The sequence below is a fragment of the Aspergillus sclerotioniger genome, assembly GCF_003184525.1.
Source record: "Aspergillus sclerotioniger CBS 115572 chromosome Unknown BO94scaffold_4, whole genome shotgun sequence".
Lineage (NCBI taxonomy): Eukaryota > Fungi > Ascomycota > Eurotiomycetes > Eurotiales > Aspergillaceae > Aspergillus > Aspergillus sclerotioniger.
The window spans coordinates 1-238,202 of record NW_020290994.1 but is presented as its reverse complement, the minus strand read 5'-3'; the positions used below and the strand labels follow the sequence as shown (position 1 = coordinate 238,202).

The window sequence follows — 238,202 nt, the reverse complement described above, 5'->3', positions numbered from 1 at the left end:
ACGGATAGCTGTGCGGCACTATCTGGCCTTACTTCTCTTCTTCTGTTCAGGACCAGTTGTCCTTAGATAGTCATCAGTCTGACTTACCTCGATTCAGTTCGAAGGTACGTATAGGAACGGAAGCTAAGCTAACAGGAACAGGGAGAGGCGATCCTAGGGTTTGACAACCGGAAGTAATGAGGAATAAGACAAGCTATTATCTATATTTTAATTATAATTATTTATATAAAGAATATTAATAATATTCATATTACAGATTAATATATTGACTAGTATACTTTAATAATTAGTATATAATATATTATATAATAAAAATAGAAGGCTTAAGATTTTTACAGAGATACCCAAGATAACCAGAACCTAACTAACCAGATTAGTAGTTAGTAATTACTGAATCAGGACCACACCTGAAGATCTAAGTAATCATATTAAAATTAAATAACTCAAGTACTAGTAGACTCTAAAATAACTAGAAACTTCATGAACCCACGATTCATACAGCAGCTTAGGATACTTGGAAGATAGAAAACAAAACCTGAACTGATTATAGGACTAAATAGAGAGAACTTAGAAACTCTCATGTTAAAAGTCAAGTCAGGAACTATACTTATAATAGTAAGAAATTATCCTAAATATATAGACTTTAACATGACACTACTAGGATAGTATAATATTATATTAAAGATTCTATGACTCAAGAATCATAATCCACAGATTGATTGGAAGACTAAGAGTCTCTACTTCATGAATTATGATTATCTAAGATAACATTAACAAGGACTAGATATAGGGTCTGGATCTGTATGGCCTACTACTCAGTAAGAGGCTAAAGCAAAAACTTGTCAAACCCTAGGATCGCTTCTCCCTGTTCCTGTTAGCTTAGCTCCTGTTCCTATACGTACCTTCGAACTGAATCGAGGTAAGTCAGACTGATGACTATCTAAGAGGTGACTAGTCCTGAACAGAAGAAGAGAAGTAAGGCCAGATAGTGCCGCGCAGCTATCCATAAGTAAGTGCGGACAAGTATTGTTGCTAAGCTTTACCAAAACATATGGTTACTTAAAGACAGTGTTATTGAGCACGAAGAACAGAACTAACTAAGTACGTGAAGGAGTGTCCTTATATATCCTGCCCTTTGTATACCATATCGTATACCATCCCGTATACCACGGGCATATACCATATACCCGACCATATACCCTTTCGTATACCCGCAGTCACGTGACGCGTGACACGTAGCGGCTCAGTTCGGGTTCTGCCTGATAAGAGTTGCACCTCTCCGGGTGTAGCCCTTCTGCCTGACGTAACCGCCTCACTAGTCCCTTTAGCTAGCAGGGGTTCGTAACAAAACTAAATAATCTATAGAAAGATTGAGAACACTATAAAAGCCTAACACACCAAGTATCAGAGATAACTTAAAGAAAAATAATATTTTAAGTATTATTATACAAGTAATAGCAGTAATCAAGCCATTATAGAGAGATTAGCTCAAGACATTATCAGAATAAGTACTAACAATAACAGAAAAGTACTGAGAGTATATGTCAAACCCTAGGATCGCTTCTCCCTGTTCCTGTTAGCTTAGCTCCCGTTCCAATACGTACCTTTGAACTGAATCAAGATAAGTCAGGTCGATGACTATCTAAAGATGACTGATCTGAACAAGAGAAGAGAAGTAAGGCCAGATAATGCTGTGCAGCTATCCGTAAGTAAGTACAGACAAGTATTGTTGTTAAGCTTTACCAAAACATATGGTTACTTAAAGATAATTGGATTAAGCACGAAGAACAGAACTAACTAAGTATATAAAGAAGTATCCTTATATATCCTATTTCTTGTATACCATATCATATATCATCGGGTCTACCGTATACCCGTGTGGTAGTTATAGACCATGATGGTATGCCGTATACCACATGCTTGTCCGTATACCATGGTCATGTGACATATGACACGTGATGACTCAGCTCAGGACTTTACCTGATAAGAGTGGTCGTCCGTCCGGGCGTAGCCTTCTGCCTGACGTACCCGCTTTGCTAGTCGTTCAGCTAACAGGGGTCTGTAACACTCAGCTTGCCGCTGTGTCAGACAATTCTAGTCTGACTTAGTTAGTTAGTTCCTCGTTTTTCTAGGCAAACTTTAACCTATCTATTAGTGATACTGCTCCATAAGCTGGTAATAGCCTGTCAAATTCTTGATAAGTTTTCATATGTTTTCTAAGATATCATATTCTTCCTATTTTACCAGATATTATGACTGGCTGCTAATCTTCTTATAGTCTAGTGTCAAACCCTAGGATCGCTTCTCCCTGTTCCTGTTAGCTTAGCTGTCGTTCCGATACGTACCTTTGAACTAGGTCAAGGTAAGTCAGGTCGATGACTATCCAAAGAGAACTGGTCCTGAACAGAAGAAGAGAAGTAAGGCCAGATAATGCTGTGTAGCTATCTGTAAGTAAGTGCAGACGAGTGTTGTCACTAAGCTTTACCAAAACATATGGACTTAAAGACAGTGTTATTAAGCACGAAGAACAGAACTAGCTAAGTACATGAAAAAGTGTCCTTATATCCTATCCTTCGGTATGGTGCTGCCATGCTATATTATATTACTGATATCCTATAGCGTGTCGGTAACATTCCTAGCGTAGTGCTGACATCCTATAGCATGTCGGTGACATCCCTATTGTAGTCACGTGCTGTGTGACCGTTCCCGTTCATCAGTTACTCGTATCAAGGCTTTACTCGATAAGAGCCCTTGTTCTTTTCCGGGTGTGGCCTTCTGCCTGACGTGTCCGCCTTACTAGTTCGTTCAGCTAGCAGGGGTCCGTAACAGAGATCCCGCATACTGACAGACTCAGTTAACGTATCCGGTAAGCGAGCGCCGCACGTAAGCGAGCGCCGCACCTCCTAAATTTTGATCGCGGTCAAACACCTCGCTCATTTCAACCACAAACCATGCCTCCAAAAGCGCGTCAAAATCCAAGAGATTTAATCAAAAAGGAAGGAAGAGTCCTACTAACAGTCTCTGCTGTAAAAAATTCAGAAATTTGCAGTATTCGTGAAGCAGCTCGTGTTTATAATGTTACTGAGAGAACTATCCGCAGACAACTTCATGGTATTACTACACGTGCAGAAATACGCGCTAATAATCATAAAATGACTTAAAATAAAGAGAAATCGCTCGTACAATGGATTCTATCGCTAGATCGACGTGGAGCGCCTCCCCGACCCTCTCATATATAAGAAATGGCCAATATTCTACTCGCTCAGCGTGGTATTACACCAATCTAATCAGTCGGGGAGAAATGGGTATATAACTTTATTAAACAACAAGATTACTTGGAAACTTGCTATACTTGATGTTATGATTATCAGCGCGCTAAATGCGAAGATTCTAAAGTTATTAGGAAGTGGTTTGATCGCGTACAAATCACTATAATGCAACACAGGATCGCACAAGAAGATATCTATAATTTTGACGAAACTGGCTTCGCTATGGGCTTAGTAGCTACTACTCAAGTAGTTACTAGAGCTGATTACTACGGAAAGGCCTCTCTTGTATAATCAGACAATCGAGAATGGGTTACTTCAATCAAGTGTATTAACTCTACCAGTTGGGCGCTTCCTCCATATGTGATCTTTAAAGGAAAGGTCTATATAAAGGATTGGTATCAAGATATCAAACTTCCACGCGATAGCAGGATTAAGGTTAGTCCTACTGGATGGACTACGGACGAGATAGGCCTTCGCTGGCTTCAAAACCTCTTTATTCCTGCTATTACTAGTCGTACAACTGGGGGATATCATCTTCTAATTCTCGACGGCCATAGCAGCCATCTTATACCTCAATTCAACCAGATATGCAGTGAGAATAATATTATTCCTATCTATATACCTGTACATTCATCACATCTACTACAGTCTCTAGATGTTGGCTGCTTCTCACCTTTAAAGCGGGCGTACGGTAGCTTAGTAGAGAAGCAGGCACGCTTAGGAATCAACTATATTGACAAGCTTGATTTCCTAGAGGCCTTTCCACAAGCTCGCAAACGCGCTTTTCAAACAGATACTATTCAGAATAGCTTCACAGGTGCTGGCCTAGTTCCATTCAATCCAGACAGGGTACTCAGTCAGCTGAATATTCAGCTAAAGACCCCTACGCCACCAGGCAGTCGATCAACCAATACAGCTCCAAAAACGCCTTATACAACTAGGCAGCTTGAAAAGCAGGCATCTACTGTGAAGCAGCTACTTAGAGCGCGTACGCAGAGTCCTTTATCTTCGCTAGAGACGCGGTTTGATAAGCTTATTAAAGATCATGAATTACATCTTAATAAGCTTATTCTTGCACGTGAAGAAATCCATGAATTACGCGCTTCTAATGCAAAGAAGCTTTGAAAAAGGAAACACTCTACTAGGCAGCTAGCTCTTACAGAGGGACCAGCTATTCAGGAAGGCCTAGAGCAGTTCCAGCGTGAGAACGAGGTTAATGAAGCTCAAAATACACTTCCCCTAGATCCTGCACTTCCTGCAGATAGGCCACGCGTACGAGCGCCCCCGCGCTGCAGTGATTGTCATATTCTAGGACATAGGCGATTACAATGTCCTAATCGAGTTCCTAATTAATTTTTAGATAGAAATGCAATTACTTTGTTAATAATGGCCCTAGAATTTCACCTATATATAATAATCGGGTAGAGGTGCGGCGCTCGCTTACCGGATACGTTAAGTGAATTTATTACTACTAGCTGACTTATCCCGCTGCATATAAAACCCTGAAAATCCCTGGGTTCCTATTCTTAATATTAACTATTTCTTCTTGTATCTAGAAGTGTCGTTCTTTAAAACACACGGGCTTGGTTTTTAATATTAGGAATAATTTATTTTTTATAATACAGAGACTGGCTGTGTATTGAATGGAATAGAATGAGACGGCCGTTCAACACAAAATGAGGTCGTATTGGTGCTAACTACTCTAGAACTTCAAACGTGAGGAAAAAACAGAAACACGAAGTGTTGTGGGCCTCGCTTCCTACAACACTGGCGACATCAAGGCAAACAGGAGAAACAGCGTGACGTAAGCGTCACGTGACTGGTGAGTCCGCTGCCGTCACATCCAGACAGCAGTATTATTCTTTTAGCTAGATAATAGTATTATCTGTAGTCACAGTATTCCCGCTAATAATATCTTACAGAGAGAGAAGAATCTATCACTATCTAGATACATGGATATCATCTTTTAAAGCTATGAGTGAAGGATTAAAGATTATCAGACCATCTCTAGATAGATTTATCAGATCTGTTACCGGTAGAATATATTACAGTAAAGTATATAAGAAAGAGTTATTTACTATATAATAAGGATATATAGAGTCTTAGTCCAGCACAGTATTATCACGCGGTTACTATTAATAGAAATAATATAATATTTATCATCTCCAAGCATAAGGAGAAGAAGCTTGCCGCTGATGGCTGATTTATTAACAATAAGAAGATTCTATTATTAGTTTTACAAGTACTTGACCGGCCGGAGCCAGTAACTCCAGTCAAACACCTGTAAAATCATTCTATTTTGTTGGAGGAGCTATGAGCAGTTTGTTATGTTTAATCTATAGATGTGTGGCTTGACTTAAGACTTATTTATGAATATTACTTATATGGCTATGAGTAGGGCTTCTCAAGAAAAAGAAAGGAATAGAAAGCATTATTTATATCAGGATATAGGATATGAACACTATATTATGTAGACTGCTATATTTATTTTATTATATGACTGAGTTTCTATTTACTAGTCTATGTGTATCTATTCAACTTAGGATTATTAGATTAAGAAGCCTATTTTGAGAGAGTATCCTTCTTATAAGGACTTTCTTGTGAGGGAATACACTATGAGAGCCTAGACTTAGAATAGATAACCAGCCAAGAGGGATAAGGTCATGTGTTTAGCCCCCCGAGACCACCCTGGTAACAAAACCACGCAATCAAGATCTTAGCGCTCACATTCCCTCACACAGAGTCCGCTAGATTAGCTGGCAAAAAAACGGTTGGCTGCGGTGCGTTGCGTACCCAATTCCGCAGGCCTTTGGGCAAAAAAGGACAGCTTGTGATACCGCGAGACTGTAGGCAATGAGACCATTGCCTTCCCTGTTGTTATTCGCCATAATGGCGAAATGAATGGCTGTGGTGTGCTGCGGTGACTGCGGTACCGGACCCATATTCCGCAGACGCTTACTTCAATAGTACTAGTACTAGTCTGGAGTTTGGGCTGTAAAGTGATCGGCTCATCGGCTGAGTCGTTGCCTACAAGCGCACATGATCAACCAGCTGGGAGTGGTGTTTTGGCACTCTTTAAATTGCATTGCTAAGGACTCTTCTGATCTTCCACCACCTTTAAAAAAATTTTCCTTTCCCACTAACGTAATCGGTAAGCGAGTGGCCACGGCAAGCGAGTGGCCACCCGCGCGCGTCAGTTTCGTGTTTTTCAATTTGAAGCAATTCAACCACCAACAATTCCACCAAATATGCCTCGATCGTCAAATTCTTTGGTGGAACAAGAGGGCCGTATCTGCCTCGCTATTGAGGCTATTCAAAATGGTGAATTTTCGGTTATCAAGGAAGCTGTAAGCGTCTTCAACATTCCGCGTTCAACTCTGCGACGACGTTTTAATGGAGTCAAAGCACGGTCAGATACACGTGCTAACTTTATGAAATTGACTTTTCTTGAAGAGGAGGCTTTAAAAAATTGGATTCTCTTGCTTGTAAAGCGTGGACTTCATCCTCGGCCGTCATATGTTTGAAATATGGCAACAATCCTTCTCCAAAAATGTGACTCGGATTCCACAGTCTCCGTGGGTGAAAAATGGGTATATAACTTTGTCAAACGTATACTGGAATTAAAGAATCAATTTTCTCGAAGATATCATATCCAATGTGCGAAATGCGAAGATCCAAAGCTTTTGACTGAGTGGTTCAACCGTGTTAAAGCTGCAAAGAAAGAATATGGTATTCTTGATCAAGATATCTGGAACTTTGATGAAACTGGCTTTGTTATGAGAATGGTAGCCACAGCCCGTGTAGTTACACGGTCTGACTGCGTGGGCAAGCCTTTTCTTATGCAGCCAGAAAATCGAGAATGGGTGACTTCAATTAAGTGTATTAACGCTGCCGGTGTGGTGTTGTCACCGTACTTGATTCTTAAGGGAAAAGTTCATATAGAGGCATGGTATCAAGGCCTTCTTCTCTCTGATTGGTGTATCAATCTATCACCAAACGGTTGGACTTTTAATGATATCGGTTTACATTGGCTTTGTAAACACTTTATTCCTTCCACCAAGGATCGGCGGATTGGGCAATATAGCCTCTTGATTCTTGACGGACATGACTCTCATTTGACTGCGGAATTTGACAATATATATAGTTAAAACGGCGTTATTCCTATCTGTATGCCTCCGCATTCTTCACATCTTTGTCAACCGCTTGACGTTGCTTGCTTTGCACTGTTAAAACGAGCGTACAGAAGCTTGGTAGAACGGTTGATCTGCCAGGGCATCCACCATATTGATAAGGTTGATTTTTTGGATACGTACCCAGAAGCATGTTCTCTTGTCTTTAAAGAACCAACTATACGCAACGCCTTTAAGGCTTCAGGATTGGTTCCATTCCAGCCGGACGAGGTTCTTGGTAGGCTGGTTATACAGCTCCGTGAGCCTACTCTAACCGGCAGTATTACTACTACATTAACAGTGCCAAAAACGCCCAAGAATACAAAGCAATTACGGAGGCATGAAACTATAATTGAAAGGCTTCTTTGTGAACGTACAATCAGCCCGTCCTCGCAGATGAAAGCAGTGTTATCCTATATTGTAAAAGGATGCGAAATCGCCTTCAACCGGGCTGCCTTGCTTGAGCAGGAAGTTGATGAATTACGAACTGGATTGGAGAGGCAAAATACCAAGAACAAGAGGTCTCATCGCCAGATGGCTGGTCTAAATGGCCTCACCGTTGACGAGGCCAAAAACGCGTTTAAAAGAATTTATGAAGCTGATCAAGTTGGTGGAAGTCAGCTTGAAGAATCAGCTGCTGGCGAGGAATAACCTCGCCGCCGGGCACCACCTCGCTGCAGCGAGTGTGGAACAATTGGGCATATAAGAACAAGGTGTCCTACACGTCAAAACACCAAATAAACACGTTATTTTGTTGATATATAGTATATAAAAGCTTCATCTTTTCATGGAAGGCTGTTTTGGTGGACGCGGGTGGCCACTCGCTTGCCGTGGCCACTCGCTTACCGATTACGTTATCTAGTTGCCTTAATAATCAATCCATAGACTTTCTAATTGATTTTTGTTTCACTTCTTAAATATATATTATTACAAAAACATGGCTTTCTATAATCCAAGAGATGCAACAAAAACGTCGGAACTGGACCCGCACTATTGAAAAAGCCAAAAGATCATACTGGAAACATTTTCTGGATACAGCTGGAGAAGAGAAACTGTGGAAGGCTGCCACCTATATAAAACCGCGAGAAGGCTGGGGGTGTGTTCCGGCCTTATATGTCAACACTCACGAATTAATAGAGAATAAAGATAAGGTATAGGCTTTCCTGGACCCCTTTTTCCCCAAAATAGATGATCTAGACGAAGTACCACTAGTTAAGGTCCTAATAGAGCTTTTTTGGCCACCAATTACTAAACTGGAAATCTAGAGATCTCTTAGATTAGCCAAAAGCTCTACGGCATCCGGCGAGGATGGCCTACCCACCCTTATATGGAAAAACCTCTAGAGTTTCCTAAAACAGCTTATTACTAGAATTTTCACAGCATTAATTAATCTCAGATACCACCCTAGTCGATGGTGGCGAGTAAATATTGTGGTATTATGGAAACCTAGGAAGCCAGACTACTCTATCTTAAGAGCCTATCGCCCGATATCACTCCTTAATATACTAGGTAAACTTCTCGAGGCAGTTATAGCGCGATGACTGTTGTACCTTGCTGAAAAGCATGATCTTCTACCTGCTACATAGTTTGGAGGAAGACCAGGCAGAATCATGGAACAGGCCCTGTTGGTCCTCTCCAACGCGATTGACCGAGCTTGGTATAAGAATAAAATTGTGATATTCATCGCGTTTGACCCAAAAGGAGCCTTTAACGGGGTTAACAAAACAAGCCTCGACACCCGCCTCCGGGTAAGAGGAATCCTAAGTGTGGCAAGAAAATGGATCGCGAGCTTTATGAGTGACCGCCATGCGAGTATAGGGTTTGATGACTTTCGAACGGAGGTTGTACTGCTAGCCAACGCGGGATTAGCACAGGGCTTATCCCTCTCATCTATTCTGTTCGCGTTCTTTAACTCCGACCTGGTTGACCAACCCGTCATCTTTCACGGTGGTGTTTCTGTCTTTATTGATGACTACTTTTGCTGGCGGGTAGGCCGCATAACTGAGGAGAATTTAGCCAAGATCTAGTCTGAGGACATCTCCTGCATTGAAACATGGGTGCGGCAGACAAGCTCCTGCTTTGCTGCTGAGAAGACAGAACTTATCTATTTAATTAGGAAAAAGAGCGAATAACTACAAGGCTAAGTGGTTATGAACGGGGAAACAGTCAAACTTTTGCCCGTTGCCAAGCTACTGGGTGTGGTATTCGACCATGAGATGTGGTGGAAAGAGCATGTTCAGCAAGCCATTAAACGGGCCACCAAAGTGACTATTGCAATGATTGGGCTACGGTATCTATGCCCAGAGCAGATGCGCCAGACCTATTAAGCATGTGTGACACCAATTGTGGACTACGCGTTGACGGTCTGGCATAACCCCTTACGGGATAAAACGCACTTATGACACCTGAATACAGTGCAAAGAACCTCTTTAATCCGGATCCTGTCGGTGTTTAGGACAGTGGCAACAGCAATCCTAGAGTGGAAGCACACATCCTTCCAACATATCTCTGCCTCCGCCACCGAACCTAGAACACTATTGCAAAACTTCATACTCTTCTTTGCCATCACCCTATCTGGAGCGTGCTTTCACGAGCCCAGAAGCGGAGAAATAATACTGTAACATTTGCTTGATTCCCACTAGCGGAAGTACTAAAAACCATGGAACTAGAAAGATTAAATAGACTGGAGATTATCGGCACATGCCCACTACTGCCTTGGCGATTGGACCCTTTTATAGAGATTGAGATAGGATCAGACCGAGAATCAGCTCGGGAGTGAGCGGAAGCCATGTGGACTACATCAGATATTGTTGTCTTCTCCGATGGATCCGGACGTGAAGGCCACCTTGGTGCTGCTGCGGTGGCACTCAACAGCAACCTAAAGATCATTGAATCCCGACAGGTCCAGGTGGGACCAACGGATGGGTGGTCCGGACTTCCATGTAGCCGAGCTTGTTGGCATCTTCTATGCTATCAGCATAGTATTCAAAATCACCTATCATCATTTAAGAGGCTCAGCGGGCAGACAAATAAAAGCAACAATCCTTTGTGACTGCAGGTCAGCTCAGCGGGCAATCCAAAGTGTGAGGAATCAGTCTGGTCAGTGGATCGTTCACGCGATCCTCCAGGCCGTTACTGAAATCTAAGCTAAGGGAGTCGTGCTCCACCTCTAGTGGGTACCAGGGCATTGCAATAACCCAGGGAATGATACTGTAGATCGACTCGCTAAGAACGCTGCGTATCCTGGGAAAATCTATCCTTTCTGTCTGTTACTCTCTCGAGAGAGAGCGCGTATTTAAAGCGCCATCTTTACTCAGTGGGAGTAGGAATGGAGAGTATCTAGTAAAGGTGACCACCTAAAGAAGATGGATAACACCTTACTGGCGATCTATATCAGAAAGCGGTATGGCAGTCTATTCAGGAACCAGGCGTACCTGTTAACGCAGTTGCGCACGGGCCATAATTGGCTAGTTAGCCACGCTAAACCCTTTGGCTTCCGCGAGGATGACTGGTGCGCGTGCGGCGCATAAGAGACAGTTATCTATGTGCTGGTGGACTGTCTAAGATTGAAGGAACCGTGAAGGAAGTTGAGGAGAGAAATAGGAGACGCATTCAGTACTGTCTCGAGTCTGCTGGGAGGCTCAACCGAAGGTAAGAAAGGTAATCCAGACATCATCTCGCGGGCTAGAACAGTCAAGGCTGTGCTAGACTTTGCTGAGGCGTCACAACGGTTTCGGAGTCATGCGCCAGAGGGGTAGCCTAACACAGGGAACGGCAATTAGGCCAGAAAAGGCTGCGACGAGGCTCTAATTTCGTTTTTAGGAAGTGGTACGATTTACATGTACATACAAGTTTATATATAGTTGAAGTAGCCTGCATATCGCTTACTTTGCGAGGAGTCGGGGTAAATGAAATCAACCAACCAACCAACCAACCAACCAACCAACCAACCAACCAACCAACCAGTGTGTATCATTCATGGTAGAGGATTTTGTGTGTTAGATACAGGGAGGCTGGTAGCCAGGTAAATATACATGTGTACATGTGCCCCCAGCCTGGGTGAACCATGGGCAAGCCCAGGATGTGAAACCCCAAACCGCGGCTTGGTGAGGTCTAATCTTGGTGCGCCTTCCAATTGGTCTCCTGTATGCTCTGCACATTCAGATGATACAGTACTTGACAGATTAATCAAAATTAATCAAAGTTAATTAAAGTCCATATCAGACTGGTTTCTCTTTAGTAACAACTACCGTCGGCTGGAAACGGCATGGTGATTCCATCCCTGTGTTGTAGTACTCTGGGCTGTCTGCGCGTGGTTATTACAGGAAGGAAAAAGCGATTATCGTGAGGGGTAACGGATGCGTCGCCACATTCGTCAGGATGACTGTAACAATATGCTTCATGACAAAACACAGCTTCAACCAAGCGGTAAATCTGGTCCAACTATTGGCCAAGGCTGTGAGAAGTGGATATTATGAAGCCACGCATCTGCAGGTAAATATGCAGGTTCCCTGTCAGTATAGGCCTCGGCCAATTGCGAAAGCAGTGGAAACTCAGATATGCGCGGCCAAATGGCCTCAATCACATTATCCCGACCGCCCCTCGAGGATAAAATCCCATAATTTCCCGCACTTTGACAGCATCGATAAGCTACATATTGCGAAACGCATGACTTTTGCCTACATCGGAGGTATACGCAAGTAAACTCGAAGCGCTCATTTGTTTACATCGTCGAAGCTATCTTTCTTGACTTGTCAACCTTGATTTTAACCCCAACCTTTACAATGGTGAGTGCCGGAGCGACAATCCCTGCTGCTGTAACGGCAGTAGCCTCTGTCGCAGCCACAACTAATGCCCTGCAGGCGCAATATCATGCGGAATCCGTAGCTGTGACGCCGCCTGCTACGGGCATCATCATGACTCCCAGCTATGCCCGAACGATTGCGCAGATGGCTTATATCTGGGGCTGGCCGATGGTGAACATGCTCAATCGCGAAGCCAGCGTCACGCAAGCCCCGCGGCCCGGCCTGCTCGATGGTATCTTACCTGTCGCGCCGCGCGGCCAAGTTGGCATGCTGCATGATTACATCGAGCCGGCAGAGACTTTTGTCACCTGTCCCAACCAGGACGTCGTCTATGGGCTTGGCTTCTTCTCGCTCGACGAGCAGCCGGTCATTGCACAGGTGCCTGACTTTGGCGACCGCTTCTGGGTCTACGCCCTCTATGACGCACGCACCGACCAGTTCGGCCAGCTCGGCAAGCCTTACAACACGAAGCCCGGATTCTATCTGCTAGTGGGCCCGAGGTGGAACGGTCTAAAGCCGGATGGCGTTCGCGAGGTGATTCGGTGTTCCACACCTCTCGCCAATGCTATCCCGCGCATCTTTCAGAATGATACGCCCGAAGATAAAGAAGCGATCCAGAAGGTAATTAACAGCGTCGTTTTTTATCCGCTGGAGGATTTCACCGGCAAAATGAAGACGATCGAATGGGCGAACCTGGAGGACATTCCCGGCCCTGGAGGCGACGGTGGCGACGGCGAGACCAAGTGGGTGATCCCCGAGCAGTTCTTTGATCAGCTCCCTGACGTGCTCAACACGGTCGAGCCTCTGCAAGGTGAAGAGGCGCTGTATGGACAGTTCCGTCTGCTGCTCGATGCAGCGGCCAAGGATCCCGAACTGAAAAAGGTAGTGGTTGCGACTGCGGTCGAAGCCGAGGACAGGGTCATTCCCCCGTTCTTCGAGTGGAAGCACAATGGACGTCCGGCCGGCAACAGCTGGAATCGCTCGACGAACAACGCGCAGTTTGGCGTAGACTACTTCAACCGGACAGGCACCTCAAAGTCGAACATGTTCGACAATAGGCCGACAGAGACGCAGTACTTCTATACTGATTTTGACAGCGTGGGCGGTGAGCTGGAGGGCAGCAGCAGTTATGAAATCATATTTGCTGCGGGAGAAGAACCTCCCGTCGACGGGTTCTGGTCGCTGACGCTCTACAACGACAAGCACCTGTTCCACGCAAATGACCTCAAGCGCTATTCGTTGGGCACTAAAAGCAAGACGCTTCAGCGCAACGCCGATGGCTCGCTCACCCTCTACACGGGCGCGAAGTCGCCGGGCGGGGAGAAGGAAAGCAACTGGCTTCCGGCCCCCGATGGGCGGTTCTCGCTCTATATCCGTGCCTACTGGGGCCAGGAAGGGATCCTTGACGACTCCTGGACGCCGCCTATTATTCGCAAAGTGGAGTAACGGGAGAGCGGACATTGAAGTTGAGCGCTGACGTTCTAGGGAGGAGATATTTCGTGATGAAAATCCCTTAATATAATCATTCTGCTAGTCGTCAATATTATGCTCATTGACAGCGGTCTATTCTCTTTTTCCAGTGCTATGGCATAATCACAGTCGATACTCGCGACATTGCTTTGGCTTTTTGGAAGGATGTACTGATATAAGACCCAGCAGGCTCATTGCCTCCATCCAGTGAAGAAAATGCTTCTGGAGGAATAATCGTGTCTGTTCTATTTCAAAAGATGAGGCCCGGGATTTTATGACATGATGTATCCAGTACCGACAGGAGTATTGCAATTCTGGTGGTAGATAATGACGGATATCGAGAGGGTTGACGTCTGCCCTGAGCACTCCATGGTCGATGAGATTGCAGATATCTCTGATCCATAATGCTCTAAAGGAGGAAGGGCTCCCTCCGACTTCTCTATATTTCTATTGGCCCAATCTAGCCCCACCTGCTGAGCTCCACGCACCATGTCCTAGAATTGCCACACGCGCCCACGCGACGCGTTCATCAGTCTAATTAAAAATACCGCGATTCAGCTTTTGTTGACGATACCTATCGCTAACGTAAACCACAAGCGAGCCGCGAATCTAAGCGAGCCGCGGATCCTTTGCTATAGCCACCATTACTTAAAGCTTTTCAACCACCAACTTCATGAAATTTGATTAAATAAATATATGAAAAAGTAGCTATTTACTAGAGCAGTTCTGAATTATATGTCCAACTGTTCCACAGCCACTGCAGCGTTGCGGAGCCCGTCGACGAGGTACAGGAGTAGATTGTTCAGGTTGCTCAATAAGCTGCGTATTTAGCTGCTGAACGTGATTTTGGCCTTCCTGTACAGATAAAAGGGTATCATCTCCTAGTAGAGCACGCCTTCTTGATTTCTTTTTATATTTTCGCTCATTTTCAGCCCGTAAAATCTTGATTTCTTACTGTAAAAGAAGATTTGTTTGTATAGCCATTTGAGCAGCTTTCTCAAGATGTTGAATATGAGCAACTTGACTGCTAGAAAGCTTTTGTTTAGTATTAAGACTACTCTGCAGGCTGCGTACTTTTCGATCTAGCTGGCGAGTATTTTATGGGGTCTGGAAAGCAGACGAAATTGATCCTTCAACTAGTGATGGTGCAGATGTAGGCGTACGTAGTTGAAAGGTAAGCTTGGAAAGAACACGCTCTTAATCAAATGGCTTAAGCCCTGCTCCTGCAAAGCCACTGCAGATATTTATAGAAGTAAAGACTTAAGCCCATATATCTGGATATAATGATAAAAAGTCTTCTTTATTAATATAATTATTGCCTTTAATTACACGCCCTTCAAGAAGCTTCCCGTACACTTTTTTAAGCGGGTTAAAAATACCTATATCAAGCGGTTGAAGAAGGTGCGAAGCGTGGGCAGGTATATAAAAACATATTATTATATTCTGTTTATAAAGATTATCAAATTCAGCAGTCAAATGACTACTATGGCCGTCCAGAATAAGTAGGTGTTTTGCACCGGTCATATAGCGCTTAGAGAAGGGTTTAAAGACATTCTTTAGCCAAAGAAGACTTATTTTATCGGTGGTCCAGCCATTTTGACTTATTGCAATCCACCAGTCTCTAGCAAGCTTAGGTTCTTGAAACCAGGCAGCTTATTGGTTGCCTGCTTTAAGTATAATAACTGGTGGTATATGCACGCCTTTTGAACTGACTGTTTCAATAATTGTAACCTATTCATGATTACCCTGAATAACTCTGCATGGTCGCTCACTGCATTCTACTGTAGTAATAGCTTTAGTAGTTGAGCAGAGCCCTATTATAAAACCAGTTTTATTAAAATTCTAGATATTATCTTTGTGTATACCGTGTTCTTGAATAGTCTTCTGAACAGTTTGAAACCATGGTATTATAATCTTTAAATCTTCTTGTTTTGCACGTTAATATGTAATCCGTCTATTATATTATATCTATAGTTAAGGATGATGTTTAGTAAAATTATATGGCCAGTTAGATCTAATAATTGCTGTATAATTTCGGAGACGTGCACGTAGTATTCCTGCCATTTTATATAGAAATTCAGGCTGTATTGAAAATCCTCGCATATCTGTATCTAATAATCGCTTAACAAGCGTTTCTTCTTCAAATTGAGTAAGTTTATGATTATTAGCGCGTATTTCTGATCGTGATGTTACACTGTTAAGTCAATTATATAGAATACTTTCAGGAATCGCAAAAACCTGTGCAGCACGTAATACCGATTTAATTTGACCCTTCTGATAAGCTGAAATAGCTATTTAGATATGTGATTCTTTAGAAGAAGGCATATTATATGTGGTGTTGAAGATATGACGCATTGAATAAAGAGGGTGGAATTTTGGTTAAAAATTCGCGGCTCGCTTAGATTCGCGGCTCGCTTGTGGTTTACGTTATCCAAAATCTTTAACGTAATCGGACACCGAGCCGGCGGCGGTCTGCCGCCGCCTCGCTGACTGCCTCGCTGGCCGCTTCCTGAGGCTATTCAACCACCAATGAAAGGCTATATTCATCAATTCTTGTTGTTTTCATGAGGGGATTGTAAACGATTGTGTCCTTCACTCCCACATATACTGCAGCGGGCTGGCCGGCGTGCCCTGGGCGGCCTTGGTGCTGCGGCCTGAATTGCTTCATCTTCTCGCGCCTGAGCTATATTAAAGCCCTCTTGGCCTGTCAAAGTGCCTCCATGCTGTATATAATGACGTAAGGCCTTTCCCTTCTCTTTTTTACTTGCTTGTATAGACTGGAACTGCTTAACTTGTTGTTGAAGCAGGACTGCGTTCTGTATAGACTGTTCCGCAGCCTTAATCACTTTCTTAATAACTTTGTGTGAAACCATTGATGCCAGGCCTTGATCTGCGAGTTCTTATAGTTCTTGTCTCTGCCTTCTAAGTTTACATAAGTTTGCAGGCATTTTCCCGAGATAGAAAGACTGATTAGAATGTGAGGATGTTGGTGGAGTTGGTGTTTTTAATTGAATCCGTAGCGTTGAAAGCACCTTTTGAGGATTTGAAGGAACGAGGCCGGTAGCACGGAATCCACTGAGTATATTCATATTGGAGAAGGCCTTGGCATGTACGCTGTGATATAGCTGTAAAAAATCAAGCTTAGTGATTGATTCCTCTCCATACCGAATAGCCTTAGATATATGCTGGCCATATAACTTCTTTAACGGCCCAAAGCAAGCGACATCAAGCGGCTGCAGTTTATGTGATGAATGGGCTGGCACGTATAAAGGAATAATTTTCTGTGCTGTACAGAATTGATCAAACTGCTGAGTTGCATGACTGCCGTGGCCGTCAAGAATCAACATGCGATACTCGCCAACAGTTTTTGAAGCTGTATACTGATCAAACACATTCTGAAGCCAGTCAAAACCAAGCTTATTGGTAGTTCAGCCATTTTCGCTGACACTCAGATGATAAGATCTTGGGCAGACTTTATACCATGTTGATTGATGATCCTGCGCTGCAAAGATAATCTGCGGTGGCAGTACTATTCCTGAGACTGAGATTGCAACAATCGAAGTCACCTATTCGTGATTTCCTGGCTGTATATACTTGGCACGCGATTCTCGTGTTTCTGAGCCACAGATTACATGAGCGGTTGAAGCAACTCCCATCTGAAATCCAGTCTCATCCATATTCTATATATCTTTATCAAGAATGCCATATCTCTGGACTGTATTGCGAACGAGGTTGAACTATCTCTTAATAAGATGAGGATCCTGTCAAACCCTAGGATCGCTTCCCTGTCCCGGTTAGCTTAGCTTCACTGGTATACGTACCGTCGAACTGAATCGAGGTGGTATCAGGCTGATGACTATCTAGGAACAACTGGTCTTGGACAAGAGAAGAGAAGTAGGGCCGAATAGTGCCGCGCAGCTATCCGTAAGTAAGTGCGGACGAGTGTTGTCACTAAGCTTTACCAAAACATATGGTTACTTAAAGACAGTGTTATTGAGCACGAAGAACAGAACTAGCTAAGTACATGAAGGAGTGTCCTTATATATCCTATTCTCCGTATACCATCCTATATACCATCGGGTCTGCCGTATACCCATGCGGTAGTCATAGACCATGATAGTATGCCGTATACTACATGCTTGTCTGTATACCATGTTCACGTGACGTGTGACACATGACGGCCCAGCTCGGGGTTCTACCCGATAAGAGTTGTCTTCTTTCCGGGCGTAGCCTTCTGCCTGACGTAACCGCCTCACTAGTCGTTTTAGCTAGCAGGGGTCTGTAACACACGTATTAAATTTAATATTAAGTTAGAGTCTTTTTAATATAGGGAATCATATAATTAAGATTTTTAATTAATGGTTATTACACGTAGAGAATAAGATTAAAGAATTTTAATCAAGAATTTTTATTAACTTTATTAATATTCTGATTCTGTAGAGATTTCTATATTCTATATGAAAATTAATTTATACGGAGATTTAAAATATAGAAAATAATAATAAGATAATAAAGATTAGAGTTAATCTTATTTGTAGTTACTTATTTTACTAAAAACAATAATTATTATATTATTATATTTTAAAGTAAAAAAGAATCTTTAAAAGTATTTTAATACCGGAATACTCGGATTGCTGGTAATTTAAATAAAGGAAGTCAGGCTTTAAGTTATATAAAAGAATAATATATAATTATATAAATAGAACAGTTAATTAAGAAATAGAAATTCTATTATATTAAAAGTTTTAAGTCTGTAAAGTTCTTAATAGCTTACTTAAAAAGTATTATAATCTTAAAGTAAAGACTGCTAAGTTAGATCTAATTATATAAATTAAGATTATTCAGAATTAAACTTAATATTTAGATAATAGCACGGGAGAACTACAGAGTAAGATAGTTAATTAAAGAAATATCTAAAAATAATTAAAAAAAAGAGACTTAATATATCTGTATAACTTCATGAATTCTTGATTTGAAATGTTAAAAAAATAATAAATTTATATATTATTTAATAAAGAACATGGTATACTAGTAAACAGGATTATATATGAATTATTAAGATAAGTAGTTTACAGGCAGCTGCTGCAGGCGGTTAGATAACTGCCGCAGCAAGGTTAGTGTGTCAAACATTTAGTCAGTCCCAAATAAATCTCTTGCTTGGCAATCTTTTGAACAGTAATGTGTGCTGCGACAGCGCCCACATCGCCGGGCTGGCGTTTTAAAACACATCACGCAACAGTCATCCGACACAATGTCTGATTGCATGACGTTTGGCAAGGCCGCCGTCGCACCAGGTTGTATCCATTTATTGAAAGAACCTCGATTGCGGTTTACAAGGTCGTTTGTTCTCTAAACGTATAGCGTCTGAGTTTGAGCACGGATCTCGAAATCGTACTTTAAGGCTAAGTGGTAAAGATGCTTAGCCCCTGAATTGCTCTCTTTCTATGGAGTTCTTAGAATCAGACATCTCCTTACCTAACAGATTGGACCTGCTCACCAGTGTTTAACATATAGGTCCAATTCCATGTGCGGGAGAATCCCCAGCGGAGTATGCCGCCGGGTTAGGTGATTGTACTTGGGGGTACAGGTGACTACCAAACATACCTAAGACAGGATCCATTCTATGTGAATATCGACGCTAGTTGAAAGCAACATAACCTTCCTGCCCCCACTCATTCCCTCCTTCTCACCAACTCAAACCCAAATCTCGGCACTATATCAATCTGCATAAAGTCCACATGACACGCCACGCGCTGGCACCTCATCTCCACCACTAGACTCTCCGCCTCGCTGGGACAGGCGAACTCCAGTGTTGTGCTGTTCGGCGTAGCTGTGAGGTCTAGCACGCCGAGCAGCTCTCCGCGCACAGGAAGGGTTGAATACGATAAGGTGTCATAGTCGAGCCCGTCCATACTGGAAGAGTCGGTGGCCGAGGGTGCGATAAGCTGCCAGACTTCGATTTCCGTAACATCCCCCTTGGTTGTGAGGTCCTTGGCATGCGCAGAGAACTCGGGAGGCGGCTGCCAGGAGAGCCCGCAGGCGTTGGCGTCGGTGGAGGGGATGGGGAAGCGCATAATTGTCGAGTCCTTTTCTTGCTTGTCAGCAGCTGCACACAGAGTGGGAGACACAGAGAATAGGTGGATGGTTTATTGAGAAGGGGGGTAATACAGACCTCGACAGTTACATAGACCTGCACGCCCTGACCCCACACGGCATTTTTCAGCTTCCGGCTCACTCGTGCAATTCTATCCGGCCAAGAGCGATGGTAGACCTGAGGTGGGGGGATGAAACTCGCTGCCTTGTCCAATCCCAGCCTAGCGTCGCCATAGGGGAGGGCCTCGAGTTCAGAGTCAGAGAAGGGGTAGGCTCGGTACTTTGATAGTGTAGGAGGAAGGAGAGCGATGTTCACAGCTGATAGCAGCGCTAGGGCGAAAGAGAAGTAAAGCACGAGCTTGGGCAGCTGGGAGGGCTTGGATGGCGCGAGGGCGGGGAGGTTGTCTTCGGCTTCCAGCAAGGGAGCAGAGTGATCATCCTCGGAGGAGGAGCGCTTCTCAAGAGTTGCGCTGGAGCCCTCGCCATCGTCGTGTAGCGGAAGGGGCGCATACTGGGAAGAGCTGGACTTTGCTTTGGAGGAGGACATGGACATGGCGGAGGGGCGGTCAATGAGTAGCGCCGAGCGAGCGAGAGAAGAGAGAGAGAGAGGGCGCACCATGGGCGAAAGCAGATAATATTAAAGCACTAGGGCTACATTCCATCAGGAACTAGGCCCTTCAGCATGACCAAAAACTACTACTACTAGTACTACTACTAAACCCTAGACCCTGTGCCTTCATGCACCTATCAGATAAGCGCGCATCACAGGCGGGGACCGGCCGACCTCTTTAACCGTCCACGTGGCAGGTAGAAAGAGAACTTCTGAGCATGCCTCAACTTGCTGAATCTGACCTCTCTCAACCATGCCCCCCCTCCTCACCACCCTCCTAGTTGCCCTCAGCATCAGCATCAACCTCACATCCGCCGCGCACGCCGGCTTCCACGTCCAATTCCCATGGATGACCCGCGCCCCAAACCCCAACACCCGACCAGAGATAGACCAGTACAACCCTTTCTGCAGTAAGTTCCTTTCTGTCTCCAGTCTAGCAGCAGCATAGGCTGATACCGAGAAGGGGAGATAGTGCATAATCCCCAAAAATACGCCCGGCGCTCCCGCAGTTTCCTCTCGTTCTCCGGCCACCCGGGGGATCTTGTGACGGTCCTCTATGCCCAACATAGAGTGCCTAGAAAGAGAGATGACTTTCCCTACATCATCCTGCAGGATGTGCCCATCCAGCCTTCGGGGCAGCTGTGTGTGAACGTCACGATCCCATTTCAGACCGAGCCGGATGAGATGGGAGTCATGTACTTCGAGGCGAGGGATCCCAAGACGGGAAATGTAGAATATCATGTTAGTTGCTCTGGTTTTACGCATAGTAGAGTTGATGCTGATGCAAAGATAGTGCTCCGATGTTAAGATGGCTGATATGGAGGCTCTTCCTGAGGAGCATCCGGCTATGTGTGCGGCTAATAACGAGACGCTTATCCCCATGCCGGATGAGTATTTGTAGATGCGGGCTGGAGTGCTGGCATGTCCTGATTTTGTCATGTGTGGTTCAATTCTGAATGTGCAACTTTGTGTCCCTCTATCATCTTAATGTACAATGGCTCAACGCAATGGAATTCTATTAGCTTTGAATGAAGCAGATATTTAGCTTGCTAGCTCCTCTATTCGTTTTTTCTTTCTTTCCCTTTTTCCAGAGAAGAGAGCAATCGGGTCTTAGTCGCCAGGCTCTGGCAGGTCGTACACGGTGTAGAGAGACTGGACATAATACACATACGTGCAGAAAAATACTCGGGATACTGCTTGATATACTCTGTTTATGTACATGTATACTGCTATATAACGAGCGTGGTGAAAAGGACACACTCAAAGAGGGCGCGGGGTTGTTGGGTTGCCGCGCTCGTCTGTAGAATATGTTATAGACATTTTTAAAGCTCATTCCATGCAAAGCTTCAGTTATCCGCGGCCGAACGGTGTCTAGATGTCGATCTCATCATCATCCACTGTATAGGTGTGGCGCTTCTGGAGGACCTCGTCGTCATCCACTTCGTAGGTATGCCTCTTCTGGAGGGCCTCGTCGTCATCCACCTCATAGGAATGGCGCTTCTGAAGGGCCTCATCATCATCCACTGTATAAGTGTGACGCTTCTGGAGGGCCTCGTCGTCGTCAACCTCGTAGGTGTGACGCTTCTGGAGGACCTCGTCGTCATCCACCTCATAGGAATGGCGCTTCTGAAGGGCTTCATCATCATCCACTGTATAAGTGTGACGCTTCTGGAGGGCCTCGTCGTCGTCAACCTCATAGGTGTGGCGCTTCTGGAGAGCCTCATCATCATCCACCTCGTAGGTGTGACGCTTCTGGAGGACCTCGTCGTCATCCACCTCATAGGAATGGCGCTTCTGAAGGGCCTCATCATCATCCACTGTATAAGTGTGACGCTTCTGGAGGATCTCGTCGTCATCCACTTCATAGGAGTGGCGCTTCTCGATCATGTCAGAGCGATAGACATGGTTGATCGGCTCATCGGCGCGGCGAGCCAAACCAGCGGTGGGAGCGGAGTGGACAGGGAGGATGTTCAGGCCGAGGCTGGCGAGGCCGAGCAAGGGAGTGAAACGCATTGTAGGAGATTGGGAGTGAGTGGATGCTTTTGCTGGGTGAGGCAAAGAGGGGACTCGTGGGTGAGGTGTTGTTACGTAGTGCTTCTCACGCGCTTGGGAATTTATGCGTTTGGCAATCTGAAGGAGAACAGGTAGAAGTAGGGTGAAGTGCCGACTAAAGTTGCCGACTCAAATCCTTCCTTCGTAGAGCAGATGGTGTAATCCGCTAGAGAATGAGTAGTGAAGAGATAAATTGAATACCCTCAATCCTTCTTCCTTGCCACCTTCCTCTTTGGTCATAACTGGTATCGCGCAAACCTCGTCGAACTTCATGGACTAGACACGTGGCGGGCAAGAAGACCAAAGCAAGATCCTGATGTCTATCCTATCTATCTAGATCTCTTCGTATTATTTTGTGGAGCCACAAATTGCCCTGCGTGTGTTTCCCTGCTCTTCGGGACCATCGCGACTTGCCCACCCAAGTGAGACAGCAGATAGGGCCATAGATGTGTTGAAAAATCTCTTCTCTCTGCTATCTGCCATCAACACACCACACTACCAGCACACCATGATGTTTCCCAAGTCCCTGCCCCCCCAATTCCGCGGCCCCTCCCTCGGCCTGCTCGCCGCGCTGAGCATATGCCTCGTCCTGAACCTGGGCGCCCTCTTCTTCTCCCTCCGCATCTTAACGCGCGGAACACGGGGACACAGTGCGCCATATTCCAGCCTCTCTCCTCGAAATTATGAACTAACGCACAGTAGCGTACCTCGCGGGCGACCGACCTCGCGAGCTCCCCCTAAAGGTCCGCACCATCCAAGCGGCCTTCCACGACGACCCGTCCCACTACGGGATGGAAGGAATCACGGCGACGGCTGAATGGAACGCAATCCGGCCTCCCGGCAAGGGGTTCGTTTTTCTAGGGGAGGAGCACTACGCATTTGGGGTGTCGATGTGGCACCAGATGCACTGCCTCAACCACATCCGCGCGGTGGTTGTGAACGGGGACGATGGGTCGGACCATACGGCGCACTGCTTCCATTACCTCCGGCAGGGCATTCTCTGCGCCGCCGATACAACTCTAGAGTCGGGCGGCACCAATATGAAATTGGCTAATGGGGATAAAGTCGCTACGGGCGTAGGAACGGTGCATACCTGTCGGGATTGGAGACAGGTGTATGATTGGATGGAGAGCCAGCATGAGGGGTGGACACCGGACATGTATGAAAGGATTAAGGAGTCTAGTTAGTAGTCAATATAGTACGGAGTATAGTGGACACTTATAGGTAGAATGGCTCAAAAATGCGGTCTGCGCAATCCGTGGTGGTTCTTCTTGCTTCGGTAATGGCTTGTTGTTCACGGTTCCAGGGCTCGTGTCAATCTGTCGTCTGTTGTCTTTCCAGCTGATATCTACTTCAGGAGACTTCTTCGTTGTTGGCTTCCTAGTTTGTCAGAGATGGTTGGTGGTCAAGATGCCCGGGGGAAACATCATTAGATTTGACCACAAGATCCCGGACTACTACGGGCTTTCCTGTAGCAGGCAGCCCCCTGGCACCTGCCTGTTTGGGGCACTAGATAGAGCGCCAACCCTTCGGAGATCTCCTTGCTTCATTTGACGAATACCACTTTCATACGCTTTTTCTCCCCTTTACGCTCGTTCTAGACTATTGAGACAGCACCCTACGTTTGATGTCGCCACTTCCTTCAGAAGGTGGGCTAGGGAGAGAGCCCACGTGGTGACAACAGAACCAATGGACTGAGACACACCCATTTTGACCACGCTCCACAATGAGTAAAGGGCGTCGAAGGATCAAGCGACGTGGTCTGCGAGATAGAGACAACGGCAGACTTGAGGTCTAGAGCGATAGTTAGGGCACACCGAGTCAGGTTGAAGAGCAACAGTTTGATTCCAGTACATACATCGAGAAGAACCTGAAACGACGATACATACATACGACCACCGACAGCGAGGAATTCACCCAGTAGGGATAATATGGGTCCCTAAGAAAGGCACCAGCGGAATTCCCCCGGGCCGCCGGCCCTGCCAAAATTACATCCGGTTAAATCGGATCACGGAACGATACGTGCACGCACTACTGGCCCTATCTCAAGTGTACTGTTCATGTATGATACAATACGGTTGGTTTGCCTACATAACGCTGAACTGACGATAAACAAGAAGAAAACTACCCATTCAAGAAACACAAGAGGTGACACACTGTGGATTCACCTACAGATACCTAATAGTAGGTATGGATGATGCACACCCCCACTTGATCAGATAAGATGATTTCGGAACAGCCCGTTCCCTCGGAACCCCGATCCAAGTCCGATCATTCCTCAGTGCAATGAGAGATATCATTCATGATTCGATATGCGGAGATCGTATCAGCACTCTATGTGTCAACGGACAAGAAATGGGATATACCATGGGACCAATGACAAAATCGCGCATTTAAAATGCCGCATCTCGGATAGGTAGATAGGTAGCTGCATGCTTATCACTGACGCCCCACTTTTCAGGGTCTCATCGCTTGGATTACCCAAAATGGTAAATTGACAGGAAGGATTTCGTTCACGAGCTTTGACTATTACTAGGAAAAACTATGACACATACTACAACCACGAGCTAGGTATTGGCTATCTGTGATAGAATAGGTAGTCAGGCAAAGACCCTATCTTATCAGTATTGATTCATAGGTGTTGGCCGGGACGTTCCCCGGTTGTCTGAGGCCATAGGTGGTCGGTCCCACAGACTCCCTGATCCCTGCAACATCTGCAGCCTTATCATCCCTGCAACGCCAACGCCTGCAGCCTTGCCAAGCCCTTAGAGGCTGCCTGCATCCCGTACTGTGAATAGTCTCATTTTCTACAGCCGGCATTCCTTCATAGAAGTATAATGCTTATTTTATCATTTTATGTAATCTTCTGGCTAATTAGAGCCCTGTTTTCTGCTGGCTCTGTGACGGGACTCCAAAATATTGCATCAGTCTAGTCTAGTACCCGTCACTCCTCATCTATATACTGATAACACAACGGCCAACCCTCCGTATCAAACACCATCCTCGGCGTCATAGCTACACTTAGAACGTCAAAGGGCATCTGATAATCTGCATGCGCATCAAGGTCGTAGCGTGGGTCAGTCATATTGTACGGGGTTAGGGGCACGCCGGAAAAGGCGGCGAAGTTGGATGGGTGGTGGCGCTGCCACTGTACAACTCATGTCAGTAACATTGTACTGCAGCAGACCTATGAAGCGTGAAGCTAGAATGGGGTTCAAAGGCGTACCTCACTCCACAATCGGTCAAGTTGCGCATGATGCAGCCAAAAGAGCGGGTCATTAGGCGTGAAGCTGATTGCCATGCCCTGGCAATCCTCCTCTGGCAAGACCTTCGGGCAATCTCCTGCCAAGTCACCTCCAACGAAATTGTGTACGTGATTGTGCAATAGTTCCATTGCGTGCTGGAACCTAAAAAAGTCGCCAGTGGTTTGCTCGGTCAGGTTGCGCACGAAGTCCGGGCCGAGGGTGCGGTTTTGAGGCTGCTCATGGGGGTACCAGCCAGTTATGAGCGTTAGGTTCCTCCGCAGCGAATGTCGGATCGGCCAGGCAAGCTCAAAGTTCCCAGCAGACGGGGCAAAAGCACCGGTGGTGACAGTACAGTCTGCCTCAGGGGAGGAATCACAATCCCCTGTTCCGCCCAGCCCGTACTCCGGTGAGTCCTCAAACACTGGCGAGCTGAACAGGTCTGCGTGATCGCGCGACCAGTCCCAGTATGGTGTTGGCCCACTGTACCCGCAAGTGTGACGGAGAGAGGTGTCAAATAGGTAAGTGAACCAACGGTCTGCGCTCATGTCAGTATGTGCTTGGGGAAGGCAAGGAGGGGGTAGAACACACGCCATGGTAGAAAGTAGGCATTCCTGTGCACGCTGTGCTCCACTGATGCGTGTGCATAAGAGAAATCGTCATACAAGCTTCTCTTCCCCTCAAGCACTGTCTGGTCCTTTGTCAAGGATAACCTTTCATGTCGTATGCTTGCCAAGCACTACTCAGCATAAGCAACATACGCATTACCTGCGGGGAGGAAGGAGGGCGCACCTTGACAGCTCCAACCCACTCGGCTTTCTCGCTAAATGTCAACGTCCGCCATTCTTTGCGTGTCAGCAGCTTGCTGCACTTTTGTGGTTGTTGCGCATATGAGAGGTGGGCGCTGGGGAGGACACAGAGAACACAGAGGACACAGAGGAACAACATCGAACAGCCCATGGCTAGCAATCAGCCCGGAAGGGAACAGAGAGCAGGTTGCGATAGTTTCAGCATTAAATAAAAGCCTGTGCATGATGGAAGAAAGCGCCTGGTCAGCACTAGACCCCACCGCCTTTTAGATTAAGCCCTGGATAAAAGGGCTCGCGCGTGAAGTTTCCGGTTTCTTGGAATCAGATATCTCCAGTACCACGAATTGGCCCAGTGTCTTACTGTATCATCTTCCCACAGCAAGAACCGACCCTCCTCACCCACGTCCGTTCTGAAACCACGAGCACAACAATGCGCACCTTCCTTGCTCTCCTCCTCTGCATCGTCTTCCCCCTCTACCTCGCCATCCGTGGCTCCGCCTCGTTGTCTGACATTGCAGTTCTCCTCTCCTCCCTCTCCGAGCGCGCCGAAGCACTTCACATCGCGCTCACCTCCCCGCTTGCCGCTCCTCCAGCACCAATCTTCAAAGAAGCCTTCGAAGCTTTCGCCGAGCCCGCCAAACCCGTGCGCGCAACACAAGACGGGAGAAGGAAGAGATACCCCTCCCTTCCCGATGGACTGGCGCACTGCATCAACTCCTTCGAGCAGTATCCGTTTCTCGCCGAGCAAGTGCTCCAGCGGAAGCATGCGCGGTATTCCAAGCAGACGCCCGCGCAGAAGGCGATAAGCAACAAGCTCGGCTACCCTGCACACTTCGAGCAAGCCAGGAATGGAATCAAGGTGAACGCCAGATTCTCGGAAAAGATCGCGCAGATTGCGAGGGAGGATTACCACACCGGCCCGCGAGCGCTGGAGGACATAGAAGATGCGGAGTTTGGACTTGTAAACCTGGCATTTGGTCATCTTTCGCGAGACTGGAGCACGCAGGGCGCCAAGGAAAGGCAGGCCGTGTTTCCGCCTGTTCTGGATAAGCTTGAGCAACATTTTGGCGGGAAGGGGAGAGGGAACAAGGTGCTTGTACCTGGGAGCGGTATGGGCAGGCTGGCAAGCGATATCGCTGATCTCGGTGCGTCCATCCATCTTTATTGAGTTGACGACGCGACCTCACATCGACGCAGGGTACGACGTCACGGCCAACGAGCTGGACTACGGCTCCATCCTGGCCTACCATCTGCTAACGAACCACACGAGCTCGCTGCACCAGCACACCCTGCAGCCCTTCGTGACCAAATGGACGCATCAGGCTAACCCCTCCTCGCGCTACTCCGCCCTAACGGTGCCGGACCACTGGCCAAACAAGGCCGTCAAGCTCGTCGAGGGCGACTTCTTGGAGATGTTCCCCCGGGACGGTGAGTTCGACGCCGTCGTCACGCTGTTCTTCATCGACATGTCCGAGAACGTGATTGACTTCCTGAGCAACATACATCGGCTGCTGAAGCCTGGTGGGGTGTGGATTAACCTTGGGCGTGCGTTACTGTTCCCCCATTTATACTTTCCCTGTGACTCCTGACGTGTACACAGCGCTGAAATGGGGCACCTACACTGCTCTCCAGCTCTCTGCGGAGGAAGTGCTCCAGCTGGCAGATCTGCTCGGGTTCGATGTGGACCATACGTCAAGGAAGAACATCGACAGTCTGTATGCCGAGCAGCCGGAGACGTTGTTGAAGTTCACTTATGGTGAGTGCCTGCCGTTTTCTTGGAAGGTGTGAGAACGGTTGCTGATGGGACGCGCAGTTACGCAGTTCTGGTCTGCAACGAAGAGGGAGTGAAATGGGGGTTGTGTAGTCTTTGCTTCCAGGCTTTGCCTTCGTTACTAGATCTTACTCGAACGAGGCAATGGCTTTTTGGATGTGGGCGTTGGTTGTTTTGGACATGAAATCGCGGAAGACGTCTTCAAAGCTTGGTGCCGCGTCTAGACGTGAGATCAAGGCCCCTTGACTGCTGTCAACGCTGGGAGCTATTCTCTGGAAGTTGTGTAGTTTCTTTCATACCTCTGACCATGGCCTGTGTCACCTAGATTGCAATGAATTGCATTTGCATAGCAACTGAGCCAGGAACCGTAACCTGTTGCTGACACGAAGCGAATGAAGTCGACGAAAGAAAGTGCCAAGTCCCGATTACTGTGGATATGGGCCAGGGCAACAAGTAGCTGCACGCAACTGCACGAGGCGAGGGAGGTGACTGCCAGACGAGAAGTGTCTCAGGGATCGGCCTTGGGCTTGCCATCTTCGTCAATGAGTGGTAGATATCGGTAAATCTCATGGCGATATCGAGAGATTCACGAGTCCGAAGATGATCGTCTGGTTTTCACATTAAAACGAGATCGAGAACTTGTCTCGAGTTATCATTTAGATTTCCACCGAGATTCAACGATTCGCGAAACCAGAAGGGAGAATGCGGGGGTGGAAGACTATTTCACGCTCGTCCTTCATTGTGGCTTTGAGCGCCACATCGTTTTGGTCCGGGGTAAATTGGATGTCGCGAGCATGGATTTCGGAGAATCTGGAACGTGCTGTCCAGATAGCCGATAGAAAGTCGGAGATCTATCTACCAAGCAGCTCCTGGAGAATGTCAAAGATGACTATCAGGGTCAATTGAAAGAGGATGCGGAAACATCATCTAGCTTACAACTCCTCAGTCGATGATGTAGAGATTCCCGTGGACACTTGAATAACTCTGGGTCTCCGCAGTCTCATAAGCATATTCGAAAAGGCCTCCGGGTCATTATTTACCAATGTGCCATACTATGGCACATTAGAAATAGTCAATGGCCTGTATACGTTCTCGGTCCAGCTCCTGGCATTTTCCAGGTTGGTCTTCAAGCTATCGAGATTGGTTTTCAGTTTATTGAATCACCCTGCGCACAACCTTATCATATTAAACCAACGGATCCCAAGCGATAGTCACATATCAGAAAGCGTTTCCAGAGCGTCATGAATTCTTGTGGTTGTCGAACTGATAGTCGTGATGGAGCTGGTCAAGCACTCGGGGTGTTCTAACGTAGTTTATCCAGGAGGTATATGAGTGAGTGTGGAAGTTGACATGGGAAGGAGCGGGGGAGGTGACTTACGTATAAAAGTTCTATGAGTCCTTACTACCTACCATCGAGATCACATCATCATTCATGATTGTCTCTCAATCCAACCACTCCACAGACAATCCCCCTGAAAAACGAAAGAATTATAGTCGTGCCCTCTGCTTCCCTCTCTTGCCACTTGACCTTCATGTGGTCGGTCAACCAGTCCGATAAGCATAGACAAGACCCATCATAAGGAATCATTCACACCAAGCATTTTGCATTCATCAGTTATCCAAACCAATTGCACAGAAGGGAGTTGACTGCGTGAAGAAATTTAGTTAGCACCAACGGAAGACCTGGACTCTGTCTACCTATTTTGGGCCTATCCCCCATCCTAAGGATATAATGTATCCTAGTACTTGACTCAGCATAATTACCAACTCTTGAAAACCCAGCTGAACCAAGATAGAAAGAGACAAGAGCAACAAATATGCCATAGAAATAGCTAGTAATATACACACAAGTTTACATACATAAACGAGCAGACAAAGAGAGATAAAAAAAGACTCCCCAGGTCAATCATCTAACACCAATTCAGTCACACCATCCTCAATCAAGAAGACTAGCATATAGCCAAACTACTTAGCCTCCGCATTCCTAGCCATCCTCTCAGAGATCAATCTCTGAATCCGTCCCACATGCTCACGCTCGCGCTCGGCTTCCTCCCCACCATTCTCCAACCTCTTAGCCTGGCGTCTCTGCCACTTGGCAGTCCTCTTAGCCGCACGCTCCGCATCCCTCTCCTCGCGAGTCATAACAGGCGGTCTCTCCTCAATCGGCGTTCCAAAAGGCGCAATGATGCGCTCCACGACGTGACGCACATTCCCAGTCTTGGGGTGTCCGTTCGAAAACTCAATGACATCGCCCTCGCGCAGCGAGTCCCGGGGATCCGACACCAAGTAGGTCGTTGTCTTGGGGTAGAACTTCTGGATGTGCTTGTCGTAGGTGGTGTGGCGGAGGCTGACGCGGACGGTGCGGCTCATGCGGCCGACGGAGACGACGGTGCCGCTCTTAATTTTGTAGGGGTAGGTACGGATGGAGGGGATGACGGTGGTGTCGACAGACGTCGAGGACTGGGTGTCTTCTTGCTGTGGGATGGGCTCGTTGAGTCGGGGGATGGTCGTTGAGATAGAGCGCTGGTATAGAGAGGGGGTGATTGCGGAGGGAGTGGTAAAACGGATCAGGGAGGAGCGGATGGGCTGCATGGCCCGGAAGATGTTGGTAGGGCGCATTTTGATGGTGTGTGTGAGGACTTGGATTCTCTTGTCGTAGTGGTGTTGGAGCTGGAGCACGGCCGGTTCAATGGGCTTGGACGGGGAGGTTTGTGGACGTCGCGGTGCTGCCGGACACGGGAAGTGACGCGGATTGTCGACCTAAAGGATGTTGTGGAAGGAGGAAAATGTCTATCCGCTCAGAGGATAACAATTAAGTAGCGATTGCCCCGGTCGACCACAATGGGAGTTGCTTGCAAGGCTACTTTCCAGGCCGGAGGAGCATCGCGCCCGCGGACGAGTGAAATCTCGGGCGTGTTTGCATGGTTTGCACCCATTCTCCACGCAGCCTGTTGAACCCTGTCTTGGTACAATTCTTTGATGAATGCAACTCTGAAATAGATATATCAAATGTGTGATTTCAGAAGATAGACATCGACTTAGCCGATGCTTCGAACCCTTGCAAAGCACCGACACCCCCAGCACCACGAAGAGTAGAGAGGCCCACGGCCAAGAAGATCTAGATAATGCTCCCATATACACATAAAACCAGACGCCTTATGCCTCACGCCCAATCACACCATTGAACTTGAGGTCTGGACTCAGTGATCACTCTTGTAAGATTCCATACGAAAAACCGAAATGTAAATTGGTTGAGAAAAAAAAGGCCCATACTTCGCCACGCCTGTGCTCGTATACCAGTAAAACAGACGTCTAAGTCATTCATTCACGCATTCCCATTTTGAATTGATCATTGCAGCGCCACCAAGCTCACTGCGTCACCTCTTCCTCTGCTGGAGTTTCCACACCATTTGCATGTTCCCCATTTTCAGAATTGGAGCTGAAAGACGCCTTTTTGGCATGGAACTTCTCCGCTGAACGCTCCGAGATGCGAGTTAGTTCCGTCACAAAGGACTGCCCCCAGAATGCACTAGACGAGATAGTCAGTTCCAATGTTCTCGCATTTCCAGACAAGATCGCACCTTGTATATTTGTTGACGTATTTATCCAGCTTGGAAAAGTTGAGAGCCCTCTGCTCGTCGCTCATGGTCACAGCTTCCTGATAGGCCCCTGCCAGCTCTTCGGTATTCCAGGGGTTGATGATGATACTGCCGTTAAGGCTCTGAGCAGCACCGGCGAACTCCGAGAGCACCAAGACACCATTGCGCTTCTTCTGAGTGGCGATGTACTCATAGGCAACAAGGTTCATTCCATCGCGGGTCGACGAAACGATGCAGGCGTCGGAAACCGCGTACAGAGCAATCAGCTCGTCGAAATTGACCGACTTGTGTAGGAAATGGATTGGCATGAATTCAACAGTGCCTGATCATCAATCAGCGATAGTGTACCGCCCACCCGAGGCGCGAAACCTACCAAATTTGCCATTTATCCGGCCCACCAGTTCATTCACAACAGCCCTCAGGTTCTGATACTCTTCCACATCTTGCCGGCTCGGAACTGCAACCTGAACCAGGACAACCTTGCCAACCCACTCCGGATGATCACTGAGGAACACCTCGAGGGCATGCAGTTTCTGAGGAACTCCCTTGATGTAATCAAGACGATCAACCCCCACCATCAATTTCACACCCTGGAATTTCTGCTCCAGCATCGCAATCCGTTTCTGGACCTTTTCCTTCTTCAAACCCTCTTCGAACTTCTCCGGATCAATACCGATCGGGAAGGCGCCGCAGGCAATGATTTTTCCTTGGAATTCGATACCATTTGGAGTGGTTGTCAAGCCCCTGCAGGTCCATAATGTTAGTATTTACAGAGCCACCGGTAGGGGAAAAGTAGGTTCGTTCAAGACATACAACAGTCGCGAACAAGCACTTAGGAAGTGCCTGGTGTAGTCGTAGGTATGGAATCCGATCAGGTCGCAATGAAGGACACCGAGCAACAGCTCGTTCCGCACCGGAAGGATTCTGTAGATCTCGCTGCTAGGAAAGGGAGTGTGGAGGAAGAAACCAATTTTCACATTTTCCTTACTGTTGCCGATCTCCTCTCGCAGCATCTCGGGAAGGAGCATCAAGTGATAATCATGAACCCAGATCAAGTCACCGTCTTTCACCTCCTTTGCCACGGCTTTGGCGAACAGGCGGTTGGCATCTTTGTATGCCTCCCAGGCGGACTCATCAAAAGTGATCTCACCGGGGTGGTAATGGAAGAGAGGCCAAAGAATAGAATCTGGACAAGGCGGCATCTGTTAGCAAGCAAGCACTTTGGCAACTAGAGCTGGGAGTCTCGTCTCGTCTCGTCAACATGGAAGGGGATCGGAATTACTAACTGGAGAAACCATTGTAGTGACGATCGGCCAGCTCATCGTCGATGAAGACAGGCACCGCATTGTACTCTTGCTTCAAGCGCTGTTTCACGACAGGAATCTCCGCCTCCGGGACCTCCAAGCCGGGCCAGCCGTACCATTGGAAGGTCGTGGATTTCGACAGACCGCTCAGGCCACTGACCAGGCCGCCGGAGGACATGGAAAAGTCATAACGGCCATCATCCGACCGCTTGATTGTAATTGGCAGCCGATTGGAAACGAGAAGCAACCGGGCCTCATTCTGAGTGGGGTTTTCCAGAGAAGGCATGCTGACAGTTGTCGGGGATGTATGTGCAAATGGGGTTAGACTGATCTGAACCGGCCCAAAGGATGAGAGATGAGATTATTATCAAAGATCAAGGGCACCAAGACAAGATGAGTCCGGGGCGGGGCACTGGAGTAAGCTGCAGGGTGCTATCAGATTATGATTATTTAATTTTAGTGAGCAACGACTGAAAGAGAAAATAAAAGGGCAATTGCCGTTTGGAACAACAGTTCAAGAATTGAATGAAAATCAGTGAACCCAGGCACCAGGCAAGGCAGCTGAGGCACGGTGAAAGAGGAGGGGGGATCGCCTGTGGGTTAAAAGGGAAAAAAAAAAAAAAAAAGCACGGATGGCAATATTCTCTAGTGCTCTGCAAGTCAGAGCTCAAGCTGGTAAATAGGTAGGTACTGGTGCTAGGTAGAGAAAGATGTCCCAAGGCGGCGGCGGGGAAGAATCGAAGGAGTGACCTCACTTGAGGGCCCGGTGCGCGGACCAACTGACCCAGGTTTGGGCACAAGAAGAACCAAGAGCAAGCAGTAGTGCCGGAGTCCACCTAGAGCTCCTCACTAGCAAGTTCATCGACAGGAGAAGCAGGCCAGAGAGCAGAGAGCAGACAGGGTCTGGGGTGGGTGGGTGGTGAAGAAGGCAAAGATTCACACTCTGGCAGGCAGCCGAAACTGCTGGTGATGCTTCTTTCACAGAGAGCCGTTGTTGCTTCTCCGCAGGAAGGAGACGGGGAGGATGAAGGGCCGTTGAAGGGAAGGGAAGGCGTTGGTCGGGAGCAGAATAGTTCCGGGGCGGGCGATGAAGTCACGGAGAGTGTCAATGCAATGACTTGCACCGCCGGTCGCGATGAATGCGGGAGCCCTTCCAGCCACTCACAACCCCTCCCCGTACCCCCCCGCCGGTTGATGATGCCCACACTCGCCATGGTTTGGCATCCTCCCTCCGTCCCTCCTCCACCCACGCCAACTGGGTACCTACGTCGATTCGTTTCAGGACCAGGATGCTTGTGCCACCCTTCCACTCCTCGCACATCAACTGATTCGTTTGCCCAGCCTATGGCCTGATGACGGATTGACGGCGTAATAATGTCACCCTTCCATACCCCTCGCGGCTGTTATAGATTCCGTCCTGACTCAGTTGGTCCAACATGCCCGGTGGCGTCGAAGCAGTCATCTGCATGGCAAAGTTGATCTCTCCAAGAATAAACACGAGCGTGCACCCACCCTCCATCCATCCATTCCATTTCAGCCTGTTTCCTTGTTGCTGCCCGAATTACCCCGCCGATATCGAAGGGTCTGGACTCCGTGTCAAAGCAGTGATCTATCATGGCTGCCGAGCGAACCTCTGCATGTGTGATTAGTTCCCTATAGTACTACCAAGGCCACGGCAATTAAAGGACGGATCCCAGATTCCGGAGCTGATTGGTTTATGAGAGCACATCTCGGGCATGTGCTCCCATCTCTGGAACCTACTGGACATGTCCATGGGGTACTAATGACGATCTACGAGACTACGACACCTCTTAGTGCTTCTGATAGATGATCCTTCCAGCTAGGACGCTAAAAGGCCTTGTCCGTCTCATCCCATATCTGGAATTATGATCCGGATCCTTTTAGGGCTTTTACTGCAGTTCCGCCATACCCTGCGTTATTGCAGATCCAGGCAACTGGACTCTATAATCTTACTAAGAAAACAAAAAGCTAGAGACAGGAACAAAGACGACTAGATCACATGATAGGACAGAAACCTTCGGCCTACGGAGTACGGGCGTTCCTATCCTATGATTCTCATCCTCATCTGCAAAACGAAATATCAGCTCCCAGCCTAAATAGAAGACAGGCCGGACAAGCTGTTCTATCCAGGACTTGAAAGTAATCTGCCGGATTTAAGACTGGACTAACTAGACGCTATGACGAAATAATACTGTAATCTATATCGAGCCTGTGTGTGTCTTAGATCATCGCCTTTGGTATTGAAAGACACTATGATTCATCCTGACACTTGACTATGTATGCTTTTGTTAGAACCACTGGATCATGTATGGGTTGAAAGATTTGTATGGATGAGCGAGATGGGATCGGAAGGTCCGAACCACAGATGGCTTGGGGTGTTTTACTTTGGAAGGATGGCTGTTAAGGAGCGGGAAGTAGAAAGAAGAGCGGAAGGACGCGAAATTGAAAGTATTCAATTGAATAATCATTGCCATGTGAATGTATTGCATGGAAATCACTGGATAGGCCATTCATTATACAGCCCAAGTGTCTTACCTCGTTGGAGAATCAATCCGCCCTGGATACCCCAGTGTCAAAGCCGGAATAACACAATATTCATTTGTCTATGACTATAACCTTGTTTTACCTTCCCCACCGGGCTTAAAAACAGACAGTTCAATCTCGTAGTAGGTTATAGCCCCTTAAAGCGCAGACCGTTCACTCTCCAAGTCCATTTCCCACCCCCATCTTTGCTTACCCGGCCTTCGTCCTCCAGCTTATTCAACACGAGCTGCACTCCATGGGATGCAGGCAGATGAAGGCTTTCCGGCACATCCTTATATATCACCTTAACCAGCTCCAGTGGTGTCCAGGACAGTTTGCGCTCCGGGGATGATTCATCATCAGCGACATCGAGATGATTGTATCGGAGAACCCGAATTACCTCATCCTCTCGCTGTTGTCGGTGCTTGATATACTCCGTGATTTTTGCCGTCGCGTTCTCAATCACAGCCCCATGACCGGGATACCCACGGCCCGAGACGCGGTGCTGCATTCTCTGCAGGCTGAACAGATAGGTTTTCAAATCCTCAAAGACACTTGTGCCGTGACCCAAAACATCTAACAAGATTGGATTAGCCATCGGGCATAAAGTGAAACTATCCAGACTAGCTTACTATCGCCCGTAAAGACGGCATCTTCTTCCTCCAGAACAAACATCATATGGTCGACAGTATGCCCCGGGGTATGGTACGCTCTTAGCGTTGCTCCCTCAACACTGAATATCTGACCATCTTCAATGCTCTCTTGCCCTAGGTCTGGATCATTCTTGTAGATGATCGCCTCCGGGCAAAGCTCCAGGAGGTCAGGGACACCCTTAACGTGGTCTGGATGCCAATGCGTAAGAAGCGCCTGGTGCACAGTTGCGTTCTCTTCGGCCAAGTGTGACTTGAGCCGGGCTGCCCAGGAGGGTTCCCCCTGACCGGAGTCAATGAGGATGCGTTGACGTCCTCGGCCGATCAAATACGTATTCGTCCCTACGATGTATTAGAGGGAGAGCAATGCGTTTGGGCCGCTGCAGGGGGGTGTGAGTACACACCTTGTAGTGTGAACTAAAAGAAAGAAGCCTTGATTCAGATTATGATCATAGTTTTGTGTCCGTTTCTCAAAATTGGCTCACCTTGCCGGGGTTTCCTCCCAATATCCGTACGACCGAAGCACTTAGCCTCTCCACCTCCGCCAGGGAAACGAGCTGCGTAGCCATGCCTTGGAGGATATAGACAGCGTATCAATGAAATAAATCTGCAGCTGACACGCTTCAGATAGTGTCGGCTAGTTTGTACTGCGCCGGATACCTTGAATAAGCAAGCGCACTTTGCTGCGTGGTGAAGGGAAAGCAAGGGATACAGAACTATTCATAATATAGATAGCACACACAAACTCACCGGAATGTTATTACGCTGTGGATGGGACACAGGTAGGGTCTGAATGAAATATACTATGAGCCGGCGTATATCACAACGTGCGGTGAATCACTGAATACTCTAGGACAGCGATCAAAGCTGCAGCAGTCGGTCACGTGAAGAAAGAGGATCAGACAATTGGTGTTTTTACAATCCAGAGAGAGACTTCAGAATGAAGCAGACATGCGACTACTGCAACCCTCGTGATCATGGATCGGTTATATAAGAAGGCGCACGTTCCGAGGCGGGGTGCACAGCCGTTTTGGCCTCGGTAGAGCAAGAGGTCCTTATGTCAGCACACTTGGAGGTCACCCTTAAGAGTAGCATGACCGGCCAAAGGCAACATCTACAAGGCCAATTACGCCATTGCCGCAAGTAGCAGCTCGGTCAGTCCTGAGTGGGGAGACTTGACTATAGGATAAACCCAGATTGGAACAGAAGGAAATGTGGTATGCATGCGATCCCTAACATACACAGTGTATGATATAAAACAAAACCAAGATATATCCATGTAGTCCACCGGAAATCACAGGGGTACAAAAGAAAACAAGCCCAGGCGGCAACAGAAACAATTCGTTAGATTTTTCGAAACACGACTCGGGATTTCTCCATCATAGGTCCCATATGCAGCCGCTTTCTTCCCCAATGCCGTCATTCAGCATTTAAACAGTCTGCCACAGAGCGAGTGCAGGATGACCAAGCCCCGCAAGCAGATCTGTCAGGTATCATAATTTACAGACGAGCCTATGCTTGTCGAGACTCAAGGCCCACGTCTTGCATGTTGGCATTCGCCATCGATTTAGTTACCATTGCGAGCCATGGTGTTGAGGGCGGATCCATCCTTGAACCACTCAATCTGGGACTCGTTGAAGGTGTGGCTAAGCTTGATGTCGAAAGCGGCACCACCATCCTTGGGGTGGACACGGAGAGTCATGGGCTTGCCAACCTCGATCTCAGTGCAGAGGAGGTCGACGGTGTCCTCGGGGTTGATCTTGTCGTAGTCGGCGGGGTCGGAGAAGGTAAGGGGAAGCATACCCTGCTTCTTCAGGTTGGTCTCGTGCTAAAAACAAGCTGTTAGTTCGCTTCAGGGTGAGCTAGTCAGTGCGTGGTAACTTACGATACGGGCGAAACTGCGGGTGATGATGGCAAGACCACCAAGGTGACGGGGCTCCAGAGCGGCGTGCTCACGGGAGGAACCCTCACCGTAGTTCCAGTCACCAATGACGACCCACTTGATACCACGGGCCTTGTAGTCACGGGCAGTGGCGGGGACGGCATCGTAGGCACCGGTGAAGGCGTTCTTGACCTTGTTGGCCTCACCGTTCTCGGCGTTGATGGCACCAATCAACATGTTGTTGGAGATGTTGTCAAGGTGACCACGGTACTTCAACCATGGGCCAGCCATGGAGATGTGATCGGTGGTGGTCTTGCCCTGGCACTTGATCAGGATAGGGATGCCAGTAGCATCCTTTCCGTCCCACTTCTCGAAGCCAGCAAGGACCTGCAGACGATCACTGGAAGGAGAGACGGCAACGGAGACGGCCTCACGGTCGGCGGGAGGAGCCTGGTAGGTGTTGCGGCCCGCGTCGTAGCCCTGGGCAGGGAGACCCTCACCAGTAGGAGCCTTGAGCTTGAAGTCCTTGCCATCCTTGTCCTTCAGGGTGTCGGTAAGAGGGTTGAACTTGAGGGAACCCGCAACGGTCATGGCGACGACAAGGTCGGGGGAGGCGACGAAAGCGTGGGTAGCAGGGTTGGCATCGTTACGGCCAGTGAAGTTACGGTTGTAGGAAGAGATGATAGAGTTGGCGTCACCCTTCTTGACGTCCTTACGATCCCACTGTCCAATGCAAGGACCGCAGGCGTTGGCAAGGATGACACCACCGTATTCCTCGAGGGTCTGGAGCTGACCATCACGCTCGATGGTAGCACGGATCTGCTCGGAACCGGGGGTGATGGTGAAGAGAGACTTGGACTTAAGACCGTGGTCAAGGGCGTCGCGAGCGATGGAAGCAGCGCGGGACATGTCCTCGTAGGAAGAGTTGGTGCAAGAACCGATGAGACCGACCTTGAGCTCCTCAGGCCACTTGTTGGCCTCAACAGCCTCCTTGAACTTGGAGATGGGGGTGGCCAAGTCGGGGGTGAAAGGGCCGTTGACGTGGGGCTCGAGCTCAGACAGGTTGATCTCAATCAGCTGGTCGTACTCAGCACCCTCATCCTCGCGAAGCTCCTTGGCGTAATCGCGGGAGAAGTTGCCGATGTGCTGGCGCTTGGTGGCCTTCAGGTAGTCGTACATGCGGTCGTTGAAGGGGAACATAGAGGTGGTGGCACCGATCTCAGCACCCATGTTACAGATAGTAGCCATACCAGTGCAGGAGAGGGAGTTGACACCAGGTCCGTGGTACTCAATGATAGCACCAGTACCACCCTTGACAGTAAGGAGACCAGCGACCTTGAGGATGATATCTAGAGTCTATCGTTAATAACCATCTACTTTTCAGCTACGTGAGAATGAAACTTACCCTTGGGAGTAGTCCAGCCGGACATCTCACCGGTGAGCTTGACACCGATGACCTTGGGGGCCTTCAGCTCCCAGGGAAGACCGGCCATAACATCGACGGCGTCGGCACCACCAACACCAATGGCAGCAGCGGCGAGACCACCAGCGTTAGGAGTGTGAGAGTCGGTACCGATCATCAGGCAACCGGGGAAAGCGTAGTTCTCCAGGACGATCTGGTGGATGATACCGGAACCGGGCTTCCAGAAACCGATATTGTACTTGGCAGTAGCGGAGGCAAGGAAGTCATAGACCTCCTTGTTGATGTCGTTGGCACGGGCAAGATCCTTCTCACCACCAACCTGGGCCTCAATCAAGTGGTCACAGTGAACGGTAGTGGGGGTAGCGACGGAAGGCATGCCGGCGGACATGAACTGCAGGATGGCCATCTGGGCAGTGGCATCCTGGCAAGCGACACGGTCGGGGCGAAGCTTGAGGTAGGAGGTACCACGCTCGATGTCCTGGCCGTGGGGGTCGTCAAGGTGAGAGTACAGAACCTTCTCGGCGTAGGTGAGAGGGCGGCTGAGACGACGACGAACGATGTCGAGGTTCTCGGACATCTTCCTATAAGATTAGCAGACATGTTAGCTGGCTGCCCATTGACCTGAAAGGAGCAATCTCTTGATTGCGCCCTGTTCTTAAGAATCCAAGTGTTGCCATACTTGTAGTTGATGAAGTTACCCTGTGCAAGCATCGTTAGCGGATATCCTCAAATCTGGCACTCGCACCGCCCGCAGCTAGCCGAGACACAATGGAAGTTCACGACTCACCTTCTCCAGGTTGCTCATCTCGACCTTCTTGTCGAGGGGAGAGTCGCCGACGGTGGCCATACCCCGAGCCCCGAGCATCTGCACATATTATTAGTATTCCCAAGCTTCTATGCGTGACATCTCCACATCTCTCTGTGGTGAGGTCATGGACGAGATCGAGGGTAAACGCTTACAAGGCGGGACTTAGGGGCCTATGGAGGAGATCAGGTTAGTTTCCATTGAAATAGAGAGCACACCGGCTGAAAGCATCTCATTCCCGAGGGGGATTCGATGGCTTTCCTGCCAGGATGCAACGTGTCTAGGAGGACTTACCAGCGCACCCATGCGCGCAAGCCTTGTGGTGATCATGATGGAAGCTCTCTATGCGAAACACATTCAAGGAGAGTCAATCCAAACAGCAGCAAAAGCTAGCTTCAACAGGTCGAAGCAGCAAAGGTAGAGTGGAGTGTGAAAGGAAAGGGAAAGGAAAAGAGTAAGGAAGAAAGGGAAAATGGAGTAGATAAAAAGGAAGCTACAGTGGGAAAGAATTCTTGTTTCCACCAGAGCGATTTACTGAACCGGAGAAGAGGACCCGTAACCGCTCCTGACAGTACCGACCTGTACGCATGCGTAGCTGCGACCGGAGAGAAGGAAAGTGGCTGGACAACCCGTGGGACCCCCTTCTTACAGTATGTATACCGTACACCTGAAATTTCCGCTCGACCTGCAGACCTCCCCTTTCGACTCCGGGACCCATAATGGCTTTGCCCGGCAACGTAAGGCTGCCCTTGGATTCGAAAAGGCCTCATTGTCAGTGGTCTTTTAGCCTCCAGGTGACCTTCAAAAGCATACTTTGGCCGGATCGACTGTGTACTGTCGCCCCCATGCACCCCATGGACTCCCACGAACTAGTGCCTTACCCAGATAAAACCGACAGCGTTCGGACATGGTAATTCTGACCAGCCTGTGCGGCGGCGGCGGCGTGCACAGGGCATGTGAGAATGCAATCCAATCATGTGCCCTGGATTACATCCTACATCATCAATACTCCATCGACGTCACTACTTACTGCTGTGGAGGAATCCCGATTATACGGATTTTGCAACCTAAAGGAGTCCAACCTCTCGCCCATGAAAGAGAGAGTGATTTGACAGATACCCACACATCTGACCTCAAGAATCCCAGACCGCTTGGGATGGTTGTGTTGCTAAGGAGACGTGGTCGCAGCTAGCGTATTATTTCACCTGAATCGCAACTGGACGATGCTTTCCGGAGCAACGTGCCGGAACATGGGAACGTCATAAATTACAGACACCGGGGAAATGGCCGTACGGAAGCAACCAAAAGCAACCAAAAGCGCTGGCAGAGCCGAGACAGAGCCGAGGCCTACCGATGGGAATCCCGCGGCCCGCCGCCAAGACCCAGTTGACTCTGACCAATAATGAGCAACGTGTTTCAGGAAATTCTTCTCACGCACACAACGGCGGAATTTTTGAGATAAGCGACCCGCTCTTGCACCGCCTAAAGTCTTAGTTTCATTCCGTATATCGGTGGTAAACGACTTTGCGACGCTCACTGGCAATACCATCAGGCAGTTTTTTTGGGCCGCCGTCATCAATATCAAAATGGGTGCTGTCAGGAAAATCAAGACCAAGCGCAGGACCAGGTATGTAGGCTTATCCTTCAAGAATGATCTGGCCCGGGTAGAAGGGCTGCGTAAAGTTGTATAGAGTACTGACGATCTGATACGGCCGACAGAGATTACGATCAGGTCCGCGCTGATATCGAATCCTCCAAGCACCTTTCGCAATACAAAGGTACAAAAGACGAAGAGGATCTTCCAGGCCTGGGCAAGCATTATTGCGTCGAATGCTCCAAATGGTTTGAAAGCGAATTCAACCTGGTCGGCCATAAGAAGGGCAAGAACCATAAGAGAAGGTTGGTTTCCAAAACTCTCTATTATGTCGCGCCTTCGAGCGCAAATACTTTCTGGGCAGATCAATGCTGACCTATGCGATTCTCCTAGGCTCCGCATTCTGCGCGAAGAAGCTCATACACAAAAGGCTGCTGAGGCTGCTATCGGCTTGGGTACAGACAATGGCGTGAGGTCGCATGAGACCGTGGTCGAAATGGAGGACTAGAATCCATCGATGATGTCAAATTGGCCATTACAATGCTTGGTCGACTGTCAATGCGAAGCAGCATAAGCCCCAAATCGTCTGCGAGAGCTCTCCTGGCAAGGTATCTAATCTCAAGGGGCTCGACAAATTTTTCGCGCATCTACGCCTTTTTGCCGTCGTTGTTTCACGGACGATATTACTGGCTGCGCGCGGACGAAAGTCACCCAATCAGCGATGGGCCAAAATCGCAGTACTATAACACGTGAAACCACATGTTCCGAAAACCGCCAGTGGGGGTGGAGACTCCGGAGTACGCCGGTTCCGTTCTGCGGTAACACCTTCAGAACTGCCGTTTCTCGGAACATCGTATAGCTAGGTCCCACTTTATCGGACACGGCCCCTTTAGGACGAAATTAATTTACAAGCTGCAGTAATACAGCACATTGATCGAGATGCGTATACCCTGCCGGAGTACACCGTAGATGTTCTAGATGGTTGCATTCTATGTTCATGGATTCTGCAAATACTTCATAAGCCACTCATATGTCGCCCACTAATTTGAACCCATTGTTAGCATTATCCAAGATGGTAAGTTCAAATTGACATACCTGGACGGCGTTTACTATGAAAGCCCTAACACTACAGACTCCTAGACCGCGATAGAAGGCTTTGAAACCTTCATTGAGATAGGCCTCCTTAGCGATCTGAAAGGAGCTTGTTGTATATGGCTTGCTTGATGGTTGCATCAATGGGCGATTTTCAGGAGACAATTCAATCGTCCTCGCCTGCAGTCTTGTCTTTACCATGTCCAATGGGAAGACCGAAGCCCATGTAACAATCCCAGCAATGCCACCGCATAGTAAGATCTTCATGGCCATCATATTCGTGTCATCATCATCAGAGGCCGTAAGGCGTTTGCAATACTCGTAAGACCAAAAACTGCGAAGGCGTATGTTAATACCATGTAAAGATCCGCAATGAAATAGCGGGGAAGATCCGGGGAAGGAATTTTGCATACTAAAACCCATAGCCAATTGCATCTCTGGCACAGGTGATCCCTCCTCCGAAATAGAGGCCCCTCCAGCCGCGGGTTCGGACGATGTCTTTCGCAACCGTCCAGGATGACACTCCCGGGCGTGAGTCAAGCTGAGCTCTACATTTGATGAACTCCGTAGGAGATGACACAGTCCAGCTGGCCACCCCACCGGCAGCACCGGCGAGCCAGATTTTGTACAAAGGCACACCTTGTGGATTTGTGGGATCGATGATTGAAGTGTCCAGGAATTTCAATGATCGGTTATAAGCCACAAAGAGTAGCGCATTGAGAGCCCCATATCCAAGAATTGGTGCAGCGGCGCCTGATGAAATGATTAGCACTGGACCCCTGATCTACATTGCTTCAGCTGCTGCAAACCTCGAACAAGGGAAGTGGCGCTGTCAAAGCGACTCAGTTGCTGGGGGGCGGTTGATGCAACGGTATCTGAAGTGCGTCCCGCCTGCAATCGCACTTTGATAACGTCAAGGGGATTTCCGATTATGATCCCTATGGCACCGCTAAGGTAGCCAGCCCAGAAATCGGAAGACATAGACCGGAAACCAGTGCCAAATGAACTATTCAGCAGCAAATGGTGATAATGAGCATAGTCGTAGGCACAACTTGGTTGTTATCATTCGACGGGCAGGCGTTACATTGACTAAAGGGTCCCACCTCGAGGGGCACCCCGGACGCTATACTAAAAGTGAGATAGTAGAAACTCTCTCCTGGGATCAGATGTGAAGCCATTGTCCTCGAGTCCATTTGTTAGGACTTACTCCGTACAACGGGGGGGTCTGATTTTGGGTTGGAAGGGAACTGTGAAGATAGTATCCCACAGCTACAGAAAAAGCAAAATGTTTGTCATGCAGCCAGTTGCTCATGCAGCCTTGCTGCATCATTGATTCAGGCCAAGACCTCTCATATACATGCCGCCGCCCTCTATACTACATATATCTTCAACATCCTGGTCCTGATTGTTTCATCCCACACAACACCATAGTAGCCCCATAGAGTCTGCATATGCTCAAATGCAGGCATAAAGAGGAGGCTTTGAACAATTAATACCATAAACATCTAATAAATGTTATTGCCACCCTAATAAAAAGTGGCTATGGGGCCTGGCATGCTGGAGAAATGCTCAAGACACCGATTGTGCTGAGCTCGGCCTTTCAGTCAGTTAACAGGGAAATGGTTCTCTCACTGTTCAGCACGGTACGAAGTGAAGGTGAGTCGAAGCGTCATTTCATGTGGGGTGAGGCTCCCCTCATTCACGTGACTACGTGATACTTTGGTGTTTCAAACAAGTGCAGGTGACGCGCTAAGTTGTGGCAAACACGCGTTGTGGACGGCCGGTCATCATTGATGACCACAACCGCCAACCGAACACCTTCAAAACCAGCCATCAACACTTATAAGAGCCATACCAATGTGAGTTTTTGTTGGATCCTCCTCTGAGTCTTGCGCGATCTCAATTAACGTACTTAGGTACCGGCCAAAGCCAGCGGCAAAGGAGGATACTGCAAGGACACCGTCCAAGCCGTTGCAAACCGGCTCTTCTACAAATTCCGCTGATCGTCTGTCGAAACCCTTCAGATGTCCAGGACTGGCCACTGCTACGCGTGCATCAGAAAAGCCAGCGAGGAAGCGTAGAAAGGTGAATTACGCCGGGGCTGATGGGACTGTGGATGACGACAGCGTCAAGCCATATACAAATGAGGATCGCTTAGCGCTTGCGACAAGAGATGTGAACAGGTTTCCTGTCTTCAAGGTCAAAGACAAAGACACGACCTTCAAGCAACGATTCAAGATTCCCTTCATCAATAAGTCGTCAGACGCCTATAATGGCTCTAGGGTAGCACCCACGCTTGGCATGAGACAAGGCGCCACATTTATCGTGAAGCCACTGCATGATCCGAGTGGAGAGTTTGCTATAGTACTATATGACCCAACGGTCGATGACGTTGATGATCCAGGAACAAAAGAAGAGACAAAAGGCGCCACAGAAGACCAGAAACCAAAGCTGGACGAGCCACTGGTGCACAAAAGCCTGGCAGATATCCTCGGGCTCAAGAAGGAGGTTGAAGCCCGGCCAAAAGTGCCGGTTGTGATTGATCCACGGTTGGCTAAGGTCCTGCGACCACATCAGGTTGAGGGTGTAAAGGTGAGCACCTCTCTGTACGGAGTGCGCCTGGAACAACCGACTAACACAGCTATAACCAGTTTCTTTATCGTTGTACAACGGGAATGGTTGATAAGAATGCAAATGGTTGTATCATGGCAGATGGAATGGGTCTGGGCAAGACGGTACGCTGAACGCTCTGTGATGTGGACTACGAGACTAATGGTGCCGGTAGCTTCAATGCATCTCATTAATGTGGACACTACTCAAGCAATCCTCAGAAGCAGGAAGATCGACTATACAGAAGTGTATCATCGCTTGCCCGTCAAGTTTGGTCGGAAACTGGGCCAACGAACTCGGTATGTTGGCTCCGCTGTTTCGATCATACATCTTTTAACAGTTGCAGTGAAATGGTTGGGTAAGGACGCTATCACGCCCTTTGCGGTTGACGGTAAAGCTTCGAAGACAGAACTCATCGCTCAGATGAAGCAATGGGCGATCGCTTCGGGGCGAGCTATCGTCAGACCTGTTCTCATCATCTCATATGAAACTCTTCGGTTGTATGTTGACACATTAAAGGATAGTCCCATCGGGCTACTCCTTTGCGATGAAGGCCATCGGTTGAAAAACAAAGAAAGCTTGACATGGACAGCTCTCAACAGTCTAAATGTACAACGCCGGGTTATTTTGTCCGGTACGCCTATCCAGAACGATCTTTCAGAGTATTTTGCTCTTCTTCACTTCGCAAACCCGAACCTACTGGGGTCCCAGAACGACTTTCGGAAAAGGTTTGAATTACCCATTCTTAGAGGCAGAGATGCCGCAGGAACAGAGGAAGATCTCAAAAAAGGCAATGAACGTCTTGCCGAGCTTTCTGGTATTGTGAACAAGTTCATCATACGCCGGACCAACGACATTTTGTCCAAGTACTTGCCAGTCAAATATGAGCATGTTGTCTTCTGCAACATGTCTCAGTTCCAATTGGGCCTTTACAAACACTTTATTCAGAGCCCAGAAATCAGGAGCTTGCTTAGGGGCAAAGGAAGTCAGCCATTGAAAGCAATTGGACTATTGAAAAAGCTTTGCAATCATCCCGACCTCCTGAACCTCTCCACAGACCTTCCAGGCTGTGAGTACACCTTCCCAGAGGACTATGTACCGCCGGAAGGGAGAGGACGTGATCGAGATATCAAGTCTTGGTATTCAGGGAAGATGATGGTCTTGGATAGGATGCTAGCACGCATCCGCCAGGATACTAATGACAAGATTGTTTTGATTAGCAATTATACTCAAACCCTCGACCTTTTTGAAAAACTATGCAGGACCCGAGGGTACGGCTCCTTGCGACTAGACGGTACCATGACTGTTGGTAAACGGCAGAAGCTAGTCGATAAGTTCAATGACCCAGACGGGGCTGAGTTTGTATTCTTGCTCAGCAGTAAGGCTGGTGGCTGCGGCCTGAATCTGATAGGCGCAAACCGCCTGGTTCTGTTCGATCCAGATTGGAATCCAGCCGCCGACCAGCAAGCTTTGGCGCGAGTCTGGCGTGATGGCCAGAAGAAGGATTGCTTCGTCTACCGCTTCATCGCAACCGGTTCGATTGAGGAGAAGATCTTCCAGCGTCAATCCCATAAACAGTCCCTTTCTTCATGCGTTGTGGACTCGGCCGAGGATGTTGAGCGGCACTTCTCGTTGGAATCCCTCCGCGAGCTATTCCAATTCAAGCCGGAAACTCGGAGTGATACGCACGACACGTTCAAATGCAAGCGATGCCGACCGGAGGGGACACAATACATCAAGGCGCCGGCTATGTTGTACGGTGACACCAGTACTTGGAATCATTTTGTCAATGACGGAGAGCAGGGGCTTCTCAGCAAGATCCAAGACTTGCTGATCCGTCAAGAGACGGGAGAACGGGATGTCTCCGCCGTGTTTCAGTATATCAGCCACTGAATATCTCCACGATCTGGATTCCTTTGGAACGTACTTGATTATGTTCATGTGTTGTTGTTGTATTGGGAAGCGTATGTTATTTTTGATTGAGTTGGGGATTCATTCTAGAAAGCCATGATACAATGGCGTCATACTTAGACTTTACAGGGTCAATATAATTGAGTGTCGAATTAAATTCCACGGAATGACTAGTACTGACTAGGAGCATGTCGGGGGGATCTGCCGTGCAAGGAGAGGGGTGACGGGGGTGACGGGGGTGGCCATCACTAGGGAAGAACAATGGGAATCGATCGGGCGGGAAAGCCGACGAGACGAGAGCCATCGCGGCTGACCCTACGTCACAGCGCGTCCGCTAACACACCATCCACGTTGCCAACGCATCTGGCTGGCACTCCTCCCCACCTTGATAGCCCAGCAACCACCTAGCGACCAGGCTAAACCATCGGACAGGTGCTATCCGTTTTGGCAAAAAAAGCACGGGTCTGTTTATTTATCCTGCAACGCCTGTCATCCATCGCCGATGCTCGGGAATAGCTACAGGTCCTTGCGGATTCGAAGTCCAGACCGTCGCCTCACCGCCCAGCCTAGCCAGACAACGCTTCCACGCCATGAAAGCCACTATCTAAACTACCCCCGGAGCGTGTGACTCAATCAATATCGATGTTTGTCTGAGCGATGGATCACTCAATTCAGCGCTCGCTGAATGATAAGCTCTATGACCGGAGGAAACAGGGAGCCTTGGAGTACGCATTATCGATAAGAGGTTTGGTCAGGCAAGGTGGCGGCTGGCTAACTCACATGTGATCAACAGGCTCGAGAAGGTCGTCCGCGAGGCCGCTTTCAGGGGCGAACACGAGGAGATTCAGAAGATCGTCGACCAGCTCTGCCATGACTACGCCTACGCGGTCCATCAACCCCACGCGAGAAATGGCGGCTTAATCGGACTTGCGGCGGCTTCCATAGCGTTAGGATCCGTGAGTGCACCAGGACATACTGAATCGGTTGCGCAGGGGCTGAGTTCTAGGATGCTAGGAAGGGGTTGCTCCTTATCTGAAGGAAATCGTACCGCCGGTGCTTGCTTGTTTTTCCGACCAAGATGCGCGCGTCAGATATTATGCCTGCGAGAGCATGTACAACATTGCGAAAGTTGCGAAAGGGGAGATACTACTTTTCTTCAATGACATATTCGATGCCTTGAGCAAGGTAAGGGCTTTCTACCTCCTCTGTCTCTATTGTTCTAGCCTCACAACTTACCCACCCCCAGCTAGCCTCAGATTCCGAGCTTTCCGTCAAAAACGGTGCAGAACTCCTCGATAGACTCGTCAAGGACATTGTATCGGAATCCGCTGCCTCCCATGTCTCCGTCCTGCAACTTACCGAAAAACAAGCGACAGATCCCGAAGGCCTGGAGGATGCTGATCTTCCTACTGCCTTCTCGCTCCCAAAATTTATACCCCTACTCAAAGAACGAATCCACGTCATCAGTGCATTTACCCGCACATTTCTGGTATCGTGGCTGACGCTGTTGGATACAATACCCGACCTGGAGTTGATCTCTTATCTGCCGGAATTCCTTGGGGGTTTGATCAAATTTCTTGGAGACCCAAACAGAGATGTCCATGTCGCCACCCAGGCACTTCTAGATCGGTTTCTGTCGGAGATCAAACGGATCGCGCGACTCAAGAAAGGTATCGAAGACAGCCGGAAAGGCCAAGGTAGCGATACCAGACAGTCAACCGCAAGTGACAGTGTGAGCGTTGCGACGACCACAGATCAGACTCTAGCTGTCGGGTCTGAGATGACTGACAATGCGATTGAAGATTCCGAGGCAGGGTCTGTCACCGATGAGGAAGGCTTGCACGTTGATGGAGATTGGATTCCTGGACAAGATGTTCAGATTGATTATGCAAAGATACTAGATATTCTCGTTGGCTTTGTTGATACATCTTTCGGTAAGCCAGGCATCACGCTCAATTGTAATGGACCGGTACTCATCACACGTCTTAGTGGAGGAGATGCAGTTGACTGCTCTGCGCTGGATCGACAATTTCTTCGAGATCAGCCCGGAAGACATTCTCCCTTTCGTTCCTCGTCTCCTGACTCAGGTGCTTCCAGCAATGTCCAGTGGCTCGGATCAAGTGCGGCAGGCCGCAAACCGGGTCAACACCTCTCTGATGGAGTATATCGTCACCTTGTCTGAAGATACATTGGATGAGAGCCGGCAGTTGGCGTCCGCAAAAGCGTACAACTCGAACAGCAAAGAAGCCGTTGAGCGAAGATCATCTACGCCGGTCAGCAAAGCTCCCGAGACACCCTCCAGTGAATCCAAGAAGCAGTTGTCTCAGCCAGACGCGTCAGTCGAGCAACCCCCCCGAAGCAGCAGTTCCACCCCCCTGCCGCCTGCCGACCTGGATTATGCCGCGTCTGTCAGCTCCTTGACACTACAGTTTTTGAACGAAAACGAAGCCACCCGAGTGGCCGCGCTATCCTGGCTCATAATGCTACACCGAAAGGCGCCCAAGAAGGTGATCGCATTCAATGATGGAACCTTCCCTGCTCTTCTGAAGACACTGTCCGACCCGGCTGAAGCCGTCGTCACCAAGGACCTCCAGCTTCTATCACAGATATCCAGAAACAGCGAGGATAGCTATTTTAAGTCATTCATGGTGAACCTCCTCCAGCTCTTCTCCACAGATAGGCATCTACTCGAGGTGCGAGGGAACCTCATCATTCGACAACTGTGCATGAATCTAAGCCCAGAGCGCATCTATCGGACACTGGCGGATTGTCTCGAGAAGGAAGAGGTGAGGCCCCCTCCCAGCAATCCCAATTCCCGATCATATTGACTTAATGCCGAAAAGGATATCGAATTCGCCAGCATCATGGTCCAGAATCTGAACAACAACCTGATAACTGCACCCGAGCTTTCGGACCTAAGAAAGCGTCTGAGGAATCTGGATGCAAAGGTGACGGCTCCCTTACTCTGGACACTAAAGAAAGAAAGTTAACATCGTCCACAGGACGGACAGATGTTCTTCGTAGCACTGTTCAGATCGTGGTGCCACAACGCCGTTTCTACCTTCTCCTTATGTCTACTCGCGCAAGCCTACGAACAAGCATACAACCTGCTCCAAGTTTTGTAGGCATCCGCCCCCTCCATTCACAGGCCAATAAAACCCCACTAATATGACATAGCGCTGAACTCGAAATGACCGTGAACATGTTGATCCAAATCGACAAGTTAGTCCAGCTCCTAGAATCGCCCGTTTTCACCTGTGAGTCCTCTCCGCACCCACAAATACCACCCAACCAACAAGCTAACCTCAATTGAACTTCTAGACCTCCGTCTCCAGCTCCTCGAACCAGAACGATACCCCTACCTCTACAAATGCCTCTACGGCGTTCTTATGCTCCTCCCCCAAAGCTCCGCCTTCGCGGCACTCAAGAACCGCCTCAACAGCGTCAGCAGCATTGGCCTCCTGCACACCGGCCCCCGACAGTAAGTTTCCCCCATCACCACCTCCAAAATACCCCCACCCACTAACCCACTCCACTCCAGAACAACTATGTCCTCAACCTCCGCCTCTACCTCCTCTTCCACCTCCACATACGACCGCGCAACTGGAAGCCGCCTCAAGCGCGACGAAAACTCCATCCGGTGGGTCGAACTCCTCGACAAATTCAAATCCGTTCAAGAAAAAGCCCGCCGGGCCCAACGCGCCTCTCAACGGCCCCTTGACCCAGACGCAACCGGCCCCTTCCTATCCAGCACAGGGGACCCATCTCGCGGTAACAAGGAACGAACCTCCGCTCTTCCGGATACGCCTCGCGGAATCGCCGGGGCCGGGGGAGGCAACAACAACGCGACGGAGGGTCGCGGCGGTGGAGCGGATGCGGGGACCGCGAAAACCGGCTCGTCGATCCTGGGGGGTGCGCATAGACATAAATCCAGTTTGTCGAATTTAGGACGCTTGGGGATTGGGGGTCGGAAGTCGAAGAGGTGAATGGATTGATTGGGTCGGATGGGATTGGCAGATTAGGAGTGGTGGGGGCGATAAATTTTCATTGAAATATGAAGATAATGGTAGGTACATGCGTGGTGCCTGCCTGGATGCCTATATATCTTACACATACTGAAATTGTTGTATCTGTGGTAGTGGCTTTACCGGCATCTCTCTAGGAATGGTGATATACCAGCTGAGTGACAGATGCAAGGCGTCTGTCAGACTTGAGGCTTGTTTATTGACAGGACTTGAAAATAAGATCATGACATCAGAGAACGCGGATAAAGCATGTAGAGTAGTGGGGGGCGTGCCGGGTGATCGTCATATCTCTTGATTGGAATGGAAATAGCCTATGTACAGGAAGGCGCATGGGCCTTGAAGCGGCAAAAAAGGGGGTGTGTGAAGAAGTGGTACACCAACAAGTCACAGAACGACTCGCTAATGGGCTTGAGGGGTATGTGAAAGTGCACAAAAGTGACAATGTACAAGTAGTCTGCAGCTTTCAAACTCCAAGAACAGAGTAGGTGTATCAAGACCAGTCGTGGAAAAAAAAAGTGCCAGCAGCCAGAAGAAGCAATCATGCGTAAACCGCGTCAGTAAAATGATACCAAATGACTCCGAAAATAGCCTTAGGAGGAAAATTCCAGCTACCCATTGGACTAATGGCTCGAAACGCGTGTTGATGGTAAGACAGGTCGCGGTCGGATGAGACAGCCAACTGCTCAGACGAGAGCTAACCCAAAACGGTTGATCAAGTATGCAACGCTATTTTTGAAACATCGCGGCCGAATTCGACGTCCGATAAGGAGAACCGAAGAAGGGAAGTAGAGAAAGATAACATGAACTTTTCGCGTTCACTTTCTTCACCCATGAATGGAACAAGGTCAGGTCGTCGCATCCTCGACATGGACATAATGCGGAGGATCAATAGTCGAGCAAAACGAAAAGGACAGCGCTTAAAAGAATCGCGAAAGTACGTCACCGCCAGCGCGAGTCGCCGGACAAGCCCCACGTAGGGGGCTTCCAGTAGCTACCTGTTGAGTGCTTGGAGACGGTCCCTGAAGAGGAGTTCGATCCGTTGACATAGACGTATTCCCCATCGACGTATGTGACCCCTGAGAACGTGCTGCGGTGTTTGCGACGGGCATAACGCTGCTCCAGCCGGTAGAGCTCAATCTCTGTGTACGATCAACGATTAGCACTCTACATTCTTGCAAGGACAGTCGCTGCGGGGCCGATTTTTAGGGTAATGGAGTGATATAGTTGACCAGGGGCCGAGGTAGACATACTTGCTTGCAACTTCTCGATGAAACCCATTGTGTATATGGCGCCTGGAAATAGTCTTGTGCCTCACGAGTAACAATCGCAACGGAGTAGAATCGACCCAGAGATATCCGGGGTTGTGTGTGAATGATTGAGAGATGGTCTTGTCAAGCGTTGTGGTAGTGCGATGGAGTAGTGTGTTGAGGATTCCGGTATGGCTGCACGAAAGCTAATTGATGTGATAACGGTTCGGCAGAGAGGATGTGACACTGCAGACACGAGAGGGGGCGGTCGGCGAGGATAAAAAGGAGGGAATTAGATCCGAGGAGGGGGTAATAAAGACCCGACTAAGAGCACACAGAGGGCTAGTGGACGTTGTGGCGGATGGTGGGAAAGTCTTCATACAAAGAAAGATAGTGCTCCGGGGCTAAGAAATAGTCAAGAAGTCAATGATAAATAAGGCGCCGATAGTGCCCAAGATGGATGGCTGGTGGCCAACAGAGGGGAATAAAGAGAGAGGCTTGTGGAGAAGAATGCAACTATGCAGGAAATCAAGCCACCGATGGTTACGTGCCAATAATGGGGGGGGCGGTCAAGGAAAGAACAGAAAATGCAAGACCGAGATACTATGATACTATGATGAAAGAGACAAAGGAAAGAGAGAAGTACGGAGTAGATAAGAAAGAGAAAGTGAAAGAGCGAGAGACTGAAATGACGGTGGTAGTAATAGTAGTAGTAGGCAACGAATGTGGAAGGAAGGCCCGGCAAACGACGAGGAGTGGGAAAGGAAGGAACGATCGAATCGAACCGAGTCGAGCGCCTGCTTGGAACCGGAACCGCACCGACCAGCAGCACTAACGACCAGTGAGAGGTGGTACGTGGACGGAGCAACGTGGGTTGGGGGAGGGGCGCCCTGAGCCTTCTTGGGCTAGCCAGGGGCCAGCCCGCCTCGATGGTTGGTCCAGTTCGACTTCCCCCTCCGGCCACCGTCAGGTACGGCACTAGTCCGCACCGCTACCAGCACACTACTACTAGACGCCCGTCACGGCAACACAGACAACTGCGATGTTCCCCCAAACCCCTGACTAGAGTCTCTAGAGTCTCTAGACATGGTGAACGGACGCCGGCAGAATCACTAGACGCCTAACTGACTTTCCACGGACTCTGGTACGTGGTCCTTTTGACTGCCTTGGCTACACGCACTATCGTCTTTGATCTTCCGCTATTGGTCTTCCAAAGTGCCAATGCTCCAATGCGACTCTCTTGCTGAGTCTTGCAGTCTTCCAGATGTTCTCGGTCGCGTCTCACACATCACCCAGAGTCTTCATCCCCCACTCCCGCCCGGAGATTTCCTTCTCCTGACGCACGGTTATCTTTATTGCTATTACTGTTAGATTCGGGGAGACAACATTCCAGATTTATCCATCCAGAAGCCATAGGGCTCACCATCAGCACACCAGCTTCCTTCGATCCTGGCTCATGAGCTACCTATCTATCTATCTAGTATCTCTTCCGAGTCCAGCGTCTTATCGCCCTCGGTTCGTGAAGGACCCTCCGTACCAGATCGTGTCGTCGTCTGGTTCGAAGGATACAACCGACCGGGACGCTAAGGCCAGTTTGAATTTGCCGGTGGTTCCGTCTAGATGGCCTTCCATGGCTCCAGTCGGTCTCCCGCCGGGTTCGCTACTCCTACGACTCATTTTGATTGATTGCGCCTTGTCTCCAGCGCTCCTCCACGCCTCCCACGCAGTTTAGTCCAAAGTTTGAATTTACGTAAGACTGTGCTCCATTCCATTGACCAATCCAAAAAGTCTATAGCGCCAAGAATCGAAGAACAGAGAAAGCAAGACAATATCCAAGCACTACTCTATCGGCTGCTTATCGTGGTCGTCGTTCCGAGGCCTGAGTCGCTGCCTCTTGTTCGGCCTCCCCCTCCAGCTCCGCCGCCCGTTCGGATTCCAGGTCATGCGCGAGGGATGTTTCTTGGGCTGTGGCGCACATTAGCTTTCGCGGGCTCCTCCCAATAATCCATCGGCGGGTCTCTTACCATTCCACAACTCGGCGTAGATACCATTCTGCTCCAGAAGGTCGCGATGCGATCCCTTCTCAGCCACTTGCCCCTCCTTCAATACGAGAATCTGATCACAGTCGTAAATCGTCCGCAGTCGATGGGCCACGAACACGCTCGTGCGTTTCTTCTCCTTCAACACACTATTGATGTTCTGCAACAGCGCTTGTTCGGTGTACGTGTCGAGGGCCGAAGTCTACATGTCCATTTTGTTAGCCTGCTGCTATCCAGCGCTCAGCACCCGGATTCTTGAACCTACCGCTTCATCAAAGAACAGAAGCTCGGGGTCTTTCAAGATCAGTCGGGAGATGGCCAGTCGCTGCTTTTCACCACCAGAGATCATCATGCCTCTCTCACCCACGGCTGTCTGATAGCCGTCGGGCAGCTTCTCGATCAGCTCGTGGATGTGTGCGCGCTGCGCCGCCTTGTGGACTTCTTCATCGGTCGCATCAATCCTTCCGTAGCGGATGTTGTGTGCAATGGTGTCATTGAACAGAGGGGTATCTTGAGGCACAACGCCGATGGCTTTGCGAAGACTCTCAACTGTCACATCACGCACGTCTTGACCATCAATGAGGATCCGACCTTCCTGGACATCGTAGTAGCGGAACAGCAGCCTCAGGATGGTGGACTTGCCGCAACCACTGGGTCCAACGATAGCGAACTTCTGACCGGCAGGAATCGTAAAGCTAGCGTTCTTGAGAATGGGTCGTTCCGGGTGGTAGCCGAAGGTGACGTTCTCAAATCGGATCTCACCACCCTGCTTCAGCTCAATCGGCTTGGCATTTGGTCGCTCAGTGATAGTCACGTTGACTTTTTGTAGATTGAAGAGGGTCTCCATATCCAACAAAGACTGACGGAGCTCGCGGTACACAGAACCAAGGAAGTTCAGCGGCACCGAGAGCTGGAATACGAGCTGGTTGACCATGACCAGGTCACCAACAGTCAAACTGCCGCCGGCAACCCCGTTGGCTGCGAGGTACATCATCCCCGCCAGCGCACTCGAGAAGATCATGTTCTGGCCAGAGTTGAGAAAAGCCAGTGATGTCGTGACCTTGATGGAAGCATCCTCGTACGCTTTCAGGGCCTTGTCGTAACGTGCGACTTCAAATTTCTCGTTGTTGAAGTACTTGACAGCCTCGTAGTTGATCAGAGAGTCGACGGCAACCGTGGCACCACGATTGTCGGCGGCATTTGCCTGTTTGCGAAACTTGGTTCGCCAGGCGGTGGTCGCTATCGTAAAAGCAGAGTATGTGACCATAGTCGCAGTGGTGATCGCAGCAAATTGGACGCCATATTGGTAGGTCTAACACAGTCAGTAATATCCAAGTCACAGGTGGACAGGTCTGTGCCATACTAGTATACCGCAAACAAGAGATATTTCCAGAGCAGTGGGCACCACATGGAACACCATGGAAGTCAGCAGGAAACTGATGCCTTTCGTTCCACGGTCAATTGCTCGTGTGAGTCCGCCGGTCTGCCGAGAGAGGTGGAAGTTGAGATCAAGTCGTAACAGGTGCTCGAAAACATTCCGGGCGACCTTGCGGATTGCCTTTTGCGCGACACTAGCGAATACAGCATTTCGCAGTTCTTGGAAAACGGTGGCCCCGATTCTAGTTACACCATCTGGGGATCATTGTTAGACATCATATCTTCCCTGCATATGGGGTTTCCTTACAGGCAATGATCATGGAGCCTGCTACCGTATAAGCAGTCCCGCCAAAGGTCGCAAAGTCCACATTCATAGAATCAACGATGCTTTTGAAGTAGAAAGGTACTTCGACATTCAAGATCTATTGTGCAGGATTAGCACCGACGTAGGAGGACTAGGAAGCAGTGCAAATTACCTTGCCTCCAATCAGTAATGACAGAGCAGTTCCAACACGAAGCTTGGTTCCCCAGTCGTCCTGCATCGTTCCCCATTAGCACCCAATGTGACGACCCCGCTATAACCCCATGAAGCCGCCTCACCTTTGGCCAAAGATATTTTGCCATTTCCTTCATAATTGCCCAGTCTGCCTTCCTCTGTGTCTTAGTCGTCACCGGGGCTTCGCTGAGCAGGTCACGCTTCGGAGTCGCGGTGGTATTCTGAGTACCCTTCGGGCTCTGCGCGACATTGGCAGCGCCTGGTCGAGTAGCGGACGGATCATTAGGATTCGGTGCCTGCAATTTCCCCGCAGGATCCTGAGGGGTCTGGCTCTTCAGCAGTCTTCTGGTGGTCGAGAATGCTCTGAGTTGCAACCCGTAGGAAGCAGACGCCCATGACGTTGGGCGCGGAACGGCCGAAGTGTGGGTTATGAAGCGTCCCGAGGCACGCCAACAAGGCGAGCGGGCCGCCCTGGGCAGCATTGTGGCCGGTATATATTCTTCGCAGCAACCGGTGGTATGTAGGAACCGTCTTTATAGCCAATGGAGCATGGTGGTGGTGGTGAGGCCTTCTGCGCGAATTACCGCCTCTGATGGAGACCGCCGGGTTCGGAGGAAAACGTCGGCGGCGGCGGGGAGAAAGTATGAGGGCGTGGGATGGAGGACCGCGGTGGATTAGGTGGGTATTGGTTGACGACACTCCGAATAGATGGCCATGGATTTAGCATAGAGGATTGAACCAGAAGATAGCGTTATATATAGAGCAGCATTGAGGTGGAAGACTGCAGCGATAGCACCAGGGCACGCAGTTCTGTCGCAATCGCCGATTTCGAGTCCGGCCTTCCAAGACGCCGGTAAATTACGTTACTGTCGATACGCATGCGGCGCGTTCCGTCGACTGCCTTTGCTTCGTTCACAACAACATGCTTCAAGATTGTCAGTTGGCCATCCTAATCGATTCATGCGTGCGCAATTGTCGCGTGTGACTGATGAACCGGGTCTGGGGGTGTCATCTTCGGTAGTCAAAAAGCGCAAGTAATCTATGGCCGTGGAGCAGTACGGTACTGATTCGAACAACGTTTGTTGAGCCTGTCTAGAGTAATTGCTATAGTCTAACGAATCACGCCTCAGGTTATTATGGGGAACTGCTCAATGATTAGTAGAAGTTCATTCTCCTAGATAATAGTATAGATATTTTCAGGATACTTACCTTGTAGACCCGTGAGATAGGTATGACATCAGCGTAAAGCAGCCTGTCACACCAGACCACTATCTACTATAAGACCTAGAGATTCGCATCCAGTTTTGGGCCATCGGATCGCAGTAGACTTACTACGAAGGGTGACCAGAGTTATTGCTCACTCGATCCTTGCTGGGGAGAAGAGCCGAGTGTGACGAAGCGCAGTATCTCATCGAGCTCGCCAGTGCCAAGCCGCAGCCCAGCGCTTGACCCGATCGGGAAGCGTGAATCCGGGCGACGAGAAGAATTACCGCGGAGGACGAGCAATTGCATTCCACTCAGCTTCTCCCCATCTGCACTTCGTTCGGCAGAACCCCTCCATGATGGCATCCGCTCAACCCTGGAGGAGCGCCGCGAGGACTCTGTCATGGACTCGAGTCCTCCCGCCGCGGGTGCGACAAGGGGCATCGCTGCGCCGCGGATGGCAGACCAGATGCGTCCAGATTCGCGCTGCGCCAGCGGAGGAGCCAGCAACGGTCAACGGCGACCATCTCCCTATCTCCAGCACCCCTAGCTCCGCCGAATCAGCCGGTAGGTGTCTATGCCTCCCAGACCCATCTCGAACCGAGCAGTCCTTGCTAACAAGTCGCGAACATAGATGCACGATTCGATGTCATTGGTGCGCCATACTCCCTCCTATCAGTTTCGCTTTCCGCCTCACAGAATCTCTACACCCGACGGGGTACCTTGGTTGGACTGAGTGGGAAAGCGGACAATGTATGCGATGGCTGATTGATCCCCGTCCCGCCCTGTACGCCTCCATCGATTAACGGCTTTGGTATCAATGCAGGTGGTTTCTACCCTGAGCGTTCTAGAACCCTTCCGACGGGCTGTTGTCGGCGTACCATTTCTCTACCAGAAGGTTCGGCGGAATTCCCAAGACCCGAGCGATTGCATGTTAATTGACATCCGAGTAGGTGTCTTCGGCAAGTCCGGTGACAGCCTTGGTCTCCGTGCGCTCTCCTAATACGTCCTTTGCGGTCGTTCACCTGAATGGCTCTGTGGATTGGATGGTGGCCCAGAGGCGGGCATTGCTTGCATGGACTGGTCGCTCGCTCTCTATCCGCCCGACTATCAACACAAGCTTGGTTCGTTCGACCTTGGCTTGCTCTTGTCTCAAAGGCTAGACTAACTTGCGAAGAGTCTTGCCCACTGGGGTAGCTCTGAGGTCACAGGTCGAGGACTGTTGGCATTGGTCGGCAATGGTCAACTATATTCCGTTGAGCTCAAGGCTGGAGAGCAATATGTTGTTCATCCAAGGTAAACATGCTGTTTCGTTACGAGGGGGCGGCCTTTGCTAACGTTATATAGCAATGTCGTCGCCTACACCGTATCCTCTAACCCCCCACGTCCTTACCGCTTCAAGTCTACGACCTTGAGGTTCCAGGTTCCAGGCCTTAAGAGCCTTCCGGCCTTCATTCAGGGCTCCAAATTCATCCAGGACATGTCGGAATCGAACACATGGAAAACGACCATGAAGATCGTCCACAGGCTCCGTACGTGGTCTCGGATGACCATCTGGGGAGATCGGGTATGAATCCTCCCGCGAGATCTGCAAACAAAGTGCTAACGCGAATGTACACAGTTATTCCTTCAATTCGATGGACCCTCGACCATTCTTCTACAGACCCGTGGTCCTCGTATCAACGAGGTATTGACCACTCAAGAAGTTAACGAACTTGCCAGCGCGCCCAGAGGCTTGACCATTGGCCCGGCAAAGCCTACTGAGGAAAATCGTCAAACAACAGCAGAAGACGAGTATAGGAAAGCTGCCGAGGAGTCCGTCAATGCTGGACCAGGACCATCAAGGACAGTGGAAGCCTTGACCAATGAGGTCAAGGGTACGTCTCAAAGCGTTGCCACCATGACCAAGGATGGCAAGGTGATCTTCGAGAAGCCGGGGCAGAATTGAGTTGCCTGATACCGCATAGATCAAGAGCCCACCATCCAGGTACCTGTTTTATTTGTTTCATTGCAGGCTCAATGTACTATAGACAATAGCTTGTGTCCGATCACACACCTACTCTACGTGGGACTTCTTTTTCCCTAACTTATTATGTTTGCCTGATCTGGATCGAATTGAAGCATTTCCTACCTTGCGTTGTCTTAAAATCCTAGCCAACAGGCCCTCGCGTACAAGCCGACTGACAAGTTGTGGGGGTTCCATGAATGAAGGGCTCGCAAGGGGCCCCCTCGTGCGCTTCAATGTCTCACAGCAAAAACGTTCCTTGATTCCATGCCAAGGTCCCCCTGGCGGAATGTTGATAGGAAACACACCGCTGGTCGACTCTTTTTACTTGACATCCTCACCACAATTGTGTGGATCCCGAGCCGCACATTGTTATCGTTGGACTCAAGGCCCAGATCTTTCTATTGAATTCTCGTGGGCTTCGCATCACCCCCTCGGTCTTTGCGGAGTAATTCTTGCTCGCTCAAATCGGATAAATACATTTGCCTCTTGGTGTACGGAGTACGGGCGGCGATCCTATTCGCTGCAGAAATGACAATGCAACCCAACGAGGTCAATCCAGTCCGCGATACAATCGAAACAGATGCTAAAGAGCCCCTCCATGAGCCAGTCTCTGCTTCAAGCACCAGCGAAGATGCAGAGGCGATTAAAAACGAGCATCTGCATCTCAGCAGACAGTGTTCTCTCGGAGGAAAGCATGAAACGAATGGTGAAGCGGGTGATGCTTCAGAGAAACCAGGCGCCGTTTCCCAGGACCAGCAGGAGCCAGCAATCGATGGACCCCCCGATAGCGGATATACAGCATGGATGACTGTCGTGGGAGGGTTCTGCAGCATGTTCGTCAGTTTTGGCTGGACTAATTGTCGGTGCACTCGAATCTAAGGCTCCAATTAACAAGATACATCCAATACTAGGAGCTTTGAAATGCTGTTGCTAACACGAAAGTCTAGGCATGGGTATATTCATCGACTACTACCAAACCCATCAGCTGAGCAACCTGTCCACCAGCTCAATAACATGGGTCACCTCGTTAATGACGTTCATGATGTTCTTCGGGGTCCGTTTCTCTACAACCCTAACCGAACCACCATCAACCGGAATCGCTGACACGCAGCTTTCACCAACTCATAGGGCCCATTCGTAGGTATATTGTTCGACAACTACGGTCCACGCTACATCATCCTCGGAGGCACCATCCTACACGTCCTCGGTATCATGATGACCTCCATCTCCACAGAATACTACCAGATCCTCCTGGCGCAAGGCATCTGCAGCCCCATAGGAACCAGCGCTCTCTTCCACGCCAGCATCAACTCCATAAGCACCTGGTTTCGTCAACGTCGCGCCGTCGCCCTAGGCATCGCGACCAGCGGCGCCAGTCTCGGCGGCGTAATCCTCCCCATCATGCTGACCCGACTCTTCAACCTCCTCGGTTTCGGCTGGGCAATGAGAATCTGCGGCTTCCTAATCCTCTTCCTCCTAATCATCACCAACTTCACCATGAAATCGCGCCTCGTCCATCGCCGAAAACAATTCCGTCTCATGGACTTCATCCGTCCCCTCCGCGAACTCCCCTTCATCCTGACCACCGCCGGAACCTTCTGCTTCTTCTGGGGCATGTTCCTCCCCTTCTCATTCATCCCCTCCCAAGCCGAACGATACGGCATGTCCTCCACCCTAGCCGCATACCTAATCCCCATCCTCAACGCCGCCAGGTAAGCCTCTCCCCTCCCCACCAAGTCCCTCAATAGCCCCCCAATAACAAACCACCAGCACCCCCGGCCGCATCATCCCCACCTACCTCGCCGACCTCTTCGGCCGCTTCAACCTCATGATCCTAATGACCCTACTGTCGGGAATCCTCGTCGTCGCTCTCTGGCTCCCCAGCCACGGAAACGCCCCCGCCATTGTTTTCAGCGCCCTCTACGGCTTCTCCTCCGGCACTGTCGTCTCCCTAGCCCCCGCCCTGGTAGCTCAGATCTCTGAGATCCGGGAAATTGGTGTCCGCAGCGGCACGTATTTCTTCATTGTCTCGTTTGCTGCGTTGACGGGGACGCCGATTGCTGGGGCTTTGTTGCCGGATCCGTTGCATGGGTCGTATACGAAATTGTTTATCTTTTGTGCGGTGGTGATGTTTGCGGGTTGTGGGTTTTATTTTCTTGCGAAGGTGAGGATGATGGGGTGGGGAGTTTGGAGTAAGGTGTGATTTGATTTGATTTGGTTTGGGTTGGTGAGGGGGTGTGGTGTGGTGAGATAGAGGGGGTTGGGGTATAGGGTGGGGTTGGGAGGGGAAGTTGGAGGATGATATAGTAGACCATGAGAGAGGTGGGTAAGGAAAAATGAGAATCATGTACGGTGGGCATCTTATCGATTCGGTGCTATGGTATGACTATATACATGCTATACTTAGACAGAGTATCTTCAAAACAAATGTGTATCACGCAGAGCAGATTGCCAGACAATTCAATTCTCTCAACTCCTGAACACCCTCGCTTGATGGCAGTGACAAATCACATAGAGAAAGCAAGTACAATGAAGGGGTAAACGTAACGAGAACGAGGCAGCCCAGGGAATGATATCAACCAATCAGAAAGGAAATGCAACAAGGCAGGCAGGCAGAAATGTATATATAAATGATGTCCCCGACTCCGGAAATGCAGCTGTTAACAATCAACGCCTGTACTGTTTAGACCAGGACTCCGTTTCGCATGCTTTGGACGCTCTTTAGGCCGACGCCCTTGAGCTTGCTCAATTCTGCAAGACTGTTGATGTGGACACGTGCTTCGTCGTCGGGACAGGCTGTGTGCTGGTCCATCTCGCATAGGCAGTCGACGATGGCCTCGGCTTTCTTGACGCCGACGCCTTTCAGCAGCTTGATCTGGCTGATGTCTCGGGAGTTGATGATGGAAAGGAGGTGGATGGTTCTGGGGGAGGGCGGTTGCTCATTGATATCAGCGTCATCATCCATAGGGGTCTTGGTCCTCGTGCGCTTCTTGCGTCTTGAATGAGCAATTTCTTCGAGGTCCTCGTCGCTGAATTGTTCGAGGGCTTCTTCCTGTTGTTCCTCATAGTCCGCGTCGGAGTCCTCGGCGAAACGCTTGAGGTTGGTCTTGGCGGGTTGCTTCTTGATAGACAGCATGCTGCCAAGCTCCCGCTTTGCTCCTGGAATGGCAATGGTGCCGGTGGTGTCGGTGTCCTCGCGGGATTTGCCCTGCATGCGCTCCTTCAAGGTGGAGATCTTCTTGGATAGCTTCTCGTTATTAGGGAAGTAAGGAAGCGCTAGCTGGTACATCCTCAGCGCGAAACTGTCCTCACCACGGGCTTGGTGTTGCTTGGCCATGAGCAAGTACGATAAGCCTTCAGCTCTTGCGTCTTCGGTGCCCTCTATACGTTGCTCAAGGAGCTCCAAGCGCCGTTGAACCTGCTTGTTGAGTTCGCGGACCTGCGTTTGCCTCGATTGTTCGCTGACTGCTCGTACAGCCAGGATTTCTTCAACCTTTTTCTCCACCATCTCCTCGATCTTAGCCGCGGAGATATCATCGTAATGGTTTTGTGGCTGGTGCGCAGGTTGGGTGAGACGAGTGGGCTTTGATGAAAGTCGCGAGATATCGGAGCTCAGAGAAGTTCGCTTGGGGGCGTCGGGCTTCTTGAACTGCGCCATGATTCTCGGGTGTGATTTATCCGAATAGACATGGAAGGCCTTCGCAGGCTTCTCGAGTGTCTTGGTCGTGTCCTTGTCCTTGACTACAGTAGTAAGGTTCACGTTCACCGAAGCTGTCAGTGGTCGCAGAGGTTGCCGCTGGGTAGTCATCGAAGGACGCGGCGCCGGTCGTGGAGGCCCCTTGAACATCGGTTCATTTTCCACCTCGCGCACTTCGATCTTCTTCGTGCGGTTGGCGAAATTGAGCGAGCTTATTGTGTCCAGATGATAGGACCTGACCGGCGCAAGGTTGAGGATCATCACAGTGAGCCCATTGTTCTGACCTAGGGACAGAATCCTCGTCATCTTCGACTCTCGGTATGGTATCCTCGAGTGCTTCTTGCTGATTGCCTCCACGCACTGAGCCAGGACGAAAAGGCTCTTGTTGATACTAGCTGACTCAACCATGCGCTCTTTATCATTGTCTGTCCGGCGGTTATCCTCAGAGCCAGCAAGGTCAATAGCAGATGCAGTGCTAATGCGCGTTTTATCCCCGGTGCTGACCGCGACCCGCACGCAGAGGATGGCATGAGACCGCGATGAGTGAGCATTCAGCTATAGCAACGTTAGTATCTTGCTTACTTGCTGCAGTGACCAGTGCGGATGCAAACCTTCGTCGCAGATGTGGATCTGTTGGTATTGGCTTGATCATATAGGCTTTCAAATTCCTTCAGACTGTGGCACGGCCTCTCCGTCAAACCCACGACAACTGTCTTCCCGCCGTTGTCTCGAAGAGGTAGTCCCGCCAGTGTTCTCTTTTCCGGAGGTTCAAATAGATCGAAGACCTTGTCGTTGTAGATTTCGTAATAGCTTAGGGAGACATTGACTGAGGTTTCTCCGCCACTGTCCTTCTCCATCTTTCGGCTGCGCCTGTATATACTGCTCAGGAGGCGGGGGATGGCGCCACGATCAGCCAGGCTTTTACCGCCTCGCATTGTGTGCGTCTTTCCAGTCCCAGTGACTCCGTATGCGAATAGCGTTACATCGAAGCCGTTGAAAAGGTGCTTGACAGTAGGAGCAACTGCGCACTGGTCAGTATATTGTTTGCGTTTTGAGGCGACTAGCTGTGTCACGAACCCTCTGCATCGAAGAGCTCCTGCTGGGAAGCCTCCGCATCATAGACAGCATTGAATTGAAACGAGTACTCTTCGCCTTCATTCTTCGGGTTTGGGATCCGTACGAGGGTATCCCTATCCCTAAGAGCCGCCAGTGCTCCTTTCTCCTCGGAAGTTTTGTCGCTCTTGCCAGGCACTGCCTGGGTTGATGAACCCGTACGCAGGATGACATCCAACTCCCGTTCCGATTTCAGAAGAGGACGAACCCGCGCAACTACCCGGACGCTCATCGTGTATAGGTTGTGTGAAATCGGATTTAAGGCTTTAGATGTAATTTCGGGACTTCGTCCTATCCTCGCCTAACCCAATCCTATCGATCAATTGGTGTATCAAGACTTATGGTGGACGCATAAGAATGATGTTGACTGGTCGCAAATAGAGACCGAAAATGAGCAGCTAAACCTTGCAGGTCAAGCTGCCGTCGACGTATCTCGCACTTTGAAATTCGAAAATGTCGATCGCTAAATTGACAACCCGTTCAATGGATGTACTCCAGAGAGCAATTAGCATAAAAAAAACAGAGGAAGCAAGGCAGAAAACAACAACAGAAAGCAACTTGGGGGCGGGGAAGCCTGTGCAAGAGGATTGTAGATGGAGATGCCCACTGGGAATGAACAGGGATAGCTTCGTTGTGGTGCGACTGCCAGCGGTCAGCGTTGTTGGCACGGCAACCTCCCACGTTCGCCGACCCCAGGCATCCCACCCGACCAGTTCGGGGTGGAATCTCGTGCATCGTCAATGCTTTCTTTTTCAGGCTCTTTTCATTCATTGTTTCTTTTTTCTGACTTGCAGAATCAGGGTTCGGAATGCCCGTGTGTGATGAATGTACCTATGCCACTCAAGAATCATGTGTACAGTTACTATGTGATTTCAAAGCCATTCAGCAATATAGAATATATCACTGTGTGTAAGCGCTTGATAGGAGTTATTGAAGTCAGTCATCAATAAAGGGTACGAAAATAGTGAGCAGGGTGTATTCAAGAGACCTGTAAAGGGTATTGGCCTCATGTTGGAGCTGACAGTAGTAAGTACATAGATGGTAAGCAGGAGATGGATAGGTATGTGAAGTCTCCTTTTGGGTGAGTATGAGATCATATGTACCAGGCAGATGCCGCACTCCCACACAGCTCCAGGTATCTATCACCATCACAACACTACCACCACCAGAATCTGCAAATTGGACAATTCATTATGTCCTTCATCTTTCTTTTTGTACAGTGATGCACCCTGTTGCAAAATGTCCACCAACGCAGTGCTGCCAGTGGCCGCCTCCAGCAAGTGTTTGAGAGTCGGCTAGGCCGCGGGGTGCTGATTGGCCGAGGCGAGGCAGCCGCAAAGGCCACCGTACACCATCCTCCATCATTCATCGTCGCCTTTCCGCTCCCACAGCTACCCCAACTCCTTCTGGACACCTCGTCTGCTCCCAGAGTGTGGCCTTGACGTGCTTTACTTCTGGAACTGGAACAGTTGCGTGCTTGCGATCCGGTAAATTATTGGTTGTTAGTATGCACACCTCCCAGCCTCCATTCCCCTTTCTACCATCCATGTTGAATGTTGACCGACGATCCAGTGAGCCTATAGCGATTTACCCGATATTCGCACACCCTTGAGATCGCCCCTTAACGACCCCTCGGGAAACCACAAACCACTCTCCTAATAGTCGCTAAACACACACAATCCTCCATGGCAGCACCGCAAGGGGGCTACCCTCCCCAGGAAGGGTACGGTCAGCCTGTCGGTTATGGATCTCCCACTCAACAGCCCGCGGGGTTGGCCCCTGGTGCCCCCGCCCAAGGCCAAGCTGGAGGTCGGAAGAAGCGAGTCTATGCCGGAGAAGCTTTTGATTTCGGTTCCGGTGCCAATGCTGCCCTAGGGGGTCAGTTGCCGGCCGGTGGCAGCTATGGAGCATACCCGCCGCAACCACAAGCTGCGGGATACCAGCAGCCTGCGTATGGGGCGGACCCAGCCCAGATGCAGCCTGTGGCCCCAGGATATGGAGCGCCTGCCAGCCCTCAAGTCGCACAGATGACCCAGCAGTTTGGTGCAATGGGCATGACTGATCCCCACCTCCTGCCACCGCAGCCGGTCGCTCAAGCTCCTCAGGCTCAAGCCCCTCGGGCTGTTCCCCTCAACCAGCTCTACCCAACCGATCTCTTAACTCAGCCATTCAATGTTGCCGAGCTCGACTACCCGCCACCTCCCATTGTTCTACCGCCCGGTGTACGTCTTCAGGGTGTCTTTGGTTGCGAAGTAGTGGATTGCTGACCTGTTGGCAGACTAGCGTTTATCCTGGACCCTATGCCAACTGCCCTCCGAAATACGTTCGCTCAACCCTGAATGCCGTCCCAACTACACACTCACTTCTGAAGAAGTCGAAGTTGCCGTTCGCTCTCGTCATCCAGCCATACGCAGCTCTTCATGACTCGGAAGACCCGGTCCCCGTTGTCCCCGACCAAGTCATCTCGCGTTGCCGCCGCTGCCGATCCTACATTAATCCTTTCGTGACATTCCTCGACCATGGGCACCGCTGGCGTTGCAACATGTGCAACTTGACAAACGACGTACCTCAGGCCTTTGATTGGGACACCGCTCTGCAGAAGCCGGCGGACAGGTCATTGAGACCCGACCTCAACCATGCAGTCGTTGAATTCGTTGCTCCCCAGGAATATATGGTCCGCCCCCCGCAGCCGCTCGTCTATCTTTTCTTGATCGATGTGAGTTACGCATCTGTCACAAACGGGCTTCTAGCCACGACTGCTCGGTGCATTAAGGAGAGCCTTGACCGGATCCCTAATGCGGACCGTCGGACACGACTGGGATTCATCGCGGTCGACTCAAGCCTCCATTACTTCAGCATCCCTAGGGATGGATCGGAGAACTCAGACCCCAGGATGTTGGTTATCAGTGATCTGGATGAGCCTTTCCTTCCCATTCCCGGCGATCTTCTGGTGACTCTGAGCGAATGCCGTGAGAATATTGAGGTCTTCCTCGATAAGCTGCAAGAGATGTTCCAGAACAACCAGAGCAACTCCTGCGCCATGGGATCTGCCCTGCGCGCTGGATACAAGCTCATTTCTCCCGTGGGAGGCAAAATGACCGTTCTCAGTTCGTCTCTGCCTAACATCGGCCATGGATCGTTGACCATGAGAGAGGACAAGAAGGTTCTTGGCACTAGCAAAGAGAGCAGTCTGCTGCAGACCGCCAACAGCTTTTACAAGAGTTTCGCCGTCGAGTGCTCAAAGTCGCAGGTCTCAGTTGATATGTTCTTGTTCTCCTCGCAATATCAGGACGTTGCGTCTCTCAGTAACCTGCCCAGATACACCGGTGGTCAGACTTACTTCTATCCCGGATGGAACGCCGCTCGTCCGGAGGATGCGATCAAGTTTGCTCGTGAATTTTCCGATTACCTCTCTTCCGAGATTGGCCTGGAGGCTGTGCTCCGTGTCCGTGCCACCACGGGTCTGCGTATGAACACCTTCTACGGCAACTTCTTCAACCGCAGCTCCGATCTGTGTGCCTTCCCTGCCTTCCCCCGCGACCAAGCGTACGTCGTTGAAGTCGCGATTGACGAGACCGTCACGAAACCCGTTGTCTGCCTGCAGACCGCGGTCCTGCACACTACATGCAACGGCGAGAGGAGAATCCGCGTGTTGACTTTGGCACTCCCCACGACTCAGAATCTGGCCGATGTCTACGCCTCCGCGGATCAACAAGCAGTTGCTACGTACTTCAGCCACAAGGCCGTTGAGCGGGCGCTTGGAAGTGGTCTGGAACCTGCCCGGGAGGCTCTACAGGCCAAGGCCGTAGAGTTGCTGTCGACCTACCGGAAAGAACTGGCAGGAGGCAGCGTCAGCGGCGGTGGTCTCCAGTTCCCCGCTAACCTGAGAGGGTTGCCAGTCCTATTCCTCGCCATGATCAAAAACGTAAGACCCCTTTGTATTTCCAACCCAGTTGGACCGTCTGGTCGCGATTGACTGACATTGTTTAGCTTGGTCTTCGGAAATCCGCGCAAATACCCACCGACATGCGCTCTGCTGCTCTCTGCTTGCTCTCGACGCTTCCCCTCCCTCTCCTCATGCAGTATATCTACCCTAAGATGTATTCCCTCCACGATATGCCGGACACGGCCGGATTACCCGATGAGCAGACCGGCGAGATTGTCCTTCCTCCACCGATCAACCTGGCATCCGAGCGTATTGTTCCCTATGGTCTCTACCTCATCGACGATGGCCAGACACAGTTCCTGTGGGTCGGACGCGATGCGGTCCCTCAGCTGATCGAAGATGTCTTTGGTCTGTCGGATAAGTCGCAACTTCGGGTGGGCAAGCAGAACCTGCCCGATGTCGACAACGAGTTTAACCAGCGGGTGCGGGCGGTGCTCGAGAAGAGCCGGGATCACCGGTCGAAGGGGGTTGGCAGCATTGCGGTGCCACACCTATATGTGGTCAAGGAGGACGGAGAGCCTGGTCTCCGCTTATGGGCGCAGACCATGCTGGTTGAGGACCGTGCTGACCAGAGCGTCAGCCTGGTGCAATGGATGGGCTCGCTGCGGGAAAAGGTTTGATTGCCCCGTTTTCTAAGCGCTCTACCGTCATCGACACCTAGTTCATACTGGAGTCAATCGGACTGACGAGCTTGAACACGCCTACAGGTTGTTCAGTAATGATAAGCTTCTCGATTTTGGTAAATTATACGGAGATACTTCAATACATTCCCAGTGTTTATGTCTTGTTTGGCGGTGTCGTTGTAAATTATCCCTCTGCTGCTGTTCGGTGTCTGCCTGGAATGCAATTACGGCACAGGACTTTGCCCGTGGCCTATACTATCCAATGCCCTGCATTATCAGGGATACTTGCTGCAAACTTAGGCGCCTTGTAGCCCCAGCCTGGTTCTTACGCTATTTGGTCAGGTCTAAAGTGCGCCCGCACACACCGTTAGAAACCAACACATCGATAGTCATTTCCGTTTGGGGTACCTGACCATAAGTACGGAGTACCTATGCGCTCTTTATTTCCGTGTCTCCACTTTTGGCTGTTGACCCCCCTCCGGCAAAAACAAGGTTACAAACTCAACTAAGGCTACATTTGGGCCAGGGGGGCCTGTGATAGCGAGAACTTGCATTGGCCCGGGCGTCTGTTTGGCCGATCATGCAGTGTAAACTTTAGATCACAGCTTAGTATGGGCGGGCAGGGGGACATGGCTGGAAGGAATGGGCGAATGGGGGACCAGAACGACGGTACAACATGCGGAAGGATGGGAGCAGTCACCAGCCCACGGGCGAAATCATGACAAGGGCAGAGGGAGAGAATGTGATGAGTTGTGATGAATTAGGGCGGGTGGGCAGTAGCGTGATGGCACTGCCCCCTCCACTTGGAGAGGGTAGGGTGTCCAATTTATCTGTGCGGTGGTGAGCGTGAATGTGATTAGCAGATCCTGGGCGAGGGCCCGTGGGACCCGTGGTGTGTGAGGTTGGCGCTGTGCGTCTCGCCTGGGCGGAGAAGCGTTGAAACACTGGTCGAGACGTAGTCTCCGAGCCAGAGGGGAACCGAGAGGGGTCGCCCCATCCAGGTGATTGACGGCCACGTTAGATGACAGGATGAAGGAGGGCCAGGTTGATCGACTGTGAGGCTGTCCGGGCTGGTGGATGGGCCATGGGGGGAAGACTTGGCAGGTGTCTGGAGAGAGTTCTCCTACTTGATTGAGTAGCTTGTATGCGATGACTGCCTGGAGGAGGTAGGTAGTATCTAGTCAGTAGTACTCCGTAGTTTGGGGTCGAACTAGTTGGAACTGGGGAGGACCACCGGCAATACCTAATGAGGATGAAATGAAGCCGGGTTTGGGATTGATGGGAGAAGAGGGGGAGAGTCATCAGGTTGGTTGGAGGATAGATCATATAGGAAATTAGAGGTGGGATTCTCATCTGCTTTGCTACATTACTGTTATTGATGATGATAATGGGTGAAGAGAAGTTGGTGGTGTTCCTGGTGGACCGGAAAAGATGGATCAGGCACACACGTACGGTACGGTACATCCATGGGTGGTGTTAGTTAACAACTGTTCAATAGTTAAATAACCAACTAACTAACTAACTAATAATCAGCCTTTGCCGCTGATTCATCCCAGCGTTGCTCCCAACCCCCCTTTAACTCTCGGGCTTTCCCACTGCTTCAACCATTGTTGGACCGTTGCTATAATTATTCGACCTGGCCTGGCGACTCCATCCACTGCGGCGACCCCTCTCGTGGCTTATCTGCTATCGACCCTCGTTCCTTGGGTCGGCTCCTCCCTCTATCGATAACTTGCTCCACGTTTCGGGGCCCTCTACGCATCCTGATTCCTGAGATTGGGTAGGTTCTGGCTAGCCTTTCTTTGCGTTGGTGATGTGCAGCGAGAGAAAGGGGAGAATCCCAAAGACTGTTTTTTGACCTTCTATTCTACCTACCTACCTACCTTCTGGAGGGTTTTCACTGACACCGCTGCTCCCTGGCTCTCCTCATCTCGTTTCCCCTCTATCGCTGCCCCACCCCACTCTGGCCGATCCGCGCCCGGTTTATTAACTTCCTACTACGTACACTAGTGCCCTGATTGATTCCTACTACGGCGTTGACTATTGCTCTTGTGTCTCTCCATCCCCTCCACATCTCTCCAACTGTTGCTGTCTTTTTTCCACCCCCAGCTCTGCGCTGCTGCCTCAAACTGCCCCTGGTGTGTTTCTGTTGGCCATTCGAGAAGCTCAAAGAACCCTTTGAAACTGACCATCGCGGGATGCACAGCACATGATAAGAGGGAAACGCATACAACGGAATTAAAAATAGAACGGAACTGTGAAACACCAGACGAGAGTGAAAATAGACCTCAACATTGGTAAGTCCCGTCTCCTTTTCGGAACCATCCTGGCTTGACGTGATGGTTCAAAAAGGCCCTCCTCTCGTGCTCGGTCTCAATCACTGACATCCTCATCTCTCCCCCCAGAATATCAGAGACGGTCACCGCAAGCGCTGCTGAACGGTTCACCTTCTGCCTCTGCGTCTGACTATCGACCGCCCTGGTCCGCGATCCTGCTTTAGATCCCTCGCATCCGAACGTACAGCGCCTCCGGAACACCTGGCGGCAACTTGCGGGTCCCTGTGGTTTCGATTGCAGACACGCGCTGTACCCCGCTTCCGATCCTTGACAGGTCCCGAACGACTGTCACTCGCCCAACACTCGCGCCCTAGCATGCGCTGTTGTTCTACTTAGGCCACCAACACACCCAACACAAACCGAGGGCCCTCCTGTAAGCGCTATGCCCGGTGTCTGTTACTTGAACGTGTGATTGGTGTCGGTGTTACTTATGGGTCACCCTTGTTGCTGCATGTGACAGACTCCTACCACAGCGGATCCGATCCTAGAATAGGCCTACCGTGGTCGCTTCACTCAAGACGGTATCCATGAGGTGTGATGAGATAGTCTACCGAGCAAGGGGCCGAACACATCGACATCTGCGGTCATTGACGTCGGCTGACATCTGTTTAGCTCTAATATACCGCAAGAATGGTGCAACAACCCCCTCAAGGGGGATCACGAAAGATCTCCTTCAACGTTTCGGATCAATATGAGATTCAGGACGTCATTGGCGAGGGAGCCTACGGTGTCGTATGGTGAGTCTTGTTCAGAAGAGTCGTTGATTGTTGCTAATCGAACCGAAGCTCTGCTATCCACAAGCCGTCCGGCCAAAAGGTGGCCATCAAGAAGATCACTCCGTTCGATCACTCTATGTTCTGCCTGCGAACCCTGCGTGAAATGAAACTGCTGCGCTACTTCAACCATGAGAATATCATCTCCATCTTGGATATCCAAAGACCTCGGAACTACGAGAGTTTCAACGAGGTGTACCTGATCCAGGTACGCTCGATTACAGAAACCCTGAAGAAGGTAGACTGACGTATCTAGGAACTTATGGAAACGGATATGCACCGGGTTATTCGTACCCAAGACCTCTCCGACGACCATTGCCAATATTTCATCTACCAGACCCTGCGTGCGCTGAAAGCTATGCACTCCGCAAACGTCCTCCACCGTGATCTAAAACCGTCGAACCTTCTCCTCAACGCGAACTGCGATCTGAAAGTGTGTGACTTTGGTCTGGCCCGGTCAGCCGCATCGACCGATGACAACTCGGGATTCATGACGGAATACGTCGCAACGCGGTGGTACCGTGCCCCGGAAATCATGTTAACATTCAAGGAATACACCAAGGCTATTGATGTCTGGAGTGTTGGTTGTATCCTGGCAGAGATGCTCAGCGGGAAGCCGCTTTTCCCCGGAAAGGACTGTAAGTGGATAGGGCTGGTGTCATGGCAGCAGAACTAATGTTGAATGACAGACCACCACCAACTAACTCTGATTCTCGATGTTCTCGGCACACCGACCATGGAGGACTACTACGGCATCAAGTCTCGCCGGGCCCGCGAGTACATTCGCTCGCTTCCCTTCAAGAAGAAGATCCCCTTCCGGGCAATGTTCCCGAAGAGCAACGACCTGGCACTGGATCTTCTGGAGAAGCTCCTGGCCTTCAACCCAGCGAAGCGCATCACCGTCGAAGAGGCGCTGCGCCATCCGTACCTCGAGCCGTACCACGACCCCGATGATGAGCCGACAGCGCCACCGATCCCCGAAGGGTTCTTCGACTTTGACAAGAACAAGGACGCGCTCAGCAAGGAGCAATTGAAGCGTTAGTGTGCCTGCATCTTGTGATCTCGAACCTTACTGACATGCACGCAGTCCTAATCTACGAGGAGATTATGCGGTAGACGGCTTCATGAACCGATTGCAATTGATACACCCCTGACATGGAATACAGACGGCAAAGCCTGATATGATGGGACGGAGTTGACGTATGCACATACCACCAGGATGCATGGAAGAACGGGCGGGGCCACAGGCACTCCGGCCTGGCGGAATAATTTGTTGGATTGGCCCATTGACTGCGGCATCTCGTGAGTTGATGTTGATGTGGAAAGTGGTCTGACAGTTTCAGCGATAGTCCAGCTCCTGAATTTTCGTCCATATGTTAGCGTCTTGAATGCAATATAGACCTGAAACATGACTTAGCACAAATTATGGGTATACGACTATCATACAGCCCCCACCCACTTCATACTCCCTCATAAACCCCTCTTGGCCCTCCACTCTTTCATAAACCTCTCGATCCCCTTCCCCACTCCCTCGGGGCTCGGCTTCTCAGCACAAACATCCGCCTCGAACCCGAACTTATCCCTCAGGTAATCCCTCGTCGTCGGCCCGATCGTCGCCACAAAGAACCTCCTCTCTTCCCCCCCTTCGTTCCTCTCACTTCCACCCTGACCCTGACCCTGACTATTACCCAACAAACCCAACCCCTTCAACATCCCCTCTCCCCCTGTCGGCGAAAACACAACCACCCAAACCACCCACCCCTCCCCATCCCCCTCCTCTATTATCCTCTTTATAACCGCCCTCTCCCTCTCCACCCTCGCCCCAAACATCTCCTCAAACCCCGTCATCACACCGGTCTCATAAACCACTACCTCCTCAACACCGATCCGTTCCGCGGCAGGCAGACCATCATCCATTAACGTCTTGGGAATGATATCTCGTCGTTGTTCACCGACAAGAAAGAGGAGGGGCGGTTTGGCAACAGAAGATGAAGGGTCAGGATATAGCGAATTGTAATGCTCCAAAATGAATCGCGCTAGATTTTCTCCATTCCCGGTATCTTTCCCATGAATATGTGCTTTCGGTAAATGGGGAAGGATCAGCGATGTGAGGGTTCGATGTGTTGCGGGGCCGACGGTGTAGATTGGGATTTGGAGGGTTTGGAGTTGCGTTTTGGTTGCGCCTATTCGTCGATTTACTCATTAGTATACTTCTTCTTCTTCTTCTTCTTCTTCTTCTTCTTCTTCTTCTGCTTCTGCTTCTGCTTCTTTCTCGTGTATACATATGAATGTATACATATGCACGAGCAGTAACAACAATAATGAGGGGCAACGCGGGGAAATCAAACACACCATCAATCTTCCCCAACACCGACGCAAAAGCCTCCACAGCTCTCTGACTAGTAAATATCAACCCCCCATATTTCCTCCCGGGGCCGGGAATCAACGCCCCAGAGGTGAGTTGTGAGCGAATGGATTGGAGGTTCGGGACGTGGAAGTGGTGTTCGAGGACGGGGATGAAGGTCGGAGTGTAGTTGTTTTGGATGAAGAATTCGTCGTAGCCGTCGTTGGGGATGGATTTGGTTTTTAGGAGGAGGATTGAGGGGGTTGGTTCGTCCATTGTCGTGATGGTGGTGGGTGCGGAAGAGGAGGAGTGCGGAGGAGGGGGAGGTATAGCTTGTAGCTAGATAGAATGGCTGGATAGGTGAGGGAGGGACCGGACGGGACTACTCATTTCCGGTTTAGGTGTAATCCGGTGCCGCTTTTAGGTTATGATGTACGGTTTCATTGACGGGGAGTTGGGGTTGGGGGCAGAGTATGTATGCTATGACTGATTTTGGGGTTAGAGCGGGTGGATATAAAGCTTCATGGAGACAGGAAAAGCTGAATTGTTTGTATTACTTTGGAGTTTTGGAACCTTTTGTATTTCAATTACCGCTTTGTTACAAGCCGAGTGGGATGAGATGCATCCCGGTAATCATTATGACTGATGGACGGAAACTTGATGTTGATAGTCTACAGTATCACTACACTGCCAGGAACAAACGAAATAATGGGTCTAGTAGGGTTATGTACACTAAAAAAACAGACTACTGGTCGTCGAGAACGTGCAGGTACTTCTTCTCCTCCTGTCTCTCCCGCTCCGTGGCCGGAGGCAGGTCGTAGTACGAGGCGCTACGGTAGCCCAGCTATTCATCGTTAGCCAAATGTCCACTCAACGAGTGCATCTCACTTACAAGGTAGTGGAAGGTCAGGTTGCTGAGCTCGGCAGGCTCAATGTCCAGATCCTTGAACGTCTTGGCGTTCGGGTCGATCACCTGGTCGATGAACTCGCGCTCCACCTCGTCAGCCGACAGGGTGGGCCACCAGAGGTACTTGTTCAGATAGTAAGCCAGAGGCTTGAGGACCGCCTTGGGAAGGTTGATGTGGCGGCGGTGCTTGACAATTTCCTTGTCAACCAGCTCAGCGATCTCGGCAGTCGAGTAGTTATTGGGGCCGTAAAGCTCGAAGGTCTGTCCCACAGTGCTGTCGTCATGCAGCATACGCTCCAGAGCAGCACCGACGTCAATGGCCTATTATCTATTAGCATCTGCCGGAATAGATCCGCTGCTCTTAACGTACGTGAACGGGCCAGTAGCGCTCCTGCATGTGGTTGGCTGTGAGGTGGTTGCTCGCACGGGCAAGCTTGTGGAGGAGGTTGTCCTCGAAACCGAACATGGGCGCAGGGCGGACAATGGTGGTCTCGGGGTAGATGGAGCGGACGATTTCCTCACCCCAGGCCTACGACAATCAGCATGTGAACAGCCATTACATCATTCGACACACGGACCTTGGTCGCAAAGAACTCGGAAGGAGAGCTCCGGTTGGCGTTGTAGGAAGAGACATGGATAAAGCGGTCAACATCGTATTTGGCGGCCGCCTCAACAATGCGCTCCGTTCCGTCGACGTGGACATCGGTGTAGGTGAAGTTCCTGCAAAGCGATTAGCGGCGCTTCGCCACGGCTTCGGTCCTGGTGACTGACTTGGTAGGATATTGACGGCCGACAAGGTTGTAGACGACATCGGAATGGCGCACAGCCTCTTCAATGGACTGAGTGTTGCGCAGGTCGTATTCCTAAACCACATGGTTAGTGGGCTTAACCAGACCCCCCAAGCGCGGATTGTGCCTATCATACAATGAAGTTGACACGGCCAAGATCACCGGTGACCTTCAAGTGTCTCTTTGTCATCTCCTCACGGTAGGGGACGACAACGGTGCATCCCTGCGTAGCTAAACGGCGTCAATCTCTGTGCTCCCGGCCGACCAATTAACCAACATACCGAGCTTGTTGACGATGTAACGACCGAGGAAGCCAGTGGCACCGAAGACAGTCGCGGTGTGACCTAGAGAAGAGCAGATTTAGCCGTCTGACAGCATGCGAACCCGGCGGGGGCAGAACGAGGGCGATGTACCTCCCAGAGAGGACCTGTGGTAAGAGACCCGTCAGCATCATGAAGCTCCGCCACATCGGGACATGCGCCCTTACCGTCCACCTTGGACCTTCAGGAGAGGCTTTCCAGTTCTAGTGATCGCAACATCCTGGAGATTCCGGCGCTGGGCCTGGAATTGGAACTTGGGGGCGGGGGCAAAGGCCCTCGAGCCCATGGCGGAATTGACAGCCCGGGACGTCTGCATGGTCTCAATTCAATTTGCGAATCGGATGAGACCACCGAATTGCGTCCGGATCGGAGGTTCGATGGACAGTAAGGAGGAGAGGGGAGAGAGCGGAGCTCGACGTCAGGACTTGTGCTGCTGCAGCTGGTCGAAAGTCGTGGTCCCGAATATCCTGGAGTTGGCACGGGACTCTCGCGCTAGTCCCCTTTCGGTCAGCACCTCGCTCCCTTCAACTGTTCGTCGTTCCCTCATCAGAATGCAAGACCAGATTTCAAGGGGCCAATTACATTCAGGCCAGACTGGCGATTCTGCTAATCCACTCACATATCCAGTTCCAGCATGGAAACGCGCTCGGTGGCCGACCGAAGACTTGACACCGGATCGCGTCTGACTATTCGAGAACTCTGATTGGCCGAGGCGCTCATCATCGTCATATCGACCGAGCCTACGGAGTATAACAGGCATGGAAAGAGCTTTTGGGACGGATTTAATTGAAAATAAGAAAATTGTTTGCTTCAAATGGTATTAGCAGGCGCTCAATTTTCATCTGAGCTCCTATTACAAAGAAATGTTATAATCCATTCATCTCACGCTCGCTGTCCACGAACAATGAAGAGGGTCTTGATCAACTCTTTCCCATCCTTATGGAACACAACCTGTTCGTCCATAATCTCATACTTGAAGCCAGTTAGCCCTGCGCCTTCATACAGCTGCCGCATCTGCTCCTCGGTGAAACCATGGCTTTTGACCGTGTGCTCGGCGTTGCCAAAACCATGCTCAACCTTATGAGGGCCATGATGGTGGTGGTGATGGTGGTGGTGATCGTCGTCGGCTGGTACAATATCAACGATAAGACACGCGCCATCTTTCTTCAGCCGCTCGCAGAAGCGGGCCATAGCCAGATCCGGCCGCTCGAAGTGATGGAGAGCCATGCTGACCACCACGATGTCAAAATCGAAGTACTCGGGCCCTGAGAGCTCCTCTGGAGCAGTCTCGGCCAAGAGGTCGCCCTTGAGCGCGGTCATCTTGTCTCCGAAGCCCGCTTCCTGAGCATTCTTGTTGTACTCGTCGATCATCCCTTCCGAGATATCCAAGCCAACAACCTTTGAAACAAAGGGTGCCAATGTCTTACAGTAATGTTAGCTTGAGGCTCATGATATTGCTCACTTCGACAGCACCTAGGTAAAGGCATAGCAACTTACCAAAGAGACAGCACCAGGCCCACATGCATACTCCAGCATCTTGATCTCCTTTCCATTCCCGGCCTCTGTGTCGGTCCAGGTGTCACTGATCCAGGAACGGCGACTATCTACCTGCCTGCATATTGCCTCCAGGATCTTTTGAAAATCGGTTTTGTAGGACTTGGCCAATTTCCTGTGATCTGTAAGTCGCAATGCTTGAGGCATAACAAGTCCTTATGTACATACTCAAAGTATTGACGGTTCACCTCGGTGTGCTCTGCCATGGTGAGATGTAAATGTTCAACTTAGATGATAACAACAATGGATATTATCGAAAGATTCAGATTTTCTGGGAGCTGTTGGAAAGCCAGAGCAGTTTAGAACTACAGGAGAACACAGCTCGAGGTGCAAATTGGCCATGTTTATAGCTTTACTGTCCAGGGACGATCGGCCTGAACGTAGGCGGATATGGCAAGCTCGGAGACATATCGGACACATCTTGTAGGCCATCTGGGCCCAGACCAAAGTCTGACTGTCGTCCTGCAATCATGTTAGATGTTTGGTCCCAACTATTCCCAAAGCTGTCTTAGCGACCACCTTGGAATTCAAGTAGATCTGCGCGCTATTGGGATCTGTGAATCGGCGAGAAGGAGATGGGAGGCCGGCGAGGATGATGTCGTTGGCGATGTCATGTGCCTCACCGCCCGAGCTTCGACGGCGCTCCATCACGACCAGCTCCGCTTCCATCTTCAGATCAGCTTCCCTGCCCCATCTTCGCCCCGATTACATCCATTCGCCCTCTCACATCCTCCGACCTTCCATCCATCCCTTCCCAGACCGTCCATCACACCCCCGAGTCCTCCGCAACCATGGAGAACCAACGGATCTCCGATTTCCTCGCCGATCAGATGCAGCAAGCTCCCGAGCAGAGCCAGGCCTACTTCCTAAGCTTCGAAGACTACTGGGAGCGCAAACTATGGCATCAGCTTACGGACTCCCTGGTCGAGTTCTTCCGCCTACCAGAGAGCGCTGCCCAGCGACTACCGATATTCAAGAGTTTCGTTCTCAGCTTCGCCGACAGAATCAATCAGCTCAAGTTTGTCTCGTTGGGATTGATGGCATCAACAGAGTGTGCCGGTTCGTATCCCGCCATATCGACCTATAGCTCCATGCCGAGCCGAAGTCCTCGCTAACGCTCCTGAATGCAGATGACCAAGAACGCCTCTCTTTCCTCACATCTCTGGCAGACAAAGTGAACAAGCCCGAGTCACAAGATGCTTACATCTACGCCCTTGCGGATGTCGCCAACGTCAAGCAACGGCTACAAGATCTGAACGGCGCGCAGAAGGACCTGGAGATATGCCAGAAAGTGCTGGACAAGTTCGACTCCGTGGAGACCGTCGTGCATGCATCCTTCTACAAAGTCAACGCGGATTACTATCACGTAGGTGCCTCCCCGCACCCGCCACCCGAGATTCACTAACCAAGCACCCAATTCTCCAGGCCAAACAAGAATTCGCCTCCTTCTACAAGAACGCACTCCTCTACCTCGCCTGCATTAATCTCGAGGACCTCAGCGAAGCGGAGCGTGTCTCCCGCGCATACAACCTCAGTGTGGCCGCCCTCGTCTCCGACACCATCTACAACTTTGGTGAACTCCTCCTGCACCCGATCCTGGACTCCCTCACCGAGACGCCGCACAGCTGGCTGCGCGACCTTCTGTTCGCCTTTAACCGTGGCGACCTGACCGCCTACGACGTCCTTGCCGGAAACATCTCTAAGAACCAGCTGCTAGCGCAGCATCGCATCTTCCTGTACCAGAAGATCTCCCTGTCCGCGCTGACGGAGATGGTCTTCCGTCGTCCCCCGCACGACCGTAACCTGACTTTCTCGGCCATCTCCGCCGAAACGAAGGTCAAGCCCCAGGAGATCGAACATCTAATCATGAAGGCGCTGTCACTGGGTCTGCTCAAGGGTGCCATTGACCAGGTAGCCCAGGTCGCGCAGATCAACTGGGTGCAGCCGAAGGTGCTGGATATGAAGCAGATCGAGGGCATGCGGAACAGACTGAAGGACTGGGATGCCGGCGTCAACCAGCTGGGCCACTGGATCGAGGGCGTTGGAAAGGACGTGTGGGCTGCATAGATTGCCCCTCTTCCCTTTTCCATCCCTTCTTCTCCCTTATGTTAGTCCCCGGCTCAGGTAATAAAAGAGTACCTACCACATTCATATATGTACGAACAAGTACTAGAAACCTCATTATAATTGAGATCCACGAAAGTAACACCCGCCACCTTCTAATATAGTTCGAAAACCTATACCTATAAATACAAACCTGAAATGATAACATAACAATCCACCCACTTGTCCCTCTACTCATGCTACACAACCCCAACCGATAAGCCCGATTCCTACTATCTAAGAGCTAAACAACGAAAAACCCACCAAGGCACATCCCGACACCCAAGCCGGCCACCAAACACACCAAACAACCACCTGCGTCCACACACCCCAAACATCCCATCCGAAGGCCGCCTGCGTAAGCACGGTCTCCACATCAACCCCGAAGTAACTGCACGCCGCTAGGAGAAGCACAGACGGGGAAAGCACATTCAGGAGTCCGAGTCCCAGCATGGCAAGGATATACCGGACCGGACGGGAGGTGGTGTGCGGGTTGATACGGTTGACGAAGGTGAGGGGTGCGCAGAGGAGTCCGATCATGAAGGACAGGGAGAAGTTGAGAGTGGCGAGGGTGGAAAGAAAGAGGCCTAGCATGAGGAGGGAGAAGGATTTGATGAGGAGGTATTGCTGGGGTTTGGGGTTGAGGCCGTGAGATAGGATGGCTGCTAGGAGAAGGGGGAGGATAATGTTGGCGAGGATGCTGGTGTAGGTTGCTGTTGGGTAGTACTGGTGGGGGTGTGTTAGTTGGGGGGTATGTTTGGGGGCAGAGGGGGCGGACCTGGTGAGAGATGTTGTTGAAGATGTAGAGAGGGATTAGCCCGAGGAGGTGCAGGCCGACGACGAGGGTGAGTGGGAGGGCGAGTTGACGTTCGATGATGTTGCTGGCGTCTGTCTGGGCCGGGGACTGCTTGTCGTCGCGGTTTTCTGTTGCAGTTGCGGCTTGTTCTTTCGTGGACTTCGAGGCTTGAGGGCTTTGCTGGCGGCCTGGATAGTAGCCAGTTCGGAGCCATAAAGCGATTGCCATGATGGTGAAGTTACCGGCGATCAGCATTGCACTGGGAAGATACGTGCCGATACTGACGAAACGGTTGGTCTGCATGAGGAGGTAGAAGAAGAAACTCTGGTGCAGATGTTCCAGGAGGTTGTTCAAGCTGCGACAGAGACTCTCAACTGTGCGGCCAAGCGCCATCTCGTCCTGCCAGCCGTCGCCTTTCGTCTGGAGCATGATGGCATCAATGTGATATGGCATGAAGCTGCTGTGCGGGCCTGTCGCATAACCAAAGCCCTGCTTGACCATTCCCCTCATGATAGTTTCCAGTCGCATTTCGTAGCTGTCATCATGATCCCACATCTCCTGAAGATTTGTTCCAATGCCCATCTGGCCCCCGGTGATGGACACGGCCGTGTTAAACAAATCCAGGTTGGGCAACTGGCCGTTGACGCCGTCGTACAGGATATGTAGGGACTCGAACCGATGGTCAAACGGGTATTCGATCACCAAGCCGCCCTGCAACGCGCCGCTCTTCAACGGCAGGGGTTGCACAAACGCCGGCTGCATATCATGGTAAGCGTCGATCCACGCTTGCGTGCCTGCTTTGCTGTCCGGTGGAAACAAGAAGATGATATCCTTCGACCATAGCGACCACCCTGCAGCCATTTTCATGAGCAAACCAAACATCCTATAACCACCAAGAGGAGAAACCACCCACGTTTAAAGTATCTCGCCAGGGTCAGCGCAAGAGTGACACCATTCAGATTCAGTTCATCATCCACCGTCTTCCAAGCCGCAACTAGCACAATAGCTTCCGTGGCATCTCCACGCGGCGCCTGGATAATTGAATAGACATTCTGTCCCTGGTGTTTGATACCGGACGACGTGTACTCGTAATTCTGAGTGGCAACCTTGAGGCCGGTGGCTTTCAGAATTGATTGAATCTTATCCGACACCCTGACAGACACCCATACCCAGTTAGCAATGCATCCTTATCGAATACACTGGCGGTGCGGAGTTTCAATAACTCACGCTGGGGTGAACTTGTCATTCCACCCTTCTTGTCCATCCTCGGTCTGCCCTGCTAGTATGCCCTCTAGCTCCTTCTTGTATCCACGAAAGATATGCTGCTCGCTGCCAGAGAAATAGGCGTGGACTTGACCGGGCAGAAGCGCATTCTCGGAGATGTAGGTTTGCCGGGAGTAATCGTTGAGGGGAAGGAGGAGCAACCAGACGACGCCGGAGACAATGCAGATGAATGAAAGGATATGCGGTAGATGCACGAAGAGAAAGTTGGGGTTACTCCGCAACTTGCGGATCACAGCTATAGTTGTTCTCTGTCAGCGTGGTCTGGTCTGAGGTGTCCTTCGCGACAATCCGGGGTAAGGTGATCAGGGTGGGTAGCTGGGATTGGAAAGGGGTGAAGCGGATTCGGTGGGATCAGTGGAATAGATTTGACTCCATAATACATTCAAGGGGGTAACTTACATTTCAAGGCCATGGGAGGTGAGGCATTCGGGGACCTAGTCCCATGGTGGTGATGCTTGACGGTCCGGGATGTCTACAGCCGCTACGGAGCACTAATCGACTGCCCGCAAATTTACGTTGACCGCTATAGACCACCTGCACAACTTCATGCCGAATCCATTATTATTTGCTTTCCCCACAAAATTGCGGGGACTATTGAATGCCGTATAATGCTAACTAATTATGCACAAGAAAGTATTCTCCAGGTAGGCCCTAGTTTCTCACGGGCCAAGGCGTTGCGACGAGCCGAGGAAGCTCATCGGGGTTCCCCTTTCACCACCGGTGGTCGTTGTTGGAAGGACACCATAACGACCGTACGTCTTTTGGTCCACTGACACGTAGTGTGGCAGTCTACCAAGGAGGTTAAGCTTGCCTTCAATCCATCTAAGCACCTTCTCCGGGGGAACGAAGATCTTCAGGAATCCAAGTCCGACTGACGAGCACGAATTAGCCGCGAACCTAAGTTTACAGAAGATGCATACTTACGCAAGTACCCAACTAAGATAGCACACAGATGTCCAAGAAAGCTCGTGTTCGGCACAAGAATCGAGACAAGAGCACAGGCAAACAGGGGCGACGTCCACGTGGGGATCTTGGTCGTCCCCAGGCTAAAGCTGCATTAGTCTAGAAACCTCAAGGAGAAATTTGTGGTTGTATATACCTAAAGTAGGGATTCGACTTGAACGTCCTAATAGCCTCGGAGCCCAAAAGAAGAAAGACCCAGATACTGAAGATCATTAGGGCCTGTTTCATATATATTGCGACGCAATATAGGGCACTCACCTTGAGCCCACGATAGCGGTATTCCTGTGCAAGAGAAACTTCTCAACCAGGATATAAGCGCCCGCCGGAAGCGTGGAGAGAGCTATTATAAGGGAACGCCCAGGTTAGCACACCTAATTCAATTTGCCTATCCGTTCAAAAACGCCAAGGAAGCAGACTTACGCCCAATAAACAGCGCGACGGCGGTCAATGTGCCGTGCTCGGCCTCAAAGCGTTCCAACAGCGGCGTGAGCGCCAGCACATTCAAGAAGGTGTGGAAGAATCCCAAATGGATGAAAGGATACGTGTTGAGCCGGTACACTGTCCCATGCGTCAGAACCTAGCTATACTTGCAAGGCCACGTGTGCCCGAGAAGACATACTGCTACCGAACCCAATCTCCTCCGGTATAACGGACCCCCATTGCACCACGCTCCACACGGTCTGCAACTCGAGCAACCAAAAGACAAGGATCGCTAAAAGTACAAGTCGTGTGAACAGAGGGAGACGGAGGACGTAAGATCGTACCCTAGACGGGTTGAAGGGCAGCGGCGGCAGAGCGGCGGGTGTAGCCATGGTGGTTGGTGTTTGAGCGTAGCGAGATTGCGGTTATAATGTAGGTAGTTACAGTAGCGTATATCAAGAGCGAGGCGTCACTATAGGGTCGAAGGTGAAGGATCTAATAATGTCGGACGGTGAGTGTCGAGAGTGCTGGTGGAGTCTAGGGGGCGATGGAGCGGTTTCGGAGACTTGACGAAGCCTTCCAAGGTAAAAGAAAGGAGCGAACCCGAATAGAATGGTCCAGTGGAATATGTCTGTTGAGTCTGATAGGAACTTATAGACCGCAAGTCATTGGCAACCAGTTGGTTGAAGCCGGAAAGAATGCACGCAAACTCCGGTATACACGCGACGGGAATCAGGCCAGGATGAAACAAGCCAAAAATCGAGACCCAGACAGCACGAAAAGATGGCGGGCAATGGAACTCTAACCGAGAACGCCAGACAGCCCCGACGAGGAGAACAAGAGCACTAAAGTAGTGCTTCTCGGGGTGGCTGGATCTTATTCCTCTAGGCTTAAAGTTGACCTGGTCTCGCCGTTCCTTTTCGCAGCGCGGATCTCCGGGGTCACGTGGACGATAACGCTTATCGTTCCTTTCTACGGAGAACTTGACGACAATCTATCTTCCTCACCCCCACTAAAGTCATTCATGATGTCGGTTCATTATTAACTAATGGTAACATGTACAGAGGAAGCAGCTGATGCTGTATTTCACGCATTTACAGGTACTGTCTGAACCAGGCGACGGCCTGGCAGAAAGCCTGCTCCTTGGACCACTTGAAGTGGGGGTTGCTCAGGTCGGCGCGGATAGCGAAACCGTGAGAGACACCGCTGTACAGATTGATCTGCCAGGGCTGGCCAGTCTTGATCAGGGTCTCCTCGGACTCGTGACGAAGCTGAGTGGTGAAGATGCTGTCGATCTCTGTTTGCAAGAAACGAGTTAGCATGCGCTCACGTATCCAGAAATGTGTTCAAGGGATGCAATGAGACTTACGAGCAGCAGCAATGGACAGAGGGCCCTGGATGGCGCCGAGCTCCTCGTGTGTGACAAAAGAGGGGTGGGCGTTGAAGCCAACGTCGATCTGGCCATCCTTCATGAAACGGCAGACGTACTATTTGGCGAGCTTCATTAGCAGATGCACGACTGGTACGGTCCGAAGAGAACTCACCTTGGCACCGAAGCAGTAACCGACAGCGGCGATGCGCTTGACGCCCAAGTCTCCCTTGATGTACTTGATCGTCGACTCAACGATAGGGTCGACGTGAGTGGGCTGGTGGTTGGGGAACCAAGCGCCAATGTCGAACTTGCCGGACTCCATGGCGGCGGGCTCGATGGCGTCGCCGTTGAAGAGATCGGGAAGCACACAAAGGTAGCCGTTGTTGGCAAATTCGTCGGTAACGAGCTTAGCGTTGGTGAACAGACCGAAAATGTCGCTCAGGAAGAGCACGGCCTTCTCGGGGGTCTTGTTGTCCTTGGGGTAGACAATGTAGGTGTCGACTACGGGACAATGGTGCCGTTAGAAGGGGACATATGAGGGAGAGATCCAATCGGACAACGCACTGTTGTTGATCTTCTTGACTTCGCCAACAGGGGTGCCTTCATGCTTGAAGCCCTGGGCACAGCAAGCTCCGGGAGGGTTAGAGGCCATGGTGACGGGTTGTTTAGTCTTGGAAAGTGGCTAGACAGGATCAAGTGGGATAGTTTCAATGTCAAGAATACTGAGGGAGAACGGCGACTAGATATATCCACAGGGCTTCGCCCCAAATGAGCAGCATCCACCTCGAGCCGCCTTCTCCAATTCAAAATGCCCCTCCCCACCTGCTGCCCCTCATTTATTACTAATGCTTGAATAACAAAGCGGGATGCCTCACATCACACAGTCTAATAGACATTGTTTCTTTTCATGCGAACGGGCGCTATAACCAATAATCGTTCAGCCAGACTCTGAATACCGTCCGTCGCTGGGGAGAAGGTGAACAGGGGCATATCAAATTCGCCGAGTGGCGGTCTTGCGGGATGCCTCTAGCGAGAAGCTGCCGACCGGCAATTCCCGCCGAGGTCGGGCTTCGCGCTTTCTGGTTAAGCTTTTTGTCGGTGGCCCGGACTTAGCCAGTGAACACCGGGATCGACCTCCACTGTGCTGGTATGGAGTATGTCCTCCGTATGGCAATAGATATGAATTGGAGAGTATGCACTATGCAAATTGAATTGCACCCGAAACTGGGTGATTCGATCATGGAGGCAAGAACCAGGCACCGCCAGGGCAGGGGCATCGGGATTGGATCCCAACCAATCACATTACATGTGCTACAAAAGAGTAAAAGTTTAAGTTGAGATAGTATTTGCCAATTCATTATATCGATAGATCCAGGAAAGTCATCAATCACCTTCTCATTATTCTTCCATAACAGGGATATCGGTCATTAACATGGGGACACATCAGAGATAAACAAGAGTCATAGAACAGGGCCGTGGTATATATGGTCGTATTATGTTCGTCACCCGAATGTGCGAGTTCTGACACCAGACCAAAGAAAGTCGATGTTGTAAGGGGGTATAATGCTGTGGAAAGCAGATATGTTTTTGGGCTTTGTTGTTTTTGTCAACTGCCTCAGGCGGAGGCCGGGAATTGGAAGGGCGGCAGCGCAGGGCGAGACTCCCGCTTCACCGCCCAGGCCTTGATGGCAATGCACAGGATTTCGCATGCCATGATGAAGGCGGTCAGCCCCATGGTGACCGTGAAGACGAACATCGCGTCGAGGTCGTACTCCTCCAACAAATCGATCACGCTACGGGTCTATCACCGAAGTTAGTCAAAGCTGTCTTGCATTTTATTTGGAGTCCTCGTTTCCGACTTACGCTAAGCATGAAGACCAAGCCACCCGACATCAAGCAGAAAGCAGCAACGATCTCCGTCGGCGGACGAGATGGAAGGTAGGAGGTCGGGGGCTTGAGGTACATGACAACATAGGTCATACCCCGAGCCAGCGCAAAGCCGACCAGGAGGTTGCCCCACTGCTTGTGCACCATGGTGGATACCATGCTAGTTTGGTGGTGAGAACCCATCATCATCCCCAGCAGGAGAATGATCAGCGCAGGCATGGGGTTGAGCGACACACCCTGAGTATCAGGGAGCTGCCAGGCGGTATCCGTCGACGTGTGCGCACTCATGTGGGAGGGGTATTGCAGAACCGTGCTGTTCAACCAACCTCGGACGCGCTTCGACTCGAAAAGCATACCACACAGGCCACCACCGAAGAACATGATAGAAATGGACACATGCTCGAGATCGGTGGCAGTCCATGCGCCACCCCAACCAGCGAGGTGCTCCAGGAAGACGTTGGTGATACCATAGAGGAAGATCACGAATGACTCGACGAATTCACCAGAGGGGATCTTGGCCTTCCATTTACCGACAATTGCACTGGACGGCTTCACGTTCCAGGCCCAGCCAAGGTCGGCCCAGCACCCAAGCATGCGTCCGAGTGTAAGAATACCGTACCAAAAGAAGATGCCGCCTTTGATAAAGTGGGCAAGACCATTAAAGACCTCGCTTCCTCTCTGCATCGCACGTTAGCCGGCGTCACCTACACAATCCTACAAGCTCGAGACTTACCATGAGACCACCGTAAGTCACGCCACCGGTCGTGAGGGCGACGAAGCCAAACGGCAAGATTATTCTGTCAATAAAGGAATAGATGATCGAGATGATCCCAAGGCCCCGGTTGGAGACCATACGAGGCACACGGCTGGCAAGGAAGCGATCGAAGAATGGGACGCGGAACCAACCGCGTGGTTGGGACGAATGTTCAGGAATCGGGTCCTCGGGCTTTTCGAATCCATCATACTCATCCGAAGGTGAAGAACAAGAAGGCGAACTGGGGCGACTGTGGAGGGAAGAGGAGTTTCTTTCCGTACCCTGTCCACTGTCGCGCGACCAACGGTATGAATGACGGATACCAGCTGGGTAGGTGTGAGCATTCTCAGCCATCTCATCGGTAGAGACAGGGAGGAAGGCCGCTCGCTCATATGAGCTCGATTCCGACTCGCCTCTGCCAGCGTAGGCAAAAATTAACGACATGATGACTTGCGCGCTCATGACCCAGGTCACGATCCAGCCAATCTTGTGGTGAGCGTTGTTCGGGTACAGACCAGGGGTCTGGCTGTTGTAGATGATTCCAACAAGCAATCCCACCGCGTTGAACACCAGGAAAAGGAACTGCGACGGCAGCGCGAAACGTGATCGCGCAACACTGAACATGACCGCTGGTGTTTCCAAGCGTCAGCTTACATGACCTGTGAAAGTAGCAAAATGAAACTATACCTGTTGGCAGAATAAAGCACCAGGCGAGAATCATCAGACCAATGTGAGCCACGATTGCGCCGCTGTGTTTTCCATACGCGAAATAGCTCATGAGGGAGTCGTTATCGTCATCTGTGTGTGATTCCTGAGTAGATTCACTATGGCTCATGTCCATGTCCATCGCATCGTCATCACCATGGGGAAGAGCATTCGCAATGGAGACTAGGAAGAAAGCTGCCGCAAGCGCGGCGCGGGAAGCTCGCTGCCACATGAGGGGATCTTTTTTTTTACGGGCAGGAGTTTCAGGATTATGCTTCTGCGACCTGCGACCTGCGACAAGTGGATGTCAAGAGCACTGGAGCTCTAAGGCAAGGCCAACTCCAGCTCCAATTGCTGCGAACAAAATGGCAGGAATTATGGACTAGGGGCTGGGTTGCGGATGGGCGCGGCTACCAGCTGGTGGAAGAGGGAAGTACGTAGAAATCCGCCGGAGCAGGTCGATAGGGCTGAAGTATGGAAGCAGACGGCGGTCGTGGAAGGGGGGAGGGCAGAAGTATAAGAATGGCAGAAGAAATCAAGGGAACCTAGCCGACCAACGGTGAACCACGGGAAGATGAGACGGAAGGCAGAAGACCGGGGTGCGAGAGGGTCGCGCGAGACTTTTTCAATCATTACTCATGATTATTTTTCTTCGCTTTGTGTCGCTGCTCTCCTTCCTTCGGAGCTGGCGGGGATAGGATGCGACAAGGCCGAGCGGCCGTGGAAACAACACGCGTGCTGGAGCTTCCCAAAGCTCCGTGTGCCGAAAGTGGAGTTACTCGCACCCTCGCGCTAGCAGGGAAGCCCAGTCAGTCAGTCCGTCGTTAATTCGTTGTTGGACCTTGTCAGTCGACAGCCTGGGCTTGACGCTGGTGGATGTCGTCCTGGCCGGGTTGCGGATCGGGTTGCTCCTTGTTCTTGCTGGCGCTGCATCAAACGATGACAGGCGCTGGACACCTTCACAGTTCATACATGGTTGCTAGAAGCCTTACATCTTCCCATGGCCGTGATATAGCTTGCTCCTCGGCTTTCCAACAGCGTCATCATGAGGTGTCTGCCGGGAACGCTGGTACCACTCATCCAGCGATGGAGCAGATCATTTTTGGACTAATCACCGCCCTCCAAGCCTGGAACCTTATTTTCTCGTTCTCTCTCTTTTTTTTTTTTTGACTTCCTTCCATTTCTAGTACATTTAGTCCTTCGGTTTCCTTCGCCTGTCAGCCAATCTCTTCCTCTCGTCTTACTTCCTTCCCAACATTCTCACATACTACTGAGTACTTATAACTAGCTCTAGGCCTCTGACTCATGATGAGTTTGCCTAAGTGATCGTTAATTGTCACCTCAACCCGAGCACCGTCCGGAGAGTGAATTCTCAATCTACATAAGTACCTACTTTCCATGCACCCTTGGAATGGTCACAGGAAGAAGGGGGGGGAAAAAACCACAGATTCTTGGCACGATTGATTCTCGGAAGTCCGGAGCGACCGGGAGGATACTTTAGATCCAGGTCACGGCGCGCTGACGGCGCCGTGGGAAATGACCTCATCCCAAGGTACCGGGCTTTAGCGGCTGGCCTAGAGCGGACCATTCCATCCGCTTCGGGATCCTGCTCGCCTCTTTTCGGGGCTTTTTCTTTCTGGTTCTTGTTCTTGCGGCCTCACGGCTTTATTACTAATGGCGCGGGTCAACAAGAACCCCAGCAAGCCCAGAAACAAAGAACTATCTATTAGAGATCACCGTGATGATGGGTCCGAACGGGTCAACAAGGCTGCAAGCATCATGGAGTAGTAATCCCGGTCCCCAACAATGGCCTATGCCCTATACACCGTTGATCCCAACCTTGTCCCCACGCCGTACCTATTGGTAAACAAGAGCACTCGCGCTACGGATCAATCCCTCCCTGGCCGCTGGCTGACAGCTGTGGATGGTGCAAGCATCATCCGATCGCGGGGTGTATAACCAGAGTCCAAAATGCAGGGGTTCCGATACGCCCAAATCTTAGATCTCGTCTTCCCGCTGGTCGTATGCTACGCAATAAGCAGACGAATCGCTTACTGTTTGACGCGACGAGGTCACTGCCCCCGGCGGCTATTTGTAGGGGCTATTGTCTGGGAATGATTGTCTTGACTCCGTGAAAGCAAACGAAATGATTACTTTTCATGACATCAACCGATAGTGGTCATGCTTTCAGTCCTGCCTCCCCTTACATACGCGGTAGGGTGGAGGAGAGACGTCGGAATTGGGACGCCATACTATGGTAGTGTCCTGTCTACTAGTGCGCGCAAGTGCGGAGCAATCAATCAATCGCTGCAGCAGACCATTGTGAGCTAGGATTGGAGGGAACATTGTATGGAATGTGCTCAAGGAGGAAGTGTCCTCCGTGATAAATAGGTCGTATCACGACCCCTCTTTCTGCAGAGGTCGATCGGTCCCATTTATGGAAGACATCCCTCACGTATGGATTTTTCTCAAACCATCCCGCGACAGTTGTGTTGGCTTTGGCTACACAAGTACATAACTGCGGTGGATGTAGGCGCACTTCCGTGCCTGTGAGTCCAGCTCTATTGGAGAGTGGCCCAGCTGGAATGTACCCAACTGGCCCATGAGTTATGTTCATTGTCAAGCTCTGGTGGGCTGATCGTCAACCCAGGCACATGCCAGTGTAGCATGACGCTGCGACGCAGATGGTCGGTGGCACTAAAGATCGGTGCTACAAGCGAGGTGAGCGGTGCATGCGATGGCCAGGTACGGACGGAGGATGTGCTGGCGCCGACCTAACATTAGGTTCGGGCGACGATCTTGGTCTGGAAGCGACAGCCAGCTATCTATCTATCTAAGTATACAACCCCAAGAGGGGAGCGGATGGCTGATCCTGAAACTAGAAGAGCGGTGGCTTATCTAGCACGATTCTGTGCCACTGTGGTGTAACCTATCTATTATTCCTCGGTCCCATATGAAGTCTCTATGTAGTAGATAGTATCTATCTGGAGTAGGTGAGTAATAGTTAAGTAGGGACCGTGTAGCCACCACCAACCAACAAGCGTCGATCTCTACCGGCTTAGTGGCAATCATCCATCATCCTCCCTCGGGAAGCAAACCAAACCCCACCGGGCGGGCCTGCACGTTGGGCTTTGCTAGCCCATCCATGTTACTGTGTAATAACTAATAAGGCGTCCTGTCTGTGCCCGTGATTGTGAGTGCTTCTGACTCTTTAGTGTCTAGACTCTACAGCCTACGAGTGTCCTCATCTGACAACCCAACCGACGATCGTGGCTTGGCATCACCGGATGTAATTCCATCACTTGCAATCCACATCCGCGGCCTTCCGTATGCCGTGTGAACTGCCCGGGCGGCATAACACCGCCATGCTCCAGGGAGCTTTCTGGTCACTTTTACTCCCACGCACCTCTGACTTTTCCACACACGCACATATCCGTCTCCCGGAGATCTCTCGCCAGTTGCACGGCTTCTTTGGCCCAGGTTTGGTCGAGCCTCTTCTGATTTTTATTCAGTCTTTACCCGTTTCAGTTCTAGTTCTTGCCCACCGCACCCGTACTTGTGCATTGTCGTATGACCATCACTGACTCATCGCCAGTGACGCCCAACACGATGGATCTGATATCTATCTGATGTGGTGGTCGGGTCGTTGACGTCATTGGCATCATTTGCATAGCTCTTCATGAAGTCTTGAGTACTTGACCCTGACAAGATTAACAATGGTTGGATAGAGATGACTTGTCCACTATGGCTATTGTCTTCTTCTCGAGACCGCCATCGTGATGGGCGAGTCTCCCCGCAAAAGCCTACCAGGTGCGCAGCAATCATTGCCGTATTGGAATGTTGGACATCCGTGCTGTCATGCCGACCATCGCCAGTGGACCCGCCATAAATTTAGGCCTGATAAGATCAAACCAATCCCATGACCTTGATTCGGCACATCCGGCTCACTCGGCTCGCGTTGCGCTCTTCAGCAATTCCATACGGAGAATGGATGAGGTCTGGCATGGTTTGATGTTTTCCACTCGTTGCCCGCGCGTCACCTAAAAGGGATAAACAAACTGACATGTCAGCATTATTCAGGGTTTTCCCTTCCACATAGGAATTACGACATCCTGCGTCCAGTTCCTCCTACTGTGTAGGAGTGGAACCCCCCCCTCCGATGCTTTGTCCAATCACTTCCCCGATCGACCATCCAGGGCTCTCGTAAAGTCGAAGACTTTTCCTACCATGTGGATTTTGCTTCAACTTTGGCCCAAGTCGTTCGATTGGCGAAAATTTTTTATATTGATGGGGTAAGCAAAACCGCCGGAGGGCGCCGTCCGCAAATTCTTCACGACCGCATTTCTAAGCAGGCCAAACCATGGCTCTACACTTGGCCATACTAGGCAAGTGACGATAATTTCCGTGCCGCTCTCTCCGGCCTCTCTCCGATCTTGCCGCTTTAACCGGCCCTCATGATGCTTTGCATTCTTAATATTCGACTAATCGGGGGTAGTATAAAGAGCAGTATAGCCAATGATCGACCCAGCCACCTTGGATCATAACATTCGGGTTCCTGCAATACCCGCTTCCTGCGAGATGGCCCAGTTAGGTAAAGGCACCAAACCGTGATTGTCTCGGGCCAGGTAGGGTCCAAGGAATAGCTCTCGAGTATACCTAGGAGCTCGAGAACTTCCACCGGCAACTCCACTCCTGTCCTATGATGCCCATGTCGCAACTTCACCGACTATCTCGAGCCGATATGGCGCATTAGTTTACAATGTACGGAGTACAACCATGTCTATCTAGACAGTGTCTCGCTTCCTCCCGACGGGACTTCGGATATAACCGTGTGGAGTAGGCGCAGCGTCATACGCTTCTTATATCGAGAGGTTTCCTCTCCCACACAGCTCTCTCTTCTATGAAGAGCTACCAGTATAGCAACAAAGAGCTTCGCAAAGAGCTCTTGCCTGGAACGCTTTGCTCATCATGATGAACAATACTAACCCTATCATCTCTTCACATATACCAAAATTTACGTGCCCTCCAGGCCATACTCCACCTTCAGAAACCACCAGCAGTCCTTTTTAGCTCATTTTCTATACAGCACTCAGCTCTCGACCCTTAACTCCACCTCAAAGAAAGAACCCAACCAGGCTGGATCCCTTGCGCACCGCGTCATCCTATCTGACTCAAGTCCCAGACCACAAACCAATACTATATCATAGTATGGCAACATAATAATCCCCGGAACCCCCGGCACGGAACTACCAAATAGGCAATAGATAGATCGGTAGATACCTAGCCCGATCCATGAGAGACAGGGACGGGCTAATCTCCGACACCGACACCGACACCGCAACTCGCACACCAATCAATCCTCATCTTCTGAGCTATCCAACTACGTACCTACATATTCCTTTGGTGCAAGCTGAATACGTAGGTCGGTAGGAAGCGGGTAATCCCGCAATTGAGTAATGGCTGCTAAAGCTGTCCACCATCACCTATTGGTATTTGGATTCTAGACCTGATGCATGGATTGTCTGACCCTATAGATAGGTACCCATAATAACCACCGAAAGATCTCAAGGAATGTTGTGTTCTTCTTCTTTACTTAGGATTCTATGGTTCTTGCCTAATAGATTCCAAGTTCCTATGATATACTCGGTAGATAGATTATCATCAAATAGTACTTACCTTCCTTGTTGTACTAGATGAGGAATGGGGGTACGCGAGTACATAACTTTATATTACTTCTAGATGTGTGTATATGCTCTGGGTAGTTCTGCATATTGCATGATTTTTTCCCGCTTATGTATGCATGCATGCATGATGGAGGATGGGGATGGGGATGGGGATGGGTATCAGCTAATCAACTAGCTTACAGTACCTACCTATCTAGGTAGGTAGCTGTACGCACTGCAGGGTCCCAAGATTACCACGCCTACCTACTACCTACCTACCCGGTCCTTAAATACATACCGTATCTAGACCGTACGGTCACTGTTCTGGTCCATTGAAACATGCAGAATAGTCCCCCTGTCATTAGGTTTAGCATCTGTACATAACACCTATCGGGGACGTATGGTTACTGAGAAGGTGGTGGTTTTCCGAGAAGATCATCTACTTTCTGCTTTCTGCTTTCTGTTGTCTGTCCGTATCAAAATCGAAGTAGCTTATTCACCTATGTGTCTATAGGCTTAGATCCGTGTGTATAGGATTAGCTCTAATTCTGAGATGGAATTGCATTACGGTGGAATGTACCTCGTATCGGATGTATGATGCGAATTTGAGTGGCTGTAAAGGTCTTTTTCTTTTTCCTTCTCATCAGGATGCCGAGATTTGGGTTTATTTCGGGCCTTTCGTGGGATTGTGTTCATGCTTGGGGATATGGTTTGCGCTTCATGGGTTCTGTCATGCATGTAGAGATACAGAGTAGACATGATGATGAATGGTATATGGTATTTTGGCTATATGTAGTTGCGACGTAATTCAGACGTAGGGACAGTCATATATAATCGTATCAGTGCGACAGCACCAAGCAAGCAGAATCAAGAGTCTCATGGACTTCCTCGCACTGGAAAGACCAGGAAAGTGGAGTATATAGATCGGAGCGGAAGAACTGATCGGGTCACCCGCAACCTTGGAGAAAGCGGCGGCATCACCTGACCGGACCATTCCAAAAGGGCTTAGCCGCACTCAAGCGAGATGGTCCGAGCCCGCATCACGGAAACAGGAAAGCACACAACGGAATTTCGACCCTAACCTTTTCGTTCAATCCCTCAACGCCCAGCGACGACAAACCGCCTGCCAAACACCCTCATCCCCAGGTTTCTCTCGCCTCAGATTCAAGATGACTCACGAGTCCGTCTGGTACAGCCGGCCCCGCAAGTAAGGAATTATCGCTCCCGGACAGATATGGTGATTTGTGTGTGGCTAATGGATTTGTTTCGTATAGGTTCGGCAAGGGCTCCCGTGGATGGTGTGTAAACCGCGATTCTCCAGACGATTGGGATTGATATGGGACGATGAGAATGATGATGAGCTGATGTCGAAAATAAATAGCCGTGTCTGCACGCACCGCGCCGGTCTCATCCGCAAGTACGGGGTATGGATATCAAATTATCTCCTGGGTTGAATAAGAAGGACGTGCGCATAGGGATTAGGGAATGTGTTGGCTAACGGGGGTTTCCGCATTCAGATGAACATCTGCCGTCAGTGCTTCCGTGAGAAGTCCCAGGACATCGGTTTCCACAAGGTTGGTCTCACCATTACCATCATCCACCATCACCACCACTACATCATCTCGCAATGGCATGGGAAGGAGGATATGAAAAGAAGAAAAAGCAAATACAACAACAAAGAACCGGGAATGCCAGTATCGGAAAAGAAAGAATTTGGAACAATATATCACCCACATATTCACATACGAGCGGAGAAGAAGAAAGAAAAGGAAAGAAATGGTCTCACTAACACCCTATTCACCAAATCCAGTACCGTTAAATCGAATCTCTCGATCCCATTTTCCTATTCACGACGATTCGTTAACGCACTCGGCGCTCGGTACCAATCCATGGTGGAGGGATACGATAGCCTCTCGCCTGAACCGACCGACCTGCAACTAAAATCCGTCCGGGCTTGCTTCAATGGAATGAATTAAAATGGTGTTGAAGGAGATATGATGAATTAGAGGAAGAGAGGGAAATATTGCGCGGATGCCGGTGTTGACAATTTTATCCGAAGGTGTCATGTCGAGCCTTTTTCTTTTTCCAATTCTTAATCGAATGAATTGAGGAAATCTTGCTAAGGATTTTTGCTTCTGTGATAAGGGTGTTAAAGGCCAACTTTGATTCATTGAGGGCTGCTTCTCATAGTGCGGCTCTGGTGGGCGTAGTCTGCATGAGCTATGTCACTGCGCATGCTCGATTGCGCGTTTCTCCCTGTGCGACTGCGGAATCCGATGGCCAGCCCCGGTGTAGGACACGTAGTCTAGGTGTCGACCTTGTGCGTCACATCGTACAGATATCCTACTTTTAGGCGCTCATCAGGGCAAGCCTGACAAGGCCAATGGCACGATAAGGCAATACTGTATTGAAATCTAGCTAAACAGCTATGCATGAACCTATCGCAGATGCCTTCTACTGTAGTCTTTCAACAAGCACAGCGCTAACCTATTCCACTATGTCTAAGCAATTAAAAAAGCCAAACACCAGGTCTTGCATCTATGGAAGTTGCCAGCCACCTCTCGCCTAGACGAGCATGCAACCAAACAGACAATCAACTCCTTGCCATGACTCCGGGTCGCTGAACTGAAACCAAATGCGAGAGATGAACCGCCGGATATGATGTAGTAGTACACGAGAATTGTATGTGTACATGCTTCTATTGCGGTGCAGAAGCGAGAGATCAAAGATTGTAGATTAAGGGATAAGCATCAGCGTTGAGGACATCAGTCTCCATGATAGCTGTGTACACGCTTCTATTGCGGTGCAGAAGCGAGAGATCGAAGATTGTAGAATAAGAGATAAGCATCAGCATTGAGGACATCGGCCTCCGTGACAGCTGTGACTTGGTCGTCATTAAAAAGCATCCACTGATAGCTCAGGTTAGTGAGTGTTGTATCAGGGAGTATCAGGCACACGAGGAGAAGAACGTACCTCGTCGCCCTGACGGCAGTAGACATAGTAATGCCCCGCATCAAGCTTGCCCTTGTGGACTACGGCAGATGAGAGGTCATAAATGAATCTTGACCTATCAACCTTGGCATGTGGGACGGTCGTATAGGGGAGCATGTTGATAGACAAGGGAAAGTCGATCTTGCCTTCTAGCTTCTCTGAGACTGAAAACGTGTGCTCGAAGCGCTGTGATGAGGTCAGTAAACGTTTATAGACCCACGATTACTGATCAATACGGAGCGGATCCTACCTTCAACTGCATGCACAGAATGGCCGGCAGCTTGCGGATTCGCAACTGCTTGGTTGCTTTTTGGGGTGTTCCGCCGCAGTGACTGCAGTTGTACACGCCTGCCATGAGTTTCTCCGGGGACGTATAGCTATCCAGGCATCCACTTAGGGTAGGCGTCGATGATACTCCTATACCACCCATGGCGCGCTTCTTCGCTTGCACCTGGACGTCGAGACTGAGGTCCACCATAGGATCATCCGTTCGCGTGACATTGCCACACTTGTCGCAGGTCACGCTGCTTCGAAGTTTTCCGTAGAAGGTCTTATGGAAGAAACAAGGGCAGCCCTTTTCATGACCTTCTCGGTGTCCCTCAGTGCTAGCATGAAGTTTGTCGACAAGAAACTGGTAATATTCATGAGCATCTTGTTGCTGATAGCCCGCCAAAGTCTGAGATGTCCATCATTAACATTAGTTGATGGGAAACAGGGCCAAGGCAACATACAGGACTTGCGCGCCATGTCGCCAAGAGAAGATTGAGAGCCGCGAAACCCTCTGCTTTGTCGCTGCTGTTGAAGTCGGCAAAAGCCTCAGCAACTGCACATCCCACACAGTCAGAGGCAGTACAGTCGTGTGGCTGATGACCGTTCCCAAGAAAGTAGGTGTTGAGTATTGGGTCATGCAGAAGTGTCTGAAGAATGACATTGAGATAGCAGGTTTGCCCTAGGTTAAACAAGCCCCTGACGCCTTGCTTGGCACATGGACGCTTGTTAGCATTACTGCGAATATAAAGTTCGTCCGCAGAGCTATTGCTAAAGCGACGTTTTCGGGCGACTTCTTCATGTCAGTGCTGTGACGAGTACAGTAGAAGAACCAGGCGCTTACCTTCTAAAGTGCTTTCCGCTGTTGAGCAGCGAAGCCGTTCTAAACCGTGGTCGTAGACGAAATCCCTGCAAGCCTGGCAGTACAGTGCGCGGCCTCTAGAATCCATGTCTGGCAGATGATTAGCCGATGCAGGTAGACAAAAGAGAAAAACCACTCACAAAACTGATGACTAGTCTTCTCGGCATGGGCTTTCCGGTCGCCTATTGACATCGCCTCAGAACATGTCAAGCAGGTGTACTTAGGCTTCAAAAGGCCCCTGGCCTTGAGGCGACCGTTCTGCTTAACAGACGAGTCCATGGGGCGTGGAAAATTGCTGAGAGCATTATGTGCTTTGATAAACGCGGTCTTGAACTGCTCAGCAGTGCTCACACATTGTCCCAGTTGTGCGGACAAATGTTCTTTGTCGGGTCAGTAATGGGACAAAAATCACGGACAGATTCTCGCATCTTCTGTACATACCGCAGCCATATGCGGCCTCTGAGAGGAGTGATATGGAGTGTACGCTAGCCATTTGAGAAGGTGTGGTTGAAATGAGTGGGATGATAAGGGTAGTGTTAAAGATCCCACTGAAGCCTATTTGGCCCAGTCTAGAATGAGGCTCCCCGTCGAGCCGAATGAAAGAGTGTGTGCTAGGAAAGTAGACAAAGTAGATGTCCAGCAGGTCAACTGCAGATAAAGAAGGAATCCATGGATTGTAACACCCTCGAGGACTCTGCAGGTCTCAGTCACATCAGCGTTGTGTGTTACTAGGGGACACCTGGGGGTCCAATGGGAATGAAGAGAGAAAGCACCTTCAAAGGATGTGCCAATAACAAACCCGCCGAGGCAATGGAATGTCGAGCGACACACGTACTAAATAGTAGATAGTAGATAGTAAAAGGAGCAAGCAGTCAGTGTTTCTCCGCAGCCACCGGGTGTTCCGCAGTCGGGATCGGAGGGGATTACGGCCAGTCTGTCAGTCGGGCCTTTGTCTCACGCCGGCGATTCTTTCAGGATGGACCTGGAATGGCAGGCACCAGCCAAGCAGACCGGAATGGGATGAAGAATTCTAAGATGCCTTTGAGCGAAGGCACCGTAGGCGCTGGAAGCGAGTCAGATCTTTTTTTTAGGCAAGGGTCGACCGCGGCTCCGGGCGATAAGAAACCGGGACTGCATTTGATCCGAGATCGTTACTTACTTAGTACCTACTTCTTTCTTACTTACCATGAGATGCAGGCATCGCCAGGCATGGCCAGTCCCTTAATCGGGTCCAGTCTTGATCCCCATACATCTGGAATGGATGGAGACATTCTAGTACTACTTTTCTCCCAGGTTCCCACTTACCCCAGGGTGGGTCACTCTGGGGACTACTCGAGGTTTATCCAGGCCACAAGGCCACAACGGCCCAACGCTTGCATTCTATACTTCTATCATCACTTAATGCTGCCACCCTTCATTCAGGCCATTTCTCGGGCTCTGAATATAGTTCCTGGCTTCAACCCAGGAGGGAAATTTCCCAGCCTATCGGCAAATTAAGTCTACAACTTCAGGATAGGTAGGTGTTCCATCGCACAGAAGGACCCGTGCCGCTGAAGTCGTGCATGTCGCTCGGCAGGCTTTGTGTCACTGAAATGCAACCATCATTAGCTTCTCCTATCAGAAACAACGTTCCTTGCGAGGTTCCGGGGCGCGTTCTTGACTGTAAGGTTTCTCTGCGGGTTGCCAATAGCAAACCGTTCCCTACGCGCAAGTCTTTGTGCCTCCGCATGCCTGCACCCTACCAATAAACTTTAGGTTCCCGGTTCCTGCCTTCATCGCAACCCCCTTCCTCGGGGCAATGCGCTTGGGCGAGCGCGATTGGTGCCTCTTGTCGTATAGCGACCACTCGTCGAGCCACGCGTTGATCCTCTTGTGGTGCCACGCGAAGGAGCCGGGATCCTGGCTGTAGGTTTTGAGGAGACTATGGCGGAAGGATGCTCAATAAAGGAAGTGTCCGTAGTCCTAGGCGCATCATCTTTGTTAGTAGAAAGACCCATCGAGCAACAGTGACGTAGCAACTCACATGAATGTCGCATCAGCGTCGGTTGTTGGTCGTATTTGTTCCGCTTCAGCCTCTGCTCCCGGTGTCAGTATTTGATAATGCTTATCGCGATGGTAGAAATATACCATTCTGTGTCTCTGCTTGCTTTGCTCTTCGAAATGACTCGGGAATCGGAGCCTGTATTCGCCGATCAGCCTGATGAATCGAAATCGGACTAGGTTTCCAGCAGCAGATACCTCCGGAAAGTCCACGCAGAACGCGTTCATGTTCAACCCATATAGAAAACTGGCAAAGCTCTCACTGAACCGCGTCAAGCTCTCATGCATCAATTGAAGGTGCATAAAGTTCGCCTCGAGATCGGCCATGGAGTCCGCAAGCTCTGCGAACTGAGGTTCCAGCGCATTGATGGCAGGCTGGGTATAGCCTCCCATCCCGATGTTGCCATATCCATGGGCCTCGCGGATTGACGACCGGGAACTGGGTCTCAGGGGGGTCGTGGGTCTGGAAGAGGGCCGTGGGCGAGACGATGAGCGGGCAAGCGCATCCATGACGATGTCGAGATTGGGTATCGAAGTGGGAGGGTGAAGTAAGGCCAAGCACGAACAGTTGAGGGAAGACCCTGGCTCGAAAGAGCAAAGCTGTCACAAATATGAGACCTCAACTGGTGGTGTTTCAGGCGGGTTGGAGGAATCGCAAAAGGTTGGGTTTGTTGATGTTGATCCCCGCTTTGGGCAAGGGCCGGTCACTGGACCCTGCTGGATGCCTCAGGCGGTGAGACATGGCGGCCGCCAATCGGCCTATAATTAGGACTAGTCTTCCGTCTAGTCCGGAGGACCCCTGGTGGGATGGCGTCGGATTGGATTGGCACACGACTGGCAATCAGTCCTGGAATCCACTGAAATAATCCTGATAGCTTGCTTCATCGTTCCCAATTGTGCCCGGATCCACCCCTGCGAACTCCCCTGGCCTTCTCAGATGAGCCCTGATCTCTTAAGGTTCTAACCGACTGCCTCGTCTGTTCTCAGTTCTGCCACTTCGCCTCCTCCCTCTCGCCTTCCTTCCCCGCATTCCCGGCTGGAAATTTAGGCTCGGATCTTCGTCTTTCATTTTACTCTTCGGTGGCTGTTCACCTAGCGAGTTGGAGCCACGAGCACGAAGGGAAAAGAAAACCGACGCACCTGTCCCTAGGGATCCGACTCGTCTATCTCCTGTCGCCTTCTGGCCCTCAAGAATAAGCACATGCATGCTTGTTCCCTCCTGCGCCGCCGTCTAATTCCTCCCTCGGCCAATTCTATCCAACTTGCGTTGGAGAGACTGCTCCATCCAGGGCGCGCACAGATCCTCACACCGTGGGACTCTAATCGAACCCCTTTGATTTGGTCTCGGCCCTCTAGACGACCCTTCTCCACTTCTCCGTTGTCACAACCTTGCGAATCGAGGCAGGCTTCGTCTTTCTGGTCAGTCACACTCGCCTTACTCCTTATCGGTACAGGGGCCTGTATACAGAATAAATTTCGCAATCTCGGAGGCGATATCTCTGAAGTTTCGGCCTCTCTGGAATTCGAGCAAGAATCACAATCACCTTTCCTCGGAGTCATTGAAACCCTGAGAACAATGCCTATGGAAGCACAGCCCGGAACTGTGGGGAACCTCACAGCAGAGCAGGAGGCCAAGCTACAAGAATTCTGGGTCCTGCTGCTGAAGGTTTGCGGTGTCAATATGGATGCTGTTGAGCAACTACAGCAGCAATCCGGTGATTCCACCCCTTCAAGCGCACCACAAGAGAAGAAGAAGCAGTCTAAGCGGCGGTTCGGTCTCTTTGGGCGGAGCAACATTGAAGAGGAGGAAGATACCGCCAGTGAAAAGTCCACCAATGGCATCACTTCCAGTCTCGCCTCCATCAACATCACCGACGGAGATGACAAGTATGGACAGTCGAAAGAGTTTCAGCAGGCCCTTGTGGACATGAAGCCCGAAGAGATCCGGGTCACCTTCTGGAACATGGTCAAGCATGACAACCCTGATTCTTTACTTCTGCGATTCCTGCGGGCACGAAAGTGGGATGTCAAAAAAGCTTTGATCATGATGATCTCCACGCTTCGCTGGAGACTGTTGGATGTGAAGTTGGATGAGGATATCATGAAGAACGGTGAGCAACATGCCTTGAAGCAATCCCAGAGTTCCGATCCCACCGAGAAGAAGACTGGCGAAGAGTTCTTGTTGCAAATGCGCATGGGTAAGAGCTTCCTCCATGGCGTGGACAAACTCGGACGACCAATTTGCGTCGTCAGAGTGCGCTTGCACAAGGCGGCCGATCAGGACGCAGAAGCCTTAGACCGGTTCACTGTGTATACCATTGAGTCTGCCCGGATGATGCTTGCACCCCCGGTTGAAACAGCCGTGAGTATACAGACATGTCCAACAGGAAACATTTTCTGACGGATAAACAGTGTGTCGTCTTTGATATGACCGACTTCTCTCTAGCAAACATGGTATGTGCACTCGTCGGGATCAAATTGCCACCGTTTTTAATTTGCTCTAGGACTATCATCCTGTGAAGTATATGATCAAGTGCTTCGAAGCCAACTACCCGGAATGTCTCGGGGTTGTTCTCATCCACAAGGCTCCTTGGATCTTCTCAGGTTTGTTACCCCAGGCACGACAATGATGAGATCTAATTTAACATCGGGGATAGGAATCTGGAATATTATTAAAGGCTGGCTCGACCCTGTTGTCGCATCTAAGATCCAGTTCACCAAAAACGTTCAGGATCTCGAGAAGTTTATCCCCAAGGACCGCATCATGAAAGAACTAGATGGCGACGAGGACTGGGCCTATCAGTATGTTGAGCCTCAGCCCGACGAGAACAAGCTCCAGGAGGACACGGCCAAGCGCGACGAATTGGTGGCCGAAAGGCAGCAGCTCGCCCAGGAGCTCCAAGACGTCACCATCGAATGGATCTCTTCGGCGAAGAAGAAGGATGAGAGCACCGCTAAGGCGGTGGTAGACAAGAGAAAGGGCCTGATCGAACGGCTGAGGGCCCAGTACTGGGAGCTTGACCCATATGCACGAGCCACTTCCTTATATGACAGACTGGACGTTATCCAAGGTGGAGGTAAGATCGAGTTCTATCCCACCAAGAGCAAGGTCGACGGCAACGCACTTAGCGGCGAGAAGGCCGAGTGATGTGCCGCCGGCCTTAATATACTATAGATGGCTAGAGTGTGTTGATAGAGGGTACTTGTTATAATAACGCTCACGCTGTGCGGCATGTAAATACAGCTTTTACTTGTCTGGGATGGAGCATGTATACTTGGATCGCGGTTCATTCTTTATGGAGCAATGAACTTCGCGTTAATGAATTGCTCATACTTACGGTGTAGTCTTACACATCCCCATTTTCTACAGCGTAGCACATGTGTATTGCTCTTTAGCCTGGATTTCCTGTTGTACAAACAGAGATCAAACCCGTAGCACATGGTCGATAAACGCCTCTGTGCAAGACGCCCCTTTAGTATGTACTACCTGCTTTAGATCTTAGACTTGAGCTCCTCAAACAAAGCCTTAAGCTTGTCCATGTCAGTAGCCTGGGCGGGCCACTCGATACCGAGACCTTCTGTTTGGTTGGGCTTGGGGATCTATTATTCGGTTTGTTAGCATCATACATACTTTCTCTCATCCCTCTCCCCAACTCGACACCTGTCCGAACAGATAAGGAAGAAAAGATAACATACCATATGGAAATGAACCTAACCCCAAGAAAATCCACATTAGCCAACCACTCTCTACCTTTCTTTAACTGATCCCCCCGGCACAGGGCGGGTCAACTTACATGATCCACAACCTGGTGGGCTATACGACCATTGTTCTGCAGAATGTTGAAGTCCTCGGCGCCAGTAACCTGGGCGATCTTCTTTGCGACGGGCTGCGGGATTATTGATGCGTTAGTGGCTGTGCGGGGATGGGGCTCGCAGGGTCCTCGTTTTGGATCCTTGGGTCTGCATATAAAGGACGCTAGGGGGTCCCTCTGGATTTGGAGATTGGGGGAGGTGGTGGTTTGTACATACCAGGATTTCCCGCAGATCTTCGTCGGGGATGTCGGTGAGCTTAGCACCGTGGTATTTGGGGATCACGAGCTGTTCGGGAGAGACTGGTGTTAGCTTGAATTGGTTTGTGGGGAGATATACGGAGATGATGGGGTGTGTTATAGGGGGGGGGGAAGGGGGAAAAGTGGTTGATTTTGATGTTGATGGTTCTTTTAAAGAACTGTTATGGTAATAGGGATAGGGCGTCGTGCGGGGATCAATTGGGTGGAATGGATATATGTGAAGTTCACGGGGAGGTGACACTTACCGCGTGTCCACGGCTGAGGGGCTGGATGTCAAGGAAGGCAAAGACCTTGTCGCTCTCGAAGAGCTTGAAAGAAGGGATATCACCTATTTTTATGGTGGGGGTTAGCTGGCACCGTTGCTGAGCGGGCGGCGCGGTTGGAGAACAAGGGACGGAATTGTAATAGTGGAGGGAGGTAGGGAGAGCGCCGTACCCTTGATGATCTTGCAGAAAATGCAGGCGGCGGACATATTGTAGGTGGAGCTAGTATATACGTTGGGCGGTGGGATGTATGTCTGTCAGGAGGAAGTCAAAAGGTGTCGCGATGACCGAATGCGGGGTTGAAGATTGCGAGGCGGAGCGCGCCGAAGTGAGAAATAGTTCCAATGGGAGGAAAAAGGATGGCGTTGACGGGGATCGAACCGCTGCTGCTGGGGGAGCGGATGGTGGGATATAAAGCACTATAAGGATTAATATGCGAGGAGTGGGACAAACTAGCTCAGAACTCATTTCTTGCCTTTTACCAGAGATGACCGTGGTTTGCCCAGAATACTCCTGTCCTCAATCTTTGGAATCACCTATCGACATAGTGGTCGAACTTTTATTGTTTTTTTTTGTCAATCAATTGTACAAGTATGGCTAGTCTATATTCTCACTTTTTCTAGCCTTTTCGGCCTATTAATCGTTGGTTTTCATGGTAGCGGTGCGTTCCCTTTATTGCCACGGGCCGTGTCCATAAGACCGGTCTGCACTGGCGACAGGCTCGGCTAGCTTTCCATGACTACAGCAAGCTGCTTCTCTCAATTGAAAGAATCTACGGAGTACCCCGTAGTTGGGTATGGGAAGTCTCGTGTGCGAGAACTCCGTCAACTTTAGCAAACACCCGTCATCTCCTCGACTCTAGCAGTACTTGATCCTTGTCTGCGTTCTTGATGGATAACCAACCATCTTGGCACTAAACTCTACGCGACACCGATTATGCTATCTATTGAACATAACATACTCTCTATATCAAAACCAACTGCCGCTTTTGTCCACAGTCTACAGATATAGGGCTGGTTGCATCATTGACCGTTCAACATCGCAGTAGGTACTACTGCAATTGCTGCGTGCACCGGCACCCTGAATGGGGTAGATGTGACACTCGAAGGTTCCATACCCCTCACTATCAGAGCACCTCTTCCATTGCCGAGATACTTCACATCACCCTTACCCCAATCAAATTATAAGCGACCCGAGGGAATCGGAGTATATCAACGGATCGTATCGCTTGACGGACGCAGGTTCACTGGGATCTGATTCGATGAGAAGCCCGAGACTCCAGCTAAACCCCACCAGCTATCTTATCAGGACGTCGATTGGGCTGTCTTATCTGGAGGCGTCTCCAACTATGGCCCTATCGGCGCCTTTCTAATTGACATGATGGCCTTTATCTCGTATCGAAGTCCTTTAGCTGCTAGGGTCCCTGGGCTACTTCTTAAACAGACAAGACGGCTCTCCGTGGAACCCGCTTTTACACCTCTCCGTCGAGCCTTCTCAGTCACTTCGAATCATACCATGTTATCCACAGACTTAACCGAGGCTGAGGTCTCTGCTCTCAGAGCCAATAAAGAGCGTCTTGCGAATGACCTCCATCATAGCTGCCAATGGGGTTATGGCATTCGCTGGGGAGAGTAAGTGCTACTGCAACACCCTTTGAAATCGCTATACTCGTATTCGAGATTAGTGTAGAGGAAGCTCCCTATTACAGCAGGACTCCGCTCTGCCATGGATCCAAGACTCATTCTAATGACGACTTAGTGGACACACGGACACTGGTATGCAGCGTCTTGCATTGTCACAAGAGGACAAGCAAGTACGGGACTGGTTTCTCGAGACAACAAAAGCTTTGAAATGTGAGATCACGGTGGACGAGATGGGCAACATCTTTGCGGTTCGCCCCGGACGACGGACAGATGTTCCAGCCACTTTCATCGGCAGCCACCTGGATACGCAACCGACTGGTGGCCGTTACGATGGAATCTTGGGTGTGCTCTCCGGTATCGAAGTGCTCAAAGTGATTGACGAGATGGGGCTGGAAACTGAAGGTGGCATCGGAGTTGTGAATTGGACAAAGTAAGGCGCAGATGGCTATACCACTCAAGCACGCACGGCTAATTCCCTTATAGCGAAGAAGGTGCTCGATTCCCCATCAGCATGGTGTCCTCCGGGGTTTGGGCGGAATGCATTCCTCTTTCACGAGCACATGAACTCAAAGAAGTCCCAACAGTCGCATCTCTTCCTACTGCAGCTTCTGCCCCAGAGTCCATGAAGTCTGCGTTGGAGAAGATCAACTACTTAGGCAGTGTCCCATGCTCATACAAGCAAACACCCATGGCAGCCCACTTTGAACTGCACATCGAGCAGGGACCTCACCTTGTTTCCGCAGGCCAGCATGTCGGAGTTGTAACTGCTGTTCAGGCTTACCGCTGGTTTCACCTCACAATCTTCGGTAGAGACACCCACACGGGTACTACTGCATTCGAACACCGCGCAGATGCCCTATATGCCTTCGCTCGTATGATGGTGCGTGCTCGGGAAGTAGCCTCCTCCCACGGCTGTCTAGCCAGCGTTGGCATTGTGGAGGCCAAGCCAGGCAGTGTGAACACAGTTCCCGGTCTCGTCAGCTTCAGTCTCGACATCCGCGGTCCAGAAAGCGAGTTGGTCCAGGTTGTGGAAGAGCAATTGAGAAAGGACTTTGATTCTATCGCTGCGGAAGAGGGCAAGGGTATTGGCAAGCCTTGCCGTGTAGAATGGAGACTCGACTTTGATTCGCCGGCGGTGAAGTTCCACCCTGACTGCATTGATTGCGTGCAACAATCCGCAGAGGCGGTTGTCGCGGACGTCAACGCTGCAGAGCCCAAGTCCCTTACACGAACAATCATGAGCGGTGCGGGACACGACAGTGTCTTCACTTCCAAGAGAGTCCCAACCAGTATGATCTTTGTGCCCTGCAAGGATGGATTGAGCCATCATCCGGAGGAGTTCTGTTCTGCAGATGACTGCGCAACGGGTACATCGGTCATTCTGCAAGCGGTCATCCGCTATGATCGGAAGAGATTCGCGAAATAGTTACCTTTCAACCACAAGCACTCGTATAGCCACCTCTTATTGCAGAAATCCTGTATCAATCAATAAGAGTAACAGGCGCGCGAACACTACATATCTACGAAGAGTCCAAAATGAATTCATGAAATCATGCCATTAATCCTAACTATTCATAAATTTGAAACAGTAGTCGGCATAACCTCTTTTCAGGACGTGCACAGCACAGCTCTTCCTGACTTCTTTCAAAGCCTACTCAAGCCGCACTGGCAACAATCCCATGAAGCCCTTGGAAGACCAGCAGGCGACACCCTTTAGGAGGAGGGAGCACCACGGCCACGGCCGAATCCACCACGGAAGCTGGGAGCGAACTCGCCGGGGGCACCACCCTCCTTGCCCTCCTGCTCGCGGCGGCGGTAGCCACCCTCACGAGGAGCACGGGGACGACGCTCACGGTCCTCACCGCCCATCATGCCACGGGGGGGAGCGTGGGAACGCTGCTGCTTGATGTGGGTGGCGGGGACAACCTCAGCGGGGAGGTGGAGCCACTCACGGAGGTAGTCAAGACCCTATAACAAACCACCAGTCAGCCAATTGTGTCTATACCTCCACATAATATCATATCACGATCCAACATACCTCGGGGGTGAGGGTGTAGTAGTAGTACTGCCACGAGAACTGGGTCTTGACATAGCCGCGGGAGGTCAGGGACTGCAGGGCCTTGATCACGTAGAGGTTCTTGGTGTCAATGTCGCCATGCTTGGGAAGGTTGAAGTCCTTCTTGGCCACGAGCACACCCTCTGTTCTAACCGTCAGCGAGACTATTCCTCCTCCATAGTGATACGGGATGGATCGATCGAAGGTCGCGCGACCCCGGGGCCGGGCGGTGGATGATGTATGGTGGTGGTGTTCACATACCGCGGAAGAGGTACTCGTGGATCTTCTTGCGGTCTTCCTTGGGGATAAGCCTGGGTCAGGGAGTTAGCTACATGTCATAGGTGGGCTCAATGGCTAATAGTAGGTGCAACACTTACATTGTCGCGAGTTCCTAGCGCTCTTCGGGGAATCGCTCTGACAACGCGATGAAGAGGGTGGTTTGGTTTAAATGTAGATGATGTGAGTGGAGCGGCTGGCTCGAGGGAAAAAGTGCGCTGATTCCCAATCGGGAAGCATTCCAAGGGCTGGGGCCCTAATCGCTCCGCTAGCCGGATAAGCTGCATCACGTGCATGATGCATCTTTCGGCCTGAGGCTGCAAACCCTTCCTTCCTCCCCTTAGTCATCCAGGGCCTTATCGGGAACACTCCGCATCTGAAGTTGAACTGCGCCTCTCTCCTGCAGCCGTCAATCGTCAACTCCACCTTCAGCAAGCGACACAGTTGCAGTACTTCCGACTACCTATCAACTATACGGCATAATTCCACTACGTGTCCAATCTAAACTACGATATCAATCTTCCTCAGAATGGCGTCCCAGAACGTCAACGTCCTCCTGTCGACCTTCCCCGGTCTCTCACTTCCTTCAACCCTCTCATTCTCTCTGCCGTCATCGTCCAGCATCGCCGATCTGACCGACAAGATCACCTCATACCTTCCTCACACGCTACCCCTCCAATCCCTGATCTTGACCACTACCAGCAACAAGCAACTCGTTCCCTCTTCCGAATCGCTATCATCCTACACCGATGGCTCCATCCTCCCCCTCCGCCTCAGCGTTCCCCTATGCGGTGGAAAGGGTGGTTTCGGATCCCAGCTTCGTGCCGCCGGTGGGCGCATGTCAAGTAAGCGCAAGCGCAACCAAGGCGACGACAATGGCTCCAGTCGCAACCTCGATGGCCGCCGTCTGCGCACCGTCAACGAAGCCAAGGCATTGGCCGAGTACCTCGCCCTGAAGCCTGAGATGGATAAGAAGGAGAAGGAGGAGCGTCGACGCCGGTGGCAGGCTGTTGTGGAGGCTGCGGAAAAGCGTCAGGAGGAGCTGAAGAACGGAGGTGGCAAGCAGAAGATTGATGGACAGTGGATTGAAGATAAGGAGGAGATGAACGAGAAGGCCAGAGAGGCGGTTCTTATGGCGATGAAGGATGGCATGTGGACGGATAACCTGCGCGATACGATCTTGGGCGGATCCAGTACGAGTGCTAGCGAGGGAAGCGACCAGAATACTCCTTCCGGCTCGGAGGAGGACAGTGATGATGAGCAGGAGATGGAGGATGCGCCTGGGCCGTCGGAGCCGGCTCGCAGTGCTGCGCCTAGGCGGTATGCTGGATTTGATGAGGATGATGAGTTTATGAGCGATTCGGAAGAGGAAGAGGAGGAGCCGGTTGATGATCCTAAGGGAAAGGGAAAAGCGAAGGCTTAGGCTTGGTTAGTTCTGATATTGTTTATGCGGTTTAAGGAGTACGGTCACGGTTCAGGTTTCTTATGCTTCGCCCGTCATGCATATCATGGTTTGTGAAGCACGGTTGTTTTAAGCTTCATAGCTAGCGTACAAGTTCTATGAAAATAATATTCTTATGATCTTATTACAAAACATCCCATGCAACCAAAGTAGCCAACAGCTTCCATTACACAATTCGATGGTTGTCCACCCAGTTCGCCACGGCAACTTTTTCCGGCCGCCCGCGCGGACCACCGATGCTATCACCGCTATCACTATCAGTTGTTCCTGTCGCATTCCTTCCTCCATTAATTCCTCCAGCATCCCAAACCTCCACCATGTCGCCATATCTCGGGCGCATGATCCCACGAGGGATCAGACCGACCCGTCTCCCTTCACAATCCCTCCGCCGACTCTCACAATTCTCACGGACGTTAACACGAACCGCTCTTTTCTCCCGCCCGGAAGTCCTCCCCGTCTACAACGCAGAACCCCGAATCCAGCTACGCAGCTTGTCCACGAGTCTCTCACTACGCGCTATATCGACCGAGATCATCGACGATATTCTCCCTGTCTGTTGTCCCGGATGCGGTGCATATGGACAGACTGTCGATCCCAAAGAGGCCGGATACTATGGCAAAACTAGGAAACAGACGCGGAAGCTCCTGACCGAAACCCAACAAGTGATTGAGGGACAGGATGAGGGGTCTGGGGTCAAAGCTGAGGGAGAGAAAGCGGCGGGTCAGATCCAGAAGTATCTTGAGTTGACAGATGTGGGAGGGGATGCTGCTCCGAAGCCGAAATGTAAGTGGTGTTGCACATGTCTTGATGTATTGATGATGATGAGGTTGCTAATTAGGTATTTGTTGTTGTTGTGTGTAGATGGGGCTTCTCTTGCGAAGGCTGCAGATACGGCGAGTAAATATCTGGAGAAGTCGAAGGTTCCGGTGCAGGTTTGCGATCGATGCCATGATCTGTTGCATCATAATAAGGCTGTTCCTGCTGTTTCGCCGACTATGGATGCTCTTCGGGCGTATCTTGATGAGTCGCCTCATAAGCATAATCGGATCTATCATGTGGTTGATGCGGCGGATTTCCCCATGTCGGTTGTTAAGGAGGTCTACGAGACGCTGGGAGTTATGGATCCGAGGTCGAAGAATAGGCGCTCGGCGACTTATAAGTATAAGGCGGGGAAGAAAATGCCGACTATAAGCTTTATCATTAACAGGTCGGATCTTTTGGCGGCTACCAAGGAGCAGGCGGACTCGAAGATGGAGTATGTACGCTCTGTTCTTCGGAAAACTTTTGATCTCTCGCATGAGGAATTTCGCCTGGGAAATGTGCATCTGATCAGTGCGCAGCGGGGCTGGTGGACGAAGAAAGTCAAGGAGGAGATTAGGGAGCATGGTGGTGGCATCTGGGTGGTTGGCAAGGCTAATGTTGGAAAGAGCAGTTTCATCGAGGCTTGCTTTCCTAAGGATTCGAGGAATCTGGAGAAAATTGCCGAACTGATTGAGCTCCGTGAAGAGGAGTCTAAAATGGCTACTCATTACGATACTTCTGCCCTCGATTCAGAGGGTCTTCTACCTCCGGCGCCGAGGGAAGATCTTTATCCCATCCTCCCGGTGGTGTCGTCTTTGCCTGGAACGACGGTGTCTCCTATTCGCATCCCATTTGGCCGTGGGAGAGGCGAAATGATTGACCTTCCGGGGCTTGACCGTGGTGATTTGGCTGATCATGTTCAAGATAAGTTCAAGCGCGATCTGATCATGACCAAGAGGCCAAAGCCTGAGCGCCACTCAATCAAGCCGGGTCAATCGCTACTGCTCGGGGGAGGTCTTGTCAGGATCACGCCGATGAACCCTGACGACGTAGTGATGGCCGCTTGCTTCGTCCCGCTTGAGGCGCATCTCACGAGAACGGACAAGGCCATTGAAATGCAAGCCGAGGAGCGCCCATATCCTGGTACCAAAATTTCCCAAGAAGGTACCGGCGAAATCATCGCTTCTGCAGGCATTTTCGACTTGAAATGGGATGTGACTCAATCGCATCTCCCGAGGTCCATCGCCAAGGCGGTTGCGGACAGGAAGATGAAGATGCCGTCTGTACCTTATAAGGTCATGTCGACCGATATCTTGATTGAAGGATGCGGCTGGGTCGAGCTTACAGTGCAAGTTCGAGCCAAGTCGGTGCAGGAGGCCGACTCCGAGTCCTTCCTCCAAGTCGAGATCTTCAGCCCTCACGGCCGCCATGTTGGGTCCCGTCCTCCTATCGAGTGCTGGAAGTTCGTCGCCGCTAAGAAGGTCTCGGATAATCGTGAAAAGGGACCTCGAGGACGGCAGAACATTGGCTTGGAGAAGCGAGCCCGACAGGGCTGAATATCAGCCCTGTCGTGGCATCCCTTCCCAGCATGAATAACTTGTATAGTATATGTTTGCATAGCGATTGGTGTTTCCAGGTGTATAGAAGGGATAAACAAAAATGTATCATAATGCCGATGTGGCTGGGGTGTAAATAGTGGATTGGTGGTGAGCAGATTACTAGATTATCAACGGGCCTGCGTCTTCCACGTGGGCACCTTCCCTCCTCCAACCATCAATCGCTGCTGACGTCTTCTCGTGCTTGCTTATGCTAGCCATTATTCATTGCTTTGATGACCTTCGGTTTGTCAAGTCACATCCCCTTAAAACCAGATCAACCATCCGTATCATACCAGCCGGACATCCCCTCATACTATATATAGCCCATTGAGCGGCCTTGTCATCATGCTATCATCACGAGGCAACAACAATGCACAGCTTCACAAGATTCCTTGGCGCTACGCCCTGCCACATACCTACGATAAGGAGACCAACCCGTTGGGAATGATCTCGTTCGGATTGGCGGAGCATGTATATGATCTCAGAGCCGGGTCGCGAGCCTCAATATGCTGACAGTAGTATAGGCCCCAATGCGCGCAGAGATAGCCAACTACATCAACACCAAGGTCAACCTCCAGCCTTCCCTCTCATATTTCTAGAACCACAGTCCCAACCAATATCTTCTCCATCCTAGGTCAAGTTCAACATAGCATCCGTCGCCTATGGCTCTGGGAACGATGCTACTGCCCGTCTACAAACAGCCGTCGCAGCACATCTTGACGACGTCCTCAAGCCAATCGCCCCAATTGACCCCGAAGACGTCATTGTCACCAGCGGCGCCACTGCAATAGGAAGCATGCTTGGATTTACATTAGCCGAGTCAGGCGACGGAATCCTCGTTAGTCGGCCGGTGTACGGACGGTTCGAGCTCGACTATGGAGTCGAAGCGGGCGTGCAGATGGTCTACGCAGATACTGATACGGAAGAGGCATTCGCTCCCTCTGTTGTTGAGAAGTACGAGATAGCCCTCAAAGATGCTCAGACAAGAAGTGTTCAGATTCGAGCCCTGCTCCTAGTGAATCCGCATAATCCCGTTGGTATAGATCTCATTCCTCAAGAAGCAAGCACCTTATCCTGCTCAAAGCATTGACACTGTCTCCAGGCCGCTGCTACCCCAAGCAAACCCTAACAGAGATCCTCAAATTCTGCAACAAACACCAACTTCATATCATCAGCGACGAGATCTACGCTTCCTCGGTCTTCGACTCTGGAGACCCAGCTGCCATTCCATTCACATCTATATTATCTCTCAGCAGTCCGGAGCTGATCAACCCCGACCTCGTACACTTGTTATACGGATTCAGCAAGGCATGTCCCTTCACTCCTCACCCCTCACACAACCCTACCTAACACAATCAGGACTTCGCATCCGGTGGCCTACACATAGGCTTCCTAATCTCGCAAAACAAACCCCTCCGCCAATCCTGCAAGGCAATCCTGTCAGTATACCCCAGCCAACAACCACCCAAATCCGTTATTCAACTCAACCCAGACGCCTCCATAATGCCTCCTCGGCAGCAATAACAATCACCACCGCCATCCTCGAAGACCGCGCCTTCGTCCACGACTTCACGGCAAAGTCCCAGCAGTCTCTCGCTTCGACATACCGCACCGCAACTTCTACTCTCGATCGCGAGGGAATCAAGTATATCAAGGGAGGGTGAGTGAAATACCCCTACATCTTAACCCCTAGCACATAGATATGTACATACATAATATATGATCAAATTTAGGAACGCGGGCTTCTTCATCTACATTGATCTATCCCCTAACCTTCCCCCACCGGAATCACCAACATCACCGTCCGAATTCGCCCTCGCCCAGAACCTCGTCAACGCAGGCGTCTTCCTACATCCATGTGAAGAACATGGGAAGAAACCGGGGTGGTTTCGACTTGTTTTTGCTCATGAGGAGGATGTCTTGAGGGAGGGGTTGAGAAGGTAAGATATCGTTTGTTTTCCTGTCTCTTGGGTGGGGGGGGGGCTATGTGAAGGAGTCGGGGTTTGTGGTATGATGCTAATGGTGGGGTGCTGTTTAGGATGATTGGAGTACTTAAGACTTTGGGGTGATGTGTGTATAGTTGGTGGATTCCTTAGGGTGTTAGTAATAATGTGGTGGGTAGGTAGTTCGAATCTAGGTTGTGTGTTTGGGTTTTTGAAATTGAGAAGGTGAGTAATTGATCTTGATGTTTTGCATTTAGGATAATGTCATAGAATACGGAATGTGGTAAGATATTGGGGGACAGGTTATCCCCATCTATATCATGTATCCGAATATAGTACTAAACAATGGCGTAGCATGAAACATATATCTAACGTAAATCATTGAAAATGCTATTTCATAGGTCTTTCACAAAACCATCATATCTAATCTGTATAGAGCCAAAATGCTAATGCATCTCTAGTCAATGTTGGCAAAGGTGAACGAAGGCTGGCCAGGAACGGCATTCTCAGCCATGAGTCCCTCCCGCTTCTCACCAGTGCCGATAACCTCACCGGTCTTGCCACCCTCCTCGACGGCGATGATCTCGAGCTCCTTGCAGCCGGTGACACGCTTGATGGCGGCGACCATCTCGCTCAGGACAGCGAATTCGTCGAAGGGCAGCTTGCGCTCGAAGACGGCTTCGGGAACTTCCTTGTCGACGACGAGACGCTTCTTCAGTCTCTGAACGAAGGGCATAGCCTTCTTCATCTCGCCCAGCTTGCCGACCTTAGCGTTCAGCTCCTTGTCGTTGATGGAGATGCTGACGGCGTCGAAGGCCTCGCGGACCAGGTCAATGTACTTCTCCTGCCAGACGGGGAACTTCTTGGCGGCGAAGATGGTGAGCTTCTTGGGCTTGCGGGGGTCGAAGGACGTCTGCTTGCCCTTGGACAGCTTCTTGACGAACATGGCCTCGGCGGAGGTGATGCTGGAGCTGGTCGAGCGGGCATAGTCCAGTGCGGCAGACAGCTCGAGGGACTGTTCCGGCACCTCGGGGAAGCGGGCGTGGTGGATGGTCGAGGGCTGCATGGTATGTTAGATAACGAGTTGGATATAGCGGAGGCCTAAGGTACGAACCTTCTTCAGGATCTCGAGCCAGATGTACTCGGACCAGTGAGGGGCGATGACGGCCATCATCAAAGCCTGCAGCTCAATGTAGCGGAGGACCATGTCACGGTGCATGCCAACGCCGGCCGTGGTGGTGGCCTCACGGTAGAAGTCACGGGCGCTGACCAAGTCGTACAGACCAGACTTCAGGGCGAGCTTGAAATTAGTGCTAGATTGAAGTTAGCATCAATCAAATTCAAGTTCCTCACATAAAGCAAGCCAAGCAAGAAATAAACAAATGTGTTTGTCGAATGTCCATCAGGCATGTGGTGATTTTTGTCTCATGGCCGTGGAAGGCTCTGAAGTAGCAAAATACGTAGAATATGCAAAACATCTTCAGGAAAAATCGACTTCGGATGATAAGGGTAACAGGGGTGACTTACTCCTGGTAGTTCTTCTTGGTCTCGCGGACGAGGCCGTTGAGCTCGTTGTCGAAGAGCTTGTCCCAGAACGCATCGGCGGGTCCAGTACGCAGGGTCTCGTCTTTGACAACTTCCTCCATCCAGTCCTTGAGAGTGTGGAGACGAAGGATGTTGCTGTTGGCAACGGTTTCCTCGAAGTTGGCGTCTTCGATACCATCACCAGCGTCGGCGAAGGCGATACGGGCAGCATCAGCACCGAACTTCTCGACGGCATCCTTCAGGGTAAGGAAGTTACCCGTACTCTTACTCATCTTCTCACCGTTCAGCAGCAAGTGTCCGTTGGCACGAACACCACGGGGCCAATACTCAGCAGGGAAGAGCGCGACGTGGATGTAGAGGAAGAAGGTCAAGTGGTTCTGAATGAGATCCTTTCCGGAGACACGGACGTCCAGGGGGTACCAGTATTCGAACTCACGGCGCATCTTCTGCAGGGCCTCCTTGCTAATGCCACTCTTGGTAACAAGCTCATCGCTGAGCTCGCGTCTGGTGAAGATGTAGTCCCAGACCTCGTCGATCATCTGTTCGGCCTTCACGTTCAGAAGACCAGCCTCCTTACCGTAACGGTCACCGTGCAGGTAGTGGGCGATGGTGTAGTAGGCCATGTAGACGGTACTGTCACTCAAACTCTCAACAAGGAACTGAGGGTCCCAGGGGAGCTTCGAACCCAGACCGTAGGTTCTAGCGCAAGCCCAGCGGTTGAGCCAAGACAGGTTCTTCTCGAAGCCGTTCTTGGTCTCGTTCGAGTAGGTGTTCAGGGTGTTGACAACGTGGTTCAAAGTAGTGTTCTGCCATTCCGCGTCGTTCTCTCCGTAGTTCAGGAACCACTGGCCGAGGTAGGCGACCACGCAGTCGTCTCCACTGCGGCTGACAACCTTGCCCATGGGGTCGGCGAAGGGGAAGGCATCGCCGCTCTCGTAGAGAGCCTTACGGATCTTCTCCTTCACAGCGCTGACCGGCTGACCCTTGAACTCACCAACAAGCATGGTGCCCTTGTAGAAAGCTTCACCATATGCCAGCTCCTTGGCCTGTGCAAGCTGGTTAACATCCTTGGGAGAGTTGATCTTAAGCTGCTTGACCAACGCAGGAGCGGTAAGGTTACCGTACGTCGGAGTGTCGATAAGAGGGAAGATCTCCAGCTCAGCCCACTCCTTCTTGATACCATAGTACTCGGGCTTCTTGGCAAGATCAAGCAGAGTGGCGTAATCATCGGGACTGTCCGAGGGCACGGAGGTGACAACACCGGTACCCTTGGTAGCAGAGACACCCTCCATAGGAAGGATGCGCACACCTTCGGTGTGGAAAGAAAGAGGAGCGTTGACAAGAGTACCAACGTAGGCGGATCCGGGGGCCTCGACGACGAGGGGCAGCTGATCCTGGGACTTGGGGAAGTTCGTGTTGTCAAAGAAGTAACCCTGGAAAGCCATGTTCCAGGCGGCTCGCTTAGTAGCAACGAAGTACTCCTTCTCCTTGACCTTGTAGAGACCATAGGTGATCTTAGGGCCGAGGAAGCAGCAGGTCTGTCCATACATGGTCTCCGGACGCAGAGTGGCAGGCACGAAGTAGACGCTGGCGTCTGCCTCGATCTTGCCCTTGACCAGTTCGGCAATTTCGGGTGCCCATTCCTTGACCTTCAGCTTCATAGCGGTGTACTCCTGGGGTCCGATACCTTCACCCTCAGTTCGGTCGTGGTCCATGCAAGGCTGTCCGTCCTTAGGGGAGTAAATGGTGTAGCGGCTGCCGTACATGATCTTGCCCAGCTCGTGAAGGCGGTTCATCTGCCAGCGCACAAAAGCGTCGTAGTAGGGGTTCGTGTCAGTGGTGACGAACTGTCTGCGCCAGTCAACACGGGCACCCAGGCTGTCGAGATCGCGGATGGCGAGAGGGGGGAAATGCTGGAGCCAGTAATCGGCATCGGCGAACTTGTGGATCTCCTCAAGGGGGACACCAATGGCCAACATGATCTGGAACTGGTACTTCATCTTCACGGTCTTGGCAGCAGCCTTACTCTTCTTTCCGGAGAACTTCTCCTGCTGGGCCTTAACCTCCTGGGTGGGAGCGGCGACTGCAGGCTTATCCTGCTCCTCAGCCTCTTCACTGTAGCCCTCGAATTTCTGGCCGAACTTCTGGACTTCATCCCTGAGCTTGTCGGCACAAGCCTTGATGGGCATACCGGTGCAGTGGAAACCGAGAGGGAAAAGAGCCCTCTTGCCCTCCATGCGGGCCACACCCGTCATGAATTCAACCTTGCTGGCAGTGAAACTGTGACCGGCGTGGAGGGTACCGTTCATGTAGGGGTAGGCCATAGTTCCGAAGAACTTGGGGTGCTTCTCACGGAGCTCCGCGGCGGACATGCTGCCGTAAGGTACCTCCGTCTCGGAGGGGGCATCGACCTCGAAAACCTTGTTTTCCTTCCATTGGGCCTGGTACTTCTTCTCGATGGCGATCAGGGTATCTCTCTTCTCGGTCTATACGGGCAGTACACAATCAGCTCAATCAGGCCATTTGGGGTCTGGGGTTGGAACAAAGAGGGGCAAGTGAGGCGGACATTCTCGAGTTTCATGGTGTTTTTGGTGCCATCATCGAGGGCAGCTGCAGATGCAGCGGCGGCTGCCATGGCTCCGGTTGTGAAAGGTTGTTTTTGACAAACTGGAGATATAGAGCCCGAGGGCGAGGGGGAGGAATGGCAGCTTTATATAGATAGATCGCCTGGAGTCATCGCGGGGTCGAAAAGAATTGCTCCGTATGTGGGAAAAGGCGGTCCGTGAGTCACCGCCTGCCCCAACTGGGGTCGGATGCACCTTGCTAGTCGCGATGGATTCACTTTCCAACCCCTTTCGGTAGGGGCTGAAGGTAGTCCGGGCTCTAGAGTAGACCGTTCATCTTGACTTGTGACTCAGAGATAAGAACATTGCTAGAGATGGCAATGCTGACTGGAGTCATCGCGGCGTAGAGGGCGACTTAACCAAGGAGGGATAGACTCGGGGGTGGTGCATGCTGGAATGAGACAATGCGTTGGATGCATTGGCAGAGGACCTTTCAGACACGAACAGTAAAATAACACCCTCATTTTCGCCCAGCCCCCAAAGCATATACCCCATAGTCACATCATAGTCAAGAATGATTGTCAACATCTCTCCGACGCAGGGCCGCATCGCAACGCATCACGTGATCTGATATCGGCTGCTTTTCTTTCCGCCGGGGAGCCCAAAAATCAACGAGATAGCTCCAGGCCAGCAGCCCTTCAACCACTCCGTCGCCGGCCCATCCAGACCGAATTCCGCCGTGTACGACTTGGAAAGTCCTCCTTTTGACAAAGCCCCCATCAAAGCCAGTAGCTCGGACGCCCAACCGTCACAATGGTCAACCTATTCAAGCGGATGCGGAAGCTGAAAACCGTAAGTTGACAACCACCCCAATTGCCAACTACCTCAGAGACTAACCTGAATCGAACCATTTCCAGAGGGTAGGATTTCCTTCTCCAACATCACCCGATCCCCTAGAACCTCGATACAACCCAACTATGCGGACCCTCGCGCACCGACCCTATCCCATCCCTCACCTCTCGGAATCAAACAACCGGGGAACAAACCCACCCACCCACCACATCATATACGCACAGCCTGCTAACATACCATTCAAATATCCAGCTCCTCGACCTCCAAGTCGGAGCCGGAGCCGCAACCTTCCCCACCGCCTCGTCCGCGACCAAGGAATTCCCTGCCATCACCCGCCTACACCTCACATACGCCCGCAAGATCTACGGCGGCCACCAAGGTGCCCGACATTTCTGGCGCAACTGTCTCCCCCGTCTTAAGTACTACAACCCGGCGGTACCGATGACCGTGCGACAGACCGATCAGCAGGACGGCCCGGCCGCATTGACGATCTACTTCTCCGAGCGGGCCAGCAACGCCGCAACATTGCTCGCTGGCAAGGTCACCGACAAGCACGCCCCGGCACCCTCGTCGACAGAGAAGACGGCCGTCTTGGATGTCAAGGACCTCGATTACAAGGATATCTGGACGAAGGTGAAGAACATGACGGGAGCGCAGGATATTCCTGCCTCGGCGGAGCAGCAGGCGGAGCTACAGAAGTTGGAACAGATGCGCCAACAGGGTGATAAGGATCGGTTGCGTATAGCTGCGATCAGACAGGCCAAGGCGGATCAGGAACGCATGCTGCAAGAAGCTAGAGGTGAGGTGGAGAAGTTGAAGCAGCTGTGAGATTGAGTTCGTGTCCTGTTAGGATTTTGCTGGGGGGAAGTTTGGGTGGGAAAGTGTGATTGTGTCAGTTGTCTCTCTGGGTATATACCTCTGCTTTGAGATGGGATGAGGGTTGTGGGAATACCACTTGGGCGTGGTGGTCTCTTGTAGCATAGCATTTCTTTACTATTCCTGTTCGATTATGTAGTTTTGGGAATTCTTTTTTGTTCAACAGTGGTCTACACACATTGTTCGCCCGAGAGCAGTCTGCCTTTATATGGTTGTGGAACTAGTATAGACGCACTTGACAATGTTGAGGGTAGTCACTATTTATGCAAGTAGGCTTGAAACGTTATTCTATAGTATTTAACTTTCTGGATGTCCGTGTAGAAGATATAAGTTGTTCATGTTCGTTCATTATTGTTCAAGGGGAAGAGTCAAGACATTTTGTACAGTAAGAACCACGGAATTATGTCCCGTGGCCATGACCTGCAATGGATTGAAAGACTCGAGTCTTGCGAAAAGACAATTCCAGGGTCCGGTATATGATAACAAGGCTTAGCGGCAGAAACACTTTACGTTGCATTGTTCCATTTCATATTATCCCAAACAACCAATCAAACTCCGTGAAACCATGCATCGCAAATTTGCTCCAGGTTCACGCATGGTCTGGCGTGTAGTTGGTTTCTCCCAACATACTCTGTCCTGCTGATACCGTGGGTGTCGGAGTCTGGGCGTGAGTGGATCCTTGCTGATTCAATGTAGACGAGGGAGGCTGTACTCTTCCCGCAGCAGCTGCTTGCAGTCTCTGGTCTAAGGCCTTGAGGGCCAGGGCTCGTCTGCGCTCAGCCTCCTCCCGTTTCGCCATGGCTCTTCCGTTACGATGACTGGAAAGAAGGCTAGGAAGACCTGCCTCGCCCCTTGCCAGAACTTGTTGGTTGCCCGAGGCAATGGCTTCTTCGGAGAAAGGTGTACAGATCCTGAGGGCGACCAGCAGAGCGTATACTTGATCCGAAAGAAACGCGATTGGCGGTTGAAGCATGTCCGGAAAGAGGCAAGCAAATGCAAATGTCTCGCTTGCATCGCCCTTGATGCCTAGTCCGTCTGTCGACGTGCCAGTGAGGTCCGGCTGGTGCTTGAAGAAGCGAAGGTATGTCCAACTAGTCAACAGGCCGAGCCAAGAGAGCATCGCCGCGACATGCGTGCCCAAAACCACCCCGCTGATTGTGTTCAATAACAGGAAAAGAGCAGGGAAATGCTTGACTCGCATTTTGACCAAGCCCTTGAAGATGGTTACCGTATGCTCAGGGACGAGTTGTTTGAAGGCGACAAGGAAGGAGGCCTGAATACAGATACCGCCGCATATCTGGGTTACGCTTAAAGTCGGTGAGTCAGTAGGGAAAGCGCAAGATGTTGTGCATTCGTCATGAGAAAATAGAGCGTACCCGCCGCTGGGGCTGCTTTTGACGGCACCCCCTAGAATATAGAGCGGAATAATCGCCACGTTCGGGATCACCGCGATGGCAACAATGAATTTGGCGAATTCCCGGGAACCCCATGCGCGCTCCAGGTATTTCCCGCCATAGAAAAGAGTGCCCGCGTTCAGGAGCACGGTGAAAATGTTTTGCTCCACGAAGGTAGCTGTAAGGAGAGTCCACGGATTGAAGATAAATTGGGAGGGAACGAGTGTCAGATAGGGTATGATGGGAGTTGTGCTCGGCGTTCCGGGGGTGGTGTCAAGTTGGCGCCATCGGGCGATGTTGTACAGCAAGGAGAGGGTCAGAAGACTGATAAGACAGATGCGGGTCGCTGGAGGGATATTGACTCGAGGCGCCATCGTGGAGAAGGACGCTCTTGCGGCTGTTAGACCGCAGGCTGTTGACAAAGCCCAACGGGGGTTGGGGAGGGAGAAGTGGGAAGGATGAAGTGAAATCAATCCAGATGATCACTTCGGCCGCGGCGTTGGGGGGCGTTCCTTTTTCGGGCAAGCTGCAAGGACGGGGATCGCGCTAATCTGATTGGCTGCCGGGCAGGGTATGGCAAGGCCGCCATTCATGCCTCTGCCGTGGAATTATTGAACGCAAACCATGCCTCCAGTCATCGGGAAGCATGGATGGCCAAGGAAAAATGGCCTTGGCTTTTGGACGGGGGACATCATCCGTATGGGAGTTGGGGGATGGTACTCCGTTAGTGCGGAGAAGATCTGCTGTATGCTGACAGATGCCATCTCTAAATACGATACGATCATTAATTGACCTATTGATTCAGGGACGGCGTGGCCTCACGCGACGCGAAGTGACAAACGCCTCTCCGCCCAATAAGCTTCCGGGTACCCCAATAAGCACTACGCAGGTCTGACCTAGATAGCCATTGTCGAAATCTTCTAGAGTTTCTTCGAAGGGCAATTAGGGGAAGACCGATTGCAGGGTCACGTGTGGCTCAGTTGTCGGGGGTGTGGCTCAGCCCAGGGAGATTTACATTACAGTGTGGTTACCCACCCGGCAGACATTCCAAGTGGAACCCTGAAGAAAAGGCGAAGCAGTCCAGCTATTCAGCCATCCAGCCAGATAGCTGATAGAGTAGTAAGCAAGCAACTAAGCTTGTAGGTTGCTCACCAGTTCACAGGTCACAACAGCTTCCTGCCGGCGGGGAATGGGGTCCAGGCTAGAATAATGCATGCATGTCCGGATTACTACAGAGGATGTACCACTGATCGGCGTCCCAGCAGAAGAATGAACTACCTCCAGACCTAGATCCGGCCGGGATCCTGAGGGGGTCTATTAGCCGCCATAGAGAAAATATTGGCAAGCTGCTGTAAGGCTGATTGACCACTACTCCTTGGGAGGGGTTTGATCTTTGCAGAGAACGAAGGTCCAAACTAAGTCAGTAAGCGACAGCAGCTGTAGGTACCGTGCTCCTCGACCCCCAGAAAGAAAGAGGGAAAAAGGGCAAAATGCCAAAATCCTTCGCCGAAAAGGGCCAAGAGCCAATGGCCTGAATCGAACAATGAAAAGGGCCGGCACCGGGCTAACCGCAAGAGGACAAGCGGGGTGGGCGATCGGCTGGCCGTCAGAGCAGACCAAGTGAGTTAACAGGGGCCCCGAGTGGGTTGGAAAAGGCCAGCTGCACGCTAGCCGTGGCCTAGACGCCACAACGAGTCAAGGCCAAAATGCCCACTCCCGGTTGCGCCCAGCGTCTGAAACAGCGTCCCAGAGAGCCGCCTGGAGAAATTCCCAGCGTTTCTTCTTAGCCTGGTTGGGTGTGGTTGGTCGTATCTGACTGAACTGACTGACCTGAACTGACTGACTGGAAAGTGACTGACTTGACCAACTGACAACTGAACGACCGACAGCCAACGACTGACAACTGATCTGACTAACTGACTAACTGACTAAACGGTCTCGAGTCTCCGTCGACACCACCAAAGTACCTTTCTTTGCCTGGGCTGGTCTGCTCGAACTACCTTAGCAGTTAGCACTAACGGGAGTTCCTCATACGCTTCCTGGGGTCATCGGCCTGTCTTGTCTCGTCTCCATCATTTCATCCGCTCCGATCTTAACTGCTTCCTCCCTTTCCCTTCCCCCCCGTCTGTTCGTCCCATCCGCTTTTCCCTCCCGAAAGGCCTGGCGTGTTGCTTCTCCGATCTTTGCAGTTCGCTAGCGGGTCTGCTATCTTCAAGCCACACGTTGGTGTCGATTTCTCCCGTCCCCGATATTATTCGTTCTTCACCTCCCTCCCTCTCTCTCTCTCTCTTCAATTTGTCTCTCTGCCAAAGCCGGTCTCTCGCTTCACATCAACCAGAGTCTGCAAGGCGCATTTAGGATGGTCTATTGTCCCTGGTGCGCTCCTTGATTCTCCCACGCTTCATCCCGCCAGCCTGCGTCTTTAGTTGGGTTTTACACCTTCCTCCGCCCTTTCAAGTACCGTTTCTTCTCCCTTGTCACGGCCTTGGCTGCATTGCTGCCACCCGGACCCTCCCCTCTCGTCCAGAGACCTCTTGTCTCTCATTCAGGTTCTGTTTGAGAGGGAATACTCAAGCAGAGTTTCAAGAAAATTCCCCTCCCAAGCCTAACCCGGCCTCTTCCCCGAACCATTGTACCTCGCAGGCCTTGCCTCCAGTCGACCTTCACGGAGAAGCCTTTCATTTCTGGCATGCTAGCGGACCCTCCACCTTACTAGCTGTCATACATGTAACAATGGCACAACCCGATCTCACCTCGCATCACGTCAATTACCTAATATGGAGGTATGTATCCGACTCCCTTGCCAACCTCGTTCTGCAGTAACACATGCCCCCATTATTCATCATAGTGGATTACTGTCGCTTCGCTTTCAATGCTAACTATCTGATGCAGGTACCTTCAGGAATCAGGTACTTGCTTCCTCGTCATTATTGAGAAAGGTAACTAAATCTTTCACAGGGCATGGTGAGGCCGCACTCACTCTTCAGCGCGCGTGGAATCATGACCCGCAGAGTTTGCCGTTTGCTCCATACATTAAAACACATGCTCTAGTGTCCCTGGTTCAAAAGGGTCTGCAGTACTATGAACTCGAGCATTCGCTCGACAGGGTATGATATTATCCGCTATTTTATTTTCTTCTTCCTCATTTCAGCTCTGTCGAAGTATTCAAGTCGACAGTTCACCAGAACTAATGGAATCAACAGGATGGAAATCCTACGTCGTTCACATCTTCTGATTATTTCTTCGGGCCAACACCACTGGAACTCGAAATACAAAAGGGTCAAAGTGGCCCCGGGGAGGCAGGCGTTGGCACAGACCAGGCGCCTGTCTCGCCTACAAGCAAAGTTCCGCGAGATGGCGGCGTGATCAACGGTCACTTGACGGCCGAGGCGGCGGCGGCGGCGGCAACGGCAGCGGCACCCCAAGCTACCACCAGTGTCAAGAAACCGCGCAAGAGCGGAGATCTCAACGGCGATGAAGTGCCCATGGAAATCGACTCGAACGGGGTGATGACGGAAAGCAAACCAGCAGCGGTGGACGAGTCGCCTCCGACAGCCGACATGGCGGTGGATGGTGACGGCGATGTGAGCATGGACATCCGACCGGATTCGCAGGACCAGGAACCAGCCCCAGCAGCGGTGGCGCCGACCTTCACTTTAACCACCGGCCACAGCGTTGGCGTCCAGATCACCCCCGCCAAGGCCGCCGACCTTGGACCCGACACCGCCATCCTCGATGTGGCTAGTGATGACCACGTGACCCGCGCCCTTTGGCGCCCCAAGGACCCTACCGTCGTGGTCGCAGCCGGCGATAGCTTCTGCAGCTTGTGGAGGCTGTCATCTACCTCGGCTCCGGTGCAAGAGAAACTCGTGGAGAACAAAGGGGATAGCGCCTGTGTTTCGGCAGTCGCTTGGGACCCTTTAGGCCAGAAGCTGGCCGTCGCAACCTACAACGATATGCGAGGTTCTATCACCATGTATGATGTCTCCGGCAATGCTGTCGATCTCCTTCCGGAGGTTCCTCGGATGATTACCGGTCTGCATTGGGCGGAAAGCGGTTCCCATTTGATTGTGGTCGCTTCGGACAGCCGAATCTCCGAGCTGGCCCTCTGGGATGATTCTCTACGACCCGACGAATTTCCTTCTCCGCAAGTTATCGACGGATCAGTCTTTGACCTTTGCTGGCTGGGTCCAAATCAGGCATTTGCTTGCGGTAATGGGACCGTCTATCAATGTGATGTCGATTCAAGCATTCATATCTCGAAAACCTTCTCATCAGGCGACGCCGACCGGCCCTGGACATTCATCCGATGTGCCAGTGCCGGCTCTTCTTCTGTGGCAGTGACCGCATCCTCGGCCAATGCTACGATATGGGTTCCTACCCATGATATGCATCTTGATGGTGCGCATGAAGGCGACATCACGGCAATCGAACTCAAGCCCAACAGGGAACATCAGGCAGGACAGATAACACAGCCCATTGTTCTAGCTTCTTCTTCAACCGATGATACAGTCAAGGTATGGCAACTTGACCTGGGGTCCAGAGAGTTCAATTGCATTCACCGATTGTTCCTCGGTCCCTCGTCACCGGCTCTTGCCAGCACTTTCTCCCCCGATGGGTACGCCCTTGCCGCTGCCAGTAAAGAGGGCTTGTTCATCTGGAACGCACAGCGCGGTGGCACTGCCCTAGCCACATGGAAGGCACCAGGGCTCGACGACAAGGAAAAAGAAGAGGAGCCCAGTTCCATAGTGAACGGGCACAATGGCACTGCAGAGTCGGTGCCGGATCGCAGTCTAGCTTGGGATACCGATGGCAAGAAGCTTGCTTTTGGTTTTGGCAACCAGGTATGACATTCCCCCCAATGAGCAAGACGTTGTACTAACAGCAGCTGATTAGTTGGCCATTGTAAACCTGCAACGCTGATTTGACGAGAGGATATGCGAGCCGGCTGCGTTACGATCCCTTACTTTCCGATAGTACATTAAGAAAATGGTAAATAGCCATTCGATACACATTTGGCGTTATTCTTCTGCGACGAAGACAGGCCGGACGCATTATTAGCCAGGTGCTGCAACCAAGCGTCGGCACTTCTGCTAGCGCTTGTCTCTCCGCTCCCGATTCTCGGCAGGCCCCGACGTGCCATGTGGTGGGAGCGCGACCAGACACCCTTGCCTCAAACTCATCAATATCTTTCCACATCATAATCTTTAGTTCTATCCCCCATGGCTTTGGATTAGACCATACTAAACGGCGCAGCTTGGGTCTTCATGGAAATCAGGTGACGGTTGCCAATTTTACGTGCTTACGGTGGCTATATTGTTTTCTTTTCTTTTCTTTCTTGCACTGTACCATTTATTCATGGACCGATTGATCAGTGATTGCCCATGGCTCTTTTCCCTTTTTTCAGTGGAAGGTCTCAGCAGCCCCTCAGCACGTTGCACCAAGGGTCTCATGCCTTCACACTTGGGCTATGCAATCCAAAAATGCAGCAGCTCAGCCTCATTCTTATCGATCAAGGGCCCAAGCCTGCCGCGCAGTGCCTTCTATACGTATTACGTCCGTGCCTGTTGCCTTTCTTCCCTTCTCAAACTGCGATTCCTCTCCCGGATACGAAAGACTTCCTCGACGTCTTTCCATCCACGCATCCACCCAGTGATGCCTTCAAAGAGTGCTTCGCCGTCACCATCAACATCTTCCGCCTTGCATTTGGTCCATCTTCTTTGACCATTTCGCCTTGAGGCAGAGCCCTGTTTCCTTGCCGCAATTAGCAGGCGCTGTTTGTGCCATTCGTCCACCCAGCTTTCGAGCCCTCGTATCGTGCCCTGGATCGCTTCACGCTCCGCAGAGTCTTCCAGAATATCCATGTTTCTAAAAGCAAGAGATGTATTAGTGACCATGGCAACAACATGAATTTTGCCAGGCGGGGTGCTCACAATTCCCGGATCTCTTCTTCCAGTCCAGTGATCCTTTGTGCCAGCGCTTGACGTTCCTGGGTGAGCAAGTCGTATATATCCGACGACTCCTTCCGACGCTGGTCGAATTCCACTTTGAGGGCGGCAACCTCGCCCAGAATATCTTTAAGTTGAGGGTGCGACATCTCCCCTATCGAGATAAGGGAATCGGTTGTTTCCTGGGAGTCGGTGGTAGAAATGGAAGCAGCAGAGTTGGACGATCGCGAAAGACTTTGGGGACGGCACCGGGCAACTTCTTGAGTCAATCCCGGACGCGGGTCCAACAAGGATTCCAGGGTGTCGAGACAGTGATGGAGAGTGACCGAGTCGGATTTGGATGTGGGATTGAATTGCGATGCCAGATGTGCTAGTCTTGTGAGTCGTGCCGATAATGGTGCGGCAGCATTCTCGGTGTCGAGGATATGGGAGGCGTAGTCGGGGTCCGTGAGGGCCATGTCCCAGATCTGGCCTGCCACCGAGGAAGGGGGAGATAGCTCATCATACTGGGATGGAGGCGGATGATCCATGGCTGGCTAGAGTTGGACGTTGTATAATCTAATTCTTTGATTGTTCTGTGTCCACCGAAGCGTGTCAGTAAATACAAGGGTGCTTGAATAAGTACTAGCCAGGAGGGATGTCGGGCTGCTGCAAGGCTGCGCGGACTGCAGGAATGTACGTGTCTTGAGCTGTCAGAGTGGGAGATGGGATGGAGAACCTTCTTTTTTTTTTCATAGGCCCCAGAGCAGAACAACTCACTTTAGCGTCGCCAGCAGTGATCTGGCTTGGCTGTTGTGTACGGCCTGCCTACCGAGGGAAGGATTCCCACAGCAACCGGCGTGACGGGGGGGGGCAGAAGGCAGCAGGGGTATCCCAGCTGCAGGCCACGTGCTCTGGGCAGTCAACCGACACTATGTACTATTATTACTTCGTTGGAATGAGCGTGGACTCTCTCAACTCCTCCCCCGAAAAGACGGTCAAGCGGGAACTGGAAAGCGACTAGCATTCTGGATTGAGCATGGCATCGACTGATGCTTCCTGATTCGATCGAGACATTATGCTCGGCACGCTAGCCCGCTTTGGGGGCCCTCCCCAGAGGCCCTCGACCGCTGCAGAACTGAAGGAATTCCTTTGCCTTCCTCACATTGGCCCCGAGAGACATCCTCTGATCCTGTTGATTTGCTGGTGCTTCCCAAAGTAACCAATGGATAGGTTTTTCGCGGGGCAGCAGTTTGATTGAACCAAGTTACTCCGTCCAGAGTCAGCACCGCAAATACTCCGAGCCTCCGGCTTCCCGAACTTTAGACTCTTTTTATTCTCAATCCGCCCCCTCCCCTCTCCCCTCCTCTCCCCTCTTCTCCCCGCACAAGTTGAATTTATCGCTATCGGAATCGTAAAGATGGCGCCTCCTGTAAGTTCTCCTCGTTCTGGTCTACCGTCAGCTCTTGTCCTGATATCACAAGTCAACGGAACTCCAATTGCGAGTCATTTGATCCGATACTGATCCATGCCCATGTGACTCACGCAGATCACCATCGTGCCGTCTCTCGAGACCGCCAGCGAAGTCATCGCTCAGACAAAGGGCTCGGCTTTCCCCCCAAACCTCCTGCCGTTGACTACGTCGATCCCGGCCGACCTCTTGACCCCCACATTGGCATATCTCAAAATCGCGGAGAAGTGAGTCACGGCTAGGGAAATGGCCCGCGGGAGGATGCCATGCGCTGACGTGGTCGTCCGTTCAGATCGAAATTGTCGTTTCTCTACGAGAGTGCCGCGACTACCGAGACCATCGGAAGATACAGTTTTGTCGGTGCCGGTATGCTATTATTCTTCATGGTGCTCTTGTACGGCGGAGTGGGGCCATGGCTGATTATTTCTTTGTCCCTGTCTAGACCCCCGGAAAATTGTCAAAACTGGCCCCGGCCATGGCCCTGAATGTGACCCTCTCCCCCTCCTAGAGCAGGAACTTTCCGGATTCCGTGTTGCGACGGTGCCCGGCTTGACCCTCCCTCCTCTTACTGGCGGTGCCATTGGATACGTGGGATATGATTGTGTGCGGTATTTCGAGCCCAAGACCGCTCGGCCGGTCAAGGATATTTTGAAGATCCCGGAGGCGCTGTTCATGTTGTTCGACACCATTATCGCCTTTGACCACTTCTTCCAGGTCGTGAAGGTCATCACATACATCCCCATCCCCAACAGCGACTCGGAGCTAGAGGCGGTATACAGCAAAGGACAAGAGGTGCTCCAGAAGACCATCGACACTCTTCTTCGCCCCGACTACCCTCTCCCCCCTCAAGGCCCGATCATCCAAAACCAGGAATACACTTCGAACATCGGACGGGAAGGATACGAGCGGCATGTGACGAGACTTAAGGAGCACATTTCCAAGGGCGATATCTTCCAGACTGTACCATCGCAGCGGCTGTCCCGGCCGACCTCCCTCCACCCCTTCAATCTCTTCCGCCACCTGCGTACGGTCAACCCATCCCCATACCTGTTCTACATCGACTGCGAAGACTTCCAGCTGGTAGGAGCCAGTCCGGAGCTGCTGGTCAAGGAGGACAAGGGACGAATCATCACTCACCCAATTGCGGGCACGGTGAAGCGGGGCAAGACGCCCGAAGAGGATGCGGCGTTGGCCAACGAGCTGACCAGCAGTCTGAAAGACCGCGCGGAGCACGTGATGCTGGTGGACCTGGCGCGCAACGACGTGAACCGGGTGTGCGACCCGACGACGACGCAGGTGGACCGGCTGATGGTGGTGGAGAAATTCTCGCACGTGCAGCACCTGGTGTCGCAAGTGTCGGGTATCCTCCGGCCGGAGAAGACTCGGTTCGATGCGTTCCGGTCGATCTTCCCGGCAGGCACGGTGTCGGGAGCGCCCAAGGTGCGGGCGATGCAGTTGATTGCAGAGCTGGAGGGTGAGAAGCGCGGCGTGTACGCGGGGGCGGTGGGCTACTTCGGCTACAATATTGCCAGCGCTGATGGGAAGACGGAGGTTCCGGGAGCGATGGACACGTGCATTGCGCTGCGGACGATGATGGTCAAGGACGGGGTGGCTTACCTCCAGGCGGGCGGAGGCATCGTGTTCGACTCGGACCCGTACGATGAATACGTGGAGACGCTGAACAAGCTGGGGGCGAACATTGCATGCATCAAGGGAGCGGAGGCGAAGTATCTGAGCCTGGAAGAGGAGCAAAGCCGGGCGTGAGGCCTTAAATTCCTAGATTCTTTCTTTGTTTATGTTCTACGGGTACGGTGATTGAATGATACATTCACTTCAAGATGATACGATGGTGTTTAGGTTTCAATTTAGATTCAGGTTGCTTCTGCTAGGTAGTCCAGCGCACAAGAAGATAAACGGGGCAGCCACGGCGCGCCAATCCTGCTGCCTGGAAATATCCCCCGTATTGGACCGTCACTCCCGGGAGGGGTGGATGGACTTGAAAAGTCGACCAGGCTCCGGAGTAGGCCGATACTATGTAGGTATCTACTCCGTAGGTCTAGACAGGATCCTTGCTTCGGGGGAAGATTCTGGACAGGCAGCAAGGGTCGCCAGGAACGTCTTGGAGCTGCAGCGCCCCGTCCGATGACGTCGGTGGATAGTGGAGAGAATCTCGCGGTGGTGCACCGCCACACGGACGGCCCAGCATCAAAGCCAAGGCGAAGACCACGACGCGGAGTGGGTAAAATGGTGGAGGAGGGGTATAGATAGATAGAGACTAGAGGGAGCAATGGTGTCATGTTGAGAACATGGATATGGATAATAGCATCAAGATCAGATCGATGGAAAGCGTCGGCTTTGGGCAGCGGCATGACACCATCGCTGCTCCGACGGCCAAAATTTCGGGGTCTATCTCCTGATTACACAGTAATCTGGTTTAATTTGGTCCATATCGCGCTGCTTATTCTATGTAGATTATTATTATTATTATTATTTAGGGCACTGTCGCCAGTACCCACGCCCTCTCTCTCCTATTTGCCTCCCCCCGGATTTCTGCCCGAGTGCTTAGAAAGAGTCAGACCCGTTACACTTCGTTTCTTCACCGGCATCTCCAGAAATTGGATTGGAAGCGAAACGGCCGTGGTTTAGATAAACTTTGTCTGAGGCCGGCGTCGTAATCCTCTTCCGGGGCCACCACCAACTAACTCACTCACTCTCACTCTCCATCTCTAACTTCCTCTTTCCACTCTCCCATCAATTCTCCTCTCTCCTCCCTCCCCCTCCTCCCTCCTCCTCCTCCTTATTCCTCGTCGGATCCATCCTATTCTATCCTCCCTGTCCATTCTTTTCGAATTCCTCCCTCGCCTCATCGTCACTTGGATCGTCGCCCGTCACCGCCACAGCAGCAGCCACCTCAGCCTGGGCCGGCTTACATACGCTACGCCGCCGCCGCCCATCTGGCAGTCCGTCGCTCTCACTAGTCACCGAACTACCACTTCCTCCTCCTCCACCACCACCACCACTTCCACTGCCACTACTGCCAACCACCATTACCGCGCGATAAGGAGAGACGGGCTGGTTCTGCTCCCATCGCACCCACTACCGACACCCACCCCCCCCTAATTATCCCCCCGAGTCGCGCATCCACCTCCATCTACCCCTCCAAGGGATCCAGCCCATAGGGTCCGCTTCCCCGTCCGCGTCTATTGCGAACCCTCCGTACTAGTTACCCTCACCTTTCCCCCTATCACCCTCTCGCCACAATGTCCAAGGTCGTGCGCAGTGTCAAGAATGTCACCAAGGGGTACTCCTCGGTCCAAGTCAAGGTTCGAAATGGTACGTCCCGTCACTTCCTATCTGCCCTGCCCGTCCGCGTCCCGCATCCTGCTACGGTGGCTGGTCGGTCGGAGTGGCTTTCCTGGCCGTGATCGGGTATTGTATAGACTCATGCTAATACCTCTATCCTTGCGGTATAGCCACCAGCAATGATCCTTGGGGGCCGACTGGCACCGAAATGGCAGAGATTGCTGCCTTGACGTTCAGCAGGTAGGCTTGTCCCGCCATTGGCCCAATGGTCGTCCCCGGAAACTGACACCGATGCAATCATACAGTCCCACCGACTTCTACGAGATCATGGATATGCTAGATAAGCGGTTGAATGACAAGGGCAAGAATTGGCGCCACGTTCTCAAGTCATTGAAGGTCCTCGATTACTGCCTGCACGAAGGTTCCGAGCTGGTCGTTACTTGGGCCCGAAAGAACGTCTACATCATCAAGACCTTGCGCGAGTTTCAATACGTCGATGAGGATGGCAGAGATGTCGGACAGAATGGTACGCTCTTCTCATGAGGCTGTTCAATTTCTTTGTTCGTGCTTGGCTAACGGGTCCTTTGCAGTTCGTGTTGCCGCCAAAGAACTCACCTCCCTGATCCTGGACGAAGACAGATTGCGCAGTGAGCGCTCCGACCGTAAGCTGTGGAAGTCGCGCGTGAGCGGTCTCGATGACCAGGGTCACGGACATGAATCGCCACGCCGTGAGCGACGAGAACGTCGCCGTCCGGCCAACGATGACGAGGATGCAGAGTACCGGCTGGCGATCGAAGCGAGCAAGTACGAAGCCGAGGAGGAACGCAAACGCCGTGCCAAGGAAGCCTCAGGGGCCGAGGATGATGAGGATCTGGCCCGGGCAATCAAGCTCAGCAAGGAAGAGGAAGAATTGCGCAAGCGGGAGCTGGAGGAAAGCAACGCACAGTCACTCTTTGACGATGCCCCTGCGCAGGTCACCCAGGCACAGCCCACCGGGTACAACCAGGGATACCAGCAGCAGAGCGCCGTGGACTGGTTCGGCAACCCCATCAACCCCCAACAGCCTCTGACAACCGGCTACCTGAACAGCCAATACGCGCAGCCCACTGGTTTCCAGGGACAGATGACGGGAATGCCCAATGGATACACCAACGGTTTCCAGGGACAGCCCTCTGCATTTGACCCCAACCCCTATGGCCAGTCCCAGAACAACTTCCTGCAGCCGCAAGCCACGCTACAACCGCAACACACAGCCTTCAATGCGAACAACCCTTGGGGCACCGATGTGTTCCCGCAGCAACAGCAGCAGCAGCAGCAGCATCAGCAGCATCAGCAGCATCAGCAGCATCAGCAGCCTCAGCCTCAAAGCCAGCAGCACCAGGAGAACTTCTTGTCGGCCGGCACCAACAACCCATGGGCCGCCAACACCCCAGCAGACGCTCTGAAACCCATGCCCACCGGATCGAACAACCCATTTGCGGCGCGCACGCAGTTCCAGCACCAGCCCCAACCCAAACCCGCCATGACAGGACCGCCGTCTTTGAATGCGCTTGCGGAAGAGCGAGTCACCACCCAGTTCAACCCAATCGCCAACTACCAGACCGCCCCTCAGTCGCTCGCCCCGCCTCAGCAGAGCTTCGGACCCCCGAAGAGTGCGTCCCCCCAGATGCAAGATCCGCACCGCGCTCATCTCAATGCGCTGCTGGCATCGGGCGAAGGCCAGGACACCTTCGGAAACGTCGGAGACCTGCGTATCCCATCCCAACACACTGCTCCCGGTACGTTCGTCAACTCTGCCGGTCAGGGCTTGGATCGGTTACGGGCGACACGGACCGGCAACAACCCGTTCTACAGCCAGCAGCCGCAACAGCAACAGCAGTTCGTCCCGCAACAGACGGGCTTTACGCAGCCAGCCAACAACCCCTGGGGAGGACAGCAGACATACCATCAGCCTCAGCAGGGTGGCAGTTTGATAGACCTGTAGGAGCGGTGACGACGCGGGGTGTGATGGTTCTAGATATCTAGCCTGTTCGAGGCTTGGGTTTATGTTTCTATCTTTTTTTCATTTCTTTCTAGCTGCAGTTGTAGGAGTCGAATCCGGATACCAATTTTTTCTGTTTCTGACGCCTATTTTACCTCTCCGACATTCGCTCATGACCGATATGCCTGTGTCTTATCGGAGGCTACACCATGTCCAACATTGAACCACCTTCGCTCGTCAACGATTTCTTCCTTGGCCTTGTTTTATCGTGGTCGACTCGACTGAACGTTCGTTCAACATCTTTCTCTCCCTTCTCTTTGTCCATCATGTGTCTGTCTGCCTGCCTCCTGCATGCTTGTCATCGTCAACCATCAATTTCCGGATCTATATACCCTTTTTTTCTTCTCTTATCTTCACCCCCCCTATTTCTTTTCATCTTACTTCTCTATACTACTCTACTCTACTCCGTCTTACCTTGTTTCATTCTAGTAGATAGTTCACCCTAGTCTAGTCTAGTATTTCTTAGAAAAATACCGATGGTTTAATGTCCTTTCCTTTCCTACCAATTTCATCTTTTCTGCCCATACTTCCATACTATACCTTATTTACCCAGTTACTACGAGTCTACTTACTAATTCTAATGGGTTTTGAGAACCATCTACCTTATCTATTGACATATACTACTTCACCCACATATCAAAGATCCCCCTGATACTCCATCTCAGGCTGACCCATTCCCCAATCTTCTTGTAGTTCACCATCTAATGGATTCTGTCCACCTACCCTGTCAACTCCACCGTGCTGAAGCCAGAATCAGCTACCCCCGGCATAAACGACCCGAAAAGATACCACTCGATGGACAGATCCCCCGGGAATTGAGGAAAACATGATTGGTCATCATTTTCTTCTTCTCGTGGCAATGGGGCTTCTGTGTGAACAGGTACAGGTTTTGGGTTCCGTCGGTGATGCCAAAGCTGTTTTAGCATGCGGCTATATCGGTGACAGATGGGCGATGGGGTCTTCTCTAAAACGGATATAAATTGCCGAGCTAGGGTGGCCATTTCTTCTCGTTGAGGTCCGGTTTGGAATGCGCCTGCGCATTCGGCTTTGTGGAGGAGAACGGCGGCGTAGATGCCGTAGCTATATGGCAATTGGTGTTAGTGGTGATGTTTTGTTGTTTGCGTGAGCTGTGTGTGTGCGTGTGTATGGTTCAAAGAAGGACGTGGAGGGGGAAGGAGAAGAATGAATGCTTGCAGATAAAAACGAGACGGTAGATAGCATAGTTCTTGCTGAGGATCGCGATCATTCATCAAAGACAACAAATTTATGGCTGCGCTAATAGCATCGAAAATGTATCGACCATCTGGAGATGACATGATCCCAGTGGAAGATAGCTCTGCGAACAGCTGCTTTCTCTGCTCCTCCCTGTTGGATAAGATACGTGGGCCCAAGGTCCTCGTCAGGACGGCTTGGAAGGAAAAAGCGTTGGTGTATAAACAGATGTACTCGTACATCATGAGCAGGGTGCTCCTAATTCTTGCAGATACCGCAACTTTGTACCATGTTGAGTGCCAGGTTGTGGCAGCGGTGCGAAAGTCATCAAGGTACTGAGAATAATGACCTTCATAGACCATTGCCATTGTTCTCTCTTTCGACGAGTAGAGAACGGCATGGGCGTTGTGCAAGATTTGAGTCAGCTCCATGGTAGCTTGTAACACGGACGCATAATCTTCATCGTCTTCACTTTCAGGACGAGGTCGGAGACTTGGGAAGTCACTAGCTGTAAACTTTGCGGCGAGGGACGGACCTCGAGACCAGAATGACTGCCCGGGCCGGACGGATATCTGTCGATCCGTCATGGAGATGTCTGGAGCTGTTGTCAGCCGGTAGGTAGTATGGATCCCCGCGTCTAGATGCAGACTTACATGCCCAGATAAGCCTCTGCTGTTCTACTTTTTCCATCGACTCATGGCTATCAGTGTTTCGGAAGGCGGCTTGATCTAGGCGCTGGAGGTAGCCATGACGCACTGCGAGGCCAACAAGGGACCAAGCGGTTCTGTCCTCACTGAAAAGGTTTGCCTCGGATGTCGTCTCCTCGATCTGAATATGGGGCAGCCACTCGGCTAAAAGAAGTAAGCCCTCTACAGTTCTCGGAGTCTGGGTCCAAGGCCTGGCAAGGAGCACATCAACCAGAAGGCGTTGGGTATGGTCCCAGCAATAACGATGAGTGAGAGAGTGGGATGGATCATCTCTCGACGCAATGGTCAAAATAGCTGTGAGCAGGAAGTAATCTTGCTTCTGGACCCTTTCCATACCAGACGGTCCCAAGAAGTAGGAGGGAACGATCGGACAGTAGGGGTGGTAGTTGCGGAGGTATCTGATTGGTTTCCGTCAGCTCATGGATCCAGATGGTCCTTGTAACGACAACAGTCTGAACTGACGTGTGGAGTAGCTCGGCCACGAGACTTTGGCACAATACACCTGTTTGGACCAATTCATATTCGTCCAAAGCCGTTGTCGCATGTTTCCGGCGATTTGGAGACTCATTGGCTTGGGTTGAAGCTGCTGCGTCAATAGCCTGGGGCAACAGATCTACCTTCTGGTTGGGGTGATTTACGTCGGACCTTGCCAGTATTTGCAGTGCGTCGGATGGATTCCGCAGGTCCATAGCAAGGATATCACCAGCCACATGTTCTGTGACGCTACTCCCCTCACCTGAGGAATGCCGGGGTGAATTGATTGACTCGGACTCTTTCCAGCCCTGCAACCATTTCTGCCCCGGCCGACGATGCCGGAAGTTGCCTCCCCGTCGGGATTTGGTGAGGTCACGTTGATTGCCCGAATTATAGCACGACACGCAGGGAGCCTTCTTGGGCTCTCCGATTCCGTCTCTACGAGCCCAAATATTTTAGCTTGGATGCAAAGGAACAAAAGGAGTTGCCTCACAAGTCACATTTGCTTTTACGCTGCCAGCAACGCAAGCATGCACGATAAGACCGTTTCCGCGTGCTGGGTGTCATGTTTGTTCGAGATTCCCGATATATCGGTAATAGGTGGCAAGTTTGGAAGATAAAGCGCCAGAAGGGACACAGTCCTGTGAGGGATATTCGGCTATAGTCGGCATTCTATAAGGGAACGAAATGGCAGCAATTCAAACAACTGGAAGGTATCTGGACAGTAAGTAGATGTCGGCAATAGACGGATGTGCCTGGAAGGAAGGAACGATCCCGCGGTTCGGCAACAGACGGGGAGAGCCAATGAGGTGTTCCGGCCAATACTATGAAAACAATCAATAAGTACAGTAGAATTATCTCTTCAGGCCTTGTCCTGCAATTTGAGATCCGTGCAAGCAATTCGATCTTCTCTTCTGCCATCATGTCTACCACTCCTACCATCCAAGTCATCAAGAATGGGTTCGGGGCAGAGATCACAGGTCTCGACTTCGCTGACGGGGTCACTGACGAGGCATACCATTCCATTGAGGATGCAGTAAAGAAGGTAGTGCACCTGTCATGCCAAATTCCCACTAGATGAAACCCTGAGCTGAGACAATCTGCAGCATGGTTTCGCCGTTATCCGAAAGACGAACCTGGTCGATGAGACTCATCTCGAGCTTGCTCGCAAGTTCGGTGACCTCGACGATGTAACTCCTTACAACAAAGCTGGCCGTCTCCACCGACTGAAATACAACGAGCTGTTTGATGTGGGCAATGTGGCTATTGATGGTTCCATCGTCAACCTAAACAGCCCTCGCGGTGAGGCTGACAAGGTATGCTTACGAGTTACCTAGATATACTCTATCGCCCGCAAAACGTTGAACTAGAACCTAGCTGACTATCAACCTAGGGAAACGCTCTCTTCCATACCGACTCCAGCTTCAACCCCCGGTGTGCCGGTTACTCACTCTTGCTCGCCCATGAGCTGCCCCCTCCCGGCACCGGGGGATCCACCGCGTTCGCTGACATGAGGGCCGCATACCGTGATCTAGACGAGGGGTTCAAAGCTCTTCTGCACGAGAAGAACTACATCGCTCGCCACTCCATTCTCCACTCCAAGAAGTTGGCTGCTCCGGAGTGCTTCAAGGACATCGACCCTACCGACTACTTCATGGGCCGTCACTTGCTGCTCCAAGTCCACGAGCGCAGTGATACACCTACCATTTACCTTGCCAAACATATACACTCCCTGGAGGGTGTCGCTCCCGAGGAATCTCAGGCGATTCTAGATAGACTTTTCGACCACGCCACTCAGGACAAGTACATTATTGAAATGGAGTGGAAGGATGTCGGTGATCTGGTCGTCTGGGATAACACATGTACCATGCACCGGGCTATCGGGGGCGAGTTCATGACTAAGTATAGGAGGGATATGAGACGTGCTACGGTCCATGATGATAGTAGCCAAGCATGGGGGTTCAACCCTAAGAGTGATGAGCATATGGGTTTACCTTGAATGTCTCCGCCATTAGCTTAGCAGGAGTTGGAACAGAGCGTGGAACGAGCATTTGTGACACTTGCAACATCCAAATATAAATAAAATATTTCATATAATTGTCATAATGCACTCAGTTTACTATGTTGTACTATCTATCATCTTATACAATCTATAGCCAGCCAATCAGAGCCCCGTTTTAGTTCTACTGGCAGAATCACCACCACCGAGCCCTCTTCTTCCTGACATATCAGTTAGTATGTAAGACAATAATATCATTATATTCATCAATAGTTAAGAATTCAAAAACTTTGTCTATACTGACCACCTTACAATCATCCAAAAAAAAAATGCAATATCTATAAGATCTTAACATCTAATCATCAATTTATTTCGTGTACGTAATAGATCCCCCTACGGAAATCTCTCCCACCAAAATCCCCCCAAAAAAGACCACCATTACCCGTAGTCCAATTCTAGGCGTAAAGAAAGATTAACTATAGGTAGGTAGGTAATCTATCCATGCCACAACGAATAACCCTAACCATGACCCTGGCCTCACTGATTTAAGAAAGTCAGGTTATAATCGGGTTAAGTTAGTCATATTTGACCATTCCAGTCATGACAGGGGTAGGTTCTTTGTTCAACATGTCTATGTAATGTAGTGTGAAAAAGGGCCTTGGGTAGGATGGTGGTGGTGACGTGAGATTACATTGTATGTTACCTTCTTACCCTACCTTCAAGGAGGCTATGTGCTTACCTATCCATATCCGGATGAGTGTATACATACAGCCTATCACATAATATGAATTACGTTGAATTGGTCAAGTTTGTTTGGTTGCGTTGATTTGAAAATTGGATGGAACTGGACTCCAGACCACTATACCGATGCCATACCCACACCCCGTGCCAGTCATATCCACCCCCCAAAAGTAACGCATCCATTCCAATCCATAGTATACCATGCACCGTCTGGCCAGAATCAAAGAGAAAATAATCCTAACCAACCCCCGAACCTAGACTGACAAAATGTGCATGCATCCAACCAATCCCATCCGGCCACCACCGGTACGCCATTCAAATAAACACAAACAGTAACATCAAAATGAAAACACGGCTATCAAAGGCTAGAGAGAAAGGAACTATCCACCCCGCTCCCCGAATTGTTTAGCCCATTCTTCGTATTCTTGTAACCCTTCCTTACTCACACTGGGTCGGATAGAAAGTAGACTCGCCTCAAAGTCCTGAAAGCGGATCGGACGGATCTGGTCCATTGGGGTATGGAGGAGCGCTTCCCCAAGGTTTCGGAGAGGGCCCATTGCAGCGTCCTTGGCGAGAGCGGTCATGTCAGAGCCGGAGAAGCCTGGTTATGATTGGTTAGTCTTGAGCTTTATGTGAGATCGTGGGTGAATGTTGGGAAAGACTCACCCTCAGTAACTTGAACGAGAACTTCGATGTCTTCGCCAGAGAGTTCGTGCACTTGGTGACTCAGTAGCTTCTGGAGTTGCTGTTGGCGGACATGATGCTCCGGAAGAGGTATATATTGTCGACGCACAAAGCGGCGACGGGCGGCTTCGTCAATATCCCATGGCATGTTAGTGGCTGCGAGAACGAGCACGCGGCTGGCATCTCCGACTTTCTTGTCTTTCTGCTCGCGGCCGGCCGCTGCGCGCTGCAGGTCTGACCATTGAATAAGGAACTCCGTCTTCGACCGACGGGAGGCTTCATTCTCAGTCCCTGACGATCGAGCGGAGAGAAGCGAGTCGATCTCATCGACAAAGATAATAGATGGGGCGAGGGCCTTGGCCAGGCCAAAGAGAGCACGCACGAGCTTCTCGCTTTCACCATGCCATTTAGATGTTAGCGTGGACGCAGAGACGGAGAAGAAGGTTGATCTGGATTCCGTAGCGACGGCGCGCGCCAACATCGTCTTCCCCGTTCCGGGAGGTCCAAAAAGGAGCATTCCGCGAGCGGGCTCTCGTAGACCTGAGAAAAGATCGGGTCGAAGAAATGGGTAGACAACGGCTTCTTTGAGTGCCTTCTTGGCGTTATCCAGACCGGCGATATCGTCCCAATGAACTTCGTCTCCACGGACAACAATGTCATTGAGAATCTGCCGGGCAGCGGCTACATCGACACCCTTTGGAAGCTTGTTCATAATATCCATATACGCATCGTCATCCTTGTCATCCTCCTCGTCTTCATCGTCTGGTTCGGTAGACTTGGGGCCTAGCGACTCCGGACCACTCGATGGGGGCGTTACAGTTCGTTTAAGGTGCGGTGTCGGTCGGACAGGACTGCCTGCCGAGACCGTCATCCGATCTAAACCTGGAACCAAGGCATCGTCTGCTGATGAGGCTGGGGTGACTCGCGGCCGCGATGACTTGGACGATGGCTTGCTAGAAAACTCCGGGGTCTCTGCAGATGGTCCTGGAGAGGATGGTGTTGGATTGGAAGACCTCAATGCTACCGGTTTGGGCTTAACAGATGGTTTCGGCGGGGCCTGTGGGCGAACAGCATCTATCGAGCGGGGTCCCACGGAGGCGGACTGGGAACGAGCGGACGATTGCTGTTGAACCTCGGCAGTTGGTGTGCGATGCCTGGATACTGTCGGCGTCGTTGAAGGAGTGCTCGATGCAGACTTCTTCGCAGGCGGCCGCCGGGCAATCTGGTCCGGCGCGCGGAGCTTCCGTCCAGTGCGACGGCTATCTGAATCGTCTACTGGATGCGACACTCTCCGCGGAGGACGCCCATCACCGGAATGGGATCGAAGAGGACCGGGCTCCCTTCGAAAGCTGGGATCATTGGAGGCGGTGTACCGAGAGGAGGCGAGGGCAGCGTCGCTGGCGGTCTTGTCAGGCAATGAAGAAGGGGGGTAGATACTACCCCAAGCCAGACCTGCCGCCTGAGATGCTGCGGCCGGCCGCAGCTCTCGCCGACGGGAGACGTCTTTCTTCTTGCCTAGTTTCTTGAAATCGCTGTTACGCAGTGTGAACGGCATCATCTTCCGCCGGTCGGGGCTGGGGGTGCGAGAGTCGGTTTTGCTCGAGGAATGCGACTGGGTGCGCCGTGCGGGGATGGGGATGGCCGGGGATGACGCAGCAGCACCGGCGGAATCGTTCCTGATCGACTCGGAGCTGACGGCAGTGGATGGGGCCGGGCGACCGGGGATGGTGGGGGGTTTGGAGAGATCGGTATATCCGACCGCGGGGACGGTCCCGTCGCCAATCCAGCCGGGAGTGGTGCGAGGAGGGGGGGATCGCCCCGAGGAGTCCTTTCTGCTGTCGCGGAGGGCTTGGAGGAGATCGACCCGCTCGCGGCATTGAAGCTCGAGCTGGCGGATTGACTCCTGCAGAGCGCGCTCGGTCTCGTTCTTGGGGGTGTACTTGGAGGGGACTCGATAAGCGTTGTGATAGTAGATCGTTTCCAGGGCAGAGCGCCAAGATCTCAAGGCCTCCTCTTCATTTTGCTGTCGCCCGATCGGAGACGCATTAGTTTCGGAGGACGAGGGAAGTGGAGGAGCACACAAGAAGGGGAGAAAGAGGAAGGTGGCATTGCGCGGGGACGGACCTGGCCCTCGAAGTAGACGGCGGTGGAGCACATCAAGTAGCAGTCATCGTAGGTCTTCTGCAGCGAGGACGCCGGCTTCATCATGCACCCGGCGCTGGGTTGGCGGAATGTGCAGGGCCCGCCCGCAAGAGGATGAGATGGGGATGAGGGAGAGAGGGAAGGTAGGAGGGAAAAGAGATGAGGGGGAAAGAAAACGAGTGAACGAGATCAATTGGGCAATGGACGATGGACGGAAGGGAGAGAGGGAAGGCGGGCAAGCCAGGATAGATCGATCGAGAGAAGAAAAGAAGGAAGTTCAAGTGGTGGTGGTGGTGGTGCATGTCGTACAGGGCCAGCCAGTGTCGCAGCCAGTCCGGAGGCGGTTTTTCCCCCCCAGTTTTCTCCGTGACGTCGTTGGTTACCAGCCCTTCGCCCCACGACATTAGAATGGCACCGCTTAGACAGCCAAACCCTCCGAGACATGATTCAGACCAGGGCCTTGAATGTGTATGGTCATACCGTTCCTCTATAGAGTACATACAGATCCGCAAGATTGTATCCGAACATTAGACATCCAAATAGCAGGGAAAACGCAAGCCGATGATCAACCGGAATGAAATGAAAATAATAAAGATAAAGGAAACTCGTCCAGATGTTTCCTGCATGCCAACGCCAGTAGTACGCGATTGAAGCACGAATGAAACATACCCCGGGGTCTCAAGGGCCCCGGTCAAGCAAGCAAAAGCACTGGCCAACATCCCGGGAGGCCTGAATTCATCGTCCACAGCCCAGCCAACAGCATCCCGTCCAAAACAGATAAATACACGTCAGAATGATAAGGTTCCCAATTCGGAGTCGGAGAATGGTCCCCCAGTCCATCTCTCGTGCGTGATCGCCTCGGTTTTGCGTAGATTAAGTCCGAGGGTCTCGGCCATTGGGCGCATCGCCGAGAGAAATAGAGCGGAAGGGAAAGAATGGAGGAGGTAGAGTAAGAGGAAGGAGTAAGAGGAGTGTAGGCGAGAGATACGGAGATGAGATGGCTGACCAGGAAGCCAACCCGCCCGTGGCTCGGTTGCCTTCAGCCTGCATCGCCATCTGGTCCGTCCTCCGCACGTGATACTGGTAAGGTGGAGGATTTTGGCTTCTCGTTCAACAAGACTCTCTTTTTCGTTTTTTTTTTTAATCGCTTTTAGTCGTGATTTCTTCCTATTTCCGTGGGGTTCTTGGGAATATAAGTCTTTTTGTTGGTCCGCAGACGAGTCTGGACAGAACCAGAGACAAAAGGGTCGCTGAGTTGGTTTGAGTCGGAACCAGGCGATCGGGCCGTTAGCAGAGGCCGGCTGCGCTTAGTTGTCCACTTGGCCCTTGAAGTAGGCCTTGGCCATCTCGTAGGAGGTCCTGTATAATCGCGTCAGCGAACAATCCCAACACGTAAGGATCGGAGATAATCGTAGGATCCAGCCAAAGGAGCGGAAGGAACTCACCAGCAAATGGCGGTGCTAGGCATCGTGGAGATGATGCGGGGGCGAGCGCCACGCAGGAATCCCTTCCAGCCGAACTGCCGCTTGATAATGGCCGCAGCGTTAAACAGACCCTTGGCCGACCGGATCTCCTCGTTCTGGGCCAAACCTCGGGTTTGCAAAAGAGTCTTCACAACATCGAGCGGGGTGGTGAGACCGGCCGCAAAGGCACCCGCCAAACCTCCCGCAATGCAGTGGGTGAAAGGGTCGTAATCCTGCGACGGGTTCATGACCTTGGAGATGGACTCATAGGCGACGAACTGAGTGGCGGTGAAGGGAACAGTCATGCAAAGGGTGGTGGGATAGGATACGTAGAACGCTTGGAGACCTTCCGTCCGGTAGACGGTTTTGGCGCATTGAACAACACTCTTATGTATCGAGCCATGGACTTGCATCCGCTGCTTGATGACTGCTCCAGTCAGCGAACGCTCCAGGAGCACAATGCCCGAGGGGGGAGCGCAAGTATCGCGGGGACTCACCATCGAAGGGGTTCATCAAAGCGTCGCTGGCAATGGTCGCGGACGCACCGCTCAGCGCTTGGCATGGTCAGCAATTGCACCCGGATTTCTTTTAACTCCAAAAAAAACCAGACTTACCTGCTGCAACGGGGTGGTGACCATCATCCACATTTCCACCGGCCAATTCCTTTACGAATTCATATGTACCAAAGTATACGGCGTGGGCCGGGCCTGGAAGGATACAAGTCAGCCTCCGCCGCGATTGAACTGACCGCGCACACGAGATGGTCGGCACTCACCAGCACCAATGATAACACTCGAGACGCCCTTCCACAATGTCCGCCAGCCTTCAATCCGGTAGATTGTGGAGACCGCATTGGTCAAGCCTGTGTAGAGCCCGCCGGTCGAGGGATGCAGGATTTGCATGCGTGTCTGTACGATACCCCACCATTAGCCAGAGCCATTCGTAACCCGCACACCACCCACGAAGCCGATGTAGGAATGGAATCATCTCCAACCCGACCATCGGAGACCCCCAATCGACGTACCTTCAACAAATCAACCGGGTACATGACAGAGTGTTCCTAGCCACCAGCCATCAGCACAACCAAACCCTAGCACCAATTCGCCTGCCTCGTTCCACATACTGCAATTCCTGCGAAGGCGCCAGCCAGCATATTCCGGCCTAGGCCGTAGTTCGAGGGGAGGGCTTCATAGCTATTACCAAACACTGTTAGTTGTGGTCGCTGTAGTGAGGGCGGACTTTCAGAAGTCGCTCCGAAATCGAGTCGGGGGGGGGGGGCGCAATCCGACCCTCTAAGCTATCCGTTGAAGAGACAGCCCCGTAGAGACCCTTGGGCGAGCCAACGGATTGCAATGAACAGAATTAGGAAATAACACCGCGACATACTCATATTCCTGCCCGGGAATCTGCTCGGGGGTCGCCATGGAGCTTTACTGGCTTGAAGCACAGCTGCAGTGGATAGATAGTATGGGGACTTTAGGAATCGGATAGTAATCAGCTCGGGGGATGATCGAGCTGAAGGTCGAACGCCGACGCAGAAAAACGGGCTTGCGGAGCGGAGAGGAAGACGGACTCCGAGAGGAAGGATATCGGCGGAAGGGGAGGCAGCAGACGGAGGGAAAGTGAGGAGCAAGAGGGGAGGAGGAAGGAGGAAGTGAGCAGGGTCAACCCGAAACAAGACGGGGAGAGGTATCAATGCCGCGGAGGAAGGAGAGAGGAGAGGACTGGCAAGAAGGCAGACGAATGATCCTCGATACTAATAATTCTGGACGCTCGGGAATTTCTTGCTGCTGAAGGTGAACTAAAGGAGCAGTCCGGTTCAATACGGTTCGGTATGGTCACGGCTCCTGCCAGCCGGGCCGAATCCCAGCTTGACGAGAGGTATGGAGGGTGTATCAAGACGGGAGGCCCGCCGGAGAGCAGGGGAATTTGCCAGCGACCTCCGGGGCGCCGCTGCAGCCCAGCTTTCAGCCTGTTCGTCCGTCCGGCTCATAGATAGATTGATAGATTGATATGATTGCTGGGTCGCTGGCAACTGGGACCCAACCAGCAAGTCGGCATCCTCCCTCTGCTGCCTTCTTTCTTGATTCCGTCTTTCTTCTAGCCCAGCCTTGTCATTTCCTTTAGCTTTCCTCCCCTCATCCTTATCTTCAATAAATAACTACTGCTATCTATCACATCTCCGTCATGTATCTATCCTCCTTCCTCGGCAACAACCCTAATTTATTTTGTTTTTTTTCTCCTACCGCTGCGCTGAATCAGCTTCCCCGACCTAGACCACCTTAGTAAGGACCCAAGGCAAATAGGCACAAATCCATCCATCCGATGACGGAGATACCCCCATGAGTAATGAATACTCACCCCCCCCCCCCGTTCCCACATGCTAGGCAAAAATAAAAATAAAAAAAAAAATTAATCAACACAAGCCCACCAAGGCAGTTTGAATCAGACCCTCCCACCCAATCACTGCCTTCCTTCCCTCTCTCTAAAATTTTCTCTGCCCGCTGTGGTCCTCTGCCCCGGCACGAAGCAGCCAACCGCCGAACCACGGAGGAATCGGCCACCGCGGAGGCGCCGCGGACGTGCAGATGTTGATCCTTCTGCCCTGCCGTCCGTCTTATCTGATTAATGCCTAGATACTAGATAGGTAGTAGTCCGTTGCTTTAGTTTCACGCCTTTTGTTGCCCCCTCGGCGTTAAGTGCCATTCTTCTTCTAGCTGGTTTTGGTACCGGCAGAGCCCAATCCTAAGGAAGGTCTGACAGGATACCGCTGGCTGGCTGGCTGGCTGTGTTGTTGGGATCTGACACTAGATAGTGGATCCCTTGTTACTACTACGTGGGTAAGGATCAATAATGTATCACGAGGATCGTCTCGATATTTCGTATAGTTACTAGCTACTCAGCAAGACCAGCTTCGCTTATATAGATATACTAGGCAACCACCCCCAGCAGCCAGCGACTTCCAATCTCCCGATTGGCACACTGAGTGTACCTTCGATTTTTACAGGTTCTCCATCCATCCTATACGTGTTCAATCCAAATGCAGCCACCCCACCTTGGGGAGGAGAGAAAAGAGGGAAAAGATCCATGTCAACTCACATAGTCCCGCATCGTGTCTGCTAAGATGGAAAAGTATAACGAGTACAACACAACAAATCGCCCAGAAGTAGTTGATACATACAATTAAAGACCATCCAGGAAACATCGCGGACGCCGGAGAGTGAGACTTAGATAGAAACCATATGCGCTGTCGTCATGCACGTCGTGAAGCTCGTCCACTGGCCGGGGGGGTGGTGGGTGTCCCCGGAGGTTGGATGTCCGATCATTCTATACACTCTAGTCTACCAATCCACATTGAAGGTCCATTCTCCTAGAGCACGAGTCAGTATGTAACAACAGTCATGGGACTAAAGAACAGGAGCGCCGTACCATTCTTCAGATTCTCCGCAGTATCGCTCAGCAGGATCACCCGCCGCTTGTTGCAGTAGGCCGTCTTGTCCAAGATGTCGACCTTCAAGTTCGCCAGCTCCGGTACAGGCTTCTCAAACATCTCACTCAGGCTCTCTACCGCCATCTCCAGGTCCTTCTGGTTATCCTCGAAGATCTCGGTCAGGTTGTTGCGCGAGAGATAGTATGCAAAGGCATACGTCCACTTCAGCGTCTGGCGACATTGCTGGAGCGCCTGCGATGCGGTGTCGAGAAATTGTACCTCAATCCAGGAGAGCCCAGATTGCGACTGTAGACTCGTCATCTTCTTCTCCGTCTTGAGATACAAATCCTTATCGAGCTTGGCTGATTGCTCGTGGTTGGCGTATCGGTTATAGTAGTGGAGATAGCGTTCCAGCGACGCCCGGGATCGCGCCTGCGCAGTTCGGGCCTCTGATCCGGATTTCTCTTCGAAGCGGTTGCAGTTGTACCAGCTGGTGCCGTGTTCAGACCACAGTCCCATGCACATCCAGCAGAACTCATGCTTGCACTTGCGACACGTCATGTGGTTGCATCCGCCATTCTTCTCAATCGTTGAGTGACACCTGGGACACTCCTTCGTGTTGGCCGAAATCCAATTTGCCGTCTCCGAATCGTCCTCGCACTTCTTGAGCCACATCTTTACCAGTGTACAGGGTGCCGGCTGGTGATCATTTAGGGTACACCCGAAGCAAAAGTAGTGCTTGCAGTCACATTGCACCGTAGGTACAATGCGACGAAGGTCACGTTGTTTGATAGAACAATCGACCGCATATTCACAGTTCGGGGCCGGGCACCATTTGAGGTTGTCCTTGTCATCAACATATGTCCGTGTAAGAAGCTCGTGGTACCTAAATCTGAAAGTCAGCAACGGTGTGTGTGTGTGTGTGTGTGTGTGTGTGTGTGAAAGCAATCGCAAAAGGCACACTTAGGATTCTCACCTTTCCTTGAGATCTTCGGTCACCAGAAGACCTAGTGTTTTAGAGTCCACGATCATATTACACGTATCACCCGGACATTCTATCCTGGCTGCTTCACCTTCCCCCCGAATCTTCTGCCGGAGGTAATGGCGATAGCAATCCACACAAAACCGATGGCCGCAACGCATGGCATATGTTTCAAGGTCATCGCCATCCTCACAGCAGATGTCGCACATGAACCCTGGTATTACTTCGGTTTTTGGCGTTCCTTCAAAGTTGGTGCCGAGGCCTGCTTCCTCCAGCGTCGTTTCAGGATGGTCCATGTAGGACTCAATCAATTTCTCCCGATTCCATCGTCCGTATCGCAGCAGAATAGCCGACGACTCTGGTGGCAGTCCTAGGATAGACGAGACCTCGTTAATCTGCAAATTTTGTTGCCGGTCGATATCCCCTGGGCTCAAGACATTGAACTCGACCTCGTAGGGCTTCCGTTTCGTCGCAATAATGTCCTTGTCCTTGGAAAATCCGCCATCGAAATCGTCACCGAAGTCTGCCCATAATACAACATATTGTCAGCACCACGTCACAGGAAAAACAGAAGGATCCGATCACTAACCATCTCCGAGACTCTCGACGTCACTTCCTTGGGTATCCAGAAAGTCATCCGGGCTAGACCCCACGCTCATGAAGTCCTCATCCGACTCCATGCTGGTAGACGCCGGGGTATTGAGATCAGGCGACGACTTCGCTCGCACGGGAACCGAAAAGCTTCCCGGGGTGGCTGATGTAGAATCGGAATCCAGATCTTGGTCGGTGGGCTTGGGCTTTTTGCGGGAGGACTGGGCCGAAGGAGACGTTCGGGTGGCGGCTGGCGAGAGGGCGACGGAAGCCTTGGTGGCGGCTGTTCGAGGTTGGTTATCTACAGGCGTCGCCGCGGCCGCCTTTCTCTTCCTCGTGAGTGGAGGCGTGGTGAAAGCGTTCTGCCCGTGGCAAGCCGGTTTATGTGCTGACGCGAAAAAAAGGCAGGCCTCGAGATGGGACGTCGAGACCTCTTTTTCCCGAGACAACACACAGCCGCAGCCTACCAGTGTAGCAGACACCTGAGGACGGGAGAGTGGAGGGGGAGGAGGAGGAGGAGGAGGAGTAGAAGATGATAAAGGAAAGGCGTGGATATGAGGGACAGTGCCGCACTAGCCCTCAGCCGATCGTTGCGTGGATAGCTTATTATTATGATTGAGGTTCATTCGACTGCTGGGCGAAAGGGAGGGGCGGGTGTCACTAACACCCGGGCGGACGTCACGGGAAGGCAAGGTGTGGGGTTCGCAATGATGGTCGCTGCTGGTGCTGGAATTCAGGGGCTTCGACAACTCGGACAATCCCTTTTTTTAAATAAAGACAAGTCCAAAGTGGTCTGTCACCTCTGGCGTCCCCCTTCCGACAAACAGGGGGAAAAAAGTAAAGAGATCCTTTATGATCGATCGCGGCTCGATGGGAGGGACTTGGCAGGGTCAAATTGCAGCAGAGGAGCCAGGAAGGGCCCGAGGCTGGAGTGGAAGAACTCCACCACAGAGCCAAACTGTGGGGGAGGAAATCAAGGAACAAGCGGGAGCAGCAATAGAGAGATAAATGATAGCGCCGTGCACTTCGAGGGTAAGGATAGATAGGATACCCAGTAGTCACAGACCACCGTTGTCCTTCCCTTTTCACGGCTGTCACCGCCGGAGTGAGATGATGACGGTGGTGATGATGCCGACTCTGCGGAGTAATCAGCACACGTCTGCTGGGACGAGTTGACCTAGCACACAGACCCGGATAACCTCTATTGGAAAATGGACTGGACCCGGAGCAGAGGATAAGATCAGCGACAAATCGCTCAGCAGCTCAGGAGGACGATCCAGAATTATACTTGCTGCTTTTAGGCCGGCACACCTGACCTCCCCGGCCGCTGCCTGGTTGGCCAGGCACCCACCCAGGCACCATCGCGCATCACTCATCGCCCATTATTACTATTCCTCTTATGGTGGTAAGCTTTCGTCATTGGATCTTAAAAAATGCTGTGCGGCTTATAGCCCATGCGATCTATATCATCTACTCATCATCCTCCTCGCTGTCCTCCTCCTCCTCGTCGCTGCTCTCTTCTTCTTCGGCATTGGCCAGCCAGTCCACAAACTGTTGGGACTGGCTACGCACCTGACGCATCTCTTCACTGGCGCTTGATCGCTCATCCGCCCACCACTGCTCATAAGCCTCCTCCTCCACGATCTCCAGGTCGTACAGCTCCTTGGCCGTAAACAGTAGGACTGTGTCACCGCGGTTGCGGTGCACCAGGTCCTGCTGCAGAAGCAGCAGCAAGTCCACTTGGTCAGGCTTCGCGTTGCTCTCCCGGTCGAACATAGACCGCTCGACGATTTCCTTGTACTTGCCAAAGATTTCCCGGATGGCGTCGCTGGCTCCCTTGCCACCCTCCATCAACTGATGAATACGCTTCATGAAGGCCGAGACCACTGCTCGTCGGACATGGTGGTCCGAAGCATTTGCTGTCATACGCAAACTGACCAATTCTAACTGTACAACATCGGACGTGACGCCATCGCGCAAGCTGTCGTAGACACTAGCCGCAGCATCATGGACGAAGTGGTCCTGGTCTTCGTCTTCGGACATTGTAGTGCTGAAACTTCCGGAACGAGACCGACCAAACTCGGAGATCTCAGACGATAGCGTCGAGATGGACTCCGTGGAAAGAGATAGGTGCGCCATGTTGTAAACTGCGAGAGCAAATCAGTATGTAAGGAAACCCATAGAGAGATAAAGAACATACCCAACCCAGATGAAGCATTGCTAGCAATCTCATCTTCGTCTTCATCTTCATAAGGAACGTACTCGTACCCCTTGCCACCCTCTCCAACAACCTCGGGTTCGCTGGCTGGGATCTCATCGTCGTACTCCCGGGGAGCTTTCGTTATACGTCTTCCGTCGCTAACCTTTACACCATCGGCGATTTCCACACCGAATGAAATCAGGGACCCAGGTTCGATGGTGCAGTTCTTACCCACCACCGCCCGGTCAGCAACAATCGCTTGTTCGACAGTCGTTCCATCCCCGATGACCGCACCATCCCAGATGTAAGCACCATCCAGAGTGACGTTCTTGCCAATCTTGCAGTTCCGTCCGAGAACGGTGTTCTTCACTGTCGTTTTATCTCCGATACTCGTGCCCTGGCCGATGACCGTTCGCCGACCGATGACACACGAGCGAGCCAGCGTCACGCCCTGTTCTTGATACAGGCTTCCCTTCCGAAGCTCGTAGTTGTGGCCGGGAAGCAGGTTTGTATCAGGGCACAGAGGATACGCCCACCGCGAAATAATATCCTTATTGACGGCATCGTACGCCTTCAAGTTCCTTACCCGGGCTGCGTAGTGGTCCTTCACAATATGCGTGTGGATAGTCTTTCCGTTCAATTCGTAGTCTTTCAACACACCAAACAGGAACTGTTTCCGGGGAGTCTGATAATCGAAACTGTCAGACCAAAGACTCAGAACATCAGGTGTGCAAATGTCGATGTTGCAGTCGATCAAGTCTTGGCGCAGGTCAATCTCCTGGTGTGTAGTGATAAGTTCGGCGTCGATGTTCAGACGGGAAGACTCGGGGGAGTGTTGGTCGATCTCCTCGTAGTGTAGACAACGGTCCTTGGTAGGGTCGATAACAAAGACGGGCGAGACAGATGAAGACTTGGTTCTGTGGTTCCTGCCGGCTTCCCGCAGGATCATAGTCATGATCGCGTTCTTGTCGGCTTCACGGCGAGCACGATGCTTTGCTAGCGCGCCTTCGATCGGCAGGTTGCTGATGACATCGCCGCTGACCACGATGAAATCGCCAGTGATGAGATGCTTGCCATCAAGGTCGCGCATGACATCTCCAACCGATGTTGACGTCGACTTGAGGAAAGTCAACTGCTTGAACGGCGATGATGGCGCTCTCCATTTGGACGCACTGTACAAGCCTCCTTGTCAGTCCCGAAATCGCCAACCTGAAATATCACCCACCCCCCACAGTGAAATCACATACTTGATGTATTTCTCCAGCTGATCCGAATGCGCTCCGCCGTACAGAAAAACATCTTCGACACCGGCGTTGGCGAGGAACTCGAGCGTATACTCAATCAAAGGTGTGTTCGCAAGTGGCAAGAGACACTAAATCGCTCTGCATCAGTCCTCAAAATTACCTCCGTCGCTTATCAATGATGATAGACATACGCGAGGCTTCTCAAGTGTGAATGGCTCGAATCTCGTCTCGAAAGTGTCGGCAAGCACCTAGGACAAAGAACCATTAACCAACACCGACATCGTTTCCCATTGCGATTCCAAACAACATACCACCGCCTGCAATGTCTCCTCCACCTCCTCCGTGGCATTTCCCCTCTTCGCCGCACCGCCTTTCTGTTTCGGGCCCATCTATCAAAAAAGCAGTCAGCAATGATATCGCCGAAATATGGACGGGCACACAATGCGCACTCACATCGGGTAGGTAAGTTGGTTAAGAGGTATAGGTTTCCCCGTCTCAATCGGATGATTTGTATAGGAAATCGGCAAGACAGCAGAGAGAGGAAATAACAGGCTCCAGGGATCACCCAGACAATGCGCAGAATCCAACAACGGTTCACCAAGCGCGTCAACTCGCAAAATCTCCGCCAAGCCCGTTCCTCGGGCGGAGGAGTCAGACTTCATCCCACCTCGCTGGTTTGTCCTGTTTGCTAGCCCCCACTCGCAGGCTGCCCGCCTGGCACGTGAGAGTACCAGTCACGTGATTTACTGGCGTTTCAGGCTCTCAGCCACAGTGGCTGACCGGCTGGGGGTCCAAGAGTCCAGAACACCATCCAGGGCCTGGGCCCTCATAGACTCGAAGGAATATCCCTTGTTCAGGGACCGACGGTCTAGAACCTTATCTGACATGGATAAGCTGATGAACGCAAGATCGTGGGTAGCAGAAAGATCGGGTGGGCGGATCAAAAGCTGTATCGTATGATCCCCAACTGGTTGGTGGCTATTCAGACCCAGAGGTTGCTGTGCGTGTGGGCGTGCAGGTCCAATTTGTCCTTGGTTACGGGTCCTGACTGCGATCGATCTGTCAAGAGGATTTAAGCGCTCGCGATTGAGTTAATAATAGATTGAATTTGGCTCTATAGAATCCCACGTCCCGACCCAACAACCCTGCTGTTGAGCATCATGCTTAGCTAAAATTGACCCACCGCAAATTGGCCTTCCACACAACAAAGAGGTACAGAGCGCCCCAACAATTAATCAGATCCAATGACGCGTACAGAAAGCGATGAACACTACATGCTGGCAGCCCAAGGTCCTTTCTTCCAAACCAAGGCATATGGATGCCACCCTCAAAGTACCGGCCGGTTTGGCTGTGCCGGCCATCCGGTAGAAACGAAATAACCTAACAGTTTGCCGCAAGACGATCCGCAACCTATGCAAGTAACAATAAACGCCCCAGACACCGGGATATATCGAGAAAATTTTGAAAAATAAATATAGAAGCAGTACAACTCCCCGAGACAACGATATCGTACGGCTAAGATTTCATAAGAAAATAAAGATCGTAAGGCAAGGAGGCATGGTGGTATAAAGGGGAGAGATGGGGGAGGCGGGAAGGAATGAATTGATCATTCGGCATTGTGGAGTTATAAGAGATATATGAACGTAAAAGGCCTTGAACCTAGCCTGATCGCGTGGCCTGCATGGGGTTGACCATTGGCTGTGCTTGGTGGGAATACATGCGCGGTCGTTTGGCCATGTTAGGGTTCTCAGCGGCGCTGGACATTTCTGAGAGCTGCCGGCGGGGTTGCGGCCTGGCGGCCGCAGGCGCCGCGGTAGTAAGCGCCACGGCGGGTGTCGGATACTGAACCCCATTTTGGTCTACAGCATATGCAGCTGCAGCTGGGGCAGCAGGAACATATTGACTTTGGACCTGCTGGATGTTAGGGGGCACGGTCGCCATCCCTTGGAACTGGCCCGGCGATTGCCAGTTAGTCATTGATGTCGCGGGTGATTGCCCAGGAGAACTGTCCTCCTTGACCGACTGGGCAGCCGAGCTCTGCGCAGCCATCGTAACCGCGGCTGCTGCAGATGGAGGAGCCTCCATGCTTTGGGGAATCGTCTTCAAATGAACTAAATGCTTCTCAAGCATATCCAGAAGACTTTTTCTGGTGAAGGGTTTGGGAAGAACATCGTCCATCCCTACAAAGACCGTTAGCGGGGGAGGGTCGCAAAAAGGGGACCAAATGGTAGCGGACATACCATGCTGGAAGTAGAGCTGGATATCGTCACTCCGAATGTTAGAAGTCATGGCAATGATGGGAGTCCTATCGAATTGGCGGATGAGATGGCAGGCCGAGACACCATCCAAGTTGGGCATAATGATGTCCATGAGAATGAGATCATATTTGGAGCCATCCTGTATCTTGTTTACGGCTTCCAGGCCATCAAACTGTAGCACCATTAGTAGACACATTCTCTAGTTCTCCGAGAAAACACAACGTACCGCGGTGTCAATGACGCAAGAGAACGAATAGAGGAACTTCCCACCGATCTGACGGCACGTTGCATCGTCCTCCACAAGCAGGATATGCGGGCTGCGCACCCAACCGGGATCCACATTCGCGCTCTTTTTCCTATTGTCGGAAAACGGCCTGCGACTTTCTTCGAGCTCTTGTTTCGGTGGCATGGGATACGGGACATTATTGACGTGTTCACTGTACATCGGATCGATGCCGTTAGTGGCGCCTACGGGGTAAACGACGGGTTCGATGTCACCGTTGATCTTCGAATAGACCATGGCAGCATTTGGATTGGTGGCTGCTGGCGGGGGGCGCGCAACACCATTACGAGGGGCAGCTTCTAGGGCAGGCGTGGCAACCACCGCCGCCGTCTTCGGTGGCTCACCCATCGACTCCAGACCAGCCAAGTTGAACTGGATTTCGGCATTCATATCATTTAGAAGTTTCGAGGCATGCTGCAAGGGTGACGATGGCTCATCGTCCATCGACGCGACCTGTGAAGGGCTCAAGGTCGAGCCTGCTTGACCCTGCGCCTGGAAAGGCGCAGTCGCTTTGCTGTCACGCCTTTGACGGGCATCAACAGAAAGCAAGTAAGTCATGACCTGGTGGATAACGTTTTCATGGTTGAGAACGGTTTTCTGCACCCTCAACACCTCCTGTAGCATCAGCTGGTGGTCAACAGTCAGCTGTGCGTACCGGTCGGACAGGTGCTGGATTTGTTGTTGTTGTGCCACAATCTGCTGGTTCAGCAAATCTATTTGTTGTGTTGGAACCGAGTCGTCGGTGCTCTGGGTCTGTTTGCGCGGAGCCGGGGCCTTCCGTCGGATATTATCGAGTGACTCCTTGCTGTTCGCTCTGAACTCCGGATGCTTGAATTCCCAAGCCTGGACTCGCAGTTAGAAGCTGTCGCATCGACCGCCACAAGAGCGGAATCCTTACATTCTGACCGTATGGCGACTGTCCATTCTCCTCATTATTCTGCCTCACTTTGTGAAAATCGTATTTGTTCAGCTGTCGTACAAAACTGGCGAAGTTACTGTGTTTGAAGTGTTTTGGGAGGATAGTCTTGGTAAATTTTTCACACTGGCAGATCGCAGGTGGTAGGTCAGTTACGGTGGTTGCGATCGCAGGGGGGGAAATCCGGAGAGGGTCGCCGCACCTCCAAGACTACAAAACTGTCTCCTTCGTCGCCCCACCGCACAATTTCCGCGTACGATGGATCCTCCAGCATTCTTGTACACAGGTCAGTGATACCGGGTCACGTCAACATGCGAAGTTTTGGGGGGATTCAACGAGGCGCAACGAAAGATTGGAGCGCGCCGAGGGTAAGATGGCAAAGCCGAGGGCGAGAAATCGGACCCTGAAAGCGAAGAAAAGGTACGGGGAGGAGTAAAAGGGGAACACTCACTTGTAGAGTTTCCGTACCTACACATATTGTTAGCAAAACGAAGTATAATCAGGTACAATAATTGTGAGATCATGATGTTCACATGGTCGCTATCGAGGGCGACACTTACAAAATCGCTGGAGTTGCCCGCGGGGGCGGCGCTGGTCGAGGTCTGGCCACCGTCCATCGTGGGCTAGATGGGTCGCGACCGATCGAACAAGCAACAGGCTCAACAAGTCGCAGGGCTTGGAGAAACGGCGAGGACGGGGGAAAATAGAACCAGCCAGTCGTCAATTTAACCCGGGTGGCGATATCAGTTAGGTATCTTGGTGAACGAACTGAGTAATAATAAGACAAGAAAAGGAAGAAGAAAAGAAGAGGAATGGGGGGAGAAAGAAAAAGACGACCGTAAGGTAGTAATCGTGGTCGAGCGATGGTGGTGGTGGTAAGTCAGTTCAAGGTCAGTTCTGTTAGTAGGAGGAATGGGGATTAATTAGTCCCCTCCGTTCGGGTTTAGTTCCAGTCGAGCCGATGGGACTGATTTCTTGGGTTTATTTGATTTGATTTGGTCTTTTTTTTTTTTTTTTTTTAGGATTTTCTTTCTCATTTGGCCGTTAGTCAGTTAGTCAGTTAGGTAGCAGACCGAGGGAGGGAAGAAGAGGGGGCGCCGGGGCTTGCTTAGTTGCTTGCTGCTGGCTGAAGTGGTGGATGGGGAAAAAAGACGTGGGTTGTTTCTGGGATTGGCTTTCCATGGCTTGCGCCCATTTGGCAATCAGGTTCACGTTCAACCGCTCAGCGAAAGTTTGTCTGTCTGTCTGTCTGTCTGTCTTGCCTCTCTGTCTGGTGTTTCTGCTGCTGGCTAGGTACCTATCTATCAAATCTTGTTGTCTCCAAGTGGGTTCCTCTCCCCTCTCCGACTAAGTACGTGGTCACTAGCCACAACACCCACCGGTTGGGTTGTCACATCGTCCCTTTTTTATGAGTTAATATCGTTTGGGGTTCCTCCCTTCCACGGCAATTCTTATCTGACCATTTTTATCTAAATGCTCTCCATTTTCATTGTCGGGTATGTCTTCTTGAGGCTTTTTTCATGCAGAATGGTTGGGGGGGATGACCTCACGCAAGGAGATCCCATAGGAGGGGTAGAGGAGAATTCCCATGCTAACGCCAGCTAACTAAATCTTAGAGCATCGGGTCCAACTAATGGGAAGAGACAACTCAATAATATTTACGAGCAACTATCTATCCCACCACCCCCTCCTTCCCAGCCTTCCCAACAGGTATGAACAGGACAGAAAGGAAAAGAAAAATAAAATAAAATAATAAAATAATAACAACGGAAACCCAAAGTGCAAAGGCACCCCAAGTAAGGTAGGCAGTCAAGCCAGAGTGACCACTAGGTACCCACAGCTTGCTCTGGCGGAATTACCGGTCCATAGCTGTCAGTGCGCCCGATTGATGCAGAACCCATGCATGAAAAGGATGGGGGGGAGCCATGGAGATAGGCTACCCAGGGTGGAGGGGCCTTGGATTGTATGCGGCGATCAACAATGGTATACGGAGGAGGGGTGGGCTTCATTCTCTCGGACCCCGCGGTAACCACAGTCAGTCGTACGAGAGGAGGAGGCATTACCTCCTGGTCTCCAGGTCTCAGGCCATGATCTCACCACCGGTTGTCTTCCCTACACTTACAGATACTTACGACTCCTCTCAGGGGTGATCTATTGCAGCACTGGATGCAGATCCCTCGCTCGCATAGCCGACGATACGAGCATCGAGAGATGCTGCAAGACAAAGAAAGACGGAGACAAGCATGCGATGTCCAACCCAGGACTTCCCAGTTAAGCCAACCGATATGATAGAGATTGGGGCGACTCTTTATTTAGTACAAGGAGACTATGGATCATGGATGCGCCACCTCCCGAACATCATGGTACTAGTTGAGGGAGCTGGTACTATTAATATGATTAAAGCCAGTGCCCAACTGCTAAGTCGATTACTCCTGTCTCTCTTCACTCCTCTCACGCCAGTGAAGCCCTTTATGGCATTAATATCAAACCAGCCAAGGTTTTACATGGGCAAGAGTCGCCAGAGTCCAGACCCATCCCCGGTCCAAAGCCACCTGAATGCTGCGAACGAACCCTTGCAGTCCGAGATAGACAATGCAGGGTTGTCCGTCGGCGGGAAAACAAAGGCTGTCAGAGCCAGCGATCGAGACTGGTCCATGGGATCCCCGGAGTCCATGTCCGCACGGTATGATTGATTCGATGTCGTCTCATCTCCATCTTGCCCCCCCCCGTCTTACATTCCGGGGGGATCCGTAGACATGAATCTACTATCTACATATCTACTACATACGGAGTAGTAGTAGTAGTAGTAGTAGTAGTAGTATCTCCCTTCTGCATGGCATCTGCCATCTTGAGCTTGTTAGCCATTCATGTGGACGATTGCGTGAGACCAACATGACTGGCCACCACATCCTACGGCAAAACATTCCTATCTCCTCAGGGTCAATTATCCAAATATCAAAATTTCCAATCACTAATCAATCTCCTCATGCTCAGCGAGTTGAGTCCCCACGTTCGGCGGCTGGCGTCCGGGCGCTGCAGCCGAAAGCGACCATGACGAAATAATGTTCCGGACTGGAGCCATTCTGGAGAAAGCTGCGAGATCCACCAGCTCAGGAACATCAACAATCATCCATCCACCTCCCATCTCTTCTCTCTTCTCTCTTCCACCTCCATCGCCTATTTTAACTTCCAGTGGCTCCTCCCAACTGGAACATCCAATCTCCCCTGCAACACATTCCTTCCTGAATTGTCATTCATTCCTCCTCTAGCCATGTTTGCTGCTCGTCGTCTTACTGCCGGTGTCCCTCGCGCCTTGTCCCAGAGGGCCCTTTTCCACAGCACCGCGCCGGCTTTTGTTCAGAAGGGGGACGCCATCCCCGACCTGGACGTCCTGGTCGAGGACTCGCCCGGTAACAAGGTCAACCTCGCCAAGGAGCTCAAAGGAAAGGGCATCATTGTTGGTGTGCCGGCTGCTTTCAGTACGTGTCCCTGTCGCCGCTGATTCGGTCATTCTGGGCAAGGAAAGGAAAGGAGTGGCCGCCGCTACTGAAAATCTCCCGTGAGGCCGGATTGCTAACTCCCCCGTCCTTGGCGGATATCATTAGGCCCCGCGTGCTCCAGCACTCACATCCCAGGATACATCAAGCATCCCAAGCTTAAGGAGGCCGGCCAGGTTTTCGTCGTTGCAGTCAATGACCCCTTCGTGTAAGTCACGAGTCGCATACGAGGCTACTTTCAATTGAGCTTATTGGTTAACTCGACGACAGGACCAAGGCTTGGGCTTCCTCCCTTGATCCCGAGGGCAAGAGCGGCGTAAGTGATACTATATCGGATTGTACGAGATACCCAATGTCACGAGTTAACGCCGCCTATAGATTCGCTTCCTGGGTGACCCCTCCGGCAAGTTCTCCAAGGCTCTTGATGTAACTTTCGACAGCGCTTCGATCTTCGGAAACAACCGCAGCAAGCGTTATGCGCTGGTTGTCGAGGACGGAAAGGTCAAAGAGGCTTTCGTGGAGCCCGACAACATCGGTCTTGACGGTACGACTCCAGCTATAAGCACCCCATATGTTTGTTACTAATAACGATGGTAGTCTCTGCGGCCGAGAAGATCTTGGGCTAAACCAGCTCCGGGTACCAGCACACCCAGGACTGTTATATATCTAGGCTCCTATACATGACAGTGAATCATAATAATTGTTTTGATATAAATCTATTTGCAAAAACCATAGCCAGCGAAAAAAATTAGTCATAACCGGCAGCGCAAAGCCATGATGTCGAATAACCCAACGCCCGACGGCATGCCATCAGAGAGCATGTCAACCCCCAGGATATATCCACCTCCGATTCTTGCGGTCCGAACCTAGCCCTGGTGCAGCGCCTGCCATTGCTCCGGAGTGTAGCACTTGGGCGTCCAGGCATGAATGGCAGCAATCTCCGCCTTCAGGGCCGAGTTCACCAGGCGATGGCGGGCAAGCATGGTCTTCTTCTCAAACTGAGGGGAAACAATGACGGCCTGGAAAGCCTGTCCACAACCACCTATAGACTTATCGTCAACATCGGGACCTCAAATATTGTAGCTATAGCGCATTCCCGCACGGGGGAAGCAATTAATCAGCACGGCTCTTCCATACCCGACAAGTCTTCGATCTCAACATGTTGCGCCTGCAACTGGTCGATCAGTTTGGCCTTCAGCGAGTCTGCCGTAACGCTCGAAGTAGCATCGGCCATGGCTGCGTTCACTGCCGCGAAGGAGCGCGCGGAAATCGAGAAAGGTGATTTGTGATGGACGGGGGTGCGGAGAAGATACCGGCAGCTTCTGCTCAACAGGGTAGTGGTGCGGGAGTACATCAAGCGCGGGCGGGACGGGATCCTCGGTTGGGGGGGGTTATAGGATAAGGGTGTGTAACGCTGATTGGGTTATACTATGAGTCAGGCGACCAAGTGTCGCTGAAGCGATTTGAGTCAGGGTGGTGGGCAGCGCGGTGATGCTTCTTCTTCCGATGGAGGATGACGGAGTTCCTCATGCTGGATTTCATTCTCCTTCTGCCGGTACCGTACCGTAAGAAACGGATTGGTCAGCCGATGTGGCTAGTGGGAACTAGTCCGGGAGCGGACTAGATTAGCTGTGGCGCCAGCTCCTCGGCTTCGATCGCTTCGATCGCTTCTCTCTCAAGCTTCATATCTTGTGTCACCTTCGCGGGGTTCCTCGAGCTTAACTTGCACTGGTTATCAAACATTCCGGGCTCGCATTGATCATCAAATACTTTATCGACGCACAGCGGCATTTTCTATGAACTCTGTTTTCCGGCATCCCCTTCGCCTATATTCCACGATGTCTGCATCAGCCCCCACCTCGTCGCCATTCACGCGGGCCGTGGTGAGCTCCATGCGGAAGCTGTATGCTTTCCGAACCTCTACTACATTGGCAGCCCTAGTTTTCTTACAGCTGACCCCTTCGATATAACAGCTACCCAGAGTCATTGGCAGATAAGAGCTGGGACAATACCGGCCGTAAGCTTCTCATCCAGCCCATCTAGCTCACCACCACATTTCCAGCTAACTCTATGTCCTAGTACTCCTTGAAGCGCCCTTCGATCACACTCGCAGACAGAGAAACTCCGCTCTCCTTGCAATTGACCTCACCAAAGCAGTCGCAGATGAAGCAATCGCCCGCCGAGACTCAGTAGTGGTGGCCTACCGTATGCGATGAACCACCGCCCATCCCTACCTACACCGACCACTCACACTCTCATTCCTAGACCCAATTATCTTCCGCGGCCTCAAATCCCTCACATTCAACGACCCCCAACAATCCACCCTCCTCCGCCTAGCTCAAGAAGGCATCAGCGTCTACTCTCCGCACACCGCTATCGACGCAACCCCGGGCGGCATGGGCGACTGGCTGTGCGACATCGTCACCAGCGCAATCGCCCCCACGCCCAACACAAAGCCCACTGTCCAAAAGTCCTCATCAGCGCACTACTCCCACGCCACATTCCCGCAACCACAGCCATCCTCTCCTGCGACGCCTGTCCCTCACGTCCGAACCACCATCATCCCGTCTCCGGCGCCAGTGCCCGAGGGAATGGAGTCAGCTGGAATGGGTCGCATCGTCACCTTTGACGAGCCACAGCCTCTCACCGCCATCGTGGATCGCATCGCCCAGGGTGTCGGATACCCTGGCGGTATCCCTATTGCTATCCCGCAGACTGCCTCGGTCGAGGACCTGAAGATCCGGACCGTGGGCGTGTGTCCAGGTTCTGGATCCAGCATCTTGCTGAAGGGCACTGGCGGTAAGATTCCGGATCTACTCTTCACGGGTGAGTTGAGTCACCACGAAGCATTGGCGGCTGTGGAGCGTGGCTCGGTCGTTATTGCGCTCGCACACTCGAATACTGAACGGGGGTATCTGCGCGCGGTAATGCGAGAGAAGCTGGCGGATGCGGTCAAGAAGGAGTGGGAAGATCAGCGCGCGGAGGGTCTGAAGACGGCTGGCGTACATCTGAAGGATGTGCTCGACGATGCCGAGTGCATTGTCGATGTCAGTGAGCGGGATCGCGATCCCTATGGCATCATGATCCGACAGATCTAGGGGCCTGGCTCCATTCAATAGATCTTGCTCCTACAACATATACCTTATAAGGCTCTCTATGTCTAAATACCAAACCATCAAGACCATACCAAATAGACATACTCAATCACAACTGTAGAACAGTCTAGACTTGCCATAAACTATACACTGCAAAATATATACACCACAACACAGCAACCCCCCTTCCACCTAGTACTAGTAACCCTAGCCTAACTCAACAGGACTCTGATCTCCCCAGTAGTTCTAGGGAACAACTTCCTCAATCCCCATTCCTTGTCTCCCGCCTCATCCTCTTCTTCCCCGTGCTCTTCTTCCTTCTCATCGCCCTCACCCCTCACAACATCAACTCTACCTCTCGCTTCGTCCGCCCCGATAATCATACCCTCTACGAACTCAAAATCGCGACAGAATGCCTCGACGGCTTCCTCGGTCACGCTCTTCACGAAGGTGGCGCTCTGTACGCGCTTCAGGTTGTCGGTTGCGTCCATGAGTGCGGAGGGGAGGAAGTCGTCGAGTTGTTGGCTGATGGCGATGAGGGCGGAGGGGTGGAATGCGGGGAGGGTGGTGATGTCTGCTATGTTGGGGGGTTGTTGGTCTGTTGTTCCAGGGGGTGGTGGCGCTGAGGAGGATGAGAGGGAGAAAGGTTCCAGGGCTGTGAGGAGGGTTTGGAGGCCGGAGGAGGTGAGGAGGTAGCGGTGTTGGATGTTGAGGAGGTCCATGCGGAGAGTGGAGAGGGCTGTTTGGAGTGGGGAGAGGTGGGTTGCGCTTGCGAAAGGGTAGGAGGTGATGGCTGTGCGGGTTGTGAGGTGGATGTTTGTCAGGTAGATGGTTTGCGTGGTGGGATTGGGGAGGTCCGCTGCCGAAGATTTGGCTAGGTCGAGAAAGGGTTCCAGGGCTGCGCGAAGGACGGGGGTAAATCGATTCTCCTTGGGTGCGGTGGAGTTGTCGTCTGGGGTGGTAGAGACGGGTTCGGCGCCGAATGAGGCCTCGTGGGTCTTCATGAGAGAGGTGAGGACTTCGAGGGCGTCTTGGAGGAATTGAGGCGCGGAGAGGTCCGGTGGGGGAGTAAGGGCTAGGTGGTCGGTTGAGAGATTGTTGACGTCGTCCTGCATGAGGGTCTCGAAGTGCTTGAAGGTGAACTTTTCGAGAGTCTCGAGCAATTCAGCCAGGTTGGATTGGGAACCTAGCAGCTTGGAGAAGGTCGTCTGGTAGAAGGAAAGGAGGTTGACCACCTTGTAGCAGGTGACGGGGTCGTCGTGGCCCTGGATGACTAGCTCGACTCGCTGTCGTAGGGCTCGAGAGACGCCAATAAGGTCGCGGTTGACAAGGTCGCTGAGGGCCTTTTGCCCGTCGAAAGTTACTTCCTTGTCTTCATCGATTCGAGACCAGGGCTCACTGCTTAGACCGGCCTGAATGCCTCTGGCAAGCTCTTCCCCGTCTGCGACGAAGAGGGCCTCTAATGCCTCCCGTTCAGAGACGGTGGTGGAATGCACCCAGGCCAGCATGTCTCCGATGTACCGCAGGGGGTCATGAGCGGAGAACTCGATCGGCTTCACGCTCTGGTCACCTGCAGTGCCAGAAACCGCATCCGTAAGGGCATAGTGGAAGGCGTCAGACAGGACATAGTCTCGAGCCTCTGCGAAGAAATCCAAGCAGCTATGAAACAAGCTTGGTCGCTCCGCCAGTACGCGCAGAACGCGCCGGATGGAGCTGCTGATGCGGGGATCTTCGAGGTTCAGGGACCTGAACTCCTTTTGTATCCACCTGTAGAGCTTCTGGTAGGCAGAATTCAGGCTTCTAGAGCTCTTCTCCATAAGCTCCAGACCCAATCGCTCATTCTCACCCCCCAGCAACACCTCACAGTCACGGTGCACCTGTTTCACCCGAGCGAGGATATCAAAGAAGTGATCATCGATGGGCTCTTCGGCGGACGTCAGGATCAGTAGATCCTCATCGGGGACAATGAAATGCTGAGTGAAAGCCTCCAGCAACTGTTGTTTGGTTTCCGCCTCTTGCTTCTGCTTCATCAGCGCCGATGCTTCTTCAAGCACTGGTGTCGTCTCCTGTCTGGCAGAGACTATGTGTTTTCGCATCTCCTCGCATGTTTGGTTCAAATTCGAGATCACGGTACCAATTCGTTTCAATTGCTGCGCATTGGGCCAGGGTTAGCATCCATGTAGACTCGCAGCATCGGCGCATCTCACCTCCGCAACCAACCCAAAGTCTCGCACGATCTCAGCATTGCTATCGACCACTTCTTTCTGAACATCCAAGCGCAGTTGTCGTCGGACCTCTGCCGTATTATGTATTCCTCTGAGACTGAGGGTCTCCAGCGCATCGCGAATATCCGAATCCGCATACGAGGCCGAAAGTACACTTGTCAGTCGGTTGGACAAGGCATTCGATCGCTGGTGTATTGGCGGTGAAAGCGGGGAGGACGCCGGAGAGGTGCGAGTGGAAGCATGGTTGGAGATGACTCCATTTGGAGGGAAATAACTCGCCATCGTGGGGGAAGCTGGTCTGAATGACTGTCTGGCCGGGGGATGGTCACTGCGACTGTCCCGCTGGACGGGGAGCCGAGGCGGCGGTCGGATAAACACCGCGTGCTTGCTTGCCCCGGCCGGCGGGTTGATCCGTCGCATTCAACATTCAACATTCAACCTCACTTTCCCCGGGGCTTCACTCCGTCTGCATCTCCGAGAAGGCCCCAATCCTTCTACTATCACACCATCCTTGGTCGCTCAATCTTGACAATTCTCCAACCACTTCCGACAATAGTCCCGACTGCCATGGATACCCCCCTCTTCTCCCCCGCAAAAGCGCGCCAGGCAGCCATCCAAGCCAAAGACTGGGCCTACGTCAATGCCTGGCTCAGCCGTCAGTACGGTCCGAATCCGGTTCCCAGATTTGAGCGAAATGAAGATACCCTGCGGACTCTTCTAGCCCTGGCTGCTGCCAATGATACTGCGGATGAGGAGGTTACCGTGCTTCACCAGGCTCGCGAAGAAGCGGTTGAGAGCTTCAAAGCCCGGGAGGAGGTTGAGGAGAAGCAGAAGATGGAGATTTTGGATGAGGTGGAGCATTGTCTGGATGATAATGGCAGACGAAACCTAGAAGATTTGGCAGAGACGACAGCAGTGCTGGGAGCCTTGGGCACAGAGACGAAAGACCTGGGCCAATCAATCATTAACCTTACGATAGAAGAGTTCGGCGCCAAAGATCAGATGTCCAAAGTACAGGCGCTACATGACTACTTAGAAAGGGAATTGGCTACGCTGAGAGAACAGCTTCAAGATCTCAAGACCAACGCAGCGTATGAAACGCCTGCCAATCTCCCCGCGCTAACTGCCGAGTGGACGCGAGAGACCAAATTACTCAACGCGAAAGTCGGCGAGTATCAAGATCGGATCGCTTCCCTACAAAGAGCTAAAGTCAAGGGACCTACGCTCGAAGAAGTCATGGCGGAAGAGGAAATGGTGACTAGTATGCTGGAAAGCACCCAAACCCTGGAGAAAAGGGTCAAGGCGTTCCACGACCTGCCCAAAGACATCCCCGGTGCTCGGGTGCAATACAAGGAGCTAGAGCAGGAACTTGACAAACTCACCCGGCAACGGGACGCAATGTTTGAGAAATTAGTTGACAGGTAAACATTACTGATCTTATAGGACTTCTTCAAGTTAATTATGAAACAATTGACTAGTATTGAGCCTATTGAGAGGTGATACTATCAGACTATTGTATCGTCAACTCATTAATCATAAGACAATCTGCCGTGAGCCGCCAATCCATCTCCCGATTTCCATGTCCCGATTTCCATGCATCAGAACCGCGAAAGTGCTATTGGGCGTGGCACGTCGAACGATTGCATATTAAGATGGATAATGGGTTAGTTGTCACCCAGGCCGACGGCGTTCTTGATCTTGTCACCACTGCGAGTCTGTTAGTTCAATGCTTCGACAGAATAGCGGGGTGTGTCCCAAGGAGATACTGACATCGAGCCGGAGGCACCGCCGTGGGAAGCGTTGTCGTGGGAGCGCTGGGTCTTGTCGAAAGCCTCCTGGGGAGCGGACTTGCTGTCGTCGGTCTGGAAGCCGCGGGCAACACGGTCAGTGGTGTCGGTGAAGCTCTCCTTGACCTTGTCCTGGGTGGACTTGGTGGAGTCGGGAGTCATCTCCTCCTTGGCCTCTGCATTGAAGTAAGCATCATGCGAGCAATTGGCAGGTACCTGAGAACAGGCAACTTACTAGTGGTGAAATCCTTGCGACCGGTGTCAGACATGTTGATTGTGTCGTTGTTGGATTTGTTTGGAAGTAGTTGAAAGTTGGATTGGATGTTGTAGATTGCAAAGTGTGGATGATTGATGATGATGAAGGACAGTCAACGAAGGTGGAAAGGTGCCCTTATATAGCTTTAGAGTCTCTACGAAATTGCTCCATGACGTCGACAACCCTGGCTGTGAATCCATACGCAATGGTCTGTGGATGTGGTTGTAGTCAGTGAAGCAGGGTGCCATGGAAGAGATGCCGGCGAATCAACGTCATCATGAGGGGTCTACCCCGGTTTCGATCCGGTCGATGGATCTTGCATGCGTGTCATCGGTCATACCCTCGGTCGCTGTGCAGACCCGGAGCAATGGCGCCAGCCATGACGATCTGGTCCAGACTTACTCCTGTACGATGGTGGTATTTGGAGGCCCCAGTCATGACGTCTCCATGATTGCATGAAGCCATTTGCGGTTAGCGCCATTGTCGGCGCCAAGCCTCCTCGGATTATCATTCAGACGACTTCCGATATCTACTATACCACATTAGGGATGGTCCTTTTGGTGCCGAAGACCGCAGGCGGTGGCCAGTCGCAGAATTGGGCCAGCTGTTCACCGCCACGCGGCGAGCGCCTTCAGGCCGAGTCTGCCTGTCGCCGTGCCTGACGCTCTTCCTCTCCTCGTGCTTCCAATGCGTTTGGCGCCAACACTCTCTCATCAGGTCCCCTGGACCATCATGTTGATCTGCTCTATATCTATTGCCTCTTCTTCATTTTTTTATTCTGACCTATAGTTTTCTATTTGCGCTGGACGTTCTCTGCGAGCCGTCAGTCTGGATATTGAGTCAACCCCGCCTGGCTTATCTATCGCCGCTTGACTCGGACCGGCGATACTCTAATCATCTCATTATCAATCCCGCTACTCTACCTGTAATGCCATCATCGCTTGAGTCAGCTTCAAATTGGGATCTCACTCCGGTGATCAATCTCCTTCGCACACCGACCTACGGTACCGGTAGCCCGTCTATTCCTTATCGCCACCCTGAGCCTGTCCCTGTTTCTCGGTCGACTCGGGAGCCAAACAGGAACGATGTTTACGTTTCCGCTGCGCACGCGCTCGACTTAAGGCCTGCGGAGGGTGGTCCTCCACGGCTGGGAGACTTTGGTTCTCTTTGGGAGCTTCTGGGCAGTACTGGCATCCCATCCGCTCGCCCACAGGTTGAACCTCGTGAAGCCCTACGGAGCACACCCAACCCGCCGCCACAACCAGCCAAACAGATTGAGATCCTTAAACGACCTTTGAATAATCACGCGAGCCCTGCAGGTCCAGATCAGGTGCCCCCTCGTACACCAGCAAAGCCTATACCTGTTTCCGGTGTCTCTAAATCCCGTAGCTTGCAGACCAAGGTCGCAGCCGGGAAGAGCGCTCATGGTAACCGCGATGCTACACTAAGTAAACGCGCATATGAATCTAGCACGTCTGAGAGCGCCGTGGAGGCCGAATCCGACGGTAACCTCAGCGTCTTTGATCCCCCTCTGTCGAAGAAGGGTAGCGTCCTGTCGCTCGTCCCTCCGCAGGTAGGCACGGCGGGTGCCGTGTCTGACCCATACGAAACTCCGCCATCATCCTATGACGAGACTATTGAGATATCTCCGTCGAAGATTGTGAAGAACGCTCCTAGCTCTAGCACTATCCGCGTACAACCTATCTCGTACCGATCGGCCGCGGATCGGAGGGTTGGTCTCTTGACCAAGCTTCTAAAGAATTTCCCCGACTACGCCGATGCTGTCACCCAAGTGGGACGGCCTTTAAACCCCAAGAAGACGGATGTCACCTGTCATCCTATCCATGTCTTTGTTGACATGTCCAATGTAAGTATGGTCCTATGGTGGCGGTGTAAACTCACTAACTTGGTTCAGATCATGGTTGGATTTCACGACACCGTGAAGCTATCGCGCAAAATCCCGGTGAAAACACGGATCCGCCGATTGCCTCTATCATTCCAGAATTTCTCTTTGATTCTCGAGCGCGGTCGGCCCACCGCCAAAAGGGTTTTGGTGGGCTCTGACCGATTTGCTGCCATCACCGAAGGCGAACAGCTTGGCTACGAGACGAACATCCTCGACCGGGTCCACAAGGTCAAACACATGACTCCTCGTCAAATGAGGTTCCGCAAGAATCCGCGAGCAGGCCCCCACGACCCCGGGAGTGGTTCAGAAACGAACGATGCACTGGGGGAGCGGTGGGTTGAGCAGGGTGTGGACGAAATTCTGCATCTGAAGATTCTGGAAAGTCTGTTGGATACGGACGACCCAGCCACCATTGTGTTAGCCACGGGAGACGCGGCGGAAGCCGAGTTCTCAGGCGGGTTTATGAAGATGGTGGAGCGGGCGCTGACTCGGGGATGGGCCGTGGAGCTGGTGAGCTTCAGCCAGGTGACGAGTTATGCTTATCGCCGGAAGGAATTCCGGGCGAAATGGGGGAATCGGTTTCGGATGGTTGCGTTGGATGAATATATTGAAGAGCTGCTTGACATGTAGCTGAGATTGGATCACTGCTGGCAGGCTTGTTGATTGATTTAATAGTGGTTGATGGTGGTTGATAATTTGTTGATGGCCTTTATGGTGAGCCATGCAGAAAGGCGGCCTTGAATTCTAAGTACCTAGATAGTTATGCATCCCATGGCTTATATTCTGATCGCTGTATTGCTAGACGTTGCACTTCACTTCATCTGGGGTAGGAAGTGACCAATTAATAATCCATCCCGGCTGAGGCTCATCTCTGGACCCCTGTGGTTGTTGACCTCAACCTACCAAGGACATAACCACTGACAATGGAGCCTACCAACTTCACCTTTCTGAATACCACGGGAGCTTCGAGTCTCTCCAAGCCCGCTACAAAGCGGATGAGGGCGCACATCACCAAGACCAATTTCGCGAAACGGCGCCAGCGGATTGCTGACGCTACTGCGACTAAACGATCCCTCGACGTGTCGTCAGGTAGACCGGGATGGGTGAGTGTCAGCGAAGCATCCAGTGCCAGTGCCTGTATGAATACCTGCACCATCTTCATTGGCGATGACTGACTCCAGGCAGTTCGCAGACTACAAGAGCTGTCCTTCTTGGAAGGCAACTATACCCCAGAAAACCCCCGTGATGAAGCGTGGTTAAGCCTCATTGCCTCGGAACCGGCCCTGATCGAAGCATTACTGGCGGTGGCTGTGCGACAATGGTCCCCCGGCAGCACATGGCAATTACAAGCTGATAACCATTCATACACAGCTGTCAAGTTAGTTAAACAGCTGATCACGTCTACGCGGCCTAAGACGGATGGGGTCCTGGGAGCAGTTGTTAGCATGGCAATTGGTGCGGCTCTAACACAGGATCAGGTTGTCTGGAATATTCATATCAATGGACTGGTTGATATTGTCAAATCCAGGCAATTCCAGGCCTTGCCTGTTGTGCCGTCATGGTTTATCGATTTTCTTGTTCAGTTGGTGCTCCTTGGTCCTTATACAACTCACGCTAATGATATGAATGGTAGGGACTCAATCAACAGCATATTCGGTTTTCCGCGCGTTTATCATCAAAGTATTGTCGAAGCATTGGGCGATGACCAGGGTCAGAGAATCTCAAAGCTAGCGAATATCTGTAATAGGGTGATTCAGCTCCGGGAGTTGATGGAGTTCCGACACCAACACCAGTTCGATGCCTATTTTATAGCTCGAGAGATTGAAGAGCCTTTGGCTAGATTACACTATGAATTGCGGGCTCTCCGAGTCGAAAGTGATGCACAGGTTGATGCTGCTGCACGCGCGATCGAACTCGTGCTCTATCTCCTTTGGCCTTCATCGTCTGGAGCTCATTTAACCCTCCTGGCTGCTGAGCTGAAAGATGCCATATGCCGGTTTCCGATTAAGTGCTGTTACTATATGAATCTGACGTCTTTTCAGCTCATGGTTGGGGCCATTGCTGCAGAGGAGGGCTCGCTCACGAGAGCATGGTTTGTCGACCGATTGGCGAGGGCGGTGCGAGTGATGCATTTTCATGGATGGAATGAGCCATTGGGCATTATGCAGAGGAAATTGACAACTGATGTCGGTCTGAATGGGCGGTTCAGGGCCCTGTGGAGGGAATTACATCACACGGCTGTTAATGCAGAAGATCTATAGGAAACAGCAACGGCTAGGGATTCAATCGAACAAACGCGGATTTCAAATCGTGAGTAATCTATTTTTGTCCCGTCGGATGTGACTTGGATATTACTACTATCTTGTAGCGCTAATGCAATTATAGAATGACATCTCTGCGACAAACCATCCATAAGCCAATCATCGGAGCGATTCAGCTCCACGCCGGCTCAATCTGATTTTCCCGATTAGGAAAATCAGATTCTAGTGTATAACATGAGCTAGCGCTCAAGCTCTTCCAACCACACATAAATACCGTCTATGTCTATCTCTCTAGGATGGAAGACATCTGCACATTTGCAGTACATATTTCAGTACTCTCAAATTACTTGAACCATGGCCAGGCAATGGGTCTTGACGGGCCAAGAAGGCTTCGAGACGTCCCTCGAGTATCAACCGGACATCAGCAAACCATCAGCTCACGACTTAGGTCCCAACGAGGTCTTGGTCAGGATATACGCTGCAAGTCTAAACTATCGTGACTTGAAGATTGCAAGCCCTGCGGTATGTCCTTATGACCCGCAGATGCTCAATGTTGCTAATACTTGCAGAATTTCAATGGGGCAATCGTCCCTCCGCTTGTTCCAGCCTGCGATGGTGCTGGCATGGTAGGGGCTGTCGGATCATCCGTGAAGGAGTTCAGTCCGGGAGACCGAGTCGTCACACACCTTGCCCCTAAGAAGGTGGAATCCCACGGGGACAATGCTCCCCTTGGCCTCCCCGATTCTCGCCCTGCTCTCGGACAGGGACTCCATGGCACCCTGCGATCTCACGGAGTTTTCTCGGAATATGCTCTTGTCCATGCACCTACATCATTGGAATGGCTCCCTGCAGCTACTCTGACCTGCACTTGGACCACGGCATGGAACGCCCTCTTCGGGTTGAAGGGCAAGGAAGCTGGCCCTGGCTCATGGGTGCTCGTCCAAGGCACAGGCGGTGTCAGCATAGCCACTCTTCAGCTCGCTGTAGCAGCAGGTGCCACTGTTGTTGCTACCACATCGAACGACGAGAAAGCAGCTCGTCTCAAAGCGTTGGGTGCGACTCATGTGGTTTCGTACCGCACCAGCCCGGCCTGGGGAGATGAGGCACGACAATTGACTCCCGACGGACGCGGTTTCGACTTTGTCATTGACATTGGGGGCAATCAAACGCTATCCCAGTCTCTGGCGGCGGTGCGGGTCGACGGGATTGTGCTGGTAGTGGGCATGGTCGGCGAAGACACTGCGCCGGTGCCGTTGTATACTGCTCTGCTGCATACTTGTATTGTCCGTGGCTTGCTTGCAGGCAGTCGCAATCAATTCCGAGAAGTGGTTCGCTTTATCGATGAGAAGGGCATTGTGCCTGAGGTGGATGAGGTGGTGTTTGAGCTTGCAGAGGCAAAGAGCGCGTATCGGCGTCTGCAGGAGAAGAAGCATTTTGCGAAGGTCGTGATTCGGATTGATTAGGTGCTTATGATTATTTGCTCATATATTATCCGAGATAGTGCTAGGAATCCCACCATATTATCAAAAACTATAAAGAGTATATATACCGCGGGCCAACCGGGACCCCGCCCCACCCCCACCATGATCCTCCTCCAAAAGTTCCGCCCAGCTGAGCTTTCTTTCACCCCTCCACCATCCATCTACAACTTCATCCCTCCTCCCTACACAACCTTCTCGATACCAAACAACAGCTACACATATACGGGCCTCCTCTCTCACAACTAACCCCAACATCCACCCCACAAACCACACACCAATCCAATCTACAATGACCACCACCTACACCCCGCAACCCCTCTACGGCGGCGCCATCAAAGCCCTCATTCCCAACAACTGGATTGACGCAAGGTACCCCCATCCCAACCCCAAATACCCCTCATCCCCCCCCCCCCCCACGACCACTCACTAACCATAAAAAAAACCCCCAGCACACTGCGCCAAATCCCCGACCACCAAGAACTCTACCTCTCACCCACCACCCTCTCAACCCTAATCTACGAGATCAACGAATACGTCCCCACCAGCACCAGCCTCACAACATTAACCAACTACACGCATCTCCTCCCTCCCTCCCAAGCTCAATCCCAATCTCACAACCAAGAGAAACAAAGAGGCCAGGAATCCCTCGATCGCGCAGCCGTAATCTACCATTTACATGATCTACTCGACGAGGGCGATGAACTTGACATGATTATTCCTCCGACGAGAGTCACAGTAGGAAAGGGATTTGAGGAAAAAGGGAAGGGGAGAAGATATACAGGCTGTGCGGTATTCAAATCTACATCTAAGTGGAAGGAAACGACAACCAAATGCTGGTTTCTGGTTGTGAGGTTGGAAGAGCAGGAAACTGATCTGGTGGTTTGGGGGAATGTGCCGGGGGGGGAACTTTCTGGGGAGGAGTTGAGGATGGAGGAGGAGGGCATGGGGGCGTTGGTTGGGGCTTTGGGGCGGGAGTTGAAGGTCGTGGAGTGGGATTTGTTTGGGTAGGTTTTTTTTTCTTTCTTTCTTTCTCTTTTTGGGGGGAGAAGGGGGTTGTTTGGTTGTTATGTGGATTGTGTTTATAGTCAAGGGAGGGAGGAAGGGTGTCGATGGGATTGATTGATTGATATAGATAGATACCATATATGTATATTTTGTTGTTTAGTTGAGGTGGGTGGGTGAGTAAGTGAAGGGGCATGATGCTGTGCATATATGTAGATGAACATTCTGAAGATGTAGGTGGGCTTGACTGGAAGGTGGTAAGGAAAAGCACCCCGACTTTATTTATATAGACGGATTGTTTGCTGACCTGCCTAGATAGAACACAAGCACCACGGTAACAGAGATAAATATATTCAAAATCCGGTGACATACAAGGACTGACCAGCACCCAGCTGTGGTTTTGGTCTAGTTGGCAAGTCATGTCACTGCTTACTTAGACAATCTACGATCAAAGACATAAACAATATACACAATTGCATTCCTATCTACAACTCATCCAATGTGCATCATCTGCTGTACAATACCAGGCAAAAAAAGAAAAACAGCAACGCTGGTATGTCAATCGCTAAAACAAGACATTCAACATCATCATGACATATCAAGGTCATCTCCATACCCCCGGCCCAAACTCAGGACTCAGTCAGATCAACATAGTACGTCCGCTTTTCCACCTGTTTCATAATTTGGGCCGCCTGGTTCACTAACCCGGCCGTGGGCTTTTTAAAAGGCGTCGCCTTCTTCAGCGGTGAGATATTCCTCGGCTTGGGCTTAATCTGTTGTAAAAGACCCTTACACGTTCCACACCGATGTTTCCGCACGTCGATGCTTTTCGAGTGACGCTTATAGTCCATACTGCAGTCGACACAACGCCACACGTACTTATAGTCGATATCATAGTCATGGTTAGTCGTTATCTCAATATGTCGGCCGTAGATGGGATGGTCTTTGAGACTCTCCTTGACCTTGTCGGCCCATTGATAGAAGCTCTTTCCGTGGGCGTCCTTCAAAACACCTGATATCATATAGTTGGCCAGATGGCAGAACTCGTGGGCTAGGGTTTTGATGAGCCGGTCTTCGGCATCGATGACTGATGTTCCAAGCTCGACCACGGCATGATGTATCTCAGAGCTCGTGTTGTCTACGTGCCAACGTGCACGCCCGGCAGTCGTCCGGAAACTCTTCCATACAATTGACACACCACCCGTGGGCGCCGTGAGCCGACGGATCCGACCCCCTGTTACGGTATTGTCGAGAACCTTGAGGAACTCCTCCGCCATGGCCTGTCTCTTATTGATGAATCCCTGCTTGCGCGCTTTTTCGGCTTTTCTTTTGTCCGCCTCTGCTTTGCGCAGTGCCGTCTTGCTAGGTGTCTTGGTAAGTGCCCCGACGGGTGTCCTTGATGTTTTTGCGGTTTTGGGCACAATCTTCGTGTCGGTGGCTTCGATATCGGAGTCTTCTTCTCCCACCGCTGTATCAGTAGCTAGCTTGATCAGTCGTAGCTGATTCTTTTTCACGGGTCTCAGCATGATGTCCGTATCAATGTCCTCGATTTCCGACTCGTCAAAATCCGGCAGCAGGTCTATTTTACATGGGGAGTACTGATCGACCCAGTTGTTCGTGGTCTCTTGGCTCCAGAATGCGTCAACGCTCTCTCGATGCGGTGTGGGCGGTATATGGACTCTGGACTTCGTTGGGGATGGGAGACAGCGCTTCGAGGGACTAGATGGAGGGGTTTCCAAACCACTCTTGCTTGATTGTGACTTCTTCGTCGGGGAATCAATCTGGTCGGTATCCCTGTGGATGTCAGTATGATATATTCCTCTCAGACTCTTTCCGTTACTCACTCATTAGGGTTTTGATTCAACTGATCAAATTCTTCTTGGTTTAGCTTCAGGCCATTGAGCTTCTTCAGTACCTCCAGCTCGCTCTGAAACAACTTCTTAGGCTTTGTGTCTAATCTAGGAACTGCCCTTGTCAAGGTGGCCGGTACAGACGGTTCCAGATGAAGGCTTCCATTGTGAGAAGCGTCCTGGACCGTTAGCTCCATCCCTAGATCAGGACGTCTGCCTCTCAGCAATCTCTTTCTAGTTCTGGGCGGAGAAGGCGTCGGCTGTTTTTCTTCTTGTTCGGACGTTTCATCGTCCGATGTCTCATGGTAGCTTATTTCTTCGTTGTCGCTAACAATGAAATCGTCCATCGAGTCAAAGCCATTCTCACCTCCTTCATCGTCCGACTTCGTCTCCGGTTGTTGATGGTCCCGGTATCTAGTCCTAGACCTGCCCCTCGGTGGTGTCTGCCGGGCTATAGTCCGCGCAGCGGGTCGATTCGAAGCAGTAGACGAGTTCCTAGAGAGAGATGACCCCTCATCTTCCTGCTCTTCCCCATCAACGGGATCATTTTCCTTGTCATAATTATATCCCACTGACTTGCGCGGTGACCTGTTGCGCGGCTGGTGAGACAATGGAAGCAACAAGGAATTGACCTGAGAGAGCTTCAAAGGGTCCGTTGTTCGGTCCTCGGTCAACAAAGAGCGGGACGACGACGAGAAGCTGCTATTTTCGGTTTCACTGAGGCCATCACTCTCTGAGAATATATCGAATGTTCCACTCGAAACCGTGTCTGCCCTTTGTAATCTATTTTTCACCCGCGGTCTTTCAACCGCTGTAGTCGTGGACCTGCTCTTTGACCATGTCTCGCCGATGGCGGCCCATTGTTCCCTCTCCGCATTATCCTTCTGGGAGGCCGATGATGCCTGAGATCTATCCCGGGGCTCGCGCTTGATTGTTGCAGTTCGACTGAGTCTGTTCTGGGGAGGTGTCCGGCGTTCTTGCAGCTTGGCTGGCTTGACGGGACTGGCGGGGTTGAGTCGAGCCATGTTGGCGGCAGCCCCTCCACCTCTGCGGCAGGTAGTGTGAGTTGTCAGAATGCACCTGCCAGATTGCCGGTGTCCGGTCGATTTATCTGCGGGATGGCAGTGATGTATGTACTGTACCTGCGTGTGAGCGTGCTGAGATGAGGACTATTGATGGACGGTGAAGAGATATGGTTGGCACGGCAACGTCAGGTACCAGAGGAACGGCTCGGTTTAAGATTCCGCGGCGTGTCAATCCGCAGTCATTGGGATAGCGGTGAGACTGGTTCATTACGCTTACGCATGTGTTTTTTTGCTCCCATCTATCTATATATATACATGCATACACACGGTAGATGAACATGAAACAAGCAAAAAAAGAACAAAAAGAAGATACAAGGCCCGAGCCGCGGATCGAACGCGGGACCTCTCGCAGATATGCTTGGGTTTGTAGGCGAGTTGCCATCCCTAAGCGAGAATCATACCACTAGACCACCCGGGCTTGTTATATATTTGGCTTTCTACTATTAGCCTTATACGCCTATTCCACTGAATTGAAGTAAGACCAAGCACTTCGAGATATCCTCTATAGGCTCAATCTCGATTGTTTGCTGTCCTAGGCTCTTATCTTGTTCTATTTAGTTATAATGCTGAACAAACCCTGCCATCTTCTTACGAAGTCATTCATGTAACAATTAGCAAGGCACATATTGTTGACTGTATTTACTTGTGTCTGCCACTACACCGGTGTGTATATGTTTACAGCCTGGTAAACCACTCAGGAGACCATGGATCCTCCCACGACCGACCAAAGCCGCATCAAAGCAAGAAAGAAGCTAAAGGCTTGGAATGCAAGCACACCGCAGAAACAAATATTACTGCAATGACTGTATATCCAGTCGGATTCCCACATACTGTCCAGGAACAGAGAGTTCCAGCACCAAGAGATTAGTATAAAAAAGCCGCAGACTGAACGATTGTAACAAATATAAAGCCAAAGGTACATGGATGTTTCACTATTTCAGTGTGTTCAGGATTGGGCATGCAATATAACCTGTTTGTTGATGGCTGTGGCTAGCTATATATGCAGGCCATTCACATAGAAGTAAATGTCTTAGATCGTCAATAATCCATGAGATGATGCCTCATGTACTTCAGATGTAGGACCCATAAGTATCTACCCCTCAAAGTGTTGGAAATTTCCCGCATAGGTGGGAAACCAGACATGCAACCCCCCCCCCCCCCAACTGCATGGCTCTCACAATATATGTGATAGTGCACATGCATCTTTACCCACCATAGCATGGACCGTGTGTATAGACATTCGTGTCCACATATGCGTGGTAAAAGTATGTATCTCAAGCTAGTAGCAGGTGCAATACTCAAAGCACACACCGTCAACCTCCGAGCACAGCCGGAAGCAGCAGAGAGACTATGTAGTGGTAGTAGAGGTAACACCTGTAGCAATCCTGTCCAGAATCCATGACACGTGATGTCATGCTCGATTATCGAGCTGTTGTCGTAGGTCGACGCGAGGCATATAGCTACAGATAGAATGATGCGAGCCTGCTGCGAAGACCGAAGGGCTGAACAATTATAATCAACCGTAACTACATAAAGAGTACGACAAAGGAAGATGGACCCCAAAGATGTGCCAACAGTAAAACCCAGTGGACCCAGGCAAAGGATACCACGATCACTACAGTATACCAAACTATAGGCTCACCTGGATTTATATAACCCAATCAGGCACAACGCACGCACCGAACCAAGGATGGGTATACACTCCCTGCCGGTCATGTATGACAGTTCAAAGGCCAGTTAAGCGCAGTGTCAACGACAAAAAGCTTCGAATCTCAAGCGATTCGCTGAGATAATTCGAGCCAGCATATTCCATAGAGCAACGACTGGTGCCCTCCATGGTCATCATGGCTACTGCCATATGCAGCAATCGCCACGCCAGAGGGGAACTATCCTGGCAGCATATACAACACTGCAGGGCCCAAGATGCACAATTATCTCATGTGGCATCCAAGGGGTCGCCAAAGCAAGCCCAACCAAGACCATACATGCACATGCACACAATCCAGGTCACACCACGATCATCGAGTCCGAGACAAAGAGTGCGGCAGTATTGCAGAGTCCAACGAGGACTAAGTTCAGCGCGTGATCAGGCCTCGGGATGCCGTTGCGTCAACTGTGCAACCAAAGCATATGCATTTATTCCGCAGGGCCACAACGGCCACAACTTAACCGCCGAATGCGGGGACGTGCTATACTCAGCCTGCCCAAAGCATCTGCGCAGATTATCGTATGCTTCAATGTAAGGTTGCCATTAAAGTTTTAGCTTGCCGCACTTCTGGATCCGATGTTGCCTCGAGACATGCCGATCTCGAGTTTCAAGGCAAAGCACCACCGAGAAGCATGGCGTAGGATATCGATGTGGCAAGGTCATAATTAACTGAGACCGTCGGTGGCAGGAAACTCAAGTCCAACCTCCCCATATAATTGACGGTGTAGGAAGATGATCCCTCCCTTTCCCGTCAGCAGAATGATTCCAGGCCGATAAACATTCACCATTGCGGAAGTCGAGCTCGGACGGGCGAAATAATGCCTAGACTTCCCCCTGTCGAGCCCCCCTCATCTTCACAGTACGACGTACAGAGTAGGTGTGTAGATATAGATAGACCGAGGCGGGCGGATGACTCGATAGGGAGGCCATTAGTGCCTGGCACTTCCATTAATAATGCGATAATGTGATGCGGTGTAAGTCGGAACAAAAGATACCACTTTACGAAGTAACAAAACCCGTTGGCGGACTAGTGGTCAGTACTGTAAGACGAGGGAGGAAGATGATGGGGGAGCCGGGGTTCTAGGTCGGGCGAGATGGAACCTGAAACCCCCCTTTTTTTCGAGAGGTTCCACGTCTCCGACCAGGCCGGCCCATTCAATCCATCGACTTGGCCGGCGTCAAGGAATTGCCACCCGTTGGCCTTTGTCGGCCTGCCTCCTCCGATTGGCCGCGGCTTGCATCCCAGCCCCATGCATCCCACCGCCACCTCTCTTTAGGGATTGGCCCATCGACGCCGCGATGAAACCTGTAAGTTGTCCGGATCCCAACCAAGAAGCTCCACCCTCCCGCCTAATGGGTGCATTGCTGGCAGCAACTTCAAGCAGGTCTGGTAAGTGCACACCATGCTCGATCCTTCTCCTCGTCTAGCATTGCAGTACCATTCCCTGTCTGTGCAATACCACAGTACTCGTGAGGTACAGAAGTCAAGATTTCGGAGTGATTCTGTCAATAATTCCTGTGGCTTGTGCCCTGTGATGCTGGTGAGCTGGCTGAGACATCAAGCCATGAAGGTAGCACAAAGTATACTTAGAACAAGCATATGATCATGAGGGGCTCGGAGAAGAGACCAGTTCCGGGACGCCTGCAAGGGCAGGATTTTATATCCAGTAGATGCCGTCCAAGGTTTCTCGGCGTACCATGATCGGGGATTATTAACTTCATGTCCCGTCCAAAAGTACCAAATACCAGTTCTACAAACCTCTGACGGTCTACTCGTCGGTGGTTGACCACATTACGACATCGAAGTAAATCTCTAGATCTTTAAATCTTGAATCTAGCGATTTATCCACATCGCAGGGCAAACCGGGGAACCACAGAAGAAAATGAGACATTCAGATTCAGAACGCAGCTACCGGGGTGCAGCAGTGGCTGGAACCACGGCTGCGGATTTGCTTGCTTCGATCTCGATACACTGATTGTCATATTTTTGGAAACCCTTCGTTATTGGTGCAGCATGTTTCTATCAGTCAACCCGAACAGGCCCATGTCATGGCGGAAAAACTCTTAGGAACAAAACCTTTTCTTTGCGTAGGACTTTTAATGCAAGAGCCGATTTGATCACTCATGTACCGGTACGTATGTCATCCACAACGGAGGTCTTCAGCACGTACGCCGTAGGATGCACAACTTCACGTTCGGCCATCACTCCTTACATAGGGCCGGTACCCTTCTAGAATCTTTTTTGGTACGGATAGATCCTCCCCTCAGCCAGTAGTACCCACGGAGTACTGCCTTCCTAGCGATGAGCGTAATGTGTAGACTGTTGAGGTGAAGTAGTCGGATGCTAAGCACCTAGTGTGTAATCAGTATCCACCGGGTTTTCCAGCCTTCAACGCGGAAGGCTGGGAAGGCAGACCACATTGTCTGTCGATCATTTAGCCTGATTATCTGTTAGGATTTCCGGGAGTCCAAGATAACCGTCATTGCCAATCAGCATCCAGGGTTGGTCGGATTCTTCAAGGAACAAAAGAAGGCACCGAAGAAAAGCAAGAAAACAGCCACTGCGACCAAGGCTGAAAGTTGGGTCTAATCGTGGTGGGGGTTCGCTTGCCTCGAACACTCAACCTTAGTGGTTTGATGCTTACATTATCTGGGAACGGGTCACTTGCTTATGTGGTGTCAACGCATGTTTGCTGCATTACGGAGCCCATGCGAGTAAAGTGGCTGACAGGTAACCGTGTAAGTTTCACTTGGGGCCCATGGGTTCATACACCGGGTGAATCAATCGTATCACAACAAGTGCTGACAGGATATTTACACCTTACTGAGGTACGGAGTACGGAGTACTCGACAATCATTTCTATCATCATCTTGTGAATGATATTTAAACATAGTACCATACTATTAGTCGGGAGCATCTGGCGATCTTGTGGATTCATCCGTCATTAATCCTGGAACCCACCATGGATTTCCTAGGAGTGTCTCCCTGTCTCCCCAGAGGAGTTCGAGGACAGACACGACCCAAAGCAACATCTTCAATATCATGAATAGCTCTCCGTGGCTGGGATAGATAGGTATGCGTTGAGTTTCTATTGTCATTTGCGCCCAGGAATGAAAACAGACCTATGCATAATCTACCCCATATTCAACATTCCTTTGCGGGCTATTGCAAATGAATAGGTAGCCTTCAAAGAAACCTTGAATGAACATCCATCCAGCTCAGTGTATCCCAAGACCCAGATTGCCACCCGACGTGAAGCCACAGTGTCATGCATCTCTTCTTCCCGCTCCCTGTTGCTTTATAAAGTTTGATCTACCCCTCTGTGTACCCGTTTTCATCCACTATCTTGAGGTGGTTGTGTGAACCGCTCTTATCCACCGGGAGGTCAATAATCGCATCTCATTTGATATACTCAGTCCCCCTAGGGCGATTATCCGTCAATGTGAGATAGCCGCGGAACATGAACTATTGGTGGCAAGGGGGAGGATATAAATGGAAAAAAGTAAAAATGGAAATGTTACCTACCTTAATAATCACCGACGATGAGAACACGTCCATACTACTTACTACATCTTTCCCATCGTGGCAAATCAGCTTGCGCTTCACATTTGCTTCCCGACTACGGGTTACGTACTATCGAATGGATACAACGCCGGCTACGGATAGAAGACGCAAAGGGATTCAGTAGGGCAAGCCTACAAGGTCGATTGAGAATGAAACCGCAGTACCTGAACACCCGATAATCCCTGTCTTGATATTGTAAGGCCGTTGCATGAACAGTGTATATTTCTCAGCCAATAATGCCGATTTTGGCATCAAAAAGGGAGCAGTAACACGGCCGAGATGATTATGCTTACAGTGTACACACACCGGGTAGGGCTACCGTGGGTGCCAGGTTTTGGACCAGGAACCAAGTACTACTCCGTGAATCCAGGAGAAGCTGTTGAACCAAAGATCCTCAAGGAGGAGGGGCTCTCAATGACAGAAACCATAATAAACACTCAGAAATCGCATAGCGACGCATTTTTACCTTGCCACCACCATGTCTGCCAGGCAGTCATTGAGAGACAGTCTTCAGGCTTCAGGAATGAGGACAATTATCCCTGCATGCCGGCCGGAAGCAACATAAACAGGAACTTTGTAAATCGCGGTAAAGGCGATACTCTTTACTTACGATACCGTATGAGTACGGTATCATTGCGCCATCTACATTTCTACATTACCGGTCGGTGGGTCGGGCTTCAGGGGCCGTCTTGATTCCCGTGGATTCCGCGACCAACACCGTCTGGGCCATGCTGTGGTGGCCGGAAACGCGCCGCTCAACCTTCTCCTAGAGCCTCGAGCTGTCACTGTTCCCACAAAAGAAAAAGAGGAAAGGATGTGCCCCTTATTAGTGGGTAGCCTATGTTACTAACTAGTCCGGAGGATCGGGATATCAAATATTGAAGATGGGGGGATGGCAAAAGGGTGAGGGGGGGAAACTGCAAACAGGAGGTAGATACGTAGATTTCCACGTACCAGCGACTCCAGCTGGTGGTCCATCATCCATGGTATCTGAGGCACCTCGAATCCTTGACACCACATCTGGTAGGCCAGTGTGGTAGGCAGCATGAGCCACCTCTCACCGAAACAGGCCAATCATAGAAGACCCTGCCAAGTAATCCTCACCTGCGACCGACTCAAAGAATCTTAGTGGTGAGGGCTGAGGCGGCGTCGGGGAGGGGGTGGGTTGTGGGTGGTGGTAGACTGGACGGCGAAGTGGGTAACGATACGCGCGTTTGGTACTGCGTGCGGTAATACGATATTTCCCGCTGGTGCAGGTGGGATGGAGGGTGAATCGGGGGCTGCCGGGGGCGCTGATAGGCTCGCGGGGCCCGGCTGCTTACCATATTTACACTTCCCGGGCCCTTTTAGGAGTGCTGGGTATCGCATACAGGTACGGACTGGCGCGCAGTAAATTAGCAGATCCAGATCCCAAAATAACCACCGGCCCCCCCTTCCCAGGTACTAGGAGAAGCGCCAGTACTATCTCTTCCCTGCTTGGGTGGGCAATCAATTCCCTTTTCACCACTACCGTCCAACTCAAGCCTCCTCCTCCCTCCCCGTCCGTCTCTTAGTTCCTTCCTTCTTTCGTTCTTTGGATCTTCGACCTCTTTTTCTTTGGATTTCCGTTCGCTCTTTTTTTTTTTTACCCTTCGTACCGCCATCACTTCTGCACCGCTAGCGACCCTCCTCCCTTCCTTCTTTCTTGCTTTCGTTTGAGGAAAGAAGAGGGAGGTTCTTCTTGGCTGAGACAGGTTCGGCCTGCGGCTGTCGGGACGCTTTTCATTCGCCCCCTTAGTCGTGTTTTGTTCATTACTTCACTTCACCCTTCCATTCGTTCAACAAACGACCTCAAGTGACGACCAACCGGCCCCGCCCTCGAGTCGAATCAACGAGCAAAAGCAAAACGATCGTTTCGATAGAGAATTTGATTAGTTATCATCGCTGAACAGCCCCCGGGACTGGTGCCTACAGGAACAATCGCTGTGCCAAAAAGTCCATTTCGACACGCCTCTACCTCAACCTATCCATTGCGCCAGAACCGCCATCAGCTTATGCTTCTATCACTGGAAACGGATCAGAGTAATTTTTAATGGGCCACTGTTGATGTAAGTTGCAGGACCCTGCATACCAACGGCCCCCCTTTGTGTCAGGCAATCCAGAGGCTCATGATTTTTCAAGAAGCTACTTAAAAGGTTTGGTGATTGTGGCTATCCAAGATGTCAGGCTATCCAGCAGGGCATTACGATGAAGGCTACGGCCAACAGGAGCATGGCGATTCGTACTACCAGGACGAACACGGCCAGGCTTATTACGATCATAATGACTACGGTGATAGCTATTACGATAGAGGGTATGTTCTCCGTTGCGAACAAACTGACTAGATGATGATTATTGACATATTTCCTGAAGTGACAACAACTATTACAATGCAGAAGGGGGCCAGGCATACAACCAAGAAGGTGGCTACTACGATGCCGGCCACCAGGATGAGTACTATGGTGACCAGTACTATGATCAAGGAAATGGCGGAAACCGGGGAAGACGCCAAGGTGATTCAGAGGAGGATTCGGAGACTTTTAGTGATTTCACCATGAGGTCGGAAACTGCGCGAGCCGCTGATATGGATTACTACGGTCGCGGGGACGAACGTTACAACAGCTATGCCGACAGTCAGTACGCTGGTCGTGGATACAACGGCTACCGCCCGCCATCTTCGCAAGTCTCCTATGGCGCCAACCGATCCTCCGGGGCCTCTACCCCGGTATATGGCATGGACTACGGAAATGCCCTTCCTGGTGGGCAGCGTTCCCGCGAGCCTTACCCGGCTTGGGCATCGGATGGCCAGGTCCCTGTTTCCAAGGAGGAAATTGAAGATATCTTCATCGACTTGGTGAACAAATTCGGTTTCCAGAGGGACAGCATGCGCAACATGTATGACCATCTAATGACACAGTTGGATTCCCGAGCTTCCAGAATGACGCCCAACCAAGCACTCTTGTCCCTGCACGCCGACTATATCGGTGGTGACAATGCCAACTATCGCCGTTGGTACTTTGCCGCCCACCTGGACTTGGACGATGCCGTGGGATTCGCCAACATGAAGCTGGGCAAAGCAGACCGAAAGACCCGGAAAGCCCGCGCGGCGGCCAAGGCAGCAGCACAACAGAACCCCGAAAACGTCGAGGAGAATCTCGAGGCATTGGAAGGTGATAACAGCCTGGAAGCCGCTGTGTACAGATGGAAGACTCGTATGAACCGCATGTCTCCCCATGATCGTATCCGCCAATTGGCACTATACATGCTGTGCTGGGGTGAGGCCAATCAAGTTCGGTACATGCCCGAGTGCATCTGTTTCATCTTCAAGTGCGCAGACGATTTCTACACATCCCCCGAGTGTCAGAGCCGGGTAGAGCCAGTGGAGGAATTCACTTATCTGAATGAGATCATCACGCCTCTCTACCAGTATTGCCGTGATCAAGGTTATGAAATCTCGGATGGAAAGTACGTCCGCCGTGAGCGTGACCACGACAAGATCATTGGATACGATGATATGAACCAGCTCTTCTGGTACCCTGAGGGCATCGAACGCATTGCGCTGGAGGACAAGACCCGCCTGGTTGACGTCCCCACAGCTGAGAGATGGACCAAGTTGAAGGACGTCGACTGGAAGAAAGCTTTCTTCAAGACATACAGAGAGACGCGGTCATGGTTCCACATGGTCACCAACTTCAACCGTATCTGGGTCATTCACCTTGGTGCTTTCTGGTTCTTCACTGCTTACAACGCCCCGACCCTGTACGTCCACAACTACCAGCAGCAGCTCGACAACCATCCGGCCGGTTCGAAGTACTGGTCTGCTGTTGGTTTTGGTGGTGCTCTCGTCAGTTTCATTCAAATCTGCGCCACGCTGTGTGAGTGGATGTATGTTCCTCGCCGGTGGGCAGGTGCTCAGCATCTCAGCAAGCGTCTTCTGTTCCTTATCGTGGTATTCATCGTCAATCTTGCCCCCGGTGTGGTTGTTTTCGGATTCGGGAGCAAGCTGACTGAGACAATTTGTCTCATCATCGGTATCATCCACTTCTTCATCGCCCTGTTCACGTTCTTCTTCTTCTCCGTCATGCCCCTTGGAGGCTTGTTCGGCAGTTACTTGAAGAAGCATGGCCGTCAATACGTTGCCAGCCAGACGTTTACTGCGAGTTACCCTCGCCTGCAAGGCAACGATATGTGGATGTCCTATGGTCTTTGGATCTGTGTTTTCGGTGCAAAGCTGGTCGAGTCTTACTTCTTCCTGACCCTGTCCTTGAAGGATCCCATGCGCATTCTCTCGCCAATGCGGATCCACCAGTGCGCTGGAGTCACCTACATCCCGAACGTTCTCTGCCACGTCCAGCCCCAGATTCTTCTCGGTCTGATGATGTTCATGGACTTGACCCTCTTCTTCCTCGATAGTTATCTGTGGTACGTCATTTGCAACACCATCTTCTCGGTGGCCCGGTCCTTCTACCTTGGTGTCTCGATCTGGTCCCCGTGGAGAAACATTTTCTCTCGCCTACCTAAGCGTATCTACTCGAAGGTCCTCGCCACCACCGACATGGAGATCAAGTACAAGCCCAAGGTCCTTATTTCGCAGGTCTGGAATGCCATCATCATCTCCATGTACCGTGAGCATCTGCTGGCCATCGACCACGTGCAGAAGTTGCTGTATCACCAGGTCCCCTCGGAACAGGAGGGCAAGCGAACTCTACGTGCTCCTACCTTCTTCGTTTCTCAGGAAGATCAGTCCTTCAAGACCGAATTCTTCCCTGCCGGAAGTGAGGCTGAGCGTCGTATCTCTTTCTTCGCCCAATCTGTCGCTACTCCCATGCCTGAACCCCTTCCGGTTGACAACATGCCCACCTTCACCGTTCTCATCCCCCACTACAGTGAGAAGATCCTTCTTTCGCTGCGTGAAATTATCCGTGAAGATGAGCCCTATTCTCGTGTTACCCTCCTGGAGTACCTCAAGCAGCTCCACCCCCACGAGTGGGATTGCTTCGTCAAGGATACCAAGATTCTGGCTGATGAGACCTCGCAATTCAACGGCGAAAATGAGAAGAACGAGAAGGATGCCCAGAAGAGCAAGATCGACGATCTTCCTTTCTACTGCATTGGTTTCAAGTCTGCTGCTCCCGAATACACCCTGCGTACCCGTATCTGGTCTTCCCTCCGGTCTCAGACCCTCTACAGAACAATCTCTGGTTTCATGAACTACAGCCGGGCGATCAAGCTGCTTTACCGCGTGGAAAACCCGGAAGTCGTTCAGATGTTCGGTGGTAACTCTGAGAAGCTGGAACGTGAACTGGAGAGAATGGCGCGTCGCAAGTTCAAGATCTGCGTGTCCATGCAGCGTTATGCCAAGTTCAACAAGGAGGAGCGTGAAAACACCGAGTTCCTTCTCCGCGCCTACCCTGACCTTCAGATCGCTTACCTTGACGAGGAACCGCCAACCGAAGAGGGTGAGGAGCCTCGCCTGTACTCGGCCTTGATTGATGGTCACTGTGAGCTTCTTGACAACGGAATGCGCAAGCCTAAATTCAGAATCCAGCTCTCCGGAAACCCTATTCTGGGTGACGGCAAGTCGGACAACCAGAACCACTCGATCATCTTCTACCGTGGTGAATACATCCAGGTCATTGACGCTAACCAGGACAACTACCTGGAAGAGTGCCTGAAGATCCGCAGCGTTCTCGCCGAGTTTGAGGAACTCACCACTGACAACGTTTCCCCTTACACGCCCGGTATTGCCTCTGATGCGTTGCCCCCTGTCGCCATTCTCGGTGCCCGTGAATACATTTTCTCTGAGAATGTTGGTGTTCTCGGTGACGTTGCTGCCAGTAAGGAACAGACATTCGGTACTTTGTTCGCTCGAACTCTTGCCCAGATCGGCGGAAAACTGCATTATGGTCACCCTGATTTCCTCAACGGTATCTTCATGACCACGCGTGGTGGTATCTCCAAGGCTCAGAAGGGTCTGCACCTGAACGAGGATATTTATGCCGGTATGACTGCCCTGTGCCGTGGTGGACGCATCAAGCATTGTGAATACTTCCAGTGCGGCAAGGGTCGTGATTTGGGTTTCGGTTCCATTCTGAACTTCACCACCAAGATCGGTACTGGTATGGGTGAGCAGATGCTGTCAAGAGAATACTACTATCTCGGAACACAGCTGCCCCTGGATCGCTTCCTGTCTTTCTACTATGCTCACCCTGGTTTCCATCTTAACAACATGTTCATTATGTTGTCTGTGCAGATGTTCATGATTGTCCTGATCAACCTTGGTGCCTTGAAGCATGAGACCATTACCTGCCGCTACAACTCGAACTTGCCCATCACCGATCCTCTCCGCCCCACGTACTGTGCTGATCTTACACCGATCATCAACTGGGTCAACCGCTGTATCATCTCCATTTTCATCGTCTTCTTCATCTCCTTCGTGCCTTTGGCTGTCCAGGAATTGACCGAGAGAGGTCTCTGGCGCATGGCCACCCGTTTGGCCAAGCACTTCGGTTCCTTCTCCTTCATGTTCGAGGTGTTCGTCTGTCAGATCTATGCCAACGCCGTCCACCAGAACCTTTCTTTCGGTGGTGCTCGTTACATTGGTACTGGACGTGGTTTTGCGACAGCTCGTATTCCGTTCGGCGTCCTGTACTCTCGTTTCGCTGGACCCTCTATCTATGCCGGTGCTCGCTCACTGCTCATGCTGCTCTTCGCGACATCCACTGTCTGGACGGCCGCTCTGATCTGGTTCTGGGTTTCATTGCTCGCTCTTTGCATCTCCCCATTCCTCTTCAACCCTCACCAGTTCGCGTGGCACGATTTCTTCATCGACTACCGCGATTACATCAGATGGCTCTCACGTGGTAACTCGCGCTCCCACGCCTCGTCCTGGATCGCCTTCTGCCGCTTGTCTCGTACTCGTCTCACTGGTTACAAGCGCAAGCTTCTCGGTGTTCCGTCGGAGAAGGGGTCTGGTGATGTCCCTAGAGCTCGCTTTACCAACATCTTCGTCAGTGAGATCTTCATCCCTCTCATCCAAGTTGGTGTCAGTCTGGTTCCTTATCTCTACATCAATTCGAGAACTGGTATCTCCAATGACAACGCTCGCGCCTCGAACGCCGTTGTTCGGATTGCCATTGTCGCGTTTGGACCTATCGCCATCAACGCCGGTGTTTCTATGATGTTCTTCGCCATGGCTTGTTGTATGGGACCTATCTTCAGCATGTGCTGCAAGAAATTCGGTGCCGTCCTCGCCGCCATCGCACACGCCATCGCGGTCATCATTCTGCTCGTTATCTTCGAAGTCATGTTCTTCCTTGAGAGCTGGTCATGGCCCCGTATGGTCTTGGGAATGATTGCTGCAGCTGCCATCCAACGGTTCATCTACAAGCTCATCATTTCCCTCGCCCTGACCAGAGAATTCAAGCATGATCAGTCGAACATTGCATGGTGGACCGGAAAATGGTACAGCATGGGCTGGCACACGCTTTCCCAGCCTGGCAGAGAGTTCCTGTGTAAGATTACGGAGCTGGGATACTTCTCTGGCGATTTTGTCCTGGGTCACCTCCTCCTCTTCATCATGCTGCCTGCTCTCTGCATGCCTTACGTTGACAAGTTCCACTCCGTTATTCTCTTCTGGCTGCGGCCGAGGTAAGTTCAGCCATCATATATCTAAACTTCCCGTGGCTTCATTTGCTAATGTTCGACTAGTCGTCAAATCCGTCCTCCGATCTACTCTCTGAAGCAGTCCAAGCTCCGCAAGAGAAGAGTTGTTCGTTTTGCGATCTTGTACTTTACCATGCTGTTCCTCTTCCTCATCCTTCTCATCGCACCCTTGGTTGCCCGTGACGAAGGTATCACCTTCACGAGCAGCATCCCGATGAACCTCTTGCAGCCCCTGGATACGGATAACAACGATACCATTTCCAGTTACACTGGTAATGGTCTTCCAGTCGGTTACTCCGCCTGGACCCCGTCCGCAGCGTCTGCATCTTCTTAGAGGTTAATCTTGTCCCAAATTGTTTTTCGATAAATCTTACCTGTCTTTCTTTTTTTCGGAAATGGAACGTGGAAACGAGCTGTATAAAGTAACCAGCGTCTTGAAGTCGCTGCCGAGTCTCATACATTTGCCTATTTTTTCTCGTTTCTTCATACTTTTTTTTTTCTTGAATGAAACTCTGCGTGTATGCTCCTTCAGTTGCCAACATTAATGGGTTCAATTTCTTTCCAATTGTTTTGTATCGTCGGTGTTTGCCAGTCCTTTATGTACGGTCACTAGACTTGCCAGCTTTTCTTGTATCGCCTCATTGCATCCGCCTGCCATCAATTTCCTTGTCTGTGTTTCCTAGAAGGGCCCTTTGCCTGTAGTCCTCCCGTTGACTATTAATTCAAAGTGCCTTGAGAGCTTATCTGTTGATCCCGATATCATGCGCCCGGTGTCCAGTGCCAGTCGTAAATTGAGCCCCGCCAGGATAACCATCCAGTTCGTAATCTCACACGAATAGTACAATAATGTACCATTACTAGTATTTCTTCATCGGAGGCTGCCGCTCTGCAAGGAGCCAGCCCCAGTCACGTGCCGGGGCCGCGCCCATCCCGGAAGTTGGACTTGCCGCGTCGCTTCGATCCTCCGGTCATGCCGCCGTCCTCCCTGTTGCCTGGTGCTGATTGATGCTATTGATTCGAATATAGAGGTTTCCTCACCGATTTCTTTTTCAGGTTCTTGCGCCGCGAGCGCTGAGTGGACTTTCTTCTATCATGGATATCCAAGAGACTCAGCGTCTCCTTTCGGAGCACCTCCATGAGCTTGCAGACCTGTTTCATCGTCTCCCCGGTTCAGCGATCTTTCTTCGTTATGTCAAGTCTAGTTACCAGAACGACCCTATTCGCTCGGCTGTTGAGCTCTTTCTTTTCCTCTTTGCGGTCCGCTACCTTCTCGCTCCGAAATATTCGACCAAACCTGGCGTGGTCCAACTCTCAGAGGATGAGGTTGATGACCTGGTAGATGAGTGGACACCAGAGCCACTGGTGGGAAAGCCCAGTCCTCTGGAAGCAATGGAAGTTGACAAGCGGACGGTTATCGTTGGGTATACTTTGCTGCGATCTGTTCCCCTCCAAGAATGCGTGCTAATCAATAATTGGTGACCTGTAGCCCCGTAGGACCCAAGTCGAAGTTGAGTAACGGTCGGACGGTCGCTAATCTCGGTTCCTACAACTATTACAACTTCAACACGAATGAGTCCCTCAAGGAAAAGGCAATTCAGACTCTCCGTAACTATGGAGTCGGTCCTTGCGGCCCCCGCGGTTTCTATGGTACTCAAGATGTTCATATGAAGACGGAGGCTGATGTCGCCTCTTTCCTCGGTACCGCATCCTGCATTATCTATGCGCAGGCATTTTCGACGATCTCCAGTGTTATTCCTGCGTTCTCGAAGCGTGGTGATATCATTGTTGCGGACAAGGGTGTGAGCTTTGCGATTCGCAAGGGTATCCAGATCTCCCGCAGCATCGTTCGGTGGTACGAGCATAATGATATGGAAGACTTGGAGAGAGTCCTTGCGAAGGTCACCAAGGAACAAGCGAGGAAGCCACTCACAAGACGGTTCATCATTACCGAGGGTCTGTTTGAATCCTACGGTGACATGGTTGATTTGCCCAAGATTGTACGTGTCTTCTCCTATCTGGTTTTGCCGAGGTGACATAAGCTGACTGGATATAAAGATCGAGCTCAAGCTCAAGTACAAATTCCGGTTGATTCTCGACGAGACTTGGTCTTTCGGCGTCCTCGGGCGAACTGGCCGTGGTGTGACTGAGCACCAGAATGTCGATGCGGCGGAGGTGGACATGATTGTGGGCTCGCTGGCCGGTCCCCTGATTGCAGGAGGAGGCTTTTGCGCTGGGTCGGAGGAGATCGTCCACCACCAGCGTATCTCTGCTGCTGCATACACTTTCTCTGCGGCACTCCCCGCTCTTTTGTCTACCACTGCTAGTGCGACGATCAACCTCCTCCAGAACGGTCCCGAGACCGTGGCACAGCTGCGGGAGTATACCAAGGCCATGTGGGCTCAGCTGGATCCTCGTAGTGATTGGGTTTACTGTACCAGTGCCCCCGAGAACCCCATGATGATTCTGGTCCTCAAGCCTGAGGTGGTGGCTGCGAAGAAGCTGTCCCTTGACGACCAGCAATTCCTGCTGCAAGATATAGTCGATGAGGTAAGTGCCTGTCTTTCTCAGTCCGGATCTTTATGCCATAAAAAGTAGCTGACTGTTGGTTTACAGTGTCTCGCAAATGGCGTTCTCATCAGCCGCCTGAAGACTCTCCAGGATAACTTCGAGCCGAAGCAGATTGTTCCCCCTGCCTTGAAGGTCTGCGTGACAATCGGATTGACGAGAAAGGAGATCGAAAAGGCAGGAACCACCATCCGTCACGCGATCACGAAAGTCCTCAGCAAGCGGAAGTAAAAAGAGTTCTCTTTCCTTCTCCCAGTCGCCTTTCTTACTACACTCTTCGGCCATATATGGGAAGTGGCCATGAACATTAATGCTCCAATGATACGCCTGTTGCCCTATTCTATTCTGTCACGCCCTTTAGCCCTCCATCAGTGATAACACACCCCCTTACACACCTTCTTGTATAACATATTGCATTGTGGACTGGTGCGACCCAAATACTTCCTTCAGAGGGCCAATATGGGGTTGGTCGAGGCCTCAGGCCTCTATTATTACGCAGATATTTTTATTTGCCCAGTTCAGCCCTATTTTCTTCGCGTGCACAGTGGACATTATTAGACCTTACATTTCTATAATATTAATTGGTGTTTTCGTTCAATTGTTTTCCGTGGCGCACGTTGCGCTCTAAGTGTTGTCCGCAAAGGCAGGGATATACAGGGATATCTGCTTCCTTGACAGTTCGAGACAAGACAGGGCTCAGGGGCCACTATTTACTCTCCGGGTGGCTTGTCGAGTCAGTGTCTTCTAAGCCTGTGTGGCGAACGATTTGGTTGAGCTCGTGGCGCATTCTCGAGACCAAGGGGTCTACTCAGGTATGAGATTCACATTCCACCGAGTCCTAGCCCATTTGAACACTTCCTTGTCTAGAAGCAGAATAGCGGCACTCCCTGGACTTCACAAATAGTGCCGCAGAATGAAGGACAGGGAGTTTCTTCACTATGCCCAACAACACGGCAGAGTCGCAACAGGAGTGAATCTCTGGGAGGCACCTCGACAGGCTGGAAGTTCGTTGAGCAGGTTTCCACCAATTTGTCTCTCACAGCTTTGCCTGATCGATCCTTCCTGGTACTCCAAGTGCTTTGTCTTGGTGTCGAGTTTCACAGGTGCAGTAACAACAAGTCCGCATTTCACCCACAATGAAGCGTCTCATACAACTTGTTGCTGTTCTGCTGTTCAGCTATGTTGCCAACGCACTTCCTTATGGTATGACTCCAGTAGGGTTGTAACGGTGCCTGGTCCTTAACTGATCGACTGAGAAGATGCAGACAACCATGCCGACAGGCGCGATCTTGCTACTTCGAGTGACACAGAAGCTGCCAATGTGATCGTTTGGGTGGACCAGGATGGACATGTTCTTGCCAGCAATGCTGCGGACAGCAACCAGGGCCCAACTGCAACTGGAAGCAACGTGAGTGTCAGAAAGGATGCCGTCGGATCGAGATTCAGCTGACATCAGACTAGTCGCCTACGAGTCTTCCACCTTTGTTGCCGATTCTCGACGACGACGTGCCTTTTCAACTCTCTCCCGCCCTCCCGGTTTCTGAGCCTAGCAACCGCCCGCAAACAGGCAATGATCGTCTCTTTGGCATTTCGTACTCTCCGTACAATGATGATGGCACTTGCAAGACCCAAGACCAAGTCAACAAAGACCTGGATAGGCTGACACAATATGCGTTTGTACGGATCTACGGCGTAGACTGTGACCAGACAAAAAAGGTAACCACGGCAGCCCGACAACGCAATTTGAAGGTTTTCGCTGGTGTCTTCAACTTGCAGAACTTCCCCGCCAGTCTTGACTATATTACTGGGGCAGCGGCCGGGGACTGGTCTGTCTTTCACACAATTACCATTGGCAACGAACTGGTCAACAAGGGTCAGAGTTCGGTTGCCGATGTTGTCAATGCAGTGAATACTGCGCGCAAAAGGCTTCGTGCTGTAGGCTACAGAGGCTCCGTGGTGACTGTTGATACATTCTCCGTTATGCTGCAACATCCCGAGCTTTGCGTGGTATCCGATTACTGCGCTGCTAATTGCCATGCTTTCTTTGACGCGAACAACACCCCTGACCAAGCCGGTCAGTATGTCAAGAACCAAGCCGCACAGATCTCGAAAGCTGCCCATAACAAGAAGACGCTCATTACAGAGTCTGGATGGCCACATGCCGGTCAGCCCAATGGCAAGGCCGTGCCGTCTCCAGAAAACCAGCAAAAGGCCCTGGCCAGTCTGAAACAGGCTTTCACCGACTCGGATCAACTGGTTCTTTTCACAGCCTTTGACGACCAGTGGAAGCAAGACTCCAGCGGCACCTACGGAGCGGAGAAATACTGGGGCATCGAGAAACATTGACTTCTTAGGGACTAGCATTGTTCCACTTTGTAGATTAGGTGGGCGATCTGGTTCCATTCTGACATTCCATACATAGATATGCTTTGGCTTGATCGCGCCGGCCGTGATCGTGTCTTGGATCTTTGTCCTCCACATATTTCTACTAGATACGTTCTTTTGTCTATGTGCCCGAGCCATATGGTTATGAATATGTTGGTCTTCAACAATCCAACAACCGCAGCAGCTTGTGAATATATGCCAGTCCCTCAACCTCAATGATTCTTACACCCAACCCATGATCGAATGCAGCGGCTATGCCTTTCAAGTATTTCCCACTTTGTACATACATACATACACACATACAATGATACATACAAGCCGTTGCAATTACCCCTTACAATACAGTATACAGAGTACAGAGGTACTACAAAGTTACTAGTCCTCAAACCCACCCACACCATCTTAGCGTCAAATTTCCACGATCTGGTAAATTACTCCCAGCCGTCGTCGTCATCACATTAGTACTTACGTACTAGCCTAGTCCTAGTACCTACCTACCTAGTATATACGCCACCGGTACGGAAGCAAAACCCCGGAACATACCTAGATCTAGATAGATCTCGGTCCTCTCTCCAATTCCTCCATTTTTTCACCCGTCCCGTTCCCTAGGTTGTGTGTGCTCCAGATAGTATTACTTATTTCGGTTAGTGGGGTGGATGTTTTCTGGCTTCCGAGAATGGGGTTAGTCTGGTTTAGTTTAGTTATCTCCGTGCCCTGCTTACCTACCTGCTTACTTGCTTACCTAGGTTTTGAGATGGTTAACTGGTGGGTGATTTTTGGGGAGTTGGTATTCGAGAGAGAGTTTAGTGTTGAAGGGAAGAAGGCTGTAGGGGATTTTGAATTGTGCGTGTGTGATTATTGATATGATTATTGTTGGGTTCTTGAGTTTGAAGATCAATGAGGCAAGATGTGGAAAGGGGAGAGAAGAGGGAAGGGGTGGTGTGGTGGATCGGCTCCGTAGTTGAAGTTGGTATTCCATACTCTGTAGAATGCAGATACTTGGTAGGTATCTAGATGTGGCTTTAGTGATGTGGATTGATTAAGGGGAGGGGAGATGAGGTGGGTTCATATAAGATTGTTACCCGTGGTTGATTATTAGGTAGCGGGAGGGAGATTAGATTCAATGATTAAGGATGAACTATGTTAATGAAGAAGGAGAAATATGTGTAGTGACAAACACGCTGGTATTGATGCAATTGATGATGATGATTAAATACGTGGTTATGCTATGCTACTTCAGATCGAATTATGTGAATTAGAATGATATCAACCACTCCACCCTCAATCACCGAGAGAAACATTCTGCAAGGCTTCTTCCACACTCACGGTAGCATCGGACTTGGTTTCACTGCCCGCGTGGCCATTTTGTTGCTGCTGTTGGTCGCTGTCGAGATGCTCTGCTGGAGAGTCTGGCGTGTGGGGGGATTTATCCGAGCCGTCAGTCGGACCGTGTCTAGCGCGGCCTTGACGGCGGGTTTTAGGGGGTTCCGGTTTTTGCCCGTGCTTTGGGGGATGAAGGGTGCTGGCGCTAGTGCTGGTGGGTGGTTGGGAAGGCGGAACGGCGCTTGGTGTACTGGGAGAGCTGGCACTGTGGTGATGCTGCTGTTGTGGAGGTCGGGATGGGCTGGTAAGCGGAGTGCAGTGGCTGGTGACAGGAATAATGTGATGACCTGCGTGGACGTGAGGGACTGTTGAGCGTCTGGGTGGAGGAACGGCTGGGGGTGGGTTGGAGGCAGAGCGGCGTGTGTGACCTGCAACGGGCGGTGGTATTGTGTTGGTGGAGTATGCTCGTTCGACGTGGTTGACGGCGACTATTGATGCGTGTGGAATGAGGGGACTCGTATGTTGGGACTGTGCGTCTTCGGGGATCCTGTCTGCCTGCTCGTCCTCTCGCCTGCCGCGCCAACGTCTTGTTCTTGGAGGGAGCGGCTTGATCTTGGGCTTGCCTGGCACCTTTGACGGGCTCGTTGGGCTGTCTGTGGCCACACGGACATCATTGCGGCTGGGTGTCATGACACCAGGCTTCACGTGTTGTGATGCTACTTCTTGGACACTGAGGGAGGACGACGACGCGGGCTCGAGGTGCATGCCTAGCCGTTGCGCTTGGCTGAGCTTGCGGTGTGCATCTACATTGCATGAGCCGGAGCCTGGGCCGTCCAGTCTGGTGGGCGACAGGTTCCCGGGCGAGCTGTCCACCGTGCTGGTGGGTGAAAGGGTCCGAGAAGTCTCCAATGGAACTCCGAATTCAACGTCGGGAGGTACACCATCTGAGACCGGGAATGCCGGCGCCGCATCGTCATCGTGGGACAGTTTCTCCGGCTCTGGGTCCTGTAACCATTCGACGGTTGCGCAGCGAAGAACCAGTCTTCGCGTCGTCTCGTCCACCTCGTCAAAGTGCATGATCTTCTCACGATCAGGGCCGCCATCAGACAGTTGGCCGTGGACGAGAAGTCGGAGAACTTGCTTGAGTTCACCCCGCTTGTAGAATGGGGGGTTTTTGAGCTGCGTGTGAGCCAGAAGTGGATAAAGAACGCGCAAGTAAGTGTGTCGGAGAGCGGAGGCTTCCTCAGGCAAGTCCAGAAGATTTCGGATCAGAATATCGACTAGGACGTGCAGGTCGTTTGTGAAAAAGTATTCGTAGGTGCTTGGGGTAGTGAAAATGAGGTATAAGAGTTTGAGTGTCAGAAGCTGGAGCGACGTTTCCGCTACGATGCGTTAGTCTTTGACCTAAACTGCGACTGGGAACTGCTACCTTCGCGATTGATCAACAAGATGATATTCTCCCCGAAAGTCTTGTATAGATTGCCGTGCACCGACAGGATCTTGATGATCTTGTTCGTCAAGCCATTCATGAGAGCATTTTCATCGACCGGATCATGCGCCGAAATCATGAATTGCTCGTTCAAAACCAGCTGTCAAGCATGTTAGCAGATTCCATTGGATGGGAGACACATCCACTCACCAAAACACGAATCACCGGATAATGATAAGGATCATTGACATCGTAGGAGAGGTCCTCAATAATGTCAAAGAGGCCCTTGACGAATTCGTCATCCACGAGAACTGCCAGACACACAGTCAACAACCCAGACCGGATGAACAGCAAGACACTCCGACCCACCCAGATCCTCAATTTTGATCCTCTGAATCCTCGACATCTCGTACATTATATCCATCAGCAGTCGATGCAGCCCAGCCGGAACCCCCTCTTCCTCTTTTCTATTCCGGGCCTGCAAAAGCTCCAATAACCGGGGAAACAGGCCCTCCTCATTCATCATCCTAAAAGTCACATCATGCTGCTGACCGTCGAAGAGCAAAAATGAACCGATCAGGTGAAGAGTTGCTGGGTCGTCATCCTATGGGCACACCACATCGTCAGCCACAAGAACCAACACGATCATCCTGGTCGCATACCTGCAGCAATCCATAGAGCATCTGCCTCCGAACATAGTCCGTATGAGCGACGAAGATATTCGACGCCAGCAATTTATACGAGCATCGTGTGACATCCAACTCGGATTGAAGATAATCATCTAATCGATTATACCACCTCTGTCAGTTCCTTCCTGGCGCACGGAAGCGAAAGTAGTCGACAATAATCCACCACGGACCTTTATACTTCGTAGCCAGGCTCAGATAAGATCGGAGGGCATTGTCGATGTGGTCTTCCGAGGAGCAAGGGGAGGAAACGATATCTTGGATTTCTGCGAGCGGAAGACATGCACGTGCGATTAGTTTAGGAGTCTCCAGGGAGATGACATTTGATCCAAAGCGGGGTAAACCAAGTTGTCAACAAGGAAATGGGGGGCTTGATGCTCCGCGGAACTCACCGTCCCAAAATTGCTGCTCGTTCTCCAGGGAGACCTCAAAGTCCATTTCCCACAGCTCAGTCGTCCTCGTCGGGCCGTTCGTGTCCCTGCACTCATCCCGTCTTGCGCCCGTGCTGAGTAGCTAGGGGGGTGCTCCGGAGGAAAGAGGAAGCAAAGTCAAGGCTGGTGCTGCGGGGGTGCTGGGGAGGAAGAAAGCGAAAAGAACGAAGTGATGGAATGGGGATGGAAGTGGCCAACTCAGGCGGCGGGGGAGTTGCGGCGGTCCACCAGCCTTGGGCTTGCTTTCGTACGTCATTCGCCAGCACCCGCCGGGGGGAGGGGGGGGGGGCGATCATGTCTGCAGTGAACTGCTGGCAGGGCCGAAAATGTGATCCAGGCAAAGTTACAGGATGAGTTCAATGGCAAGGTGAACCGACGTGCGCTTCCTCGGTCGCGGTTATTATTGTTTACATCTACTGCTCTATACTACATCATGCCCCAGCCCGGTCGCCGGGGTATTACAGATCGCCATATATCAGCCTCGTATTCCCAAGCCAGCTAGAGAAATAACAGGAAAGCATCACAGAAGGTGGAGAAAAAGGGGATTAAGAAGGGTCAATCAACTCATGTACTCGGGGACGTGGTATCTGTACTTTTCAAACAACGCATCAAAAACAGCAATATAGACGTATACTGCACATGCACATGCATACAAAACCATTATTAGTACTGCGGGCGCTTCAGCGGGTGCGCTTCGGTGTTCCTGCGGTCAGGGTTGGTTGGTTAGCCTTCACTTTCCTCTGCCCAGTCTGGTCATCTCATCACTTACAGCACATAGTCGTCGAGACTCACGACGCTCGGGTCGCTGAACAGGAGGTAGAAGTATTTCAGCGTCTCCGCCAGCCAGAAGGACTGCATCTCATCCACCATCTTGGGATTCTCTACAGTCACGTCCTCGATGACCGAATTGGCCAGCTCCGTCCGCGTGTACTTGGAGACAGCCTCGAACATCTCCCAGCCCTTCTCCCGCCAGTAATTGTCGCCGGTGAGGCGGAACATGATGAAAACCGACTCGATTGCCTCGGGTCGCAAGATATACTTGCGATTGACGAGGCGCGTGACGCCGGGTGGCAGCCGCTCGTTCCGAATCCGTGCGGCAGCAAACTCCTCGTGGGAGGGGACCTTTTCTTCTTCGGCCTCCTCGACGTTTTCGGGCGCCACTTCCTCCTTTCTCGGGAGATCTTCGTTAGGTGTTGCAACGACATGCCAATTGCCGCGCTCCCGTTTGGCGTGAGACTTCTTAATCGAGTTGGGAGACTCGGGCTCAGGCTCCTCGGTCGACTTTTTCTTGTCTTTATCCTCCTTGCGCGCAGCTGCTCGAGCCAGGCGCTCCTCCAGGTTGGGATCTAAAGCCTTGTAGTAGATCGCCTCGTCCCATTCGCACTTCTCTCCCTTCTTGCAAGGAACCAAGGAAAATTGCTCCGGCATGATGCCGGTCTTCGTGGATTCATATGCCCACACGCAGGCGTCAGTCAGCTTGTAGGCCAAGTCTAGATCGCCTTCAATACCAAACAATTTGGCCCCAATACCAACCATGCCACCCACGAAGCAGGACAGGTGGTCCCCATCGTATGTAACCTTCGTACGGCCAGGAGGCTTTGGCACGGTGACGGTGCCCAAGAATCGGACATCGCGGCCGCCCTTGATCATGGGTTGGAAGACAAGACGCTCTCGCGTTGCCTTGATGACCTTTTCATACATGGTGCGATACTGCTCGTTCAGGCCACCTAGGAGCATATATTCTTTGGGCAGATACTCATATGTCGAGTCCGCCAAAGCGCCCAATCCGTATTTCTCGCTTTCCGAGGCGGGAGCGGCCAAACCGTCATGGCACTGGATGTCAGATGCCTGCTGCTCGAAGGAAGCGCGGTATTCACTCTCTGAGTTAGGATATCCTTGAGCAGAGACACCGCCGTATTCAGCTGGTTGGGCATCATCGTGCAGCGATCTAGTATCGCGGGGCTCCAGGAACTCCGCGTAGCTCTGAGCGTCAGTTGGTGCAGGCTTAGTTGGGTGGGCTTTGGACGGAAGAACACTTGTCGGGGACTCTCCTAGCTTATTGCCACGAGGAGCCTCATGATCAAGGTGAGTCGGAGTTTTCTTGCACCCAGATGCGTCAATTCTCATTGGCCACAAGCCGGGGAACTGAGTGTTGTCCTGAAATTTGTCAAGCTCGTTCGTAATGCGTGCAATGGCATCGTAGTATTTATTTTCCTTTGTCAACTGTGCCAGGCGGGTGAATTCCACGGAAAGAGAGCCGAGCTCCGCAAGTACGGCCTTCTTATCCCCACGATGCGATTGCGCCGCATAAACCCTGCATGAAACACATATCAGCCATGCACAACTCATAGAATCGATCTAGGTGCAATTGAACTTACGGGGCCCATTTGTAAAACAGCGTTGGCATCCGGTTCGGCGTGTCGAAAGCGCCCATCAGAACCTCTGCGAGCTCCACAGCTTTCTCCAAAAGAACACCGTGCTTATGTCCCGAGATATCGTAAGCACCGAGCAAGCCTCCTAGGTAACGGATGGTTGTCTCGAAAACCGGAATGTCTTTCTTCTTGGAGGTTGTGAAGTCAATCGTCTTGATATAATCAACCGCAATGGAGAACTCCTCCTTCAGGCCCATGAGCCAAAGGGTATCCAAACCGTCCACAAGCGTGGCTCCCCAGCCATTGAAAGGATCGCGATATCCACCCCGCAGAGGCATGACTTCATCGTGGCCCATGGCGGAGGTCTTGTAACCAGTCCATGCATGTTCAAACTCGGACTTGATGGTTGACAGTCTTTGTAAACGCTTCATCTTGTCGGCGGACGATTCGTCTTTAAAATCCGCCTGCAACTTTGGGAGCGTCTTGGACTGGCCGACTGGCAATCGGATAAAGTCTTCAGAAGCAATAGGATATTGTTCTGGTACTTTCTTCCAGTGAGGATGTGGCCAAGGTGCTTCGGGAGTCTCGACTCCCGATTTCCCTTGGCCCTGAGAACCCACGTTGGTCTGGAGCGGACCAGATTCGCCCTCACTTCCATTGTCTTTGGGCGACGCATCGTCCGAGGATTTGGGAACCTCGGCGGAAACCGATGGGCGGACGTCGGATAAAGTTTCGGTAGAAGGATCCGTTGCTTCTTCGGTGGAATGCTGCTCGAAACTCTCGGGGGCCGGGGGGGAAGGAGGGGCAATTATTGGAGCAGAGTCCTTGAGGTCAACTTGGTCTGCAGCGGGGAGGTCTGGAGAGAAAGACGCGGGATGACGATCGACCGGTGGCGGCGCACTCCAGGCGGACGGTGCTTGTTCTCGGGATCGGGCGAAATGTATGAAGGCGAGCACGAAGATGGTTGCGAACACCAGGAGAACCCGGTATCGTCGGGCTCGAAGCATGGTGAACGAATGGAACCGAGAAGCAAGAAAGAATGAATTAGAAAGAATGGATCGCAAGTGGAAATAGAAGAATCAAAAAAGTAAAGAAGACAACCGAGTCCCAAAGAAGAGGAGGTTGAGGGAGGAGGAATATGAGGAAGGCAGGAGAGAGGGACAGAAAGGATCACGAGATCCCAAGGGAGTCAGCCTCCAAGCCGAGGGAGAAGACCAAGAGGAATGGAGAGTGGATTAGGATTATTATTATGACGATGATGGTGGTGGAAGGGGGGCAGTTTCTCTAACGACAGACTGGGCGAGATCCAACATAAAAGTGGACCAAACGAATGGACGAAATGAATCAAGAATATGGAGTCGAGGCGGAGAGTCAACCTCTCTTAGGTCATGACTAATGCAGGGAGAGAGAGGATGGAGGGAGAGAGAGAGAAAAGGGAAAGGGAGGGCGAGGGTGAGGACGAGTGAGAGAGAAGGAGGGAGAAGAGAAGGAGTCGAAAAAGCACCAGATTTGGTTGGAGAGCGAAAGAGAGGGAGGGTCATGAGAGGGGGATGGATACTAGTAGTAGTAGATAGAGGAGAGAGACCAAAGTACCCTGCCTGGACCACACAACCAACCAACTCACAACAACCTTCAGTTAGTCCTCCGCCAGGGACTGGCCAGACCGCGTGCGATCCAATAATAATACTGCATGGAGATTGTGAGGAACTAAAAGAATGGATGGAAACTCGCCTGAACCGTCTGCGGATGCAACCGCCGGTCACATCCAGCAGCAAGTCTCGGCCAAGAATCTGGCGCTAGTAGGCTCGGAAACAGTGGGATCAGGAGGCCTTTCATTATTATTGACTTCTCCATATACTCCGTATCCATTCAGACATTATGGATGAGGGCCCCATCATCTATCGGTGAATGTGTGAATGCGGATTGTGAATGGGGGGATACTATAGCCGGGGTAAGGAATACTCCGATTCCTCCAATTCATTTGTCTTTCAACCCTCTTGACGCTTCCATTGGGAGGGAATCCATGTCAGATTGTTCAATAGTTCCTGTTCAGCGCATCGCGCAAAAGAAATGAGGAAAAACTCAATGGCGATCGAGGTCATAGGAGATCCCCGGATCCGCGACGGAGGGATCAGCAGGTCGATACTAGAAAAAATAAGATACCTAGGCCGGTCGGGCACTGGTTCCAGACTTCCAGCGGCGATGGGGGGAGAAAAAGATGGAGGATCGCCTGTCAGGCCCGGGTTGGACTGGATGGTTATAAAACCCATCAACCTACTGCCGTGTGCTCTCTTGCTCGCCCTGGACTACGTATGTCTCTACGCATGCCCATCCTCAGGATGCCATCCCATCATCGAGTCATCGACAGCATCGACCGACAGGTGCATGAGCGAGAGCGACGGCTGCAGGGGACTGGATCCATAGTGATTTCTAATTATATCCCCCCGATGGAGTCCCGTAATTACCGAGACGGGCGGGGGGTGGGTATTATTCAGGTTGATGGACGATTTGATTGATTTCTGCATGCTAACCCTTCCACGGATAGTCGCCCCGGCTGCCGGAGTTTATCCAGGGGCTGCCTCTACCTACTATTATCTATGGTCTATTAATCAGCTGGGAGAATTCAGTGCCAACTCAATTCTTAGTACTCCGTATACCGATTATCTTTGCTTAAGAGGAATCTCGTTATGACCGGATGATTGAGAAGTACTAGTATCTACGGTTCGAGGGGCTGGCGGGGACACCATGTGCTCCATACCTCGTTTCGAAATCAAGACCCTGAAACGCACCTTTTCGGAGCTTGAGCGAGCAGACCCTGAAGGACGAAGGTAGTAGAGACTAGAGAGAGGTAGGGCAATGGGCATGAGTATTCCCATTTCCCCGTGCCCAAGGGTGTCTCCCGAGTCCCAAGCTGGTCCATCCATTTAGCCGGGGGACCAGCCCACCCGGCGGAGTCCAAAGGCGAGACCATTCGTAATAAACCTTAACGTATGCAGAGGGAAGAGCAACCGATGTCACGATACAATACTAGCTTGTCTATACCTTACATAGGTGTCTACTCCAGCGTCCGTGCCTCTCCAATGACAGTCGGGGCCATGATCCCAAGGCCGTCCGTACTAGTCAGATTTCCTACTGTACAGAGGCACAGGCAAATAATTCCCACACCCCCATACACCCCCTAGTTATATACCAACTGTCGTGCGCCCGCGGTTATCCTTGTTTACCCGCTGGAACTGCTGGATGAGTCCCAGAACGCCCGCTCCTCCGGCAAGGGCATCGACATTGTCTCCTCCCTCATCTTCGTCCTCGCCCCCTTCTCCCATCAGGTTCATCCGCCATGAATCCTCCAAATTACTGTCACTCCGAATTATGCCACCTCCGCTCGACCCAGCCCCAGGCGGCGACTTGCCAGCCCCGTGAGCCTGGACCGCCGGAGGGTCTTCGTCTTCGATGGGGTCGGAGATGGTGGGAGGTGGTCGCGAGGCCCTATAGCGCGGATAGGGATTAGCGCGATTGGTTGAACGGAACCCTGACGCCGATGGCTGATGATGCGGGTCAAGCAGGATTGATGGTGCCGGCGATGCATGGTCTCCCAACCCAGCGGGCCCGAACCGAGGCGCACCAAACGTAGACTGCTGGCCCATTAGCCCAGCTGCTGGTCCTTGTCGTAGCAGCGTCTGATCGAGTCGATCGCCGAAATTGCCCATCTCAATGGCCGATGGTGACCCCAGAGTTGGGAAGGTGGGAGGGGGATGGAATTGCCGCTTGTTGGCGGGGTGGGCACCGCGAGGGTTAGCACCGTAGTTATCCAAGAACCCGTAGTAAGAGGCCAGCATTTTGCCGTCCTTGGTCGAGAAGTAGTCTGCCCGAAGGTCCTGCCGCGCGGGATCGCGCCGACCAGTGTCCCCCTGGGAGATAACGTTGGTGCCCTTCTTGAAGTCGAAAACAGCAAAGGAGCACAGATACCCCATCCCATCGACGTGCACGGTAAACTCCCGGAAGAAGTCGATGAGACGGTCGCTGCACTTGGGCAGGCTGAACCAGAGGATAAACGGCGTGAAGATCATGCTGAGGATTTCTTCGAGAAAGATGACAATCTTCATCTGATACAGCACGGCAAAGTCTTTGCGAACATCGTCACTATGCAAGCGGCCTTTCCAGTGGCTCGGGCAGTAGTGGGTGAAATTGATCACTTCCAAGAGTGCATATTCTGGATCAAACACATTGGTTTCTTCGGGGACTAACCCCTGGGCAACAGCCCAAATGGAACCAAAGACACCCAAGTAGAAAAGCACGGTTCGGTCGTGAGTGAGTTCGAATCCCAAAAACAGCTCCGGGTCCACAACGGATGCCAGGGCCAACACTGAGGCTAAAGCACCCGAGACGAACGCCACGAACCCGGCAAACTGGACCGTCTTGTCTTTAGGGAACTGGTCCACATAGCGACTCGCGAAGGGGTAGGACATGTTAACACGCCGCTCAAACAGGTGCCACAGCTCGTTGAACTCGCGGAACTTCCACTCGGCCAGCGGGGTGTATTGTCGGGACCCGATCTGAGACGGATTCTTCTTGTACTCATTGAAATAGCGGAAGAAATAGTGCATCAAGAAATAAACGACAATGAAAGGGGCTACAAAGATGTTCATGATGCCCGCAAACATGAAACGCCGCCGCAGGCCCTCACTCAAAGAGCGTCGGTGGGTATCTTTCAAAAACAATGTCCTCACTTGGCCCTGTTCGTTAAAGACATAATCCATAATGCAAAGGTTAATGTTCCATTCGAGCGTTCGAGAAAACAGCTGTCGGTTCCTCAGAAACGGAACCGGAAGCGTCAGATCTAGTATGTCTTTATTTACCAAAGCAATCAGGTAGTTTTCCTTGCGCATCAACCGGTTCGCGATATCGTGAGCATCCATACGCTGCTTGGACTGGCTTCCCATGAATTTGCGAAGCTTTGCAGAGACCGTACCTGCAGTTGCGGGGTTGGAGTCTCTTAAAGTCATCAGTCGACTGACAACTTCCTGCCAGGATATTGTTTGAATCTCGGCATCGGAGATTCCGAGCAAGTAGTGATAGAAGTCATGCATATGCTTGAGCCTTCTGATATCTAACAGGTACTGGAAAGCCTTGCCGATCCAGAAGAAGGAAAGCAGCCACAGCAATAAGGTGGCGGACATGGACATTTGCTTGGTGCATCTCTGGATTAGGATGTCGTCCAGAGTCCTACTTCCGCGTACCTTGCGGTAGTCAATGCAGTTGGTGAGGAAGATGCTAAACCCTACGACGAATCCAAAGGTCCTGTGCGTGACACCTGTTAGTCTGGACCATCAAGCCAAGCTTGGAACTGGGAGAGAGACGACATACAAGAGACTCAGGACCCTGTTTAGCAGGATTGACCAAATTCCATTTCCCAGGTAGTAGGTGTAGACATCCTTCAAGAAGTTATCCAGATTCTCAACGTTTGCCCACATCCACATTGCTTTCTCTTTGGGATCTACTGTGGCTAAGTTGGGGTATCCAGCTGACCACAGGGTCCCCTGATGACCTTTCCGATTGGTATTGTGTAGCGGCAATCGCTCGCGGGTCGCTTCCCAGCGAGCCCGGTCTTCTCGAGGCGAAGATCGGAGTGGAAGGGCTGTATTCGGGTGGTCATGGGTAGATGGAGGAGGAGGAAGCTTTGACACCAGATCGTCATCATCATCCTGGCCTCCTTCCACGAGAAGAGAGGCAGGCACGTCATCATCGCTATCATCAAGTTTATGGCGTGGCGAACGCGCGTGTATCCGAGCGGAACGGCTGAATTTGCGGCGACGAGAGCCGGCCTTTAGGAAGCCCTCATCGTCCCTTGTCCTTGGTGGACTCCGAGAGGGGAGGAATGGATCGCTTGGGCCGGGCGAATCATCCCTCCCAGCATCTGCCAGAGCATCTTCCAGCTCACGGTCGCTAAACCGGTCTCTGGGATCATCATCCAGTGTCATGCCTGCGCGTTCTTCGATGTCGGACGAGTCTGAGTGGGAATCATGTTGCCGGATCGTCTCATAAACTGACGGGGAGCCGTTGGGAGGGAGGAAACGGGACAAGAGGTTTGAGGTCATCATCCTGGGCTAAGATACTTGGATAATAAGTGGAATATAAAATCATCAGTACATTATAGCGGCCGTAGAACCGTGCCGTCAGGTCACTTCAGGGCCATGCAGGTAGGAAAAAAAGGCTATATAGGGAGTAGAGAAGCACCCAGGGTGGCTGTATTCAAACGGCGGCACCGGTTCGGAACCTAGAGCGACAATCGACTGTTTGGAACAGATCGAAGGGGATCGGGGAATCTATAGAGGGAGGCAAAGGATCAGTGGGCCCTTGACCTGATCAAGAAATCTGAGAAGAAGAGAGGAGACGAGACGCGCAAATTAGTCGTTATCTACTGAAGAAGGTCGGTTGACTGAGGTGTCGAGTCGGTAAGGGTCAGAGCGACCCCCGGTTGGAGGAAGACATGACCGCTGACCCTCGTGATAAGCTACGATGATGCAGGCGGTCAGTCAGCTGTCCTGGCCCACCTGCTAGCCCGGAAGCGGTAAGCATTCTTTGCTGCCTGATGCAGCCTGAGGCAGAAGTATCCGGCTGCCCAGCATCATGTGAGCGGAAGCGGACAAGCGTTGATGCGAGCAGACGATTACGTACTGATAAAATTCACGTGACCTATGGCCGCGGAATTTTGCCGGCGAGTCTCTGACGACACGAGTCAGCCCAAGTGGGATGCTCGACGGGATGAGCCGCCGACGGGGATCACTGATTGGCTCCAGCGCCAGAGATCCTTGAGAGCCGGTGTGGCTCGTGCGGGGTGGTGTCCATTCTGGAAGAGTGGAAGGCCATTTCTAATATACGTGGTGCCTCGTTGGCCTCTGGTCAAATTCCTCTTGTCCCACCGCAGGCCGGCGTTGTCACCTTGACTCCGTCTCCCGGCCGGTGAAGATAGATGCCCTCCATACATAGTACTGACCACGGAGTAAGTGAGAAACAGTTGATTGCCCGAGGGGTTCCCAGAACATGATCAACTGGTTACCCGAATGATCCACACCCAGTGAAACGATCGCTGGGTCAATGACGGTACCACAGACTCAAAAGTGCTGTGCTTCTCTTACAAATACGCAGTACGTCTCATTCTTTGTTCCTCTATGCTTATCCCAGGACTCTGGAGATTAACGTACTCCAGGTTGATGCTGGCCATTCCACTACTAATTCAACAACGATTCTCGTCCAATTAGATCGCGATAACCGACCAACCAGGTACGTAGTAGGCCACCGTGCCTACAGTAGTGCCAACGATTAGCCTGGCCAAGTGCAATACGCAATGCAACAGTGATATTAATGATATTAATGACCTGCAAACTGCCGACCATTTGGCCACAGCCAACGGTGTGCAGAACACGATCATTGCGATCCGCCATGATGTGAGCCTAGTCATGCGTAGGCATGCTGCCACTTTCGGAGCATACTAGCAGCCATCACAATCTAATATAATCTAATGTCGGGTAGTACTACAGGGGAGGCGGGAAGGATCCCAGTGGCGATAATCATTAGTCCATCGGATCTGACTGCCGTACCCTGTTGGGTCTCTTCTGGAAATGGTCGGCCTGATCATTGTACTACCGTTTCTGCCATGGTTTGGTTCGGTACGACCCTCTGCGCAAATAGCAAATACATCCTGTACATAGAAACGAAAAAGAATGGTAATCGAAGGGACAGGGGAGGCTAGTCGGTTTTGGAAAGGGGAAAAAAGCAAATTACTGCAAGAGAGGGAGAGGCCGGGGAAGACTGAAAGAAAGAAGGAAAGAAAGAAGGAAAAATAAAATTCACCACTATCGGGGCTGGTTCTACATTAGCCCAGAGGTGGTGTCTTCGTGGACCTTTCTGGAAGGTCATGATAATCGACCATCCTTGACCCGCTTCCTCCAAGCCTCTCTCGTCTTGACGTAGTTATCTATCTACCTTAGGCCTGGGAGATATAGGCCATGTCATTCCATCCGGCTAATTAATTAATCATCAGTTTTAATTGCTCACCATCAATAGTTACAGTGTATTCAGATTCAATTGACTTCATCCGGCTCGATGGAAAGGCTTGACTTTAAGAAAACGGACTATTCCCGACCTGAAACAATGCCTCATATATGGGGATCCGATGATATTTCCAGGAAATCATTTCGGAATAGGTCTCAATTGTGACTAGAGGAACGGTGGCGATAACAAAGTACCTCCGTACTTCTACCGGGATGTTCCTGTATAGAGAAATAAGACGATAGGAAGGGGAAAGAAACTGAATAATTTCAATTCCATAGGATATTCAATAGGCATGCCTTTCACCCCGGTGGATCTCAGCCCCAGAGCCTGAACCTAACAGTTTTTTTTTTTTTTTTTTTTTTTTTTTCCCTTCCTATTTTTCTCTAATTTTTTCTTTTCATTATTTAATTTTCCTTTTCTTTCGATCTGTTCAATTGACGACTAGGCAGGTTGAATTAATTTGCAGGTCAAGAATAAAAGCCAGCGTGTGTGCGAACATCAGGCCATCCTTAGTTAATTAGTAGATAGTTAGGGGTGGAAGTCAAGAAGAAAAGGGTCGGTCAGGACTCAGGGTGGTCCATGACTCCATAACTGCACCCAGTCAAATCGGAAGCCAACGATCACCAACGCAGTCCCAGGCTAAGCAACTACTATGTAAGTAGTAACTCACCAAGCAAGCCTGGAGGATTCCCAAGGCAGGTCTCCATAGTCCCTAGGTAGTCCATAGACACCACTATCGTCAATCGGAGAGATCACCGGGCGTTTGTCCAATTCCCCTGCATCTGGGAGTTGGAAGGGTCCGTCCATTGTCGTATCATCAGCCTTCCTCCCGGTCCTTAGCCTTCAAGCATCCCTGATCCTAGGTGAAACGTGAGTAGACTATCGAGATCGTGGGATTTCGGTTTGTTCGTTTGTTCGTTTGTTCGTGTATTCCGACCAGAAAACTAAACTATATACACCTTTTATTATTCTCCTTCTCGTCGTCTGCCTCTTTTTCACCCCCCCCTCTTTTGGTCCTTCTTCCGTCCCGCTGCACGACTTCAACACCGCCTCCCGCTTTCACCTCCCTCCCTCTCTCTCCTCCAGCTGATCATTGACTTTCCACCTTCTCCCTCTTTTTTCCCTCTTGACCCTCGCTTACTTCCACCCACTTCCCCCCTCCCCCCGACCAGACCAGACCCCGTCTGTCGTACAGAAAATGCATCCATGCTGATGCGGGATCTGCAGCTTTCACAACGCACGTCGTCTGGGTAATTGGCTTCACGCAGTCCGTCAATCCGTCAATCCGTCAACCAATTATCCACCCTTTCATCTGCCTAGTCTTCGGTCCCCCGACTACGACAGATCAGTTCCCTCAACATTGCACGGCAGAGGGAGGCAAATTAAGTAAAATAAAAGGGTCAATCTCAACTGATGAAGGTGTGTGTTCCTTTCCCCCCCATTCTTTCCCCCGTATTTCAAGCTTCTCTGGTCAAATTCCAATGATATCACGCTGCGGTTGGTCGAACCAAACCTTTGTGCCGACCGAACTATCTACCTAACCACTTCTTCGCTGTACTTCTACCACCACCACCACTACTACCACTACCACTACCACTACCACTGCTGCAGCGTTCTTTCAAGCCCGCTTACTGCACCATCGCTCCCTTCCTTCCGAGCTAACATACCAGACGATGCCTTTCTAGCAGCGACATCGCCGCCGTACCTGGACTGTTGGAGGATTGGATTCTTGCCGCGCCTGCTAGCGATTCTGGCCCTCTACTTTTCTTCCACATTGGCTGCGCTTCTCCCGCCCACTCACCCCCAACTGCCACCCACCGCCATCGTCGTCACGACCGTCAACACCACAATACTACCCCCCCATCCTTTCCACCCCTGAACGAACAATCGTTTAGCGGCCACCCCCCTCACCATCGCCAGCACCCACAACGCCACGGCCTCGACCGAATGTGCGACTCTATCTCCCTCCCTCACCCCGGACTCCATGCGTTCAGCTAGCGACCCATTGGACGACAGAGACCCTCAATTGTTCGAGGACGGTTGCGCAGCGTACGTTGGGTGCCAGCGTGCTGCAAGGTAACAATCCCGCAGTGTATCACCAGTTTCTGTGTCTCCGCCCCGTCTGTCTACGTCCCGTGTATTTTGTAGCGACCTCTCCCGAGTGCCGCTGCTGCCGGTTCCGTCGTGCGTGGTTGGGAATAAAAGATGGAGCCGGAAAGTTCAAGTGGATTCAAACGAAACTCTATCCATCAGGGAATATACAGTCGTCCTGTCGAACGGCGACCCAGCAAAAAGTCTTCCTCGAAGGACCGTCATGGGATGGTTTACCCCGATAGCTTCAGAGACACAGGCATTCGAACAGTAACCCCGGATTCTGAGGCTGGCAACCACTCGCCTTCCTCGGAGGCGGAGTATCTCGCATCGAGTGCAGCAGCTTCCCCTCGTCCCGCCACCCGAACAAGAGCCTCCGATCGAGAATCTCGTCGCGACTACCACTCTTACCACTCGGCAGGCGACGAAGAGGAAACGCATGTGGAGATGAAAAGTCAGCGCGCGCGGTCACGGACCACTACCCTAGACGATCAACGCAGCGAAATCTCCCAAAACACATTTTTCAGAGCCCGGAATCGCCTGGGCTCTATCAACACTGCAAATACCCAGCCAAAAACACCAGATGAGCCAACGGGCTCTATTGGTTATCCGTCGATCCAATCCCCCACCTATTTCAGTCACTCCCTCGGCCGTCCACGGCTAAGCAAGCACCCAGGGGGTTCAAACTTAGCGACGAGCGTGTCGGCCAATCAAGCCTCTTCCCCGCTGTCAAGTACCGATGCGTCCAAAATCCTGCAGCTTATGAAAACAACTTGTGGAAGGATGCACGGCATTCTTTCGTTTCGGACTGCATCCACAACCGCTTGGTCCTCGGGCTACTGCGCCATCAACGTTGCCACGGGAAGCCTGATATATCAGGCCAAGGGGGAGCCCGCATTGGCCAAGACCCTGATTCCCGATCTTCGTGGGTGCCAGGTTCGCTCCCTCGTCGATCCCGAGCTCCGGACGAATTACCTCAGCGTATCGACGTTCACATCCGGGCTAGGAGTTGAATTAAGGCCCCATGTAAGCGAAACCTTCGATTCCTGGCTTGCTGCTTTATTATGCTGGCAGCCGATCCGACCCAAAGGCGTTCAGAATAAGATGACGAAGCCCCAGTCGGTCGCGATAGGAGACCGCCGTCTGGCTGATCGCCGGCGAAACTCCGAGAGTACGGTTCAGAAGGAGGCGGCGATCATCAAGGTCGGTAAGATGCTCCTGTGGGACAGGCCAAGTGCCTCTGGCGTTCGACCTTCCTCTGGCCGTCGAGTCTCAACATATCGACAGCAGAGAGCACTTTCCGCGTCCTGGCTGAGAGTCAGCTGCACATTACAAGAAAACGGTGCGTTCAAGCTGTATACCGAATCAGACATTACGCTCGTGACTTGCGTCCAACTCTCTCAACTCTCCCGCTGTGCCGTGCAGCAGTTGCATTCTTCGGTATTGGAAGATGAATTTTGCATTGCCATATATCCCCAATATGCCGTCCACTCTGCGTCCGGCATCACCCGACCTGTGTACCTAGCCCTGGAAAGCCGAGTCCTGTTTGAGGTCTGGTTTGTGCTCCTGCGCGCCTTTACGATACCAGAGCTCTATGGCCCTGAAACATGTACAGAGGATGACCCTAAAAGTGCGTCCGGGTCGGCTGATGCCGCTGCTCCTTCCATGGCAGATATGTTTAGGATCGAGAGGGTGCTTAGTGTGAGAGTGACGGAAGCCAAACTACTACGAAACAAAGCTGCGGAGAAGGCCCCGCGAAGCCGGAAGCAGTCCCGATCGCATAGCAACTCCACCCCAACATCTGCCGTGGGCGATTACTATACTGAAGTTCTCCTTGATGGGGAAATTCGGGCCAAAACGGCGGTCAAATACCGCACAGCCAACCCATTTTGGCGAGAGGACTTTATCTTCAGTGATCTCCCGCCCGTCCTGTCCCAGGTTTCGATACTAGTTAAAACAATCAATCCGACACAAAAGGATTGGACGCTAATCGCACATGGTTCTTATGCCTTGGGCCATGAGCACAACAATCCAAACCGCTTATTAGACGATGTTGAGTTGTCCTCTCATGACGCTACATTCGGCAGGGTGGATCTGAAGCTGGACGATCTGCAGCCAGGAGTGGAAACCGAGAAATGGTGGCCGATCTTAGATGACAAGGACCAACCAGTCGGTGAGATGCTCATGAGAGCTCGAATGGAGGAAACGGTCGTTCTCATGTCGCACGAGTATACACCGATGTCTGAAATTCTGCATTCCTTCACCAACGGCCTCACCATCAACATGGCTCAAGTCATGTCCTCGGAACTCAATCAGTTGTCCGATGCACTTTTGAACATCTACCAGGTGTCGGGCACGACCGTCGAGTGGATATCGGCGTTGGTAGAGGACGAGATTGACGGGTTACACAAGGAATCGACCGCCAATAGGCTCAGGTATACCACGAGAATTCATTCCAATGACTCCCGGGAATCGGGTCAAGAAAGGGAAGTCCTCGTCAGGGATATGGGCCGTACTGCTACTGTCGAGGCGAACCTGCTTTTTCGAGGGAACTCCCTACTCACCAAGGCGCTTGACTACCATATGCGTCGCCTAGGAAAAGAATATTTGGAAGAAACCATTGGGGAGCGGCTTCGCGATATCGATGAAACGGACCCGGAGTGCGAGGTTGATCCCTCCCGCGTCCACCGGTCGGATGATCTGGACCGCAACTGGAGGAATCTCATCAACCTGAGCACCGCGGTTTGGAAGGCAATCGCAAGCTCCTCGTCGAGATGCCCGGCCGAATTGCGGCTCATCTTTCGGCACATCCGGGCCTGCGCAGAGGATCGCTACGGCGATTTCCTTCGGTCGGTCACCTACAGTAGTGTGTCAGGCTTTCTCTTCCTGCGGTTCTTTTGTCCGGCAATCCTCAATCCGAAACTCTTTGGATTGCTCAAAGGTATTTCTTCTCCATCGTTGTCCGCTGGATTCGTTCTAATGCACGCAGATCACCCGCGCCCTCGCGCCCAACGCACCCTGACCCTGATCGCGAAGGCTTTGCAAGGCCTGGCCAATATGACTACTTTCGGTAGCAAGGAGCCTTGGATGGAACCGATGAACAAATTTTTAGTCAGCAATCGCGCTGATTTCAAACAGTTTGTGGACTCCATTTGCGCTATTCCGGCCGATCGCCCAGCTCCAATCGTCACGCCCTCTTATGCCACACCCATCCAAATTCTGGGTCGCCTCCCCCCGACATCCCGCGAAGGATTCCCTAGTCTCCCTTTCCTGATTGACCACGCGCGGAGCTTTGCCAACCTGATTAGCATCTGGCTCGAAATTGCACCGGAGAGACTGAGCGAATTAGAGGATATCGATCCGGCGGTCAGCAAGTTCCATGAGATGGCTCTTCGTCTCTACCAACGCACCAAGGAATGTTTGAGCCGTGCAGAACAAGCCGAGCGTCCAAACGGAAGCCTTGAAGTCAAATGGGAAGAATTGGTTGATTCGATGGAACGATCGGTAACCTTCTATGATGAGAGCTCCAAACCTACGAGTCCGGCCACGGAGGCAGCGGTTGCGGGGTCGACATCCCTTACAGGCAGCCATCGCAACTCAATCGGCTATTTCGCCTCCAGGCCCTCTCTCCCCCGTCGGTCCACCGATTGCGCGCCCGAGGCGGATGAGGACACGCCTCCCAGCTCATCGTCCGCCACGTGGGACCAGAGCAGAGTGCCGTTCTCGATACCGCGGTGGGCTGATCCCCGGGACAGCACCGGCAGTTCGAAGAACTCTTCCACCTATTCGCTTGACCAGGAGCCCTCAAAATCCCGCCGGTCCAGCATTACCCGAGAGACGTCGAGTAAATACCGGTTTTTTGATTTCGTGCCTCCGTCTCGGCGCAAAGCCAAGGATCGGGAGCAGGCCCAGCAATCGCGTGAGGAACAGCGAAGCGAGTCATGACGCAACCCTTCGATCCCCGATACAGGCCCGTTTATTGAGGCGAGATGGTGATTCCGAACATCTGCTCCCCCCCCTGGCGACTTTCTCTCGAAAGAAACCCTGCCTTTACATTCAATGGCTGTTTAGCCCATTACATGATCCCAATGGATCTCATCGGAGAAGCTCCTGCAGACGGGTGACACTCACACCTTGCGGGCAGCTATCTCTGTGTATAACACGAGAGCTTGATTTCCTAGAGTGAAATCCCTGCATCTTCTGGTGTAAATTTTCTGCCTTTACATTTATTTTCCGACTTCCTTGTTCCCTCCGCATGTGCCCATGATTTAACGTTCGTTCTCCCTATCACTTCTTCCGCCGGTTGTTTTTGGAAAGCATTTGTCATGGTGTTGATACCCTGCTCTGATGGCTGTTTTTACGTGGAAAACAAGAGGTCCTGAGCAGAGTGCCGGATATGATCTTCCATGGATGATGTATGGATTGTAGACAGCCAGTCCTGCCGGCTGTCTACGATTGTGATTCATGTGTAAATAGCGTCTACCTTTTCTCTGGGCATAGATGAATGAGTACTCCACCTTAGACCATTCCTCTTTCTATCCTATGCCACTATTCCAACATCCCATCCCATACAAAAAAAGATACATAGATAATTATACACCCGCTCAACAGTCAAACCAATATGACGAATTAATATCACATCCATAAACAAATCTTCCCACTCGCCGTGCCCCCCGCAACCCAATTCTTACTCCGATGGAAAACAGCCACGGCCGGTACTGCCGTGATCCCATCCCCGCCTAACTGCGCCAGTTGATCCCCTGATCCACTGTAGATATCTACGAACCGGTTCATATTTCCGATGCAGAATCGCTGAATGTGTGATTGCGGGTTTTGTTGCCATTGGGGACGGAGACTGCAATCTATTGTTAGTATTCTTGGGATTATGAGAGAGTAGGTAGGAAATAGGAAAAGGAGGTTGGAGGAGGAAGGACGTACATAGTAACCCATCTTCCTGTCTGGCAGTTATGCCGCACGATAGTATCCGGTCCTAGCTCGTCCTCGGAGAGTGTATGCCCACTATCCCAGGATGAGAGGCCCTTTGCTTTTAGATCGTAGATCTTGAGCGTATCGTCGTAAGATGACGTCGCGATTTGTCCGGCGCTGTTGAAGGCGGCGTGCGATACGGATAATCGGCTGTAGTGTTCACCGACTGGGACTGGGGTGTTGTCTTTGGTCTTGTCCTTCTGGAGCATGCGCAGGTCCCAGAGGCGCATTGAGCGGTCTAGACTCGCGGTTGCGAAGTAGTGTGGTTGTGTGGGGTAGAGGGAGAACCCGCCGATCTTTTTCTCGGAGAGCTGCCAGGTTGCGACGGTGTGTTGTTGCTTCGTGCGGATGTCGTGACGGCCAAATTCGCCGTCTAGTGTGGTCCAGTAGAGCACGTTAGGGTCGTCGAGTGCCATGTCGATTCCGGAGATGGGCTCGTCGGAGGAGGTGGATTCCGGTGCGTATTGCTCTGCGCTGGTGGATTTCTCTAGGTCCATGGCGCGGATGGAGCTGTCGTAGCTGGCTGTGTAGAGTGTGGTGGGTTTCGAGGGGTGGATGTGCATGGCGCTGATTGTGCGCGTGTGTGGTTTCACGGTCGTGAGGACCGGGTCTGGGTCGTCGTCTTCGTCTTCGTCGTCGTCTGCTTCCTGCTTGATTGAGGCGGGGTTCTCTTGTGAGGCATCGAGGATACCCAGGTGGCCTAGTTTGTCGCCGGCGAAGATGAGTGGTTTGGATTCGGTGGGGTGGAAGGTCATGGAGTAGATTCGTTCGGGAGTGAGTTTGATGCCTGGAGGAAGGGTGATTAGTTGAGTGGTCTGGAAAGGGGATGGAAAGGGTAGACAGACGATTGGGTTCCCATGCTTCCCAGAGTTTCAATCCGTTCATTTCCTTCCTCAGCGCCTTTAGATCTTTGTCCGTCGTCTTTTGGATATCGTCGTCGCCGAATGTTCGCTGGTACGGGATCGCAACGCCCTTCGTAACCACGTCCACCCCGATCAGACTATCCCCTGACAGCTTCTGTCCATATACCACCATCTCATTGAATGAGAAGTTATCTGACTTGCGGACACGCTTTGCGCGCTCCGCTGCCTGCAGTGCCTCGTTTTCCTCCTCCGCTTTGCGCTTCGCAACCTCGCTCTCCGCTGCGATACCCCTCAGACGGGACGAAACGCGGCGCGGCTGCGGAGTCTCCTCCTTGACTTTCTTCACGGGCGCCCTTTTCTTAGACCGAGATTGATCCTTTGCAGCCGGTTTGGGCATCTTGGGCGGGAACAGCCCGGAAGACTGCGCCTCCATGGTGAGCTTTTTGAGGAGCGCATCGCGTTCAGCGATGTTGGCTAGCCGCTGCTTTTCGAACTCGGAGATTTCTTCTTTAACCATCTTGGGCGGTTGTTCGCTCCTCCGCTGAGGGAATATCTGCGCACTAGGGATTGCTGGGGTTGCGAATGGTAGTCGATGGGCGCAGGACGGCTTTTGCCATCGCGGCGCACCAGCGCGTTCGGAGCGCCGCGTGGTCACGTGCCATTGATTAATGCGAGAAACGGGCCCGATTGGTCCGTCCGCTAGACCGGCTGAATCTCTCCGACGATTTACCTTCACCTCGACCGATTCGATCAAGCGCTACTGGTTTGGGGGGTGACAAGAAATTTTTATTCTCAGTCCCTCTGACTGACTGTATCCCCAACCCCTGCAACAATGAGCGCCCGAATCTCTCGATCATGGCTCGCCCTCGCAAGTCGCAATTCGCCCGTCCCATTCCTGTACCAAACTCGCACTCTCAACGGTGCATCTCTCTCCTCATTGCGACACACCCAGCACTACTCGACCTCCAATGACGCCGCCAATGAGACAGAAGAACCCCAAGATGACAAGCCCCGAGAAGTACGGAAGAGCTATATTCGCAAGAGAGCCGCCGCCATCACCCCTCAGCAGACTACCACTAGATCTACCGCTTCCCAGAAACCCCTCACCATGACCAGCAACGAGAAGCAGATCTTCGGCAATCTGCTCGAACAACTTGGCACCGAGCGCCGCGGTCAAACACAGCCTGACTCCTCTACTCCAGGCGCGAAACCCGCCCTCCGCGATGAAGAAATGGACGAAATGTCGCAAATCTCCGCCATCTTTGACTCCGTGCTCCAGGACATGAAAGAGAAGCGCCAGCGTGCGGAGGCGCGCTCCGCCGAGCGTCAGGTTGAAGCTGCAGCCATGCAGGCGAGTACCGAGATCGAAGAGAAGCTTCAAACGGGCGAGTACACGGACGACGAGATGGCGGAGATGGTATCGTCAAAGGAGATCACGATAGATCGGGCCATCGAGGCAGTCATCACGCGGGAATCAGTGAAGATCGAGGCGGCGCTGTGGGAGGCCATCGACGAGGGCAAGGGAGATACGGGGATCTGGGAGGTGTGCAAGAACCGGATCTTCAATATCCTGAGACATTTGGATGATGAGAAGAAGGGACTGCTGGGCATGAAGGGCGAGGTCGCTGGCGACGAGCCTACCAAGGCTCTTCTTGCCGTTCCTCCTTGCGTGCCTTTGGAGCCTGTTGTGACGGAGTTGTATCCCAAGATGCTGCTCGTTGCGTTTAAGATGTTGAATCTGCACCATCCGGATTCGCAGCTTATTAGCCAGTTCCGCGCCACGATCAAGTCCATGGGTCGTGCCTCGGCAGTCCTCGGTGGCTCGACGGGCCTGTATAATGAGTTCATATACTTTTACTGGCGAGGCTGTCATGATCTGCCGGGTGTGGTGTCCCTGCTCCGCGATATGGAGGTCACGGGCGTGGAACCCAATCGCCGCACATGCAGTCTTCTCGGATCGATTAAGAACCAGCGCGACCACGATCTCCGGAGTCATTGGCGGAAGGCCCGGGTCGAGGGCCAGCGGTCGACCCGTGAGCCTTGGTGGGATCTGGCGCCTAACCGGAAAGCCGTGCGGGAGTTGTTCGGACCAGAAGGCTGGATGGAGAAGTTGGAGCAGCGCGTGCGGGAGATTGCCAAAGCCCAAGCCTACTAATCCTGACAGCACGGTCTCGTTGTATTTGTACATATCTATACAGTAACATCACTGCGAGAAGGAAAAAAGCAAGCAAGCAAATGATATAATAATAGTACATACATCCCAACACAACCATCTCATCTGATGCACACACTCAGCTTCAGATCTTCAATCCCCAACTCCTCCCCAACCCCACCGCCGTCGTCCCCATAAACCCTAAGCACTGCTTCACCCCGGTCAACTTGTCCCCAACAGCCTTCGCATCCGCCAACCGCCGGCCCAAAAACTCCTCCGTGTCATGTAGTCCCGCACTCGTATCCCGAGTCATCACGAACTCCGACGACGCATAAACGGCCGCAATTGCCAACCGTTTCGAATACCACGATGCATCGACAGATGCGTCCCCAGCCAACGTGAGAATATCGTCCGAGAGAGCGTGCAGTTCCGACAACGACATGGGGATGTTTTCTCCAAGGGACATGATCGACAGTGCCTGTACAACACACACATATCATTAGTGTTTTCCCCAACAGCGCCGACAACCTATATTCCACATTCCACCGAGAAACTCTAAGGGATGTAGATAAAGAAATGGCAACATACATCAACCCACTTATCCTGCACCTCAGCATTCATACGCAACCGCTCCATAATCAAAACCTTGATTTTATCATCCACTGACTGGGCCTGCGCGGACTGAAGCAAATTGTCATTTTCGACTTTGGATCGCAGAAGGCCTCGACGGCTGGCGAGGTAGAAGAGGATGAGGTCGAGTTCGCCGCGGGGGAAGAGTTGCACGGAGACGTCGAGGAAGCCGGAGTCTCGGGCGCCGAGGGTTAGGGCGTTGCGGGTGAAGCCGTGGGTTGGGACGTGGTGGAGGGCGGCGGAGAGGATGGTGGTTTGGGAATTGGTGTAGGTGTGGGGGTGGAGGGGTGGTGGATTGAGTGGTAGGGACGGATGAGGGGGGTACTTGGGTGGTGATGCGGAGGTGGTGGTGTGGTTGGGAGAGCGGAGGGATGTTGTTGGTTGTTTTGTGAAGGTGATTCGTGTGGTGGTGGTGGTGGTGGTGGTGGCGGTTGTGAGGTACCTCCGGGAGAGGGTGAGGAGGGTTGTGGACGGGTCATGGTGGTGGTGGTTGTGGTGGTGGTTTGCGGAGGGTATTGGGATTGGGATTGAGGAGACGAAGATTGGAGATGGAGGTGAGGATGGATGGATGGATGGCGGAGGATTTTCTTAAGCGGTGCCTGAGCGGAGCCAAGATTGGCTGGTGACGGGGTGCGGTTGTGGTCGGTTATGTCTGATTAGATAGGTGTAGGGTTCCTGGGGAGTTATGGTTAATTAGAATTGAAGTGTGGATTGGGTCTACTACTAGGATTCAGGCTCTGTTTATCGGTATTATGGATCGGTTTTATGGTGGTTGTTGGTTAGCTAGTTGGTGGTGTCTTGACTGTCTGGGGCTGTCTCGAGACTGGCTCTGTAAGTGTATGGATGGAGTACTCCGTATGGGGTCAATAAACATTAATCCATCAATCGTATGGGGTACTGTCATGTGGGTATCGTTCCCGTATGCTGTATTCTCTATGTGGTATTTAGAGTCATGCATGGATAGTAGGTAGATGGAAATCAGCAGTCTCATCAAGGTGAAAGAAGCGATGGATCAATTGTACCTGACTGCCTGTGCCTGATGATCTATGCAACAATGGCATCTCCACTGTGATAGGCTGCCTGCCAGCTGCTCAGTGTTGATCGCAGCAATCCATGGAATGATTTCCGCGGGATTGTACCCGGTACAGAATGTCTCCATGTTGATGATAGTCAGAGTGTCAGTGCTGTGTATCTATCAATAGGTAATGATCACTCCCTCCCTTCTTTCATCCTTCATAATTCATATCCACTGCTCTATTATTTAAACCACCCCCATCCTTGCCAGCTCGTCGGACTCGATCAGAATCGGGCCTCGTTTGCTTATCCCCATCGCCTGGCCAGTGGCCCCTCCCCTCCTTCCGATTTGTTCTGAGTTCTGACAGTTGGAAGGCGATCCAGACCCTCCCCCCATCCGTCTTCTCTATTATTATTATCACCACCACCAGCTCCCTTTCCCCATCAACCATCCTTCTCCTCGACCATTCCCCTCACTTACCATCTTCCCTCCACTCCCAGTGTCGTTCTCCGGGTTTTCCTCATCCACATCAAATATAATATTATCATGGGTGGGTAGATCCCTTTCTTTACCATGCACTTCTCTACGACCCCATCCCCGACCCTGATAACCTTCCCCCGGATTGTTTGTTGCTGCTCTCTTGATCCACCTGCCATCTGCAAAGGCTTGAAACCGGTGTACTTATGTACATGCTGCCCACATATCCTTCGGTTCCCCTCCAATTCTGGCCTGGATTTATACTTCGGGATGCCTCACATTCTTCCCCGGGATGGGAATGACCGGTGACATGAGTGTCCAGCCAGAGGGAGGGATGTCTCGTCCCCCCCTCCCCCCTCCCCTCTCAACCCCCCTTGTCTAGGCTGCACATACCATCATCATGCCCCCCATGGCATCCTCACCTCACCATGGGCCGGGTTCCCACTCCGGCAGGGACGGCTGGTTGTCACCGGGCGGGCATGCCGAGTCAGAACAACATCCCATTCCTCTGCTGCGACGAACATCCACGCTCAGTGGCCGGTGTCTGCGGATGCGCTCCGAGGGGAGGCCAATCACACGGCGTGCTGCATGTTGTCCCGGACGGTCTGACAGGCAGCCAACCTCGAGAGCGCTGCAGCTGGCGGAGGTGATGGGATGGGATTGGATCTGACTTGACACACACACACACACACGCGGGCTGGAACTTGCCTTACTCTTGTCTTGTCTTTTCTTTTTTTTTCCCTCTTCGCTCCCTGCTGCTGGCTGGCTCGTCCCCCGAATCCTCCACGCCCGCCCACCACTCTTCTTCCCCCCTCCCGCCGTCACCCTCCTTTATCTCTCGCCTCTTTCCTCCTCCTCCATCTTCTTTCTTCTCTCTTACCCCCTCCCTTTCCCGTTCCATCTCATCTCCCCCTCTTCTCTGCCTCTTCTTCGTACTTTAGTAACTCCCCATCTTCTGCTTTGTTCTATCCCGACCGTGGATTTGGTGGCTTACCATCCAGGCCGGATCTACAGCGGACGTCTATCGACCCTATCAAGTAAGTGGGCTTTCCCGATCAGTGTTCTCGCTTGTAGCTACTATTGGAACCCGGTGCCTTTTTTGGGGGGTGTGGTTTGGGGTGGCCTGGCGGAAGGGATTGCTTTGCGACCAGCTGGACTGGGGATGGTGGACACTGGACAGTGGACAGGCCATCCATGATCCATCAGCTGCCAATGCTGGGCGGTGCTCACGTTCGGGAATCCGTCATCCCCACTCCCTCGCGGTTGGCTCCATTCCTATCTATCTACTACTATCACCCACACCTCTCCACGATCCGCTTTACAGTGGCTTTGCTTTCTTTCTTCGATGGAGTCTGTGAATGATTCTTTGTTGTGCATCGTGCCTATCAGCTTTGAAATGTCCTGACTGTCTGGCTGTTCCCTCTCTCCACCCCCTCAATCCCCTTCGATGAGCCGGTGCCTGGGCCGCCCGTGACTTCCCCAGGGTACCCCCGGCCTGGCGTCTGGCGCTATTCCCGAACGAGCACCGGGTCACCTGACCGGGCCAGTCTCTGGCTCCGTCCCGGAACTCGGACCCAATAATCCAATCGAGTCCCATCCCATTCCTGCCTTGCTCTGCTCTCTCTCTCTCTCTCTCTCTCTCTCACCACCTAACTTTACCTTCCCCCCCCAATTCCCCATCGCCGATTCCTCGTCTTTCTCATCCAACCAACCCACCCACACCCACCCACACCCACCCTAGGGACCTTGCGCGCTGATCTCCTTACCCACTTTGTCTCATCTTCTGCCTCTCTTTTAACCCCCACCCGTCCCCTCGCGCGCTCGCTCTTCTTCGTCCATGTCTCCCTCTGCCTTTGACGACACTGACCACGCGCAGCGCGAGAGGTCTCGTTCTCCCCGTCGTCGTTCCCGTAGTCCCAGACGCAGTCGTCGTTCGTACTCGCCCCGCAGTCGCTCTCGCAGTCGTGACGACTATCGCCGCTCCGACCGTCGTTCTCGCTCGCCTATGAGTACGACCCAAGGCCCTTCCGGTGGTCATTCTGCTTCTGGTTACGGTGGGCGCAGCAGCTACCCTCCTCCCCCCCGTTCGTTCGAAGATCGCGCAGTCGCCAAAGAACAAATGATGCAAGCCGTGCGCGAGTCGTCCCAGCAAGACCGTCGCGTCTACGTGGGCAACCTCTCCTACGATGTCAAGTGGCATCATCTGAAAGACTTTATGAGACAGGGTGAGCAGGGTCATATCGTGTTGTCGGGGGTGTGATGCGTTTTCGCCGGTCTGGAATCTGTGGCTGACTTTGGTGGGGGACGTTCCGCATCGCTCGAACAGCTGGAGAAGTTATTTTTGCCGATGTCTTACTGCTTCCCAATGGAATGTCGAAGGTGGGCGCCAATGCGTAGTGTGGCTGGTTTCTTTTCCCTTTGTGTTTCTGGATTTTCCCCCGTTGGTTCGTTTGTTATGGACTGTTTGGGTTGACGGGCTGGGCCTGGCCGTCCGGGATACTGTAGGGATGCGGGTGAGTCGACATCTGTCTTTGCCTCGTTGGTGTCCTCCGAACCCTGCTGACCGCTGCCATAGGATTGTGGAATACGCGACCAGGGATCAAGCGCAGAATGCTGTCAACACCCTCAGCAACCAGAACCTGATGGGACGACTCGTCTATGTTCGCGAGGTACATTACGCCTGGTTCCCCCCTGGGGAGGGATTGACAGGGAATGCTGACGTGAGCAGGATCGTGAACCCGAACCTCGTTTCACCGGAGGTCCCTCTCGTGGAGATTTCGGAGGCCCTGGTCGCGGAGGCTTCGGAGGCTTCGGTGGTCCTGGTGGTCCGGGTGGACCTCCTGGTGGTGCCGGTGGCCGCCAGCTTTACGTATCCAATGTTTGTGTGCCCCTGCTCCCCCCCATGTGAAATCTGATATCATGCTCGACCGCGCTTAGGTATTGACACTCGGGATGTTTAGCTTCCGTTCAACGTTGGCTGGCAAGATTTGAAGGATCTTTTCCGCCAAGCTGGTAAGTATTGGACGGCAGAGCATCTTCAACCACCTCTACTTCCTCCTCCCCTATCCATTGCCGGCCGCCCTCTCGACTAACATTGTCTCACCTTCTAGCTCAGCAAGGCGCTGTGATCCGTGCCGATGTTCACACCGATGCCACGGGCCGCCCCAAGGGCTCTGGTATCGTCGCATTTGAGTCGCCCGAGGATGCCCGGAATGCCATCCAGCAGTTCAACGGATACGACTGGCAAGGACGTGCGCTGGAGGTTCGTGAAGATCGCTTCGCCGGTGCCGGACCCGGCTTTGGTGGCCGTGGCGGTTTTGGTGGCGGCTTTGGTGGCCGCGGTGGCTTCGGTGGTCGCGGTGGCTTTGGTGGTGGTCGCGGTGGCTTCGGCGGAGGTTTCCGCGGTGGTTATAGCGGCGGCGCCCCCGGCGGTTACCCCGGTGGTGGTGGCCCTGGTTTCGAGGGCATGGCCTCGGTGCCTCCCAACCCCTTCACCGATTTTGCTACCTCTGGCGGCGACAAGGGTGCTGTCATCTACGTGCGCAACCTTCCTTGGTCGACCTGCAACGAGGATCTAGTGGACTTGTTCTCGACTATCGGCAAGGTTGATCGCGCTGAAATTCAGTACGAGCCCAATGGTCGCTCGCGCGGCACCGGTGTAGTTCAATTTGATAACGGAGAGACTGCAGAGACTGCAATCGGTAGGTCTTGTGATTGATTCGATGGGGTCCTTTTTACTGACATCCTGTTGCAGCCAAGTTCACAGGCTACCAGTACGGCGGTCGTCCCCTGGGTATCACGTTTGTCAAGTACATGAACGCGGGCCCCGGACCTGGCGAGCCCATGGACGGCACTGAGCCGACTGCTCCGATCACGCAGGATCAGATCATGTAACACTACCATATGATTCTTTTGCTTCAGGAGGAATATCGAGGCCAAAAAAGTTTGCGATGTAACACTCCAGATCAAGAAGAGAATGACCGATTGGCGTCTGCTTTTGTTTCATATCACACACACACCTCATGATGTTTTGTTGCTATCCAGCTTACTTTTGTTATTTACTCTCCGACGATCTGGTCTCGTGGGGACAAATCGCATGTGGTTCAAGCTGAAAATTGCAGGCGGATGGCTCTGGTGGATTTGTTTTTTGCGTTTGGACGGTGGCCTCGCGAAATTGCGGCTCCGGAGAGGTTTTGACCGATTGATTGATTGCTTTGATAATATCCTATCTGTAGGCTTGTAAGTGGTAGGCGTTATACCCGAGGGTCTGTCATTGGCAGTGTGCGTGATCTGAACTCGAACATTCTAATATCATCTCGTCATATACTTTACAATCATTTTACCTGTTCGTCTTCGATACATTGAAGGCCCCGTCACATGTCTGGTACATACCAGCTCTTCCCTTTCGACAATTGCGTAACTGACCCTGAACAACATCTCAATCTTACATATACTAGAGAAACCAGCTACGGGAGAGACTTATATTGAAGCTACAGCTGGGTGATGCAGGGGTCCGGTCGGTTCAGTCCAGTTCTCTTAGTATATCCACGACGACTGGATTGTATTCATTCAGTGAGGGAGGAAGAGCTAGCTGGAGATGAAGGGATGAATGAGTGAACTAAGTACTAAGTTGTACTTTGCAGTATATCGTATACTAGTACTAGCAACTGTATATATAGGTTGAATGTAGGAAGGAGTATGTGTACTAGTAGGTCTAGGTATCGTGCTACGGTTGAGAAATTCCATTTAATCAAGTGATTTATTTATTTGGTTCAATTCATTCGTGAGCTAGGTCCGTTGAACAAAGAGAGAAATAGAAATAGAAACAGAAATAAAAATCAAGATCATTGGTGGATCCCGTCCGACGAGTCAAACTCCTGATAAGCAGAATCGAATATCAAAGATAGGCAAGGTAAGGCAAGCAAGTGGGTAATACGGCAAGCGCGCGAATAGGAAAAAGAAATGAGAAAAAAGCAAGTATAAGCCCAGATCAAACCAGCTGAAGCAAGATAAAATGATGGAAATCAGATCAGAAACGGATATAAATGGTGGGGGAATATTGTACAAAGAAGAGAAGAAATATCAGCAAACGAAATGACGCGAAAATGCAAGCGAAAGAAAACCACGCAGGGAAATCGAAACCAGCCAGCCATCCATCCATCCATCCAAAGTTGTCCCAGACGCCTTGATCAATCCAACCGTCCGTCCGGTCCGTCCGTCCATCCATCCGTCGACCTGTCACCACCACCTGTCACATTGGGAAACGCCGAGTAAAGTGATATGTAAAATGTGTGGGGTGCGTCCTGGTAGGTTCATCGAAACAATGATAGCCTGACCTTGGCAGTTCCCCTGTTTGAAGGTGGGCAGTCTTCCCTCTGAGAGAAGATGCACCACATCATCACATGCATGCGTGAAAGATGTACATAGGAAAGTAACAAAGGAAATAAACAAAGGAAATTCGGTGACAAATGAAAAGAGTAACAGCATCAGACTCGTCCTCAACGACAGGCAGAGAGGTACTGTGGTTGCTGCGTATTGCTTAGGATGTGGCCATGCCAGCTGGCGGATAATGGCCCGGGATCTGTAGTTCAAGCGTTGATACACTGCCCTTGGTTTGAGCAGGAGGACGCTTGACAGACCCGTTGCGCGAGACAGCCATATCAGTTGTGACAGGTCCATTCGGGGCTGTCTGAATAGAGGGGCCTTCCGAGGCTGCCGTTTGCTGCTTCGACAACCCCAAGCCATCGACCGCGAACCCATCAGGCTGAGCACTGGTTTCTTCTCTTTCGTCAATCGAGGTCGGCACGGTGGTATGAGTGTAGTCAGTTACATTCGTGGCTGTGAGTGCCGTGGATGTGCTCTCGCCGCGGTTTCGCTGGCGAGTCAGAGAAGGGTCGCGCGAGTTCGTGGCCCCGATTCCCGCCACATACAAGTTGGACGCGCTCCCTCGATCAGACCCCGCTGGCTCCCGGTTATCGTTTGGATTCTGTCCCTGTTGGGCAAACTGTCGCTGTCGAGTAGCGGCGTCAGACGTGCCCATCCAGCTGTCATAGTAGCTATCCCGTCTTTCCACGGGAGTGCCGGCAGAGGGCCCAGCATGGTTCTCACCCATCTCGACGTCGGCGTTGCTGAACGAATTTCGACCGTCAGGCAACGAGCCAGCCGCGGCCAAGAGATCCCTCTCGCCGGAACTCTCCCCACTGGATGGCGACAGTGGAGCCTCCAAATGGCGGTCTATCTGCACGTCACTCGGGAAACGCCCGCCCGGCTGGCGAGGCTGCGACGTCGGACGTTCCTGGTGCAAGACTGCCGACTCTGCTGAGTACGGCGTCCGGTCTGCTTCATCCTCGTCCATCCCATCGCTGCTGTTCCGCCATCCCATGCCACTTGCGGATCGAATATGCTGCCTCACGTATGCATTCCGAGCCTCGCCCGTCTTCGAAATTAGACTCTCGATGTCTTCATACCAGGCCATCATCGTCTCGTGCGATTCGGCGCGGAAGACCCAGGAATGACCACGGTGCATGGTCCCTGTCTGTCGTCCCTTGAGCATGAACTTGTGCGACGTTGAGTCTGGCTGCGAGTGCGACCCCAGCTTCTGCTCCGGAAGGTTCAACGACATCACCGGTTGTTGCCATTCGACTCGATCGGCCGACTTAAATTCGTGCAGATGCGTTGGAGACAAAACATACCTATTGCTGGTTAGTGGCCACACCGTGGGACAGAGGATCTAGGAGACCAGGAGACTCACCAGCCGGGGGTATAGCTCTTCAGGTACTTGCTCTTGCGCTCCAACATCCCAGACCGGACCTCCACCGCGGCGGGATGATCCCTGCCCGGGTATGTGATGTTCTCCACATCGCGAAGAGGAACGCGCGGATCAACCAGTTCGTCCGTGTTCGCGATAAACGAGTTCCACTCGTGGTCGTGAGGCATCGAGATCGGCCCCGCGCGCAGTTTCTCAACAGTGTCGTACGTCTCGTCGGCTTCTCGCTTGAGAACGCTGGCATATGCATTATAGGCCTTTTGGATTTCGCCAACCACAATGGATTCGAGCTCGCGACCGGAGTGTTCCAGGTTCAGGAATGCCTAGCAAGTGGTCAGTACTCCAATTGCAGGGTCAAAATGCTCTATGTTCTCATACCCGATGCAGATAATTCTCCTCCTCGATTTGCTTCTCAATCTGCCTGTCGACACCCAAACGAACAATGAACGGATCTCCTTTGCCGGACGTAGCCGAGGAGTCACTGTCAACCAAACCCAGCGTTTCGTGCAGGTGTCGGACCGTTTTGCGGGTAGCTTCGACCTCCTTATCTACGGAGTTTCGAAAATCCCCCGACAGACTCCGGATTTCCTTGGTCTTCTTTTGCAGGTCGTTTCGCAAGCCCATGAGCTGGTTGACAACTTCGCTTTCCACCTCCGCGGCTTTGTTCGCTTCCAAGTACCCTTGTCGGTGGAAGTCTCGCAAGATGTCGGTCGCATCGGAAAGACCGCCGGATTTGAGGAAAGTGGGAGGGAGGGATGTGTTTTGCATGATGTTCGATGCTGATAGGAACAGTTTCGATCGGGTTTCGTAGGACTTCTGGACCTCCTTGAAGAAGATAATGAGGTCCTTCAGGACCTTGCGCCATGCTACTGCGAGTCAGCAAACCACGATTTCCAAGCCCGGAGACGCGCACAAACCTTGAAAGCGATTCGCCAGAACCTCTGTGGGGTTCCCATTGGTGGGAATAGGAATATAGAAAGCGCTGTTCGGATCTTCACCATCGGCCCCATACTTTTCCTTGTCGCCCAGGACGAGGCTTCGTACGCTGCCGGCACGCAAGCTGCGCTTGCTTCCGCTGCGGCGCATACTGCTCCTCTTGCTCAAAGACGCTTTCTTCTTGAGAGTGCTGGATCGGGTTGGAGTTGCGGACCGGGACTGCGACATCTGAGAGGCGGAACGCTGCATGACTGGACGACCGTCTAGCGAACCACGGTGACTGGCGGCATCGAATTCCTCATGAAAGCGGCCGTTATGGGTGAATGGGGCGGGTTCGGGGTTGGCGCCGTGCGCGAGATAACCGGAGGTGCTGGCGACAATGGAATTGGGCCTGGAGCTGGAGCGCACACTGTAACCTCGATTCAACAGCAGATCGGGGGGGTGTGGTATGGAGCCATAAGTGTCCTGCACTGGCGTTTGCGACCTGACGGCCATAGCCATGGCTGGGCAGGAGTGAAAGAGAGAGAGGGGCGGTGATGAGGGACAACGGAGAGCGAGAAGAACAATTGGGCGGTGCAGGGCAGGGCAGGCCCGTGTGTCGATATCAAGCGATCGGTGGTTGCAAGGTCAGTTCCGGATGCGGGCCGTGATAAAGAATATAAGGGAAGGAATGATAATATATCATGAAACGCGATATAAAAAAAGAAATGAGAATAGGAGGGAAGAAAAGGAGGGCGATGGCGAATCCACTTGGATCTAGTTGGATAGTAAGGTACGTAGTGCTTGTGCTTGAGACTGCTAGCACTTCGCAGTGCAGGTTGGGGGGTAATTGGGGGGGGGGGGGGATAATTGAGGGTGGAAATTAGCGACCAGCCGGAAGTTGACTTGGAGTCTCGACTCGCGGCCCAAGGGTCTGGGGCGGACTGTTTGCGGGGGCAACAATGAGCCAGCAACGGAGCGACAGGGAGCGACAGGGAGCGACACTCCTATCCGGACCGGCACGGTGGTGCTGTTCGTCGTTGCAGACGGTCTAGTGGGTGAGACTAGTACGATTGCGCTCGCAATAGTCGCCGGAGCAGTCGGCGCAGCAGCAGGAATAATCAGCAGCCGATCAGAACGCGCCTCGGGGGTTATATTTTAGTTGAAAAGGAGATTGGGCCCCACTGAACCAAGATGAGAGAAGAGACAGTGAGAGAAGTGCAAACAGAATGGGCACCACCAGTGACGGAGCAGGCGTGTGGGAGACAAAGAGGGGGGAGGGGGTGATGGCACAGTCTCAGGAGAACACGACGAATCCTCCAATATGATTATGATTAGATACTCCTGCTGGAAGCCTGGAACTTTTGGGGATAAAGGGGAGGGAGTGGTGGTGGTGGTTATGGTGAGTTATTATCCAGTGCCGGTTCCGGATGACGTCTACGCCGGACCAAAAGCACCCAGTCGTTCGTTCTCTTGTTGTCGTTCGGTGACGGTATGACGACCCAAGGCCCCGAGAGGTTGGAACGGAATCCCCGGCCCCGAGTTGACTTCACCAGACCTGACTCGACCCAAAGAGCGTCAGACCATGAAAGGTGTAGATATGTGACAATGTGTATATCTATCTAGCGGGAGATAGTCTGGCTGTGGTCGTGGTCGATCGAAATATGAGAAGGGCCTCCTTTTCCAGAAGGAACCGCAATGGGACCGATAATAATCACCAAATATAAAAATAGCCGCACGGAAATGAGGGTGAAATGGATTTAATAAATGGATCTGCCCCAGGGTCAGATACACTGGAAGTGGGTTTAATGCCGTTGCCTGTTCCCTTGTTCAGGACAGGAGAAGCTGGCGGGCACAGCGTCATCACCGCCATCGTCAACATCATCAACCAGATCTTACCTACCTTCTTACCACCCTCGTCCCCTCGACTTCGCCTTTCCGGCCCTCCATCGGTCCAGGGAAATCATTCTGCCTTACTGTCTACAGCTGAGAGAAACCTTAGTCACACTGAAGACTTGCCGGACCGAGCGTGGCTTGTACGGCCTGCACTTACCTCATCGGGACGGGCAGGGCTGGTGGGTGTGGCAGTGGTGATTTTTGATTGGCTGATTGTGCAAATCGCTTGGCCGGGGACTGACCGCTGGGCCAATCAGGCCACCCTCAGCGGGAATAATAATAATAATAATCCTTATAGTAATACTTCTAGCGCCGGTACAATCGTTCTCCATGGCTTCGATGGAGTTCCCCCTTTTCCTTTTCCTCCTGCCGATGGCAACCCATCACCCATCACCCATCACCCATCACCCTTTAGAGTTCAGACGCACGCAAGTATCTAAGTACGGAGTAGGAGAAAAGGAGTCTCCCGCGCGATCGTCGGAGTCTTGTCTTCCCGTTTCGGGTATCGTCGAGGCAGCAATCCAGACTGTCCGACACCACTTTGACCCTCGACGTCATGCACGGTTCATCAGGTTCATGTCGATCCGGATGAATTCCCTGCGATGGGGTTCGACAATGGAGGTTGGAGTACTTTGTATGGAAACTCTGGGTACTCCCGGCCTCTGCACTGGCTACCCAACCCAGTTACCTCTCTGGTTAAGTCAAACGCAATGGTGAGTCCGCCGTCGTTCCCATGGCAATCTACTTGACGTAGTCGTTAGACAGTCTAATCTACGGACGAAGGAGTGGTCGAGATTTAGTACATGCTTAGTGCTTCACACTGTGTCAGACTGTCAGTGTCACTATGTACATCCGAGGTTTACGGAGTATCGACAGTCAAGATGCATAGATTGACAGTTCAGAAATTAGCGAAAGACTATTCCTTAATCCATCCTCTCATGAAGCCTCCACTAGCGGCATCACCATGTCCAGTCGATCCGACGCCTCCGTGTGGTTTAAGGGCCCCCGGGAGGTGATATCATATTTTCCCCTGCATGGATTATCGTGCACCCCTTGTATCAACGTCAATAGATTGACAGAAACCCAGCACCGTATCCCCAGTCTCAACCGGCTGGAACTTCTAGATACACATGTCCTGCAGTGGTTGTGTCTCCTTGCTTGCTTCCCCCCCCGCCACTGGCATCCTAGTACTATCTGGTACTTAGTGCGTGGTTGTACTGCTACCGTCGGAATCGGGGTTGGTGGCAGACGTGCTTCTAGGATTGGATAAGCCGGGCGTGTGATTGGCTCAGATTGGGTGGGTTCAGCTCCCCGCCGACCGTCTTGCGCGCATCGATCCCAGCAGCTGGTATCAGAACACTTATCGGCGGAGTCTGTGGTGTTACTGTCACCCATCCCTCCATTATCTGCTGTCTCACCGACCCCATGGAACCCTCCGTAGAAGGCTGTGAAAAAGCAAAGTTACATTGCCCCTGCAGTGACCTCAACCTGTCCATTCCTTGCTAGACAGCTAGCGGAGGTACCTAGCAGCTGATCTACCGCTGCTATGCTACAACTGCCCCTCGCAGCTTGACTATGTTGTAGTCAATATCCTGTGACCGACCATGCGGACAGCTCACTATGCCGTGCATTGGAAATATCCAGTAAAATCGCCATATCTATTTTCGGCAACATAACTCGGTCGCTCATGTCTCTAGCGGGGTCCATATACTTCTCAGAAGGTATCGCTGACACATGAGTAAAAACGGGAATGGAAAATTCATTGATGGTCGGGCCACATCGGCTAGCTGAACGGCGTCGAAATAATGTGATAGTTTTACACAACGAGACTGAGAATTTAGGGACTGCGCAGGAGATATCTAACAAAACCAGGTTCATGATGCAGGAGCCGATGTGGGAACCTCAATACCGTACGCCTCCTTGATCCTCTCGGCCCGTCTCTCGGCGTATCCGGGAGCGTAGATACCTGCGTAAAATGGGTCAGCAACGTCGGGTTCCTCCGTGGATAAACCACGCAAGATGCACATACCTCGGCCCTCTCCCAACTCAGCAAAGGTCTGCTCCGCGGGGATTCTGTATGTCGTCCGGATCCTCTCGCGGCGCTCAAACTCATCGACATCGGGGTTTCTCTTCTGGCCGAACAACGATCCACCGGTGTATTCGAAAGCGCCCGTGAGGGTGGCCAGAGCGACGCCGTAGCCCAGAAGGGCCGGGAATGTGCGAGCTGCAGAATTGTCAGAGCCATGTTCATCAATTGAACGATCAAATCACGGGCAACAGACCTCGGAGACCCAGGATCGAACCGGAGAAGAAGCCTCCCAGAGCGACGTTCCAGTGGTCTTCCTTCTCACGAAGGTTGGCGGATGCGGTCTTCACGAATGCGTAGGTACCTCCCATTGCGGCTGGCCGGAAGTTGTCAGCATATCATCCACCCCGAACTTGCTGCTCAATCGGCCACAACTGCAATCATACCGAAGATACCGACAGTGCCACCAGTCCGCACGAACACGCCCATCGGGCCGACGTTCTGTCTAGTCAGAGTGTTCTGGACGGCTGAGGCGAAAAGACCAGCTCCACCAGTGAGCATGGTGGCCTTCATCGATGCCGAGATCGCATCCTGGGGATGGTAGTGCTCTTCAGTATGCGGAGCCATGGTGGCGGTTGAGGATTGGGAATGGGCTGTGGCTGGCACTCAGAGTGTCGTCCGGACGGAGATGAGATTCGATGAATTTGGGGCCTCGCGCTTTCTGCCGCCCTCGACCGCCTTCCCCGGTTTCCCAGCTTCGAGTCCGTTTGACCAGAGCATCAGATGTATGCCCAAAGCCGTTGCTTTCCTCTCTTGGCGTGCGGGCATTTGTCTCCAGCGCCATCTGCCCGCTCGGAGGCTGATTTTTGACATTCATAAGCCGGCTGTGTTGGACGTGGTGAATCCGTCATCGTCAACTTGCCGCCCGCCTGCTTCACCTGCCGCGGTGACTCCCCGCTGTGACGACAACTAACGGACTAGCTGTCGGTTTCCAATAAAGTCGAATGACGGCAGGACTATTAACTAGTAAATCATCCCGATCCGAGGGAAGATTCCACCACTTGAGCTACAGTACTGACTTTATGCGACGGAGCTCATCTCGGCCTCAGTGATCCTTTGCCTAGCTTTGCCGGCGACTGCGAGCTCATTAGAGCCTACTCATGTCGTCTCCGCCGAGGTCAGGTACGCACCGTTGTTCCCCCACAAGCGGAGCATCGAAAGCAAATGCGCATATGGGCTAACATGATTTACTCTATTTGCAGGCAAGACTGCCCCGCGTCTTGTGCAAGATCTCCATGACTATGACCCGGCTCATCCTCCAGGCTCCGGCCGCAACCTGCTATCGGATGTACCCCCGGCCTTTCCGGATTACTATACTGGACCGCCGGAACTCATATCGCCTTCAGCCTGCCGTCATACCTATGTGACCAAGCCAAACCAAAGCTTTTTGCCTCAACCAGAGAAGAGAAGCAGCTCGGGCAACCCCATCAAAGTATCGGCGATATGCTCCCAGTGCCGGTACCACCTGCAGGTCGTCGTGACCTCGACACCGGGGATTGGCAGTCAAAGCTTGCCGGGCCACATACATCACCTGGTATACAAATCGGGGAGGCAAGTAGGGGGTGCTTCGGCCGAGGAGGTCACACCTAAGGGCCAGACTGCAGAGACGTTCCATTATGATTGCTCCTACCTCACGTGCCCGGTGGTGGTGTCAGTACGGGTTGTCTCCCCAGTGCTCCATCCTGACTGGGTACAACTATTGACGGATCCGGAACTGCTGCGGGAGCGAGCGGACGAGGCAATTGCAGCACATCCCGAGCGCCTGGAAGGAATAGCTCGGCCGCAGCCCATCAATGTGCTGGAAAACCTGCGCGCATATATCAGCAATGCCTTCCTCACCAGCCAACAAGGTAAATCCATATCAGCGATCAACAAGAGATTCATGACGTGTTTCGGTGTTGAGGGAAAGCCCTGCAAAGACCTGTTAGAGTTCTTAGGATTTGCTGTCAAGGTTTGTACTTGTCTGCCAGTGGTCGCAACATTGATGTCTGACTCTACATAGAACGAGGGATTCTGGGACCCTCCGCGTCCTAATCCTTGGGCTGAAAATCCCTACCAGGATCAACTCAAAATCTTTCTCGATGACGTTTTGCATGAACTTTCCGCACTAATCGAGCAACGGCCAGTGTTGGAGAAGAAGGGCCATCAACTAGAATATTCTCATCGTCCAGCACGAGATGACCTCCTCTATGCCTTGGAGGCCCAGGACTGTAAGTCAAGCTGAGATACTTTCTTGAACCTGCAGACTTACCAAGCTTTAAGACCAGAAGGCCTTAGGTATCGAAGAATTCCAAATGCCACCTGCGCCGTATGCCCTGCCCGTGCTTCATCCATCAAGATAGAATATACTGACAAACGGCCAGATACTATGAAGATCTAGGTGTTGTGGAAGATATGTCGTCCCAGTCAATTGTCGAGGCTTTCAATCGACAGGTCGCAGTAGACCCTGCGCGTATGCCTGCATATTTGAAATGTCTGAAAGAAATTGGAGGTCTCAGAGCTGGCCCTGAACATAACACTATCGACCAGGCTGTTCAGGTAGCCTATGCCGATGGCAAATACACCGATGACGATGTAGCCGATGCTTACAAGTATTTTGGCTTGACTCATGATGACCCGCGACTTACCGAAGATAGTATAATCGGGACATTCCATGCGTACTTGAGCTCCACCACCCAGGAAATTGAATCCCGCAGGCAATTGTGGAGGATAGGTGACAGTAGGCGTAGCGAGCGCATCAAATCAGCTGCCGAAGACAGTGAGATTACCTTACACAAAGCGTTCGGGGCTAGCAGCTGACTGGGTAAAGGAGTGGCGACTGTTGAACAGGCCCAGGTCTACCTTGGTGTCAGCGATGGAACCAGCGACGATTTCATAATGGCAATGTACACGGCCAAGGTACAGAATTCTCAGTGGCCGCATGCAGCTGCACGCTAATTTCCAGTCTAGGTCAACGATACCCCGTCAAGCAGAGACCTCGCACGACGTGCAGTTGAACTCATTGCCGAGGCGCGAAAATCGGATGCTCTCCGACACTTCGTCAAGACTGGCGAGATGACGAGCGGTGAGATGGATATCGGTGATGCCTACCGTCTTCTACAGATACCTGATCGCACAGTCGACGAAGCCGCCATCATGGCGGCCTATACGATTTGTGTCGATGAAGCCCCAGCACAGGCTGACACGTATAATCAAGCCTTACGTATAATTGCCAAGGACAAGAATAGTCCTTTGCTGAGCAGTATGATCTCAGGTGATGATACAAAGCCGGACCGCGATATGTCGGAGTGGCCGGTAGGATTGCAGAACATCGGAAACACATGCTACCTCAACAGCCTGTTGCAATTCTACTTCTCAGTTCGTCCATATAGGGAGATGGTCTTGGATTTTGAAAATTTCAAGATGGACTTGAGCGACGAGAGTTTGAGTCGGAAGCAGGTGGGGTCTCGCAAAGTCTCCCAAAAGGAGGTGGAACGTTCTCAAAAGTGTGAGTGTGGCTCTCATCATCTGAATGACCGGACTTTAACACTATTGTGACAGTTCTAAGGGAACTGCGAACGTTGTTTTCCGATATGATCACTTCGTCGTCTTCCTATGTCATCCCAGGCCAGGAATTAGCGCGTTTAACCTTGATCAGTCCTTCTAACGAAGCAGCGATCCGTCGCCGGTCGACAATCTCAGCATACAGACCCGCGGGTGCTCTTGGTGAAATCAATGGCATGCCGGTCCTAGGCCCTCTTGGTCCCCCACAGCTGATTCCAGAGAAGGAGACAGAGAAACCGACAGCCACCGAAAGTGAGGCGTCTAAACAATCAACAACCAGTGATGTGGATAGCGAGGCTACTCTTGTCTCCGACGGTGTTAAGCACGACGTCAAGACATCCCAGTTTGACGACAAGGAGAACGAACCTCCGGGTGATTCTGAGATGAAAGATGTACAGGATGAACCGAATGGGTCAGCTGCCCAGGTGTCTTCTTCCGATACAACATCTATAGACCAACCTGAGCCGTCCAGCCGACCACCGCCGGTGCCTCCACGACCGACTCCACAAGTTGATGCCCAGAAGCAGCTTATAGAGGATGTCGAAATTGGTGCCCAGCAGGATGTGACGGAGGTTATCAACAACGTGCTTTTCCAAAGCCAATGTGCTATCCGGCCTATTGCACATTCTCCAGATGGCGAGCAGATCGACCAAGTAAAAGAGTGAGTCGAGCATTCTTGGCAGGATATCTTTCAGACTAACTCTTGTCCACAATAGTCTGTTTTACGGACGCACCCGATCTTACATCGCATCAGAGAAAGGTATACGGTCCAAGGAAGAATGGTGGGCTGACATCAAGATTGATGTTGCATCTGGTCCTCGCGACATATACGCCGCAATTGACGGCGCCTTTGACGTCCAGAAAGTGAATGTCGAGAATTCTGTGGCTGAGCAGTATGGCGCAATTAGCAAGCTTCCACCAGTACTTCAGATTCAGGTTCAGCGAGTCCAATTTGATCCTGCGACGAAGCGCTCTTTTAAATCCACTCACCATCTTGGACTGAAGGAAACCATCTATCTCGATCGGTACATGGATACTCAGCAGCCCGAGTTCCTGGATCGGCGACAGCAATCTTGGCAATTGAAAAGCTCACTCCGAGAGCTCGAGGCGCGTCGTGCGGAGTTATTGCGCCAGTCGGTACGTTCCACTCATCTCACCTGTTGTGAGTCGAAATATCTAATACATAACCCAGGAGTCCGACGGCATGGATACGGCGGGCCTACTCAACAGTGCGAAGGAGATTCTCGACGACCTAATCTGTATGAAGAATGAGCCAGAATTTGCGGGGGAAGCTATTGATATTGACCCCCGAACGGCGGCTGAGCTTGATCAGCTCTCCCAAATAGCAAAGGCTGACTTGATATGTACGTCCCTCTTCCTACCCGTCGAACTTGCCCACATAGTGCTAACCTGGCCCAGATGTCGAAGACCAAATCAAGGAGACTGAGGCCATGATTTCCAGTCAGTTTGCCGATTACAAGCATCTGGCGTATCGGCTGTACGCGGTATTCGTCCATCACGGGTCGGTCTCATTCGGCCATTACTACATTTATATCTTTGACTTTGAGCGGAAAGTCTGGAGGAAATACAATGACAACTATGTCACCGAAGTGGATAACCTGGACGAAATCTTCCAGGACGATGGACAGCAAAACCCGCCGACGCCTTACTTCCTGGTGTACGTCAATGACGCGTTGAAGGATCGACTAGTCAACCCGGTCTGCAGGGAGATCATCGAAACCTCGTCGGCGAACACCACCGGAGATATAAGCATGAACCCACCGGCGTATGACGAGATCTGGGGTGAAAATAGCGAACCAGGTACGGGAGCCGATCATCCCATGAAAGAGGCCACGGGAGATGTTGATGCAGTAACTACCGGACTATTAGGAGGATGGCAAGGGAATACAGGCGCTGACATAGAAAATGTGGAGTGGTAGGTTCAGGTGTCAAGTCGCCGGACCGACTCTCATCGATTCCACTCAAACGCAAGGGCTTGGATGATGTGGTGAGCTGATCACGTACTAAGACCAGAGTTCGACTGGAGCAGGCTGGTCTGCTTGGCTTTCTTTTCGCGTGACGACTTGAGGGTATATTGTGGATGGGTGATCACCTAGCGA

General features: G+C 51.6%; 86 protein-coding genes and 1 non-coding gene across 87 annotated transcripts; 37 read left to right on the top strand and 50 right to left on the bottom strand.

Moving 5' to 3' along the window:
* The first annotated feature begins 12,120 nt into the window (after window positions 1-12,120).
* Window positions 12,121-13,990, top strand: BO94DRAFT_531432 (DUF1254 domain-containing protein). Its single transcript, XM_025610897.1, has 2 exons — window positions 12,121-12,225; window positions 12,301-13,990. The coding sequence occupies exons 1-2, from the start codon at window positions 12,223-12,225 to the stop codon at window positions 13,687-13,689; spliced, it is 1,392 nt and encodes a 463-aa protein (XP_025471220.1). The 5' UTR covers window positions 12,121-12,222; the 3' UTR covers window positions 13,690-13,990.
* A 5,395-nt stretch (window positions 13,991-19,385) lies between these two features.
* BO94DRAFT_457993 (uncharacterized protein) lies at window positions 19,386-20,359 on the bottom strand (the record flags this gene model as incomplete). Its single annotated transcript, XM_025607771.1, has 2 exons — window positions 19,386-19,799; window positions 19,886-20,359. 2 exons carry the CDS (start codon window positions 20,357-20,359, stop codon window positions 19,386-19,388), a joined length of 888 nt encoding a protein of 295 aa, XP_025471219.1.
* Window positions 20,360-20,669: 310 nt separating this feature from the next.
* BO94DRAFT_508921 (uncharacterized protein) lies at window positions 20,670-21,345 on the top strand (the record flags this gene model as incomplete). The annotated part of the gene is made up of 3 exons (XM_025609683.1): window positions 20,670-20,826; window positions 20,880-21,157; window positions 21,210-21,345. The coding sequence occupies 3 exons, from the start codon at window positions 20,670-20,672 to the stop codon at window positions 21,315-21,317; spliced, it is 543 nt and encodes a 180-aa protein (XP_025471218.1). The 3' UTR covers window positions 21,318-21,345.
* A 442-nt stretch (window positions 21,346-21,787) lies between these two features.
* On the bottom strand, window positions 21,788-22,429 carry BO94DRAFT_542750 (uncharacterized protein; the record flags this gene model as incomplete). Its single annotated transcript, XM_025613105.1, has 1 exon — window positions 21,788-22,429. The coding sequence occupies one exon, from the start codon at window positions 22,427-22,429 to the stop codon at window positions 21,788-21,790; it is 642 nt and encodes a 213-aa protein (XP_025471217.1).
* Window positions 22,430-22,979: 550 nt separating this feature from the next.
* Window positions 22,980-23,655, top strand: BO94DRAFT_457423 (uncharacterized protein; the record flags this gene model as incomplete). The annotated part of the gene is made up of 2 exons (XM_025607743.1): window positions 22,980-23,118; window positions 23,171-23,655. 2 exons carry the CDS (start codon window positions 22,980-22,982, stop codon window positions 23,653-23,655), a joined length of 624 nt encoding a protein of 207 aa, XP_025471216.1.
* Window positions 23,656-25,412: 1,757 nt separating this feature from the next.
* BO94DRAFT_457074 (tyrosinase family protein) lies at window positions 25,413-26,658 on the bottom strand (the record flags this gene model as incomplete). Its single annotated transcript, XM_025607725.1, has 4 exons — window positions 25,413-25,616; window positions 25,695-26,248; window positions 26,302-26,449; window positions 26,503-26,658. 4 exons carry the CDS (start codon window positions 26,656-26,658, stop codon window positions 25,413-25,415), a joined length of 1,062 nt encoding a protein of 353 aa, XP_025471215.1.
* On the top strand, window positions 26,640-28,698 carry BO94DRAFT_609713 (methyltransferase-like protein). The gene is made up of 4 exons (XM_025616586.1): window positions 26,640-27,628; window positions 27,717-28,064; window positions 28,120-28,275; window positions 28,333-28,698. Exons 1-4 carry the CDS (start codon window positions 26,950-26,952, stop codon window positions 28,365-28,367), a joined length of 1,218 nt encoding a protein of 405 aa, XP_025471214.1. The 5' UTR covers window positions 26,640-26,949; the 3' UTR covers window positions 28,368-28,698.
* Window positions 28,699-30,133: 1,435 nt separating this feature from the next.
* Window positions 30,134-30,995, bottom strand: BO94DRAFT_275537 (nucleic acid-binding protein). Its single transcript, XM_025606591.1, has one exon. The coding sequence runs from the start codon at window positions 30,907-30,909 to the stop codon at window positions 30,256-30,258; it is 654 nt and encodes a 217-aa protein (XP_025471213.1). The 5' UTR covers window positions 30,910-30,995; the 3' UTR covers window positions 30,134-30,255.
* BO94DRAFT_275352 (uncharacterized protein) lies at window positions 30,943-31,601 on the bottom strand. The gene has a single exon (XM_025606589.1). It carries the CDS (start codon window positions 31,423-31,425, stop codon window positions 31,081-31,083), a length of 345 nt encoding a protein of 114 aa, XP_025471212.1. The 5' UTR covers window positions 31,426-31,601; the 3' UTR covers window positions 30,943-31,080.
* BO94DRAFT_275203 (glycosyltransferase family 20 protein) lies at window positions 31,543-33,820 on the bottom strand. Its single transcript, XM_025606588.1, has 5 exons — window positions 33,176-33,820; window positions 32,703-33,075; window positions 32,263-32,633; window positions 31,872-32,211; window positions 31,543-31,819 (listed from the first exon to the last, which is right to left on the bottom strand). The coding sequence occupies exons 1-5, from the start codon at window positions 33,477-33,479 to the stop codon at window positions 31,660-31,662; spliced, it is 1,548 nt and encodes a 515-aa protein (XP_025471211.1). The 5' UTR covers window positions 33,480-33,820; the 3' UTR covers window positions 31,543-31,659.
* A 1,995-nt stretch (window positions 33,821-35,815) lies between these two features.
* On the bottom strand, window positions 35,816-37,365 carry BO94DRAFT_531425 (putative metallo-beta-lactamase domain protein). Its single transcript, XM_025610896.1, has 5 exons — window positions 37,138-37,365; window positions 36,873-37,034; window positions 36,792-36,804; window positions 36,370-36,729; window positions 35,816-36,313 (listed from the first exon to the last, which is right to left on the bottom strand). The coding sequence occupies exons 2-5, from the start codon at window positions 36,954-36,956 to the stop codon at window positions 35,886-35,888; spliced, it is 885 nt and encodes a 294-aa protein (XP_025471210.1). The 5' UTR covers window positions 36,957-37,034; window positions 37,138-37,365; the 3' UTR covers window positions 35,816-35,885.
* Window positions 37,366-37,954: 589 nt separating this feature from the next.
* Window positions 37,955-40,557, bottom strand: acoA (aconitate hydratase ACO1; the record flags this gene model as incomplete). Its single annotated transcript, XM_025607764.1, has 5 exons — window positions 37,955-38,215; window positions 38,273-39,618; window positions 39,675-40,273; window positions 40,372-40,391; window positions 40,480-40,557. The coding sequence occupies 5 exons, from the start codon at window positions 40,555-40,557 to the stop codon at window positions 37,955-37,957; spliced, it is 2,304 nt and encodes a 767-aa protein (XP_025471209.1).
* A 1,284-nt stretch (window positions 40,558-41,841) lies between these two features.
* Window positions 41,842-42,845, top strand: BO94DRAFT_275366 (putative C2H2 finger domain protein). Its single transcript, XM_025606590.1, has 3 exons — window positions 41,842-42,124; window positions 42,217-42,396; window positions 42,485-42,845. The coding sequence occupies exons 1-3, from the start codon at window positions 42,084-42,086 to the stop codon at window positions 42,597-42,599; spliced, it is 336 nt and encodes a 111-aa protein (XP_025471208.1). The 5' UTR covers window positions 41,842-42,083; the 3' UTR covers window positions 42,600-42,845.
* Window positions 42,846-43,036: 191 nt separating this feature from the next.
* On the bottom strand, window positions 43,037-44,235 carry BO94DRAFT_508907 (putative mitochondrial carrier protein). Its single transcript, XM_025609682.1, has 4 exons — window positions 43,993-44,235; window positions 43,597-43,936; window positions 43,187-43,517; window positions 43,037-43,131 (listed from the first exon to the last, which is right to left on the bottom strand). The coding sequence occupies exons 1-4, from the start codon at window positions 44,162-44,164 to the stop codon at window positions 43,087-43,089; spliced, it is 888 nt and encodes a 295-aa protein (XP_025471207.1). The 5' UTR covers window positions 44,165-44,235; the 3' UTR covers window positions 43,037-43,086.
* Window positions 44,236-44,972: 737 nt separating this feature from the next.
* BO94DRAFT_508901 (uncharacterized protein) lies at window positions 44,973-51,964 on the top strand. Its single transcript, XM_025609681.1, has 15 exons — window positions 44,973-45,042; window positions 45,100-45,775; window positions 45,835-45,918; window positions 45,969-46,092; window positions 46,140-47,670; window positions 48,227-48,328; window positions 48,423-48,664; window positions 48,723-48,889; window positions 48,951-49,638; window positions 49,694-50,490; window positions 50,548-50,652; window positions 50,707-50,825; window positions 50,882-50,961; window positions 51,026-51,185; window positions 51,246-51,964. Coding segments are annotated over exons 1-15 (5,322 nt in total). The 5' UTR covers window positions 44,973-45,040; the 3' UTR covers window positions 51,691-51,964.
* Window positions 51,965-52,469: 505 nt separating this feature from the next.
* BO94DRAFT_275145 (uncharacterized protein) lies at window positions 52,470-53,199 on the bottom strand. The gene is made up of 2 exons (XM_025606587.1): window positions 52,980-53,199; window positions 52,470-52,868 (listed from the first exon to the last, which is right to left on the bottom strand). Exons 1-2 carry the CDS (start codon window positions 53,005-53,007, stop codon window positions 52,669-52,671), a joined length of 228 nt encoding a protein of 75 aa, XP_025471205.1. The 5' UTR covers window positions 53,008-53,199; the 3' UTR covers window positions 52,470-52,668.
* Window positions 53,200-54,736: 1,537 nt separating this feature from the next.
* atm1 (ATP-binding cassette Fe/S cluster precursor transporter ATM1) lies at window positions 54,737-57,701 on the bottom strand. The gene is made up of 7 exons (XM_025609680.1): window positions 56,993-57,701; window positions 56,869-56,928; window positions 56,700-56,814; window positions 56,379-56,647; window positions 55,281-56,327; window positions 55,001-55,217; window positions 54,737-54,941 (listed from the first exon to the last, which is right to left on the bottom strand). The coding sequence occupies exons 1-7, from the start codon at window positions 57,368-57,370 to the stop codon at window positions 54,832-54,834; spliced, it is 2,196 nt and encodes a 731-aa protein (XP_025471204.1). The 5' UTR covers window positions 57,371-57,701; the 3' UTR covers window positions 54,737-54,831.
* A 749-nt stretch (window positions 57,702-58,450) lies between these two features.
* Window positions 58,451-60,039, top strand: BO94DRAFT_457083 (AIM24 family protein; the record flags this gene model as incomplete). The annotated part of the gene is made up of 7 exons (XM_025607728.1): window positions 58,451-58,658; window positions 58,726-58,844; window positions 58,918-58,989; window positions 59,045-59,215; window positions 59,269-59,387; window positions 59,439-59,658; window positions 59,713-60,039. The coding sequence occupies 7 exons, from the start codon at window positions 58,451-58,453 to the stop codon at window positions 60,037-60,039; spliced, it is 1,236 nt and encodes a 411-aa protein (XP_025471203.1).
* Window positions 60,040-60,146: 107 nt separating this feature from the next.
* On the top strand, window positions 60,147-62,324 carry BO94DRAFT_275002 (MCT family MFS transporter). Its single transcript, XM_025606586.1, has 4 exons — window positions 60,147-60,958; window positions 61,047-61,153; window positions 61,228-61,811; window positions 61,870-62,324. The coding sequence occupies exons 1-4, from the start codon at window positions 60,628-60,630 to the stop codon at window positions 62,300-62,302; spliced, it is 1,455 nt and encodes a 484-aa protein (XP_025471202.1). The 5' UTR covers window positions 60,147-60,627; the 3' UTR covers window positions 62,303-62,324.
* A 127-nt stretch (window positions 62,325-62,451) lies between these two features.
* Window positions 62,452-65,251, bottom strand: BO94DRAFT_274887 (kinesin family protein). The gene is made up of 3 exons (XM_025606584.1): window positions 64,874-65,251; window positions 64,408-64,817; window positions 62,452-64,351 (listed from the first exon to the last, which is right to left on the bottom strand). Exons 1-3 carry the CDS (start codon window positions 65,139-65,141, stop codon window positions 62,783-62,785), a joined length of 2,247 nt encoding a protein of 748 aa, XP_025471201.1. The 5' UTR covers window positions 65,142-65,251; the 3' UTR covers window positions 62,452-62,782.
* Window positions 65,225-65,878, bottom strand: BO94DRAFT_274949 (uncharacterized protein). Its single transcript, XM_025606585.1, has 2 exons — window positions 65,741-65,878; window positions 65,225-65,551 (listed from the first exon to the last, which is right to left on the bottom strand). The coding sequence occupies exons 1-2, from the start codon at window positions 65,758-65,760 to the stop codon at window positions 65,308-65,310; spliced, it is 264 nt and encodes an 87-aa protein (XP_025471200.1). The 5' UTR covers window positions 65,761-65,878; the 3' UTR covers window positions 65,225-65,307.
* Window positions 65,879-66,295: 417 nt separating this feature from the next.
* On the top strand, window positions 66,296-69,738 carry BO94DRAFT_531414 (COPII subunit SEC24). The gene is made up of 5 exons (XM_025610895.1): window positions 66,296-66,414; window positions 66,482-67,131; window positions 67,188-68,834; window positions 68,900-69,469; window positions 69,563-69,738. Exons 2-5 carry the CDS (start codon window positions 66,595-66,597, stop codon window positions 69,572-69,574), a joined length of 2,766 nt encoding a protein of 921 aa, XP_025471199.1. The 5' UTR covers window positions 66,296-66,414; window positions 66,482-66,594; the 3' UTR covers window positions 69,575-69,738.
* Window positions 69,739-72,444: 2,706 nt separating this feature from the next.
* On the top strand, window positions 72,445-73,629 carry BO94DRAFT_542734 (mitogen-activated protein kinase; the record flags this gene model as incomplete). Its single annotated transcript, XM_025613104.1, has 4 exons — window positions 72,445-72,551; window positions 72,600-72,795; window positions 72,844-73,225; window positions 73,277-73,629. 4 exons carry the CDS (start codon window positions 72,445-72,447, stop codon window positions 73,627-73,629), a joined length of 1,038 nt encoding a protein of 345 aa, XP_025471198.1.
* A 157-nt stretch (window positions 73,630-73,786) lies between these two features.
* On the bottom strand, window positions 73,787-75,251 carry BO94DRAFT_531411 (uroporphyrinogen-III synthase HEM4). Its single transcript, XM_025610894.1, has 2 exons — window positions 74,940-75,251; window positions 73,787-74,770 (listed from the first exon to the last, which is right to left on the bottom strand). The coding sequence occupies exons 1-2, from the start codon at window positions 75,205-75,207 to the stop codon at window positions 74,058-74,060; spliced, it is 981 nt and encodes a 326-aa protein (XP_025471197.1). The 5' UTR covers window positions 75,208-75,251; the 3' UTR covers window positions 73,787-74,057.
* Window positions 75,252-75,573: 322 nt separating this feature from the next.
* Window positions 75,574-77,377, bottom strand: BO94DRAFT_484443 (complex I NDUFA9 subunit family protein). The gene is made up of 9 exons (XM_025608956.1): window positions 77,114-77,377; window positions 77,040-77,053; window positions 76,908-76,970; window positions 76,763-76,857; window positions 76,610-76,701; window positions 76,417-76,558; window positions 76,209-76,367; window positions 75,824-76,159; window positions 75,574-75,775 (listed from the first exon to the last, which is right to left on the bottom strand). The coding sequence occupies exons 1-9, from the start codon at window positions 77,260-77,262 to the stop codon at window positions 75,677-75,679; spliced, it is 1,149 nt and encodes a 382-aa protein (XP_025471196.1). The 5' UTR covers window positions 77,263-77,377; the 3' UTR covers window positions 75,574-75,676.
* Window positions 77,378-77,749: 372 nt separating this feature from the next.
* BO94DRAFT_274717 (class I SAM-dependent methyltransferase) lies at window positions 77,750-78,899 on the bottom strand. Its single transcript, XM_025606583.1, has 3 exons — window positions 78,669-78,899; window positions 78,444-78,615; window positions 77,750-78,368 (listed from the first exon to the last, which is right to left on the bottom strand). Exons 1-3 carry the CDS (start codon window positions 78,704-78,706, stop codon window positions 77,829-77,831), a joined length of 750 nt encoding a protein of 249 aa, XP_025471195.1. The 5' UTR covers window positions 78,707-78,899; the 3' UTR covers window positions 77,750-77,828.
* Window positions 78,900-79,025: 126 nt separating this feature from the next.
* Window positions 79,026-80,710, top strand: BO94DRAFT_484440 (proteasome regulatory particle lid subunit RPN9). The gene is made up of 3 exons (XM_025608955.1): window positions 79,026-79,559; window positions 79,631-79,866; window positions 79,926-80,710. The coding sequence occupies exons 1-3, from the start codon at window positions 79,292-79,294 to the stop codon at window positions 80,565-80,567; spliced, it is 1,146 nt and encodes a 381-aa protein (XP_025471194.1). The 5' UTR covers window positions 79,026-79,291; the 3' UTR covers window positions 80,568-80,710.
* A 130-nt stretch (window positions 80,711-80,840) lies between these two features.
* On the bottom strand, window positions 80,841-84,458 carry BO94DRAFT_457506 (Gaa1-domain-containing protein; the record flags this gene model as incomplete). The annotated part of the gene is made up of 10 exons (XM_025607750.1): window positions 80,841-81,329; window positions 81,382-82,250; window positions 82,313-82,551; window positions 82,627-82,929; window positions 83,347-83,554; window positions 83,608-83,735; window positions 83,783-83,848; window positions 83,905-83,986; window positions 84,067-84,204; window positions 84,266-84,458. The coding sequence occupies 10 exons, from the start codon at window positions 84,456-84,458 to the stop codon at window positions 80,841-80,843; spliced, it is 2,715 nt and encodes a 904-aa protein (XP_025471193.1).
* Window positions 84,459-85,073: 615 nt separating this feature from the next.
* BO94DRAFT_531404 (dienelactone hydrolase family protein) lies at window positions 85,074-86,102 on the bottom strand. Its single transcript, XM_025610893.1, has 4 exons — window positions 86,003-86,102; window positions 85,611-85,939; window positions 85,436-85,553; window positions 85,074-85,363 (listed from the first exon to the last, which is right to left on the bottom strand). The coding sequence occupies exons 1-4, from the start codon at window positions 86,088-86,090 to the stop codon at window positions 85,161-85,163; spliced, it is 738 nt and encodes a 245-aa protein (XP_025471192.1). The 5' UTR covers window positions 86,091-86,102; the 3' UTR covers window positions 85,074-85,160.
* Window positions 86,103-87,053: 951 nt separating this feature from the next.
* On the bottom strand, window positions 87,054-89,016 carry BO94DRAFT_457299 (Ytp1 family protein; the record flags this gene model as incomplete). Its single annotated transcript, XM_025607737.1, has 4 exons — window positions 87,054-87,239; window positions 87,302-88,003; window positions 88,059-88,708; window positions 88,767-89,016. The coding sequence occupies 4 exons, from the start codon at window positions 89,014-89,016 to the stop codon at window positions 87,054-87,056; spliced, it is 1,788 nt and encodes a 595-aa protein (XP_025471191.1).
* A 2,329-nt stretch (window positions 89,017-91,345) lies between these two features.
* On the bottom strand, window positions 91,346-91,558 carry BO94DRAFT_457164 (uncharacterized protein; the record flags this gene model as incomplete). The annotated part of the gene is made up of 1 exon (XM_025607733.1): window positions 91,346-91,558. A coding segment is annotated over one exon (213 nt), but the record flags the coding sequence as incomplete, so codon positions are not given.
* Window positions 91,559-95,616: 4,058 nt separating this feature from the next.
* BO94DRAFT_451840 (40S ribosomal protein uS14) lies at window positions 95,617-96,021 on the top strand (the record flags this gene model as incomplete). Its single annotated transcript, XM_025607543.1, has 4 exons — window positions 95,617-95,654; window positions 95,722-95,745; window positions 95,829-95,871; window positions 95,965-96,021. Coding segments are annotated over 4 exons (162 nt in total), but the record flags the coding sequence as incomplete, so codon positions are not given.
* An 811-nt stretch (window positions 96,022-96,832) lies between these two features.
* Window positions 96,833-99,307, bottom strand: BO94DRAFT_274194 (putative ubiquitin C-terminal hydrolase Ubp8). Its single transcript, XM_025606581.1, has 7 exons — window positions 99,009-99,307; window positions 98,708-98,947; window positions 98,550-98,657; window positions 98,170-98,498; window positions 97,689-98,114; window positions 97,421-97,624; window positions 96,833-97,356 (listed from the first exon to the last, which is right to left on the bottom strand). Exons 1-7 carry the CDS (start codon window positions 99,058-99,060, stop codon window positions 97,243-97,245), a joined length of 1,473 nt encoding a protein of 490 aa, XP_025471188.1. The 5' UTR covers window positions 99,061-99,307; the 3' UTR covers window positions 96,833-97,242.
* A 603-nt stretch (window positions 99,308-99,910) lies between these two features.
* On the bottom strand, window positions 99,911-101,267 carry BO94DRAFT_531396 (DASH complex subunit DAM1). Its single transcript, XM_025610892.1, has 4 exons — window positions 100,806-101,267; window positions 100,695-100,746; window positions 100,591-100,642; window positions 99,911-100,529 (listed from the first exon to the last, which is right to left on the bottom strand). Exons 1-4 carry the CDS (start codon window positions 101,115-101,117, stop codon window positions 100,340-100,342), a joined length of 606 nt encoding a protein of 201 aa, XP_025471187.1. The 5' UTR covers window positions 101,118-101,267; the 3' UTR covers window positions 99,911-100,339.
* Window positions 101,268-101,419: 152 nt separating this feature from the next.
* On the top strand, window positions 101,420-103,946 carry BO94DRAFT_620926 (CRAL-TRIO domain-containing protein). The gene is made up of 4 exons (XM_025616965.1): window positions 101,420-102,969; window positions 103,020-103,061; window positions 103,112-103,211; window positions 103,265-103,946. Exons 1-4 carry the CDS (start codon window positions 101,809-101,811, stop codon window positions 103,753-103,755), a joined length of 1,794 nt encoding a protein of 597 aa, XP_025471186.1. The 5' UTR covers window positions 101,420-101,808; the 3' UTR covers window positions 103,756-103,946.
* Window positions 103,947-103,967: 21 nt separating this feature from the next.
* BO94DRAFT_531394 (HIT family protein) lies at window positions 103,968-105,298 on the bottom strand. Its single transcript, XM_025610891.1, has 6 exons — window positions 105,113-105,298; window positions 104,923-105,005; window positions 104,637-104,705; window positions 104,402-104,494; window positions 104,304-104,318; window positions 103,968-104,207 (listed from the first exon to the last, which is right to left on the bottom strand). The coding sequence occupies exons 1-6, from the start codon at window positions 105,147-105,149 to the stop codon at window positions 104,100-104,102; spliced, it is 405 nt and encodes a 134-aa protein (XP_025471185.1). The 5' UTR covers window positions 105,150-105,298; the 3' UTR covers window positions 103,968-104,099.
* A 1,022-nt stretch (window positions 105,299-106,320) lies between these two features.
* Window positions 106,321-108,009, top strand: BO94DRAFT_542722 (M20 family metallo-hydrolase; the record flags this gene model as incomplete). The annotated part of the gene is made up of 3 exons (XM_025613103.1): window positions 106,321-106,571; window positions 106,699-107,013; window positions 107,067-108,009. 3 exons carry the CDS (start codon window positions 106,321-106,323, stop codon window positions 108,007-108,009), a joined length of 1,509 nt encoding a protein of 502 aa, XP_025471184.1.
* Window positions 108,010-108,110: 101 nt separating this feature from the next.
* BO94DRAFT_609654 (40S ribosomal protein eS10) lies at window positions 108,111-109,202 on the bottom strand (the record flags this gene model as incomplete). Its single annotated transcript, XM_025616585.1, has 4 exons — window positions 108,111-108,551; window positions 108,622-108,782; window positions 108,901-108,937; window positions 109,017-109,202. The coding sequence occupies 4 exons, from the start codon at window positions 109,200-109,202 to the stop codon at window positions 108,297-108,299; spliced, it is 639 nt and encodes a 212-aa protein (XP_025471183.1). The 3' UTR covers window positions 108,111-108,296.
* Window positions 109,203-109,307: 105 nt separating this feature from the next.
* BO94DRAFT_508842 (uncharacterized protein) lies at window positions 109,308-112,927 on the top strand. Its single transcript, XM_025609679.1, has 3 exons — window positions 109,308-110,299; window positions 110,572-111,160; window positions 111,239-112,927. Exons 1-3 carry the CDS (start codon window positions 109,445-109,447, stop codon window positions 112,732-112,734), a joined length of 2,940 nt encoding a protein of 979 aa, XP_025471182.1. The 5' UTR covers window positions 109,308-109,444; the 3' UTR covers window positions 112,735-112,927.
* An 83-nt stretch (window positions 112,928-113,010) lies between these two features.
* BO94DRAFT_572040 (aspartate aminotransferase) lies at window positions 113,011-115,006 on the top strand (the record flags this gene model as incomplete). The annotated part of the gene is made up of 9 exons (XM_025614903.1): window positions 113,011-113,247; window positions 113,301-113,342; window positions 113,411-113,813; window positions 113,879-114,084; window positions 114,136-114,215; window positions 114,269-114,436; window positions 114,510-114,716; window positions 114,914-114,944; window positions 114,977-115,006. The coding sequence occupies exons 1-9, from the start codon at window positions 113,122-113,124 to the stop codon at window positions 115,004-115,006; spliced, it is 1,293 nt and encodes a 430-aa protein (XP_025471181.1). The 5' UTR covers window positions 113,011-113,121.
* On the bottom strand, window positions 114,922-119,159 carry BO94DRAFT_531388 (leucine--tRNA ligase CDC60). Its single transcript, XM_025610890.1, has 4 exons — window positions 118,831-119,159; window positions 116,247-118,750; window positions 115,834-116,032; window positions 114,922-115,779 (listed from the first exon to the last, which is right to left on the bottom strand). Exons 1-4 carry the CDS (start codon window positions 118,897-118,899, stop codon window positions 115,177-115,179), a joined length of 3,375 nt encoding a protein of 1,124 aa, XP_025471180.1. The 5' UTR covers window positions 118,900-119,159; the 3' UTR covers window positions 114,922-115,176.
* A 357-nt stretch (window positions 119,160-119,516) lies between these two features.
* BO94DRAFT_531387 (mitochondrial 54S ribosomal protein mL61) lies at window positions 119,517-120,834 on the top strand. Its single transcript, XM_025610889.1, has 2 exons — window positions 119,517-119,686; window positions 119,933-120,834. The coding sequence occupies exons 1-2, from the start codon at window positions 119,663-119,665 to the stop codon at window positions 120,506-120,508; spliced, it is 600 nt and encodes a 199-aa protein (XP_025471179.1). The 5' UTR covers window positions 119,517-119,662; the 3' UTR covers window positions 120,509-120,834.
* On the bottom strand, window positions 120,835-122,419 carry BO94DRAFT_531386 (rhomboid family protein). Its single transcript, XM_025610888.1, has 2 exons — window positions 121,933-122,419; window positions 120,835-121,863 (listed from the first exon to the last, which is right to left on the bottom strand). Exons 1-2 carry the CDS (start codon window positions 122,322-122,324, stop codon window positions 121,146-121,148), a joined length of 1,110 nt encoding a protein of 369 aa, XP_025471178.1. The 5' UTR covers window positions 122,325-122,419; the 3' UTR covers window positions 120,835-121,145.
* A 2,264-nt stretch (window positions 122,420-124,683) lies between these two features.
* On the top strand, window positions 124,684-126,873 carry BO94DRAFT_581806 (WD40 repeat domain-containing protein; the record flags this gene model as incomplete). Its single annotated transcript, XM_025615435.1, has 5 exons — window positions 124,684-124,733; window positions 124,843-124,859; window positions 124,909-125,057; window positions 125,154-126,794; window positions 126,847-126,873. 5 exons carry the CDS (start codon window positions 124,684-124,686, stop codon window positions 126,871-126,873), a joined length of 1,884 nt encoding a protein of 627 aa, XP_025471177.1.
* Window positions 126,874-127,300: 427 nt separating this feature from the next.
* BO94DRAFT_484394 (uncharacterized protein) lies at window positions 127,301-128,428 on the bottom strand (the record flags this gene model as incomplete). Its single annotated transcript, XM_025608954.1, has 2 exons — window positions 127,301-127,818; window positions 127,884-128,428. The coding sequence occupies 2 exons, from the start codon at window positions 128,426-128,428 to the stop codon at window positions 127,503-127,505; spliced, it is 861 nt and encodes a 286-aa protein (XP_025471176.1). The 3' UTR covers window positions 127,301-127,502.
* Window positions 128,429-128,854: 426 nt separating this feature from the next.
* On the top strand, window positions 128,855-131,112 carry trpE (anthranilate synthase TRP2; the record flags this gene model as incomplete). The annotated part of the gene is made up of 4 exons (XM_025614902.1): window positions 128,855-129,309; window positions 129,427-129,575; window positions 129,641-129,714; window positions 129,791-131,112. Exons 1-4 carry the CDS (start codon window positions 129,298-129,300, stop codon window positions 131,110-131,112), a joined length of 1,557 nt encoding a protein of 518 aa, XP_025471175.1. The 5' UTR covers window positions 128,855-129,297.
* A 53-nt stretch (window positions 131,113-131,165) lies between these two features.
* BO94DRAFT_273520 (uncharacterized protein) lies at window positions 131,166-131,807 on the bottom strand. Its single transcript, XM_025606580.1, has one exon. It carries the CDS (start codon window positions 131,715-131,717, stop codon window positions 131,220-131,222), a length of 498 nt encoding a protein of 165 aa, XP_025471174.1. The 5' UTR covers window positions 131,718-131,807; the 3' UTR covers window positions 131,166-131,219.
* A 1,006-nt stretch (window positions 131,808-132,813) lies between these two features.
* On the top strand, window positions 132,814-134,738 carry BO94DRAFT_273453 (epsin). Its single transcript, XM_025606579.1, has 3 exons — window positions 132,814-132,891; window positions 132,957-133,177; window positions 133,242-134,738. The coding sequence occupies exons 1-3, from the start codon at window positions 132,860-132,862 to the stop codon at window positions 134,633-134,635; spliced, it is 1,647 nt and encodes a 548-aa protein (XP_025471173.1). The 5' UTR covers window positions 132,814-132,859; the 3' UTR covers window positions 134,636-134,738.
* Window positions 134,739-135,411: 673 nt separating this feature from the next.
* On the bottom strand, window positions 135,412-137,652 carry BO94DRAFT_457543 (uncharacterized protein; the record flags this gene model as incomplete). Its single annotated transcript, XM_025607752.1, has 5 exons — window positions 135,412-135,772; window positions 135,902-136,499; window positions 136,558-137,009; window positions 137,074-137,523; window positions 137,579-137,652. 5 exons carry the CDS (start codon window positions 137,650-137,652, stop codon window positions 135,412-135,414), a joined length of 1,935 nt encoding a protein of 644 aa, XP_025471172.1.
* A 120-nt stretch (window positions 137,653-137,772) lies between these two features.
* Window positions 137,773-139,084, top strand: BO94DRAFT_572032 (TauD/TfdA dioxygenase family protein; the record flags this gene model as incomplete). Its single annotated transcript, XM_025614901.1, has 4 exons — window positions 137,773-137,809; window positions 137,952-138,130; window positions 138,192-138,401; window positions 138,479-139,084. The coding sequence occupies 4 exons, from the start codon at window positions 137,773-137,775 to the stop codon at window positions 139,082-139,084; spliced, it is 1,032 nt and encodes a 343-aa protein (XP_025471171.1).
* Window positions 139,085-139,886: 802 nt separating this feature from the next.
* On the bottom strand, window positions 139,887-142,933 carry BO94DRAFT_531382 (putative AAA family ATPase). The gene is made up of 3 exons (XM_025610887.1): window positions 142,634-142,933; window positions 140,492-142,532; window positions 139,887-140,426 (listed from the first exon to the last, which is right to left on the bottom strand). Exons 1-3 carry the CDS (start codon window positions 142,712-142,714, stop codon window positions 140,206-140,208), a joined length of 2,343 nt encoding a protein of 780 aa, XP_025471170.1. The 5' UTR covers window positions 142,715-142,933; the 3' UTR covers window positions 139,887-140,205.
* An 899-nt stretch (window positions 142,934-143,832) lies between these two features.
* mrsA (putative mitochondrial carrier protein) lies at window positions 143,833-145,672 on the bottom strand. Its single transcript, XM_025606578.1, has 8 exons — window positions 145,501-145,672; window positions 145,238-145,307; window positions 145,139-145,174; window positions 144,890-145,022; window positions 144,729-144,821; window positions 144,612-144,668; window positions 144,097-144,541; window positions 143,833-144,010 (listed from the first exon to the last, which is right to left on the bottom strand). The coding sequence occupies exons 1-8, from the start codon at window positions 145,536-145,538 to the stop codon at window positions 143,959-143,961; spliced, it is 924 nt and encodes a 307-aa protein (XP_025471169.1). The 5' UTR covers window positions 145,539-145,672; the 3' UTR covers window positions 143,833-143,958.
* A 1,735-nt stretch (window positions 145,673-147,407) lies between these two features.
* BO94DRAFT_273088 (RING finger protein) lies at window positions 147,408-149,467 on the bottom strand. The gene is made up of 3 exons (XM_025606575.1): window positions 149,116-149,467; window positions 148,521-149,049; window positions 147,408-148,430 (listed from the first exon to the last, which is right to left on the bottom strand). The coding sequence occupies exons 1-3, from the start codon at window positions 149,204-149,206 to the stop codon at window positions 147,497-147,499; spliced, it is 1,554 nt and encodes a 517-aa protein (XP_025471168.1). The 5' UTR covers window positions 149,207-149,467; the 3' UTR covers window positions 147,408-147,496.
* A 1,120-nt stretch (window positions 149,468-150,587) lies between these two features.
* Window positions 150,588-152,950, bottom strand: BO94DRAFT_457461 (translation initiation factor eIF2B catalytic subunit epsilon; the record flags this gene model as incomplete). Its single annotated transcript, XM_025607745.1, has 5 exons — window positions 150,588-151,264; window positions 151,318-152,489; window positions 152,565-152,689; window positions 152,753-152,809; window positions 152,873-152,950. 5 exons carry the CDS (start codon window positions 152,948-152,950, stop codon window positions 150,588-150,590), a joined length of 2,109 nt encoding a protein of 702 aa, XP_025471167.1.
* Window positions 152,951-154,220: 1,270 nt separating this feature from the next.
* skn7 (putative stress response transcription factor SrrA/Skn7) lies at window positions 154,221-156,635 on the bottom strand (the record flags this gene model as incomplete). Its single annotated transcript, XM_025613102.1, has 7 exons — window positions 154,221-154,741; window positions 154,802-154,991; window positions 155,046-155,945; window positions 156,001-156,144; window positions 156,221-156,293; window positions 156,470-156,486; window positions 156,579-156,635. The coding sequence occupies 7 exons, from the start codon at window positions 156,633-156,635 to the stop codon at window positions 154,221-154,223; spliced, it is 1,902 nt and encodes a 633-aa protein (XP_025471166.1).
* A 1,519-nt stretch (window positions 156,636-158,154) lies between these two features.
* Window positions 158,155-159,181, top strand: BO94DRAFT_273114 (uncharacterized protein). Its single transcript, XM_025606576.1, has 2 exons — window positions 158,155-158,701; window positions 159,013-159,181. The coding sequence occupies exons 1-2, from the start codon at window positions 158,262-158,264 to the stop codon at window positions 159,071-159,073; spliced, it is 501 nt and encodes a 166-aa protein (XP_025471165.1). The 5' UTR covers window positions 158,155-158,261; the 3' UTR covers window positions 159,074-159,181.
* On the top strand, window positions 159,182-160,387 carry BO94DRAFT_273115 (peroxiredoxin family protein). Its single transcript, XM_025606577.1, has 5 exons — window positions 159,182-159,497; window positions 159,624-159,723; window positions 159,786-159,831; window positions 159,894-160,059; window positions 160,113-160,387. The coding sequence occupies exons 1-5, from the start codon at window positions 159,290-159,292 to the stop codon at window positions 160,139-160,141; spliced, it is 549 nt and encodes a 182-aa protein (XP_025471164.1). The 5' UTR covers window positions 159,182-159,289; the 3' UTR covers window positions 160,142-160,387.
* On the bottom strand, window positions 160,208-161,031 carry BO94DRAFT_531375 (BolA family protein). Its single transcript, XM_025610886.1, has 2 exons — window positions 160,653-161,031; window positions 160,208-160,557 (listed from the first exon to the last, which is right to left on the bottom strand). Exons 1-2 carry the CDS (start codon window positions 160,747-160,749, stop codon window positions 160,382-160,384), a joined length of 273 nt encoding a protein of 90 aa, XP_025471163.1. The 5' UTR covers window positions 160,750-161,031; the 3' UTR covers window positions 160,208-160,381.
* Window positions 161,032-161,201: 170 nt separating this feature from the next.
* BO94DRAFT_508795 (NGG1p interacting factor 3) lies at window positions 161,202-162,613 on the top strand (the record flags this gene model as incomplete). The annotated part of the gene is made up of 4 exons (XM_025609678.1): window positions 161,202-161,418; window positions 161,489-161,532; window positions 161,595-161,720; window positions 161,781-162,613. The coding sequence occupies exons 1-4, from the start codon at window positions 161,312-161,314 to the stop codon at window positions 162,611-162,613; spliced, it is 1,110 nt and encodes a 369-aa protein (XP_025471162.1). The 5' UTR covers window positions 161,202-161,311.
* A 107-nt stretch (window positions 162,614-162,720) lies between these two features.
* Window positions 162,721-165,159, bottom strand: cog6 (Golgi transport complex subunit COG6). Its single transcript, XM_025614900.1, has 2 exons — window positions 164,818-165,159; window positions 162,721-164,760 (listed from the first exon to the last, which is right to left on the bottom strand). Exons 1-2 carry the CDS (start codon window positions 165,115-165,117, stop codon window positions 162,823-162,825), a joined length of 2,238 nt encoding a protein of 745 aa, XP_025471161.1. The 5' UTR covers window positions 165,118-165,159; the 3' UTR covers window positions 162,721-162,822.
* A 243-nt stretch (window positions 165,160-165,402) lies between these two features.
* On the top strand, window positions 165,403-166,260 carry BO94DRAFT_581793 (uncharacterized protein; the record flags this gene model as incomplete). The annotated part of the gene is made up of 1 exon (XM_025615434.1): window positions 165,403-166,260. One exon carries the CDS (start codon window positions 165,403-165,405, stop codon window positions 166,258-166,260), a length of 858 nt encoding a protein of 285 aa, XP_025471160.1.
* Window positions 166,261-166,426: 166 nt separating this feature from the next.
* BO94DRAFT_531370 (heat shock 9/12 family protein) lies at window positions 166,427-167,288 on the bottom strand. Its single transcript, XM_025610885.1, has 3 exons — window positions 166,858-167,288; window positions 166,606-166,798; window positions 166,427-166,542 (listed from the first exon to the last, which is right to left on the bottom strand). Exons 1-3 carry the CDS (start codon window positions 166,889-166,891, stop codon window positions 166,500-166,502), a joined length of 270 nt encoding a protein of 89 aa, XP_025471159.1. The 5' UTR covers window positions 166,892-167,288; the 3' UTR covers window positions 166,427-166,499.
* Window positions 167,289-167,540: 252 nt separating this feature from the next.
* Window positions 167,541-169,642, top strand: BO94DRAFT_620904 (uncharacterized protein). Its single transcript, XM_025616964.1, has 2 exons — window positions 167,541-168,745; window positions 168,794-169,642. The coding sequence occupies exons 1-2, from the start codon at window positions 167,807-167,809 to the stop codon at window positions 169,412-169,414; spliced, it is 1,560 nt and encodes a 519-aa protein (XP_025471158.1). The 5' UTR covers window positions 167,541-167,806; the 3' UTR covers window positions 169,415-169,642.
* Window positions 169,643-169,707: 65 nt separating this feature from the next.
* On the top strand, window positions 169,708-171,045 carry BO94DRAFT_581790 (uncharacterized protein; the record flags this gene model as incomplete). The annotated part of the gene is made up of 2 exons (XM_025615433.1): window positions 169,708-169,921; window positions 169,970-171,045. The coding sequence occupies 2 exons, from the start codon at window positions 169,708-169,710 to the stop codon at window positions 171,043-171,045; spliced, it is 1,290 nt and encodes a 429-aa protein (XP_025471157.1).
* Window positions 171,046-171,399: 354 nt separating this feature from the next.
* Window positions 171,400-172,508, top strand: BO94DRAFT_581789 (zinc-dependent alcohol dehydrogenase family protein; the record flags this gene model as incomplete). Its single annotated transcript, XM_025615432.1, has 2 exons — window positions 171,400-171,567; window positions 171,615-172,508. 2 exons carry the CDS (start codon window positions 171,400-171,402, stop codon window positions 172,506-172,508), a joined length of 1,062 nt encoding a protein of 353 aa, XP_025471156.1.
* Window positions 172,509-172,680: 172 nt separating this feature from the next.
* Window positions 172,681-173,534, top strand: mog1 (Ran GTPase-binding protein MOG1; the record flags this gene model as incomplete). The annotated part of the gene is made up of 2 exons (XM_025609677.1): window positions 172,681-172,895; window positions 172,976-173,534. The coding sequence occupies exons 1-2, from the start codon at window positions 172,816-172,818 to the stop codon at window positions 173,532-173,534; spliced, it is 639 nt and encodes a 212-aa protein (XP_025471155.1). The 5' UTR covers window positions 172,681-172,815.
* A 464-nt stretch (window positions 173,535-173,998) lies between these two features.
* On the bottom strand, window positions 173,999-176,403 carry BO94DRAFT_563051 (SprT family zinc-dependent metalloprotease; the record flags this gene model as incomplete). The annotated part of the gene is made up of 2 exons (XM_025614329.1): window positions 173,999-175,322; window positions 175,373-176,403. 2 exons carry the CDS (start codon window positions 176,401-176,403, stop codon window positions 174,158-174,160), a joined length of 2,196 nt encoding a protein of 731 aa, XP_025471154.1. The 3' UTR covers window positions 173,999-174,157.
* A 375-nt stretch (window positions 176,404-176,778) lies between these two features.
* On the bottom strand, window positions 176,779-176,881 carry BO94DRAFT_t72. The gene has a single exon. It is a non-coding gene; the product is annotated as a tRNA-Pro (tRNA).
* Window positions 176,882-183,627: 6,746 nt separating this feature from the next.
* BO94DRAFT_272623 (1,3-beta-glucan synthase) lies at window positions 183,628-189,512 on the top strand. The gene is made up of 3 exons (XM_025606573.1): window positions 183,628-183,823; window positions 183,900-184,068; window positions 184,128-189,512. The coding sequence occupies exons 2-3, from the start codon at window positions 183,935-183,937 to the stop codon at window positions 189,406-189,408; spliced, it is 5,415 nt and encodes a 1,804-aa protein (XP_025471153.1). The 5' UTR covers window positions 183,628-183,823; window positions 183,900-183,934; the 3' UTR covers window positions 189,409-189,512.
* Window positions 189,513-190,511: 999 nt separating this feature from the next.
* On the top strand, window positions 190,512-192,215 carry lcbA (serine C-palmitoyltransferase subunit lcbA; the record flags this gene model as incomplete). The annotated part of the gene is made up of 4 exons (XM_025615431.1): window positions 190,512-190,840; window positions 190,906-191,416; window positions 191,475-191,966; window positions 192,033-192,215. The coding sequence occupies 4 exons, from the start codon at window positions 190,512-190,514 to the stop codon at window positions 192,213-192,215; spliced, it is 1,515 nt and encodes a 504-aa protein (XP_025471152.1).
* A 905-nt stretch (window positions 192,216-193,120) lies between these two features.
* scw4 (putative cell wall glucanase (Scw4)) lies at window positions 193,121-194,330 on the top strand (the record flags this gene model as incomplete). The annotated part of the gene is made up of 3 exons (XM_025607763.1): window positions 193,121-193,187; window positions 193,244-193,392; window positions 193,446-194,330. The coding sequence occupies 3 exons, from the start codon at window positions 193,121-193,123 to the stop codon at window positions 194,328-194,330; spliced, it is 1,101 nt and encodes a 366-aa protein (XP_025471151.1).
* Window positions 194,331-195,650: 1,320 nt separating this feature from the next.
* BO94DRAFT_458039 (uncharacterized protein) lies at window positions 195,651-198,245 on the bottom strand (the record flags this gene model as incomplete). The annotated part of the gene is made up of 7 exons (XM_025607773.1): window positions 195,651-197,074; window positions 197,122-197,281; window positions 197,332-197,432; window positions 197,491-197,725; window positions 197,784-197,919; window positions 197,974-198,073; window positions 198,200-198,245. 7 exons carry the CDS (start codon window positions 198,243-198,245, stop codon window positions 195,651-195,653), a joined length of 2,202 nt encoding a protein of 733 aa, XP_025471150.1.
* A 656-nt stretch (window positions 198,246-198,901) lies between these two features.
* Window positions 198,902-201,829, bottom strand: BO94DRAFT_609590 (class I alpha-mannosidase 1A; the record flags this gene model as incomplete). Its single annotated transcript, XM_025616584.1, has 3 exons — window positions 200,617-201,829; window positions 199,008-200,552; window positions 198,902-198,941 (listed from the first exon to the last, which is right to left on the bottom strand). The coding sequence occupies exons 1-3, from the start codon at window positions 201,615-201,617 to the stop codon at window positions 198,902-198,904; spliced, it is 2,586 nt and encodes an 861-aa protein (XP_025471149.1). The 5' UTR covers window positions 201,618-201,829.
* Window positions 201,830-203,152: 1,323 nt separating this feature from the next.
* Window positions 203,153-203,602, bottom strand: BO94DRAFT_272474 (uncharacterized protein). The gene has a single exon (XM_025606572.1). The coding sequence runs from the start codon at window positions 203,532-203,534 to the stop codon at window positions 203,271-203,273; it is 264 nt and encodes an 87-aa protein (XP_025471148.1). The 5' UTR covers window positions 203,535-203,602; the 3' UTR covers window positions 203,153-203,270.
* atgI (autophagy protein ATG9) lies at window positions 203,340-207,075 on the bottom strand. Its single transcript, XM_025616963.1, has 2 exons — window positions 205,975-207,075; window positions 203,340-205,908 (listed from the first exon to the last, which is right to left on the bottom strand). Exons 1-2 carry the CDS (start codon window positions 206,706-206,708, stop codon window positions 203,793-203,795), a joined length of 2,850 nt encoding a protein of 949 aa, XP_025471147.1. The 5' UTR covers window positions 206,709-207,075; the 3' UTR covers window positions 203,340-203,792.
* A 742-nt stretch (window positions 207,076-207,817) lies between these two features.
* BO94DRAFT_531361 (uncharacterized protein) lies at window positions 207,818-208,412 on the bottom strand. The gene has a single exon (XM_025610884.1). It carries the CDS (start codon window positions 208,050-208,052, stop codon window positions 207,840-207,842), a length of 213 nt encoding a protein of 70 aa, XP_025471146.1. The 5' UTR covers window positions 208,053-208,412; the 3' UTR covers window positions 207,818-207,839.
* Window positions 208,413-210,758: 2,346 nt separating this feature from the next.
* On the top strand, window positions 210,759-214,860 carry BO94DRAFT_272434 (GTPase-activating protein BUD2). The gene is made up of 2 exons (XM_025606571.1): window positions 210,759-213,694; window positions 213,743-214,860. The coding sequence occupies exons 1-2, from the start codon at window positions 210,868-210,870 to the stop codon at window positions 214,696-214,698; spliced, it is 3,783 nt and encodes a 1,260-aa protein (XP_025471145.1). The 5' UTR covers window positions 210,759-210,867; the 3' UTR covers window positions 214,699-214,860.
* Window positions 214,861-215,204: 344 nt separating this feature from the next.
* BO94DRAFT_484321 (WD domain protein) lies at window positions 215,205-217,194 on the bottom strand. The gene is made up of 3 exons (XM_025608953.1): window positions 216,585-217,194; window positions 215,692-216,526; window positions 215,205-215,608 (listed from the first exon to the last, which is right to left on the bottom strand). The coding sequence occupies exons 1-3, from the start codon at window positions 217,117-217,119 to the stop codon at window positions 215,389-215,391; spliced, it is 1,590 nt and encodes a 529-aa protein (XP_025471144.1). The 5' UTR covers window positions 217,120-217,194; the 3' UTR covers window positions 215,205-215,388.
* Window positions 217,195-217,326: 132 nt separating this feature from the next.
* BO94DRAFT_531358 (uncharacterized protein) lies at window positions 217,327-218,856 on the top strand. The gene has a single exon (XM_025610883.1). The coding sequence runs from the start codon at window positions 217,435-217,437 to the stop codon at window positions 218,755-218,757; it is 1,323 nt and encodes a 440-aa protein (XP_025471143.1). The 5' UTR covers window positions 217,327-217,434; the 3' UTR covers window positions 218,758-218,856.
* BO94DRAFT_531356 (uncharacterized protein) lies at window positions 218,825-220,543 on the bottom strand (the record flags this gene model as incomplete). Its single annotated transcript, XM_025610882.1, has 3 exons — window positions 218,825-219,232; window positions 219,343-219,826; window positions 220,407-220,543. The coding sequence occupies 3 exons, from the start codon at window positions 220,541-220,543 to the stop codon at window positions 218,900-218,902; spliced, it is 954 nt and encodes a 317-aa protein (XP_025471142.1). The 3' UTR covers window positions 218,825-218,899.
* A 1,150-nt stretch (window positions 220,544-221,693) lies between these two features.
* On the bottom strand, window positions 221,694-222,555 carry BO94DRAFT_272286 (uncharacterized protein). Its single transcript, XM_025606570.1, has 2 exons — window positions 222,291-222,555; window positions 221,694-221,913 (listed from the first exon to the last, which is right to left on the bottom strand). The coding sequence occupies exons 1-2, from the start codon at window positions 222,471-222,473 to the stop codon at window positions 221,842-221,844; spliced, it is 255 nt and encodes an 84-aa protein (XP_025471141.1). The 5' UTR covers window positions 222,474-222,555; the 3' UTR covers window positions 221,694-221,841.
* Window positions 222,556-222,713: 158 nt separating this feature from the next.
* On the top strand, window positions 222,714-224,770 carry BO94DRAFT_553330 (RNP domain protein; the record flags this gene model as incomplete). The annotated part of the gene is made up of 7 exons (XM_025613651.1): window positions 222,714-223,101; window positions 223,203-223,269; window positions 223,452-223,545; window positions 223,605-223,754; window positions 223,837-223,888; window positions 223,987-224,577; window positions 224,631-224,770. 7 exons carry the CDS (start codon window positions 222,714-222,716, stop codon window positions 224,768-224,770), a joined length of 1,482 nt encoding a protein of 493 aa, XP_025471140.1.
* Window positions 224,771-226,259: 1,489 nt separating this feature from the next.
* On the bottom strand, window positions 226,260-229,413 carry BO94DRAFT_271899 (SLM1 family PH domain-containing protein). Its single transcript, XM_025606569.1, has 4 exons — window positions 228,560-229,413; window positions 228,021-228,508; window positions 227,628-227,965; window positions 226,260-227,568 (listed from the first exon to the last, which is right to left on the bottom strand). The coding sequence occupies exons 1-4, from the start codon at window positions 229,077-229,079 to the stop codon at window positions 226,416-226,418; spliced, it is 2,499 nt and encodes an 832-aa protein (XP_025471139.1). The 5' UTR covers window positions 229,080-229,413; the 3' UTR covers window positions 226,260-226,415.
* A 770-nt stretch (window positions 229,414-230,183) lies between these two features.
* On the top strand, window positions 230,184-231,279 carry BO94DRAFT_609554 (uncharacterized protein). The gene has a single exon (XM_025616583.1). It carries the CDS (start codon window positions 230,312-230,314, stop codon window positions 230,891-230,893), a length of 582 nt encoding a protein of 193 aa, XP_025471138.1. The 5' UTR covers window positions 230,184-230,311; the 3' UTR covers window positions 230,894-231,279.
* On the bottom strand, window positions 231,280-232,087 carry BO94DRAFT_271756 (uncharacterized protein). The gene has a single exon (XM_025606568.1). The coding sequence runs from the start codon at window positions 231,846-231,848 to the stop codon at window positions 231,390-231,392; it is 459 nt and encodes a 152-aa protein (XP_025471137.1). The 5' UTR covers window positions 231,849-232,087; the 3' UTR covers window positions 231,280-231,389.
* On the bottom strand, window positions 231,927-233,065 carry BO94DRAFT_531350 (NADH-ubiquinone oxidoreductase 213 kDa subunit). The gene is made up of 4 exons (XM_025610881.1): window positions 232,926-233,065; window positions 232,736-232,855; window positions 232,483-232,677; window positions 231,927-232,419 (listed from the first exon to the last, which is right to left on the bottom strand). Exons 1-4 carry the CDS (start codon window positions 233,038-233,040, stop codon window positions 232,328-232,330), a joined length of 522 nt encoding a protein of 173 aa, XP_025471136.1. The 5' UTR covers window positions 233,041-233,065; the 3' UTR covers window positions 231,927-232,327.
* Window positions 233,066-233,639: 574 nt separating this feature from the next.
* BO94DRAFT_609542 (ubiquitin-specific protease UBP2) lies at window positions 233,640-238,202 on the top strand (the record flags this gene model as incomplete). The annotated part of the gene is made up of 11 exons (XM_025616582.1): window positions 233,640-233,661; window positions 233,742-234,490; window positions 234,542-234,749; window positions 234,802-234,847; window positions 234,903-235,297; window positions 235,352-235,437; window positions 235,489-236,026; window positions 236,080-236,743; window positions 236,799-237,219; window positions 237,275-237,446; window positions 237,502-238,202. The coding sequence occupies 11 exons, from the start codon at window positions 233,640-233,642 to the stop codon at window positions 238,020-238,022; spliced, it is 3,822 nt and encodes a 1,273-aa protein (XP_025471135.1). The 3' UTR covers window positions 238,023-238,202.

Coding starts and splice junctions, on each gene's coding strand:
- mrsA (XM_025606578.1), bottom strand. CDS start 145,538: ATGGCGACCCCCGAGCAGATTCCCGGGCAGGAATATGA. Junction 145,308..145,500: donor ATTCCCGGGCAGGAATATGA/GTATGTCGCGGT, acceptor GTTTGGTAATAG/CTATGAAGCCCTCCCCTCGA. Junction 145,175..145,237: donor GCGCCTTCGCAGGAATTGCA/GTATGTGGAACG, acceptor GCTGGTGGCTAG/GAACACTCTGTCATGTACCC.
- BO94DRAFT_531425 (XM_025610896.1), bottom strand. CDS start 36,956: ATGGCTACGCAGCTCGTTTCCCTGGCGGAGGTGGAGAGGCTAAGTGCT. Junction 36,314..36,369: donor TGCCGTCTTTACGGGCGATA/GTAAGCTAGTCT, acceptor CAATCTTGTTAG/ATGTTTTGGGTCACGGCACA.
- BO94DRAFT_531382 (XM_025610887.1), bottom strand. CDS start 142,714: ATGAAGCCGGCGTCCTCGCTGCAGAAGACCTACGATGACTGCTACTTG. Junction 142,533..142,633: donor CCGTCTACTTCGAGGGCCAG/GTCCGTCCCCGC, acceptor ATCGGGCGACAG/CAAAATGAAGAGGAGGCCTT. Junction 140,427..140,491: donor TCTCGTTCAAGTTACTGAGG/GTGAGTCTTTCC, acceptor AATCATAACCAG/GCTTCTCCGGCTCTGACATG.
- BO94DRAFT_531361 (XM_025610884.1), bottom strand. CDS start 208,052: ATGGCGGATCGCAATGATCGTGTTCTGCACACCGTTGGCTGTGGCCAA.
- atgI (XM_025616963.1), bottom strand. CDS start 206,708: ATGATGACCTCAAACCTCTTGTCCCGTTTCCTCCCTCCCAACGGCTCC. Junction 205,909..205,974: donor AACAGGGTCCTGAGTCTCTT/GTATGTCGTCTC, acceptor TGTCACGCACAG/GACCTTTGGATTCGTCGTAG.
- BO94DRAFT_272286 (XM_025606570.1), bottom strand. CDS start 222,473: ATGGGACTCGATTGGATTATTGGGTCCGAGTTCCGGGACGGAGCCAGA. Junction 221,914..222,290: donor GGGGGTGGAGAGAGGGAACA/GCCAGACAGTCA, acceptor AAGCCCACTTAC/TTGATAGGGTCGATAGACGT.
- BO94DRAFT_531375 (XM_025610886.1), bottom strand. CDS start 160,749: ATGGCCGATGCTACTTCGAGCGTTACGGCAGACTCGCTGAAGGCCAAA. Junction 160,558..160,652: donor TGAGATCGAAGACTTGTCGG/GTATGGAAGAGC, acceptor ATAAGTCTATAG/GTGGTTGTGGACAGGCTTTC.
- BO94DRAFT_275366 (XM_025606590.1), top strand. CDS start 42,084: ATGGGTGCTGTCAGGAAAATCAAGACCAAGCGCAGGACCAG. Junction 42,125..42,216: donor AAGACCAAGCGCAGGACCAG/GTATGTAGGCTT, acceptor TACGGCCGACAG/AGATTACGATCAGGTCCGCG. Junction 42,397..42,484: donor GGCAAGAACCATAAGAGAAG/GTTGGTTTCCAA, acceptor CGATTCTCCTAG/GCTCCGCATTCTGCGCGAAG.
- cog6 (XM_025614900.1), bottom strand. CDS start 165,117: ATGGCGAGTTATTTCCCTCCAAATGGAGTCATCTCCAACCATGCTTCC. Junction 164,761..164,817: donor ACTTTGGGTTGGTTGCGGAG/GTGAGATGCGCC, acceptor CCCAATGCGCAG/CAATTGAAACGAATTGGTAC.
- BO94DRAFT_272623 (XM_025606573.1), top strand. CDS start 183,935: ATGTCAGGCTATCCAGCAGGGCATTACGATGAAGGCTACGGCCAACAG. Junction 184,069..184,127: donor GATAGCTATTACGATAGAGG/GTATGTTCTCCG, acceptor TATTTCCTGAAG/TGACAACAACTATTACAATG.
- BO94DRAFT_274194 (XM_025606581.1), bottom strand. CDS start 99,060: ATGGCTAGCGTACACTCCATATCACTCCTCTCAGAGGCCGCATATGGC. Junction 98,658..98,707: donor GAAGACTAGTCATCAGTTTT/GTGAGTGGTTTT, acceptor ATCATCTGCCAG/ACATGGATTCTAGAGGCCGC. Junction 97,357..97,420: donor ACTGCCGTCAGGGCGACGAG/GTACGTTCTTCT, acceptor CTGAGCTATCAG/TGGATGCTTTTTAATGACGA.
- BO94DRAFT_508842 (XM_025609679.1), top strand. CDS start 109,445: ATGGCGTCCCAGAACGTCAACGTCCTCCTGTCGACCTTCCCCGGTCTC. Junction 110,300..110,571: donor AAGAGGAAGAGGAGGAGCCG/GTTGATGATCCT, acceptor TTGTCCACCCAG/TTCGCCACGGCAACTTTTTC. Junction 111,161..111,238: donor TGCTGCTCCGAAGCCGAAAT/GTAAGTGGTGTT, acceptor TGTTGTGTGTAG/ATGGGGCTTCTCTTGCGAAG.
- BO94DRAFT_275203 (XM_025606588.1), bottom strand. CDS start 33,479: ATGCCTTCTCTGGAAAACCCCACTCAGAATGAGGCCCGGTTGCTTCTC. Junction 32,634..32,702: donor AGTGCTTGTTCGCGACTGTT/GTATGTCTTGAA, acceptor ATGGACCTGCAG/GGGCTTGACAACCACTCCAA. Junction 31,820..31,871: donor TACGTCAACAAATATACAAG/GTGCGATCTTGT, acceptor TATCTCGTCTAG/TGCATTCTGGGGGCAGTCCT.
- BO94DRAFT_275352 (XM_025606589.1), bottom strand. CDS start 31,425: ATGGGAGCATTATCTAGATCTTCTTGGCCGTGGGCCTCTCTACTCTTC.
- BO94DRAFT_275145 (XM_025606587.1), bottom strand. CDS start 53,007: ATGGGTTTCATCGAGAAGTTGCAAGCAA. Junction 52,869..52,979: donor CATCGAGAAGTTGCAAGCAA/GTATGTCTACCT, acceptor GATCGTACACAG/AGATTGAGCTCTACCGGCTG.
- BO94DRAFT_484440 (XM_025608955.1), top strand. CDS start 79,292: ATGGAGAACCAACGGATCTCCGATTTCCTCGCCGATCAGATGCAGCAA. Junction 79,560..79,630: donor GGCATCAACAGAGTGTGCCG/GTTCGTATCCCG, acceptor TCCTGAATGCAG/ATGACCAAGAACGCCTCTCT. Junction 79,867..79,925: donor TCAACGCGGATTACTATCAC/GTAGGTGCCTCC, acceptor CCAATTCTCCAG/GCCAAACAAGAATTCGCCTC.
- BO94DRAFT_271899 (XM_025606569.1), bottom strand. CDS start 229,079: ATGGCTATGGCCGTCAGGTCGCAAACGCCAGTGCAGGACACTTATGGC. Junction 227,966..228,020: donor AGGAGAATTATCTGCATCGG/GTATGAGAACAT, acceptor ACCACTTGCTAG/GCATTCCTGAACCTGGAACA. Junction 227,569..227,627: donor AAGAGCTATACCCCCGGCTG/GTGAGTCTCCTG, acceptor AACCAGCAATAG/GTATGTTTTGTCTCCAACGC.
- BO94DRAFT_531386 (XM_025610888.1), bottom strand. CDS start 122,324: ATGGCGCCTCGAGTCAATATCCCTCCAGCGACCCGCATCTGTCTTATC. Junction 121,864..121,932: donor AAAAGCAGCCCCAGCGGCGG/GTACGCTCTATT, acceptor ACCGACTTTAAG/CGTAACCCAGATATGCGGCG.
- BO94DRAFT_508901 (XM_025609681.1), top strand. Junction 45,776..45,834: donor ATCAGGTTGAGGGTGTAAAG/GTGAGCACCTCT, acceptor AGCTATAACCAG/TTTCTTTATCGTTGTACAAC. Junction 50,826..50,881: donor TACAACCTGCTCCAAGTTTT/GTAGGCATCCGC, acceptor AATATGACATAG/CGCTGAACTCGAAATGACCG.
- BO94DRAFT_275537 (XM_025606591.1), bottom strand. CDS start 30,909: ATGCGCCCTACCAACATCTTCCGGGCCATGCAGCCCATCCGCTCCTCC.
- BO94DRAFT_531396 (XM_025610892.1), bottom strand. CDS start 101,117: ATGGATGCGCTTGCCCGCTCATCGTCTCGCCCACGGCCCTCTTCCAGA. Junction 100,747..100,805: donor TCTGCGTGGACTTTCCGGAG/GTATCTGCTGCT, acceptor CGGCGAATACAG/GCTCCGATTCCCGAGTCATT. Junction 100,530..100,590: donor GACGCTGATGCGACATTCAT/GTGAGTTGCTAC, acceptor TGATGCGCCTAG/GACTACGGACACTTCCTTTA.
- BO94DRAFT_531350 (XM_025610881.1), bottom strand. CDS start 233,040: ATGCTCACTGGTGGAGCTGGTCTTTTCGCCTCAGCCGTCCAGAACACT. Junction 232,856..232,925: donor TGGCACTGTCGGTATCTTCG/GTATGATTGCAG, acceptor ACTTCCGGCCAG/CCGCAATGGGAGGTACCTAC. Junction 232,420..232,482: donor TGAGTTGGGAGAGGGCCGAG/GTATGTGCATCT, acceptor CATTTTACGCAG/GTATCTACGCTCCCGGATAC.
- BO94DRAFT_273453 (XM_025606579.1), top strand. CDS start 132,860: ATGGCAGAGATTGCTGCCTTGACGTTCAGCAG. Junction 132,892..132,956: donor GCTGCCTTGACGTTCAGCAG/GTAGGCTTGTCC, acceptor GCAATCATACAG/TCCCACCGACTTCTACGAGA. Junction 133,178..133,241: donor CAGAGATGTCGGACAGAATG/GTACGCTCTTCT, acceptor GGTCCTTTGCAG/TTCGTGTTGCCGCCAAAGAA.
- BO94DRAFT_531388 (XM_025610890.1), bottom strand. CDS start 118,899: ATGGCAGCCGCCGCTGCATCTGCAGCTGCCCTCGATGATGGCACCAAA. Junction 118,751..118,830: donor ACACCATGAAACTCGAGAAT/GTCCGCCTCACT, acceptor CTGCCCGTATAG/ACCGAGAAGAGAGATACCCT. Junction 115,780..115,833: donor GGCTCGAGATCCTGAAGAAG/GTTCGTACCTTA, acceptor CATACCATGCAG/CCCTCGACCATCCACCACGC.
- BO94DRAFT_620904 (XM_025616964.1), top strand. CDS start 167,807: ATGCCATCATCGCTTGAGTCAGCTTCAAATTGGGATCTCACTCCGGTG. Junction 168,746..168,793: donor TCTTTGTTGACATGTCCAAT/GTAAGTATGGTC, acceptor AACTTGGTTCAG/ATCATGGTTGGATTTCACGA.
- BO94DRAFT_531370 (XM_025610885.1), bottom strand. CDS start 166,891: ATGTCTGACACCGGTCGCAAGGATTTCACCACTA. Junction 166,799..166,857: donor TCGCAAGGATTTCACCACTA/GTAAGTTGCCTG, acceptor ACTTCAATGCAG/AGGCCAAGGAGGAGATGACT. Junction 166,543..166,605: donor GGCGGTGCCTCCGGCTCGAT/GTCAGTATCTCC, acceptor ACAGACTCGCAG/TGGTGACAAGATCAAGAACG.
- BO94DRAFT_609554 (XM_025616583.1), top strand. CDS start 230,312: ATGGATTTAATAAATGGATCTGCCCCAGGGTCAGATACACTGGAAGTG.
- atm1 (XM_025609680.1), bottom strand. CDS start 57,370: ATGCTGCCCAGGGCGGCCCGCTCGCCTTGTTGGCGTGCCTCGGGACGC. Junction 56,648..56,699: donor AGGCTCCATGATCATTGCCT/GTAAGGAAACCC, acceptor AATGATCCCCAG/ATGGTGTAACTAGAATCGGG. Junction 56,328..56,378: donor CTCTTGTTTGCGGTATACTA/GTATGGCACAGA, acceptor TGACTGTGTTAG/ACCTACCAATATGGCGTCCA.
- BO94DRAFT_508907 (XM_025609682.1), bottom strand. CDS start 44,164: ATGTCTTCCGATTTCTGGGCTGGCTACCTTAGCGGTGCCATAGGGATC. Junction 43,937..43,992: donor CGCCACTTCCCTTGTTCGAG/GTTTGCAGCAGC, acceptor TCATTTCATCAG/GCGCCGCTGCACCAATTCTT. Junction 43,132..43,186: donor TCATAGTAAACGCCGTCCAG/GTATGTCAATTT, acceptor GGTTCAAATTAG/TGGGCGACATATGAGTGGCT.
- BO94DRAFT_531394 (XM_025610891.1), bottom strand. CDS start 105,149: ATGTCCGCCGCCTGCATTTTCTGCAAGATCATCAAGG. Junction 105,006..105,112: donor TTTCTGCAAGATCATCAAGG/GTACGGCGCTCT, acceptor CCATAAAAATAG/GTGATATCCCTTCTTTCAAG. Junction 104,706..104,922: donor CCCTCAGCCGTGGACACGCG/GTAAGTGTCACC, acceptor TCTCCCGAACAG/CTCGTGATCCCCAAATACCA.
- BO94DRAFT_609713 (XM_025616586.1), top strand. CDS start 26,950: ATGCGCACCTTCCTTGCTCTCCTCCTCTGCATCGTCTTCCCCCTCTAC. Junction 28,065..28,119: donor GGTGTGGATTAACCTTGGGC/GTGCGTTACTGT, acceptor ACGTGTACACAG/CGCTGAAATGGGGCACCTAC. Junction 28,276..28,332: donor GTTGTTGAAGTTCACTTATG/GTGAGTGCCTGC, acceptor TGGGACGCGCAG/TTACGCAGTTCTGGTCTGCA.
- BO94DRAFT_274949 (XM_025606585.1), bottom strand. CDS start 65,760: ATGATTCTTGAGTGGCATAG. Junction 65,552..65,740: donor ATGATTCTTGAGTGGCATAG/GTACATTCATCA, acceptor GACCGCTGGCAG/TCGCACCACAACGAAGCTAT.
- BO94DRAFT_273115 (XM_025606577.1), top strand. CDS start 159,290: ATGTTTGCTGCTCGTCGTCTTACTGCCGGTGTCCCTCGCGCCTTGTCC. Junction 159,832..159,893: donor ATCCCGAGGGCAAGAGCGGC/GTAAGTGATACT, acceptor CGCCGCCTATAG/ATTCGCTTCCTGGGTGACCC. Junction 160,060..160,112: donor CGACAACATCGGTCTTGACG/GTACGACTCCAG, acceptor TAACGATGGTAG/TCTCTGCGGCCGAGAAGATC.
- BO94DRAFT_531387 (XM_025610889.1), top strand. CDS start 119,663: ATGCGGAAGCTGAAAACCGTAAGT. Junction 119,687..119,932: donor GGAAGCTGAAAACCGTAAGT/TGACAACCACCC, acceptor TCAAATATCCAG/CTCCTCGACCTCCAAGTCGG.
- BO94DRAFT_273114 (XM_025606576.1), top strand. CDS start 158,262: ATGCGATGTCCAACCCAGGACTTCCCAGTTAAGCCAACCGATATGATA. Junction 158,702..159,012: donor CCGGAGTCCATGTCCGCACG/GTATGATTGATT, acceptor CCTCATGCTCAG/CGAGTTGAGTCCCCACGTTC.
- BO94DRAFT_531411 (XM_025610894.1), bottom strand. CDS start 75,207: ATGGACGAACCAACCCCCTCAATCCTCCTCCTAAAAACCAAATCCATC. Junction 74,771..74,939: donor GGTGTTGGGGAAGATTGATG/GTGTGTTTGATT, acceptor ATCGACGAATAG/GCGCAACCAAAACGCAACTC.
- BO94DRAFT_272434 (XM_025606571.1), top strand. CDS start 210,868: ATGGAGCCGGAAAGTTCAAGTGGATTCAAACGAAACTCTATCCATCAG. Junction 213,695..213,742: donor ACTCTTTGGATTGCTCAAAG/GTATTTCTTCTC, acceptor TAATGCACGCAG/ATCACCCGCGCCCTCGCGCC.
- BO94DRAFT_271756 (XM_025606568.1), bottom strand. CDS start 231,848: ATGGGTGACAGTAACACCACAGACTCCGCCGATAAGTGTTCTGATACC.
- BO94DRAFT_531358 (XM_025610883.1), top strand. CDS start 217,435: ATGAGCGCCCGAATCTCTCGATCATGGCTCGCCCTCGCAAGTCGCAAT.
- BO94DRAFT_273520 (XM_025606580.1), bottom strand. CDS start 131,717: ATGCCGCTGCCCAAAGCCGACGCTTTCCATCGATCTGATCTTGATGCT.
- BO94DRAFT_274717 (XM_025606583.1), bottom strand. CDS start 78,706: ATGGCAGAGCACACCGAGGTGAACCGTCAATACTTTGA. Junction 78,616..78,668: donor GTGAACCGTCAATACTTTGA/GTATGTACATAA, acceptor TACAGATCACAG/GAAATTGGCCAAGTCCTACA. Junction 78,369..78,443: donor GGCCTGGTGCTGTCTCTTTG/GTAAGTTGCTAT, acceptor CATTACTGTAAG/ACATTGGCACCCTTTGTTTC.
- BO94DRAFT_272474 (XM_025606572.1), bottom strand. CDS start 203,534: ATGGATGGACCAGCTTGGGACTCGGGAGACACCCTTGGGCACGGGGAA.
- BO94DRAFT_620926 (XM_025616965.1), top strand. CDS start 101,809: ATGCATGCTTGTTCCCTCCTGCGCCGCCGTCTAATTCCTCCCTCGGCC. Junction 102,970..103,019: donor CACCCCCGGTTGAAACAGCC/GTGAGTATACAG, acceptor ACGGATAAACAG/TGTGTCGTCTTTGATATGAC. Junction 103,062..103,111: donor ACTTCTCTCTAGCAAACATG/GTATGTGCACTC, acceptor AATTTGCTCTAG/GACTATCATCCTGTGAAGTA.
- BO94DRAFT_531414 (XM_025610895.1), top strand. CDS start 66,595: ATGGCAGCACCGCAAGGGGGCTACCCTCCCCAGGAAGGGTACGGTCAG. Junction 67,132..67,187: donor CCATTGTTCTACCGCCCGGT/GTACGTCTTCAG, acceptor ACCTGTTGGCAG/ACTAGCGTTTATCCTGGACC. Junction 68,835..68,899: donor TCCTCGCCATGATCAAAAAC/GTAAGACCCCTT, acceptor GACATTGTTTAG/CTTGGTCTTCGGAAATCCGC.
- BO94DRAFT_531404 (XM_025610893.1), bottom strand. CDS start 86,090: ATGGCCTCTAACCCTCCCGGAGCTTGCTGTGCCCAGGGCTTCAAGCAT. Junction 85,554..85,610: donor GTTACTGCTTCGGTGCCAAG/GTGAGTTCTCTT, acceptor CTCGCCAAATAG/TACGTCTGCCGTTTCATGAA. Junction 85,364..85,435: donor TCTGTCCATTGCTGCTGCTC/GTAAGTCTCATT, acceptor TCTTGCAAACAG/AGATCGACAGCATCTTCACC.
- BO94DRAFT_274887 (XM_025606584.1), bottom strand. CDS start 65,141: ATGAGCGTCCGGGTAGTTGCGCGGGTTCGTCCTCTTCTGAAATCGGAA. Junction 64,818..64,873: donor GGAGCTCTTCGATGCAGAGG/GTTCGTGACACA, acceptor ACCAGTGCGCAG/TTGCTCCTACTGTCAAGCAC. Junction 64,352..64,407: donor GATCCACATCTGCGACGAAG/GTTTGCATCCGC, acceptor ACGTTGCTATAG/CTGAATGCTCACTCATCGCG.
- BO94DRAFT_484443 (XM_025608956.1), bottom strand. CDS start 77,262: ATGCAGACGTCCCGGGCTGTCAATTCCGCCATGGGCTCGAGGGCCTTT. Junction 76,702..76,762: donor TTGGCCGTGTCAACTTCATT/GTATGATAGGCA, acceptor CATGTGGTTTAG/GAATACGACCTGCGCAACAC. Junction 76,368..76,416: donor CCGAGTTCTTTGCGACCAAG/GTCCGTGTGTCG, acceptor TGATTGTCGTAG/GCCTGGGGTGAGGAAATCGT.
- BO94DRAFT_275002 (XM_025606586.1), top strand. CDS start 60,628: ATGACAATGCAACCCAACGAGGTCAATCCAGTCCGCGATACAATCGAA. Junction 60,959..61,046: donor CAGTTTTGGCTGGACTAATT/GTCGGTGCACTC, acceptor ACGAAAGTCTAG/GCATGGGTATATTCATCGAC. Junction 61,154..61,227: donor CGTTCATGATGTTCTTCGGG/GTCCGTTTCTCT, acceptor ACCAACTCATAG/GGCCCATTCGTAGGTATATT.
- BO94DRAFT_273088 (XM_025606575.1), bottom strand. CDS start 149,206: ATGGAGTCGGATGAGGACTTCATGAGCGTGGGGTCTAGCCCGGATGAC. Junction 149,050..149,115: donor CGTCGAGAGTCTCGGAGATG/GTTAGTGATCGG, acceptor TATTATGGGCAG/ACTTCGGTGACGATTTCGAT. Junction 148,431..148,520: donor ACCGAAGATCTCAAGGAAAG/GTGAGAATCCTA, acceptor TTTCAGATTTAG/GTACCACGAGCTTCTTACAC.
- BO94DRAFT_484321 (XM_025608953.1), bottom strand. CDS start 217,119: ATGGTTAAAGAAGAAATCTCCGAGTTCGAAAAGCAGCGGCTAGCCAAC. Junction 216,527..216,584: donor GGAAGCATGGGAACCCAATC/GTCTGTCTACCC, acceptor CCCTTCCTCCAG/GCATCAAACTCACTCCCGAA. Junction 215,609..215,691: donor ACAGGAAGATGGGTTACTAT/GTACGTCCTTCC, acceptor AATAGATTGCAG/TCTCCGTCCCCAATGGCAAC.